General features: G+C 46.0%; 5 protein-coding genes and 1 long non-coding RNA gene across 18 annotated transcripts in view; 4 read left to right on the forward strand and 2 right to left on the reverse strand.

Annotated features, from left to right (window-relative positions):
* The first annotated feature begins 201 nt into the window (after positions 1-201).
* On the forward strand, positions 202-76,399 carry SCD5 (stearoyl-CoA desaturase 5). Its single transcript, XM_006110901.5, has 5 exons — positions 202-729; positions 47,906-48,036; positions 57,709-57,914; positions 65,607-65,839; positions 74,476-76,399. The coding sequence occupies exons 1-5, from the start codon at positions 501-503 to the stop codon at positions 74,664-74,666; spliced, it is 990 nt and encodes a 329-aa protein (XP_006110963.1). The 5' UTR covers positions 202-500; the 3' UTR covers positions 74,667-76,399.
* Positions 76,400-81,733: 5,334 nt separating this feature from the next.
* Positions 81,734-168,241, forward strand: TMEM150C (transmembrane protein 150C). 7 transcript variants are annotated; one of them, XM_075929483.2, is made up of 10 exons: positions 113,715-113,748; positions 114,631-114,729; positions 139,503-139,716; positions 140,980-141,061; positions 143,816-143,869; positions 144,009-144,041; positions 144,157-144,224; positions 154,767-154,894; positions 156,964-157,141; positions 165,838-168,241. In XM_075929483.2, the coding sequence occupies exons 4-10, from the start codon at positions 140,982-140,984 to the stop codon at positions 166,044-166,046; spliced, it is 750 nt and encodes a 249-aa protein (XP_075785598.1). In that variant the 5' UTR covers positions 113,715-113,748; positions 114,631-114,729; positions 139,503-139,716; positions 140,980-140,981; the 3' UTR covers positions 166,047-168,241. The 7 variants fall into 7 exon arrangements, with proteins under 7 accessions (XP_075785599.1, XP_075785601.1, XP_075785596.1 ...); XM_075929484.2 differs by lacking the exons at positions 113,715-113,748; positions 114,631-114,729 and adding an exon at positions 81,734-81,870; XM_075929482.2 differs by lacking the exon at positions 139,503-139,716 and having other exon boundaries at positions 113,699-113,748.
* LOC142829528 (uncharacterized) lies at positions 106,934-114,623 on the reverse strand. Its single transcript, XR_012903984.2, has 3 exons — positions 114,274-114,623; positions 108,596-108,728; positions 106,934-107,153 (listed from the first exon to the last, which is right to left on the reverse strand). It is a non-coding gene; the product is annotated as an uncharacterized LOC142829528 (long non-coding RNA).
* ENOPH1 (enolase-phosphatase 1) lies at positions 168,217-192,248 on the reverse strand. Of its 2 annotated transcripts, XM_075929474.2 has the most exons (6): positions 192,064-192,245; positions 183,174-183,275; positions 179,142-179,344; positions 175,493-175,625; positions 171,761-171,884; positions 168,217-171,368 (listed from the first exon to the last, which is right to left on the reverse strand). In XM_075929474.2, the coding sequence occupies exons 1-6, from the start codon at positions 192,145-192,147 to the stop codon at positions 171,229-171,231; spliced, it is 786 nt and encodes a 261-aa protein (XP_075785589.1). In that variant the 5' UTR covers positions 192,148-192,245; the 3' UTR covers positions 168,217-171,228. The 2 variants fall into 2 exon arrangements, with proteins under 2 accessions (XP_075785589.1, XP_075785590.1); XM_075929475.2 differs by lacking the exon at positions 171,761-171,884 and having other exon boundaries at positions 175,507-175,625; positions 192,064-192,248.
* Positions 192,249-193,463: 1,215 nt separating this feature from the next.
* Positions 193,464-198,355, forward strand: HNRNPDL (heterogeneous nuclear ribonucleoprotein D like). Of its 3 annotated transcripts, XR_016349503.1 has the most exons (9): positions 193,464-193,642; positions 194,504-194,672; positions 194,759-194,920; positions 195,333-195,464; positions 195,580-195,697; positions 196,425-196,592; positions 196,817-196,917; positions 197,301-197,405; positions 198,088-198,355. XR_016349503.1 is itself a non-coding variant. In XM_006110906.5 (8 exons), exons 1-7 carry the CDS (start codon positions 193,554-193,556, stop codon positions 196,885-196,887), a joined length of 909 nt encoding a protein of 302 aa, XP_006110968.1. In that variant the 5' UTR covers positions 193,464-193,553; the 3' UTR covers positions 196,888-196,917; positions 197,301-198,355. The 3 variants fall into 3 exon arrangements, 2 of the variants coding, with proteins under 2 accessions (XP_006110968.1, XP_006110967.1); XM_006110906.5 differs by having other exon boundaries at positions 197,301-198,355; XM_006110905.5 differs by lacking the exon at positions 197,301-197,405 and having other exon boundaries at positions 193,465-193,642.
* Positions 198,356-203,416: 5,061 nt separating this feature from the next.
* Positions 203,417-229,848, forward strand: part of HNRNPD (heterogeneous nuclear ribonucleoprotein D) — a 30,482-nt gene continuing 4,050 nt past the window's right edge. For 2 of the 4 annotated variants that reach the window (XR_012903983.2, XM_075929477.2), the window contains exons 1-7: positions 203,417-203,817; positions 205,956-206,012; positions 216,772-216,940; positions 221,073-221,234; positions 224,246-224,377; positions 226,372-226,471; positions 226,562-226,708. Coding sequence is in view for 3 of the 4 variants with exons in the window: in XM_075929477.2 (XP_075785592.2) it covers positions 203,612-203,817; positions 205,956-206,012; positions 216,772-216,940; positions 221,073-221,234; positions 224,246-224,377; positions 226,372-226,471; positions 226,562-226,708 (973 nt within the window). In the remaining variant the exon portion in view is untranslated. The remainder of the gene's footprint in view (positions 203,818-205,955; positions 206,013-216,771; positions 216,941-221,072; positions 221,235-224,245; positions 224,378-226,371; positions 226,472-226,561; positions 226,709-229,848) is intronic. The other 2 variants (XM_075929476.2, XM_075929478.2) reach the window with 2 other exon arrangements.

Below are 229,848 nucleotides of genomic sequence, written 5' to 3' on the forward strand. Positions count from 1 at the left end.
CTCCCTCTCAGTGTTTGCATTCTGTTTGCGTGTGTGTGGGAATATTCAGTCTAGCCAATATGTGGCAACAGCGGACAGAGCTGAGCGCTCGCTCTCTTTGAGAGCCCCACACGTGATTCTGATTGGCTGTAGCTATGCAGGTCTGTCTTTCACTCTCTTTCTCTCTCTCTCTCCCCGCCCACCCCCCTTTTTTTTTTCTTCCCTCTGTTGCTGTGCGGAGTTCAGTCCTGGCACAGCAGAAGCATCATGGATGAGATGCTAGCAACAGATGCTGGGCTCCGGGATTTGCATTTGTAGGGTTTCTTTAAAACTGGTCTGCAGGAAAAAAGGAGGGAAAACCCCCCAACCCTAAAAGGAAGAACAACCATCATCCATTACAATAAATCAATCATCAACTCAGCAGGCACGTACCTTCGCTGTCGGACTGGTAGCGCTTCTCAGACCCTGGTTCGTGGGGAACCGCACAAACTTACGCACAGACAGAGCTGGCTTTCTTAGCTATGTCAAGCCAGGCAGCCAAGTGCGCAGAGGATGGAGAGAAAAGGAGCCCCTTCTGTGATGGGAGAGAAGAAAACCCGTTGGGATCAAACGCCAAGAGCAGCGAGGGAAGCGACAGATATAGGCAGGAGATTGTCTGGAGGAATGTCGTCCTAATGACGCTGCTCCACATCGGAGCCGTGTACTCCCTCTGCCTCATCCCCAAGGCCCAGCTGCTCACTTTGATCTGGGGTGAGTTCCCTGCTTCGGTGTCCCCATGGCGGAGATGGCTATGGGCGTATTTGTGTCTGGTTTCTGAAGGTGGGAGCCGTCCCGGGTTTATGGCTGCTCTGTAAAACTGGAAGGGGGGAGGTTGCCCATTTGAGCCTGATATTTCAAAGTCCTCTTTAGAATCATCCATTCAGCTCCTCCACCGCATGAATTGAACCATCGGGCAAACCGATCGTAAGCCAGCCAGTACTTTTCCCCCCAGCGACAGGATCAGAATTGTTCTGGTGCCGGGCAGGGGGCGGGGCAGGGGCGGAACCAGTCAGATTAGACAATTTAGCCCTCAATCAAAGGCATCAATTGGGTTCTCAAGTACCTTCCCATAGGAGATTGTCTGGTCTAGCCTCTGCCCCTGTATCCCGGATCCTGGTAATTTTGACTCATTTTTTAACCCAAAACTCACAGTGTTCTCAGTGAAACAACTGGGGATGGGAGGAAGAGGGAGAGATGAAATCTCACCTAAGGGATCAGACACAGCCGCTTAAAATGCTTCCCCCTCTAAATTCTTGCGACATAACCAAGTCCTGGCTGATGTTACTTTTTCTCCTCACAGGCTCCAGTTTCCCATCTCCCTGCTTGCCCTCATGCTTGTCTCTTCCCCCATCTAATAGCTGATAGATGCCAGCTTGTCTTCCCTGCTTGTCTCTTCCCCCATCTAATAGCTGGTAGATGCCAGCTTGTCTTCCCTGCTTGTCTCTTCCCCCATCTAATAGCTGGTAGATGCCATTTGCCTGCTCACATATCCCGAGTCACTTACCGAAGAACCCCCCCGACGTCTCTGGCATGTGGGCCCCTGGCAGAAAGCATACCTGCCGGGCATGCTCTGCATAGGCCCCCCCACTCCGCTCAGTCACTGTGGCCTGCCCCTGCGGCCGTTGGGGGCAGTGTGACTTAGGGCCATTGCCTGGGAAATGCTGAGGTGCATGTAACTCAGCCTGAATCGTCATTGTTTGGTGTCAGGATTTACAGCCGGACGAACTGCAGGCCCTCCGCTGGGTACATCTGCCATGGCAACCTCTGTTGGCCCTTTGCCACTGGCTGTAGCTGAGGCAAAGGGGACAGGCCCTGTTAAGTGCAGGTGGACGCGGCTGGGTTTATTAGAAAACCCATGAGGGGCCAAAGCACAATCCCAAAATGCCTTGTGCTTTGGTCAGCCCCCCGCCACACAGACAAGACTTGTTATGCTTCCCACGCGTGCCACTGACCCTGATGGGTGGGGAAGGGGTTTGGTGCTTCCCAGGACAGGAACCATAAGCAAAGCTTGTGTAGAGCTAGTGCATGTGGAGAGTTAGTCAAGGGCTCTTGCCCTTTTTGGCTTGGAAGAGCTGTGTGTTGACACGCTGGTTTCAATAACACCAGGTATGCAGGGAATGGTGCTTCACTCCGGGGGGGCCTTCAGGTTCGCAACCTTCCCCCTCCCTCCACCCCCACACAACTGTTGTGTATTCACAACTGTGCTAGTACGTTCTCGCTGCATTCCTGAATGCCAATTCGTTGTAAGGGCTCTTTGGACTTTCATCCCACCTCTCATCATGGCTGTGCCCTCTGCAAAGGAGGGTTTATTAGCCCAGCGCTACAGAAGGGGAACTGAGGCACGGAGCGGGAGTGACTCCGGGAGCGAGTGGTAGAGAAGGGAGGGGAACACAGATTTCCTGGCTGCCGCGGGCTGGCTCTAACCGTTTCGTTTTCTGCCTTAAAAGAGTGTGAAAGCCACAGGTGCGTGAGTGGGAGTGGCACCGGCAGGATGGGGGGGAGGGGTGGTCAGATAAGGACTCTAGCTCCAAACCACGTTCATCCATCTCCCTCCTGAAGCCCTCGCTGGCTTTGAAGAGCGGTTGTGCAGCGAGTTCAGCCGCGGCACCCTCTCCTTCTGGGGAGCAGGCGTTTGCGCTCGCCCTGCGTGCAGGTGGCGAGGGGGGAGTATTTGATGCTCTGAAAACCCCTTCCCACCTCTAACCACTCGGATCCCAGCAAGGTCATGCCCTGGAGGTAGCAAGAGGAGCGACTCCCCGCCCCCCCCCCCCCCACTTCCCTCTTGCTGACAAGCCTCTCACAAGCTAGCTGAAGGCTCTCCGGGTTTGTCTACACTGCAATTACATGCCCATGGCTGGCCCACGCCAGCAGGCTCAGGCTAATGGGGCTGTAATTTAATGGTGGGGGAGGTGTTTGGACTTGGGCTGCAGTATCAGCTCTGGGACACACCCCCCCCCCCCCCCCAGCCATTCCTAGAGCCCAGGCGCCCTTGTCAGAACATGGACGCCACAGTGAAACAGCCCGGTAGGCCAAGCCCGGCACGCCTGAGTCAACTGGCACGGGCCAGCAGCAGTGTCTGACAGCAGGGCCTGCATATCTTATTGCTTTCAAGGGTCTCCCCGCCCACAGCCACCCATTTCAACAGAGGGGACAGCAGGCTGGGGCGGGGGAGAGGTCAGTTGTGCTGAGCCGGACCTAGGTGTTTGTCAGGGTAACCCGTCTCTGCTTCAGATCCATTCTTCCAAAACCTGCCCGCTGAAGCAGGGCCGGGGTCCATCAGTGCAGCACAGGTTCAAAGGATACACACAAAGAGGCCTTGTTAGTCCTACCTCTTCTAGAAGAAACACCCCCCTTCCCTCCGGTGGTAATATGTTCCCCGTGTCCCGGTCCGAGACTAAGCCCTGGCAACAGAGGCACCGAGCCCATTAGCAGTTCTAGATGAAGGCGTTCTCCATGCTTGTGCCTTTCAAAGACACTCTGTGTCCCTCACAGATTCCTAGAAGCCTCGTTATGTCTCTATTACCTTGGACACCCATTTGTGGTTTCTGTGTCGAGTCAGCTGTCGGTGGCTTCAATTACCATCGATTGCCCTCTTCCCCCGCCCCTCTTCCTTCTAATAATTCCCTGAGCCAAATAATTCTTCCCCTTGCAACATTTCCAAAGGCTCTGAACGGGGCATTTGCAAGGCTGGCCCTGTTCTCTCCAGAAGAGGTTGTGTTTTCAGACTGGCATGCACATCAACTCTAAATCAAAAGCCCACACTCGCGCAGTTGGACATAGGTCTTGCCTGCTGCAGAAGTAGATCAAGCCCTTCCTTGTAATAGCCAGAGGATGCATTACCTGCCTCCTGATTAGCCACGTAACTGCTCCCCACTTGTCCCCAGGTGGAAATGAGGGTGACAGGCTGAGTTATTGCTGCAGTTGTTCATTAGCTTTTGGGTGCTGCGGGTGTTCAAAAGTCAGGTTTTGCAGCCCTGTCGAAAGTTCAAAAGGGAAAAGAATCTGCTCTAATTGTTCATAAAGCTCCGGGTCTTTTGTTCTGTAACAAAGTGATGGCTCTTTAGACAGCACTGCCAGCGTAATTCCTGGTATTGCAGTTGCTGTAGAAACAGAGTGGAGCCACTTTTTTCAATTACAATTACTTCCTTTGATAGTTTCCACTTTAAAAAGGCAGAAAAAAAAATTATGATGAGCAAAATGGCTGATCTCTACTAAAATCCTAGGGGAAAACAGGTTTGCTTTTTCTCTCACCCTCCCTTCTCCTGCTACATTCTCTGTTTGGGCAGGGTTTAGAAATCTACCCCCTGCTGTATCCTCCCGGGAATGCTGCACATAGCTGAACTAGAGGAAATTTGAAAACCAAACAGGAGCTGTAAGAGCCCCGCAGTGAGAAAATAAAGGCAGAGGCACAGCTATGTTCAGAGAGCCAGGAAGAGAAGGAGAAAGCAAAGATCTGCCCCAGGAAAGAGAACCTAAGATACGGATTCTTTTATCTTGTCCCTCCCATCATCTCCTCTGAGATGACAGGACTAAACATAGGTTCCCAGGGGTGTGAAGAAATTCCAGGAGGGAAGTGAGGTGACCCAGATATCCCCCCCATCAATCCCATCCCAAGTTTTGCTGCTATTTTTGGGGAAATTGGGGGGGCGTGAGGGTTTCTCAAAAATCCAAAAGGGGGCGTGATGCAGAAAAGTTTGGGAACCACTGGTAAAAGAACAGCACAGACAAGCACGTTGCTGGCTGCAGCCAAAAGTTCCTTACGTCTTTGGGGATCTGCCTAATGTGTGGGTTTACCGCGTTTCACCCCTGTGAGAGGGTGTCTGGGGATCGAATCCTTAGCACTACTGACAGCTGAATGAAGGGCTCCTTTAGCACAAGGGCTACACGTCTGGCCTGGGGGCAGTTGTGGTATTTATTTGTTGTTTTCTATTGTGAGAGCACCTCGGAGCCCCAGTTCTGGATTCAGGCTCTCACTGTGCTGTCCCATCACAGAACTGAAAGATGGTCCTTGTCCCAAAGAGCTAAGTGTCTGGGTTTGCTGCAGACAGCACTAAAGGTGACCTGCAATTGATTTTGAACAAAGAGCGATTGCAACCTTCATTTGTTCCTCGTGGTCACACCCTGAAAGCTCTTCTTACCTTTCATTTTCCTCTTTTTTTTTTTCTTTTAATCTGAGAAATATCAGGAATGTCAAGTGTGATCTGCCCTGGAGTAAAGAACCTGCTCTGCCACAGGCTCCCTGTGTGAACTAGGGCAAGTCACTTAGCCTCTCCGAGCCTCTCTTTCCCATCTGTGCAATAGTAGCACTGCCCTGCCTCAGAGGGGTGTTGTGAGGGCAAGCAACTAAAGATGGTGAGGTTCTATGGTAACAGGCGCCATACAAGAACCTTAGCTCACCAGCTAGTGAAGGACAGCAATGCACCTTGTTTGGTATGTACATGAGATAATTAACTTCTCAATGAACCGGAATATGACATCACATCCTCTACATTTGACTGTACCAGTTTATATGGTGCATGAGTTTTCTGCCCTGATTTACGGGGCCATATGAAGGGCTAGTGCCTTATGGTGTCTAGACTGTTAAAATGAAGACCCAGGGCATGTACTATGCACAGGAAGGATTGTGGGTAGAGAGTTTTAGCTGGGTCACAGGAAGGTGCTTGTCAAAGGGTTTAAGTAGTAGTTAGCAGTCCCCCTTCTCTCCTCCATCTCTATTTTTTTAGCCAGCTGCTCTGTCCAGAACATAGGTTGCACCCCAGGATTGAATGTCACTCACACCCGCACTAAGATCTCACTTAAGGAATTCTGCTCTCCTCATGGGAACTGAATCCTCATTTCTATTAACTAAGAATCTGTAGAGTAAAATATTGGAGCCAAGTGCTGACAAAAGCATGTGAGAAAAGAACTATGTCCCTCTAGCATTCCCCCTCCCCCCCATCTGCAGAGGAATCGCTTTGGTATCATTATGAATCACGAACAAGTTAACAGGGACCCACCCTGTATTGAGCCCCTGTAGTGCTAGGTGCTGTAAACCTCTGTTTTTTTTAAAAAAGAAAGACCCTGACCTAAAGAGCTTGCAATTTAAAGAGAGGCAAGGCAAGGTGGAAGAGGGGGAAGACAGTAGCGAAAGCAGTAGGAACTGCAGTGTGCATAGACTGAGTGAACAATTTGGGCTTTGGTTTTACAAAAGCAAACGAAAACGTTCTCTTTGGGCCTGGGATCACTGTGCCCATTGAGATGAGAGAGTGTCACTCCGGCAGCCTGCTCACTAGCATCGGTTGCCTCTCGCTGCCTGGCATTGTGCTGGTCAGATGTTCCAGGCCCTGGAAAAAGGATGGCAGATACTCCCTCGCACATTAGCTGCCAAGGCCAAGCTGTGCATGCTGTGCTATAGATAATTGCAACTGGAGGGGAACCAGAACTGAACGGCTACCTCCCCAAGCTTTGGGATAGCTTAGGGAAAAGGGTTTGGATGTGAATTCTGCAAGTCGGGGCCAATTGTACATGAAACCTTTTACTTCATTAAGAGATGCCAGTCACCACCCCTGTGGGCTCTTTCTATGAGCCTGTCTTCCCCCTGAAAGAGTAGGAGCCTACAACCCACAGGGAAGCCCTGGGCGGGAGTTGGATTTAGTTGTCCTGGCTGCCTAGAGAACTGGGGTCAATTCCTTACTCTGCCAGACGTCACACGTGACCCGAGGCAAGCCACTTCAGGCTGGAGATTTGAGGAACTCAGCTCCCGGTTAGGCATCAAAACAAGGGGCCAGATTTTTTTATGTTGGACACGGAACTACTTTGAAAATCTGTCCCTGAGTCCCCACGCCTCAGCTCCCCACCTGAGGTAACGACAGAGAAGTTCTGCATATAAATCCTGGACAGAGAAGTCCGCTGTAGTGTCTGGCTAAGTAAGTGGGTCTGGCCCACGAAAGCTCATCATCTAATAAACCATCTTGTTAGTCTTTAAAGTGCTACATTGTCCTGCATTTTGCTTCAACTACCCCAGACTAACACGGCTACATTTCTATCACTGGCTAAGTAAGGTGAGTGAAATCTGTGCACCTCAGAGAGGTCACTGCTCCCTGTAGCATCCCCTTCCCCCACCCCCGTGTTGTGTGTCCCCTGACATCCCATCCCAAGACACTTTGTAAATGACGTCCAAAGTACATGGAACACCCCAAGGGAGCAACTGCAGCAAGTGGTAGGCAGAGCTGTGACCCCCCAGTGGGCAGAGCTAGTGTGGGACACATGCCTCGTGCAGTTTCAGAAGCTAAGAGTTTTCCATACTGACCTCTTGTTTGTTGTGTACAATCCTTTCCCCTGCAACATCCCAATGCAGCTAGTTTCTCCCTCCCCACTCAGTCAGGGATTTCCCTCTGGTCCCCCTACAGATCTGCTTCCCACTGCTCCCAATTAGCTTGTTAATCAGTGAGTCACCGCTTCTCACTGAGCAGAGATGAAATAGGGCCACTGTGCTACCTAGAAAACAGCAGTAACAGCCAAAATGAACACTCAGCAGGATTTGTTTCCACTGGTAACTTACTGAAATGCATCCAGCTGCACATTATAGACAATGGAAAAATTAGGCCAAGGACAAGCCAGAGTCAGTTGTTTACTCAGGATCATCCATCACCTTTCCCCTGCTTTGACCAGCTCCTCGAGAGCTTTACTGGGGCTTGTAAGCCTCAGCTCGTGGAGGCAGGCGAGGGGATGCGGAAGGGCTGGTCCCAGCGGCGTTTGAGGCGGCTGAGCCCAGAAGTGATGGAGTGGGAGCTGCATGATGCAGTAGCCACAGCCTCCGCCAACCCCATTCTGCCTCAGTCTAGTGCAGACAGGTGTGTGTGTGTGTAGTGAGGGGAGGCTGTGGCCAAAGTGCAAGGATTTGCCAAGCCACACACGGCCAGTCAGCCTAGGTCTCCATCTTCACATCTGGCCGGTGGGAAGGAGCGCCCCCCTGTGCCAGGGTGCTAGATGGTGTCTCTCACTCAGTGCCCGTCCAACTCCCTGGATGTGTCTAGACTGGCCAGTTTTTCCAGAAAATCAGCCGCTTTTCCGGAAAAACTTGCCAGCTGTCTACACTGGCCGCTTGAATTTCCGCAAAAGCACTGACTTCCTACTGTAAGAAATCAGTGCTTCTTGCGGAAATACTATGCTGCTCCCGTTCGGGCAAAAGTCCCTTTTGCGCAAAACTTTCGCACAAAAGGGCCAGTGTAGACAGCTCAGATTTGTTTTGCGCAAAAAAGCCCCGAGCGCGAAAATGGCGATCGGGGCTTTTTTGCGCAAAAGCGCATCTAGATTGGCACGGACGCTTTTCCTCAAAAAGTGCTTTTGCGGAAAAGCGTCCGTGCCAATCTAGATGCTCTGTTCTGAAAATGCTTTTAATGGAAAACTTTTCCGTTAAAAGCATTTCCGGAAAATCATGCCAGTCTAGACGTAGCCCCTCTGTTTGCAGACAGCTACAGGCCTGCTAGGCGTGCAAGAAGCAGTGGTTGTTACTAATGTTTGTACTAGGAGTGCCCAGAGCCCCGACGGGTCCTGCCAGTGAGAGGCCATGGGAGAGAAACCGGAGGGCTCTGACTTGGCTTGTAAACTGATTTTATTGCTCACTCGCCGAGGGTCTGAGTTTTACCTTTCACGTGGCACCTTCATGGGTCTGTTTTGCCTACCTGACAATGGCTACACAGATGGAGGCAGCTCTGGCCTCCCTGGTGCCGCCATCTGAGAACTTCCCTAGGTAATGGTGGCGAGTGGGTGGGAGCCTCTCAGCTTGATTCGTGCCCAGCTTCCCAGTGAAGTGAATCAACGGCGCTAAGAACGGGAAAACAAAAGCAGCAGCACAGCAGATTCGGAGGGGAGGGGAGCTTCACTCTCCCAGCAGGAGCAGAAGACAGGGAGAAACCGCTCTCAGCGCCAGCTCCTGAAAACCGGAGGAACTCCCCTGGTGAGAAATAGGATGGTTGCTGTTGGCCCTGTCTCAGCATTGCTCAAACCTATGCATGTGAACACCCCCCGCCCCCTTAAAACCAGACCCTGCAGTGTGGTGGAGGCAGCTGAGATTCTGTCGTGTGTGTGCAGAAATGCCACACTTCCCACCAGCATTAGAAAACCTCCCTCCCCAGCCACCTCTCGCACCACCATGGGCAAGAAAATACCGTGTGTCTCTGAATATGAGAATGGAAGCAACTCGGCTACCTCTGAAGGGGGCTTCCAAAGAGGATGGAGAGAGGCTGTTCTCAGTAGTGACGGATGGCAGAACAAGGAGCAATGGTCTCAAGTTACAGTGGGAGAGGTCTAGGTTGGATATTAGGGAAAATCTATTTCACTAGGAGGGTGGTGAAGCACTGGAATGGGTTCCCTAGGGAGGTGGTGGAATCTCCATCCCTAGAGGTGTTTAAGGCCAGACTTGACCAAACTCTGGGTGGGATAATTTAGTTGTGGCTGGTCCTGCTTTGAGCAGGGGGTTAGGACTGGATGGCCTCCTCAGGTCTAATCCAACCCTAATCTTTTATGATTCAATGATTCATTATCTAGAACCCTTCCCTTATTTCTGTTACTAGCCAGGATGCCTTAATCTCAAATGTCAGCATCAAATGACAGTTTAACAGGCACTCGGCTAAACCTATCCCCTTCCCTCACCCTAACAGTTACTGCAAAAAGGCGCTTGCCATGGTTCATTGGGTGCCACCTGACTCAAATGACCATTTGTACCCGCTTGTGGGTTCCAGGCACAGTCAAGGGCATGAGACTAGTGACCAATGCTGTCACCTGAGAGTGTTGCTTGAAGGACTTACCCTCTGCCTCTAAAAGTCTGTAGTAGGTTTAGTTTGATACAGCTTCCTGCCTTAGGTTACGTCTACACTTCAAATGCGACAGCAGCACAAATCAGCCCTTAGCCACTGAGAATAGCAACAGGAGGGGTTCTCCCATCACGAGTTAATGCCAAGAAGGGGCAGCGAGGCTGAGGGAAGGGTTTTTTTGGACAACAGAGGGCTGCCTAGGCCAGGGGTTATGTCTGCTTAGCTATGTGTCTCAGGGGTGTGGATTTTTCACTCCCCTGCCGAGAAGAAAGGCGAAGGGGGCAATTGCCCCAGACACTTTATATCATTGCTGGAGTGCTGGACGGCCCGCTGTAGGCAGAACTGAGGGCTGGCTGCCCCCAGTCCTGCCCCTTCTGCCCAAGCCCTGCCCCCAGGAATATGGAGCCACCCCCCACACCGTGCTCAGAGGCCCAGCGAGTTTTTCAGCCCCATGGGTGTAGCTATGCTTCTGTAACTCCAGTGTAGACAAGCCCTTAGCTTCAGTGCAAGTCTTCTGTCAGTCAGGTCCCAGAAGGGTCACGGACTCCGCTGTAATAATCCATGTGGAGTAAAAGCCACCGTGACCCTATAGTCTTGTCCCGGGCTGGCAGCCTGGCCCTCAGCCAAGCTAGGCTCAGCCTTGCCCATGATTTAGCAGCTATCCTTCAGCCTCAGGGATGAGATGGCAAATTAAGGGTCGATTAACTGCTGGAGTTAGTGAGGCTGAATTAGAAAGACTGAGGTCAGCTGTGGTGTTGGAGCAGCAAGAGCATGGCTGGGACAGGCCTGCAAAGGGCAGCGGAGTGAGGAGAACTCCGGAGAGAGGAATAAGGGGAGTCAGGCAGAGTTACCCCCAGGGAGCAAGGCAGTCTCCTGCGTGCTGTGAGATAGGCTTCGGAAGGAGCAGAGCGCTCCTCAGAGCTACACTCGTGGAGTCTCTGGCGATGGGAAGCAGTGAGGGAATCCTGCTGGGGAAGCAGCTGTTCAAGAGACTCTCTGAGGGGCAAGGAAGCAGAGGATTTCAGTCCAGTCTGGGAAGGGCAGAAGAACTGTAAGTCTGGATGTTGTTTGCAAACTTTACGTGGGACCTTTAGTTACCCTGCAGGGAGGGGGAACTGTTCTGTGGCTTGGCCAGAAAGCTGAGCCACAGAGAACCCAGGGGGGGAGGTGGCAGAGCACGTGGGCCGAGTTGGCCATTGCAGGGAAAGGAAGTGGCAACCAGGGACGTATGAGTGGTGAAGTCCCCTGCAATGCTCCATCCAGGCACGAGGGGTTGCCCTCAGGAGAGGGCATGCATATAACCAGGCCAGTTTCATTAGTCACATACTAGACCCAGGTTTGCTTCCTTGACAGCTAAAGACTGCAAAGGCCTAACCTCTCCTAGAGCTCAGCAATGAAAGCTAAGCGGCCAGATTTACTCCGTGATAAGTGAGCACAACTCCCTGGTGTCTGTAATGCTGGGGCTGAATTTTGTCCACAGTTAGGACTGTTTAGGCTTTTCTCAGCCTTGTCTAATTCAACAGGCTCATGACAAGTCTTTGCCTCACTGCACAAACAGATAGAAGGCCTGTCTCCCCTGTACTCAATAGCAAAGCTCCTTTTGTGAACAGCAGCAAGAGCAAACTCTAGGTGTGTCATTTCAGAGGTTTTCATGTTGGTTTTTTCCCTACGGTAGAGTTTGGGGAAATCAGAACCCTAAAGTAAGGGATGGAATAATCCATTACTAGAGGCCGTCTAGACTAGTGATTTTCAGCCTTTCTAATGCCAGAATGCCCATCTCTCCAGAATCTTACGGGGTCCCTCAAGCACACTGCAAAATGGAGATGAGACCATAAAAGCATCGTTGCCCATGACTTCTGATTCTGTGCTGTGTGCAGCTCGGACAGATATCCGGAGTGTATGAAAGAAATCACTTCCTCTCTGATCCAAAGCCTACTGACATTGATATGAATCTTTCTATTGACTTCTGTAGGGCTGAGATCATGCCCATCCTCAGTTTTCACTTGCAACGTCTTTCTGAGGTCACAGTCTGCCTGATTCTTGAGTGATCCACAGATGCTTGCAATAAAAGCAGGGTGGGCAGGCTCTGAGCTTCTAATCTGAAAAAGGAGCAGAAATAACTTCAAAAGAACCCAGCCAAGCCTTTCAGGCTTTCATCCATCATAAAGCAGCACCAAAGGGCACATCGTGTTTTGTTTTCCTTTGGAAGCCTCCTTTAAAGCTCAGTTTCTCTAGGTCCTGATCTGCTAATGATCCTGTAGCCTCACCAATCCAGCCACAAACAGCTGCCGACAGAAATGATGTCAGGCCACCGAAGGGTGCTTGCTAATGCAGCCGTTTTTCTATAGTGGTTCTGAGAAGGGGAGCAGGACAAGCGACCACCGTGTGCCACTGAACTGGCTGGCACAGTTCTGAGCATCTCAGCCCGTCCCCCTGCAGTGGCTCCCAAACACTAATCTCCCAAAGACATGTCCGCTCATTAGAAAGCAGGGGGAGTAGCAGCAGCTGGACAGTAACATTACAGCTCTGCACCCCCACCCGCTGCAGAGGGTGCATGTTTGCACTCCTTCTCCCTCTCCCTGCCAAAGATCCTGTGGGGAAAAACCAGCACAGGGAGCTGCAGATGATGTGGGATTGAACCTCACATTTGTGACTCAACACGTCTGGTTTATTTACACTATCAGATGGGAAGCAAGTACTGCAAAAGGGAGAGAGGGGAAGCAAGGGATAATGAGTCTACATGCCTGGCAGTTCTGAGTCCTGTCACCAGGGCTTTTCCTCTCCACAGCCCCCCTGATTCCTTGCTACTGCATGTACAGAGCCCCCCTGAGCTGTTCTCCTGCCGGAAAGCCAGGGAAGGTAAATGATGCAAGACATGAAGGTGCCAAAGAAGAGCCTCGTTGGTAACTGACTAAAAACGAAAAGCAAGAGAAGAAGCGGCGATGTTTCTCTTTAAATCTCGCTTCCCACAAATGTCGGTGTCCCAGCAGCTGCTACCGGCCTAGCTAATTCAGCTGCTCTGTGCACAGCAAGGTTTAGAATCCTCCCCGGTGTGGACATCTCTCCCTGACGTGGGACTATACGTGCCGGGTGGAGGTAGCTCTAGGGCGGGTGGTTCTGGGCTAGGCCCTTGCAGACAAAGCGCCGCTTTCCAGATGAAAAGGAGACGGCTGTGTCTGCGGCTCCCAAATGGAATCTGGCTGTGGCGAGTGTCATTTGAGCCCCCTCTGTTTTAACTTTGCTGCCACCTTCCCACTGCAGCACTGAAATGTGCCCTGAGTCAGCTGTGAGTGGCGATCTTTGGGCCCTTGCGTAAGCTTCAACACCCTTGTAAAGTGGGTAAGTCGGTGCTGTTATACTTCATCTTACAGACGGGGAAACTGAGGTCGAAGGGTGAAGTGAATTGTCTCAGGCCAGAGGGAAGCAGTGTCCCGGGCGGGATGAGAACACCAGTGATCCTGGCTCCTAGGAGAGGGTTTATGCCACCAAAGCAGATTTTTTTGGCGGTGCTACTAAGCAGGTGTGCTCAAAGAGAGGCTCAGTAGGGTCTGCCGCAAAGGCAGCTGAGAATCGATTCAGACCCGCCCTGGACTTCTGCCTGTCTCCTCGCCACGGCAGGTGCTAGTGGCAGCGCGAGAGGCATCACCCTGTCGAGTGGGTGCCATGAGGGTGCGGTGTCCAGCTCCCAGGAACCTCCCTGGAAGAGGCAAAGCTTGAGAGAGGTGGAAACAGGCCTGCCGAGAGGCAGCTCCTGAAGCAACGGCTTAACCATCACTTTTGCTTCAGGGCGGCTGCCCACATAGAAAGAGGCGAACAATTCCCATCGATACTGGACCCGACTTCTCCCCGGTGGAACAGAGTGAATTGGCCCAAGCTTATCCCCTGCACCAGTGGCGGAGGCTCAGCCAGAGGAGAGGGGCTGTGTGTCCCTGGCGCACTCAGCAGGCTCGCATGGCAGATGGAGCAATACTTGACTCCTCTGCTGGTGGAGGCAGTGTGGTTTCAGGCTGCCCGCTGCTGGGAGCTGTGCTGCTATTCTTGACGTTGCAGATGCTCTAGTGGGGGAGGGGAAAGAGGAGCTGCCTGTCCTCATCTACATCCAGAGCACTGGGATGTAAAACATCTCCTTCCAGGCCCGTACGCAGGAATTTCTGGGGGCAGCGGTTGCTTTTTTGTAAACGTGAATCACAAGAGTGTGAATGCGCCCCCATGGCTCCCCAAGTAAGTGGAAAATCAGCCCCAGCCTTCCCCTGCCCAGACAGAGAATGGGGGAGGTAGGTGCACCGCTCCTGCCTTCCCCTGGCTGGCTGGAGCATGCTTACTCAGGGGAGCACGGCTGGGGGGGTGCTTTCATACCCTTCACACACACATCCCCAGCATACCGGCCTGCCTTCAGTCAATAGGATTTAGCACGTGTCCCCATCACTGGCATTGGAGCTTCCTTCCCTGCAATTACAATTGCACTTGTAATTAACATTGATGTTAGAATTAAAGATGAGCAATTTGATGCAATCAGTAGATTTTATTTTTTACCATCCATGCTAACTACACAACACCCTGCTCCACTAGAATGGGGCACATCGACAGGACTCTGCAGCGCAAGGCAACAGCTGGCCTGTGTCTTGCCCCACCAACCCATCCGAGGCATGTTAGCCAAAGAGTTAATGTAGCTGCCTGAGAGTCAAAGCAAAGCATCAGAGCTGATATCACAGAGCTTTACAGCACCAGGGGAGAAATGAAGGCAAAACACATTTATCATGCAGGGGTCAGGAAACCAAGGTGCTATTTTTGTTTTCCAAGTGAATCTCAACTTTAATCACAAAAGGAACCCTAGAACAAAGGGCGCATCTCAGACAACCGACCTTGCAAATGGACCAGATGTTGCTTGCAAATGGACCAGAACAGAATTAGATGGAGCCCAGTCTTCACGATTTAGTTGGGGTTGGTCCTGCTTTGGGCAGGGGGCTGGACTCAACCTCCTGAGATCTCTTCCAACCCTAGGATTCTGTAAGTCTATGATCAAAGGAGCTACCTTTGAATGGATGACTGGCCAACTAACTAGTCAATGGTCTTCACTTCCAGATTTAGCTTGTGAGCCTCCGCCACAGCCCCCAGTACTATGCTGGTTACACATCACAGAGACCTGCTTCTTTCCCTTCCATATAGTGCAGCTATCGCCATGTTAGTCCCAGGATATTAGAGAGCTCAGGTAGGTGGGTGGGTGGGTGAGGTTCTGTCTTTTATTGGACACACTCCTGTTAGAAAGAGAGAGAGAGAGAAGCTTTTCAGCCACACGCAAGAAGGAGAGCTGTGTGTGGCTGGAAAGCAAGTCGCTCTCAGCAAGGAAGCTGGTCCAATACAAGATATTACCTCACCCAGCTTTTCTCTCTAGGGAGTTAGGCCACTGAATCAGTGCGGCATGAGTGCTTAGGTGAGTTGTTACTGAGTGAGGAAATGTAGCCCCTCCTGCTTCAAACCCATTAAGGTTTTTACAGATAAGAGACAACTAGTCACCTATTGACTCATTTTTTGGAAAAGAGAGCAGAATGGGAGCCATCTGTGCACCATCAGGGGATGTGCAGTATGTCCAGGTTCCCCATAGGGAGAGGGACAAAGGGGGCAGCAATGGTCAGAGACTCAGGCCCTTTAGATTCCCTGGGTGGGGGGCCTTGTGCAGCATGCTCCAGAGCTCCTCACCATGTGCTTGGGCTGATAACATGGAGCTGACCCCCCCCATTGCCCAGGGGCCTGGCAATCCTGTTGACTCCCTTGACTGTGTCTTCCCCTCACTTACAAAGTTGTCCTGGGGCAAATGTACCAGTTTGAGTCTTAGAGAGGTATCTCTGGCCAAGGAAAGGGAAGTTATTTTGGGGACGGAGGAGGTGCATCAGGGGAGAGGGGCCTAGGGGCACATTCTCTAAGCACTGTTTTACTAAGGACTGCCAACAAGCATGTGTGCTCAAAGAGAGTTAGTATCAGAGCCCTACCATGGGGGGGGTCTAGCACATGAGTTAGAAGCTTAGGTTTCTAATCCTGATTATATGATGCTGGACAAGTCATTTTGTCTTTCTGCACCTCTTCTTCCCCTCCCATCCTTCATCCACTAAACTGTAAGATTTCTGGGGCAGAGTCTATCTCTTACCATGTGTGCAGTCCATGACTGGCATGCTAGAGCCCTGTTATTACTGTGCAAATAACAAGACACAGGCATTCCGTTTTCCTCTTTCAGTTTGCCTGTTTGCTGGGGTCTCTCTCAGATTTTTCTCTATTGCCCATCCTTGTGACATCTGAGGTAATCTGCAGACCTACCGTTCTTATAATGGGCGCTTGAACGTTCACATCTGGCATAACACCATGATGGAGAGGTGGTCCATTATTGTGAGAAGCTGCAATGACACTGTATTTTCGTCTTAAATGCTATAATCTTCTCCAAAGGTAAGGAGATAATTTCGACCTAGCTTGCAGGTATAGGTTTGTTTAGTCAATCTATTGTCATCTTGCCTGGCTGTGCTAATATTTAATAGTTTAAGATGCCTGGGAATCCTTTGTTGACTAATCCGACAAGTTCCACTGTGAAGACAGGAAAAATCTTGCATTCCATTTCCTTGCACGGGAAGTAGTAAACTAGGTACATCATTTATGGGTCTTTTCCTAGGCAAAGAGAGATCCCTGCTTTTCTGAGAGAGATATACATCACCTTTCCCTAGTGTGTAAGTTTTCTCACTGAAGCTGCCATAGAATGAGAAAAAACATATCTGAGAATTATAACTGGCAGTTCAATGAAGTCAGTGGAAGCCTGATAGTAACTTTTAGCCTGAGTCATTCATTCTGAAGTAGGACTCTTAGGTAATGTCTACACTTTAGAGCTGGGGGTGTGATTCCCACCAGACATGGGCATACTCCCTCTAGCTCTCATCTACCTAGTGAGCTAAAAGTTGCCGCAATATCCAGGGGAGCAGTGAGCAGCAGAATGCGTTAGCTGCCCTGGGCGTGTACCTCCATGGTCTAGGTGGGTTTGTACTCAGGGCAGCATGGTGCTGCTTGTGTTACCATGGCTACGCTGCTATTTTTAGCATGCTAGCTCAAGGAGAGCTATAAGGGAGCATGTTGATGTGAGCTGCAAATCACTTCTCTAGCTTCAACTGTAGACATCACCCCAGGGTTAATAACTATTTCACTGAGGTAGGAGAGGGGGATTATTTAAGAAGGGGGAGGGTGGTCTTGTAATTAAGCACTGGTCAGGAGACTTGGATTCTAATCCTGCTTCTGCTACAGAAGAACAAACCACATTGTGTCTCTCTTGTTCAGTTTCCCATCTGTGAAATGGCTGTTACGATACTTTTTGCTGCCAAAAATCGTTGACGTGGCTTCCTGAAATTCACAAAAACTTCTTGAATTCTTTGACAATGTTAGGTCTTTCACACAAATGAACTTTTTGATTTAGTTGGAAATGGAAAAAGTTTGGTTTGTGTATTCAAATTCAAATTTAAAAAATTGGGGGTTTCATTTTCTTGGCACTTCTATTTCCCTCCTCCAGTCACGAAAAGAGGAGGGAAGAGGCAAGAAAGCAGTGGGGGAAAAACAGAACACACCAAAAACCAAACCTGATCACTTTTAGTTTTGATTCAAATGTAAATAAAACAATGAAAAGTTCCATGAACATTTTCAAATGACAAAGTTTTCATTTCCTTTGAAATTATTCATGAAAACTGCTATTGTTTAAGCACTCTATCTCTGTTTCATGTGGTGATGTGAGAATAATTTCATTCATGTTTGTGAAATGCTGGTGATCAAAATCATATATGTACCTAGGTGATAACAAAAATTGGAAAAATTCCCATGAAAAATCTGTGGGAAATGTTCCCTGTGTTCTGTAGAAAAACTTGTGTTTTTGAGAGAAAATTTTTAATCTTCACTAACTTGCTACTAAATTTGTCCTAACTTCTTCTAAGCACCCATGTGGCTATCCGCACAGAAAACATAATTAAAAAAATACGAGATTCAATGAGGTACAGTGACTGTAGTACATTCTTCTTGTCATTGGCCTGCTCCTGAAGTCACTGGAACTAAAGCATTTAAAGTCAACATCTATGTTAGTGTTTGAGGCCTGATCCAAAAAGCCCATTGAAAGCTCCTATTGTCTTCACTTGGCTTTGGATCAGGCCCCTGCTGAATCAGGGATGGGCTTAAGCACATACTTAAGTCAGTCATAGACTGGCTGGTGCCTCTTAGCACTCAGAGGTAACTAAACTATGCACATTCTGTGCACAGAGATGGCTGAACATAACTGAATCAAATTTTCTACTAAAAAAACTAAAATTCACCCATGGTCAGAGACTGAGCTACACACTGACACACAACTCACTGCATAGGAGCCCATGCTGGGGCAATTTTGGCTCAAAGGGGAGTGTTATGAGCAAGGGACAATGGGTTTAGAGCTGAAACCGCTCTGCAAACATAAATGAGTGCTCACCTATCAAATTTCTCTGCCTCTGCAGGCTGGCCTTTGTGCTTAAGACAAAAGAGTTCTTCTGTTCTCTGATCTCTTATCCTCTTACATGTGATTGCTCCGTGTAATTTACCATGAGCGCTGCCTGGCATGTATTCAATTCTGGATGAAAGACTGCAGCTTCTATTTTTTATGAGAGAGATCACTCTGAGTGTATTAGGGTAAAAGTACAAAAGGATGGAAAAGAGGGAGACACCCTCTTTGTGTCAGAAATTCTCAGTGATAGTAAATCTCACAAATGAGCAGCTTAGTGCTGCCTTTTTGAAATGTCTGTTGGCTCTGTTTCTGGGGGAGGTAAAGACAATATGTACATAAAAATACTCAGGTAAGCTTACAGGTTTTAGATTGGGTTCCTTCCACAGAGGGAAGGACCTGAGTGCTATATCTTTAGATAAAAAAAATGCTTCAAAACCTAAAAAAGCGGAATTTAAAAAAAACCACAAAACCAGTTTGGTTACTAAGGGTGCGTCTAAACTACATGGCTCCATCGATGGAGCCATGTAGATTAGGCTGATTAGCAAAGGGAAATGAAGCCGCAATTTAAATAATTTTTAAAGCTGCGATTTAAATTTAAATGGCTGCCACGCTGATCAGCTGTTTGTCAGCTCAGCGCACCAGTCTGGACGCTCCCGCGCCGACCTGAAAGCCCTTTATCGACCTCCCCGTTATGCCTCGTAGGATGAGGCTTACCGGGGAGGTCGATAAAGGGCTTTCATGTCGGCAGGGGAGCGTCCAGACTAGCGCACGGAGCCGACAAACAGCCCTAACTCCTATATCCCTTACACCGCCAGCCCCCTTCCCTGAAGGACTCAGGCAATGCCAGGTAAGTCTTCTAGTTTTAAATAGATAAGTTGGAGCAAGAGGCACGGGCCAAGCTAAAGCTAATAGAGCTGAAGACTAATCTCTATTTTTCCTAGTAGATTATGGTAGTGCTCAATGCTAGGCGCTGCGCATAGACTTAGTAAGAGACAATCCCTGCCCATGTAGGCTTACCATATAAAGAGACATGACAGAAGTAGACAGTAATGTCTTTTACATATATGGAACTGGTTCTCCGGGACACTCCACCTGGTGAAGTCATCCCCTCTCCTCCCCCTGCTTTCCTCCACGCAAAGAAAGCGGGACATTCAGAAATCCCTCACAGAAGGCAACACAGAATTATGCCTGAAATCATCAGGTAAATTAAGTTATGTGAGCACTTGTCTAAGGTCACAAACAGAAGCTCTTAATCGAGCTGGGACTTAAATGCTGGTCTCTGCAGTCCCAGTCTAATGCCTTAACCACAAAAACCGTCTTTCCTTCTACCCTTGAAAACGACTTGTGGCGCGAGCCAGAGGCAGGATCTATTCCACCCATCCATCAGCATTTATGAAGCACTTGTCAGCGCGGTGTTTTAGCACAGAGCATGGATTAAGGACAAGTAAGGCTGCCTACAGAGGAGTCTTTGTCTCATGCATTTTCAGTGTTGTGGTGAAATTTTGTTATTTCATTTAACAGAGAGCAGGGAACATGTGGAAGCCTTAGAGAAATTAGAAAATGTTCATGCCTTGCTTTTTGTCATCTTAAAAATCCTTAAATTGTTCAACATTTTGCTGCAAATTCTAGTTGTCAGTGTGTGTTGACCTTAGAAAATATGAGATCGGGAGGATTCTGTTTTTTCCTTTGTCCCTAGCTTCCTGTGGGACCTCTTGCTAACAGCTTGGGGGCCCAGTTTCTGATGCCCAGCATGCTGTTGGAAATATGGATCATCATCACTGACTTCAGTGGAATGAGTTGGATTTACACTACAGTACCTGAGATCAGAATCTGGACTTCTGTGTCTCAGTTGAGTTATCTGGAAAATTGGGAGTAGTATCATCCCTCCTTAGAGAGAGCAGCATGAGTCTTTATCCCATGAGTGTTGCAAAGTGTATGCATTTATTAAGGCTGGGCTTTTCAAAGGGGCTTAAAGTAATTAGGCACCAAACTCCCATGAAAATCTCAGAGACTCCTAAGCGGAAAAGGTGAGCTGGCCCTAGAATTCAGCACCCATGTCCATTTTCCCTTGGGTACAAAGGCCCTTTCAGCAGGGAATGCAGAAGTAGGTACAAGGGTCGCCTTCCCAGATCCTGGAATTTTTTTATCGAAAATATTCTGTGACTGATTTTTTTCCCCCTTTGGCTTTATCACTGTAGAATCATGACTCATTTTCAACTTAAGACATCTTACTATTCCTGCTTTTTGGAGCTGTCATAAGCTTTTATGTATGTGCAACCAAAAGGCTTTGATCTGTGGACCCATGCTCCAAAGGATGTATGCCCAGGGACTGGCGCTGTTTCATTTAGCTGATGATCACTGGGGTAGAAGAAGAGTGTGATTGCTTCTTTTTGGAATTGTTCCCAGGATGGTGAGGAGGTGGTGAGAAGGGATTGCTGTAGAGTCATCTTCTTTTGTCTGCAACTCTGCCTCTCCTTTTGCTTTGATGTGCTGTGACTTCTATCTTCAGGAGTTTAATTCCTTGATGTTCAAGGAGTGTTTAGATCTCCTTTCAGATTGTCAATTTTGTTCGGAGATTCACGCAGTTGGCCTGCAAACTAATAAGCTTTTTTCCTTTCAGACATGGGGGCTGCGTCTAGACTGGCATGATTTTGCGCAAATACTTTTAACGGAAAAGTTTTTCTGTTAAAAGTATTTGTGCAAGAGAGCATCTATACTGGCATGTGCCTTTGCGCAAAAGCATCCATGCCCAGTATAAACGCTTTCTTGCACAAGAAAGCTCCGATGGCCATTTTAGCCATCGGGCTTTCTTGTGCAAGAAATTAACATTCCTGTCTACACTGGCCCTCTTGCGCAAGTATTCTTGCGCAAGAGGGCTTATGCCTGAGCAGGAGCATCAAAGTATTTGCGCAAGAAGCACGGATTTTGTACATTACAAAGTTAGTGTTCTTGCGCAAATTCTCACGGCCAGTGTAGACAGGCGGCAAGTTTTTGCGCAAAAGTGGCTGCCACTAGGATAGACTGCCTTTTGCCTCCTAGTTGCTAGTCTGAATTCAGTCCAAAGTCACGTGGATGTCAATGTTTGCTGTACTTTGGCTGGGCAATGGCCTATGGGAAATAGATCAGTCATCTCAGTCTGTTTGCTAGTAGCAAGATGTGTGCAGCACAAGAATCCCCAAGCACCCACCTGATTTTTTTTTCAGCAATCTCAATAGCAAACCAAACAGTAACTGGGGCCTGCAGACTGAACTACCCCATCTCTCTAGAAATGCTACATCCCGGTCAGTGAGTGAGGTTTATTGGTAGGACAGTGTGGGGGAAGCTTGCACTACCTTACCTTTTGTGTCTGTTCTACAGGTAGAGGGTTTCAATTTCCAGCCCAAACAAGTCAGCAGGGAGGTAGCTTGTTGTCTATCAGAGGAGATCTAGATTCCTGTCTTGGCTCTGCTACTAATTTGGAGTTTGATCTCGGTCAGTACATTTTGGGCGGGTTTTCAAAATGCTGGCTGAACTCTGCTGCCAGTGAAGTCAAGAGAGAGCTTCAGAAGCATTCAAAGTCGGCCTAACTCTGCTGTCAGTGAAGCCCAAAGTAAAACACTCCATTGCCTTCAGCAGGAACTGAGTTAGGCCAACACTGAACAATTCTGAAAAGCCTCTTCTTGCCTCCACTTGAGTCAAATAGTTCTGTGCATTTCATGAGCCCTAAACACCTCCCTTCCAAAGAAACCTGTCTAGAAGAGAAGGATACAGGCGACATTGCAGTTTAATGTAGAAAAATAATTTTCTGTACCTTTGAGATGCTGTTTTGTCCTTGGAAACGTCACTTTTAATACAACTCTTCAAGCCTGATTCAAAAGCAAGAACTTTTACAGATTAGATTTGCAAAACTCCCAGGCAAGCAATTTTGGCCTTGCTGAGCAGAGGCAATAAGTCAGCAGGTGATTTGTTCAGAAGCGTACACACAACCTCCATGATTTCACACTCAAACTGGTGTTTACAAATTCAGGAGACTGCATCCCTATCTCCCATTTTCAAATGTAATACGTAGGCTTCTCATAGATGGTGGGAAAGGAAGGTCTTGTGATTAAGGCACAAATCTCTTGAAATGATTTATCGTACTGAGGTTTACTCAAGACATCTATATGGTTCCATCTATAGTTCCTAGAACTGAAAAAAATACAATGTTCTTAAGGAATTCATGCACCATTTTAATATTGCAGCTGTCCATCAAAACAAAGTAAATCATAGAAACAATCTCTGCCTAGAGTTGCATTCAGTTAACCTCTTGTGTAAGAGGTTATAGATGACATACCTGTTATCATTACAGGGGAAGTGTAACCCTTGGATTTGACTTTTTCTTCAAATTGTACAGAGTTGGAAAATAATCTTTTGTGGTCATATGAATGAAAAACTTCTTGGTACATAAAAGAAACAGCAGCTCTATCTCTCTGTCACCATGTGCCCATGGAATCTCACCTCCTGATCCTTGAACTGCTGAGGCATTAGCAATTCAAATTAATGGTTAGTGTCCTACAGAAGACGTTAGGCAATGTTGCCTGATGGATCAAGCACTAGGCTGGGACATAGGAGATTTGGGTTCTGTTCACAGCTTTGCCACTGCCATACTGTGTGACCGTGGGCAAATCACTTGTGCCTCAGTTTCCCTCTCTGTGAAGTGGGGATAATGATAGGGACCTCTTGCGCTTTGAGATCTAGTGAGGGAAGATGCTGTATGAGCTAGGTAGTATTAGTATTTGGGATGAAGGATGTGGTATAAACATTAGGTGTTGCTACTCATTGCTTTCATTCTTCTAAAATTGACCAGCAGGAATTAAAACTAACATTGTGCACCTGCGCTGTAGCGCTCCCTAATGTTGAATGGGGCACAAGATGCCACACAAGCAGGTATTTACATCCTGTGTGAGGAATAGCCACCTAAGCATTCAAACTATGCATTAAATACTACTAGGAGCCTTTATTTTTAACCCATGGATCTCAAAGCACATCAGAACCCTTGCAACTCCAGTGTGAGGTAGGTGTATAATATTACTATCTCCGTTTCACAGCAGGGGAAACAGAGACATTGAAGTTCAGGAATGTGACCAAGGTCACACAGATTCAGCGGCACAGATGGGACTAATCCCAGATGCCCTCACTTCTGTGCCTGTTCTCCAACAATAGACAGCACTGACCCGAGTGCATTTCAGTATTTTCAAACTTGAACTTGCTGTATGATTGTCAGCTGCATGGGTGGGGAGAACGCAAACTGTGCTTCAGTAGGAAGCTGGGAATCAGGATCTAGGGACTGATTCTCATTGATAGATAATTTAATGAGCCCCTGTTACGCTGATAGGGGCACTAGTGTAAAGGAGATTCAGGCCCTCAAGGTGAAAAGCTTTAGGCTAGGTTTAAGCTATGCGAGAAAGTCGCCCTGAGAGATGCAACTCCAACTATGAGAATAGCATAGCTGGAGTTGCTGTACCTTAAGTCAAATTTCTACAGGGGGTTGATGGGAGAAACTCTTCCCTTACTTCTCGCGACCCCATGGAGTACTGGGGTTGATAGGGGCTCCATCAGTGGTTGATTTAGTGAGTCCTTACTAGACCCACTAAATTGAACCCCGGAAGATCGATGTCCAGAGCATGGATCTCAGGGTAAGTATACACTGGGTCTTAGATGGAGTGGAGGGGTGTGTGCAGAGTTGTGTCAGACTCGTAGGCATGGAGAAGTGTAAAATACTGGTCTCATGGCAGTGATATCTGGAACTGTATATTTCTCATTCTCAGCAACAGAACAACATTCTGTATTGCAGTCTGCAGCAGCAAGCTAATGAATCAATGTTTATCTTCACTTCTGCCCTTGAGAAGAGCTTCTGCAGCAGGAACCTTAGAATTTACATTCATTTTTAAGGAGCATGCCCCTCCCTCTGGTACGTGTGGGAAATGCATGTAAACCATGGGCCAGATCCTGCTCCCACTAGAGTGAAAAACAAAGCTGCCCATACAGAGCTCTGCCTGCGTGGGGATGTAAAAAGTCCCAAAGACTGGTGAAGGTTTGGGGATAGGGCTAGAGAAGTCAATGAATATGGTGGTGATTGGAATCATAGTAGAAGACATGACAGGCTAAATAGACAAGACAGTCAGGAAGTGTCAGGCAAAATAATTCCCTGCCTCTCCCCCTAGTTAAGGGATGGGGTGAGTGTTTACATGAACTGTATTTTGAACAGAAGCAAATCCAGCTTACCAATTCCACTCTACCCTCATCCCAATTAACCCTTAAGAACACTAACCCGCCTAGATCAGTCCTAATTGTGTCCCATCCTCCCACTAATCAGGATTTGCAGCATACCCTGTAGGGCAGTAGGTTTAGGCTATTTCACACCAGAGCAGTGAGTGCAGCAGCCACTAGACTCCGATGATGGAGTCACAGCTCCTTTGTCCCTTCTGTGTGGCTTGGACCTGCTCCTTAATTTGGTTTGTAAAGCCTGTTGTACTGATTGAAACACGAGACTGCTAATGGCCCTCCAAGGCAAAGATCATTTGTGAGGAATTAGTCTCTTTTCAGTTTATTTTGTTTTAAGCCAGAGCTACTCAACTTTGGAAGCCCCGGGGGCCACAATGATACTCTCATCATATGCCGAGGGCCACAACTTAAGTGTGGTTGCATATACATGCAAATATATGCAAATAGCTTTTCACACTGACAGGCATGAGTACAAAGATTAAGGCAAGACTGCACAACACGCAGGCCCCATTTAAGATAATTCTGCTGATATTAATAAAATGCAATTTTTACCTGATTTCCACCCATATGACAGCACTTTTAATGAGCAATGACAGTCCAGGAATTTAACTATGAAAATGCATATCAACAGAAGACCATTACATGGACTTCTTTTTTGTTTTGGCTCCCACCCATGGGCCGCAAACAAATGAGCCGCGGGCCGCATGTTGAGTAGCCCTGTTCTAAGCAGTTTTGATTTAAAAAAAAAAAAAGAAATGTTTACCTATTGGCAAAAGCCAGATGTTTCAGTGCAAAAGCTCCAAGTCTTCTTCAGGTGTGTGTTGATCTGAGGCCTCTCCCACAATGTACTGCCCTTGCTGTAACAGGGATTCAACAGGATGAAGTGTAAATGGGAGCGGGAATCTTACCTTTGCATCTCATAACTCTAGCCACAAGTTTAATCCTAGATAGAGAGATGATTTATGTCTGTCAGTTTCTCAATGTGCGTCAGACATGCTGTACTTCTGAACGATTTCATAATAATGCATGTTCCAAAAGATTTCTCATGTACATATTCATGAAGACTGAAATCTCTGTCAGCACTGTGGAGTCCAATGTTAAAAATACTCTGCCTCCTGCATGTGCTCTCCTTTATGCAGACAGCTTCCTCCCCATAAACCAGTGGCCTCAAAATGAAAGATCATAGTGAATTCTCCCACCTCCCCACCCTATACAGTAGATTCCATTTCAGTGCTTTAAAGATACACTTAATTGGATTTGTGTCAAGAAACATCATTTTTCTTAGAGCTGACCTGTGTGCTTTGCATTTTAAAATGTAGCTCAGTTACTCCTATAAATAACTATCATATTCAGAAAAGCCAATATCTGCCTTCCTTGCTATTGTGAATGTCTTCAGTAAGTGATCCTTAGCTTCTGCGTTGATTTGTTTTCTGCAATTTTTTGCTGCTTTGGATGCTGCTAATTGGGTGCAGCATTAGGAAGGCAGTGTCTCTAGTTCTCTAATGAGCTTTTGTTTTTGTTACTCTGGCCATTTGATTAAAATGTATTTATTTCATTTCTCCACGATATATAGTAGAATAAATCTCTGGCTAGCTCGGATTTCAAGTAATTTGACTTGAGGTTGTGTACTTACAGCCAAGCATGTGCTTCATGATTCACTGAATCAGGACCTAAAAGATCATTGTTCAGTTTCATAATAAACACTTACTAGTTAATGCTTTCGGAAGTCACTTTTGAAAACAGGCTTGCACTGTAATCACTTTTGAATTCCAAGCATATGCTTCAACTCATGGGGATAAGGAGTTGAAGTGCTGAATGCCACACTCAGTACTGAAAATAGGACTTAGAAGCTTTTGAAAATATTATCTACTCTCTGTGTAATAATACGCTGTAGCAGGGATGACTTACCTCCACAGTGCCTCCTGCTGCTCACGCTGGGAATTAGCTCTGTCCATGGAGTGCACCAGCTCCTGGCTGGTGTCTCACCAGTTGTTGCACTGCTCCACCATCCCTTTATAGACCCGCATCACTTCCTGGTGTGCAGCATCTTCTTCAGGACACTGCCCTGCGGCAATACTCACCAGTCTGTTTCCACCCGGTTCTGTGTCAGCAGTCCTCAATCAGTACGCCTGCCAGTGGGGCCAACCACAGCTCTAAAGTCTAGTCTCTTGCCTCCAGGGCAAGCCACAGTCTGCATAGGCTGGGGGGGGGGACCTTTTTTTTTTGGAGGGGGGTGGCTCAGGGGCTGCTGATCCACAGAAAAATCAGTCGTGGGCCACACACAAGTGAGAAGCAAAAAAACCCCAAACCCCTCGCTGACATGGCCTCTGACTGAGAGAGACACTCCCCACACTCCTGAGGGGTTAGTAGATTTTGTGTGCTCCAGCCCTGCCATGGGTGGGGGAGGACTAGAGCACCAATTCAGGCCCCTCAGAGCAGAGGGAGGACCCGGATCCAGGCAAGGTGGGGGCCACGCTTCAGTGTGGCTAGGCGCACTGCAAAGGGGGATGGAGGCCACCCACTACTCTGCGTCCCAACTCAGGGACCCTCTGGTGGCAGGTTTGTCCTGCCCCCTTCTCTCCCCTTGACTGCTCCCGGTCCCGGGGCCACTTCCCCTGTGACCCTTGCAGCTCCTTGGCCCTTGTCTCAAGGCCGCAGGCTGGCAGGTATCAGGCTGGGGTTCCTCTGCAGCTCCCCTGAGCCTGCCCAGCATGGCGCTGTCCAAGGTGCTTCTCCTTCCCTGAGAACCAACCTTCCCTGCTCAGGGAGCCCCCTGATTTATACCAGGGCTGCCCCAGCAAGCGGCCCGTTGATTGGTTCCCTATAAGCCTCTCTCTGATTGGAGGGTTTGCACAGGTTCCCTCCCACCTGGTTTTAACCCCTCCTGTATCACAGTGGAGCAGCCCTCCCACTATATACTGCAATAGGAGGAGGATTATGCAGCTGTTAAAATTTTGTTATTACAGAGAGTCATGGGAGTGGGTGAGTCAGTTCTGAAGCTGTTTTCCTGTATTCACATTCTGTATCTTCTTATCATAGCATCTGAAGGTAACATCTTTCAGCAGGAGAGCGAGCGTGCAGGCAACTGATGTATAGTTAATGCACCCTTGACTTCTTCCCGTCCCACAGAAATGATCACGTGACATGACTCATTATTTTACAGTGTGTTTTACAGATGTCAGTGTTAACATTGTGAATGCATAATTGATTTGTTTCACAACTCCTATTTTTATAACTAGTGTTTTGCCCCTTGGAGAAAGATTTGCAGTTTGCACCTTGTAACTAGGCTATGTTTGATTTTTGGCAATGCCTGCATAGATGTTATCTGTTACAGTATTTTGTAATCCTCTGTTAAAACGGATGTCCAGGAATTTCATCTGCTTCAGGAGCCTCGTCCATTTTGGCATAGGGTAGAATTGTGAAAGTGCTAACATTTTTATCCAGCTTATTTTAGAACCAGATAATGATCCAGACTGATCTGTAATATTCATTGCATACATTATGTTGTGCTCAGGTTCAGCCAATAGTAAATGCCTAAGAACTGTACAAAGTGGGGACAGATTTTTCACTGGGGATGTTAGATATCATGTAATTGAATAGTTGTGTAACTGCATGAAATCTTAGCGGTTACACAACTTTCGATACTCGCCAGGGCCAGGGCACTCCCAGCCCCACTCCCGGGGCACCCCCTGCCACTCCGTGCTGCTGCCTCTGAATCAGAGGCATCGGGGAGCTGGTGCTGGGGGGAACCAGCTTTTAAGCCAGCTCCCCCTAGCACTGACCCCTGCCTGCACCCCTCCATTGCTTCTGTAGAAGGCGGGGGGGGGGGGGGACAAGCAGATCCATGGGAGTAGATACACAAGGAGCTGACTTGAAAGCTAGCTCCCTGTGCGCATTGGCTCCAGCCTACCTCCACACGATCCACACTGCTGCTTCTCTATCAGAGGCAGCAGCACGGGCATTGTGGGGGGAAGGGAGGGAGGCGGATCTGGTGCTTGGGGGGAGCCAACTTTTAAGCTAACTCCTCATGGGTATCAGCTCCCACTCCTGATACAGAGGCAGCAAGGGGGCAGGAAATGTGTATAGCCTTCAAGATTAACGGATAAGCCCAGACTTATCAGTTAATTGTGTAGTCGTCTATACAATGACATCCCTATTTTTCAGAAGAATGCAGGGTTAGATTTTTAGGAGCTCAGCACTCATAAGAGAGGCCAGGTCTGGTTCAAAAGTGCTCTGCTTCCATTCAGGCAGCTTCTTAAGGCCTGGAGTAAACTCTTGGAGCCCATTGACATCAGTAGGAATTTTGCTCTGGATTTCAATGGAACCTGAATTTTCCCTCAGATTTGCAAAAGTGCTCGGCAGGCACCCAACCCAGTGGCTGGCCACAAGCCCAATGTATAGAAAAGCACCATGCCCTGTGTACTGAGCTCATTTGAAAATCAGGCTTTCCTTATGCATGCTCAGCCCCCTGAAATATTTTGCCGTTACGGTTTAGGGTGTTCACCTCCAATCCACTGTATTTTAGAATATGGTTTATGCTGCTTCTCTTGGTGTGGGATATAATATCTATGTGCCTGCAGCTCAAAATTGCATTGATGGGTTGTGTTGCCATTTCACACTGCAAGCGCAGAATATTTTATTTGCAATCATCCCTCAGCCTTCTTTCCGGCTGTTGCTTCCCAGGTTTCTTTTCCTCACTCAATATCCCTGTGGGGTTATTTTCCTCTGCATGCATTACCTTGCTTTTTGTTTTCAGGTTGAATCTGGGGTGATCAAATGTCCCTATTTTATAATGGCAGTCCTTACATTCAAGGCTTTATCTTAGGCCGCTACTGCCCCTACGCCCTTCTCGAATTTTTTCACACTCACTTTCTGGTGACCAGTGTCCCTTGTAAGTTGAGCACTTGGGTGACCACCCAGGAGTAATTCAGGTGCCGCTCAGCTGATTGGTAGAGCACCAGCGGCTGCCCAAAGCCAGCAGCATGTGTCAGCTCTCAGTGCTCCCAAGAGTGCACCACGCTGCTTCCCCCACAGCTAGCCCTCACAGTCACCTGGAGCGCTGCATGGCTCTCTGGCAGCGATGGCTCCTGTGCTATGCATTGGGCAAGGTAGGTGCTTAAAAAGGCACCCGGAAACCAGCATGCTGCCCTAGGCTAGCCAGCAGGAAATGCATGGAAGAACTAAGGGGGAGACTCACCCACTGGTTTGGAGATGGGGGTTTGGGTACTTGCTTAGGTAGAGTGAGCATGCAAGCTAGACTTTCCCCGTGGTGCTGTAACCACCGGGCAGTAGGGCGTAAAGGGGCACTGCAGCTGTCTTTGTTGGGTTAGAGTTAGACATACTTGAAGTGTACCTACCAGATTGGTAAAATAGGTGGGAGGGCTAGTTTGGGAATCCCACCAGGATTTAGTTTAGGTACAAGTTAGGTACTGAACTGCTGAGGACATAGTGGGTGTATGCAGAGCTGCCTATCAGAATTGAAGGCACGTGGGGGACTTTACTGGTGGGAATTCAGGGGCCTAGAGAATTTAGGCATAGAATCATAGAATCATAGAATCATAGGACTGGAAGGGACCTCGAGAGGTCATCGAGTCCAGTCCCCCGCCCTCAAGGCAGGATCAAGCTCCGTCTACACCATCCCTGACAGATGTCTATCTAACCTGTTCTTAAATATCTCCAGAGAGGGAGATTCCACCACCTCCCTTGGCAATTTATTCCAATATTTGACCACCCTGACAGTTAGGAATTTTTTCCTAATGTCCAATCTAAACCTCCCCTGCTGCACTTTAAGCCCATTACTCCTTGTCCTGTCCTCAGAAACCAAGAGGAACAAATTTTCTCCTTCCTCCTTGTGACACCCTTTTAGATATTTGAAAACCGCTATCATGTCCCCCCTTAATCTTCTTTTTTCCAAACTAAACAAGCCCAGTTCATGAAGCCTGGCTTCATAAGTCATGTTCTCTAAACCTTTAATCATTCTTGTCGCTCTTCTCTGTACCCTTTCCAATTTCTCCACATCTTTCTTGAAATGTGGCGCCCAGAACTGGACACAGTACTCCAGCTGAGGCCTAACTAGTGCAGAGTAGAGCGGCAGAATGACTTCACGAGTTTTGCTTACAACACACCTGTTGATACAACCTAGAATCATATTTGCTTTTTTTGCAACAGCATCACACTGTTGACTCATATTCAACTTGTGGTCCACTATGACCCCTAGATCCCTTTCCGCCATGCTCCTTCCTAGACAGTCGCTTCCCATCTTGTATGTATGGAACTGATTGTTCCTTCCTAAGTGGAGCACTTTGCATTTCTCTTTATTAAACCTCATCCTGTTTACCTCCGACCATTTCTCTAACTTGCTAAGGTCATTCTGAATTATGTCCCTATCCTCCAAAGAAGTCGCAACCCCACCCAGTTTGGTATCATCTGCAAACTTAATAAGCGTACTCTCTATCCCAATATCTACATCATTGATGAAGATATTGAACAGTATGGGTCCCAAAACAGACCCTTGAGGAACTCCACTTGTTATCCCTTTCCAGCAGGATTTAGAACCGTTAACAACCACTCTCTGACTACGGTTATCCAGCCAATTATGCACCCACCTTATCGTGGCCCTATCTAAGTTATATTTGCCTAGTTTATCAATAAGAATATCATGCGAGACCGTATCAAATGCCTTACTAAAGTCTAGGTATATGACATCCACCGCTTCTCCCTTATCCACAAGGCTCGTTATCTTATCAAAGAAAGCTATCAGATTAGTTTGGCATGACTTGTTCTTCACAAACCCATGCTGGCTATTCCCTATCACTTTATTACCTTCCAAGTGTTTGCATATGATTTCCTTAATTACCTGCTCCATTATCTTCCCTGGGACAGACGTTAAACTGACCGGTCTATAGTTTCCTGGGTTGTTCTTATTCCCCTTTTTATAGATGGGCACAATATTTGCCCTTTTCCAGTCTTCTGGAATCTCCCCTGTCTGCCATGATTTTTCAAAGATCATAGCTAAAGGCTCAGATACCTCCTCTATCAGCTCCTTGAGTATCCTGGGATGCATTTCATCAGGACCTGGTGACTTGCTGACATCTAACTTTCCTAAGTGATTTTTAACTTGTTCTTTGTGTATCCTATCTTCTAAACTTACCCTCTCTCTGCTTGTATTCACTACGTTAGGCACACCTCCAGACTTCTCGGTGAAGACCGAAACAAAGAAGTCATTGAGCATCTCCGCCATTTCCAAGTTTCCTGTTACTGCTTCTCCCTCCTCACTAAGCAGTGGGCCTACCCTGTCCTTGGTCTTCCTCTTGCTTTTAATGTATTTATAAAAGGTCTTCTTGTTTCCCTTTATGCCTGTAGCTAATTTGATCTCATTTTGTGCCTTTGCCTTTCTAATCTTGCCCCTGCATTCCCGTGTTGCTTGCCTATATTCATCCTTTGTTATTTGTCCTAGTTTCCATTTTTTATGAGACTCCTTTTTTATTTTGAGATTGTGCAAGATCTCCTTGTTAAGCCAAGCTGGTCTTTTGCCATATTTTCTATCTTTCCTACACAGCGGAATTGTTTGCTTTTGGGCCCTTAACAACGTCCCTTTGAAATACTTCCAACTCTCCTCAGTTGTTTTTCCCTTCAGTCTTGCTTCCCATGGGACCTTACCTACAAGTTCTCTGAGCTTATCAAAATCTGCCTTCCTGAAATCCATTACCTCAATTGTGCTGGTCTCCCTTCTACCTTTCCTTAAGATCATGAACTCTATTATTTCGTGATCACTGTCCCCTATACTGTCTTCCACTTTCAAGTTCTCAACTAGTTCCTCCCTATTTGTTAAAACCAAATCCAGAACAGCTTCTCCTCTGGTAGCTTTTTCAACCTTCTGAAACAGAAAGTTGTCTCCAATGCAGTCCAGAAACTTATTGGATAGCCTGTGCCTCGCTGTGTTAGTTTCCCAACATATGTCTGGATAGTTGAAGTCCCCCATCACCACCAAATCTTGGGCTTTGGATAGTTTTGTTAATTGTTTAAAAAAGGCCTCATCCACCTCTTCCACCTGGCTAGGTGGCCTGTAGTAGACTCCTAGCATGATATCACCCTCGTTTTTTACCCCTTTTAGCTTAACCCAGAGACTCTCTACACAGCTATCTCCTACATTCATCTCCATGCATCTCCAACTACATGCATCTATAGTGCTAAGTGGCAACTTGGGAGGGTTTCAAGGAACTAATTTTGTACTTAGGCGCTTAAAATGATTTGTGGACCTAGCCCAATATCACTATGTTTAGCTGGAAAAAGCTGTTGTGATGCCTCCAAAACAAAAACCACACACACACACACACCCATAAAAATAATATAAATAGAACACACACACACACACACACACACACACACACACACACACACACACACATAATATAAATAGAAGACCAGTGAACCAGCAATGCTAGTGGCTTACATTCCGCTTTCTTTTTTCCCTCTGAAAATCCAGACGGGAGGAAAACCAAACAAAGGCAGCACTAGATCACAGCGTTAAACACTCCAGACCAAAGAGCTGTTTGCACAGAGCCTGCAGTCTCCCTGCTCAGCATCAAAGCGCTCATCCTAATTGGGTGAAATATGTGACCAGGCCTTTGCAAGACAATCACAGGCTGCAGAATTGCTTCCCCACAATGGAAGTCCCACAATCAGCAGCTACTGTGTCCCCAGGCAAAGCTGGGCTCAAAGTGGCTTGTGGAGGCCACTGGTACATGCCAGGGGTGTGACAAATACTGACTAATGGAAGATGATGATGAAAGTGTCCTAACATGAGCATGGATGGCTTGTGATGCCTGCCACTAGAGCAGGGGTGGGGAAACTTTTTTGGGTCCAGGGCCACTGACTCACAGACAAATCAGTCAGGAGCTGCATACAAGTGAGAGGCAAAGGAACCCCTTCACTGACATGGCCCCCAACTGAGGAGAAAGACACTCCCCACATTCCTCTTGCCCACCAGAGCCTAGAGGGGCCCAGCCTAGTAGATTTTTGTGTGCTCCAGCCCTGCAGCGGGGCAGAACGGAGGCTGGAGCACCAGAGCAGGCTCCCAAATCCTGGGGGAGCTCTGAGCTCAGGGGATGGATCCAGGCAAGCTGAGAGCTGCATCCAGGCCCCGGGCCTGAGGTTCCCCACCTCTGCTCTGGAGCAACTGCTGAGATGTCCCTAGGTAGCCAAATGGATTGCATGCGAATATATTACACACACTCAAATGGGTTGTATGTGAATATATTACAAAGACTTCCCTGGCAAGGAGTGATGTGGTAGTTCCAGCACGCAGGGACCACTGAGGGATCAGGAGAGTTAAAGAAGAAAAATGAGAGGATGGAAAAGGAAGAGTCTAGTAAGAGTGAGCCAAGGCCTTTTAGCAGTGCCTGCAACAGCAATACTGCTGTTCTGCCCTGCTGCTGAGAGCTGAGAGATAGCTAGACCCTGCGCTGTTCGGAACAATGCATGGCCAGTGTGTAGGGTTGCTAGATGGTTTAACAAAATATACTGAACAACCCTTCCCTCGCCCCCCCAAAAAAAACACAGTGAAAAAAATTTTTTGAGCAAAAAAAAAAGGGGGGGGGGGGGGAGACCAAAGTTGTTGAGCAAAAAAAGGGGGGGGGGGCACTGCCTTTAAATGGCCCCGCGCTTCTCACTCCCCGCCCCCGTCCAACGCGGCAGGAGAAAATTGTCCCTGCCAGGCTTCTGTCCATTCTGTTTTTTTTACTGGACAGGGGACCCAAATAACGGACAGTCCAGGTGAAAACCGGACACCTGGCAACCCTACCGGTGTGCGTTCTCTCACAGCACCGGTAGCTGAGTCAGAGGGTCTGCAGCCTTTTGTTGTGCATGCAAATGGAGCAGCTTGAGTACCATGTGACTGCCTGACAGGCATGAAGAGCAGGGAACTGTGGTAGATCGACTCTGTAACTGGCAGAGCTAGGCAGAGCCACAGCTGTGCTGATGCTACAATGCTTTACAGAGGGCAGAGCCAATGTGGACAGACACCAAATTATCTAAAGGATGGCCTGGAGCCCATAGCTTTGTTAAAGTCCTGTAAAATCTCGAGTATAATGCGCACTTTTTTCCGGGTTATTTAACGTCAAAGTCAGGGTGTGCATTATACATAGGAGCTATATTTTAAAGTTTTATTTTGGCAGAAGCCGATGAACCTGTAAGTAGCCCCGGGCCGGGGAACCCCCCTCCCCTTCGCATAGAAACTTTCCCACTGCAGCACGGCATGGGGGACGCCACCCTGCCAGGCTTCCGGACAAGGTGAGGAGCCAGCGGCGCCGCCAGCCTGCAGCACCCTGGCTTACTGCCTGCCTGGTGCTCCTTCAGGCTGCGCCCAGGGGTCCCCGTGGCAAGCATGAGCTCCACGCGGCACGCGGGCAGCTGTCTGGGGGAACTGGGGGGCAGGTTTCAAACTCTGCCGCCGGCTCCCCGGGCTGCGCACACATTTCCCGAGCAAGCCTGCAGGCGGGAGCATCCCTCCCTCCCGCTCTCCTTCAGCCCAGGGCTGCCTCTCGGCTTGGTGCTGGCGGGTCGGCTCCTGGCTTTTTAAAGAAAAATGTCTGAGGTATGCTCGCAGTACAATGGGGTGCGCATTATATATAGGAGTTCCGTTTTTTTCATTATGCTAAGATTCAAAAGTCAGGGTGCGCATTATACTCGAGATTGTACGGGTAACTGAAGAAGAGCCTGTTTAAAGACAATGTTTTGCTAGCAGCAAAAGTGCATTGGGAGAAAGCAAGAGCAGCCTGGAATCGTCACCCATCCCCTCCACTTTGAATATATTATTCCTGCTTTTTCCCCAGACAGTTAGCCAGAAATTTGTGGTCTCGTGAGTTGTGGAAGGAAAAAAAAAGTTAACCGGTTAGACGTTACGTTTAACCACGTAACCAGGATCCTGCACATGGGGGGTTTTCCAGCCCAGCTGGGCCTGCTGTGCTGTGGGCAGTGGTTTCTCCAGTTAGGTTGGGCTGAGCATACCACGCCGCAGGCAGAGTCTGCTCTGGCCAGTCTGGGCCGAGGTTAACCAATTAAATGGGATTTTACGTCCCGAATCTTTATTGTGAAGGCATTCTATCAAAATTAGCTATCCAGTGAAACAGCAGAGTAAAACCAACCCTTCCCCACACACAGCTGCATTTATAAACCTCTGAAACTCACTTCCATGAGGTGTCATTGGGCCCAAGGAACTAAGCAGCATCGTTGCACAAGACAGCTACTCACTGAGCCAGGAGTTAGGAAGACACTTCCTTTGGGTTGGCTTGCTGGGTTAATATGGGGAGAAAGAGGAGAAATCTGCTGCAGTTAGACACAAGGCACAATTTTCTTCTGCACCGGCAGGGCTGAATATTTGCTGCATTCGCAGCCACACTTTCCCTCCATGCCAGAGGCCTGGCCCCATGCCAAAGACACTGTGAACCAGATGCAGCCTGTAGCTTTGAATCCATGATCAAAGCAAGTTTTCCTCTGAGCTAACGCCAGCTCTTGGGAAATGGCGTTGAGAAGCTTTTTCCCGTTCCCCCAGTCTTAATAACATGACACGGTTAGCAGCCTGGCTCAGCATTTCATGACACTGCACTAAAGGGAAACCGTTTCATCCCCCTCATCCCCACATACAGGTACCACCTCCCACCACTCAGCTGCTCGCCAACCCGCCTGTGTGGGCTATTGCCTCCTGCACAGAGCCAGACAAGGCCCTTTGCTCACTGATCAAGTATGTGAATGTTTCCTACTTGCCTCTGATTTCTTTCGAGACATCTTTCCCCTGCATATCTTCTCCCCTCCGCCCACATCCTTTTGATTTCTCGGTTGTATGTGGACTTTAATCTTGGCACGAGACAACCTGTTGTGAGATGGCTTCAAAGCTTCTGTTTTGACTGTTTTGTGCTAGGGATTCAGTCAGGTACGAAGCATCAAGGCCTTGCCTTTCCAATCCCTGGCATTTTCACACCTTGACTTTTGCTCTTTGTCCTGCTCTGTTTTCAGCTTCCTCTCAGCATCAGTCTTGTGACTAGTGAGAGCCCTTCCAGACTCCCTCTCTAGCTGCATACAACATGGGGCATTGCCTGTTCCTCCCAGCCATGTCATCACCACACCCCAGTGTAGCTCAGCTCTGAAGGCCGCCTTTCATTTGAAATTTTCAGACAAACTCCCACTGCTTGAAGAAGACTGCAGGGTTTGGCTACCACTGCAGTATCTGAAGATCCTGCTATGTTTTAATGTATTCAATTCACAATGCCCCCGAGAGACAAGGCAGTGGTGGTATCCCCATTTACAAATGGGGCATCGAGACTCAAAGAGACTGAAGGCCAGATTTATCAGAGTATTTAGGTGCCTAGCAATTCAGATGGGAACCTAGTGGGATTTTCAAAAGCACTTAGACACCTCACTCCCATTGACTTCCATTAGGAGATAAGTACCTAAGCTTGCTTTAGATCAGTGATACACAGACCTCAGAGATTCAGGAGCCTAATAAGTGATCGGTGTTACACAAAAGAGCTGCAGTAGTGTGAACTCGTATTTTTTTCTTTTACTCTAGTGTTATATATTCACATGTAAACAGTATGGCAGGGTAAATGTTTAGTTTATTTCTATATCCACATTTTATTCTCACAACAAAATGACTGACCAAGTTGTATAATTTTATCAACTACAACTTGTTAATAACCATAGTAAAAACATCCTGATTGGTTAGCAGTTAAATCACTCAGGGTATGTCTTCACCAGTGTTTCGTGAACTTTTTGAGACCATGGAACACCAAACAATAATTTTTTTTATGCGGAACACCTATGAAAATTGTCTTCAAAAAAAATTGTTGTCAGACAAAAAAATACAAAAACAAAGAAGAGGTCGCGGCACACCTGTGAATTGTTCACGGAACACCAGTGTTCCGCGGAACATAGTTTAAGAAACACTGTTCTACATTGCATGCTTATTTCAAAATAAGCTATTCTGGAAAAAAACATGTGAAACAGTTTATTTTGAAATACCACATCTACACTGCAGGGAAGGCTCAAAATTAGTCTGAGGCAGGTTTCCCTAAATGTCAACGTGCTACCTCGATTTAGAGCCCCAGGAGGCATTGGAGAGTAATTACTTTAAATGGCCCTGGGGAGGAGCTATTCCAAAATAGCAGCAGTGGTACGTCCATACTACTTCTATTCTGAAATAATTATTTTGGAATAGGTGTTATTCCTCATGGAATGAGGTTTACAGAAGTTGGACTAAGCCATCCATTATTTTGAATTTATTTCAAAATAATAGAATTGCTATGTAGATGCTCACATTGTTATTTCGGAATAACGACTGTTATTCCGAAATAATACTGCTGTGAAAATGCACCCACAGTGTTTTAATATTATGTGCTACAGAGAGCTGGAGGATTCACATGAAAGAGACACTTGTGGCTTGCTGGCCTCAGTTGGAGTATCACTGCTTTAGATATTTTTTTAAAATCCTCCTAGGCACCTATTTGCATCGGTAGCTGCCTATATACTTTGTAAATCACTAAATGACTTGCCAGAGGTCCTGTGGGAAGTCTTTGTCAGATAAAGGAATGCAATCTGGGACAATCAGGCTGAGGCTAGTGCTCTAACCACTATCCATACTGCCTCTCTATTTGAGCACATAAAGAGATGTCATTGTCTTCTGGGTTCATTGAATACAATACACTAACTGTGTCCTAAGTTGGTTGGAAAGTTTCCTTTTTAAATGTTCTTTATCGAAGTCAAGTGATGCTGAGTCTAAACAATTCAAAAACCTCCCTCTGCTGGACCCACACATTTTATTTTTTCATGCAACAGACTTTCAAGTAGATTGGGGGTGAGCGGCGCAGATCAGACACCACGTCCTGAGTCCCACTCTGCACCCTGCGGAGTACATTCTGCACTGGTACATTCTGGAGGGAGTAGTGTTCACTTCTTTTCTATGGGAGGAAGGATTGTCATGTTGTAGGGCCTTAGATTTACCATGGGAGGGATGTGAGTGAATGGTAAATACAGAGCCACCCAGTAGCAGGCAGAAGGGCCTGGAGTAGCAATAACTCAAGATGCACTGGTTTGTCCTCCTCTGCATCGTCAGCCTCTGCTTCGTTTCACAGACAATGCTCCCAGCTTCTTCAGTGTCACTACTGGCCTCCAATTAGCACAGTGTATTGGAAGGAACTCTGCCTGGGAGTCTTTTTAAAACAAATTCTCCCTTCTGTGTGGGGGCTTTCTCATGGGCAGGAGAGATGAGGGCCCAAAGTGCGCATCTGACAGTTTGCTTTAGCCTGTTCCACATCATCTTCATTTGGTGACAAGCTGCCCTTCCACTGTAGTCACCGACTGTGTTTTGCTGCTCTGAGCACCTCAGCGCCAGTCCAGCTGCAAGAGAGCCAGCTGTGCTCTTGTGTGTTTTATGCACCATCAACAACATTGTTATCCATGCTCTGATTCCAGAATCTCCAGTACAGGGGATGGCCCACAGGAGCATGTGAGGCGGGGGAGAGAGAGAGAGAGGGGAGAGAGCTTCTGGATTTTCTCATACTAGGTTAAACCCAAAATGCCAGCTTAACCTAGTATCAGTCAATCCAGCTGTGCTCGCTCACTTTCTCTGCTTTGCACACGCTCGTGGGCTGTGTGTGTCTAGATATCTGTATATAAAATAAAGTATTTTGCTTTCTAAAACAGCACAGGACATTTGGGATGTCAGCTCAGTAAAAATAAACACGAAAGGCCACCTTTCAGCAATGACTATTTTAGGTAGCTTATTGCCAGCGATCCGAGCTGAAACATGTCAGGCACTAACAGATCCATTGAAATAAAATTATCCCAGCATGAATGTTTTGGAGACAATTTGATTCTAGATGTTTGTTGTGAGTGGCCAGATCTTTTCCTTATTTAAGCACATGGCACCTTACTGTGTGCTGCTTATGTGATCTTGTGGATTACAAATCTAGGAGGGAGCTTCTGGAATATGGGGGATTTTGCTAGGAGGAGAGGTTTGCTCCAGATTGAATCCTTTTATATGTCAGGGCAGGCTTGCTCTGGAAACGAGCCAGGAATATCAACGGCTGTTATCATTTCTTGTAATTTCTATGGCAACACTGATTATTTTCGGGAGTTCATTTAAAATCAAATAGTTTGTAAACTAATTCAAATTGAGTTTGTAATTTATTCAGCAGCTGAAGGGTGAGGAATAGTTCTCTTGCTGTAGATCTGTGATGATTTATTAGTTATTTATAAATTGGGAGACGGTTGTGGTGAAGTAGCATTTGCAAGGACCTGATTTCCCACAAGTGTCACATCTGATCTCACCGTGACATTCATTTGATTGAAAAGATTGGCTTTTGCCCGGCTTCTGGAGCTGCTGGAGACATTTTGCTGGGCTACGTCATCTCTCAGGCTTATGCATGGAATATTTATGCTGGTATATCTACCCCACCAAATCCACTGGGTAGATGCGCTGCATAGGTGTAAGAGTGGGCTTGTTCTATCATAGCATTGCTATATATATTCTCAGTGCAGATAGCTCCACTGTCTCTTTCAGTCTCCCCCAGCTGTTGTAATTGCTGGAGACAGGAAGCTGGAGGTTACACACTGGAGAGCTTGAAAAGGGAGGAAAAAGAAAAAGGATGCTTTTCCATTCACTGCTTTTTAGAGGACAGATTCTGGTTCCATTCAAGCCCATGCAGACAACCTCCAATTGGTTCAGCTGGTCCAGGACTGGACTTTCAGTCACAGCCTGTTCCTGGAAGGTGCTGAGCAGTTTTGAGAGGTGCTATCAGCCTTCAACCGCCCTACATGTCCCTAGGAAACATGGCCTCTGAGCACCTTGCAGGATCATGCCCTCAATGCACTTCTTTTTTTTTTCTTTAATCTGGCTGTCATCCAAGTTGTCAAAGTGAAGCCCTGACCACTTGTGACCATTAAAGATCCCACGAGGAGCCTGAGGTCCCTGCCTCTGAAGCCTCCAAAAAATGCTCCTAAAATTTCCATTGGATACTACATTGATCACTTCCTGGCCTTCCCTTCTGTGCAGCCTTACTAGTCACTGCTACAGAAATGCCACATTCTTCCCTCGAAGTAACTGCACTCCTGTGGTGGATGAAGTAATTCCTGAAAAGTGGAAGGGCTAAATCCTTCTCTCACTTATACCCATTGGCAGGGCTCTCCTTACCCATGCACAGAATATACTGCTGCGAAGGGCATACAAAATTTGTGGCACCACTGGGTCTTCATGTCCACTCATCCACTCTTCCTATCTGTGGTCTGTGGCTCTGCTTCCTCAGGAGAGGATCTAGTTAACATAACACTGAAAAAGCCAGCCGGAGCAATCAGCAACACCCTGAATCTGTGAAAGATCTGTTCATGTGGTAATGAAGCCAACCCCAGGTATATCCTGTCAGTTTTTTAATTTACTGTGTGAATCGACGGGACCTTAGTTTAAATTTTGCTTTAAAAGTATTTCATTTGTGTGTTGCTGAAGATGATAAAATCTCACCTCTAAAAAATCATCACTCCCTCCCCCCAGCAGCCATCGGGTATAGGGCCACTGCGTAGGGCCCTATTCCTAAGGAGAGTTCTGCCCATTGAGTATCCCTGAAGCCACTTGGATGTGAAAGGAATGGATGGACGGTGCCCAAGCGTATTGGCAATGATGGCACCACCCGCACTAAGCCAACAAGCACAATATTCTCGTTCTTTTGTCTGAAAATTCATGTTCTTGGTACCATCTTAGCATCACACACTTTCTTCGGGGTCCCTGTTGCCGTTTACCTCTGTGTCAAAGTCTAAGGGGTAGATTTCCAGTTGGCGTAAACAGATTGGTTTAAATGGAGCTACTTCAAAAAGCACCAGTTGAGAATTGGTCCAGTATAGTCTACCTGTCTGCCTAGCACCCAGGATAGTAATGGAAATAAACAGAGACTTGACGAGGAAAATCAATGCTCCCTTTAGTGTCTAGAGATGTTTAATTTCGATTAATCAGCTAATCGAGTAGTCAATAGAATTTCCATCAACTACTCAATTAGTCGGTATGGGGGGCACTTGCTATCCCTCTGCGCCTCTCCCTTTGAAATGTACAAGAGCTGCCTGTGGCTCCTGTACATTTCAAAGGGAGAGAGGTAGCGGGAACCCGCGCAACTGTTTCAAAGGGAGAAGAGCAGCAGTCGGGACCAGCATGAGTGGAACTGTTTCAATCCCCACTAACACTGTTTCTCCAGTGCCCTCTGCCTTCCTTCCCCATGGAGACAGTGCTGGGGGGAACCAGCTCTCTCTGATAGAGGCAGCAATGCGGAGGGGACGGACAAGTCCACTTGATTACCCAATAAGCATTTGCTTATCGGGTAGTCGAGGAGTCACTTACATCCCTACTAGTGTTCTGAATTTATTCCCTCTGATCCGAGGTGTTTTTCATTCCAGTTGTATACACCTGAGCACCATTAAGATGCTGACCTTGGATATAGATGTGATCAGCCATTGGATCCCCTTCGTTGTGTTAGATGGAGGTCTCAGCCGCTGCTGCTTTCAGCAGTACCTCTGTACTCATTAATGCCATAGTAGAGGTGGGCCCAAACAAAAACACCAAGTCAGCCACACTTGAAATGGGGGGTGGGGGGCAGGGGGCAACTCCTATTTCAAAATTTGAATCTAGATCCAAATTTCAAGATTTGCCTTTCTGGTAAAAAGGGCTGAACCAAACACCTGTGTCTACAAACTTTTGACCAATATCTTTTCACAGTGATACAAAAGCCACACGATCCTGGGGAATATATTGTTATTTATTATATAAAAGGGATCTACTGTCTGTCCTGTTTGTTACACGTGTTCCCATAAGGGCAAGCGTTGGGCCAATTTGAAAGGCCTTCCTTTAGAGACACTTTGTACCATGCAAAGTGTCTTCTGTCAGGTAAATGTGGTAAATATCAGCATGAATTGGTCTAATTTTATAGACATCCCAGTCCTTTTCATTAAAAAAGCCTTGTGCAAAGAATTAGAACAAGGTTGCAGAGCCAGCTTCAAAGAGCTTAGAGTGAGAATTAAAGAGTCTGGACTCTTCATCACGCCGTCATCTTTCCTGACCTGATACTTTGCAGCTCTTCTCATTACAATGATGTGTGGGAAGGATGATAGAAATTTAATTAACATTTGATTCCCACTCTGAGGAATCAGACGCCAAGCTGAATGCAGAGATATACTTAAGTATGTGCCTGGCTTTAAGCATGGCAGCAGGTAGAACCGCTCATGACTTTAAAGACAGGCACATGCTTCAGAGCTAAGTGGAACCAGGGACTTCAAAGACTCCTGAGCCAACGCAGCAGAGGTCCTAACCAGGGCTGAAAAATTGGCCCCCATAGCTTGGTAAGAGGCCACAGTGTGGGGCTCAGGGTAGACAAAGGGGAGGATGCGCCAGGGATTGCTGTGTAGTCTAAAAGCCAGCATAGAAAGGGGTCAGGTCTGTGATGTGTAAAGCCAAAGTCTGTCAATTGGGAGTTTTCCCCGTGATTTTGTGTTAGGCTGCATTAGAGGAAGTTTGAAAGCCAGCAAAGGTTTCAGTATCATAGTCCAGTTCTCAACACTCCCCACACTGGTGTCCAACACTCCTCCCTCCCCAAAAAACCCCTCTGTTTGCTTTCACTTATGTTGGTTTGGCACATGGAAACTGGAACTAATTTAGGGCCAAACTGAGTGTGTTGGTGACTCACAATGCACAAATAAACTGGGCTAAATCCATTATTGGTGTTATACTACTGAAATCCGTTTGGTCCGTTGACTTGAGTGGGACTGCACGGATGAAAATCAGCACAGGAATCTGCAAGCATTTTTCCAAATTCAGTTTTTGTTGCATTTTACCTTTGACACGGAAGTCCATGGGTACTAACTGGCAAAGGCGTCAGAGTTTTTTACAAGCAACTCCTATCTCAGACTTGAATTCACTCAACCTAATACACTGCTTTCATGGCATTTATCCACCAAGGGTAGCATGTTTGGTCTCTACTGAAAGTCTGTGACTTACAGATACTCATAATCTTTCTGGGAAGTATGTGTGGTTATTATTTTAAGGACTAATGTAACAGTATTGACCATCATGCCCTTATGGTCTTGACGTAAAAGTGAGTCACTAGGATATGCTGCCTTGGTGACAGCCCGTTCAAGCCTGGAGGAATTCTCAACCCTCTCTGGTTAGCTGATCATGTGTTGCTCAATTGTCCACCATTCCAATTGCCCAGAAAAGTCAATGGACTTGGGGCCTGCATCTGTTTTCAGTCTGAGAGCAAAGGCAGGGCTGCTATAGCCTAGAGGAGAATACGTATGTAGTTGACAGACTGGTTGTGGTAGGGAGTTAACACCCACCAGGCACAAGCAAGACAATCCTGCACTAGAGGCAGGTGGCAACAAGATAACTTGCAGCCCTGGTGCCCTGGGAAGTGTCACAACTTTTGATGCTCCAGTTTCACCCATTGTGAATATACAGTGAATAGATACTTTTGCAATCTTTTCCAGATTGTCATAACCGTTGCAGTTTAGAAATGTAGATGTTTTACAGTTAGTCAATTTCACCAATATTTTGGGTTCATTTCCTTGCAACCACAATGCAGGGGTTGCTGCTGCATATGAGATAAAGACAAATAGATAGGAAACCACAGCAATGCGTGTTTACTCCTGGCAAGAGGAAATGCATGGCATACTGACATCTAACATTCTCTGTTAAAAGGGAAGATTAATATTAAAATTCTTAGTAATACAAAACACCTCTTGCAGATGGAATCTCTTTCCTTTTTGTTTGAATAAAACTATTCAAAAATTGAAATAGGCATAATCACCATACACACATGTATTCCCAGCACAGTGAAGGCCTTGCTCAACATAATGGACAGTGTTGGAACTGGAGCTGTGTGGAAGCCTGCTTGAGTCTACACTTTGAAATTGTTTTGTGAAATAAGTGCCTTCTGTTTAAGGAAGATTAAAATGCCATAGATTGTGGCAGTTGGGTCATTTTCAATTTTGAAGATTTAAGTGGATTTAGCTTTTGAACACTGGTCTAATTTGTATGGATTTTATATAATAGTCTTTTCCCCAGCTTTCTCCCAGCAGATGAGCTGTGCATCTGCATTATTAATCTCAGAGCCTTTTCTCTTTTGTCGTAACAAAACAACCTAGTCTATGCAGTATTTATTACAAATGGATTAAAAAATACTGGGGATAATAACAAGAGCTTCAAAGAGTAAGGCATCAGGAGACGGATGAGTGAATGACACAAGAAAAGGCCCTTTCCTGGTTTGAACGTCTGAAATAGTCCCCACACACAAGAGTGAATGGAACTGAGTCAAACTGTGCGTTTGTAAATTAATTTAAGGAAAATTTGTTGTATATTTCCTGTCACCTGGACACAGCAGTGGCTTTAGCTTTAGCAGGGAAATCAACATGAAACATTTAAGTTTAAAAGAAAAGAGATGACAAGCTGAGACTCGCACAGAACACATAGGATCTGAGCTGCATTTGATTGAACCTACTAGGGGTTGAGCACGTAAGTGCCAGTGCGTGACTACTCACTACTTTACTTAGGCTATGTCTAGACTGCAGGCTTCTTTCGAAAGAGGCTCTTTCGAAAGCATCTTTCGAAAGAGCCTCTTTCGAAAGATCGCGTCTAGACTGCAGGCGGATCTTTCGAAAGAGCAATCCACTTTTTCGAAAGAGAGCACCCAGCGAGTCTGGATGCTCTCTTTCGAGGAAGCCCTATTTACATTGAAGAACGCCTTCTTTCGAAAGAGGAACTTTCGAAAGAAGGCGTTCTTCCTCGTGAAACGAGGTTTACCGCCATCGAAAGAAAAGCCGCGTTCTTTCGAAATTATTTCGAAAGAACGCGGCTTGAGTCTGGACGCAGGGGAAGTTTTTTCGGGAAAAGGCTACTTTTCCCGAAAAAACCCCTGAGTCTGGACACAGCCTTAGATGCATAACTTTAAGCCTGACCCCACAGGGAAGAAAGGAAGAGTAGTGCCAGCATGGTGGTGATTTAAGGCAGTATGTTAATGATTAAGTGTGCAAGTTGGTCTCTTGCTTCCAGGACTGACAGGGCTGGGACATGTTTTTGTTTAGCACTTGTTCAATCAACTCCTACTTTTATTGTTTTTTTATGGCAGTAGAGACCAAAATAAAAATCAGGGCCCCATTGTGCTAGGAGAATAGTCCCTGCCCAAAGAGTTTATAATCCAAATAGCAAAAGGTGGAAGGGGAAATAGAGGCACCCTGAGAGGTGAAGTGATTTGCCTAGACTCTGTCAGTAGCAGAGCCCAGAATAGACTCCGGGCCTGACTACTGCTCCAGTGCCCTAGCTGCTAAACCACGCTGCCTCTTTTGTCAGATCGTACAAACCACTGTGAAGAAATTAATCTCTTCTCTTTATGCTGCCCTCCATATCACCTCTCCCTGAGGTGACCCTGCCAGCTGATATCGGAGAAGAGTTGATGGGCTCACAGTGAAGATCCTTCCTACCCTTTTCTGCCAGAAGGAAGGTCACCATGGAAACAGGGCCTGAAGGGTATTGGAGAAAGTAATCCACAAAGAAAAATCTAATGGAATGGAATGGAAATGAAACCAGTGAAGTGCGGTAGAAATGTAATAGTGTTCTATAGGTATTATGCTATAAAATGTAACAGCCAATGGGAGCCTTTGTGGGGTTGGATGTTTTTTAAACTATCACACAGAATGCCGTAACAGGGATGCAATTCTCTGCTGAATTCTACAGGATGGGCCAAAAGGCCTATAGGAAACTATATTTTTCCATTAAGTGCTATTTGTCTTTTCCATAATGGAGATTAGAAAAAAACAAACAGTTGGACAGAGTCCAGAGGCACATAAAAACTCCCCTAGATTGGGGGTGGGAAGGAAAAGCATTGACATTAACTTTTGTTTCAGATGTTTTTAAAAGAAATCACACTTTAAACCTTATCATTTTGTTGCTGTGTGGGCCAGAAGTGGAAAGTGCACACTCAAGAGTTTTAAACGGAGAGAAAAAAGTGCCTGCAAGCTCAGAGTCCTTGATTGTCCAGCTTCAGCAGAGAGTGGAGTTTTATTGCCAACTTATGATGTCTTTCTTGAGTATGGAGGTTTTACAATGGAAACTCTGGCAGAATCTTTATCTACAGCAGTTGTTCTCAGAGTGTTGTCCGTGGACTATTAGTGGTCCATGACCATCTGGCAGGTGGGCCATGGGTAGAGCCTCGCCCACAGGTGAAAGTAAGCGAGTGCCGGTGCACAGCTCCCAAGTTGCAATAGGACAGTACCTGTAAGAAATTTTAAGTTACTTTCACTGATTGACTCGTCTCTCCCACCGCAGCAGGGAGCCTGTACTGATGCTCCTGTCCCCCTCTCCCACCTCCTTGTGAGGTTGGCTTCTTGCTGCAGGAGGGAGCCCTGAGCCTTGCAGGCCGGGTCCAGATCGTGGGGGGAGGAGGCAGCTCTGCACGCTGCTGCTCCTTCGCCCGTTCCCCCTGACTGGGGGATCCGCAGTGCAGGAAACCGCTCACTTGGAAGCTTTTCCTGCTGCTTCCGTTGGCCAGAATCCCAGCCAAACCCCCACCCCCAGCTCACTCCTGCGCCTGACCTCCTGCTCAGATACCCTGCCCTCAGTCTGCTCCTATACCCCACTTCCCAGCCAGACCCTCCACTCTCAGCCTTCTCTTGCACCCAACCTCCCGGTCAGACCCCACACCCTCACCCTTCTCCTGCACCCAGTCTCCCCCCAGGAACCCTGCACCCCCACGCCCCATGCATGCATTTTGTCATCGTGGGTGATTGGCTGGTGGTCCATGGAAAGGTTTGCATTGAGCAGGGTGGGCCATGGGTTAAAACAATTGAGAAACCACCGATTTGCAGTTTAGACTCCACTGAAGACCTGGCTGGGATGCAGAGGATGAGGCCCCTCAAAAAGGGTGCTGCTTGCCGTCCGACCCAGCATAATGAAGGGAAGTTAATGGCTCCTCTAGTGCAGTGCAGAATGAACAAATTAATCCACTTTCCTTAGAGGCCATTTTTATTACAGTAGCATGTAGAGGCCCCAATCAATATCAGTGGCCTGTTGTGCTCGGCAGTGTGGATGGTCCCTGCCCTGAAGAGCTTACAGTCTGTGTGGACAAAGGGGAAGGGAAGAGGCAGAGGCAACATGAGATCGCAGAGCAGGTCCCTGGCAGAGCTGGGAGTACAATCCAGTTGTCTTGACTTCCAGTCCTGTGCCCCCTCCACTAGGAAACACTGTCTCCCAGTGCGGCTGAACAGAAAGTGGAAAGAATTTTTTTCATACATGAGAAGAATAAAACAGACCCTTGACATGACCAATCCATGTACTTGTCTCTTGCAGCTTATTTGTGTTTCCTGATGACAGCTCTGGGAGTGACCGCTGGCGCGCACCGATTATGGAGTCACAGGTCCTACAAAGCCAAGCTGCCTTTGAGGATATTCCTGGCTGCGGCTAACTCCATGGCTTTTCAGGTAGGGATGTGGCTGCCAGATGGGATCTTCAGTCTCTGCGCAGTGTTCACCAGGCCAGCGCGAGGGTCTCTTCTGTTTCTGTTCAGTGCTGAAGCAGGGCTGCAGTTATTGTTTATACTCACCATGCAGAGCAGGGGTGGGCAATAATTTTGATGGAGGGGCCACGCCAACATTTTGGAAAGCTGTTGAGGGCTGCACCCTTCTGAGATATCACTGGAGGAGGTGCAAGAGCTGGGATGGAGGTTGGGTGCAGAAGAGGGCTTAGGGTAAGGGATTGGGGTACAGGAGGGAGTGCAGGGGTTGGGTTGTGACCTAGGGCAGAAGGGGATTGTGTTCTGGGGCTGGGGTGCCAGATCTGGGAGGTGACATGGGTGCAGGAGAGGGACAGAGTTTGGGTATTTGGAGTAGGGGGCAGTAGTAGGGGAGTAGCGGGTTGGGGAAGGGAGGGCCTGGGATGCTAGAGGCAGGCTCTGGCTGGAAGACTTACCTGTGAAACTCCAGGCCATCAGCCCAGCATGTTTCTCAGGCAGGCAGCTTGCCCCACCCCTGCACAGGCTGGAGGGCCACGCGCGCGTGTGAATTACTACAAGCTGGAGAGGAGGGAGGATGGTGCTTCATGTGCTATCTGTTATTCAAACAGGCAGCTCCCATTGGCCGGTTTCTGACCAGAAACTGGCCAATGGGATTGTGCTGGGGGGGCGGGGCAACTCCTGAAGCCTTCCCCCGTCCCTTCTGGGCTCATAGTTTTGAAAGAGAAACAGCTCAGCAGCTGCTTTTCTGAGCGGCGTGTGGGTGGGGCAAGGAAGCAGGGAGCCTGTCTGAGGTTCCCTGCAGTGTCCACGGGCTGTATTTTGCCCAGGTCTGAACCAGAACCAGGGCAGACTTGGTCAGAGTGATGGTCCATATTGCCCTGTATCATCACTGAGTGTGTTTAGTACCAGTGCTGCAGAGCACAGTGTAAAACCTCCAAGATGGACAATTACATGCTACCATGCCAATATAATACAGTCTCTTTCTAAACCCAGGCAACTAAAGATTGGCTTATAATATCTTTTAAGCATATTTTTATCTTAATTACTAAAATAACAGCAACAAAACCAAGCTCTTATGGTTTTCATCAGCAGGTTTACAAAAGAAGAATCATTAGCCCCATATTACAGATGGGGAAACTGAGGCCCACAGACATGAAGTGACGAAGTGGCAAACCTGGGAATAGAACCCAGGCCCCCTGAAAACCCATGCATGAGCCACTAGGCCATACAGCATCACTTAACACTCTTTTTTAAAAAAAAATAAGTAGTCCTGTGGCACCTTAGGCCTGGTCTACACTAACAGATAAGATGGAATTAAGATACACTACACAGCTGAAGATGTGTAAGTCAAAGTAACAACTCAAATTTTGGTGCTGTCTACACAGCAGGGGGTTGACAGGAGCACACTCTCCCTTTGACTTCCCTTACTTCTCATAGAAGCAGGACTACCAGCATCTGTGTTTCTTAAACTTTTTAAGACCAAGGAACACCAAACAATAATTTTTTTTTATGAGGAACACCAAGGATTTTTTGTTGAGGGGAAAAAAAATGGTTGGGTGAGAACGGGTTGAGGGGAAATAGTGATAGAAATGTAGCCGTGTTAATCTGGTGTAGCTGAAACAAAATACAGGACTATGTAGCATTTTAAAGACTAACAAACCATCTTGTTAGTCTTTAAAGTGCTACATAGTCCTGTATTTTGTTGAGGGGAAAGTTATTGAGAAAAAAAGGGGTCGGGGGAAAGTTTTATTTGTTTTTTTTTCCCTCAATAAAAGGTAGCCTGCCCCTTTAAGGGCAGCCATTTTGAATTCTGTTGTTCTCCGTGGCACACCTCCGACTACCTCGTGGCACACCAGTGTGCCACGGAACACAGTTTAAGAAACACTGACCAGCATCGAGGGATTCGGTCCCGGGCTGGGGCCAAGGGCCAGGGAGAGAGGTTTGAGGCAGGGAGGCCACTTACGTGGGTCAGTGGCTGGCAAGATGGCGAGTCCTGTCCTCAACTGGCCACTCCCTTCTTGGTGCGGCTGCCCCCAGTGGTCACTGTGCAGTATAGCTCTCCCCCACACTTGCTGCCTCCTGCGGCGACTGTGCAGAATCGCGTCCCTCCTATCAGCCCCTCCCCCTTTCCGTATTATGGTAAATGATCAAATTCCAGGCACGTTCCATTTTCCTTACACAACTAAACCTGGACCTTGCTTTAAGGTTGGATAAGAGGAAGCTGCAAAGCTGCATACAAAATGTGGTTGTGTTAGCTGTTACCATTTAGAAGGAGTTCTTGAACAAACAGATTCACAGACAGACAGACTCACAGACAGATGTCTCTAAAATACACATATAGATAGATAGATAGATAGATAGATAGATAGATAGATAGATAGATAGATAGATAGATAGATGCTTCTGTCCTGGTGCCTCTTATTCATTCTGTTCTCTAAATTAGATAGCCCTAATCTTAACCTCTCCTCCCATTACAAAGCGCACAGCAGAGCTGTTGTTTAAAATGGTTTAGCAAGTGTTTGATTTGATCGTACTGCCCTAGCTCCCAATGGGTACATCTACTCTGCACAGCTATTTTAGGATACCAAAGGTATCCCAAAATAGCTACTCCGCATCTACACAAGCCACCCATTATTTCAAAATATTTTTCGAAATAACGGGCACGCTATTTCACCATCCCTGTAAACCTCATTGCATGGGGATAAAGAATGGCTCAAAATAGCGCGTTATTTTGAAATTTGGTGCTGTGTAGACGCACCAAATTTCAAAATAAGCAAATTTGAAATAGATTCGAAATAAGATATGCCATTTGCATAGTGCGAATTGTGTACCTTATTTCGAGTTTAGGGTGATGTGTAGACACACCCAATATGAGCGCAGGCTGTTTTCTGCAATTCCACTGAAGCAAAGCAGCCCTCCAAAGTGTTGTGACATTGCTGCTTGGTGTGTGGGGCAACAGCTCAATTTCAAGAGTCAGTGGAACAGGAAGCCACTATTCAGAGGAAATTTCCCCCACTTCGTTGCTGTGGACCTGTGTCCTCCTTGGATCCGGGTGACCAGGGTTGTCATGGTTTCAGGGGTTCTTTTGAATTCTGCTTCCAATGCTCCTTCAGATTTCATACCAGCTTCACCTCAGCTGTGGGATCTGTGGCAGGGTCAGCCTCCACAGCTACCCACATGTGGCTTGCCACTGCACTACTCCCCTGCCTCAGTTCCCCCCCAACCTCCCCAGCTGTAGGGACCCTCAGCACCAAGTGCAACATAAACACAAAGCTCCTCCTGGCTCCGCGCTCTCCCATTCTCCTTTAGAGCAGTGACTCTGGGCTTCTCCTCTCTGGGAATTTCCCTTCATCCAGAGCCCTGTCACAGAGCCGGCCTCTTTCCTGCAGCCCTCCTTAGTCTTTCTCTGGGCATCTGCCTGGGACTTACGCTTCTGCAGGGCCTACCAGAGGAACCAGACATTCTTCTGCAACTTCCCTCTATCAATTGCGCTCTCATAACCTTTTGTGGGCATTGCATGACCCCTTCCCAGCTGGGGCTTATAAGTGAACAGGACCATTTGAACTAGCCAATCAGGATCAAATGTCTGGGGTGGAGAAGTAGCTGATTAGTCACAGGCCAGCTGAAACCCTCCTCCCCTTAAAGGGCCAGCCAGTCAGTGACAGGGTGACTATCATGGTTGTCATGCTTCCTGGCCACTGCCCTATGTTACCTACAGGGACAGCAAGTAACATAGGAGGAGCTATAGCATCCCATCATGTCTAATATCTCAAAGTAAACATGTCTCAGCCAGGGCTGTGGATTATGCTTAGCATTTCCGACCTCACGCTGTGTGCTATTGTGACTTGATGTGTTTTGCATAAGTCCTATCAGCCGTAGCAATTTCATCTCTGTGGTCCGAGGTGATTTTTATGCTTGGAGGTGGCTGAGCTGTTTCTCTTGACCATCCATCTTCTAGAATTACTCTTGGGTCACTGTTTTTGTTTCAGAAATGGAGCAGTGCCCGGATCGTGTTTACTTCAACTCCTTTCTTTCACTATGTCCGACCCCGCTGAGTGATATCTCTTCTTATTGAGCTGTGCCACAGTGACTCTGCCACATGGGTTTATTTTGTGCCTACTGTATGAAACAAGCCATGGTTCTAAACTTAACATCCGGCAGTCACTGGCCATTTGGCTCTGATTACTTGCACTCAGCTGCAGCATCTAATGGTATTTCACTGTAGCTCATTTATTTCCTATATCACACACCAATCAGCTAGAACAGTGTTTCTCAAACTGTGCTCCACGGAACCCCAGGGCTTCACGAGACATCTCCAGGGACTCCGTGAGGTTGACAAACTGGAAACATGGATAGGTACAACACATACAATTAGTGGACCACTGGGGCTCTGCATAAATTTTTACGCATGTAAAGGGCCCCGGAGCCCAAAAAGTTTGAGAACTGCTGTGCTAGAAAACCTAGTTTTGTAAGCTTTTCAAGAGCCCCAACAAAGAAATCTGGTCTGCATTTTGCTCACAGGGTTGTCTTCTAGCTGTATGTTCGGGTATGCATTTTACTTTTGTACTTATTACAAATGTGTGCTAATGTTTGCTGCAGTTACATGTAGGACACTATACTTCTTTATCTATCATGTTGTGATTGCAAACAGTTCTGGTCTCTCTTTTTATTTGCCCTTCTATTCTGTCTTTATACATTTTTAATTAGATGCGCGTCAGTTCTTTCGCAGCTCACTAACACTTCCCATTTGGGGAAGAACAGGTTTCTCTAGCTCTGCAAATATCCCCTGTTCTATGCAGAGCCAAGTTAATGTCTTTCACTAAAATTGCTTTGACCTGGTTATCTACTAAGCCAAAAATAACTTTACATAATGATCAATAGTTTCATTTGGTAAAGAAAATGCGCCCTTCCCCTAGGGTCGTTCTTGTAGATGCCTGGCATTTGTAAGTGACTTTGTGTAGCTCCCTGGAGTGTACTGTAAAATTTCAATGTCTCCGAACCTGCCCTTGTAGCAGTCTGGAGGATTTCACCCTCTCTGGTTTCTCTGCAGTGCCACTTGCTTCCAGAGAAATTTGGAAGCAATGCAACTATCTCCATTAGTTCTCAGCCAGACTGAGGTTCAGGTGACTTCATATGCTTCATTTTCACCAAAGCTTTAGTTTTCTTCGGACATCATGTAATAAAGGTGCGACATACAGGAATGCTGCAAAGAGACTTGTCTCTATTTCTTGGTTCCAGTCACCTGGCAGAGGTTAATGTTATGAAAAACTAATATCCTTGTCACATGACAGGAATCGGGACTCCAGTGGTTACTATCACATTCCCGTATAAATGTCACTTTGTCTCACATTACTACAGCAGGGAGACAATGGTCAAGTTTGTGTCTCATTGTTCTTTAATTTTTCTGCTGGAATGGAGGTCAAAAGAGGTTATTTATGTACAGCCAGGGAAGTCTCCCAGATACAATTTCAGCGTGATGAAATTCTCATTTACAGATTTGAGGCAGGTTTTTTTGGCTCTATGGCTTGGTCCCCCTCAGCAGAACTGATTCACCCCGTAAAGTCTCTCAGAAGTCAGCAGCTAATATACAGAGCAAAACTGTCTATGAACTTTGGCAACAAAAGTTTCTCGGTTCACAAAATGTGGCCCTCTACAGTTGTTTTCTTGGACTTACTGCATTTTTCATCGATAACGGTGAAACATAAACTCTATCTTTGTTATTGTCTTGCTCTGGAATTTTCACAGAATTTCCTTGTTGTGCCCTGGAAGTAACTAAGATGGGGAAAGAAGAGGAGGCCACTCCATTGAGAAGTCTCTGTTTAACACACTGCTATAGATGAGAACACAGACTAATCTCTTCAAATGTGGGCACCTAAAATTTGGAGCCCAGATTTACAGTTACGCACCTAAATAAGTGGCCTGCCCTGTTTTCAGAGGTGTTCAGCACCCAACAGCTGTCATTGTAGACAGTGGAAGTTCAGGACCACTGAAAATCAGACCAGTCATGGCATTTTAATCCCTTCCAGTGCCTCATTAAGTGCCCACTCTTGAAAACTCTGGCTATAGAATTTATGCTTGACCCACAGGGCAGGTAAACATGTTAACCACCATTCTTGGCCGTCAGCCATTTAATTGACCTTCATATCTTGCTGGCAAGAATGTTGTGGGAGACTGTATCAAAAGCCTTGCTAAAGTCAAGGTATATCACATCCACTGACTTGCCCATGTCCACAGAGCCAATTATTTAATCATGTAAGGCAATCAAGTTGGTCAGGCATGACTTGCCCTTTGTGAATCTATGTTGACTATTCCTGATCACTTTCCTCTCTTCCAAGTGCTTCAAAATGGATTCCTTGAGGATCCCTCCATGATTTTTCTGGGGACTGAGGTAAGGCTGACTGGTCTGTAGTTCCCTGAATTGTCCTGCTTCCCTTTTTTAAAGATGGGCACTACATTTGCCTTTTTCCAATCGCCCGGGACCTCCCCCAGTCTCCATGAGTTTTCAAAGATAATGGCCGAAGGCTCTGCAATGACATTTGCCAACTCCCTCCACACCTTCGGATGCATTAAAACCCGCCCCATGGATTTGTATATGTCCAACTTTTCTAAATAGTTCTTAACCTGTTCTTTCTCCACGAAGGGCTGCCCACTCCCCGTCCTGCGTGGCCTAGTGCAGTAGTCTGAGAGCTGACCTTGTCTGTGAAGACAGAGGCAAAAAAAGCATTGAGTACGTCAGCTTTTTCCCACATCATCTGTCACTAGGTTACCTCCCACATCCAGTAAGGGTCCCACTCCTTCCCTAGCCACCCTTTTTCCTACCATGCCTGTAGAAACCTGTCTTATTAATCTTCACATCCCTTGCTAGCTGCAATTCCCATTGTGCTTTGGCTTTCCTGATTACAACCCTGCATGTTTGAGCAATGTATTTATATTCCTCCCTAGTCATCTGTCCAAGTTTCTACTTCTTGTAAGCTTCCTTTTTGTGTTTAAGCTCACCAAGGATTTCACTGCTAAGCCAAGCTGGTCGCCTACCATATTTGCTTTTCTTACTGCACATCAGGATGGTTTGTTCCTCCACCTTCAATAAGACTTCTTTAAGTGCTGCCTGCTGTCCTGGACTCCTTTCCCCTTCATGTTAGCATCCCAGGGGATTCTGCCCATCAGTTCTCTGATGCAGAGGGAGTCAGTCTGATTTTCTGAAGTCTGGGGTGTGTATTTTGCTGCTCTCCTTTCTCCCTTTCATCAGGATCCTGAAATCGACCATCTCATCATGATCACTACTGCCCAGGTTGCCATCCACATCTACTTCCCCTACTAATTCATCCCTGTTTGTGAGCATGGCCCCTGGTTGGTTCCCTCAGCACTTGTACCAGTGATAGAAATGTAGCTGAGTTAGTCTGGTAGTTAGTTTGATCTGAGCAAGTGGGTCTGACCCACGAAAGCTCATCACCTAATAAACCATCTTGTTAGTCTTTAAAGTGCTGCATAGTCCTGTTTTTTGTTTCACTTGTACCAGGAAGTTCATAGAATCATAGAGCTAGAAGAGACCTCAGGAGGTTCCCAACATTCTCCAAAAACTTCCTGGATTGTCTGTGCTCTGCTGCATTGGTCTCCTAACAGATGTCAGGGTGATTAAAGTCCCCCATGAGAACCGGGGCCTGCGATCTGGAAGCTTCTGTTAGTTGTCTGAAGAAAACCTTGTCAGCCTCATCCACTTGATCTGGTGGTCTATAGAGTACACCGATCACAACATCACCCCTGTTGCTCCCACCTCTGACCTTTAACCCAAAGAGTCTCAACAGGCTTTTCTCCCTCTATATACTGGAGCTCTGAGGAATCATATTACTCTCTTACATACAGTGCAACTCCTCCTCCTTTTCTCCCCTACCTGTTCTTCCTGAACAGTCTATACCCTTCCTGACAGTGCTCCAATCATATGACAAAAGACCGGTGAGTGAAAACCATCGTTGGCTTTGCTGAGCCTTAATTTCCCAGCCTATCTGTGGGCAGTTTTTGCTGGTGCTGAAGCTATGGGTAGCTGAGGAGTTTAAAATTCTGTTGAAGCTTTGCTTTGGTGATAAGCTACTGCAGTTTGCCGCATCTTGGGCCCCATCCTGTACGGTGCTGAACTTGTGATGAGTTCAATGGGAGAAGAAGGTAGTTGGTACCTCACACGGTCTGACCCATTCTCTGTGCTGTGTTCGTTGCTAGATAGGTTGATGCTTGTGAGCGGTAGGTGGAGGATGATGTGTGGGATGGTAAAGAGAAGGCACCATCATTGGGTTTGTGAGCACCACAGTGATGTTGGCTCCATTGCTCAGAACTCAGAAATAAGCCGCCATCCCCCAAACGGCATCTCTTGCAGCAGTTTAACAGCAGCGTGGTTTGTTAGAGTGGGAGTTACCTGTTCCCAGGCCAGATGCTGCTGACTCTGAGACCTGCAGGGAAAATCATCTTCAGAAATATTCTCTGAGGAGTTCTGTCACGGAGATGAACTCCTCCTAAGCCACTGATCTGCATAGCTACAGGGAAAGGGGATTGGATTTCTTTCAGCTCTAGGTTCTGAAAACTTGTGAATCTGCATCCTGAAGAAGAGGAATGTCCATGCGGAAAGGGATGTGTTGTTGTGGGCCTGTAGCTGCTGCAACCTCCCAGTATGGCTTATTGAAAATCACTAAGAAGCACAAGATCAGGGCAGATTTGTTGAATGTCTCCTTCAACTCAGTTAGACGGACACTGTCTGGATTTCAGCACCACCAGTGTCTCTCACCTTTACCTGGATACATTTGATGCACCTGCCACTATGGGAGGTTATTCTCTGACACTGAGCAAATTGTGACTGCCCATGCCTGGGGAAGCATGAATCTAGATCTATACTTCACAACATGCCCCATCTCTATAATGGGCTCCATAAAACCTCTGGGCTGCGTCTAGACTGGCATGATTTTCCGGAAATGCTTTTAACGGAAAAGTTTTCCGTTAAAAGCATTTTCGGAACAGAGCGTCTAGATTGGCACGGACGCTTTTCCACAAAAGCACTTCTGCCATTTTCGCGATCAGGGCTTTTTTGCAGAAAACAAAGCTGGGCTGTCTACACTGGCCCTTTTGCACAAAAGTTTTGCACAAAAGGACTTTTTGCCCGAATGGGAGCAGCATAGCATTTCCGCAAGAACACTGACAATCTTACATGAGATCAGTGCTTTTGCAGAAATTCAAGTGGCCAGTGTAGACAGCTGGCAAGTTTTTCCGGAAAAGTGGCTGATTTTCCGGAAAAACTGGCCAGTCTAGACACAGCCCTGGAGTCCAGCAACTTTAGGAGAGGCTGAATCCATATCTGAATGTTGTGGAGACAGGGACACCCTGAGCTCCTCAGTGCTCCAGGAATGTAGTGTCCTAAAATCCTTCCGACTCTGCTTCCTCTGAGGATGGAAACCCCTAGAGGAAGCAGCAGGGTCTAGTGAACCCCCCAGTGGGTTCAGTTCCTGATTTAATCTGACATGGTTTATTTTTCTTCGCTGATTTAGAGAACCATTCTGTGGTTCAAATATATGAGCATGTGGCTGGCGGGTGGTGGGGAGACAAGGTGCTACCAAAGTCATTATGCCAACGCTCTATTTCCCCCCTCTTGCTGTCTGTACAGAATGACATTTTCGAGTGGTGTCGAGACCACCGGGTGCACCACAAGTACTCGGAGACGGACGCTGACCCCCACAATGCCTGTCGTGGCTTCTTCTTCTCCCACATTGGCTGGCTCTTTGTCCGCAAGCATCGTGATGTCATAGAAAAAGGCAGGAAGCTGGATTTCACCGACCTGCTGGATGACCCTGTGGTGCGGTTTCAAAGAAAGTAAGTGAAGGTTATGGAACTGCGCCCGAGGGGGGTCTGAGCAGAGACGGGTGGGAGAGATGCTCTTGGTGATATGTTATTTTATACTTTCCTTTTCTTTCCTCCCCAGCATGCCCTTCCCTAAACTTGTTTGGAAATAGTATCCCTCCCCTCCCCGCCCCACACACACCGTTAACCTGTGGGGTGCAAGGATACTGGTGCTGCAGGCTTTTACTCCCAGGCCCCCTTGCCAGAGCAGATGGCCGCATTCTTACCTTCCTCTCTTCCCAAACCACCAGGAAATGATGTCATAAACCCCTCCCCCCGACCGCAAAAAAGCGTGTGCATCTTGAACCTTTAATTGGGTTATATCACTGCCTCCAGTAACCATGATCTTCAGCAGCAGCCTCACTGGGGAATAAAACACATCCTTCTGTCGGAACTATCACCAACTCAGACCACAGGTCCAGCTGAGCTGAACTGCTGCCTCTCCCAGTACCTTAATTCCTCTGTACAATGAGAGGCCGTCAGCTTGGCCTGTTCAGTTAGTACAGACCAGACTGCACCTTCCCCAGTCCATTATCCTCACTATGGTAGGGGATACTGATCTGGATGCTTCTGCCTGTGTTGAAAGGAAAGCTTCATTTCATTGCAATTGGTCCTTGGGCAGAGGGCTGGACTCGATGACCTCCTGAGGTCTCTTCCAGCCCTAGGATTGTATAATTCTATGATTCTGTGTTTTCTTTGATTAGTCACAGCCCAGGGTGTGATGCAATATTCCCAGCAGTGAGTGTGTGCACAGGAGTGTGTGGCCCTGAAAGTCAGACAGGATCAATGCTGTTTGGTAATGAGGGTGTTATTTTTGGACGCCACTGGGAAGAGGGACCAGTCAAGCCAAGTCTTGCCTTGTCTTTGCTTTGCAAAAATCCCCAGAAAGGGCTGAATCGGTCCCTGGTCAGTGGGACTGCCCCAAGGACACTGACACAATGCCTTGGTCTTTTTGGAGAGCAGCGGAGAATTCCACGGGACTTTTCAAAGTCCCCTTTGTTGTGTTTTTGAGTTTCCAACACTGGCTCCTTACCTTTGCTTGAGTGAATCATATCCCGTCTGGGACCTCACTTATATAACTGTGACAGAAGGTACGTTTCTGTGCAAGGAAGATTGTCTTGTCACGTGGCAATGCTTCGGATTTGTCAATTCAGATTTGGATTATTTAGTCTAGTGAATTTAGTTTAAATGTTCTTTTTCTCAGGAACACGAACCTGTTATGTCAACAGGAGTTTGTTCTAAGAATGGAAACGTTATTGTTTAGTTCCTGACAAACAAAGATGTCTGGTAATAATAAGGAGAAACTGTATCTCTCTAATGGGCCAGATTAGGAGACATCCTTACTCGTCTAGGTCTAGTTCCACTGTCAGTTACATGAATGTAAATCTGGAGCAATACTATTAATTTCAATGGAGCTATTCTACCTTTACACTGGTGTAACACAGAGCAGTACTTGGACCATTGAGTAGCAACGTACCCCCATGAAGAGTCAGCGCCATTAACAGCAATGAGACTACTTGTGTAAAGCAGTCGTACATAACCAGAGATCTAGGCCCCCTGAGGGGCTGTGAGTAGGTTTCAAGGGGTCTGCCAAGCATGGCTGGTGTTAGACTTGTAGGGCCCAGAGTAGAAAGCCAAAGCCCCACTGCGCAGGACTGAGCCTGGGCCCCAAGCCCCATTACCTGGGGCTGAAGCCAAAATCTGAACAGCTCTGTGGTGCCCATGGGCAATCGCTGAGGGCAGACACAGGGGACCATGGGCCACGTGACCCCCTCCCAGCCCAGGGATAGGCTAAAACAACCTTCCTCCATCTTAGGCCTGTCTCTCCCTGCTCTTGTTTTGCCCCCACCAGGCCTCTTCCCCCAGCCAGTGTGTCTTGGGGGACTAAGAGGGCCGGGAGTCTGATGCCGGCAGCAGGGGTCTTCCTGGTGGTGAGTGCCATTCCCTGAGTAGCTCACCGGGACTGCAAAGCAAGCTGGGGCCATGTTGCTCTGCTTCCCCCATGCTGACAGTGAGTGTGGGGGGAGACCCCTGCTGTGGGCATCAGGCCTCTCCTGGACTGCCCTGAGGCTCTGCTGGCCAGCCTCTTGCCTCTCCCACCCATGGCATTTGGGGGCATAGGCCCCTTTGTGTCCCCCATGCCTCAACCTTGGGGGTGTCCCCTGTGGTCCTGAGCAATTCATAGAATCACAGAAGATTAAGGTTGGAAAAGACCTCAGAGAGTCATATAGTCCAGGGGTTTTCAAACTCTGGGTCGCTGCTTGTAAGGGCGAGATGCTTTGTTTACCTGCGCCTCTCAGGTACAGGCAGTCACAATGCCCATTGGTGGTGGATCGCCGTTCCTGGCCAATGGGAACCGTGAGACGTGGTGTCCTGCCCCGCACCACTTTCCGCAGCTCCCATAGGCTGGGAACAGCGACCTGTGGCCAATGGGAGCTGTGATTGCCTGTAGGTAAACAAAGCATCTTGCGGCCAGCTAGCAACTTGTCCTTACAAACTGCAACCCAAAGTTTGAAAACCCTTGATCTAGTTCAACCCTTGCTCCAAGCAGGACCAATCCCAACTAAATCATCCCAGGCAGGGCGTTGTCAAACAGAGACTTAAAAATCTCTAGGGATGGAGATTCCACCCCCTCCCTAGGTAACCCATTCCAGTGCTTCACCACCCTCCTAGTGAAATAGTTTTTCCTAATATCCAACCTAGACCTCCCCCACTGCAACTTGAGACCATTGCTCCTTGTTCTGCCATCTGTCACTACTGAGAACAGCCTCTCTCCATCCTCTTTGGAACTTCCCTTCAGGTTCCAAAGGCTGCTATCAAATCCTCCCTTACTCTTCTCTTCTGCAGACTAAGCCCAGTTCCTTCAGCCTCTGAGCCAGGATCCCTTTGCCTGTCATGCTGAGGACAAACTAGAGGCCACAGCTCATTCTCTAGTGCTGAGTCCCTGTGTGACCAGGCCTACTGCTAGCCAGGCCTACCTGTGGCACCTTTAAATTCTCTTGCCCTGATTTTGTTTAGTCTTCAGCCTATTCAGCAATCCTTGGCCTGTTCTCCATCTGGTAATATTGCAGATTATCTTCTATCTGTCTCTCTTCTTTGTCTTTCTACCTTTAGGTCCTCTTTGCTGCTCCTCTATCTGGTGGACCTAGAATTACACCACATGGCTTTCTGGTTCCTTTTCTCCTCCTCTGTCACATTTCTGCCACTCATCCTCCTTTTCCCTCCCTCTCCCTATTTTTGCCTCCCTCCTGGCTTAGTTTAGCATTCTGCTTAACTTCTCAATTTGCATGATCTGGTCAGATCTCTAACATAGGCCATAGGCTCTCTCACAATAATTCTTGCCCTTCACTTCTGCTTGAACTAGAGCATATCCTCTAATTTTCTTCTTCCTTTATGCACAAGTTTGTGCCTTTGCCCTCTGAGTAGTGGAAGTGAAAATAAACACTGTGCTAATGGCCAACATGCTCATTGTGCTTCAATACCAAGATATCAACAAACATGAGAATTCTCCTCTCATTGTGTCTGTGCTAATTCCTTAGCATCAAAGTTCTCAGTACATCCTAGTGCAAATCTCAAGTGTTTAACAAAGCTAAGGACATGGGACCGCTGCCAGTGCAAGGTGAGGTTTACTAGGGAAATCCATCAGTGTGTTGAGATAGAACTTTGTTACGTATTGTAATGAAGTCCTCTTAGGACTTTTATTCACACAGTGGGGAGAGAATGCCTGTATTCCTGCTCCAAAAGCTGCGGTGGCGCTCAAGAAGAATCTTCACTGGCAGTTAGGGTAGTAGTGCCTTTGACACACACAGTTGAGCCAGCTGATGTACCTTAATAGTCATACAGAGCATAGGGCAAGTTGTGTTTGGTGCATTTCATAGAGACCGGTCCCGCTTGCAAAGCTGGCAGCCAAAGTGGAACTTTCCCAAAGTTCAGGGGTACTCAGAGAGGTTTGCTCTGTACGGTTTGATCTCCAGCATTTTGATCGCTTATAATTTATGGCTTTGAATATTCCTCCCTGTCATAAACCCCTGAATGACTCAGTGCTTTTCCCCTTTGAAACACAAAATAAGCAAGTTATATGTATCTGGAGCTTCCCCCACTGCATTCAGCCTTCCCACGGCCTAGCTGACATTACCTGTCTTTTCCCTGTAGGCAGATTAATATTGAATGCAATTTTCATTCTGACAGAAAACAGCTGCAATTTTATGGTAATTTTCCCCCTTCGGCAAAGTCGTTTAATTATTCCTCTTAGTCAGCCTGTGCAGTTTACCATTAAAAGCTGACACATCTTCCAGGTAGCCTATTGACAGCAGCTGACAAATAGGCAAGGAGAGAGCTGAAATCAAAGTACCCACCGCTCCACTACTAACATTCTTGTGGAAGAACAGAAAAACTCTTGACATTTAACAAGCAAGTATTAGCTTGGCTGCTCATAAGTAATTAATCTTCACACATTTCTTTGGAGAAGGCTGTTGGAAACATAATTGCAAAGGCAAGAAAGGAAGAGGGGAGGAAACAGGCTTTTAAGAAAGAAAAATTGATTTTATCTCTTTAGTGCAGGGTTGTTTCTAGAAACTTTCTGAGTGTTCTCTGTGGTACTAAAGCAGAAAACTGCACTTGAAGGTAAAATTGAAGGCAAATTGCATTTACTTTAAATAATGCCATTCTTAAATGAGTACAATTTTTGTGCAAAAATAGATTAAGATCCCAATGGTTGGCTGCAGCTAATATCTACTGTGACGCTATTTGTTTCAGTTTAGGAAACCAACCAGATTTTCTCTCTGCTGTGGTGAGTTGATAATCTGCAGGGCTCCCTATCAGCGGCAGTTCCTTTTCAGTGAAGTTGGTTTTGGTATAATAGTGATCGTACCTATCTTGTATACAGTGCTTCTCATCCATAGCTCATCTTATCTCCACTTTACGCATGGGGAAAGAGAGACATGGAGTGGCAAAGTGACTTGCCCTAGGTCATGCAGCAGGCCAGTGGAATTAAACCTAGACCTCCTTAATGCTAGTTCCATGCTCTATCCACTAGGCAACAGTTAGTAGCACATAGGGCCATCAGAGATGAGTAAAAACTGCAGGGTTCAGCACCGAGGTTACATCTACCCTGCACACTTATTTCAAAAGAAGCTATTCTGGAAGAAATACTCCAAAATAGCTTATTTTGAAATAGCACGTCTACACTACAGAGAAGCCTCAAAATTAGTCCGAGGCAGGCTCCCCTAATGTGGATACGCTATCTCGATTTAGAGCCCCAGGAGTCACTGGGGAGTAATCAGTTTGAATGGCCCTATGAGGAGCTAATTTGAACCAGCAGTAGTAGAGCGTCCACACTACTGCTATTCCAAAATAGCTCTTTCGGAAGAGGCGTTTTTCCTCATGGAATGAGGTTTACAGATTTTGAAATAAGCCATCCGTTATTTCAAAATTATTTCAAAATAACAGACTTGCTGTGTAGATGCTCACATTTTATTTTGAAATACCTGTGCTGGGTAGACTCATCCCCAAGTGAGTAACCAGCCCAATAGCCAGTGAAGTATACAGATGTATTTCCTGGTAAATAGCTCTAGACCAGGGCTACTTAAATGGGGCCTGTGTTTTGTGAAGTCTTGCCTTAATCTTTGTCTTCATGCCCATCAGTGTGACAGAAGCTATTTGCATATGTAAGCGGGGGAATGGTCCCGCTCTTGTGGGGAACTTTCCTGGCTTCTATACACCCCGGTGAAATGAACCAGCGAAAGGATCTGAGTCCCCGCTCCCACTTCCTTTACCCCACGGCTCCCTGATCCTGAGGGCTCCCCCTCCACTCTCCTGAGTAGCAGAGCCCTTGAAACCCCAACAAGGCTGGGCCCAGGTTTCCTGGGGCTTAATCCCTGACCTTGTAGTCACTAGGGGCAGGAGTTAGGGTGTCCCCACTCCGAGGTGCTCTCTTTACACTGCAGGCCTTCTTGGCCCAGTGATCACTTCATAAGGTTCAAAGCAAATACAATTTATTAAACATCAACTGATTAAAGAGAATAGAATAAGAAACAATGAGAATGGTTAAATGGGAACACACAGCCCTGCTCTGTAGCACAGGGACATCAACACAGCAGTCTGCAGAGTGTAAGGACAGTTCACAGTCTCTTCCTTAGAAGCCCTGGATGTGCTGCAAGGGGCTGCAGGCTGGACACGCTTGCACTGGCAGTGACCACACAGCCTCAGTCTCTAAGTGGCCAGACCCCTCTCCCAGTCCAGAGCCTTTCCCCACACTTTGCAGGTCCCAGTAGCTCACCACATCCAGCTGCAGGCTGTGCTGCTTGGCCAGTTCCAGCTCCTTGTGTTGTTTCTCTGTTCCTTTTGGCTTTCTGAGCACTGCCAGTCTGCTGCTCAACACAGGGTCTGCACTGCTTGGCCTGTCTGTGTCTGGTTCTGTCGCTGCAGGACTTCTTCTTGTTCTCCTCTTTCAGCTCTCTGTCTTTGCAGGACCTCTTCTGCACACAGCTTGTTTGTTCAGAGCCAGAGCCAGAACAATCCCCACTTACAACCTGTCAGTCAGGCTGAGCTGGAGTGTTGACTGCTTTCCATTGTCTCTGGGATCTGTCAGTCTCATGAACCCTTCCCCTTCTGAAGCTGGTAAACCAAAAAACTCCCACAGAGTTTTAGTAAGGGGTAACAGTCCCCTTACACATATACAGGTCTCGATTCAACTTTGGAAGCCCCAGGGGCCATAATGATACTCAGCACATGCCGAGGGCCGCAACTGAAGTGTGGTTGCATGTACATACAAATATATATGCACAGGGCTCAACAAATCCGCATATCTACTCGTCTGTGGTGAGTCGATTTCAGCTGGTCGCCCCATTCACCAGCGGTTCACGCATGCGCAGTGTGGGTCTCGCGCATGCGCAGTGCGGGGCTGGCGAGTGGTTTTCGCGGCAATCGTCAAGCCCTGTATATGCAAATATATGCAAATAGCTTCTGTCACACTGATGGGCATGAAGACAAAGATTAAGGCAAGACTACACAATACACAGGCCCCATTTAAGTAGCCCTGGTCTAGAGCAATATTTATCCCATTTCTACCCATAGAACAGCACTTTTAATGAGCAATGACAGTCCAGGAATTTAACTACTAAAATGCATATGAACAGAAGACCATTATATTGACTCACCATTATGGAGCGTGTTCCCAATGGAGACCATGTTCAAAGGATCCTACCCATGGACTGTGTGTTGAGGCCTGCGTAAACCCAAACTGCACTGCAGGCCGTGTGTTGAGTAGCCCTGCTCTAGACAATGTTTGGAGAAAAGGAGAAGTTACAGGAACTTTGAAAATATATTTTTTCATATAATATTATTATTTATATTATAGTAGCACCAAGAGGCCTTGAATGAGCTCAGGGTCCAACGGTGCAAGCCTCTGTACATACACATAGCAAGAGACAGTCCTGCTCTCAAAAGCTTGCCATCTAAATAGACTAGTAGGACAAATGAAGACTATTATTCCCATTTTACAGGTGAGGAATCCAGGCACAGAGAGGAGATATGACCTGCCCAGAGCCACATAGGGAGTCACAGACAGTGAATCCAAGTATCCCGGATCCTAGTCCAGTTTAGTAACCCTCAGTCCCCCTCCTGTCGCAGTCATGCTGTTATTCCAGTCCCTTTGTTTTCCTGTAGGTACTATAAGAGTTCCGTGGTGCTCATGTGCTTTGTGATCCCCACCCTGGTGCCCTGGTACATCTGGGGGGAGAGTCTGTGGAATTCCTACTTCCTTGCTTCTATCCTTCGTTACACCGTCTCGCTGAATGTCACCTGGCTGGTCAACAGCGCAGCTCACATGTACGGCAACCGGCCCTATGACAAGTACATCGGCCCCCGGCAGAATCCATTTGTCACTTTAGGAGCAATTGGTGAGTACCCAGCAAAATGTTTCTCTGACGCTTTAACTTGGGTTATTTTGTGCTTTGTCAACCTCTAGCTCTCAGTCAGATTCACTGCAAACAGAGCAGCCACTAGTACCGTGTGCATAGTCAGCAAGCCGGTCCTTGGTGCTTAGTCCTGGGCAGGATTTAGGCAGGCTAAGCACAGTCTGTGAGCCAGATAGCTGGGCAATTCCTGGGCCATGAAGTCTGGCATCCTAAGTAAAGATTCCCTTGTGTGTTTATCACACCTGAGCCCGGTCTCATAAGAGACACGAAATTAAATCCATTTCACCAACTGGCCATGCCCTCCCATGGCACTCAGTTATGAAACAATTATTACAGTTATGGCATAAAATGCGGCTAAAGCTTAGCAGCAGCAGTGCCCCAAAACCGTCGTGGGCACTGTACAAATCCATTGCTTCTGGCCACGATTTTCAAAAATAAGGGCCTGAACTTAGGTGCCTGCAGAGAAGATTCTTAAAAGGCAGAGGGGGCAGCTAGGTTTCCAGCCACCTACGGAAATGGAGTGTTTATCTGCCCTTTGTGCCTCTGAAAATCTCCCCTAGTTCATGTATTTAGGTGCCTAAGTAACTGGTCTGATTTGAAGAAATGTTGAGCACCCGGGAACATCTGTCGATCCCAGTGGGAGCAGTTGGATATGCTGCACTCTTGAAAACCAGCCATTTCTATTGCTTCCATTGAAGCCTGTTATATTCCATGAGATTCTTAAACTGCTCTCAACACTTTAGTGCCTGAGCACCCGCCAGATGTGCATTAAGCAACATCACTACACATCTGGCACATATTGTTTTGCCCTCTCATCCTCTGCCCGGAGGGACAAGTGTGTGCGCAGTGATGTGCCTTGTATCCTTCTTGCTGTGTTTTTAGATTAGAGAAGATCAGAGAAACATGCCTTGTAAGTGGAGTGGAAAGTGATGAGGTTTGCGATGGCCCATAATTCCTTGGGGGAGTTCATTCCATGTCTCAGACAGACCTCCGCAGAAACGTCTGTCTGCTTCAGACAGGCTTTTCTCTTACGAGAGTGCAATTGTGCATGAGGGAAAAGCGTCCGTGCCAATCTAGACGCGCTTTTGCCATTTTCGCGAGCGGGGCTTTTTTGCGCAAAACAAATCTGAGCTGTCTACACTGGCCCTTTTGCACAAAAGGAGCAGCATAGTATTTCTGCAAGAAGCACTGTTCTTGTGGAAATTCAAGCGGCCAGTGTAGACAGCTGCTTTTGCGGAAAAACTTGCCAGTCTAGACACAGCCTTACTGTCCTGGGTCATGGAAAATAAGGGCTGAGATCTTGTACTTAATTTGAAAATCTATGGGAAACCAGTGCAGAGAGTGGAGGGAGAGGTCTGATGTGTTTGTCGTGGCGTTGTAGCCTGTATGCTGCAGTGTTCAGAACTAGTTCACTCCCACGCCCACGGCCAGGTCTTCATCCACCAGCACAGGACAGTTTCCTAGCCAAAGAGAGAGATTAAAAAGAGTTACTCACAGATGCAACTAAGTGAGAATTCAGAGAATTCTCTAAGTGATCCAAGAGTACTCCTAGACTATAGACTGAGCTGACCATTTGTGGGTGTGTATCTTCAGCCAATGAAGACTGGCCCATACCTGCAAGCCCTTCAAGATGCTTTCCTCTGCCTACTAGCATCACCTCTGCCTTACTCAGCTTCAGCTTCAGTCAGATGTTCTTCACCCATGAGCTGATCTCATCCACGCTCTAGGCCATCTTGATGGTAGTGCTGTGTCCATGTGTGAATATGGTTGCATGCCGATGCTGAGAAGGATTGAAGAGAGAACTTGATCCTTGTGGAACTCCACATGTGAGTGATCTGGTAGTCGAGGTGCCGTTTCCCTTCACTACTTATTGGATGGATCCCTCCAGGAAGGGCTTAAGACATTTCAGCACCTTACCCTGAATCCCTGCATCTTTCTCTGGTGAGACAACAGAATCTCAGTCAACATTGTAGGATGCTGCCAAGAGGTCCGGGAGCATGAGAATGGACGTCTCTCATCTCTGTCCATTGGCAGGAGAAGATCATCCAACAATGCCACTAGAGCAGTCCTGGTCTACAAGCTTGGAACTGCAGGTCTGCCAGTGGATAGTAGTTGTCTTGGATCAAAGCATCCAGGGTGGGTTTCTTCAGCAATGGTCGGACTAGTGTATGTTCGAAAGAGGAAAGGAAGTTTCCTTCTTTGAATGAGGCATTGACTATGTCACTCAGGAGTGACACCAGTTGTTCAAGACTCTTTCACAAGCCAGGAAGGGCACAGATTGGATTCACAGCTCTTAGACTGAGACTCCTTTAAGGTGTCCAGAACTTCTTAATGAGTTAACTCTGGGAATGCAGGTGGGCTATTGGTTGGTGGGTGGAGTGGATCCTGGCTGGTTGAGAAGGCTTCTTAATGGTGCGTGATGTTTTCAGAGAAGTGGGGTGATAGTTCCATACAGCATCCAAAGCAGGTTTGAGTCATTCAGGATTAATGTAGCTGTTTAACATCCTGGATGATTACTTGGGATGGGATTTAACAGCCACAATGGAGGCTAATAGGAAGTTTTCTTGGCTTGTAGTTTAGCTTTAGCATAGGCTCTGAGGAATTCAGTATATTTCAGCACAGGGGGGTCAGTAAACCCCAAGATCTGTGTGAGCAATGGGGAGGATAGGACTGTTTGCCAGTGGCGGAAGCCATTGTAGAATGGCAGCTAGGTTCTCGGCCTCCCGTCCTGTGGATGGAGAGCTCTTATCCTTTGGCAGGCTTTGGAATTTGTTGGAGTCCATGAGTCTTCATAGCTGAATCAGGTTCACAGGACCTTCTTATTGTCTGAATACGGGAAGGTCTCCGAGTCTGACCACTGCCTTCATGAGGTGATCATCTAAGACAGTGTCTGGGTTGTGAGGTCCTCCATTTTGCCATCTAGGACAAGAAACAAGTCCAAGGTTTGACCAGTCAATGTGAGTTGGAGCAGAGGTGGTGACCCATTGAAATCCTAAGGTGCTGACGGGGTGGGCATAACCCACGCTAGAACAGGAGGGGTGAAAACCATGTGAGCAGAGGAAGTCCCGCCCCTTCAACCAGACTGGGCATGCTCCATGTGCTAGGGCAGTATAAAAGGCCAGAGAGCAGCTCAGTCTGGGCTGGCCAGCGGAGAGGAAGGATCTCTACACAGAGCTTCAGTGCTGCTACAGCCCGCCTACCCGACAGAGGGGGCTGAAGTTCCAGGAAGCTGCCACAAATCAGCCCCAATGGAGACCCAGGGAGACGCTGCTGCCAGGGAGCTGGGAGACCCAGCCGCCACATGGGATGACGCCCCAGCCAGACCGGTAGGAAGCGGCCCAAGGAGGGTGCAGGAGCCACCTCTCCCACCCAGGCACTTTTGGCGTGTTTCAGCCGGATTCTCTGCCAAGAGGGAGTGGTAGGCAGCCCCACTGCTCACAGGGCCCTGGGCCGGGACCCAGTGGAACAGGGTAGGCCCAGGTCCCCCAACCGGGGCTATTAGGCTATACTACCCTCAAGGCAGGAAGGCGTATTGACTTGGGCTGTTAAGCCCTACTGCCCTGAAGCAAGGGTACTCACTGAGGGTATGTCTACACAGCTAAGTTATTTCAAAATAACAGCTGTTATTTCGAAATAACTATCCTAGCGTCTACGCAGCCATTCCGTTATTTCGAAATTAATTTGAAATAGCAGAGGGCTTATTTCGAAATTGGTAAAGTTCATTCCATAAGGAATAGTGCCAATTTCAAAATTGCTATTTTGAAATAAGCACTGTGTAGATGCTTGTATCAAAATAGGGGGCCTCCAGCCCTTCCCAGGGTGCCCTGCTGGCCGCCCTGGCCACAAGGCAACTTCTGACCTAATGCCCTGCCGGAACTGGTTCCAACCAGCATTAAATGTGATTCAATGTCCACTCAGTGTGGACACGCTATTTCGAAATACAAAAACGCTATTTCAAAATGCATTTTGTGTATAGACGTGTTATTTCGAACTAAGCTATTTTGAATTAACTATTTAGAAATTAGATATTTCGAAATAACGCTGTAGTGTAGTCATACCCTGACTCTGTCTATTAGGCCATACTACCCTGAAGCCAAGGAGGCTGAGTGACTAAGGCTGTTAAACCCTACCACCCTGAAGTAAGGGTGCTTGCTGACTCGGGCTATTAGGCCTTACTACCCAGAAGCCAGGAAGGCTTATTGACTTTGGCCCTTTTTTCCCGGAAGGGGCAGGCTGACTTACGGACTTAGAGTTGTGCAGGGATAAAGAGACTTATGGACCAGTGCGACGGCCACAACCGCACCCCGGAATAGCCCCATTCCTGTGACGGGATGGGCAAACGCCACCACAAGAGGGAAGTGAGGGGATGAGTTTGGGGGCTTTGGCATCTGTAGCCTTGTCAATGTGCATTGAAATCTTCTAGGCATTTCACCACCATCTCCGGCAAGGAAGGGGCCAGTGAACTTCTTTATGAATCATTAATCTGTGGTGGTCTGTAAACGAGCATAAAACCAATGTTAGCTTCGCTCTGGTTTCATCTGCTAGATGCAGGAATTCAAATAAAACTGAGGCATCTCTTTTGCCTTTGATGTTTGCTGAGAAGGAAAAGGTGGGACCACCTGCCTTCGTGTCCTGTCCCTACATCTGTGATGTACTGAGTATCCTGGAGCGAACGAGGTGTCCTAGCTCAGGGCTTGCTGCAGTGTCCTCCAGCCAGGTCTCGAGCATGCAGGCTATCCTGGGTGCTTTGTCACTGATGAGGTCGTATATTGATTCGCGTTTATTCTTGGCAACTAATCTTGCGTTGATCATTAGCAGCATTAATATGTACTGCTCTCTGCTGTCTGCTTCTGCCCCTGTCTAGTTAAGGGTCCTGTGCAGTGTGTTGGGGTGTTTAAATGTCAGAAATCAGGTTTCTTATTTCTGCTTTTCCATTTCCTTGGACAGTCCCTCCCATTTGAACAGCAATAGGTGATGATGTAGATGTCGCCATGGGTTGGAAACTTATTAAAAATGTTGCCCTTAGATACTAAATATGGATTTAGGCTCTTCCTATGAGGTACCTATTTTTGCCATTGTATTCATCATGCACAAGTGTAGGTGAATCTGACTTCTGCTGTTCCTACTGTCAGACTAGCTGCTCCTCCTCCTCCCCTTTTAATCACAATATATCTGCATTCTGACCAGCCCACCTAGTGTCCCAAAGTCAGGGCTCTGACCTGCTACTCTAGCCAATAAAATGGACATTTCTCACTTCCCAGCGCTAACCTAGCAGTAAATGAAACCTCATGTCACCCGATTATCCTCTTCCTTATTATTTGAATATATTGGCTTTTTTACAGCCAATCACACCATTGCCACATGTAAATGTCATGCGTGACTGTCAGCCACCCTTGCATGCAAAAGACAGGGCCTGTGCACAGTCCTCTTGAACAAGTACTTCAGTGAGAGGAAGGTTATGATGAAATGAAAGGAAGGGTTGTTAGCTGCCATTGAGGATGTATAGTTTTTCCAGCAATAGAAAGGATGTCAGGGAGCTTATCTCTGCTCTGCCCTCAGCCTGTCTCCTGTGCCCTCTCTCATTGCAGGTTTTCTCGGCTCCCTGCTGCTGCCTGATTTTTCACCCGCTCTCTTAGAGTTGTCTTAAGAATTCTACCAGTGTATGACTCAAGCCCTGTTAGAAAGAAGTGTTACAATTCTCTCTGCAACCTTAAGGGAAACATCCATTCAGCAGCAAGACATTTGACAGGGAGCCTGCAGCTTGGCTATTGCCCTCAGAATGCTAAACATGTTTTTCTTCTTCAGATACCTGGGCGCGGCTTTGTCTGACAGCAGCATGTCCTGTCTAAGTAGCTGGGCTGGATGCTACCAATGGTTGTCGGGACAGGAAACTGGAACCGGCATTGAAACCAGTTTAGTTTATAGTGCGTGCGGGACAAAAAATCTCGCACCTCCCCGTTAGAGGCATTGAGCTGCTGAGCTGAAAAGAGATTTGTTTTGCCTCCACGAGCCGTCGAGCTGTTCTCAACAGTGGATCCTTCGGGTTCATTTCTGACAGCCTTGGAATGGGCCAGTTCTCTGCTGTGAAAGAGCCGAAAGGGAACTTCTTCCCTAGTTCTCATCCTTGTAAAATCACATTGCATCACTCCTGTCACAGCGCCTCCTTGTGGCCACATCTGAGGATTAACTTACAACCAGTCTAGTACCTCCCTCCCTCCCCCCATTCCATTTCTCACCCCATGGTAGAATCCTAGGGCTGGAAGACACCTCGGGAGGTTATTGAGTCCAGCCCCCTGCACAAAGCAGGACCAACCCCAACTAAATCATCCCAGCCAGGGCTTTGTCAAGCCGAGACTTAAAAACCTCTAGGGATAGAGATTCGACCACCTCCCTAGCTAACCCATTCCAGTGCGTCACCACCCTCCTAGTGAAATAGTTTTTCCTAATATCCAGCCTAGACCTCTCCCCACTACATCTTGAGACCATTGCTCCTTGTTCTGCCATCCATCACTACTGTGAACAACCTCTCTCCAGCCTCTTTGGAACCTCCCTTCTGGAAGTTGAAGGCTGCTACCAAATCCCCCCTCACTCTTCTCTTCTGCAAACTAAATAAGCCCAACTCCCTCAGCCTCTCCTCATAGGTCATGTGCTCCAGCCCCCTAATCATTTTGGTTGCCCTCCGCTGGACCCTCTCCAATGCATCCACATCCTTGCTGTAATGGAGGGCCGGGAGCTGGACGCAATACTCCAGATGGTCTCATTATTGCCCCTCCATTCCTCAAGATGCTCCCTCTTCATGACTTGGTCCTGTGGCCAAGTTAATAAAGTTCTCTCTTTCCGGGATTTCAAAGTGCCTGAGGGTATGTCTACACTACCCCCTAGTTTGAACTAGCGGGGGTAATGTAGTCATCCGCAATTGCAAATGAAGCCCGGGATTTGAATTTCCCGGGCTTCATTTGCATGAAGCCGGCTGGCGCCATTTTTAAATGCTGGCTAGTTCGAACCCCGTGCCGCGCGGCTACACACGGCACGGAGTAGCTAGTTAGGATTAGGCTTCCTAATCCGAACTAGCTAGTCCGTGCCGCGTGTAGCCGCGCGGCACGGGGTTCGAACTAGCCGGCATTTAAAAATGGCGCCGGCTGGCTTCATGCAAATGAAGCCCGGGAAATTCAAATCCCGGGCTTCATTTGCAACTGCGGATGACTACATTACCCCCGCTAGTTCGAACTAGGGGGTAGTGTAGACATACCCTGAGACAATTTGTCCAGTAGGAATCTTCTGCTCCACTGCCCAGTCTGTGCCATTTCCCCAGTGACCAGTGGGGGAACCCAGCTCACCTGCTGCTGCAGGTTTCAGCCCAGCAATCCTACAACCAGTGGGCAAAGTCTGCACTGATCCACACCTGGCTGCTTTTCCCCTGAGCTGCTTCCTCAGTCACCTCCATCTGGCTCCTCCATCTTCCTCTGGGTTTCCTTCCCTCCAGGGCTTCTAATCCTGCTTCCATTTGCTCCTTTCTCTCTCTAAGCCTGGAGAGTTACTGCAGCCCCCTTCTTTCTCTCTAATTGCTGGTTTTAAAGCTGCTTAGTCTGCCCCTCATTAACTAAAAGTTTCAGCCTGGACTCTTCTCCCCTCCCCTGCCTCCCTGTGCAGCCTGTCGCAGCCTTAATTGGCCCTTTCTCAGTCCTTGTGTGAGGTAGGCACCCGGTTTCCTTCCTGTTTTCCAGCATGTGTTTTAGCAATAGGGGATTGTTTATTAAATGAAGTCAAATATCTTTGGTTCCCCCTCTCAATGGGGAAGCAAAACCACAATGCACTTTATTGATCCAATGACCAAGTTTGCTGCAGAAACCTTCTGTATCTATAGATGTAGCTTCATGTGAACTGAATTAAGCTACATCAGCGTAAACCACTCGTAAATTGACATGAGGATCCACGCCGCGGTTTATACAGTTTAACGAAATCAATATAAAAACTGGTATTTGTGAAACTGGTGCAACTTTTGCACATAGCGAGGCCAAAGTGTGGAAGAAAACAAGCCTTCATTCTGCGTTTGAGAGCAACAAGTAGTCAGAGACAGTTTATTTGAGCAATATTGCAAGGGAGGAAGCTGCTGTTAGGCAGATCGTCAAATACAAAACAATTAGAAGCCAATATATACTGTCTGTTTATATATAATAACAATAAACAATTATTCCCCTTCCCATAACAATTCCCTTCAGATGCCACCTTATCTCAAGGTCTTCACTAGAGTCAGCATTCTATCCTTATCTCAAGCACAAGAGAGAGGCGAGAGGCGAGAGGCGAGAGGCGAAAACAGCGTCTCTCACAGCTCTCTCGTTGTTAGGTCTCAGAGTTAGCATGAGTTAGGCTAACCAAAAGTTCAAAATGGCTATATACAAATCCCTTAGCTTCCACAATAGAGAGAGACCAATTGATTGATAAGGCCATAATCCTGCAACTTTTTCCTCTCTCTACATTTTACATCAATGAGGTACCAGATGGGGTTACACCAGGGTAAACATATTACGGGATCAGGTATCTATTGATGTATCTAATCACCACCTGAAAAGTGACACATTGGCCACCACACCTAAAATCTCTCTCTTGTTTTTTTCTAGGTGAAGGCTTCCACAATTACCACCACACCTTTCCATTTGATTACTCGGCCAGTGAGCTTGGCTTGAAATTCAACCCAACCACATGGTTCATTGACTTCATGTTTTGGTTGGGATTGGTTACTGACCGAAAACAAGCTCCAAAGGAGATGATCTTAGCCCGCAAAGAGAGGACTGGTGATGGCAGTGCTTGAAAATGTAATATTTCTGTATAAATCTATGTTGTCGTGTGTGTGTGTATGTGTATGTGTGTATGTGTGTGCATTTTTTCTTTGGGAAGGTTTTTTTTTTAAGAGTAAAAGGGATCAAATTAATCTCTGGGATAACTCCAGTGGTTTTATGTCAGAGGTGAATTTAGTCCTTTTTTCCCTATTAGTTGTCTTATGTCCAAATTCCCAGACTATTAAGTGTAAAAAATAATGGATATTATTTAATATTAGCATTAAACATCTTAGATCTTTGATTTTAGTCATTCTAGTTAGAAGTCCAATGTACACTGTAATACCTTTGCTCATGTTAACCCTGGCAAGATGGAGGAAATAACTATCCTTTCAAAGTGCAGTTCAGGTGAACACTTGTTTCATTTTTACAAGTCAAGCAAACATGCTTTGAGAGAGGTTTTTTTTGGGGGGGGAGGAAGGGAAGTGGGAGGGGACAGGGAGAGGACTTGATAATGCTGATATAAAAACAAACCGAAAAGAATGTGCTTTTTTAAAACATATACTGGAGAAAACCCAGTTTTAAAAAGGATGTTTGTCTGGAAATCTGTTTTCTTATTTGTGTTTGCAAGACCCTTGTTCCACCGTCTTTGTTTATATGAAATTCATTTCTTGCAAAGCAGGCTTTTGTGTTAAAAGCTTACACACTATACAAGCCAAAACACAAACTGATGGCATGCCTAGCTCATTCATTCATTGTCACATAAACCTTGTAACTCGTAAATGTATACTGCTGAACTATGTCCTAACCCAAAAAAAGCTTTGATTTTAAATGTTTGGAGACCTAATTTATATTCTAACAGGTCACAGCCACTGCTGCATGCATATTTTAGCTACTTCTGCACAATAGGCATCTTCATTTTTTTTCCAGCTTTCATTATCAGGTCTTTAAAACCTGGCCTTTATCTAGATTGCTGTTTTTTCCTAATGTTACAACTGCATGCAGCCTTTATTGGTTTCACAGCAAAATACATTTTTAAACAGTACTGTAGCTTCTGGATTTAACAGTTGCCTTGTAAAAGCAGCATGCTGGATTAATGCGACCTACCGCCCTTTGTGTTAGATGGTAGGCAGTGCAGGAGAAAGGCTTTATGTTGGCTGCACTGGAGCACTTTTAAAGACAGATTCTCTGATTCTCATTTACACTGTGGGCTTGTCTACACTTAAAATGCTACAGCTGAACCACTTCAGTGCAGACCCTACCTATGCTCATGGGAGGGGTCTCCCACTGGAGCAGGTATTCCACCTCCCCAAGAGGCAGTAGCTAGCTTGGTGGAAGAATTCTGTCAACCTAGAGCTCTTTAAACAGGGATGGTTTTTATGCTCTCAGGGGTGTGCATTTTTCACACCTCTGACCAACATAGTTCAAGCAATCTAATCGTCTAGTGTAGCCCAGACCTAAAATTCCCTTCACCCTGCTCTGGCAGTGTGCACGTGCCCACTTTCACTGCAAAAGGAGCAGAGAGGGTTGGTCTTAGTATAAATGAGAATCATACCCAGTTATTTTCAGAAAGGATGTAGAATTTGAAAACCAAACTCAGTTCTTTAGTTTGTTTAGGCTTTTTTGTTTGTTTGTTTTGTTTTAAATGATGCCAATATAAAAGAAATGTCCTTACTATGTACTTCATCCAGGAAGTGTTTAACTGTGTTAATTTGCCATTAATGACATGTAAACTCTTGAGTGATTTACAATAAACAGCTGTGAATTAGCTTGTGTGCAGGCCTGTATTTGAAGCTCTTTCATTAAGTGGAGGCTTTATGACTGAATGATCATAAATATTACACTCTTGCTCTGTGCCCAATGGCTATTTCAAATCCTCGTGGTTTCTCATTTAGGTATGAACATGGCTCCATGCATTACCATAGTATCTACCACCTCAAAACATTAATGAAGTCCTCCTCTTATTACCCCAGAGGGGTAGAAAAGTATCGTTGCTCGTATGTGATAGATGGGGAATCTGAGATGACTTTTTCAAGTTCACACAGGACATTAGTATCAAAGCCAGGAATGAAATGCAAATCTCTTGAGTCTCATCCAGAGTCTTAACTATAAGATCATCACCTGCTTTTTTGCTTCCTTCAGTCTTGTCATACAGTTGGTGTGACAGACTGCGCTGGGTCTGGGCACCGCTGTGGGGGCCAGCTCAGGGGAAGTTGCTCAAAACCAGGGCTACTTACAGCCCTTGACTGGAGACCTTTCCCAAATAGGCCACAGGCCAGTCACACAGAGCACTTCAGCTGCCAACCTAGCCAGCAGGAAGCTTCACAAGCAAAACCCCTCAGAGACCCCCCGCTCTCCCCATGCCACAATCAGCCCCGGGCCTTACACACAGGTGAGAGGGTATGAAACCCGATCTCACCAACTCCGAACAGATCCTCCCAGTCCCAAAGAACCAGCCACAGTCCCCAGTTAATTTACACTTTAGATCTTACCCACAAGAGCACACTGGGCCAGTCCTTTAGAATCTAAAATCTAAAGATTTATTAATAAAAGAAAGAAAAGGTTGAGAGTAAGGTTGTTAAGGAGAATACATTACACACATCAATCACCAAGGTCGTGATGCAGGCTCTTAGCAGAGATGTTACAAACTGCTAGCTTAGAAGTCTCTGGTGCACATCCTGTATTAGGATGGGTCAGCAATTCTTCCCGGTTTTCTGTCCCTAGCAAGGATGCATCTGGAATCAGTAGCAAGACTGAAGACAAGATGGAGAAGGCCTCATGGGATTTTTATATTCCTTGTATCTCCCAAACTGGAGCTGGTTACATGATCAAGTGACCTGTCTGTGTTTCCCAGGCTAGTAGCCATGAGGCACTGGCCGGCCTGCAGGCTTCCAGACCCATCCCTCAGGTGTGTATTGGCCACTCCCGAGAGCCATTATCCATGGAGAATTGCTAGTTAGCCCAGCTAGTCACTGAACAATCCTTCCTCACAATAGGCAGTCCAGGCATATTGCTCCCTCCCAGACAGAACATTTACATTACAAGCACAGAGCCCATATTCATAACATCACACACAAAAATCATACAAGTATATGAGTATCATACATAGAATCAGTAGAGCATACATTTTCATTTGATACCTCACATGGGCCACTTGGTACAGAATTTGGGGCAAACCCCACCCATGGGTGCAGCAGTGATCTGCCTGCTCACTTTACAGTCCAATAGCATAACAGCTGGGATCAACAAAGAGTGGCTAAAATGAGCAGGAATTCACATGTCCAAAATGTAGTTGGGTGGTGGGTTTGGAGGTGTATGTGAAGGAATGTGGTGAGAGAGAGAGATGCCTGTCATAAATAACTGTTCTCTTTATAAAAATCCTATTATTGCAGTTTACCAATTGGGGGAATATGAATGCAATGGAGAGCTACACCCATTACCCTTGAGAATGAATAAATTACACCGTCACTACCTCTGGACTGTGGTCAACCCACCCATCTATATTAATTAGGACCTAATTCAAAGACAGTTGACAGTTCATCCATTAGCTGAGTAGAGCTACAGCTGAAGGGCTGATGGAAAGGGAAGCAAACACCTCCCCCTCACTTGCAGCAGCTGGGTTTATACAAACAGACAGGAAGAAAGTGAGGGATAGACTGGCTTACACAGTGCTAGAATGGTTCCGTTTCCTAGCAGCAATTGGGAAAGGCAGCTATCGACTATAAATGCACGTTACTTATGCCACAGGACTGCTAGAAGAATCCAATACCTAGTGAAGGGGCTCTGGAGTTGGGGTGAGTGACTGAAGCTGGAAAGGATTCTCAGGGGACCCCTCTGTGGTAGGCCTCAGCTTTGGTCCTGATCCTACCAAGGCTCAAGGCAATGCTTAATATGCTGCATGTACGTACTTGTCAAAACCCATGTGTTTGGGTTGCTCCCTATTTACCCTACCGTTCTCATAATGCAGTGTTAGCAGGGGCAGGGAAGCTTTTGGACAGATGTGGCTAAACACGGAGGCTATATCTACACTGAAAGGTTTTTGCGCAAAAGCCCATGGAGCGTCCACACCTCAAGCGTGTTTTTGTGCAAGAAAGTCTACAGTCAATCAATAGAACAGAGGGCTTTTTGCAGTGTGGGTACGTCTAGACTGTACGCCTCTGCCGACAGAGGCATGTAAACTAGGCTACCTGACATAGTCAAAGAAGCCGGGATTTAAATATCCCCGGCTTCATTAAAATAAACATGGCCATTGCGCTGTGCCGATGATCAACTGAGCCAGCACAGCATGCGAGTCAAGACACGGATTGGTCGACAGGAGAAGCCTTTGTCGACCGCTCTCTTATGCCTCGTGAAATGAGGTTTCCAGGAACGGGCGACAAAGGCTTCCCGTCGACCGATCTGCGTCTTGACTCACATGCTGTGCCGACGATCAGCTGAGCCAGCACAGTGTGGCGGCCATGTTTATTTTAATGAAGCTGGGGATATTTAAATCCCGGATTCTTTGACTATGTCGGGTAGCCTAGTTTACATGCCTCTGTCGGCAGAGACATGTAGTCTAGACATACCCTGTAGGTATATCTCTTTCTATGAGGAATAACTCCTTTTTGTGCTACAGCTCTTGTGCAAAAAAGCATGTGTGGACGCTCTGCAGGGGTTTCTTGTGCAAAAAGAACCTTTCCGAAAAAGCACAGGAGCTCTGATGGCCATTCACAGAATGGCCATCAGAGCTTTCTTGCACAAGAGCATCCATGCAGTGTGGACGCTCTCTTGCACAAAAGCAATGCGTTTTGAGGTCTGGACACGCTTTTGCACAATACGTTTTTGCACAAGAACTCTTCCACAAAAGAATTCTTGCACAAAAACCCTACAGTGTAGATGTAGCCCAACAGAATGTGTATCTCTGCTCCTCCCGCAGCAGCGTGCCCTTTGTCAACCACCCTACAAAATAAATATGTAGTGAATGAGGTAAGGACTCCAGCAGCTGTGGTTTATTCTCTCTGCACCTGAACTAACGCTGCTTGGGAGGGGCTGTATGAACCCTATGCTCCCTGATGGCAAGGAAGGGGTTATGCAAGCCCGAGGCATGGTTGGCAATGGACCAGCCAGGCTCACCTATAGCTCATATGCTTACAAATCGGTGTGGGTCCCAAAGCATTGGGCTGGAACTGGAAGAGTAGGCTGGGTTCTGCTGGAGGGTTGAATTCAAGGGGTTTCAGGGTATACAAGCTGATGGATCAGAGCAGGTGGTGCCGAGCTTTGGTGAGCTAGTTTGCTGACCATTCTACACGTGGCTACCTGATGTAAGTTGTCCCTGGTCCTGTTGCTTTTGTAACAATGGGCTGCAGATGGATGCTCCTTTCACTGGGACAAACTAGGAAAATGGATGTGGATGAAGCACTTGCAGATGATGAAGCTTCTACCTGTGACCCCCCAGTGCAGGCTTGGTGCCTTTCCCTAAGAGATGGAGACTGGCTGAGAGTGGTGTCTGTTGGAGGAAGTCTTTAATACTGCAGCTAAATTAGCCAGATACGTACAGCCTCTCCTCTCTGCACGCCAGACAAGGCTAAAAGGTTGCATCAGGCACATAGCAAGTGTGATCAGTTTTTCCAAAAGGCTCATCACTCCACATCTGCCTCCACTGCCAAACAAACAAAGAAACGTGTTCTGCTCTCTGGTTAGCTAACTTGAGGTAAAATGGCAGTGAAAATGTGGCAACTTGATTATCAGCTCAAGTCCAACTCCAAGATCCCCTATAAGCTTTTACTGCAGCTTCTAAGCAGAGTGATGGTTAATTGCTGGGTCCTCACCACTCTTCTAACACAGGTTCACTCCTGTGGATTAGCTCAGTGGGGTTAAAATGGCACTTTTTGTTGTGTAAACATATCTTCAATGGAATTAAACCCAGCTCCTCCCCAAGGTATTCAAAAGCACGTCTCGCTGTTGCTTAGTTCTCTACATTTGCCCTAACTTTAGCTGTTTGGGGCTACAGACTCCTTCAGGAAAGGCTGCAAGAATCTCACAATGGAAAAGTACACGTGACTTCCCTTCTACTCAGACTGTCAGCATATTTTTAGCTGCTTTTCTAATTTATCTTCAGATGGGAATAAGCCTGGAAAATTTTTGACCACATTTTGCATCTTCAGGAAGTGAAGTGAAAGAAACCAAAGGGTTGACATGGAAACAATTAGTGTGAGTCCTATGCAATGCCTGCTGCATCAGTGTACTCCTTTAACAACCCACCAGCCTTCCCCAGCAGTGTTTCAGCAGCTCATTCGGCAAATGGGGGTAACATCATTGATTGGAAAAAAACAACAAATGGTCTGGTAGCACTTTATAGACTAACGAAACGTGTAGATGGGATCATGAGTTTTCGTGGGCACAACCCACTTCTTCAGATGACCAGAGTTATGATTTGGGGATATGAAAACTGGAAATAAATAGGAGAGGGGAAAGGGAGGGGAGAGAGAAAGAAAAAGAGAGGCAGGTGAGAGACAGAGCATCATTAAGTATCTGGAGAATGGGTACTTAGACCTAAGCAGATAAAAATCAAACTCCATAGACAGATTCCTAAAACAGGAAGGATGCCACTCTGGGAGCTATTAGCACCTTCAGTGGTTATTAAGTACATAGAGTCCCCACCAGCCCATATCATGATTGAGTCCATTAGCATGTGAACTGAATTTGTGGATGAACTGGGATTCCAGGGCTTCTCTGTGTATTTGGCTTGTAGAGCTGGTTTGTGACAAGACAGCTACTTGCAGGTCTGTCAGACTGTGGTTAGGCAAGCGGAAATGCTCACCAACAGTCTTCTGTAAATTCCCTTTACGTATATCCGATTTGTGTCCGTTGATTCTTTCCCGCTGTGACAGGGCACCTGCCCTGCACTGGCCCTTTAAGACCAGGACTCAGGCCCTGAGCCGGGGCTGGGAACAGAGAGGCCAGTTGAAGCTGTTAGGCTAGTGAGAGCCCAGCTGGCAGCTATACAGAGAAGCCCGGTTGGCTTGGAGAGCCCAGCTGAAGCCGTTAGGGTGAGGGAGAGCCCAGCTGACAGCTATATAGAGAAGCACAGTGCTTAGGAGGAGGCCAGTGAGGGGCTGACTGTGGAGGAAGCCGGAGCTCCCAGGAGGGAGATCTGCTGGGGATAGCCAGCAAGGGCTGGGAGAAGGCCAGCTAAGGCTCCCCTGGCTAGGGGCCGGAGGCAAGGCCCTGGGCTTGGAGGCAGATCACAGCATGGCTTAGGTAAGCGGGGCCGTGGAGATAATCCCAATGATGAGCAACCCATGCAGACTGTAACTTACCCTGAGAGGGGCTATATGAGGACAGTCAGGGGGCACTGAGGCACAGTGGGGGCTTGCATCCTAACACCTGTAGAGACTGTCAAATATATATAGCAGTGAGGCACTACTGGTATTTGATGGCATAGATCAAATTACTGGCTGTACAGTCAAATTTATTGGGACAGTCACTTTAGCCAAGTGATGCCCTTGTTGATATAAAAATACAACTGAACAAGAAGATGGCTGACCCTGTGGCTAAGACACTGGATTGGCACTCAGGATATTTTGGTTAAGTTTCTGGCTTGGCCACAATCCCTGTGGGCATGTTACTTAGCTTCTTACCTCAGTTTCCCATGTTACTTAGCTTCTTACCTCAGTTTCCCATGTAAAAAATGTGAATACTTCCTTTCTCCCATCCTCTGCCACGTTAGGTCTGGACTCTTCAAGGGCTTATGCATGTGCTTAACTTCAATGAGTCTACTAGCCTCTGGGTTGTAAACTTCTTCATAGGAGACCCGCTCTGCCCTGTAGAGCTACATTCTTGACTGGAATACAAACAATAAATAAGTGGCTTGCAAAAAGAGCAGGCATTAGAAACTCTTTAAAGCAAACTCTGGAATTCAGAACATGTTGGGTTAACTAACGATCAGTTTAATGATGAGTAATGACACAGAAAACCCCATTAAATAGCAGCACTTAGCTTGGATGGGGTGACTTCCCAAGCTTTCTAACAGGAAAGCCAGTTCTTCCTGGCTGGCTACTTTCCAAAGTTGGGGCTTTCAGCATGAAGGCTTCCTGTCTGACTGTTACTAATAGCTAAGGCTCCAGGTGCTTTTTAGTGATTTACACTTCTCAATTAGATATAGGGCTCTAGGCTGCAGTCCCTCTGCGTCCAGAGTTCCCGCTGACTCCGGTGGCACCTATGCATAAAGATTCAGGATCAATCCCAGGGTGACTTAAGATATCTCGGAATGGATTAAAGAGATGAATTACTTTGTGGAAACAGCCCTGTGGAACAAATTGGTTGTTTGGCAGGTAAAAGTACCCTGCAGAATACTTCCCATTTCTGATCACTACAGCAGTCCTATCACTCCTGTCTGAAACATGAGGGATACCCATATCCAGAATCTCCCTGTGCAACTAGCAAGAACAATGCAAACTGAATCCATCACCTCTGGTTGCTGCCGTATTGATTGCTTTTCAGACACAGTAATCTGCAATTTGTGATGTTGCTTGTTTCCAAGTTATACTAACAAGTTTTGCTTTGGGTCAATCTTTAGGTATTGTATTGGAATATCTATCTCCTCCTTAACTACTATCTGACCTACAAGAGCTTGTGTGTAGGGGAGAATTCAAATGAGAGAGAACCATCCAGATGAGATGTGAAATACACAAGAAATCAGTTACATGGAAAATAAATGAACTTTTTTTTTCCTCCCTGGGAGGGGACCAGCTGGGTTTGAGTGTCAGCAAAGTTGATCTGTGGTGCCAGCCTATTGGTGCTGTGGTGTGGACAAGGCTTAGGTTGTTTTCACCACTAGTATCTGCTAATAAGCAATTAGCGCAAAGATACAAAGAGCCATGGTCTAGTCTCAGACAGAGACTGACCCATCTTCGAGTTTATATCTGGACCCATGGCCAAAGTTTAGATTGAAGGTATACCATAAATCCATTTCTCATTTTGGAGGTGTCATCTATAAGAGCTTTGATTGAAGGAATCAGCACCTCATGCATGAATCTGAACCCTGAACAAGGCCTGAAAATCAGCATTTGAATGCTTGACTTTTATCATGGCTACATAGATATCTTTTTGTATAGGCAATCATAGGGCTCCTTTCTAACGTGGCTTGAGTTGCATACTATTGCTGTCACTAAGATAACATTTAAAAAATGCTTTCAGTGTTGGAGCGGAGAGGATGTAATGAACGAAGGCATAGCTGCACTTCAAGCAAAGAATTTGGTGACTTTCTTTTTATTCTAGAAAGGAGATTGTGCAGCGTGTTATTTTGGTTTCTAGGGGGGTGATGAAAATTGCCTACTTTTTTATGATCAAAGGTGCGTGGGCTGGTTTTTTAACTAAGACCATGAAGAAATCTAAAAGAATCTTTCACTTGTTTTTCCTGTCCTTCGGCAGGGTTGAGGAGCTGGTGAGGACTAATGACTTTAAACCTCACAGGGTTTAAAGGAAAAGTTTCAATACCTTGTGAGCTTGGAAAACTCCTGATTAAAAATGCCTTTCTCTTAAACAGTCACCCTTCGAGGGCTCAGCTCTAGTGTTCAAAAGCAGGAAAGGAAAAGCTGTCTTGCTGTGGGAAGTACGTTGGCTAGCTCAGGGAAGTATCTGTGAGGTGAATTGCTGGGGATGTTCAGAGCAAGCTGCAACCAGAACTTCTTACAAAACATAATGCTCTGGGGAGCTGCCAGTTTGACTTGTCCTAGCATAGGTGTCTCCATGCAGGCACTATTATGTTCCTCTGTTAGTGGTGCAGGTTCTGACATATTGGTTAAAGTGAGGGTCATATCTGATTCAAATGCCAGGATAGTGACATTTCTCATCTCCTATAGTCTTATTGAGTGAGTAGCCCTGGGGGAGTCATTTTGCCCTTCTGTGCTATAGCCTGTCCATCTGTAAATGTGAAGAGCCAATTATTCATTCATCATTCCTCTTGCCTGAGAGTTGTTCTGGGAACAGAACTAGCCTCTTTCTAAATGAAGATTCTAAATTCTCTAGTAAACCTGCAACACTGTTGGAAAACTCCACTGCAATAATGAGGCATGTCCTGAAGGAGTATGAATGCCTGGCTCTCTTCACCTCTAGATGCCAACACAAATCCAGCCTAGTTTGGTCGGGCCCAGGAACACATCTCATTAACCTCTGGTGGTTGTTCTGTGGCCTGTATCACCTCAGTTCCCAGGGAGTAGGTGCCCACATCAAAGCAGCACTAAAATTAAGCACTGGCAGTACATGAAGAATGAATTTCCCTCTTGGTTTTTAGAAGTGGCTTCTCAGGATAAGGGATCTTTCGGAAAAGGCTTTATTTTCCAAAAGATGCGCGTCTAGACTGGCGCTTTTTTCCGGCAAAGCTCCAAGCTGGAAAAAAGTAGCAGCCATTTTTATGCTAATAAAGCGAGGGGGGATTTAAATCCCTGCTTCATTTGCAATTGTGATAGGTCTAATTTGCATCCCTTTCCCGTAAAAGGGATGCAGTCTAGACATAGTTTCTATGTATGTGTACACAAGGCAAAGCTGTCTTAGTAAGCAGTTTACAACCTACAGGGCACCTGTTTCTGTGGTTGAGGTAGGTAGATAATAGGTCAGTCATTGAACAGGTGTCCTGTAGATTAAAAATGACTTTCTTGTTTCTAGTTTTCTGGCAGGGCCTCTGGGAACAACTGCAGCTTGCAGAGCTTCTTTTTGTCCTGTTTTTCTCCAGTAATTCTGAAAATTCCTGTCCTCAATTCTCGCACCTCCTATTTTTCCTCTACAGGGTTAAAGTACAGCTCTGCCTTGCAGTATAATTGGGACACTTCTCCACACCCTTCCAGCTCTGTAGCTGGAAACACAGGTCTCATTTATACTGTGGCCTGGAAAGGTGCAGTAAGTGAGCTGGGGAACAATTATCCTGTAACCAGGCCTTCTGTGATGGACCGGGCCAGGTCTGGGCACTGCTGAGGGCATCTGCTCAGGGTGAATTGCTCAAAACCAGGGCTGCTTACAGCCCTCGACTGGAGACCTTTCCCAAAAGCGGTCACAAACCAGACACACAGAGCGCTTCAGCTGCCAATCCAGCCAGCAGGAAGCCTCACGAGCAAAGCTCCTCAGACACCACAGCTCTCCCTGTGCCACAGTCAGCCCCGGGCCTAACACACAGGTGAGGGGTTATTGAACCCAATCTCTCCTACCCCAAACAGGTTCTCCAAAGAACCAGCCACAGATCCCTGGTCAATTTACACTTTGGATCTTACCCATCAGATCACGCTGGGCCAGTCCTTTAGACTCCAAAATCTAAAGGTTTATTAACAAAAGAAAGAAAAGGTAGACAATCAGGTTATTAAGGAGAATACATTACGTGCACTAGTCACCAAGTTCTGGATGCAGGCTCTTAGCAGTTTATAACATCTCTGCTATCTTAAAAGTCTCCGGTGTACATCTTATGTCAGGATGGGTCAGCAATCCTTCCGGGCTCTTTGTTCCTCACAAGGCTGCATCTGGGATCAGTAGCAGAATTGAAGACAAGATGGTGTCCACCTCATGGCACTTATGTATCTCTGGTATGTCCCAAACTGGAGCTGGTCACATGATGGCATGATTCACATGCCTCCAGCCATGAGATACTGACTGGTCTGCAGGTTTCCAGTGTGTGAATTGGCCACCTTGAGAGCCATTGTCCTTGAGGCCATGCTAATTAGCACAGTCATTCATTGGACATTCCTTTACAACAGGCAGCCCAGGCCCATCGCTCTGAGTCAGGCAGAGAACATTCACTATACCAGCACAGAGTCCATATTCCTAACTCCACATACAGATATCATACAAGTACATGAGTAGCATATATAGAATCAGTAGAACATAAGCTTTCATTTGACATCTCACATGGCCCCCCTTATATAGACTTTGGGGCAAACATACCCTGGTGGGCTCAGCAGTGAGCTAGCTGCTCCCCTTAAAATCCAATAATGTGACACCTTCTAACACCGCTTATTTTATAGACCCTATGGAGTTCTTTGAGGTACTCCATTGATTTCACTGGAAGTGATGTATCTAACTACAGTATCTTTGGAGATTGAGGTTTATTTGACCTGTCTAAGGTGAAGCAAGAGTCTGTGTCAGAGCTGGTATTAGAAGTAAAGAGTTCCTGGGTGCCAGTCCTACATTCACCCCAACAGAATATTCCTCGCTAACCATATCGGGGCAATGGTCAAATATACGTGTCTAAGCGTTCGATCCCTAAAAAACCCTAATACCTGCTTCTAGCCCTATATCACCAATGCCTGGTCATATTAACAAACATTTGGGCTGTGTCTAGACTGGCCAGTTTTTCTGGAAAATCAGCTGCTTTTCTGGAAAAACTTGCCAGCTGTCTACACTAGCCACTTGAATTTCCACAAAAGCACTGACTTGCACTGATTTCTTACAGTAGGTTCTTGCGGAAATGCTATTCTGCTCCCGTTCAGGCAAAAGTTCCTTTTGTGCAAAGCTTTTGCACAAAAGGGCCAGTGTAGACAGCTCAGATTTGTTTTCCGCAAAAGAGCCCCGATCGCGAAAATGGCAATTGCAGCTTTTTTGCGGAAAAGCGCGTCTAGATTGGCACGGACGCTTTTCCAAAAAAATTGCTTTTGCGGAGAAGCGTCCGTGCCAATCTAGACGCTCTGTTCCGAAAATGCTTTTAATGGAAAACTTTTCCGTTAAAAGCATTTCCAGAAAATCATGCCAGTCTAGACACAGCCTTGTACGCTGCAAATGGTGAAGCTGGAGGTTTCCTGAAGGTAAGTAGTTGCCCTTATGATTGATTACTTGACTGTCACTTAAGGTAGCTTTTGACTTCTATTGAAGCAGCTTTGACACGGCACAAATACATACAAGGAAGTTGTCTGATGAATAATCCCTACAGGTCCTGGTTTGCATTTTTAATACATGTGCCAATAACACAGTCCCTGCCTCTGTGTAGAAAAAGGGGCAATAGATTCGTGCATTCGACAGAGTTATTTAAAATAGAGAAGGCTTACTAACTGATCTGAGCTTTCTGCCGGCCCATTAAACTAATATCTTGCTTACCAGGTTGCCTGGATAAGTTCACATCTGAGTGGTGTCAAATGGACTTAAGCTTTCATCCCAGAGTGGAAGAAAATGTGACAGGACAGCCAAAAAGTAATATGTTTGAGAGCATATCAGCAAAGCTTTATTTTTAATGCCATGAAAGGACTGAGGTTAACTTGTCTTGTGTGACTGGCATTCGTAAGAAACCCCAAGCGTACAAATCTTAATTCACAGCTAAGGAACTTGAGCCATAAACGTTGAGATGCTCCAAAGAGAGGGCTGTGATCAAATCTATAGAACCCTGCACATTTGTGGATTTCTGCTTTCTAGCTGCAAATGTGGGTGCGGGTATCCCTGGCTCACTTCTGCGGATGCAGATTCAAAATTTTGTATCTGCTGCAGGCTCTACAGATCAGATCTCCCGGGTCTCACAGTAGAGACAAGACCACTAGGGATAATGTAGCGTACTGCAAGAAATGGTATGGTGATGCTTTAAGTGGTGCTCTTCCCTTTGTCCATCTGTATTAAGACAGTGCTCCAGCGAGTCATAGGGCACTGTGCTGCTGGGGGCAGGTGGTTGTGTTTTTGTTTTGAAACTTGGACAAATGACTAGGGAGGGGTTTAAATGTATAGCTCGAGAATGCTGGCGGGTTATCAGGAAGGCGAAAGTACAAATGGAATTGTGACTGGCAAAGGATGTGAAGGATAACAAGAGAGGTTTCTACAGGCATGTTAGCAAGAAGAAGGTGATCAGAGAGAGTGTGGGTCCCCTACTGGATGAAGGAGGTAACCTAGTGACAGATGATGTGGGGAAAGCTGAAGTACTCATTGCTTTTTTTGCCTCTGTCTTAACGGACAAAGTTAGCTCCCAGACTAATGCGCCAAGTGACACAAGATGGAATGAAGATGGACAGCCCTTAGTGGGTAAAGAACAGATTAGGAACTATTTAGAAAAGCTAAATGTACACAGATCCATGGGTCTGGACTTAATGGATCAGAGGGTACTGAGGGAGTTGGCAAACTTCGAGGAGTACAAGATCTTTTGAAAAATCGCCTCGTCAAAAAAACCATGTCTAAACTGCGGTTTCACTTTCGACATGGCACTTGTTCAAAACAGCATCATGATGTGATTATGCAAATGAAGCATGGGATATTTAAATCCCCACTTCATTTGCACTTTCAAAGTGTTTCATTTATATCCCTCTGTGGACAGAGGGGTGTAGCGTAGACGTAGCCTTAGAGGGAGTACTTCTGGCACTAAACTGATTTGCAATGGCCTGACCCATTTGTGCAGCATTCTCTGGAGACATAGTCTTAATGGGATCACTCTTAATCTGTACTTGACACTAAACTTCCTTGGTGGAATACTGAAAATCTTGGTAATAAAGTATACAAGAAGGACCTATAATACTATATACTATATGAGGGTATGTCTACACTACCACCCTAGTTCGAACTAGGGTGGTAATGTAGGCAACCGGAGTTGCAAATGAAGCCTGGGAAATTCAAATCCCGGGCTTCATTTGCATCTTGCTGGGCGCCGCCATTTTTAAATGTCCGCGCTGCGTGTAGCTGTGCGGCACGGAGTCCGCACTAGCGGACATTTAAAAATGGCAGCGCCCAGCAAGATGCAAATGAAGCCCGGGAAATTCAAATCCCGGGCTTCATTTGCAACTCCGGTTGTCTACATTACCACCCTAGTTCAAACTAGAGTGGTAGTGTAGACATACCCTGAGTGAGAATATAGAACGGTACCTGAAAGACAGAAGTTCTCTCACTAGATTTTATACTGCAGAGATGTATGGATTAAAATACAAACATCCTCAGTGCAGTACCACAGATCTCTTGCAGAAAAAGTTTTCCCGTTGTCTTCTCTGGGGCCAAGATTTCACTCAGGGTATGCAATGCTGAGGGAAATTGAAATCAACCAAGTTTAATAAAACAGAGGCAAGGTGAGTGAGGTAATATCTCTTATTGGACCAATTTCTGATGGTGAGAGAGACAAGCTTTCTAGCCACAAAGAGCTCTTCTACAGGTCTGGGAAAGTACACAGAGGATTACAGCTAAATGCAAGGTGGAATAGACTCTAGCTCGCCTGAGGAAGTGGGTTTTGCCCACAAAAGCTCACTAATTTTATATGTTAGTTTCCAAGATGCCACAGGACTACTCCATTGTTTCTAACAAAGCAACCCCTCTGAGGCTTTGTGTAAGTAGTTAGCACATTTCAATGTAGAATGGTCCCTTAAAATGTCTGTGGGATGGGTTCAGTCACAAAGACCCCCCCCTTGTGCTTGTCATTTGATGTTCTGAAATACAACTGACCCCACTTTCCTGCCTTCCTGGACATCCCACAGAGCCAGGCCCTTTGGCCCCCTCCAGCAGTAAGACTTTGTCTGCACTTAAAAGTTTAAAGCATGACTATGGCAGTGCTTTAAACTGGAAGGCTGTGTCTACACTGGCCGTTTGCTTTTCTGGAAAAGCAACGACGATCTACTCTAAAATTGTCAGTGTTTTTTCTGGAAAAACTATGCTGCTCCCGTTCGGGCAAAAGTTCTTTTCCGGAAAAACTGTTCCGGAAAAGGGCCAGTGTAGACAGCACAGTAGCCTTTTCCGCAAAAAAGCCCCGATCGCGAAAATGATGATCGGGGCTTTTTTCCGGAAAAGTGTGTCTACATTGGCCACGGATGCTTTTCCAGAAAAAGTGCTTTTCCGGAAAAGCATCCTGCCAATGTAGACGCGCTTTTTCCGGAAATACTTATAACGGAAAACTGTTCCACGAGGAGTACCGGTAATACAGAACAGGAAGCCGAACTACCTAGTTTGTGCCGCGTGTAGCCGCAGGCACAGAGTCCGAACTAGCGGACATTTTAAAATGGCGGCGCCCGGCAATATGCAAATGAAGCCCGGGAAATTCAAATCCCGGGCTTCATTTGCAACTCCGGTTGCCTACATCAACCACCCTAGTTCGAACTAGGGTGGTAGTGTAGACATACCCTAAGTCCTAACCTGATGCCCTGCCAGCACTGGTTCTGGCCAGCCTTAACTTCGGTTCAGGGTCCACTCAGTGTGGACACGCTATTTCGAAATAGCAAAATGCTATTTCGAAATAGATTTTGTGTATAGATGTGTTATTTCGAATTAGCTTAATTCGAATTACCTATTTAAGTTGATTCGAAATAGCGCTGTAGTGTGGACATACCCAAGAAGGAAAAACAGCAAGTGCACGTGGGGTGAGCACTCTAGTTGTGGCCTTAGCAATACAAAATGTCTCAGCCACTGGAAATAATGGGAACAGGGGTGCAAGGACAATTTTAATAGAGAGGGTGCTGAGAGCCATTGGGCCAATCCGTAAATCCACTTCAACTCACATGCTTCATTCCAGCACCTGTAGGAATCACCTCCACTTTTCTAGATTGTTTCTTTTACCAACGGATGCATCTGGGGTGGGGCTGAGGGTGGTATTGTCCCAGGAGTTGGAGGGAGAAGAACACCCAGTTCTACACGAGTTGAAATTCTTTCCTCAAACAGAAGTACTCAGTGGTGGAAAAGGAGGCCCTAGCCAAGAGAGAGGCAATTGGTGCTCTGTGATATTACCTGCTGGGGAACCCCTTTCAGCCGGTCACATGCCATGTGCCAGTTTGGTGGCTAAACAGTATGAAAGATACCAACCCACACAGATTATGAGGTGGTACCTATCACTCCAGTTTATGATTTGAGCCTGGCACATTGATCAGGTAGGATGCATGCTTAGGTGGACTTTTTCTCCCAGTGTGTGTGTGTGGGGGGGGGGGGGGCAGAGGAGCCCCCAACAAATACCCTCTTAAGAGGGAAGGTGTGTGACGGGGTCTATGAACTCCTTACTGGGACTGGGAGAGTTCCGAGGAGTCCTGGAACAAGGGGCCCCTGCCCCCACTGCCGTTCTGGGCATGCTCCAGTGGCAGGCCAGCTATAAAAGCCTGTGGAGCTGCGTAGTCAGAGCTGCTGGCTGCTGAGGAAGGAGGTTCTGCTGCTGCTGGAGTCCTGAAGAGGAACTGCCAACAGCCCAAGCCATGGAAACCAGTCAGAGGGAGGCTGCAGGAGAGGTCCCCAGTCCGGAGGGGAGAGACGGAGAGAATTTCAGGGAAGGCACTGGTAGGAAGTAGCCCAGGGTGGCGAATTAATCCCCAAGAGCCTGACATATTGTGGTGGGCTTCCCCGCCAGACTAGTAGTGGTTAACTCCACTGCTGACAGGGCTTTGGACTGGGATCTAGTAGAAAAGGCTGTCCTGGGTCCCCCTATCCCATCCTCATCAACCCCACGCAGGAACCCACACTGTCCTGAGAGACGGGGTGCATTGTTACAGACTCTGGATGCTAGCTACACTGCTCTGTGAGACAGAGGCTGAATTAGAGGCTTGCCCTACAGCCCTGATGATTGGAGAAGACTGCAGGTGGCATGGACAAATGTGGGGTGGATGCTATTTGAGGGGTCACTGAGGCCTACAGCCCTTCCCTCTGCATGGCAGGCAAGATGCCCCATGCCAGGCAGAGAGAGATGATATGATCTTTGTTAAACTATGACTAGGTTTGCCTGTTGCAAACAGCGAACTGTTTCTGAAATTCCCAGAAAGAGGAAGTGGTTTAGCATTTCTCTGAGTCCTCAAAGCTGAGAACAGCACTTCGTTATGTAGCTGAGAAAAGAGATGGCTAACAGAAATATATAGACGAGAGGACAGTCTTCTGCAGATATTCTGGAGCTGAAAATTTAGAGTTTAAAGAAAGAGAATGGATAGTTCAGAGGGAGTGTCTGTATCTGTATGTAATAATGTTTCTCAGATCTCAAGAGGAATCCTGAAGCAGTTAGGACACATTCTAATAATGACTCTAAAATGCTTCTTTTCCAGCCTGATTTCAGTTTTAATTTCAATACTTCCCAGTATGCAATATCAGGCTAATGGGGGAGAGGGTACATATGCTCCTTTCTTACAGCGTTTGAAGTTGTAAAGCTTATATAGTTTATAAAAAACCCATTTAATAAAAAAGGGCTGTTCTAGAACATAACTGTGTATAGAGATGTTGAGTCCAAGATTTCACCAGAAAAACACAGCAGGATATTGTGTGCCTTATGACAGGGACAGAAAAGCAAGATGGGCAGATAACAGCATTGATAATATTATGATCCTTCTCAAAACAGCGTGGGAACTGTGATTTAGATCTGTTTTAGCCACAAATTCTGGCGGTTTGCTAGTTGGTGTATTAATGCCTGTTATGAATATGAAATAGCGAAAATAGTCCCCACCTCATCTTCCTGTAGCACAGCATGTCAGAAGCCAGGTGTGTTCCACAGTGTTAGTAGCAGAGTCTTGTGTGGTGTTACCAGTCCCAGAAGCACTCCGTTCCCTTGCATTATCCCTCACCCAATACAGGAGAGACTCATTACCAAATCTCTCTAGTTCCCAACTCACATTTGCCAGCCTGTCTCAGAACCTGATTCTGAAAACCTTTGTTCACATAAACATCCCTGTACAGATGTTTGCAGGAGATGGGGTGTAATTTCTCCCACTAACCTAGCTCTATGCTGCTGCCTATCTTTCCTAATGCCCCAAATCCCTCCTTGATGTATGTTACCCAGGCCTAATTTTAGCAATTTATTAATATTCCTCAAATTCTACTCTTCACAAATTTTGTGGCCATAGGATCCAGCTCTGCAAAAGGATTAAAGTTAATGTCATTCCATCCGGGTGTAGAGTCCATGTTGTAGGATTAAGTACTTGTTTGATAGACTCTGAGCCACAAGGTGTCTGTGGCTGTTTGGAAAATATGGATAGGAGGGGTAGTATGATATAGTGGATACCGTACAGGATGGGAAATCAAAATCTTGGTTTGAATGAATAAACGATCTGGAAAAAGAAGTGAACAAAATTTTGCAGATGCTACAAAATTACTCAAGATGCTTAAATACAAACTGTCTGGGAAGGATTCTACAGGGATCTTGCAAAACGGGATGATTAGCAACAAAAGGGCCGATAAAATTCAGTGTTGTTAAATGCCAAGTAATGCACATTGGAGAACATAATCCCAGCTATACATATAAAATAATGTGGTCTAAATTAGCCGTAACTACTCAAAAGAGAAATCTTGGAGTCTTTGTGGATAGTTCTCTGAAAAATCCACTCTATGCAGCATCAGTCAGAAAAGATAAGTGTTAGGAATCATTAAGAAAAGGATGGATAATAAGAGAATTTCATACAGCCACTATATAAATCCATGGAATGCCCAAACCTGTGTGCAGTTCTGGTAGCACCATCTCAAAAAGATATATTGCAATTGGGAAAAGTAGCGAAAAAAGCAACAAATATGCATAAGGGTATGGAACAGCTTCTACATGAGGAGAGATGAAAGACTTTTCAGCTTGGAAAAGAGATGACTAATGGAGGGGGATGTGATAGAGGACTATACAATCATGAATGGTGTGGGAGAGTGAATAAGAAAGTGTTGTTTACTCCTTCACATTACCTGACAACCAATGGGTACCCAATGAAATTAATAGGCAGCAAACAGAGAGATCCTTAGGATTTAAGGTGCCCTCTGCAGTTCTATTAAACTGGTGGCCCTATGGCCAATGGCAGCCCAGGGGGAAGGATGATTATTAGATGTGAGTTTTACCATCTTTATCTTTAAAGCAAATTTTAAACTAAGGTTCTGTCAACTAACACAGTAAATTAAGAACCTGACAGCATATACCTGGGGTTTGCAAATGCCTGGTTTTATTACCGTGTGAATGGCTCTTTCACAGGTTGGTGTTCTGCTAATCGCTCCGGCAGGCTTTTTCACTTTTAAGTTAAATAGATCCTCTCTGGAGCCACAAATCAGTGACAGAAATAGGTGGGAGGGTTTGACAGTGGTGCCCCAAATTTTCAGATGCTCTATGAAGCTGCATATTCTGCATATGGGTAAGATGGCCCTGGTAAGGGGCGCCATTTTCAGATTTGTGGGGGGACGGCGCGACCTGTGCATGCTGTGATGGGGGAGGGGAGAAGAGTGAAAACATGGGGAGGGCAGACTGAAGACAGAGGCTTCAGCAGTGTTACAGAGCATGCTCAGTACAAGCCAAGCACCAAATGGGGAGAGTGGGGGGACCAACTCCATCCATTCTCCTCCACACACCCATCATCTCTATTCAAGGACTGCTAAGGCACTGGAAAACTCTACATTAGCAGTTAGCTGACAGGAGCACTGTATCTAATTCCTATAGAAAAGAAAGAAAATTAAATTAATACTAGATCCGCTCAGCTCTAACACTAACATATTCTGACATCTTGTGGCAAGTCACTTAAGGGACACTGGTTAGCCTTAAACCTTTCTTACTTTGTTACTAACTCTGTGGAGAGCCAGACTCCGTCATGACCAGTCCTTGGCGCTGGAAGGGGAGTGGGGTCTAGTGGGCTACAGCAACAGGGCAGATACACTTCAGCTCTATATAAGAATATCAAAATGGCCATACTGGGTCAGACCAAAGGTCCTTCTAACCCAATATCCTGTCTTTCAACAGTAGCCAATGCCAAGTGTTCCAGAATGCATGAACAAAAGAGGCAGTCATCACGATCCATCCTCTGTTGCCCATTCCCAGCTTCTGGCAAACAGTAGCTAGGGACACTATCTCTGCCCACTCTGGCTCGTAACCATTGATGGGCAGATCCTCCTTTAACTTATTTTGTTCTTATTGGAACCCTGTAATAGTTTGGGCCTTTCCACCATCTCCTGGGAAAGAGTTGCACAAGTTGATTGTGAAAAAATAATTTTTTTTTGTTTTAAATCTGCTGCCTATAAATGTAATTGGAACAGCTTCTTGTGGTGTTAGAGAAGGAATAACCTTTACTTATTCTATTTTTCCAAACCATTCATGATTCTTTTAGCCATCTAACATATGCCCCACCCTTTAGTCATTTCTTTTCCAAGCTGAAAAGTCCCAGTCTTGTTAATCTCTCCTTGCATGGAAGCTGTTCTTTACCCCTAATTACTTCTGTTGCCCTTTCTGTACCTTTTCCAAATCCAATATTTCTTAAGATGGGTTAACCAGATTCGCATGCAGTATTCAAGATGTGGGCGTACAATGACTTTATATAGAGGCAATATGGCATTTTGTATGATTATCTATTCCTTTCCTAATGATTCCCAATGTTGTTAGCTTTTTAGTTTTTAGACTGTCACTGCACATTGAGCAGATGTTTTCAGGGAACTATTCACAATGATTCCAAGATCTTTCTTGAGTGGTTACAGCTACTTTGTATCTATAGTTGAGATTATATTTTCCCATGTGCATTACTTTGCACTTATAAACACTGAATTCCATCTGCCTTTGTGTTGCCCAGTCACCCAGTTTTGTGAAATCCCTTTGTAGCTCTTTGCAGTCATCTTTGGATTAGTCCCTGTGCACCCCCTTTCAAGAACATTTGTAAGATTAACACAATAATCCAAATTCAGATCTCTGCAGCACAATAGTCATTCCTACTCTCTCTCCCCCCCCCTCCCTCCCCCCCCCCCCGCTTTTAAGTGGAGTACCCGGCAATGTTTTCATGATGATCTAATGATCCTTCAGTTACTGGAATGCCCAGCTTTTGTTGTTCTTAATCACCTGCCTTCCTCTTTTTGTAACAAACTCCCTGCCACAAAGGCAAAGCTGCAAGCAGCTCAAACTCTGTTGCCTTCACTCCAGCAGTTCTTAAATGCACACAGCTTAAAGAAGACCTCAAGTATGAAATCCAAGGGGTTCAAACTCAGTAGGGGGGGGCTACTACCCTCCTAAACCCCCCATAAATGGCACTCTTGGCCCCATTGGGGGTGTTTGTCCTCTGTTTTTATAGCTTTATTCCCCTTCTTGAAAAAGATGGTCACTAGGGGCACGTCTACACAGCTGGGCTAAACTTGAAATAAGGTACGCAACATGAGCTACGCTAATTGAGTAGTTTAAGTCAAAATAGCTTATTTCGACTTTTGGCGCTGTCTACACAGTAGTTATTTCGAAATAGAGCACTTTTCCCCTGACTTCCCTTACTCCTCATACAATGAGGGTTACAGGAGTCGTAGTAAGAAGCCCATCATTTTGAATTTATTTTGAAATAATGGGCTTGCTGTGTAGACATGCGTGATGTTATTTCAGAATAACTGATGTTATTCCAAAATAATGCTGCTGTGTAGACATAGCCTGAGAGATGTGAGGCTTCTGCAGAGTCACAGAAAAGCCCTTGTAATAGAACTGAGAACTCCGTGTTTTACATGATGGGTCTCTTTAAACAAGCAGTGTCCCTAAGATTGTAATGGGTTAGGTCTGTAACTAATGACTTTTCATATGGATACATCTAGAAACCATGCCAATCTCTGTCCAGCATCCTGCAGGTCTGGGTCCCCAAAGGGCTGAATGCCCTGAACTCCCATTCCCTCAGTACGAACTGAAATCTTCACCCAATAGATTCAGTGGTGCAGGATCAGCCTTTAGTACTGAATGCACAGAAAATGTCAAAGATTTCAAGACCTCATTAGCTCTGGTTTTGAGACACTTAGGTCCAGATTCTTAAAGGCATCTAAATTCCATGGAGCTTAATGAGATTTAGGCACCAAACTCCCTTTGAGGATCTCCAGGACTTAGGGCTTACTTTCAGCAGTGCAGAGCATATAAATGCCAAAGGAGCCCAATATGAGTTGCAGAAGTTCCAGCTCTGCCATCTCCCAGGGAAAGCAAATGGTCATGACTGAAAATGGTGGCCTAGATTAGTGCTAAGTATTTGCAATTCTGTTAAATTTCTTATGGTTTTGTTTTGAATTTCATTATTACCGTGAAACTCAGTGTTACAAAAGACTGCTTTATAACAGGGAAACAGTGATTAAAAAAAATGTTAGGTGATGCATCTATTAAAATGCAGTCACAGAAAAAGAACAGCTAGATGTGTTTTTTAAAGCACTATCACAGGGCTATTTCTTTTTGCCAAGTAGCCTCTATGTTCCTATCCTATCAGACAAATGGGAAAAAAATTGTAATAAGCTACAGAGATAAAAACAGGAGAATGGTACTGTCTATATTGGGGACCAACAGAATGAACTAGTTACTAGGAAAGTCACATGGTTTGGGTTTCCTTGACAACAGTTCCCATAGAACCTGATCTCAGAAGAAGGAATCATAAAAAGACCATTGAGATTATTGATCATACCCACAAATATTTCTAACTGTGTATGATTAGAAAAAATCTGCTTGACAGGAAGCCCAATTAAAATTGCTAGCTAGTAGTTGTGTTGGATTTGTTTTGCTTGAAACAATGTCTCACCATCCAGAAAACTATAGCCGTAAAAGATTAGAAAAGCATATGCTAAATGATCTGATAAAACGTAACGTGTTTCACTAATTTCTGATATATAATTCATAATTGCCCACAGAAACCAAGGATTAAGTGTGGGTTTTTTCCCATCTGTCACGTAAAAGTGTCAAACCATGAACAGTCTTAATGTATTTGGTTAACAGTGTGTTTTTGATAATAGCACGTGTTATGGAAGAGATGATGGCAAAAAAGACATGCGCCAGGAAACTAATACGCAAGTTGAGCTGAATTGAGACCAAATGTAATTGAACTCTGAGAGATGGTTAACTGTTCTCACATGAGACTGTTTACTACACTAATTTACTTCCACTATTTACATAAGGCTTGTTTGCCTGGAGCAGAGATGACAGAAAGAGGAAGTCAACACACAGGTAATTCTGGGAAAAGATTTAGATATGACAGAAAAAGCCTGTGAGAAAACAAAAGGAGGTTTAAAGAGAAGACACTGCTCAACAAAATCTTGCAAGCTTAGAAAAAAACTGTAAAAGAATAAGGATGATCTTGTGATGAAAGCCCTACGTTAGACTCAGGAGAGTTAGACTCAATTCTCAGCTCTGCTACAAACTTCCTTTGTGACCTTGGTCCTGCTTTGGGCAGGGGGCTGGATTCAATGACTTCCCGAGGTCTCTTCCAGCCCTGGGATTCTGTGATTCTAAGTTACTTACAACCAGATCCCCAAAGGCATTTAGGCGCCTAACTCCCTTTGGATTCAGTAGGAGTTAGACACTCCACTACTTTTAGAAGATCTCATAAACTCACAGACTTTAAGATGAGAAGGGGCCATGACCGTCTAATCTGACCTCCTGCGCATTGCAAGCCACAGAACCTCACCCACCCACCCACTCTTGTAATAAGCTACCACCTTAATATCCCTGTAGTTTAGTTTACCTGTCCATAAAGTGGGAATCATCTCACCTTTTTCACAGGGCATTATGAGGATAAATTAATTAATGCCTGAACACCTCAGACTCTGTGCCATAGAATGCAATTTTCTCTCTCCTTCACACACATATGGTGTCTTCGGTGACTGTTTTTCTGTGTGTGGGGACAGACTTTCAGGCCTCTTACATATATTATAAACAAGTTCAAAACATTTATTTTCTGTTTCTTTAGCTTTTAGGGTTAAGAAATCAAGCACTCATAAATCTGGAAATGCAGATTTAAGGCTGAACTCTGCTCACAGCGTTAAGTTTTAAAATATGCATAATAATTAAATGATGCATTTAATTAACTTGAGTTATAATCATATAACATGGACTTTCTTAAATATCATGAGGTTCTGATCCTGCTTTGAGCTATCCCTACAGAGAACTTACTGCACTTTTCTTATAACAATTTGCAATAATGTTTCACAAATTTGTGTTTATTTTGCCAAACTGTGAGTTTAAAGGCTTAAAAACAAAAAGTTCAGAGAAAATCAAAACACTTCATTTTGACTCATGAAAAAAATATTTTTAAGTTCAAAATGAGTTTTCACTTCAAAATTTCCTTAACTTTATTAAAAACCGAAAAACAGTTTAAAATAGTTGAAATTGAAATGAAATGTTTCCGGCTTGTTGAAAAAACATTTTTGTTTGTCTTAAACCCAGTTTTTCTGGACTCTTTGATTTGCTGAAAAAGTTGGAAAAAATTGCTTTTAGTTGGATCCAAAACAATGTTGATGGTGTTTGTTTGAGCTGCCAGGAAACCAAAAAGATCTTCTGTTTGCATAGCTCTAATAATTAGTCACATACATGGATTTCTTTGTTCAGGGGAAAAAGGGAATCATTTCCCCATTCATGTCACTATTTAGCTGAATTCCTCATGTATTTTCTTTTTGCTAGGATGACACTGGTCTTAAACTTGCTGACTTTACAGTACCATCTGTGCTAATCAATTGAGTTTCTTGTAACTGAGCTTGATCTAATATAGAAACACTTTCCAAGAATAAGAAAAATCAAGCCACTTCTGCCAGTGATATTAATATCACCATATAAGACATACCTTGACAGCAAGCCCTAGGTGTGGCATATGGTTCTACAACTACTGTAATGTGGGCATCTCAGGAACCTGCTACTGACACAACCTGGATAACTGCCAACAGGCAGCTGGGTGCGTAAAGCTACAAGTCCATTAGCGGAAGGGCTAGTTGCTTCTTCTAGAAGCGTGAGGTGGGGCTGTCTAAAAAGAGCAGCTGGAAACATCCTGTTGGCTGTGGGCTCTGTGTGCTTCTGTCTGAATCACAGTTGGAATTAAACTGTGCACCTTTTCCCAGGTTCAGGCAGCTGTAGGGTGACCAGATGTCCCGTTTTTAAAGGCCCCCCCTTGTCACTTTTCCAGCCAGCACTGGCTGCTTGCTGCAGTGGCAGGTGAGTGCAGGCAGATAGTGGCGGGTTACATGTTGCATCTGCTGCCCACCCATCAGCCCTTTACATGCACTCTCCCACCCCACTGTCCTTTCTCTGCTGTGCCCCTTCACACCTATATTCCCCCCCAGCACTGAGTCCTGGTCCCAGCCCTGTGCAGAGAACCAGCCTCTTGCCAAATCATTCAGCTCCCCAACGGCCTAGCTGGCAGGCTCCCCCCTTCCCCCACTGTCTCTGGCTGGGCTGGCAGCTGTAGGAAATTCAAGACCACCTAGCCTGGGATGCTGCACAGGAGGAGCCAAGCCATGCATGTGCCAGAGCCCCGCACAGTGCTGGCACAAGGAAGAGTCTCCATCCCTCAAGATAAGCTCTGCAGGGGCGGGGAGAAAACTTTTCCCAACTTGTTTGTGTAACCCAGTGGTCTCCAACCGTTTTGAGCATGAGATCACTTTTTTAATTTCAGTGCAATCCAAGATCTACCTCAAACCCAAATACCTTTGCCCCACCTCTTTTGTGACCCTTCTCCAAGACCCCTCCCCTGCTCACTCCAATCTCCCTTCCTCCCCCATCCTCCCTCCCTTTCACCAGGCAGGGGCAGTGAGTTGGGGTGCTAGCTCTGGTCTTGGATTAAGGGATTTGGAGTGTGAGAGGGGCTCTGACCTGACCTTGGGGCAGACAGTTGGGATGTAGGAGGGGGTTCTAGGTGCAGGCAGTGCAGGGAGGGGCAGCTGAAGTCCTGGCACTTGGTAGCCTCTTGGCCAAACCAGTCAAGATCCCCTGTCAGAGGCTCCAAGATCTACCAGTAGATCCCGATCGACTGGTTGGTGACCACTGGTGTAACCCATACATCCAGTGGGTGTGGTTCACTGCCCCATGTAGTGGCACTTAGACCACTTACAGCAAGAGATAAGAATGAGTGAGCTCTAGAAGGTGTGGCCAACCTGCGACTTGTGAGCCGCATTCAGCTCTTCAAAGAGAAAATTGTGGCTCCTGCACCCGCACTGGGGGGCTTTTTTGTTTTGTTTTGCTCAACAACTTTTTTCCCTCGGCTCTTTGCACTGTATCCACCACTATTTTGGCTCTTCATCTGTAACGGGTTGGCCACTCCTGCTCTACAGCCTAAGCTGAGAGCCAGCGGGTTTTATAGCTCAAGGTGCAGAGGCTCCTCCACTAAGCTCCAGAAGTCCTAGATTCAAATCCGCCTGCAGGTGGGTACGTTTGCACCCTCAACCTTGCAGGGGCCCCTGGGCAACCTCTTCACATGCTGCCTCCACCCTAGGTGTTAAGTTGCCTTTCTGTGGGCAGGAAGGAGCAAGCAGCTTCTAGCCAACCGGTGAGTTTGGAGGGAAGGGGGAAACGAAGAGGAGAGAAGACACAATCTCTGCAAAGACATGGGTCAAGCCATCCCTGCCCCCCACTCCATCCCTCCAGGGTCCTTCCTAGGGGAGGTGGGGCTTGGAGCAAATCCAGCCCCACCAGTGCCCCAGGCTGGACCTGGAGCAACCTGCCCACCACTAGGCCCTGCACTGCTTTACTACCTTCCCCCGAACCCTGCCCCTGCTCTGCCCCCTCCCCGAAGCAATGCAAGCTGGGGGATTATGGAAGGCCTGGTGTGGGGCAGCAGCAAGGGCTGGCCAACCCACATTCTCTCTGTGGCAGCAGGAGCCAGAACGGCCCGGCAGCCGGTTCCACCCTACCCCACTGCCCTCTCCCAGACTGTCAGGCCCCACTTTTCTGGGGCTGAGGTGCTCTGTCACTGTGAAGCTGAGCACAACCGGCTGGGAGAGGACGGGGAGGGGCAAAGCAGAGCAAACTGCTGGGTTGCTTCCACTCCTGCCGCAGTGGTGAGCATGGGAGTTGGGATGGCAGCGAAGATCAGCTCATGTCAGGCCTCCATAACTGCCCAGGCCACCTTGGCACCTGTCTATAGGACAGTTGAGGAGGCCGCTGTAAGGCCTCCCAAAGCAGGGACCTGAGGCGGCCACGCTGAACCGTACTATGGATGGGATGGTCCTGTCCACCACCAATGGCTAAAAGCAGCTCCTGTCTTTTCCCTCTTGTACAGCGCAGAAAGGCTGCTGCTGGCCATCTTCTGGTTTGAACCCTCATAGAAATCTGTGACCCTGTATTCCCCCCACCACGTTGCCTCGAGAAAACATAGCACCAGGTACCAGGAGAAGTGGGCTTGTCTCAGGGAGCTCAGCCAGGCATGGAGAACACTGGACCTGGAGGGTTGGGTTAGGTCAGTCGGCCACTCCCAGCCCGGTGTGAGAGAGGGGAGAGGTGACACACACACGGCCATGTAAACATTAACCATAGGAAGGTAAATAAAGACTCCAGCTTCTCAGTATTTCTTTTTAACAGGGGCTCAGCCAACTTGATGTTAATTTGAACATTTGTGCTGTGTAGTGGTTTTGAGTGCTGTTGAACTCACTTGAATATGAATAATTTTACCAGGTGTCCTGTATTCAGCACAGGGAAACATGGTCAGCCTAGGCAGTTGCCATGTGAACAAACATGGCAAAAGCTGCACAAAGAATAATTAATGCTGACCTGTGTTGCCATGTCTTCACTGCTACTATTATCTATGCATTCTGGATTAAAACTAGCATGGGAGTGCCTACCTGTGCTATAGTTATAGTTTAATTTATAGAGTAGACATACCTTCAGGCAATTATTCTTATTTCAAACCATTTGGTGCTTGTAGATCCTTTTCATTCCAGAATGCTCTATGCAAGTGAAACCCAGCATGCTCTCAGGTGGAAGGCGGCAATCAATTGTATAGTACAGCTGTAACTTTATAGTGCATGTTACATTCTTCCCTACACATAGGGGATTTCAAGTCTTAACTATTTCCTTTCAGTTAAGGAACACAAAGAGCAATAGTAAAGTCCTCTCCATGAGAGAAAACATTTTCCTCCTCTGGACTTCAGTGTGTAGGAGCAGCTAAATACCAGGGACGTGTTCAATTTTAAAAACAATGTACACAGTAAACAGAACCATAACTTACACAACAGAGTTGAGGGGAAATTTTATCTAAAGATAGCACAGGCAATTCCCTGTGCATACAAAAGTACTGGATGCTTTTTATTTTTAATTAGATAAGAAAACAAGGCACTTCTATCAACTTCATATCTTTTCTCTTTGTCTGTCATGTCTCATTTGATCAATTATGAAATTCCAGGGACTGTTTTTGGAGGAAGGAGCCAGAACACACTATAGTTTAGCTTTTCTTCTCCAGCTGGCAGCCCATAAAGGGCTGGACAGTGGTGAGGGCAGGACAAAGAAGCCAACCAGCGGGACAGAGCTATTTTTCTGACTACAGGGCCAGATGCCCCTGGTGTCCTTCCTGGAGTTGGAATGGAATTACCTGTGTGTTGACTTGCTCTTTCTGCCATCTCTGCTTCAGGCTTAACAAAACTTGTACAAATAATGGAAATAAATTAGTGTAGTAAACATTCCTATCTCTGTGCCACTAACTTCTATGGAAGAAGAACCCTGTGGGCCAAACCTGCTACTGCTTTCAAAGGAACAACAGTGACTTTGTACAGTACACCAAAACCTTTTTACTGTGGTTATAAGACTTGATTCAAAGCTCATTGGAATAATGAGAAGTCTCCTACTGATTTTGGTGAGCCTGAATCAGGAACATAGTGAGCTCACCCCACAACAAACTTGTCATTTATGAAGATTCTTGGCAGCATAAATACTTCCAAAGCAACCAGTTAACATATTAAATAGTGCATCATTGTGCTAAATATGCATCTAGGAAGTTGCACTGTCATCCCAACTACATGCTGCTTGCTTTGCTTTCCAGCATGCACATGGCATGCTGTCTCCCAGCCCCATCAAGATAAGAATATGATCTCCATGATGTGAAGTACACTTCACATGCATCATCCATTCCATGTACAGCCATGAGCCTGTTTTACATCATTGGGGTTGAAAATTCTGAAAAGATCTTCAGACCCCTAGACCTCCCTACCTTTGGAGCCCCCTTTGTCCTTCCTGTGTGTGTGTGTGTGGGGGGGGCTGGAACCCCCAACTGCCTTATGATCTGGGCCCCCCTAGTCCTTCCTTTGTTCCAAGGGTGCCAGGTTCATCTATTGCCAAGCTTCTGGTATCTACTGGAGGAGCCCCCCAACCTTCCTACAGTCTGGGCCCCCCTTATCTGTACTATGGCCCAAGGGTTCCAGGTCTCCTAGAGCATGGAGTAAGCCTACTCTCTGGATGTCTTGGAGAAGAGAGGTGGCAGTGATAGCCATAGGGTAAGTAGCTGTGCCATGGCTCAGAATTTCCCCTTTGTGAATGATGCTTTTAATTAACGGCTATCATTAGACGCCTCTGTTCACATTTAAAGGGATACTGCTTCAAAATTAGATGTTGGAAACAAGTGCTTTGTATGTTGTGAATAACAGCTCTTTAGATTATTAAAGTGAACCTGCTTTTAAAATCCAACATATACTTCCCTCTTTATGTACTTTGTTTTCAGATGTGTTTATAGTTGGTTTTACTTTCTGCATAAAATTGGTGTAGTTCAGCATTGTCCACTGTCACAATTTTATCAGACGTGTTCTGAATCCTAGCGGCTCCAATTGAAAGATGAAAGAATCTCAGCTTTTGTTCTGTAAGTGTCTCCATCTCATAATTAGGGAGGAAAAGCGTGAAGCATGTGCTTCCTAAAGGCTCAGAAAACAAAAGATTTAAAAAAAAATCCTTTTTTTTTTTTTTTTTTTTTAAATCTCATGGTTTATAACCATCTCACGATTTGGGGGGCCTGGCTCCTGACTTGAACAAGTGAGGATGGCAAAAATGGGAGTTGAATGAGCTCTGTGAAGACACAGATTCAGTGACCCCATCCCTTGCTATTTGTAGCAGGCATGGAACCTATCTCTGTGGCATAAACTGCATGCGGACACCTCCTTTTCTGCATGGTTCTTCCACCCATGCCTGCTGCAAATGTGAAGTTTTGATGGTGTGTTGGGTCTCCTGTAGGCTCTCTGCAAACATGCTTAGATATCATGTTGATGGGGACCATGTGAGTGTCTAAATAGCTCTGGATATTCTGTTTGGATAATATCATCTATTTATGACAAGATAGCACTCTGCTTTCCTTCACGGTCTGGTTATGTTCATCTCCTGGTAGTTGACCTGTATGTGGAGAAAACTTAGGCATTTATTGTCAGTGATTTTTATTATGGCAGTGACCCCAAGCAATACAGCCGCTGTTGACTTTTGTTTTTACTGGTGGCTGTTTTTGAATAGGGGTGTATGAGTACTGGGCATATGCGGAGGGGGGGCTCTGCCAGTTTTTGGGGAAGCTATTGAACAGCTGATCTGTGGCCAGCCCTGGGACCTGCTGAACACCAGCGGTTCATGGGTGCTGAGCACCCCCTATTTTTTTTTCAGTGGTTGTATAAGCACTAGAGTACCATAGAGTCGATGCCTATGCCAAACAATAGGGCCCATTGCACTAGGAGCCATACAAATAACAGAAAGGCATTCTTGCTCCCTTCCCCTAGATGGCTATCTCTAGCATTAGACAATGTGCCAACAGGGGACTAACCCAACAAATGCAGGGAAACAGTCATGGTGACTTCAGTAGTCATAAGTGGCAACCAGATCTGCAGGCATCACAGAAATAGTAACTCATCTGGGGATAAAGCTGTGACCTCAGATTGTGTTCTCAGAATTGGTCTGTTTCCCATAATTGTACTATTACTTTCTGTGTTCCTGGGAACACCCTAAATTACATAGGCAAATGGACGCATTTCTAATCCACTCCTTAGAATTGAGCAAACCTGAGGAAACTTGCTTGGTTAACATTTAATTCATCTAATAATGAGGCAATAGGTGAGAGTTCAAAACTACTTAGCTACTATATATTCTTCACCCAGTCAATTACAGAGCTGTATAGAACAAGTATATTTAACAGGGCCTGTACAGATTTATGATCTACAGCTGGCTGCATTTCCCTCACTGGTAGTAAAACCAGGGAGGTGACAAGTCCATCTTCTCCATCCCTTTTGTTAGCTTGGGGCTTTACTCCTATAGCACTGTATGATATAGCACTGCTCTACATACCACAGCATAGTGAGCACTCTACTAGTGACTTAAGCAACGTCTCCTGCACAGGCAAGTTCTATTGTGCCAGAGGCACAGAGTGGTTGACCACAGTCTGTATCCTGTAATTTTAAGTGATTTCTTAGGGTACGTTTAGACTACAGGCTTTTGTCGACGGAAGTTTTGTCGACAGATACTGTCGACAAAGCTTCTGTCAACAAAGAGCGTCTAGACTACATTCAGTTCTGTCGACAAAGCAAGCTGCTTTGTCGACAAAACCCTGTAATCTAGACACAACCCTAGATGCAATAACACCTTCTGTTGACAGAACTCTGTCAACAAAAGGTGTTATGTCTCATAAAATGAGGTTTACCAGTGTCGACAAAACTGCTGAGTTCTGTCGACATTATGTCGACAGAACTCAGCGGTAGTGTAGACGCAGGTATAGTTTTGTCGACAAAAGTCCACTTTTGTCGACAAAACTCTGTAGTCTAGACACATCCTTAGTTCTTCGAGTGGTGTCCCTGTGAGTGCTCCACTGTAGGTGTCGGGTCATCCTGGCGCCGCAGATCGGAGTTTTCTTGAGCAGTGGTCAGCTGAACCGTGCATGTGATGCACGCACCTTACGCTGTTCGCGCTCTTTTGAGCTCTCGCGCGGTCCGGCTCCTGCCAGTTCCTTCTCCACCGCCCACGTTTGCAGACGAGCAAGCCTTCTCTCCTTAGGAAAATCCTGTCAGGAATAGAATAGTTGTTTAGTCTTGTAGTTCGTTAGAGTTACAGTTTTTATAGTTCTAGTTGTTACAGTTCATTTTAAAAAAATTCATTAGCTTTAATATATCGTGCAATTAGCCATGCCAGGCTCTCCCAGTTTTAAGAAGTGCACCACATACTGTGATGCACTTCCAGCTTCAGACTGTCATGTCGAGGGTATCAAGTGCCTTGGTGTGGCTCGTGTGCCTCAAAAATGTGTCCACTGTGCCAAGTTGACAGTTGGGCTTGTAAGGACAGGGAGATGAGATTTAAAATGTTTTTATTAGACAAAGCGCTTCCGCCACCGGAGCATTCTCATACAGTTTTCGCTCCACGGTCTCCTAGAGCGGAGAAAAGAAAGGCCATTTTGCCACAGTCGGCTCCAGCTCAAAAAAGAGCTTTGCCAGCTCGGTCTTTACCTTCAGTGCGAGTGAGTGTTGGTGATAAGCCTGGTATGTCAGGCTCAGTAGCACCCAAACATAAGTCGCTTACGAAGCTGAAATCACGACAAAAATCTACAATGGTAACATCAACGGTTGTAACAGTCTGATGCTCGGCACCACCAGCAATGGCACTGTGTACAATGGTACAGACAACATCGCCTTCCGTGTCGGAACCGTCAACAAATGTACTTACGACTTCGGCATAGACGACCTTGGCACCGGCCACACATGCTGACAACCTCAGTACCAACCAGCGTGGCACTGATCACTTCGGCACGGGTATCTTCAGCACTATATGTTTCGTCCAGCCCTCTGGTGCCAAAGAAAGCACCTCACAAATCCACCTCTGTGAGATCAGCCAGCCTGGAACCACTCACATTCTAACCGGCACCACCTTCCACATATTATCCTCAAATAACAACGGATAACAGGGGTGGCATCCCACGTGAACAAGCTAGGCATTATGCACCTAGGTCCTGTTTATCACCATCCCCTTATACAAGATACCTACCTTGCTCTCCTCCTCCTTCTTCCAAGGGATCACCATGCTCACCCCGTTCCCTGCACCTACCAATGCATCATCAGGTGTACTACTGGAGCAGCATGTCATCTTGGCACATTTCACCAGTCCAACTTGACCACAGACAACATAGTCCAACATACTACAGGTATTACTCTCAACATCACTCAACTCATCATCGCTACCATCACTCATCACATCCTTGCTGCCTCCTGTGCTCCCTCAGGCTATGTTTAGACTGCAGGTTTCTTTTGGAATTCAGAGCTGTGTTCAATGCATGCAAGCATTTCGTTACACACATTCAAGGCGCAAACATCAAAATATTGACCAACTACATATCAATGATGTACTACATAAATTGCCAGGGAGGTGCTTGTTCTCGTGTTTTATGCACAGAGGCAGTCCGATTATGGAACGGGTGCATATAAAACAAAACTACCCTCATAGCATCATACTTACCAGGAGTAAACAATATCACAGAAGACAACCTCAGCAGACACTTTGCCCCGGACCACGAATGGGAACTGCACCCTTGGGTCCCCCGATCCATCTTCCAATGATGGGGTACACCGGAAATCGACTTATTCGCTTCCTGCATAAACAAGAAGTGTTGCCATTATTGCTGCCAAGCAGGCATCAGACCGTGGTCTCTAGGAGAAGCCTTCCTTCTCAGTTAGAAGGGTCCCCTCTTATATGCATTTCCCCCATCCTACTCATTCCCAAGGTGTTGGAGAAGATCGCCAGAGACTGTGACAGTTATTCTCATAGCACCATTTTGGGCACGACAGATGTGGTTTCTTTGTCTGTATCTGATGTCTCCTCAGCCTCCCTACTACCTTCCAATTCAGCACAATCTTCTGACTCAGAACAGGGGATCCTTACTCCACCCACAGCCACCTCATCTCCACCTAACAGCATGGCTCATTGTTGGTTCCACCAGGCAAAAACTACAGTGTGCTGACCAAGTAAAACAGGTATTTTTACGCAGCAGAAAACAATCTGCCTGAACCACTTACCTTCATAAGTGAAGTAGATTCCTCTCCTGGTGCTCTAACAAGACCCCAGCACAGCACCATTACATACAGTTTTGGACTACATGTTGTCCCTAAAGGACACTGGATTATCCCTTTCCTCTTTAACGATGCATCAGCCATCACTGCCTTGCACCAACCAGTTGAGAGGTGGTCAGTTTTTGCTCACCCCACCACAAAGATTTATAAAGGGCCTTTCCAACCTATACCCACCATGCAGGCTACCACCACCATCATGGAACTTAGAAATGGTTCTGGACACACTTCGAACCTCTAGCTACTTGTCCACTGTCAATGATGACACTAAAGGTACTTTTTCTGTTGGCAATTACTTCTGCTTGCAGAGTTGGTGAGTTAGCACCCTTGATGGCGGCCTCTTGTACTCTGAGTGGAGCATAGGTCATCTACAAGTCTGCTCCATTTCACTCTGTCTTGAGACACAACTTCTAGCTGACTCCAGGAGTACCCCAGTTGTTGTCCTTCAATCTCAGTAGATCTTCTTCACGTTGTCTGAGGTCTTCCTCTTTTGCGTTTTCCTTGTGGGTTCCATGCAAGAGCTTGATGGCCTATGGTGGATGATGGTTTTCTGAGAGTATGGCCTAGCCATCCCCACTTTCTTCTTTTGATTTGAACATCAAGTGGTTCTTGTCCTGCTCTGTTCCAAAGCTCCTCATTTGTGACAGTCTTATCATTTGATGGGAAGGATGTACCTCAGGTATCTGTTTATGAATGTCTGTAGCTTGTGATTTGAAGACTTTTTAGTGTGACAGGTCTCGCATCCATACAAGAGCACACGCTTCACATTTGGGTTGAAGATTCGCAGTTTCGTCTTCACAGATATTATTTGTGAACTCCATATGGGAGGAAGAGTCTTGACTGCAGCTGTTGCTTTCCCTATCCTAGCACTGATATCCGTGTCTGTTCCTCCGTCTCTGCCCATAATACTCCCCAAGTAAATGAACTGCTCCACATCTTCCAGGTCATCCCCTCCCAGTGTGATGGTGGTGTTGTTGGACTAGTTAATCCTCATTGTCTTGGTTTTTCCTTTGTTAATGCTCAGTCCAATCATTGAGGCAGTTTTGTCTAGTGTTGCGACCTTTTCTTCCATGCTTTCATGTTGGTGTGAACATGAACATTTCATGATGGTGGCTCCACTGTACACTCCTTTTAATAGAGACAATGTCGTATTACGTCTACATTCTTCCTTTGTTCCTAAGATTTGTTCTGACTTTCACATAAACAAACCCATTGTAGTCCCTAAGCCACCCATTCTACCCTAAGCCACACTCCATGACAAAGGATGCAATATCTTATTTGTTGGATGTATGCAGAGCTCTTGCATCCTATATAGAAAGGACCCGATCTTTCTGCAAGTTGGATCATTTGCTCATCTCTACAGTGGACCGCAATAAGGGATATCTACTATCGTCACAACACATCTCCAAACTCCTAGTCTCCTGCATTACACAATGTTATATTTTAAGGAATAAACCACTAGCTCAAACACTTAGAGCACACTCAACAAGGGTAGTGGTGACTTCTACAGCCTTTCTTCACAGGGTTTCCCTCAAGGACATCTGTAGAGTGGCTACATGGCCCACCAATGACACTTATGAAGCACTATGCAATCTTGCAGGCTCAAGCCAAAGACATTATCGTGGCCTCCACAATACTATCAACCACTGTCAAACCATAAATCCAAGGCCCACCTACCGCTTACACTGAGTATTGCTGCACATTCACCTACAGTGGAACACCCACAGGGACACCACTTGAAGAAGAAGAGGAAGTTACTCACCTTGGTGCAGTAACGATGGTTCTTCGAGATGTGTGTCCCTGTGGGTGCTCCGCTACCTGCTCTACTCCCAGTCTTGGATTCGTTTCCTTAATATCTTCCAGATACTGGGGCAGACTGGTGGGAGCCGGACCACAAGAGAGATCAAAAGAGCACAAATGGCGCAAGGCGCGTGCCACACGTGCATGGTCTGGTTGACCACCGCTCAAGAAAACTCTGATCTGTGGTGCCAGGACGACCCAACACATACAATGGAGCATCCACGGGGGGACACACATCTCAAAGAACCGTCATTACTGCACCAAGGTGAGTAACTTCCTCATATTGTTGGTCTAGACTATTAAGTGCCTTGAAAATAAAGACTTGCTAATTGTTGGAAGCATTATCTGGCTAATCCCTGAGCTATTGACCTTCAGAGTGTGCTGTAAGTGCCAACACTTCTCAGAAAAGTAATTGGAAGGTCTGAGTATGTTTGTTTTTTATTTAACTTGGAGAGGAAAGATGATGTCTAAAGTTCTGGGCTATGACTTAAGAGGGTTAGGTTCAATTCTTGGCTCTGCAACAGATTTGAGCAAGTTTAATGTTTTGTATGATTTTTGTATGAGATGAAAAAACAGAGGGGTCCAAGAGATTTTAATGTCTTTTAATTTTACAAATACAAATAAACGAGTAAACAATATTTCAACACAGCATATTTCCCAAAGCAGTGAGATGGAGGAAGAGGTGGAAAATAGGAATGTCATATATCCTCCCAGCAATGTTAGAACATAAGAACGGCCATACTGGGTCAGGCCAAAAGTCCATCTAGCCCAGTATCCTGCCTTCTGACAGTGACCAGTGACACATGCCCCAGAGGGAATGAGCAGAACAGGTAATCATCAGGGGTATGTCTACGCTATAGGATAAGGTCGAATTAAGATACACAACTTCAGCTACGTTATTTGTGTAGCTCAAGTCAAATTACCTTAACTCGACTTTTGGTGCTGGCCACACTACAGGAAGTTGAAGGGAGAACACTCTCCCTTCAACTTCCCTTATTCCTCGTGGAAGTAGGACTACCAGCATTGACTAGAGTGCCCCTCTCAGTTCAAATTAGCATGTCTTTGCTAGACCCACTAATTCAAACCCTGGAAGATCGAAAGCAAAAGCGTCCATCTTCTCTGTAGTGTAGACATACCCCTAATGATCCATCCCCATTGCCCATTCCTGGCTTCTGACAAACACACTAGCTAGGATACCAACTCTGCCCATCCTGGCTAATAGCCACTGATGGACCTATCCTCCATAAATGTATCTAGCTCTTCTTTTTAACCCAATTATAGTCTTGGTCTTCACTCTGGCAAGGAGTTCCACAGGTTGACAGTATGTTGTTGTGTGGAAATATTTCCTTTTGTTTGTTTTTAAACCTCCTACCTATGAATTTCACATGGTGATCTCTAGTTCTTGTGTTCTGGGAAGGAATAAATAATTCATCTTTATTCACTTTCTCTTTACCAGTAAGATTTTATAGACCCCTATCATATCTCCCCTTAGTTGTCTCTTTTCCTAACTGAAAAGTCCCAGTCTTATTAATCTCTCCTCGGGTGGCAGCCATTCCGTATCCTCATCATTTTTGTTGTCCTTTTCTGACCTTTTCACAATGCTGATATCTTTTTTGAGACGAGGCAACCACATCTGCAAACAGTAGTCAAAATGTGGGCATACCATGGATTTGTATAGAAGCAATAAGAAATTATCTGTCTTAGTCTCTATTCCTTAATGATTCCCAACATTGTTTGCTCTTTTTTCAGGGTTAAAAAAGTGTTAAGGGCTTGTCTTTTGGAAATGTATCAAAAGAGCTTTTATTCTGGATTAATTATTCCAAATGTGTCCAAATGGGGGTTAAATAGTTTTTCCAGGATAGCTATTTGGGCAACTTTCCAACTGTTAGACAAGTCTTAGCAGAGGTTCTGAAAGAAAATCCCCTGTGCAGCAGGAAAAAGGAAGATAAATGAAATCAAGGCTCTGACTATCCAAGACTAAGCATTGGAAATCTCATGTTAACCTCTTTCAAGTTAACTCATTTTGGGTTGAGAAAAATATCACAACAGTGTCTTCTTCCAGAAATGAATAGGCTGAGATGATGAACTTTATGATTTCAGGGATAACTTTTCCAACCGTGTGTGACTTTTGAGAGGTCTTTTCAAAGGGAGACAGCTGGTCTCTGGCTTCATACCCAACCCCATACTCCAATCATGTAGTAATTCCAGGCCAGTCTCAGAATGAACTAGTTCCTACACTTCAGAAGGTAAATTACAATACATTCACAACGTGTGTCTAAGGGGCTGTACTAAATCCCTGCTTGGGCAAGGAGTGTATGGGGCTGGGAGGACAAGAAGTTTGAAATTTAAACCAGCTTCTTACTCTCCCCGCCCCGATGCTGGGGGCTGATAGGTTCAGCGGCCAGAAGCATTGCAAGAGGCCACTGCTCCCAAGCAGGCGCTGCGGCGTCGGGCAGTGTGTGCATTTGACATTGCACAATGGGAGCTGCTCTTACGGGGTAAATGTTGTGAAGCAAAACTGCAGGAGAGTGCATGATGGGGGGGGGGGGCTCTGGGGGTGCACGACACGAGTCTGCAGGTGTCCCTTTCTCCGGGGAGGGGGGGGGTGTCTGAGGTAAGCCCCGCCCCTTCCTTAAGTAAACCCCTCCCCCTCCTGGCCGGCCGCTGCTGCTGCTGCTGCTGCCGCCGCAGGTGCCGCCGGCGCCTCCTCGCTCTCAGCCGCCGCGCGCGCGGACCTGGCAGCAGGTAGGTGGCCCTGGCGGGTGGCTGAGCCCGGCAGGGGAGCCACGCGCGCGCGCTGCTGGGGCTGTTCAGGGCTCAGAGCACCCGCCCGCCTCGCCCCACCCGCTGCCATTGTCTGGCGCCCGCCGCACTAAGGCGGGCACAGCAGCGGCTCTTCCCGGTGCCCCCCCCCCCCCTCCTCCCTCCGCGCGCCGTCTCCTTCCCCTGGGCAGCCCTGCAGTGCCGCGTGCTCCGGGCGCGCTGCTCGGGTGGGAGTGGGAGCGCGCGCCCCCCGGGCTTGACCGCTCCCGCGCGTGGGACACCGCTGCTGAGCGGGACCCGGGGGGGGGGGGGGGGCGCATCCTGCTCCCGCGCTGCAACCGCGGCGGGGCTGGTGTGGGTCGCCCGCTGCCCCTTGCAGGGCTGCACGGGGAACATTGCCAGGAGCCTTCCCGGGCACTCCGCACAGCCTGGCTGGCCCCGGGCTCTGGCAGGCAGAGCCGGGGGGTGTAGGCTTCCCGTGGGAGCGGGGGTTGGGGTCATTCCTACCACGAAGCCAGCTGAACATGTCTGTGCCAACGCACGCAGTCCCAAAGCCCACGGCGAGGAGGAGGAGAGGATGCTAGAGGGGAGGTGGGCGGGTGGGGAAGGGCAGAATCATTTTGGCACATACGGTTTGGAGGCTTCATTGTGCAATTTTAGTTAGGTCAGTAGAGTGAGGGAGATGAGTCATAAAACCCCAATCCTGAAAGTTGTGCCATGTGAGACTGATGCAAAATCTTGCTGAGGTTTCGCGTGGGTGCTGAAATCTGCCTGGTGGGGAACAGCTTTCAGGATCTAGATAACCACCTGCTTATGCCGTTATTCGGTATGTCATCCTGCATTAATTTGCTGTGATGTACTTAGGTGTTGCAACTGATAGGTGGTCCTCTATCAGGGAGCGTGAGAGAAAGAATTGATCCTACATACAGCACCATATATGCTGCAATACTTGTACACATCAAGGTGAGTTGACATTGCATTTCTTGGCAGTCTCTAAATTAAGACCAATGATGATTTGATTAGTTCTGTTCTATAGGACTTTTGGAGCTACCTGACAAAAATATAGGGTATTCAGTGTAAAAAGTGGACCCAGAGTTTTTCCCATGTATCTAGATGTTTATCATCTTCATATGCTGATTTGTCCTTCTCTGTAAAAATGTGGAAGTGCAATCTCCAGGCCTCTACACTCAGTCCCCGGTTGCAGTCCCTCTACTAGATTTTATTTGAAAGTGGTAGGAAGGATTTGGTATGGCAGGGCTAGGAGCTCAGAAGTAGATGTGCTTGAAGGTAATATATGCAGTAGACTACCTCTTCTTTTTGACTTGAGATCTGGATGTGGAAGTATCTAGATAAAAGTAGCAATGTCTCCCTTCCAAATTTGGCAAGGACTATCCTTTTCCCAAAGGAGCGAGGGGTTTGGATGACTGTCACTCACCTCCCCTTGCAAACTATCATTTGTATTTCTCCCTTCCCCATACCTTTGAGGAAATAGCTTTCAACGAATTCCATGAGCAATCCAGTCCTATTATCTCTTGCTTGGATTCATTGTTTTTGGTTTCTCAGGGAAGGGCAGGATCTGGCCTGGAAACCATAGAAAAGAACCAGATTAAACGATAAACGTACGATCATTCAAAAATATGACATAACCTTTAGCTCCTCTTCATAGCCAGAGATTACATCTCGTCATGCACTCAGAATCCTCAAGTTATCAGCACTAAACTTTTCCATGATTATGGTTCTTTCTGTTTGGTTTTGATTTTGATTAACAAAATGTTGTATTGCAAGAGATGTAAAAACATTATCTAACTAGCATTTGTGCCATCATATTGTCACAACAATATAGGTGCATAGTGAATTTTTAATAACTGCTTGTTTTCAGAGAAAATGTGTAGAAAGTTTTAAAAATGCATATTTTTTAGACTGCCTATAACACTTTATTTAAAGAGACAATATCAACTTAAACTCCTAGCCTGATTCTCCATGCTGGTGTAAAAGCACAGAGAATGAGACATTATATTGTGAACAAATATTGGTTTACTTGTGTTTTCATTAACCCTAGATTATTAGAAGCAAAATAATTGTTAAAATCTCATTGTTTATATTCTGTATGGGGACTATAACAATCACTGAAGTCAGTTTCATTTTGGTTCACTTTAAGCTCTTTAGTGCTGTACTGTTTGGCTGCGTCTAGACTGGCAAGTTTTTCCACAAAAGCAGCTGCTTTTGTGGAAAAACTTGCCAGCTGTCTACACTGGCCGCTTGAATTTGCGCAAGAACACTGATGATCTAATGTAAGATTGTCAGTGTTCTTCCGCAAATACTATGCTGCTCCCATTCGGGGAAAAAGCCCTCTTGCACAAATGTATTTGCACAAGAGGGCCAGTGTAGACAGCTAAAAACTGTTTTGCGCAAAAAAGCCCCAATGGCGGAAATGGCGATCGGGGCTTTCTTGCCCAAAACCGCGTCTAGATTGGCACAGACGCATTTCTGCAAAAAGTGCTTTTGCGCAAAAGCGTCCATGCTAATCTAGACACTCTTTTCTGCAAATGCTTTTAACAGAAAAGTTTTCAGTCTAAAAGCATATGCCAGTCTAGACGTAGCCCCAGTGTTTTCAATACAGCACAGGAATGTGTACTTGTATAAAATCAACAGTTTTCGGTTGCCATGTATTCCTCCCTTGGAAGAAGAAGAAGATGTTTTGATGTAATCCCTTTTAGCATTCAATTTCATAAGCAGCTTTATTTTTGTTGCATTTAAAGTTTGGCCTAAATGTAATTGAATGGTGACTCTTTAAGGCCTAGATCTTGTAGTCAGATTTGAAATGGGCCACTGCTAGAGATCTAATTAGATTCTTTATTCAAACTCAAGAAAACCAACAATAGAACACCACTTGTCATCACCTACAGCCCCCAACTTAAACCTGTCCATCACATTACCAATAAACTACAGCCTATACTGGAACAGGATACTAAACTCCAAGAGGCTCTGGGAGACAGACCTATAGTCTCCTATACACAACCACCTAACTTCAAGATGATTCTTACCAACAACCACAGGACATACCACACTAATACCAACCCTGGTGCCTTCCCTTGCAACAAACCCCGTTGCCAGCTTTGTCCACATATTCACTCTGCTGATACCATTATTGGACCTAATCAAGTGAGTTATAAGATCAAGAACACATATTCCTGCGCATCCAGAAATATAATTTATGCTATCATGTGCCGAAAGTGTCCGTCTGCTATGTACATTGGACAAACGTCTCAGACACTTCACCAAAGGATCAATGCCCACAAAACAGATATTAGACAGGATCACAAAGAAAAAACAGTTTCTTGCCATTTCAACCAGAAAGGACATTGTCTCAACGACTTGATTACCTGCATCCTTCTTCAAAGGCCTTTTAAGACTGCACTTGAAAGCGAATCCTCTGAACTGTCATTCATGCTTATATTCGACACTTTACGCCTGAGTTTGAATAAAGAATCTAATTACCTTACCCATTACAAAGATAGCTTCCCCAATTATCACCTCTATTATCATTAGCTCACAGACATTTACCTTCCCCCCCTTCCCCCATCCCCTTTCTGTTCTGAAATTTGAGTTGTCCTTTTCATATGTTCACTTTTTTTTTTAATTGTATCCTTTGGTATATATGGTTGTGACAATTTTCTTCCACTATTTGATCTGAGGAAGTGGGTCTGGCCCACGAAAGCTCATCACCTAATAAACCATCTTGTTAGTCTTTAAAGTGCTACATAGTCCTGTTTTTTGATTCAGAATGAAATAAAGAGCAGAAGTCTGCAATATAATTAAAAAACAAAACAACTGCACACTAATAAACACACATGGTGCTGAGGGCCCCTACTATCACTGTTCTGTTGCTGTGGCTCCCAAAGGACTGTTACAATTGTGGATGTGAAGGGAGATGCCCATGATGAGACAGTGGCGAAGGAGTAATGCTCTTATCTGAGGCTTCCTGAGCTGGTGATGGACCACTCTTGGAGGGAGGAGAAAGTCTCCTTAAAGGGATTGGACTGAGGGGTCTTCATTATGGCTACATGGCCTTTTTAATGGGCCAGCCCAGTTCTTTGAGGGCTGCTGAGCAATTTTCAAGTCCTCTCTATGCAAATTGAGATGGTTTGCTTAAATTTACCTTAATAGAGGCACACTTAGAGCCATGGGACAAAGTGTCATTTTACGAAGGGTTCAAAGCTGTGAATTTCACACTGGCTATTTAGCAACTTTTACTTTATATTATAAAAAAGCGTGAAAAGACATAAAGATGAGGGGCAGTGAATATTGGGGTTTATCTTATAATAATAGTCCAAGGCTTTTAGGGACTTTTCCTCTCTCTTTTTTTTAAATGTGTTTGGGAGAATGGGAGATGCCCCTAAACAGATCCAGATCCCTACTATGCTAGTTGCACAAATATGCCAATCAGAATTATGTGATGCATAAAAAGTAAGTCTCAGAAGTTGGGGCCTGCTTCACCTCTTACGTAATTCTTATGTAACCTGAGTAATTCTAGGGATTTATGAAAAGTAACTGTTGATTTAGCATGCATGAGGTGAGAAGTGGACTCATGGGTGAGTTTAGAAGAGGAAACAGTATTACGGAGTCAACGAGGAACCTAGAGATAGGCCCTAAAATTTCAATCCCGTTCAGGATAGTCTCCCCAAAGCAGAAGAGTTTAACAAAAGTTTTGACCAACATCCTGGGGATTCCAGATCTGATGGCTTAGAGATGGGCCCACAGCAGTGGAAACCATCATCTCTTTAATATGTTTTAAAGATATTATGCTCCACACTCTCTGGAAGTAGCTGATTACTCAATGAGAAGGGTTACAGCAGGCCTCTGGGTTTAGCTGTTAATGAAAGCAGAGATACTGAGTTCCACTCTCGCACCTGTTCTTGACACTTTGCTATTGATCTCAAGTGTGCTAGCATACAAGCCTGCATCGGAGGACCTCAAAGCACTACCATATTTTCCGGCGTATAAGACGACTTTTTATACTAAAAAACGTCCCCCAAAAATCGGGGGTCGTCTTATATGCTGGGTATAATCATACAGGCAGTCCCCGACTTGCAGGTACGAATGGGGCTTTTCTCGCCCCGGAGGACATGGACTGTGGGACCTTGCGGTCCCGCCGCCCGTGTACTCCGGGGCGAGCTGCTCCGCGTCTCCCTGGTCTGCAGACCAGGGAGACGCGGAGCAAAGACGCGGAGGGGCTTCGGCAGCGGGGCAGCCCAGGCGCACCTGGGCTGCCCCGCTGCCCGAGCCCCTCCATGGCTTTGCAAAGCTTCGGGGGAAGCCGGCAGCGGGACAACCCAGACGCGCCGCGGCTGTCCCGCTGCTGGCGTCCTCAGAGGCTTTGCTCCCGGTGTCCCTTTGGTCTGCTGGAGACGGTCCCCAGCAGACCAGGAGCACCGGGAGCAAAGCCGCAGCAGCGGCGGGGTCCCGCGCCTCTGAGGCTTTGCTCCCTGTGTCCCTGGTCTGCTGGGTGGGGTACCCCTCCCCCAGCAGACCAGGCTTTTGTTGTGGACCCTGGGGCAGAGCAGCTGGGGCGCTGCCGGTTGGCCTCTTAAGGGGGGGTAGTCTTATACGGCGAGTATAGGCGAAAAACCTATGTTTTAACTAGAAAATTAGGGGGTCGTCTTATACGCCCAGTCGCCTTATACGCCGGAAAATACGGTACTAATTATGCCTGTGAGACTGATATATACATCTCCATTAATAAGGCTAATATATGAGCACCAAAGAAATGCCTATAATTATTAATTAATGACAACGAGGAGTTAAGTGGCAGTCACCCAGGAAGCCAGAGTAGAGCTAGAAACACTCTGGTTTTTTTAAACACTTTTTCTCCCGTCTTTACTCTCAGAATTGTGTAAATGGTTAATTCTGATGACCTTTGCACTCCCTGCCTCATGTAAACATGCCATTCAGAATATGTTGGCATATTGATATTCTGAGTGTGAGTAAATGTAGGACTTGCTTTTTGGACTGCATATGGCCAGAGAGCTCATTACATGTACTCCTTCTACATATATCATCCTGGGGTAAGTACATTATGCCATCCTAATTCAATAGTAGTTTGTACACTAGACAGTCATAGGTCAGGAGCTTCTCTGGGAAACAGAGATGGGCCTTGAAATCACATTTTCATTCCCTGTGCATTCATTCCCTAGTCTGCAGCAGTAGGGCTATGACAATTCTTGACCTGGTCTCATCACAGCTGCTCTAGGAATTTGGAGAGAAGTATGGGGTGAAGATCTCAGATGGGTGCATGTGGCAAGAAAGGAGTGCAAGCTATTCCTGAGGAAAATGCTGAATGAATCTGTAGAGAAAAATGGTCTCTCTAAACTGCTGCCTGTCATGCCACAGAGCCCCTAAATTTGCATTAAGGAAAGACTTACGTAGTAGCCTGCAAAATGGCACTTTCCCATTCTGGATGATGTGGTGTTTCTGCTTCTGCACACAGAGCCAGCCAGTGTAACCTAAATCACATCTGCTTTGGAGACGGAGCAAGTCCCCTGCCAGCTTTGAAATGTACAAGAATCCCCAGTGGGGGCTCTTGTGCATTTCAAAGCCGAAGCACCCTCATGGAGCCTGAGGTCAACGGGGGACTCAGAGTCCCCTACTGACCCCGGGATCCATGCTGTGCTGCCGCTTTGAAATGCCACATGGAGTCGGGGTCAGCTGAGGTCTCTTCAGCTGATCCTAGACTCCGAACAGCATTTCCCCAGAACCTGGGCTCAGCTGGGGACCCCAGGCTCCATGGAAACACCACGGTGGCTTTTCAAAGGGGCAGTGCCACATGGAGCCCGGGGTCAGCTCTGTGCGGTGCTGCCGCTTTGAAGTACCCTCTCTTCCCCTCCTCCCCTTTGCTGCCTCTATCTGATAGGGGATCGAGTAGTTGACTAGTCCTTAATATCCTTAGTTTAATGCTCACCTTATACAGTGGCAGGGATGGTGGAGAATGGAGCTGACAATGTGCTTCCAACTAATGATCAAAGAAGGGATGAAGCTAGAAATCGATGAGCTAGTGAACAAAGAAGACCGTCCTTACAGCATCTGCATTGAGGGTGTCTGTATCTGTATGATGTTATAGCTCTGTTGAGGAGAAAAAAAATCAGGAAATGATTCTGCTTACATCCTGTACTGTGTTGTGACATGCTGTTGCATTCAATGCAGAAGAGCAATTACCATGTGCCATATGATGCCTGAGAAGAAATCAAGGTAACAAAGCAGCGAGGGAAAGGAAAATCAGCATTGTTCTGCTCATTCAAGCCACACAGTGGTTGATGCAAGAATGGGGTTCTGGTAATAAGGGAAGACTTGCATTAAAAGACTAAATTAAGGATTAGTTTTAGCTAGGGATGATGATGCAGCCCTTTCCCCTGAACCTCTTCATTAATTCCTGTTCTTTTTGCCTTTGAAGATATCCATAATTCCACCTCACCTACCCACTATGTTCACTTCCTTACCAGCTCTCCTCCTCACCAGCCCATTTGTTTATTGAAGTTCCATATTCTGTACTATCACCAATATTTGGGGTGGCTTTTCTGCTAATTTGACATTCTCTTCCTTTACTTTCAAACAGCTACTGAAATTCATCTTGTCCCACGAAGTGTTTAGTCTAAATTGGTACACCCCGTTCTCTATACGTTCTGTTTTGTCTTTGCTTGTGTCTGTCTGTAGAATAATGCTTCTAGGCAGGTATGTGAGCAGAATATAAAAACCATATGTTTATCAAGCTATATCTTATTTATAGAACTGTATACATTTATTAATAATCAGAATCATCAGGGATATTTATAAGCACACACAAATTCCCATTCTCTCCTCTCTAATTATATACACATTCACGAGAAAATAAGAGGAAAAAAAATCTCTCTAGGTCCATAGTGATTTACCTTCTGCAAAGAAGTGATATATGGTTCAGTATTCAGAACCTCTCGCTACAGTGCTTATGCTGTAATACTGGCAGCTATTTACTGGCACATAGCCATAGCAGTCTAAGGTAGGAAGTGAAGACTGCCATATCAGCGGAAACTCCCAGGGGATTTCAGAAAAAAATATGGCAGTACACAGGCAATCCAGGACGTTTTTGGAGAATGTTGGGGATAACTACTTGGTACAAGTGCTGAAGGATCCGACCAGGGACCATGTGCAGCTTGACCTTCTGCTAACAAACAGGGAGGAACTAATAGGGGAAGCAGAGGTGGGTGACAACCTGGGAAGCAGTGATCATGAGATGGTAGATTTCAGGATCCTGACCAAAGGAAGAAAAGAGAGTAGTAAAATATACACTTTGGACTTCAAAAAAGCAGACTTTGACTCCCTCAGAGATCTGATGGGATACTAACATGGAGGGGAAAGGAATCCAGGACAGCTGGCAGTATTTTAAAGAAACCTTATTGAAGGCACAGAAAGAAACCATCCCGATGGGTAGCAAGAGAGGCAAACATGGTAGGAGACCGGATTGGCTTATAGAGGAAATCCTTGGTGAACTTAAGCACAAAAAGGAAGCTTACAAAAAGTGGAAACTTGGACAAATGACCTGGGAGGGGATTAAATGTATAGCTTGAGAATGCCGGGGGGTTATCAGGAAGGCGAAAGTGCAAATGGAATTGTGACTGGCTAAGGATGTGAAGGAAAACAAGAAAGGTTTCTACAGGCATGTTAACAAGAAGAAGGTGATCAGAGAGGGTGTGCGGCCCCTCCTGGATGAAGGAGGTAAACTAGTGACAGATGATGTGGGGAAAGCTGAAGTACTCAATGCTTTCTTTGCCTCTCTCTTCACGGGCAAGGTGGGCTCCCTGACTAATGCGCTAAGTGACGCAAGATGGGATGAAGATCGACAGCCCGTGGTGGGTAAAGAACAAGTTAGGAACTATTTAGAAAAGCTAAACGTACACAAATCCATGGGTCTGGACTTAATGCATCCGAGGGTACTGTGGGAGTTAGCAAATGTCATTGAGGAGCCTTTGGTCATTATCTTGGAAAAGTTGTGGAGATCGGGAGGGATCCCGGATGATTGGAAAAAGGCAAATGTAGTGCCCATCTTCAAAAAAGGCAAGAAGGACGATCCAGGGAACTATAGGCCAGTCAGTCTTATCTTGGTTCCTGGAAAAATCATGGAAGGTATCCTTAAGCAATCCATTTTGAGGCACTTGGAGGCGAGGAAAGTGATTAGGAATAGTCAGCATGGATTCACAAAGGGCAAGTCGTGCCTGACCAATCTGATTAGCTTCTATGATGAGGTAACTGGCTCTGTGGACATGGGAAAGTCAGTGGATGTGATATACCTTGACTTTAGCAAGGCTTTTGATACGGTCTCCCACAATATTCTTGCCAGCAAGTTAAGGGAATGTGGATTGGATAAATGGACGGTAAGATGGATAGAAAGCCAGCTAGAAGGCCAGGCCCAACGGGTAGTGATCAATGGTTCGATGTCAGAATGGCGGTTGGTTTCTAGCGGAGTGCCCCAAGGTTCGGTTCTAGGACCTGTTTTGTTCAATATCTTTATTAATGACCTGGATGAGGGGATGGATTGCACCCTCAGCAAGTTTGCAGATGACACTAAGCTAGGGGGAGAGGTAAATACACTGGATGGCAGGGATAGAGTCCAGAGTGACTTAGACAAATTGGAGGATTGGGCCACAAGAAATCTGATGAGGTTCAACAGAGTCCTGCACTTGGGACGGAAGAATCCCAAGCATTGTTGCAGGCTGGGGACCAACCAGTTAAGTAGTAGTTCTGCAGAAAAGGACCTGGGAGTTACAGTGGATGAGAAGCTGGATATGAGTCAACAGTGTGCTCTTGCAGCCAAGAAGGCTAATGGCATATTAGGTTGCATTAAGAGGAGCATTGCCAGCAGATCCAAAGATGTCATTATTCCCCTTTATTCGGCTTTGGTGAGGCCACATCTGGAGTGTTGTGTCCAGTTCTGGGCCCCCCACTACAAAAAGGATATGGATGCTTTGGAGAGGGTCCAGCAGAGGGCAACCAAAATGATTAGGGGGCTGGAGCATATGACCTATGAGAAGAGGCTGAGGGAGTTTGGGTCTGTTTAGTCTGTAGAAGCGAAGAGTGAGGGGGATTTGATAGCAGCCTTCAACTTCCTGAAGGGAGGTTCCAAAGAGGACGGAGAGAGGCTGTTCTCAGTAGTGACAGATGGCAGAACAAGGAGCAATGGTCTCAAGTTGCAGTGGGAGAGGTCCAGGTTGGATATTAGGAAAAACTATTTCACTAGGAGAGTGGTGAAGCACTGGGATGGGTTACCTAGGGAAGTAGTGGAGTCTCCATCCCTGGAGGTGTTTGTCTCGGCTTGACAAAGCCCTGGCTGGGTTGATCTAGTTGGGATTGGTCCTGCCTAGAGCAGGGGGCTGGACTTGATGGCCTCCTGAGGTCTCTTCCAGCTCTATGGTTCTAAGATTCTATGAAAGATAAAATATAGCTATGTAAACTGGAATTTGACCACAGCTAACACTTCTGCTCTAACAAAAAGTTCGATGGGTTTTACAGCAACCACAAATGGTTAGGATCTGTCTTAAAGATGGCCCCTTCAGCAATACCATGCATTCAAATGCTCTTAGGAAACTGATTTCAGGTGGCCATGTTGGTCCCAGGATATTAAAGGCAAGGTGGATGAGGTAATCTCTCTGGGTATGTCTACATTACAAAGTTAATTTGAACTAACAGCTGTTAGTTCGAATTAACTTTCATAGGCTCTACACAGGCAAACCGCTAGTTCGAACTTAATTCGAACTAGCGGAGCGCTTAATTCGAACTAGGTAAACCTCATTCTACGAGGACTAACGCCTAGTTCGACTTAAGTAGTTCGAATTAAGGGCTGTGTAGCCACTTAATTCGAACTAGTGGGAGGCTAGCCCTCCCCAGCTTGCCCTGGTGGCCACTCTGGGCACAACCAGGGAAACTCATCTGCCCCTTTCTGGCCCCGGAGCCCTTAAGGGGCATGGTCTGGCTACGGTGCCCATGCCAGGTACAAGCCTGCCAGCACCCAGCCAGCAGACCCTGCACCTGGCACGGCACGAGCCAGCCACCCGCTGCCACCCATCCCTCCGCCTCTTCCCAGGACCAGGCTGGAGGCTCTCAGGAGCCTGCCTGTGGCCGCAACAGGCGGGCGCCCATCTGGTCTAGTGCAGAGATCGTGGACCTCATCCAGGTTTGGGGGGAGGCCTCTAACGTCCACGACCTCCGCATTAGGCACAGGAAATAGGTCTAGCTGCCAGCCTGGCCACCCAGGAGCAGGTTTGCATGAAAATCAAGGTGTTCGAGTGAGACCCCGACGCTGAGCTTAGAACATAAAAACATAAGAATGGCCGTATTGGGTCAGACCAAAGGTCCATCTAGCCCAGTAGCCTGTCTGCCGACAGCGGCCAGCACCAGGTACCCTGGAGGGGATGGACTGAAGACCATGACCAAGCCATTTGTCTCGTGCCATCCATCTCCAGCCTTCCACACAGAGGCCAGGGACACCATTTCTACCCCCTGGCTAATAGCACTCCATGGACCCACCCTCCATGAATTTATCTAACTTCTCTTTAAACTCTGTTATAGTTCTAGCCTTCACAGCCTCCTGCAGCAAGGAGTTCCACAGGTTGACTATTTGCTTTGTGAAGAAATTTCTGTTATTAGTTTGAAGCCTCCTACCCATTCATTTCATTTGGTGTCCTCTAGTCCTTCTGTTATGGGAACTAATGAAGAACTTTTCTTTATGCACCCTCTCCACACCACTCATGCTTTTATAGACCTCTATCATATCCTCCCTCCGTCTCCTCTTTTCTAAGCTGAGAAGTCCCAGTCTCTTTAGCCTCTCTTCATATGGGACCTGTTCCAAACCCCTGATCATTTTAGTTGCCCTTTTCTGAACCTTTTCCAAGGCCAAAATATCTTTTCTGGAGTGAGGAGATCACATCTGTACACAGTACTGAAGATATGGTGTACCATAGTTTGATACTTCCCCTCCTCCTTGTTCCCCTGGCTTTCCCCTTCCAGCTCCCTCCTCCCAGGTTTCCTCTCCCACCCTCTCTCTTCCCCTCTCCCACCTCCTTTTCCCAGTCTCCCCGAGTTTTGTTCAATAAAGAGAGTTTCTATTTTTGAACACACGTGTCCTTTATTTTGTACATCAGGAAGGGGGGCTAGGGAGGGTTAAGTGGAAGGATGTGAGGGAGGACTGGGGTACGAGCCCCCGATGGGAGGACTGGGGTGGCTCTGCGGGCTCCTTAGGGTGGAAGCTCTCCTGCAGCCCCCGGATTGACACCCCCCCCGGATGGCAGCCTGGGGCAAGTGCAGCCGGGCTGATGGCCGAGTGCTGTGATGGGCCGAGTGTGGGCATTCAGGGCACTCCAAGCCAGGACTGCTTTGCTGTCCCTCATCGAGTTAGACAAGCGAGCGGGGAACCCCTGAACTGTCTGTCCGGGGTGGGGGTCGGGTCCCTTTAAGCACAGCCCTCGGCTAGCCTGAGACAGCAGCTCCACGCTCTAAGTCCTAATCTGATGCCCTGCTGGCACTGCTTCCGGCCATCCTTAACCTCGGTTCAGGGTCCACTCAATGTGGACATGCTAGTTCGAATTAGCATTTTGCTAATTTGAACTAGTTTTTAGGTCTAGATGCACTAGTTCGAATTAGCTTAGTTTGAATTAAGTTAGTCTGAATTAGTGCTGTAGTGTAGACATACCCTCTCTTACTGGAGCAACTTCTGTTGGTGCGGGACACAGAAGTTGGTTGAATAAAAGACCTATCTTGTCTCCCCAGAGGATAGAATTCCACCTACTGAGTCACCAGCACTTTAGAGCGTACTTAATTTTCCTTGAATGTCACCCATCCACTTACATACTAGGCCCCCTGCCTTGCTTAGCTCACAAGATCTGATAGGAGCACAACCTTAGCAGATGCCATTGCACACACCTATGGCACTGTCATGCTCTATTTGGATTTGTTTTGTGTCGTATTTGATTTCATCTGCACACCAACGGTCTCTGATCGGAAAAGGATGTTAATGTACATATTAGTATCTACAACAAAAGGTAGGAATGCTGTTGGGGAAGCATGAATTGGCTTCTCTGTAAGTGGCAATTCCCTAGAAAGAGGTGGTAGTGACATAAAGGTGAGGCCTCTTATGAAACACAGGTTTCAAACTCTTATGTGACTATCCTGATACTCCAGCCACGTCTCTTAAGCCTGTTTTAACTCTGATTTGAGTGTAGCCCTCAAATAGGGCAATACTAGAACCAGCTGCAACTTTTAAATTGATCCCAAAAAATATTTGATGGCTCAGTGGGCATCACCAATAAATGTACCGATGATGTTATGAAATAACTGTTATGCAGCCTCTTTCATTTGAATGCTTTTATCAATTACACACGCAGCACCACTGAAATAGCGCTCTGGCCAGCCGCTATACAGACTTGCTAGAGCGGGAAAGACTTAGCAATTTGCTCTAGTGCTCTTGGTGACTCTCATGAAAATCCCCATTTGACATTTAGGTCAAATGTGTGTGCTCAGTGCTGATTTCTAACTCTGCTTTCCTTTACTTTAATGTGAGCAGAGTCAAAATTCCTCCACTCCTACTGGCTGATGGCTGTCTGGTGTCATACAGCATGTCACACGTCGATGATCTGGAGGTACTTATGACTGTGTCTCATACACTACCATCCTGAGTACCCTTCTTGCTGGTAGTCTCAGCAGAAAGTCTATGAACTGAAAGAGCGGTTGCTCTATACTCCTCTTTAACTTCAGGTTATACATTTCAGTTCTCAGTGGGACAGTTGGGGGAAGCTTTCACTGATGCTGTGCCAATTTTTGGAAAGATATAAGCCCTCATTTTGTAGGGTTATCAATCTTTGGTATGGTGACCCAAAGGGGTGGGTCTTTGTCTCTCTTAGGCTCTGCCCACCGTCCTTGAGTTTAAATAGACTGATGCGCTTCACCAGAACTAGTCACTTAAAATTATTTCAGTTAGAAAAAAGCAAAAGATAAATGAATGAAGGATACTTATTGTTTCTCAAACATCAATACTATAATTCCAAAATTATCTTACTTCCCAAAAATCATATGATGGTGCTGTCTTCCATTATTTCATGATCCCATTTTAAAGAGAATTGGTATGTGGAGACAACAAAGCTGGAGGATTGTGGAGGGACATCCAATCGGGCATGGGTGAGCAGTGTAAGGAGTTACCAGGGGAAGAGGGGAACTGGAAGAAAGCCCTTTCTTTTTACCCCAGTGTTTGCTGACCAGTGTACAAGTTTGATGCATTCTGTCATTTAACCACTGATCAGACTCTTCATAGGAGCACATGGCATAAACCTGTAGACACTCTGCACCTTCTGTATGTTGTTGGCGTTTGTGGATTGTGGGGGAGTTACGTCATGTTCTTATTTATGTCTTTTAAAATGTAATGATGGGCTATCCCTTGCTCTAGTGATCATAGATTTTTTTTTTTAAAGAAGAAGAGGTAACGTGTCTCCTCTGGAAAGAACCCTTGTTTGTTCCCATTTTAACATTATTGATTCATATCAATTCTTCATGAATTCCTCTTATGATTTAAACAGCTTCCTGTCTGCTTTCTCCTATCAGTGTTCTGCATCTGCATTGCCTGAGAACAGTCAGTAGCACAGCACTGTGAAGGGCAGGAACAGCTCTCTTTGTCATATTATGCAGTTTCTGAATTGGATCCTCAAAACACTTTTGCACGTTCCCGTCTTGAAAAAGATGTACGGCTCTGTTAATGTGATAATTTGGTTTCTTGTTTACATTCATACTCCTGGCTATGTCAACTTCAGGAAGAGCCTTGAACTATGCTCAGTGTGTTAAATGGAGAGGTTTGTATGAAATTAACCTTGAGTGCACAGTGTTGTGTATTTTGTGAACTGCATGCTGTAACTGTAGGGTGTATGTTATTTGGAATGGGGGTTTAATCATTTGAGGAGCTGGAAAAGAATTGTAATTAACGCCAAGCAGATTACTTGATCATTTGAACAAATTTAAGATTTAGCTCAACAGTGATGGCAGGATGCCTGCGACAGTAAAGAGAGTGAGGAACCCTATTGACAGATACATTTCCTTCAGATCCCTGACAAAGGCCTTTTATTTTCTTTGCCTGACAAAAAGTGTCTGAAGCTGAGGAGGGAGTCAGTGCCAAGAACGGCAAATCTGCCACCTTAGTTGAGAAGCTGGCCCAGTGGTCATGGTGCCTGACCCCAAAAGACCCAAAAGTCCTTTTGTTTATTTCATTGGGCTTTAGGTGGGAGTCTTAGTGATTTCAGAACCTCTCTGTGCCAGCATAGGCAACATGGAGCTTTGCCCTTCAATGGGTGGTAAAAAAGCCAGGGAGGATGGAATATTTTCTCAGCTCATGACAGAACGCCTCCTGATTTCACCCGTGTGGTCCAGGAATAGGATATTATTCATTATGAACTTATGCCATGTCACCTGCAAGGCGTGATGAAAGACTCTTCTCGCTGTTTGCTGTCCCTCAGTAATGAATGCTGCAAAATAGTCCCACAACATTATTGTCCTTGAAGGCAAGCATCTTCGGAAAGCAGCACAAAGCTAGGAAGACTTGGATCTGCAATGTTTAAAAGAAAAGTTCTTTCTTTGGAAGGAAATGAACTACTCTTAATTTGGCAGCTGGCACCTGGCTAATACAGCGATAAATGAATTAGAAATGCACAGAGCTATTACATTCAGCTCTGGATCCTGGCTTTGACTCCTCCCCCCCAATATTTGGGATGGTCACATCTAAGCCTTTAATTTGAACCCAGCTGTAGCTCATAATTTAAGCTCTGCTTTGGCATTTATTTCAGTTCACACTATTTTCCTGAGCCCTTTCCTGATGGGGATGGAGAAGGAAGGTTATTAAACTGGGAAAGATGAAAAAAAGAAGTTAAATTTCCTGTATGGCCTTGTGATGCCGAAGCTAGTGCCCTTTCCAGAAGACCTGAGTTCTGTTTCTAGTTTTTCAACTGCTCTGTTGTGTGACCTTGGGTAGCTCTTTTATCTTTGCCTACCTCTCCTCCCTCCCACTGTCTGTCTGTCAGTCTCTGGTAGCTAAGGGAGAATGAGGGGAAATATCTCCAGAGGAGAGGAGACACAAAAATAACTTGCCATGTAAATTATACAAATGTATTTTAATTGAGGTGGAACTTGACTAGGTTGGAGGTGCTGACAGAAACCCTATAGAGCAGGGGTGAGGAACCTATGGTGTGCGGGCCGGCTTGCATTGATCTGGCCTCATCCCCCTGCAGTGTGGCGAGCTGGCACTGGTGTGTGTATGTGGGGGGGGGGGGCACAGGGAGAGTCCTGAGTAGAGATGTTAATGGGTAACTGGTCAGCATCACCCACATTTTAACCAAGATTTTACATCAATAGTCCTGAGCCTCACGGACCCGATCAATGCCTGCCATAGGCCAGCCCTCCCCGGCAGGGGGAGGAAGTGACTCTGCGCACTGTAGGGAAGTGCTCCTTGCAGGTGCTGCTCCCATGACTCCCATTGGCTGGAAATTATGGCCAGTGGGAGTGGCAGGGGGCGGTTCCCTCAGGGAGGGCTTCCCTATAGTGTGCAGAGCTGCAGGGAGCCACTTGTCCCCTCCAAGTAGGCACCCCCTCCTGCCCAGACCCCATTCCCCCACCCCAATCCTGCACTCCCATCCCACTCAGACCCTGCACCCTCACCCGGCTCCTGCAACCTCCTTCTCAGACGTTGCACCCAACCTCCTGCCCAGACCTTGCACCCCTGCCCCCAGCCTGCTCCCTGACAGCCCCCTTACTCACACTGAATCCCTCATTTCGTCCCCACCCCAGAGTATAGAGGGGGCCCACAAAATCCACTAGCCCTTGGCCTCCCGAAGAGTTAATCTGTCCGTGGGAGTAAGCCCTGATCCTCGGCACCCCTTCCCCTGCACCTCGTGGGGCTAGAACTTGAGGAAGTGTCTTTTTTTTTTTTTTTGTCCTGCTTCTCAGTTGGGGGGCACATCTGGGAATTTTTTTCCCTCCTTCTCTCTTGGGGCCCTGGTCAGTGAGGGTTTTCTTTGGGTCAGTGACCCCTGACCCAAGAGAGGTTCCTACCCCTGTGCTAGAGGCTGGTGGCATGCTGGCTTCTCATCAAAAGAAGAGGAGGAAATAAGCAGTCTGAATGTAATACATTTTAAATCCTTTCCCTCACTCCTTCCTGAATATCGGTCAACGTACCCTTTTGGGGTTTTCCTTCCCACCTTCACTGTTTCAAATGCAAACTACTCCGGTGTGTGAGAAGATAGAGATGAACAGAGAGCACAGCCTTCTCTCTAGCCACAGAATGGGAGCAATGCAGACAGAAGCAGCACTGAAGATATACCTTAGTCCTGAGTTAGAGGGCCTGTCTCCCCCATTAGGATTGGGGGCTGTCTTCATCTGTAATCAACCTTTCCCTTTTCTGAGGGGATGCCAATCAGTGTTCCTGCTAAGATTTTCCAATCATGAGCAGAGTGAGTTTTGGCTTGTGCACCAATACTGAGGTCACGTGCGCTAGTTTGGATGTGTGCCACGGTGGCACCCAGTTTATTAACACACATGTTCCCGGCCGCTGGAGCAGACTCCGTCTCCCCCTCCCCCCCGGCCATGCGGCATGTATGTTCTCAGCCCCAGCTGCCAGAACAGGCCCTGGCCACCGCACCACGTGGCAGCCTGGGCCACTGGAGCAGGCCTTACCCCTCCACGTGGCTGTGGCAGGCCCCAGTCTCCTGCCCCAGTGGTTCCCACACCGTCTCAGCCATCCCTGCCCACCAGAGCCGCTGCCTGCCATGAAGCTCTCCACAGGAGGTGGGCAGGGGAAGAATTTTTTGCACACGGGTGCACACCTTAGTGGGAACTCTGGTGCCAATTACAGTGCGGGTGGCTGTGGTGATGTGGGGGCATATTTGCTGGAACTAGACTAGGACCATTGTGATCTCACAGCCCAGCCACTGTGGGCAACAACCCTTGAACACATCTGACATACCATCCTGGGGAGAAGCGGCTCTGTTACTTGTTGTTTGTGAGTTCTACAGGCTGCTAGATGTGCCTTGGAGAGTTTTAGTCTAAGGCTCTGATCCTGCAAAAACCCAGCATTGGGTGTAGTGTTTTCATACTGTGACTTTCTATTTAAAACAAGGGGGCTATTCCTTGCAATAAGCGGTGCATTTGGTACTAAGCGTTTGTGGGAGCAAACTGGAAGACAAGGCAGAAATCTACGGTGTATTTTAGAAATGTGCATCTGTCTCTGTCCATCTGCCTGTGAGTCCGTTTGCTTAAGAACTTCTCCTAAACAACAAGAGCCAGGACCACCAAATTTGCTAGACAGCTTCCTCTTCTCCTAACTTAAAGCCAGCTTAGGGTTTGGTTGTGCCAGGACAATGGGATGTGCCTGGGACAGGATTATTTTCCAAAACATGGAAAGGGAGGGGGCTGCTAGAAGGGGCAGTTATACTGCAGCACGGGGCAGCTGTACCAGTAAGACAGTGGCTGGCTGGGAGAGGGGCTCTGAATGTTGCCAGCCACTGGTAATGTTCCTGTGCTAGTGCTGGGTCCTCCCCCCTTCCCTTGCTGGTCCCCAGACCCGACAGTGCACCGCTATCCTTATGAATTATGGGGCCCTACACAACTGAGTGTACCTCCCAGCTTTTGCTGTGGCCCAGGTGCTTTGCTCCCTCCCCTTCCCCTGAGTGGCTCCTGCCAGGGCCCTGGTGCTTCCCTCGTTCCTTCCTTCACTGCCTCCCCGCCCTCCCCAGAGCTTACCGGGACTCGGGGACTTGCCTGGGGCCGGAGTGGAGCTGCAGAGTCTGGAAGAAGCATGTAGGGATGGGAGCAGGAGACTCCTGCTCTGAGTCCCCATCCCCTGTCCTGTGCTACTCCTCACCCCTAAACCTTCTAGCCCCCCCCCCCCGGGCTCTGGGACCCTGCTCACCCCCAATCTGTCATTCCTCTGTCTCCTGACCTGAGCTGTTCCTCACCCTGAAACCTCACTCCAACCCCCCCAACCTCCTGACTAAGCCCTTCCTCACTCCAGCCCCACACACCAACCTCCTGCCCTGATTCCTGCAGCCCCCCACACTGTGTACGGACGTGGTCGCTTCATCTCAAAAAAGATATATTGACATTGGAAAAGGTTCAGAAAAGGGCAAGAAAAATTATTAGGGGCTTGGAACGGGTGCCATATGAAGACGTGGGATTTTTCATCTTAGAAAAGAGGAGACTAAGGGGACATATGATAGAGGTCTATAAAATCGTGACAGGTATGGAGAAAGCGAATAAGGAAAAGTTAGGGTATGTCTACACTACCACCCTAGTTCGAACTAGGGTGGTTAATGTAGGCAACCGAAGTTGCAAATGAAGCTCGGGATTTAAATATCCCAGGCTTCATTTGCATCTTGCCAGGCACCGCCATTTTTAAATCCCCGTTAGTGCGGACTCCGTGTCTGCGGCTACACGTAGCACAGAGTAGGTAGTTCGAATTAGGCTTTCTAATTCGAACTACTGGTACACCTCGTTCCATCTCGTTAAAACAAAAGGAAGTTTTTCTCCATGCAGTGCACAGTCAACCTGTGGAACTCCTTGCCAGAGGATATTGTGAAGATCAGGACTTTAACAGGGTTCAAGAAAGAACTAGATACATTTATGGAGGTTAGGTCCATCAATATTTATTAGCCAGGATGGGTAGGAATGGTGTTCCTAGCTTCTCTTTGTCAGGGGCTAGAAATAAATGGAAGGAGAGGGATCACTTGATGGTGCCCTGTTCTGTTCACTCCCTCTGTTCACTCCCTCTGTCAGCAGTGTTAGTGGGTTAGATGGACCTTTGGTCTGACTCAGTATGGCCCTTCTTATGCCCTGAACCCCCCATACCTCCCAACCTCCTACTCCTGCACCCCCACCCTGTACCTTGACTCCTGGGCTCCCCAATCCTGACACCGCCCCCTTCCCCACCCCATGTCCTGAAGCACTTGAGCAATGTCAGGTAAATCTTCCACTAACATAAAATTGTAAGTGCATACAGAATTAGACTCAGAGAGTCAGGCCAGGCAGAACTACTGGATCAGACTGACCTCCTCTATAGCATGAGTCCTACCCCCAGGCAGCATCATGCGCTAAAACCAACGACTGAAAAAAGAAGCCCAAGCTGTGTAGTCCTCAGAGTACCTATGTTAATTTCCCAAGTGGCTGCATGTTCATATTGTACCTGCGCTTGCCTGTTGGTCAGTTCCTGCTACGCTTTGGCCTGATTTTCACCTCCATTTCCACTGGTGCCAGTGAGAATCACAGGTGTTCAGCTCCTCTGAAATTCAGGCCACTTGTCACTCCTAGGACCTCTGACACTGGTCTTACTGATTCAGCTCTCTGTTTGCCCCTGCCAGTCCCTGGAGTCATTCATTTCCCCCAGCATAGGTGGTTAGTGGTAAAGGCAAGCTCTAGAAATGCAGCAGCCTGGAACATGTAGCAGCCTCTGGTCCCTCCACGGATAGGAGCTGAGTGTTGTGCTGCCACTAATGTTTTAGTGGAACAGACAGAACAGACTTTCGAAAGCTTGTTCCCAGTTGGGATGTACACAGCTAGTCGACTATCCGATAAGCAAATGCTTATCAGATAGTCGAGTAGGACTGGACTGGTCACCGCTTTCCTCCTCCGCTGCCTCTACCGGGGTGTGGGGGGGAGGAGGAGAGCAGGAGCTGGTGCTGGGAGAGCTGGTAAAACTGGTCCCCTCCCTCCCGAGCACCGTCTCAGTGGGGGACAGGGGAGGCAGAGGCACAGCGGGAAATGGCGTGAGGGGGACCTCTTCAGTCCGGTCTTGCGCCGGTTCCCACTGCAGATGCTTTGCTTTTGAAATGTACGAGAGCCCTGCGGGGCTTTTTTACATTTCAAAAGCAGAAGTGCTGCAGGAAGCATGGGGCGAGCAGGGACTAGATAGGGGCGGGGGGACAGGAGCCGGTGCTGGAGGGAGCCAGCACCATCTCTGGGGTGCCACCTACCCCCTCCCCGCCTCTATCAGACGCAGTGCGGGGCCGGGGGAGGGGATAGGGAATGCTGCTGCGAAGCAGCCCCTGTCCGCAGGGATTCCAGCAGGGAGCTGGGCTTCCCCATGGACAGGGGCTGTTGCTGCCCTGCAACTCCTGTTCGTGGTGGCCAGGGCTGGCCACAGCCAGGGGCTACTCAGGAATCAGTCCCTGTCCACGGCCAGCCCTGACTGCCATGAACAGGGGCTGCTGGACTCACCGTGAGGCAGGACAAGCAGTCTCAGCTCGTGCTGATCGCTGCACCTCTGCATTTTGAACATAGCAAGAGCCCAGTGACTCTTACTGCATTTAAAATGCAGAGCCGCAGCGCGGGAGGCTCTGGAGCTGGCATGAGCCAGGACTGCTCAGTCCTGTCTCGAGTCAGCTCCTCTGGCACTACCCCTGCTGTGGCTCTGCAGAGGTGCTTTTCGACTAATCGTGAGCCAAGTAATCGCACTTTAACAGCCTTATTCCCAGTGAGACGCTTGTGACCAGGTTGTATGGATTTGTATTGTCGTCTTTTTTAAAATCCAGCTCTCGGTGATCTGAGCTCTTTGAAAGCCGAGCGTCAGTCAGCACTTCTGTTTTTACATTGGTGCTGGTTTTCTTCAGTACAAGGAATGGGAGTCGTTAGCACTGACATTGTTTGCACTATTGATCTTTTCACAAACTGAAATAAAATAATTTTTCTCAACAACTGGCTTCCCTGAGGGACCCTATTTTTTGATCTGATTGGTTTAGTTAAGATTTCAAATGTCATTTTCTATTAACAGTCTGTGGAAGTATTGTAGAGGGAGTGTTACATTGAGCACTCTTTACTGAGGGCCTCTTCCACTGAAGTCAAGAGAGGTCTGACTGCAGCAGGCATTGGGTTCAGGCCTTTATCTTATTTCCCCAAAAAGATGAGGTTCGCAACAAAAGAACATACCACAGAATACCATGTTCACCTTCTCAAATGTTCCTTCCAGCTGCAGGAAGGGAGAACTTCCTGGGGGGAACATTGTCTGTCTTCACTTCCCTGTGATCTAGGGGGCTGAAGAATTTTGGTTCCCGAGATGCTATCTGACTTTGCAGTTTCTTTTCAGGGAGGAAAACACGAGAAACCCTGATGTCCTCTGCCATACAAGGGTTGTATTCTCCTGGCATAGTTACAAGGAACACTGAGAGCCAACAGAGTAGAGAAGCAGAAGCGGTAAACACATGAGACTTGACAATGATGGATGTATGAATAGAAGGTGGCATGTGCTCACCTGCTTCCTTGATGCAGGGAAAGGAACGAGGTCATCGGTTACCAGTCTTGCAGCATTGAGCCAGCCTTTGGTACACACTGGTCTATCAAACGCTGGCATGAATGGAGCTTTGTGGTAGATTAGCCAGAAGCAGAGTGGGACTGACTTTGTCACTGAGTGAGTGTCCCTCGATATGGGAGTGACAGCATCCACTAACAATGCTTCTGGATGCCCCCATTTACTTGTGGGCTGCAGGAGAAAAATGAGAACTGCTTCCCAGAGACATCTGCATCTTGCTGCAGCAGAGGCTGTGCGGCAGAGCTGGTGTTTGTGAAAAACTACAGGTGAAAAAGACCTGTGTCTAATCCATCTTCATGTACGTTTCCATACTGTACACTGACTATTGTTTTGTCCAGATAGCTTTGTGTTTCTTGAGACTGCTGTTTCTGCTCTTCCTTAGGGACTCTCAACTCCCTAGTAGATCTAGCAGCTAGATTTTTTTGTGATAAGTCACGTAGAAGTTTCCTTTTCTTGGCTGCATCACATTACTTTCAGTTCCAGTGTAGTCCTAAGTAACAGCTCTCTCTTCTTGGTGTGCAAGGGCCTGGGCGACTGACTGTCTTTACTGATGTTTACTGCCCGTGGGGACTAACGCTGTTATGCTATGGTTTGGTGTTGCCTGTGCTGATGGTCCTTCACACACTGTTCTAGCCACGGAGCCCTGGGTTAACAGCTGGTGTGTGTGTTTCTGGTCACTGCGCATTTTGGTGTAATCCATGCAGACAGCACCAAACCCTGTAATAACATGTTGATCCCCCAGCAGTGCATAAACATGGTTAGTTTTGTGGTACAGGTGGGCCCAATGACTCTTCCAGTTACTATCATTTTGTTTTCTGTCTTTGTGGGTCCTCTGTGTCCTAATCGGGCTTGGAGATGCCACCTGCTGTCCACTTCCAGCCTTGAGGACTCCAGATCCAATCCCCGTCCTTTTGCCCATGGAGGTGTGTCATGTTTTGTCCAGTTATCTGGCCACGCTACTCCTTAACCAGCTGGGGAAGGGGGGGATTAAGTTCATGTGAAACATTTACCCTTTTCCTCAGAGACTGATTTTTTTCCCAGCTTGTGCTGGGTTTGGGGGAAGAGGGGGAGGCGAAGATGGGAGCCAACACCTGGATGCCTACAGAGTGGAGTATTTGGGGACTGACCATCAGGGAGTGCAATGCCTCCCTTCCAATGGGCTCTCCCAGTCTCTGCCGCATGCACAACAGAGAAGAGCCAGCTGCAGAGAGCAGACAGAGAATCCAGCCAGGCTAAATCGCAGCAGCTGCAGTGATGTCTCTAACTTTGTTACTGTCTATCCTTAGCTGTGGGCAGGACAATGCCAAGGCTATGGGATGCCAGCAGTCCCCATACGGCCTTTGTAGGCTACCACCATTGCAGGTCACAGTGCAGTGGTCTCCAGCCTCTTTAACCACAAGGTCACTTTTTCAATTTAAGTGCAATTTAAGATCTACCTCAAACCCAAAGACCCGTACGCCGCTTCCTTCCCACACCTTCTTCAATGCCCTGCCCCTGCTCTACCCCTTTTTTGAGGACTCTCCTTGCTCACTCCATCCCCTTTACTCCCCCATCCTCACTGAGGGTACGTCTGCACTGCAGCGCTGTTTTGGGATCCTTCCGGTATCCCGAAATAGCTATTCTGCATCTTGACAGCGCACCCGTTATTACAAAATATCTTTCGGAATAATGGGCGTGCTAGTCCGACGTCCCTGTAAGCCTCCTTCCACGAGGATTAAGGGACATTTTGGAATAGCGCATAGCACGAATTGTGTAGCATATTTCGAGCTAAGGGTGCTGTGTAGATGCACCCTCAGTTTCACCAGGCTGGGGTAGGAGGTTGGGGTGCAGGCTCTGGTCTTAGCCCAGGGTGGGGTACAGGAGGATTTCAGGGTGCAAGCTCTGGGAAGGAGTTTGGGTTCAGGAGGACTCATGTCTGGGGCAGGAGGTTGGGTGCAGGAGGAGGTTCAAGGTTGGGACAGGGGTTCAGGAAGCAGGCTCTGGCTGGGCACTACTTAACTGAGATGGCTTCCGGGTGGTAGAACAGTGGGGTTAAGGCAACTTACTCCTGCCCTGGCTCTGAACCACTCCTGAAAGCAGCTGGCATGTACAGCGATGGCTCTATGGCACCATGTGCTGCCCCTCACCTACAGGCACTGAGCCCACAACTTCTACTGGCCATGGTTCCCCATTACTGATCACTGGGAGCTGCAGGAGTGGTGTCTGCAGGCAAGGACGGCATGTGGCGACCCCCTGCTCTGCCTTTCTCAGGGGCTGCAGGGACATGCCAGCCACTTCCAGGAGCCAGTGCAGGGTGGCAGCAGCCCCTGTCCAGGAGAGGTCTGAGATCCCGGACTCGGTGCAAGTCGGGACTGAGCTGGGCTGCCCGCCTGTCCAGCTCCTAATACACTTTAAATGCAGAACTGCAGCAGGGGGAGGTCCTGGACCCAACGCAAGCCAGGACAGAGCCAGGCTGCTGGCCAGCCTGCTAAAATGTACTGGTGTGGGGGGAGGGAGGAAATGCGTGTGGTCTATAGCATTAACCTATACGCTTTTGCTTATCGGTTAATCGACTACACTATTACAGCCATAATTGAAGGTAAATGATTTCGTTTTGGAGATTATTGTTCAATTTTCTGCCACTTGAGACCATTTCCAGTGCGGTGGAAGACGATTGCGTCCGCTCTGTGTTCCAGTACGCTGGGGTAAATTTACCCCAATGTGTGAGACCTCTCCCCTCTTCCTGTCCCTTACATGAGACTCCTCCCCCATCCTCTTACAGGATATGGGGAGGGGGCAATTCTCTCAGTGGAGCAGGGTTTCTCTTCCCCTCACTCTGACCAGGGCACCCCCCTAGGCAGGGATGATCCCAGAATGGGACTCTCTTCTGCCTGGCCAGCGCTTCCCCGTCATAGGACAGGCACCAGGTGTGAGCAGGGATCTGTTGCGAGCAGTTGCAGGACAGGCCGGTGGCCGTCTGTCTCGTCCCATTTACGGGGGTGGGGGCTGGAGCCCAGTGCCTCCCCCTGGTACCTGCGGGAGGGGAAACAGGCGCTGGCAAAGTTTGTCTCTATGGCCGGCTGCCAGGCAGCTCCCAGGCAGGGTAGCGAGTCTTGCTCGCCTTGCTCTAAGACTGTGCCTGTTCTCTGCTGTACTCAGGGCTGAGTGTACCCTCCCATTCCCCCCATGTTAGTTTGGGTGACAAGCCATGTCGAGTGTCCACATAGTAAACTCTACTGGGAGGTGAAGCAGAGATGCGATGGGGCATTGTTATACTGGGAGGCGTTAATAGGCGCCATCTACCATTTGTCAGTTGTCTGTGGATCAAACCTCTCCTGTGGCTTTTGCTAATCAAGTGGCAGGGACTCCATGTGCCCCCCATTTCCCCCCTTTGTTTTCTGCTTTCCCCCAGGATCAAGAAGGTCCTGGCCCTCGATACCTGCAATGCTCTCTGAGATTCTGGAATTGATTGGCTGCATGTTCAGTAGTTATCACATGACAGACAGACTGACAAAGAAATGCCATCAAGCTCGGCCAGTAAATCAGTGATCCTAAAACCTGTCTCAGATCATCACTGGGGTGCTGGGTGATCATCTCCCCGAGAAATATCAGCTCAACAACTGACAGTGAGTTGGGGGCAGGAAAAGGGGGGTGCTGCTATCTTACTGAAAGGAAAGTTGATGTTTTAGCCTTGTTTTTCCCACTTTGCCTCTCTTAGTCTTTATTCTAGCTTGAAGGAAATTTGTACATGCAAACCCCTCCCGCCGTTCCATTGCCAAAGGACGTAGGCAGGATGTACGTATTTCAAGGGCTTTGTGATGTAAATTAGCATTTCTAAATGATGTACGTTGTAGCAATAGCAAACCGCTATTCTTGTCCTGGTAAAGTCTTCATCTTGCATGTTTTCCTCTGGAGAATGCTCCCCTGTGGAATTGAGCTCTTCTGCATGTTTGAATTTACCAAGAATCTGACACCCACGTACTCCTGCTTTCAACCTAAATGTCAGTAATTCAGTTTCTGAAGAATTCCTAACTTAGGTGAAACTCAGGATGTCAGTACTGGAACACTGAACCTTTGAATTCAGCAGAGTGCGCTGATCTGTTGATTGCATAGCTTGCATGGTGTGAGAGCCGATGATGAGAACTGGGGAGGTGGGGAGGAAGAGCACCCACCCATGAGGAAGTATTTGGGGGAAGTTTTCTGTGTTCCACGGGACAGGCTAGATGATCACCATGTCTTTCCTGGCCTTGGAATCTGTGACTCTTTGAGCTATGGCCATCACTAAGAGCATATGTGGGTTTTCAGGAGAACACAATTGGTGGTGGGAAGCTAGGTTGCCATTTTAAGAGAGAGAGTGGCCTGCTGGTTAGAGCAGAGAACTGGGAGTAGGGTCGCTGGTTCTGTTCCCAGCTGTGTGTGTTCTTGGGCAGATCTCTCAGGGAGGGAGTTTTACATATGCCTGCTACTAACATCCTTCAGCACATTTGACCATCTCTCCTGGGCTTGTGTGCCTCAGTTTTCCCCCTTTGCAAAATGAAAAGAACGGTTACCATGTCAGGACCTGCTGAAGTGTAACTAATGATTCAATACGGATTCTAGATTGCTTTTAATTCCTGGGCTGATGATCATCAGGGCTAGATTCTGGGACCCTTCCATGCATTGAACAGTATCGTACAGCACAGGTGTTCTCTCGGGGGGTACCTGAACCACTCTGCGCGTGCCGGGGGCAATAGTGATTGTTCTGCACTGTCAGGTTCTGTTTCGTTACACAGTCCCTAGGCAGACTTGTTTTAAATGTTCGAGAGGGGGGAAGGACGTGATGTCTCCAGTAACTCTTACCAGTGTTTTCTTTGTTTTGCATTATTCTTTACTGTCTTGGTTTCTATCAGGCATGGATGGGAAGAAATGCAGCGTGTGGATGTTTTTACCTCTTGTCTTCACCCTGTTCACTTCAGCTGGACTATGGATAGTGTAAGTGACCTTCTGCTTGGGTTTTGGGGCACAGGCAAGGGGACTTGAGTTAATAATACATTCCCAAGTTAGAGATGTTAAGTAGCAAGTAAAAGATTAATCATGTACATGATACAATTTGTATCGCATGCACAATTAGTTGATAAGGGGCTGCTTCGGTGCCACAGTTTAAATGTAATAGGAGCCGGCTGTGCAGGCAGTCCAGCTCTTACACATTTAAACTGCAGAGCCGCAGCAGGAGTAGGTCCGGGACCCGGCGTGAGCTAGGACTTCTTCAGTCCCAGTTCATGCTGCGTCCTGACCTTTGTGGCTCTGCCTTTTGCTGCTGCGCCTCTGCCTCCACTGTCCTCCCTGCATCGCAGAGCTGGTGCTAGGGGGAGCCAGCTTTTAAGCTGGCTCCCCCCAGCACCGGCTCCTGCTTCCCCCTCAACCTCACCTCTGATACAGAGGCAGCTGGGAGGGGAATGTGGGTAATCGACTTGACTACTTGATAAGCCTGGGCTTATTGGGTAGTTGACTATTCGACTACTCTTTTACATCCCTATCCCAAATATTGCAAGGGAATGGACATTGTACTAGAGAGAGTTGCTCACTGACCCTCCCCCCCGAGGCAACTCCTGTACTGCTTATATTGGGCTGGATTGGCAGCTGGTGATTGGCTTTCAGCAAGAAGCAGCATGTAGCTGCATTGCCTACGGGCAGGGCAGCTCACGACTTGCAGAGACACATTTTGGTCCCTGCTTCCCCCTGGCTCTGTAGAGGAGCAAGCTGCCACCAGCCCTTTTCCTGGCACGACTTCCTTCTGCCTCTGTGTTGGCAAGTTGCAGGCAGCAGAGCCAAGGTTCCTCCCAGCCCTTTCCCTGGCCCATCCGCTTCTGCCTCATTCTCCCAGAGAGGCTTCTCTCCCCCCATACAGTGTGGTCTGCAATGCATTGGACACACTGAAGAGTAAGGGCACATTTTGTGACTCTGAATTCACCTGTACAGTTGCATGGGCCTGTTCACAACTGAGACCTTAGTGAAATAGTATTGAGAGTCATTATGTACCTTAACTTCTTGTTTTAAAATGTGGTTTAGCAGCTGGAAATGAGGAGAAGCAACCAGCTCTCCCCAGACCTGCAGCAATTCTGCACTGGTGAGGCCACATCTAGAGTACTGCATCCAGTTCTGGGCTCCCCACTACAGAAAGAATGTGGACGCATTGGAGAGGGTCCAGTGGAAGGCGACCAAACTGATTAGGGGGCTGGAGCACATGACCTACGAGGCTGAGGGATTTGGGCTTATTTAGTCTACAGAAGTGAAGAGTGAGGGAGGATTTGATAGCAGCCTTCAGCTTCCTGAAGGGAGGTTCCAAAGAGGATGGAGAAGGGCTGTTCACAGTAGTGAGGCATGGCAGAACAAGGAGCAATGGTCTCAATTACAGTGGGAGAGTTCTAGGTTGGATATTAAGAAAAACTATTTCCCTAGGAGGGTGGTGAAGCACTGGAATGGGTTACCTAGGGAGGTGGTGGAATCTCCATCCCTAGAGGTTTTTAATTCTCAGCTTGACAAAGCCCTGGCTAGGATGGTTTAGTTGAGGTTGGTCCTTCTTTGGGCCGGGGCTGGATTTGATGACCTCCTGAGGTCTCTTCCAGCCCTAGGATTCTATGAATTTGCTTTTGGCCACGGTTCAGGAGCCTTGCATTAATGATACTCCAACTAATGAGTATGTACATTATGGTTGCAGTTGTAACAGTAATTGCTGGATTTTGACCCCTGTCATGTCAACAGGGAATTAACCTTTTTTAATCCTGGCCCATGTCAGATGACTCAAGTCAGAAAATAAGGGTTAGTCTCTTAGCAACTCTCTCACATCTCACACTTGTATTACTGTAGCATGTGCCGATTATACATTGGTAAACGTCTCCAATAGAATTCTCTTTCCACTCAAGTCATTGACAATTCTCATTAATTTCAGTGGGGGACAGTATTTCATGCTGGATGTAAAAAAGAGAAAAGAACAGCGCTAGTTTTAAAGGTGGAAATGGTTTATGCAGTATACAGTAGAGAAGTGACCTCATTCGGTAGGGCAGGTGGACATTGTGAGAACTGTTGCCTCCAGGTAATCTTTAAATTGCAAGTGATTAGCACTGCAGAAATAAATAAGGCTAAATTGCAACTGTCCTATAATTAGATGGACTGGAATCTTAGTTATCTGGTTACAGTATCCACAATGGCTCTTCCTGTTTGCATTTCAATTGTATCGTATGATCTATGTGACCAAAAGGTACAAAACCTATCCCCAATGGTTTCTGCTAGACTGCTTCAATTCTTCTTCATATTAATAGCTCTCTGCTGCGGAAGCAGAAGACAAAGACTGAATAGCCATATTATCCTTTATTACAACAGCTTATCTTTGATATCAGTAGTGTCAGTGGTAGTAGCAAACAGTGTTGTGATCTGTGGTCAGAAATAATTACCTTCAGGAAAACAGGGGCTTTGATTAACGTTGCTAATCAAGGCCCCACTTTGAAGTAGCACTTCAGCACATGCTTAAATCTAAGTAAGTGTGACTGATTTCAATCCAATGTTAGCACATACTTAAAGTTAAACTGAGGCTTCAGAGCTTTCTTGAATATGAATGGATATTACACTCTTAAAAGTGCTTTCTTGAATTGGGCCCTAAACAAATTTATAAATGAAAAAACATGGTTGTCTGGGTATTGTATTTGCATTGTTTATAGTTTCTAAACTGCTTCTTTCTTCTTTTGGCAGATATTTTATAGCTGTGGAAGATAACAAAATTATCCCATTAAACCTGCCAGATGGGTAAGAGTTTATTGCTGGAGTTTGTTGTTGGTGATTGTTTTTTAAACGAATAACTTATAACAAAATTTTTTAGAGAGAGACAAAACAGCAAAATCTTTAATTCTGGCTTCTGTTGTGTGTTTTTTTTTTTGTCACCTAGGAAAGCTGGTTCCAAAAGCCCCCCTTACATAAGGTAACCAGATTCTCCCTCCCCTTTCTTCCCCAAGTATCATGATAAATGAGTGTTACTTACTTCTCTCTTTAGCTGTCTTAGTAGAGTTACAATGATACGCTTTATATTTTTGAAGTATTGCAGGTGATGCACCCCCTGCAAGCTGTGTATTTAGCCAAGTCATGAACATGGCAGCATTTCTAGGTAGGAATCGCATGGGGATTTTTTGTTGTTTCTTAATTCATGTTAAGTCATTGGAACATGAGTAAAATCCAGTAGATGTTGCTGTAAAAGCTGATTATTTTGTAACTATTCAGAAACAGAACAAAACTGGATACATGTCACCTTCATAACTTCCCATTTTATTCTCTTCTTTTATCATTTCACCTTAACCTTGAGTCTGCAAGACTGTGTGTTTTTGGTGCATGGAATGATATTTTTTTTGTTTACCGAGACTGTAAAATCCTGCATGGGATAGTGTAATTAATTGGTCGTTGCATTTGACAAAATGTTATTTTTGAGGGTTTTTTTAAATTCTATTAGTAAAAATATGAACGTTCACAACTTCCTTCTTATATGGGTAAAGCTTTTTACTAACACGTTAGATGGTTATAAAGCTTGAAAAAAAAAGTTATTGTTTTTGTCAATAAAACTTTGTTATACCTGAGATTCTGTAAGTATTTGCTCCTGAATCTGTGTAAGCAAATTAATCAAAATGATTATGCTGAATTAACATTTCATTGTTATTGGCAAAGACAGACTTAGTGACATTGCTGTGAATGTGGTGGAAATGCCACTCCTCATAATTAACGCAGAGCTGTGCACTTAAAACAGGGATGCGGCCTCTTTGTCCCCCACACAAAGTTCAGCGCATTCCCAAACCCAGGAAATTCAGGGTTGGGGTGGCACTCAAATGTGAATGTGTTAAGGGTAGAAAGGTACAGTCAGGGCATCCAAACAGCCTTAACTCTGCCCTGGAGTGACATAGTAAAGGCAAATGTGTGTGTGTGTTGGGGGGGATCTAATTACTTTAAAATCAGTTTAACGGCAAACACTGTAATGCATCATCATCATGGTGTGGTTTTTTTCGTGGTATCACTCCAAGGCAGAGTTAACGCCAAGAGTAAATTGCAACATCCAGCTTAACCATAGATCTGCTGTGTGACCTTAGGTAACTCACTTCACCTCCCTGTGCCTTTGTACTGATACCTCCTTTACAAGCCCCCTGATGGGGGTGGGGAAAGGGGGCAGTTGCCCTGGGACCTGGTTATTCAAAGAGGCCTGGGCAGAGGCTGCAGCAGTGATGGTGCCTGGAGCCACGAGCTGTTTAAATTGCTGCCGTAGTGCTCCATGCAGCAATTAGGGCTAGCTGAGGAGGCAGGGGGGCTGTTCGGTGCCCTCCAGGCAGCGCTGGGGAAGGGGGAGGGATCATGCTGTGTGATGCTGAGGACTGGCTGCCCTTGACCTCGCACCTTCCAAGAGCATGGATCTCCCTGCACTTGCCCAGAGGCATGGTGTGGCAAGCGGCTCACCTGCCCCTTCGTTAAATGCTTAGAGACCTGCTGATGAAGAGGCCTGTAGAACAGCTTGGTCGCATAATTACTGTGCCTGAAAGTACGGATATGTACAGTAAAATGGAGTGAAAGTTGAGAGTAGACTTTTGAAAGGAACTATCTCTTATAGACACTCTTATTTATGGCCAGAACCTCATCTAGTAGAAATCAGCCTGCTTCACTGTCCAGATGGAGCTGCACTAGTTGACACTGTCTGTGTGGTCCTTGCTCATAACATGTATATGATTGATTTTTCTCTCTCTCTCTCTCTCTCGCACACACACACAAAGCTAATTATGGTTCTATACACATCATTTCAATCTATGCTCTCAAAATCAAATATAACACTATATACTTTGGAATCATCATCTCAGATTCCAGTGTCTTAGTTAATGCACATCTTCCTGCTGCGCTACTGAAATTTAAAGCCCTACTCTCCTGCAGTCAGCTCTGTAGACTTTGCATTCTCACAAAGCCCCATTAAAGTCCCTAGGCTTCTGTGTGTGTGCAGGAGCCTACCTGTGTGCAGCCCTTTTTTTTTTTTAATCTGAGCTTTTATTATGTGCATGAAAATGAATGAAAGTTGTTTATGCAGTTGTGATGAAAGAAAAAAAGAACTAGATATTGAAGCTAAAACCTACTACTTTCCATCAGCATTTTCTCTCTCTAGTAATTAATCACCCATTATTACTATAGCTATGTAATCTCACCCAGAATAACTATAACTATGGAACCCCCAAGGCTGGAAATACAACCGATTTGTTATTAGATTAATGCCCATAAGCATATCAGGATAAAGCAGTTTGCTCTAATTAGCTCTGAGGCCATGTCTTCACTAAACGGAAGATCAATGCTGCCACAATCAATCTTCTGGAGTTTGATTTAGCGAGCCTTGTTAAGACTTGCTAAATTGGACTCAGAGTGAGCCCTTGCCAGCAGCTTCTGCAAGGAATAAGGGTGCCGAGGTCAGTGACCTTTTGTGTAGGATACTCTTTTAGTTTTCCTGCATAACTCCCTTTGGCATTATTAGGCATACCACATGCATAAAAGGGATTGCTCAATCTTAGAGGTAGGTAAAATTGTCATGCAATTTTTCATGGGAAGTTTTCATTCTTTGAAGAAGGCTGTTTTTCAATTAAAAATGTTGGGGCTGGATGCTCTATAGGTGGGTCCTCAGCACTTAGATCAACAAAATGATTTTGCTTTCTGAGCATTATAGTGCTATGTGGGTGTTCCACATCACACCTATGCAGCTCTTTGGTTCTAGAAGTAGGCAGGGAATGTTTTTCACATCCTTTAAGCACTTTTGAGATATTAGAGGTGGGGAGAATCTACCTTGAATAGGGCCTTTTTCTGCCTGGAAAAATTAAAATCCAGAAAACTTTTGTGACCTGAAAATCTGGAAAAAAAAATAGTTCGGGTTTCAACCATTTCGCTTCAATAATTTCATTTGTGATTACAACTATTTTTTTAAAATAATGGATATAATCTTACATTTCAAAGCGAAAAGTCAAAACAAAACTGGAATTTCTAATTTAAATACTTGAAAACTAAATATTTGAACAACTTAATTTTTCAACTAAAAAATAAAAAAGTTTATAAAAAAACAACCCTTTCCTGAAAACAGTTTTTGTTTGGATGAATCAGAATTTTCTAATGAAAAAAATTTAAGAAGAAAATTCCTAATCAGCTCTGGTTAGTTTTGATGTTTTTAGTTAACTACTAAAATATTTTCCCTTTTTCAGATCATACCTATTTCTGCTAATCCTTATTTTCATTCCTGTGCCCCAAAAACTCTCTCACGATTCTAAGAAATAATTAATGAGATTGGATTTTACTAGTTTTAGCTCAGAGACCCCACAAAGTTCATTGCTGTTTTATGATCGTTCATCTGGCATAGTACCATCTGGTATATGCAAGAGTAATTAACATCCATCCTCCGCAAAGGATACCATCTTTCCATTTTGATATGGAGAAGGAACATTTTTGTTGCTGAGAACACTGCTGTTTTTCCTGTGTTCCTTTGCTGCCTTGTTTCTGAATACTCTTTGTCACTGATTAAAAACAATCAATTTCCTACATTTTCAAAAGTGACTAGTGATTTTGGGGGTGCTTTAATTGTTGAGTGTCTAATTTGTAGAGGAGGAAGGGGGTAATTGACTGGGCCCCAAGTGAGTTACAAGGACTCAGGGGGCCTCTGGCCATCAGCAGAACAGCTAGGCTAAGGCAGGCTTCCTGTCTACCCTCACTCTGCACTGCTCCCGGAAGCGGCCAGCACATCCCTGTGGGATGGAGAGTGGAGGAGTGGGGGGGGAGGGTGTCTCTGCATGCCACTACCCACAGGAACTGAGTCCAATGGGAGCTGTGGGGGCAGTGCCTGTGGGCAGCAGAATGCAGAGACTCTCCCCCACCTTGCCTGGCAGAGACTTCCCTAGGAGCTGCTGCCAGAAGAATGTGTCTGTTGCTTTGGGTGCAGCCTGAGGTAAACACTACCTTCCTGCAACCCGACCCGGTGTCCCAGCCCAGAGTGCGTGCCTTACACTGCACATCCAGACTCCCTCCCAGAACCTGACCCTCTCCTGCACCCAACTGCCTGCCCTGGCCTGCTGAAAGTATGTATCTGAGTGGCGGGAGCCAGCAACAGAGGGAGGAGGGATGGAGAGAGCAGGGGCAGAGCCTTGGAGAAGGAGCAGGGCAGGAGTCTTTAGATTTGCCCGGGTCTTTAGATTTGCACAGACAGTTGGCAACCTATGGGCATGAGAGTCTATGGGTTAAGTTTAAAGGAGCAAACAACAGCAGTGATGTTGTGGTTGGTGTCCGCTACGGGCCAGCGAATCAGGTGGATGAGGTAGACGAGGCTTTCTACGGACAACTGAGAGAAGTTTCCAGATCGCAGGCCCTGGTTCTCAAGGAGGACTTTAATCACCCTGACATCTGTTTGGAAACCAATACGGCAGTACACAGGCAATCCAGGAAGCTTCTGGAGAATGTTGGGGATAACTTCTTGACACAAGTGCTGAAGGATCCGACCAGGGGCCGTGCGCAGCTTGACCTTCTGCTCACAAAGAGGGAGGAACTAATAGGGGAAGAAGAGGTGGGTGACAACCTGGGAAGCAGCGATCATGAGATGGTAGATTTCAGGATCCTGACTAAAGAAAGAAAAGAGAGTAGTAAAATACACACCTTGAACTTCAAAAAAGCAGATTTTGACTCCCTCAGAGATCTGAAGGGCAGAATCCCCTGGGATACTAACATGAAGGGGAAAGGAGTCCAGGACAACTGGCAGTATTTTAAAGAAGCCTTATTGAAGGCACAGAAAGAAACCATCCCGACGCGTAGCAAGAGAGGTAAACATGGTAGGAGACCCTATTGGCTTACAGGGGAAATCCTTGCTGAACTTAAGCACAAAAAGGAAGTTTACAAAAAGTAACTTGGACAAATGACCAGGGAGGAGTTTAAAGGTATAGCTCGAGAATGCCGGGGGGTTATCAGGAAGGCGAAAGCACAAATGGAATTGCGACTGGCTAAGGATGTGAAGGATAACAAGAAAGGTTTCTACAGGCATGTTAACAAGAAGAAGGTGATCAGAGAGGGTGTGCGGCCCCTACTGGATGAAGGAGGTAACCTAGTGACAGATGATGTGGGGAAAGCTGAAGTACTCAATGCTTTCTTTGCCTCTGTATTCACGGACAAGGTCGGCTCCTGGACTTCTGCGCTAAGTGAAGCAAGATGGGATGAAGATCGACAGCCCGTGGTGGGTAAAGAACAGGTTAGGAACTATTTAGAAAAGCTTAAACGTACACAAATCCATGGGTCCAGACTTAATGCATCCGAGGGTACTGAGGGAGTTGGCAAATATCATTGAGGAGCCTTTGGCCATTATCTTTGAAAAGTCGTGGAGATCGGGAGAAATCCCGGATGATTGGAAAAAGGCAAATGTAGTGCCCATTTTAAAAAAAGGCAAGAAGGATGATCCAGGGACCTATAGGCCGGTCAGTCTTACCTCGGTTCCTAGAAAAATCATGGAAGGGATCCTTAAGGAATCCATTCTGAGACACTTGGAAGAGAGGAAAGTGATTAGGAATAGTCAAGCATGGATTCACAAAGGGCAAGTCGTGCCTGACCAATCTGATTAGCTTCTATGATGAGGTAACTGGCTCTGTGGACGTGGGAAAGTCAGTGGATGTGATATACCTTGACTTTAGCAAGGCTTTTGATATGGTCTCCGACAAGTTACGGGAATGTGGATTGGATAAATGGACAGTAAGATGGATAGAAAGATGGCTAGAAGGCCGGGCCCAGCGGGTAGTGATCAACGGCTCGATGTCAGGATGGCGGTCGGTTTCTAGCGGAGTGCCCCAAGGTTCGGTTTTAGGACCAGTTTTGTTCAATATCTTTATTAATGACCTGGATGAGGGGATGGATTGCATCTTCAGCAAGTTTGCAGATGACACTAAGCCAGAGGGAGAGGTAGATACGCTTGAGGGCAGAGATAGGGTCCAGAGTGACATAGACAAATTGGAGGATTGGGCCACAAGAAATCTGATGAGGTTCAACAAGGACAAGTGCAGAGTCCTGCACTTGGGACGGAAGAATCCCAAGCATGGTTACAAGCTGGGGACCAACCAGTTAAGTAGTAGTTCTGCAGAAAAGGACCTGGGGGTTACAGTGGATGAGAAGCTGGATATGGTGCCCTTGTAGCCAAGAAGGCTAATGGCATATTGGGCTGCATTAGGAGGAGCAATGCCAGCAGATCCAGAGATGTCATTATTCCCCTTTATTCGGCTCTGGTGAGGCCACATCTGGAGTATTGTGTCCAGTTCTGGGCCCCCCACTACAAAAAGGATGTGGACGCATTGGAGAGGGTCCAGCGGAGGGCAACTAAAATGATTAGGGGGCTGGAGCATTTGACTTATGAGGAGAGGCTGAGGGAGTTGGGTCTGTTTAGTCTGCAGAAGCGAAGAGTGAGGGGAGATTTGATAGCAGCCTTCAACTTCCTGAAGGGAGGTTCCAAAGAGGATGGAGAGAGGCTGTTCTCAGTAGTGACAGATGGCAGAACAAGTTGCAATGGTCTCAAGTTGTGGTGGGAGAGGTCCAGGTTGGATATTAGGAAAAACTATTTCACTAGGAGGGTGGTGAAGCACTGGAATGGGTTACCTAGGGAAGTAGTGGAGTCTCCATTCCTAGAGGTGTTTAAGTCTCAGCTTGACAAAGCCCTGGCCGGGTTGATTTAGTTGGGATTGGTCCTGTCTAGAGCAGGGGGCTGGACTTGATGACCTTCTGAGGTCTCTTCCAGCTCTATGGTTCTATGATTCTATGTGGAAGTCCTGGCTGTGTCTGAGGAGCGCACTCAGCAGTGCAGCTGGCAGCTGCAGCACTGTCCAATGTGCAGGCACAACTTTTGTGTGCAGGGGGGCCCACTGATTGTTCTGCCCTGAGGCCTAGAATTGCTGCTGGTGGGCCTGCTAATTTTGAGGCAAAATTTTACAGGGCCCTAATTTTCAGAAGGTACCGAGTGTCCATCGTTGAATATCTGGCACCTTCCAAGTGTTTTCATTGACATCCAAAAACAGAGGAACCCAAAAATCACTGGTCCTACAGGCCCAGTAGATCTTGTTAGTTTGCATCACATAGTTACTGCACAATTTGTCTTCCATTAAAATCGGTGGCAGAATCTTAAGAGGACCAGTGTGTGTACTGAAATTAAAATCCTACGATTCCTTCCCTTTTACACTGACCGATTCAGGTGGTGATAATAATAGAACATCTCTTTCTATATATATGCAAAAAATGTACTGCAGGATGACGTCACTCTGCATTGCCCTGCCCCCCAACCTGGGCAGAGTCAGAAGGGGAAGTAGCAGCCACGGCTTGGGCCTCCCCTGCGGCCCCTCTTTGGCGGGTGCTCTGGGATACACACTGGCCCCTGGCTTCCCTGCAGGCGGGTCTGGGGCCCCGGTGGGAAGCAGCTCCAGCTCCCCACTCTGCTGCTTGCTGCCGGGCTCTGGCTCCTGCAGCCCAGCTGCCGCCTAGCCCAGTTCCTGAGTCCCACTGGCGGCTGGGGGCAGAGAGCCGTGGCCTCGGCCTGGCCCTCCCAGGCAGATGGGGGAGATGGGGCTGCCTCAGTGGCTGGAGGGGGTTGACAAGCAGTAAAGTGGGGCACTTGCCAGAGGCACTTAGGCTGGAGCAGAGTCCCTCTACCGCCTCCTTTCCAGCCAGACTGCCCTCACTCGCGGGCCCGCCCGCTCACCATGCCTGTAGCTCCGCTGCTGGGCTCCTCCGCTCCAGGCCCACTGCCCGCCTCAGCCTCGCCCGCCTGGCCACTGTTGCTAGTGCCGAGCTGCTTGACCTCTAGCCTCTGCATGGGGATGGGAGCTTGGCTCTCCCTCTGCACAGGCGCTTAGCTGGTGGCCAGGCAAACTCATCACAGGGTTGGGGGGTGAGTCAGCAGCCGGGAGGGGAGAAGGATGGAAGAGCCGGGCCTGGGGCAGACTCAGTGGTGGGGGGTAGGCGACCGTAGTGAGCAGAGGGCACAGCTCCCTAGTTTATATGATCTTTTATGAGCTAGGATTCTCCCTCTCTCTTATACTCTGACAGTAACGAAGCAACAGCACATGAGAGGCGGTTCATTTCAGGTACAATAGTACTGTCTTGGGGTGCCTTGCGAAGAGGAAGGTTGTGTAATTTAAGTGCCTCTATAGTGGGTGATGCCGTCCTCAAAAATAAACTGACTGTCATGTTATGTTGGAGCTATCAACAGAAAGGGTAAATAACTAAGGCTGTGTCTAGACTGCAGGGTTTTTCGAAAAAACTTCACCTGTGTCTAGACGACAACCGCGTTCTTTCGAAATTAAATCGAAAGAACGCGGCTTTTCTTTCGATGGCGGTACTCATTTCACGAGGAAGAACGCCTTTTTTCGAAAGTGTTCTTTCGAAAAAAGGCGTTCTTGAATGCCAACAGGGCTTTTTCAAAACAGCATCCAGACTGCCTGGGTGCTCTCTTTCGAAAAAGTGGCTCACTTTTTCGAAAGAAGAGGTTGCAGTCTAGATGCTCTCTTTTGAAAGAGGCTTGTAGTCTAGACATACCCTAAGATGAAAAGGTCGTGCCTATGCATTGGCTGAGGCTAGTATTTTGCCCAGGGTGAAACTCAATAGAGCCACAGTAAAGAGTACATTTTCTCTGCATCGAGTCAAAGAGATCCAATGGAACCCCCCTTTCGGAATAATACCTGGTAAATGATTAATCGGCTGCTGATGTGCTGGTTGGTAAACAGTGCTTCCTGCTGCATCATTTATCTTTTAATGTATTACTTGGGCAACATGCTGAATTGAAATCCCTGGAAGCTCTTCATTTTATGTCTGATCCTGATCCAATTGAAGTGCATGGGGGAAATCTCATTAATTTCAATGGCTTAAGACCAACACCTGTCTGTTAGGAGCAGGTGCAGCATGAGCATCATCAATGCCATCATCCCAACGCTGCCCTACCCCTGTGTCTCAGCCACGACCTGTAAGTACCTGTAAGGACTGCATAGGGGTGAGAGTGGCGCTGGTGCGCAACAGTGCTGAGAAAATGGTCACTTTTTGGTTTGGGGGCCAAACTGAAAAATCAGTTAATTTTGAACCACAACTTCATGTTTTTTAGTTTCTCTCACCCAAATGAACAAAATCTAAATTTTTTGTTCAGATGGATCAACATTTTCGAAATGAACCCATCCCGGTTTTTTTCCACAAAAAAAGTCAATTTTTTTTATGTGGCTGGAACTGTTTGCCAGCTTGGGACCTGAATTCATGAACAGATTAAGTAGCTGAGTTCTAATTCTGGGCCCCTCCTCTGTTCTTATTCTCTCTGCAGCGAGACCACTAGCAAAACTTCACCTGTGAGACGGACAGTGTTTCACAAGAGCTGGACTGAGATCAGCAGTTCATTTTACATGACTGTCCATCAGGTGGTTATTGCTTTTAGTTCCTACTGATCAGGTTTGGTTTTCAGCCTGAGGCCTGGAGGTGCAGGACTCTCTCTTGTCATCAGGCTAATATAACAAATCTGACCTATTTTTTAAAAAAATCAGTGCTGAATGAACCAAACTAAATCAGTGGAATCTACTTATGAAAGAAGCTTGGAGCGGATGAAAAAGGACTTACACTCCACATAAACCCTCAAAACAGGTCGTAAGGGGGACCAGAAGACACAGTCTGGGCCCTTTGCACTGGAGTAATTTAATTCTTGAGAATGACATTGATGTTATTGAGCCGTATATGAAACGTGGGGTTGGCTACCTAACGTGCCTTTTGCTATGGACGAGGACTTTGTTTTTAGTGGACAGGTGTCCAAAATTACAGACGGTGCTTGTCATGATTATGAGGGTTAGCCAGCAGCCTGGGGATTAAGGGGTTAACTACACCTAGCCAGGTGGAGTGACCAATAGGAATGTAGATGGGACTTTTCAAACTGGGATAAAGGAATTTGGGTTTTTTTTCTTTTCTCCCTTTTGTCTCTCTGAGAGAGTTCTCTGCAGCTACAGAGAGGGACAAGCATGTCTCTCTCTCTCCAAGACACCATTCTTCATTTTCTGTAAGTAGAGTAAAGTTTAGGTAGTTTCGTTAGGTTTTATTGTTTTATGGATTGGGTATGGGATCTGAGATCTGGCACTGCTTAAAAGATGTTTTGGCTTTTCTTTGTAACTAAGTTCTAGGCCCATGGAGTTTCTCCATGAGTATATTTTGTTACCTCCCTATCTAGTCATTATGTTTGCAAGAGGAATATTGTTGTAATAATAAAAGTTCTTTCTTTTCTTTTTATTAACCTGGCAGTGGTGGCCTTGATTTTTATTTTAGGGGTAAGATTTCCCAAATGATCTTTCCCCTGATTTCTTTATCAACATTTGGGTGGTGGCAGCGGAAGTTTTATTCCCAAGATCTAGGTTTTTAAGATTTTGGGGGGAGTTTGATACCAAAGCCTGGTAGATAAGGCTTTGGGGTACACTTGCTGGCCCCCACTTCTGCATTTATCATGCCAGAGTGGGGAAGGAGCCATGACAGTGCTATTGCCTATCTGTAATGAAAGGCACGGTGGAACGTCCAGAAGCACTTAGCACTGGCCTACCTCTGTCTCCTTTGGGAAACCCCACCCCAGAGGTGTGTGCTGTGTATGTTTATAACTGCGCGTCCGGTGTTCTCTTTCCTTTTTCAGCGCTTGTCGTTGCTGTTCTCCGCTTTATACAGCTGAAGCCAAAGGTGCTGAACCCCTGGCTGAACATCAGCGGACTGATTGCGTTATGCTTGGCCTCGTTCGGAATGACCTTACTGGGCAACTTTCAGGTACCCCACTCCCATTTCCAGCTTATTGGCAACTAACGTGTCATTTACCAACTCCATGTCATGATGGCCGCATCCATTATCTTGGTAAAACTGCGCTGGCAGACCTACCTGCTGTAAGCACAGATCTCTCTGCTCTTTGGAGCTGCCTATGGCAGTACGGCTGCTAGCACGGCTATCCATGCTCTCAGCTCCTCAAAGGGCCCCTGCCTATTGCCTTTTACATTGCTTCCCTGGTGGCAGAGGGGAGGCTGCAACTGCCACAAATAGCACTGATGGTTCCTGTTAATTTAAAAGTTTAAGTTAAAGCCCAAGAGAAATAACCCTCTATTCCCAGGCAGGATTTGAATCTGTGTCACCTAGTGTTCCATTTTCTGGCACTCCATAGCAACTGGGAATCTACCTCACCTGGGGGCAAGTGTCAGGCTTGACAGACGTGTGCCTAAGTGGGAGGACGGCGCTGGGGGATGGCCAGCCCTGGGAGCTTGCACGCACATATGTGCCAAACAGGGATGCCACACACAGCTGCCATAAGGATAGTTGCTGTCTGTGATTAGAGTGTATCAGTGTGTTACTTCTTGTATATGCTTAGACAGGCCACAAGAGGGACTTTATAAACACGCAAGACATTTCTTGCTGTGAGCCATTGTCCTGGCTGTCGTTCTTGCAATTCACAAGCTGTTCTGCGTGTGTTACAAATGAACTGTCAGCCGTCATTTTGAGACACCACAAACTTGCTCTAAAATGGGGCATGTGTCCACTGTACTGGTGTGTCTGCTTGTCTCTTGGGTGCAAATGAAATCTTAGGGGGAGGATTTTCCCAAGTATTTAAAGTAGTGGAGGTTGTGTTTCTAAATCCCCTCTGTGTCTTGGAAAATCTCCTCCTACTGGATTGCTAACTATGCAACTCTGATGGGTAACTGCTGTGCAGGGATGAGAAATCAAGCAGGGCCAATTCTCTGCAGCCATAGCTGTACAGAAATCAGCGAATTCATGGCAGCAGAGAATTTGGCTCATTATCTGTACCAAATTGGAAAAATACATAGGTTTTCTTAAAAATCTGTTGGCAGTAATCACGTGGTTGACTTTTTATTAAGGATGAACCAGTCAGATACTTTAGGCTAGATTCAACTGGCGTTCACCAGTTCCATGTAACTTCATTGCCGTAAGTGCCCATTCCCTGTGTAGCAGCTTGCGGCCATGGCTTTGCTTGGGAACCTCCAAGTTGTAAGAGCTAGCCCGATGCTTGTCCAGCTGTATAAAGGGGAAGCAGCGAGAGGCTGGGGTCAGCTTTAAGAAACTGGATCTTAAAGTTTTCCTTTATTTTCTGTATTTTACTCTTGAGTGAAGGTTGGTTCTTCTTTGAGTGCTTGCTCACGTCCATTCAACATAGGGGAGTGTGCACCAGTGCCGGAGGGTTTTTCCTTGAGCAGTATCCGAGGACCGTCTGTAGCATTCCCTGGAGTAGGGTGCACATGCTGCACTGGATAACATGCTGCCAGGCTCCCTCCACCCTCAGTTCCTTCTTGCCACCAGCAAGGGTGCTTGCAACTTCAGAGCTGCAGTTTTTGCTGTCATGTCTTCTTTATCTCAGCTAGCTAATTGTCTGTAAATTGGAAAATCCTAAAAAACAACAAAGTTAACTGCTGTAGTTTAGAACGGTTTTAGGTCCCTTAGGGACTGAGCGTCCGTGTTCACACACAACGCTGGCCCAGCATCCACTGGCCACAGGTTTTCTGCAGGAAAGTCTCTTGTGTGGTTTCTGCAGCATTCTCACTGGAGAGCTAGTGGGCAGGATAGTGCTTTGCTTGCTCCTCTTCCCTTTGGGAAGAAATTCTGCTTGTGCATAAGCGAGGCTCTAAACAGCTGACCTTCCATACGCTTACACTGTTTCATGCTGCAACTGGGTAGGAAGGCAGCATTGGCTTTGTCTTACCCATTAACAACTCTTCTTTGATACTACACCCTCCGTCCCCCTTCCCAAAACTAGGATCACACGGAGGATTTTCATAGATTTTTTTTTCTTTGGGAGGTATCAGAGCAATCATTCATAAGTTCTTTTGTCTTTGTAGCTCTCCAGTGACGAAGAAATCCATAATGTCGGCACCTCCCTGACGTTTGGTTTTGGGACCCTCGCCTGCTGGATTCAGGCTGCCTTGACACTCAAAATAAACCTAAAGAATGAAGGAAGAAAAGCTGGGATTCCGCGAGTCCTCTTGTCAGCTGCTATAACCCTGTGCGTGGTCCTTTGTATCCTTTTTCCTTGCTTGCTGCACCTGCAGGTACCTAGAATAACACATCTGCATATCACGGAAGGAGGGGAGTTAGAAGGTAATGTGTAACACAGACCCACTTTCCCCCTTCGTAGTATTATCCATCCTAGTGCTCAAAATGTTTTCGGGCATTAATGAAGTGAGCCTTACGTTCCTCCCCTTCCCACCAGGGTAGGTTAATATTGTTTTCCTTCTGAGGGTACTGTGACTTGGAGAGATTGTGACTTGTCCTAGATCATTTGTACAGGAGCACTGTGTGGCAGGCCAAGGAACAGAACCACTGTCACCCGTGGGCCTGTCCTGTGCCCACCCCACAAATCTGTCCTCCCTCATCACTTGGGTTTGAATAAACAAGGAGTGATAAAGTTACTCCATTAGTCTGATTTTCACTTCTTCCACTGAGCCTGGCCTGCCCTCTAGTAGGGCCTAGTAGTGGCCTCTGCAGTTGGCAGATTCTGACATCTGTGTCAGTTGTGGCAGAAACTATACATGCAAAGCCCACCTCACCTAGTGGGCTTAATTCTGTCACCTGTTTGTGCCAATTGCAGGTGTGGGTGAGAGTGCTGGGAGTGCTCACCTGGGTGTTTGTGCACCCTTTGTGAAAATCAGGCCCGGGGGAGATGTGCGAGCTATTTCCAGGTCTGCCCACACCTTCTGTGTGACCAGAGCGGGTCACTGAATTACTCTCTGACTTCCCATCTGTTGGAAGGAGGAGAACAATGCTTATCCCCCCACTGAGACCTCGGTCTGGATGATAGTATAGAAATGCTAAATACTGTTGTTGTTAATGGATGTTAATAACCGTTATTAATCTATACGTTCATCTGCCTGGGCTCATCGATTAATGTTCACGGTTAAACACAGACTCCTGGTGCCCACGGGGAGCTGGCTTAAAAACCGACAGCCTGCACGCACTGGCTTTCAGAGAGCTGTCTGCTGCTTAGCATGTAACCGCTGGAATTTTCAGCAGTTACACAGTTAGGGTGTGTCTAGACTACAGGGTTTTGTCGACAAAAGTGGACTTTTGTCGACAAAACTATACCTGCATCCACACTGCCTTTGAGTTATGTCGACATAACATCGACAAAACTCAGCAGTTTTGTCGATGTATGTAAACCTCATTGTAAGAGGAATAACGCCTTTTATCGACAGAGTTCTGTCGATAGAAGGCATTATTGCATCTACACTGTCTGTTGCGTCCACACTGTTATGTTGACAAAGCGGCTTGCTTTGTCGACAGAACTGGATGTAGTCTAGACCAGTGGTCCCCAACCTTTTTAGGTTGTCGGGCGCCAGGGGGCGTGGCCGTTTGCCCGCCGGGCGCCCGGGGGGCGGGCCCCCCCCTGCCGCGCGCCCGGGGGCGGGGCCCCCTCCAAGGGCTGCGCGCCCGGAGCCGGCACTCCCCCCCCCCCCCCCTGCCGAGTGCCGCGCGCCCGGGGCCGGCGCTCCTCCCCTCCCCCACCGAGGGCTGTGTGCCCGGGGCCGGCGCTCCCCCCCGCCGAGTGCCGCGCGCCCGGCGCTCCCCCCGCCATGCGCGCTCCCCCCGCCATGCGCGCTCCCCCTGCAAGCGCCCGTGCGCCTTGTACCCGGGGCCAGGCCAGCCCCGAGCACCTGGCGGGCGCATTGAAATGCACCGTGTTGGGGACCACGGGTCTAGACGCTCTTTATCGACAGAAGCTTTGTCGACAGTATCTATTGACAAATCTTCTGTTGACAAAACCCTGTAGTCTAGACGTACCCTTACTTAATTACACACATTTTAACATCCCTAGCTTAAATGCTGTCCCGAAGAAGGGATGCTTCTTGAATTTGCAGCCTTGGTGCTTTTTGGCCTGACCCTATCTGCTAAAGTCCCCTTGACTTTTGGGGCTTTCCGTTTAGGATTAGGGTATTTTCACCAGTGATCATTTGGCCTCCCTTTTTGCATCCGTTCTTCCTGCTCTGCTTATTCTGTTACCTATTTTAGTTTTTGTTGTAATTCTTGTTGGCAGAACGATTGTTCCTCTTTGCGCCACAGTCCCAGCTCTGTTTTAACTTAATTTCAGCATCAGATACAATGTGCCTATCACAGCGTAGAACTGTTATTTCTCTCTTACTACAGTAGTGAACATAACAAGAGACAATTGCCTTTTGTCCTCCTCACATTTCTATTATGAAACCAAGGCAAGAAAAGCTGTTACATCTGAAAGTCTTGGATAGGTCTTTTTTCCCCAACTTGTTTAAATTCCCATCATTCACTGTGATTGTCAGCAATGCATTTAAAATTACTTGTCTATCTTTTCAAAGGTTATTATAATATAGAAGAGTATCTAAATCCCAAGAAATAAAGCAGTATGACTAAATTGCTCTTATACAATTGGCCATATATAGCAACTCTTTTGAATCATAGAATCATAGAACCATAGAGCTGGAAGAGACCTCAGAAGGTCATCAAGTCCAGCCCCCTGCTCTAGGCAGGACCAATCCCAACTAAATCAACCCGGCCAGGGCCTTGTCAAGCCGAGACTTCAACACCTCTAGGGATGGAGACTCCACTACTTCCCTAGGTAACCCATTCCAGTGCTTCACCACCCTCCTACTGAAATAGTTTTTCCTAATACTATTAGGAAAGGCAAATAGGATGCTAGGAATTATTAAGAAAGGGATAGAAAGTAAGTCCCAGAATATCTTACTGCCCCTGTATAAAACTATGGTACGCCCACATCTTGAATACTGTGTACAAATATGGTCTCCTCACCTCAAAAAAGACATTTTGGCCTTGGAAGGACAACTAAAATGATTAGGGGTTTGGAACGGGTCCCATATGAGGAGAGGTTAAAGCAACTGGGACTTTTCAGTTTAGAAAAGAGGAGACTGAGGGGGGATATGATAGAGGTATATAAAATCATGAGTAGTGTGGAGAGGCCGTTAAAGAAAAGTTATTTATTAGTTCCCTAAATAGAAGAACTAGAGGACACCAAATAAAATTAATGGGTAGTAGGTTTAAAACTAATAAAAGGAAGTTCTTCTTCACACAGCGTGTAGTCAACCTGTGGAACTTCTTGCCAGAGGAGGCTGTGAAGGCTAGGACTATAATAGAGTTTAAAGAGAAGCTAGATAATTTCATGGAGGTTAGGTCCATTAAAGGCTATTAGCCAGGGGATAAAATGGTGTCCTTGGCCTCTGTTTGTCAGAGGCTGGAGAGGGATGGCAGGAGACAAATCGCTTGATCGTTGTCTTCGGTCCACCCTCTCTGGGGCACCTGGTGCTGGCCTCTGTCAGCAGACAGGATAATGGGCTAGATGGACCTTTGGTCTGACCCAGTATGGCCGTTCTTATGTAATATCCAACCTGGACCTCTCCCTCCACAACTTGAGACCATTGCTCCTTGTTCTGCCATCTGTCACTACTGAGAACAGCCTTTCTCCAGCCTCTTTGGAACCTCCCTTCAGGAAGTTGAAGGCTGCTATCAAATCCCCCCACTCTTCGCTTCTGCAGACTGAACAAACCCAACTCCCTCAGTCTCTCCTCATAGGTCATATGCTCCAGCCCCCTAATCATTTTGGTTGCCCTCCGCTGGACCCTCTCCAATGTGTCCACATCCTTTTTGTAGTGGGGGGCCCAGAACTGGACACAATACTCCAGATGTGGCTTCACCAGAGCCGAATAAAGGGGAATAATGACCTCTCTGGATCTGCTTAATACTCCTCTTAATGCAGCCCAATATGCCATTAGCCTTCTTGGCTACAAGGGCACCATATCCAGCTTCTCATCCACTGTAACCCCCAGGTCCTTTTCTGCAGAACTACTACTTAACTGGTTGGTGCCCAGTTTATAACAATGCTTGGGATTCTTCCGTCCCAAGTGCAGGACTCTGCACTTGTCCTTGTTGAACCTCAGATTTCTTGTGGCCCAATCCGCCAATTTGTCTAAGTCACTCTGGACCCTATCTCTGCCCTCAGGCGTATCTACATCTCCCTCTAACTTAGTATCATCTGCAAACTTGCTGAGGGTGCAATCCATCCCCTCATCCAGATCATTAATAAAGATATTGAACAAAACCGGTCCTAGAACCGAACCTTGGGGCACTCTGCTAGAAACCATGCGCCATCCTGACACCGAGCCGTTGATCACTACCCGCTGGGCTCGGCCTTCTAGCCCACTTTCTATCCATCTTACCGTCTGTTTATCCAATCCACATTCCCTTAACTTGCTGGCAAGAATATTGTGGGAGACCGTATCAAAAGCCTTACTAAAGTCAAGGTATATCACATCCACTGATATGTCTCATTCCTAGGACTACGCATCCCATGCATTCCTTTTTTCATGCTTAAGTTCACCAAGGATTTCCCCCGTAAACCAATCCGGTCTCCTACCATGTTTGCCTCTCTTGCTACATGTCAGGATGGTTTCTTTCTGTGCCTTCAATAAGGCTTCTTTAAAATTCTGCCAGTGGTCCTGGACTCCTTTCCCCTTCATGTTAGCATCCCAGGACGGTCTGCCCTCAAATCTCTGAGGGAGTCAAAATCATCTTTTTTGAAGTCCAAGGTGTGTATTTTACTACTCTCTTTTCTTTCTTTAGTCAGGATCCTAAAATCTATCATCTCATGTTCACTGCTTCTCAGGTTGTCACCCACCTCTACTTCCCCTATTAGTTCCTCCCTCTTTGTGAGCAGAAGGTCAAGCTGCGCATGGCCCCTGGTCAGATCCTTCAGCACTTGTGACAAGAAGTTATCCCCAACATTCTCCAGAAACTTCCTGGATTGCCTGTGTACTGCTGTATAGGTTTCCCAACAGATGTCAGGGTGATTAAAGTCCCCCTTGAGAATCAGGGCCTGCGATCTGGAAGCTTCTCTCAGTTGTCTGAAGAAAGCCTCATCTACATCATCCACCTGATTCAGTGGCCTGTAGCAAACACCAACCACAACATCACTGCTGTTGTTTGCTCCTTTAAACTTAAGCCATAGACTCTCAACAGGTTTTTCTTCCTCTTTATACTGGAGTTCAGAGCAATCATAGTGCTCTCTTACATATAGTGCAACTCCTCTTCCTTTCCTCCCCTGCCTGTTCTTCCTGAACAGTCTATACCCTTCCATGACAGCGCTCCAGTCATGTGAGTCATCCCATCAAGTCTCCGTTATCCCAATTAAATCATATTTCTTCAGTGGGCCAGGGCCTCCATTTGTTCCTGTTTGTTGCCCAGGCTTCTCGCATTAGTGTACAAACACCTCAGATAGCCAGTTGATCGCCCTATCTTCTCCATTTGAATCAGGGGTCCACCTTTCTTGCTTGTTCCTCTTTGCATTTCTTTCTGGTATCCAACTTTCCCACTCCCCTCAGGGTTGTGCTCACTGTCCCCTGACGAACCTAGTTTAAAGCCCTCCTCACTAGGTTTGCAAGCCTGCCTGCAAAGATTCTCCTTCCTCTCTTGGTTAGGTGGATCCTGTCTCTTCCCAACAACCCTTGAGCCCGGAACAGAGTCCCATGGTCAAAGAAACCAAAGCCCTCTCTGCGACACCACCTGCGCAATCACTCATTGACTTCCTCAATTCGACGATCCCTGCTCACTCCTTTCCCTTCAACAGGAAGGATGGACGAGAACACCACTTGCGCTCCGAATTCTTGGATCCTTCTTCCCAGCGCTACATAATCCGCAGTAACCCGCTCAAGGTTGTTCTTGGCCGTATCATTAGTTCCCACGTAGAGAAGCAGGAAGGGGTAGTGATCCGAAGGTTTGACCAGTTTGATAAGCCTCTCAGTCATATCCTGAATGCGAGCTCCCGGTAAGCAGCACACCTCTTGAGATTCCAGGTCCGGACGGCAGAAGGATGGCTCAGTTTCTCTTAGGAGGGAGTCCCTAACCACCACCACCCGTCGTTTTCCTTTGGGGATGGTGGCCGTGGAACCCCCATCCCTAGGACTACGCATCCCATGCTTTCCAATAGATGGTGTTCCCTTCCATTTTCTTCCTTGTGAGGACCCATCCAAACCATTCAACACTGCTGAGCCCGCGGAGAGAGCCTGAAAGCGATTGCTTACCTCTATAGCACTGGGGGATTCCCATGCTGGCCTTTTTCCCCTTCTAGAAGTTACATGCTGCCAGCTCTCTTCCTGGTCCTGTACTGCCCTCTCTGGCTCTTCCGCCTGCTGTGCTTGAAGGATTAAACGCTGCCTTCTATCGAGGAAGTCTTCATCCTCTCTGATCGAGCGTAGGGTCAACACTTGGGCCTCCAGCCCTCTAATTTTTTCTTCCAAAATGTCGACCAGCTTGCACTTAGTGCAGATGAAATCCGTTCTTTCTTCCAAGAGGAAGACAAACATGGCACACTCAGTGCAGGTAACAACAGTAGACCTATCACCACCCATCGCTGCTGTCCTGGAGAAGGGATTTAAAAAGAAGGCAAGAGAACCTCACCCCCTTCCCTCTCCCCTTCCCAACTCCCTGTTAGCACTCACCTGTTAGCAAGCTCCTTGGTTGCTTGCCCAGTGCCTTATAAAGCCCTGGGGTCCCTCCCCCTAGCAAGGCTCAGCCAATCAGCAGAGGCTTCTAGAATTCAAACTTTAATTAGAAGCCAACTGTTTCCACCTGCCAATCACAGCACACACTCTATGAAGGGGAGGGGAAGGGGCAAAGGGGAAGGGGGGGGGAAAAAAAAGCTTCATTCACAAACACGGGAAAAAAACCCAACAAAACAAAAAAGAACACACACCAACCCTCACTCACAAACACAATCTAAGCACACAGCAAGAAAGCCCCAAAGACAACACACACTTCCCTCAAGAGTCGTGTATCTGCTTCTCCTCTAGCTGGAGAACTCCCTCTCTAAACTCCCTGTTAGCACTCACCTGTTCTCAAGCTCCTTGGTCGCTTGTAGACCATGAAATGTCTCAGGAAACTAAAGAAGCCAAGCTTCTGGAGTTCCGAAGTGTTTTGAAGGTTTATTTAGGATAAAATTTTCATAAGCACCTAATTCCCATTTTGAGAATGCAATTTAATTTTTTGAAAATTTCACCTGATGTTAGGAGTTACACCAGTCTGATGTCCTCCATCCTTTCCAGCTACAAACATTTGTTTCCAGAGAGACTAGTCTTGTGATTTTGCTTGATGTATCCCTGATAATTTGCTTGGTCTGTACCTTTTCATGCTCTTCTACCAGCAACTTCAGTTTCAGAGAGTTTGGTGTAAGATTCTGCACAGAGAACTGCAGCAAGTTGGGTCTGGTGAAAGGACGACATCCTGAGAGGCTTAAGGCAGGCTGCTGTGAGTCAGGGGCCAGTCCTTCTCTTTACCTCCACAGAAGCTCATGAACTAACGTGCTACATGTTACTGGCAAAACCCTATAACCGCAGTGCGCTGGTGTCTGGTAACTGCATCCTGGTGATATTCATCTTGGGCAGAGGGCCACAACACCAGGCCTGTCTAACACTGAACACCCACATCAACTCGCAAAATAGGCCTAACATGAGGTAATGGCCTTGAGCTGGCCCTTTGCATGGGATGAATTTCACCCTCAGGCATAACCTGAGAACAACCCTGAAAATGTGGAGGAAGTAGGAGATCCTTAGAGCCAAATTCAGCCATAAGATCGCAACTCCCATTCGCTGCTTAAATGGGAACTGGGACTGCTTACATTATGACTGACTGTGACCCAAAGGAACGGATTCTAATGGCCTGTTTTGTGATCAATTCAGCCTGGAGAATTAAGCTCTGTGGAAGACTGTTCATTCTTAGTTGTAAATGTGTGTGATTCTTTCTTCTCGGGATGCAGGTTAAACAATAATCCTCTACAAAAGGTAGGTGGATAAGTAGGTCAGAGGCCACATCTACGCTTTGTTGAGGGACTTGGTTGCCATGTGGAGGGTCCCCCAGTTTGGCCAGGTCTCAGACTGCAGGAAGGAACAAAATCTTATTTCAACCATGTTCTAGCCCTACAAAGTCCAGGTGTTTTAACCATGTTAGGGAAGTTTGTGTTGTAACCAGATGGCTGGCCTGGGAGTTTTAATACTGTAGATGAGACAAAAGAAGTCAGCGTTTGCTAAACGCCGGCTGTGTGCTTAACAGGGCATGAGATACAAAGACACAGTCCCTGTCCCAGGGAGCTGAGTCCAAATAGGATGACAGCGCAAAAAACCCTGAGGAAACTCGGAGATTTGATCTTAAACTGTGGTGCTTTTTCCTCAGTATACTGGACAAGAGACTGTATTTTTACTGGTGTTTCCAGACTTCCCACAAAGGCTGTTTTGCATAGGCTCTGGAACGAGTGGCCAGTAGGAGTAACAAGTGGGTTTAGCCTAATCCCAAAATAAGGTTAGACAGAGACTGGCCCTGTCGATATTTCCCCTTCTCTGTCAAATGCTTTGAGATGACTAAGGCTAAGCACAATTTAGCAGGAATAGGAGCACGTTCAATATCCACATGAAAGCGTTGCCACAAGTGACAGCCTTGAAATGTTCCCAGTTTATTCAGTTTCCTGTTGAATTGCATAGCTGACATTCAGCTTGTCCCTGATCCTCTGTTAAATACCGGTTTTAATTGCACATTGGTTGTCACTCTCCAGTGGATTATACTTAGGTGTAAAAGGAAGGCAAGATTGTATTTTCTCCCCCATCTGAAACTCAACCCAGTGCCGCTGTACCTGCTCTTACCCTGGACTGTTACTGCAAGACATGTTCTCCTTGACAGCTCTTCTCCAGATTTCATCCTGATGGCACAGAGGATCCATATGCACGCAGCCAGGATCCAGTGGGGCTTGGTGATGTGCTTCCTCTGCTACTTCGGCACCTTTGCTGTGGAGTTCAGACACTACAGATTTGAGATCGTTTGCTCCGAGTACCAGGAAAACTTTCTGAGCTTTTCTGAAAGCCCGTCTGAAGCCTCTGAGTATCAAACAGATCAGGTGTAGCCCTGCCGTCATTACATGGCAGGTGGGCTGGCGTGGTCATCAGATTTAACCCATGATCTCATTACACTTCTTTTTTTTTTTTTTTGACAAGTTCATTTTTCATGTAGTCACAGGTGTATTGCCAAAGGGCTTTGAGGGGAGCTGTTTTAAGAGCAGAGGAAAAACACAAGGACCTATCTGATCAAATCTGAAAACACCAATGTATTTGGAAAGAAAGGCCGACTGCTAAGTTTGTGCTAAAAGGGTCTCTTTCTCTTCAACCTCTGTCCCATTTCTCTTAGAAATATCCTAATCCTCATAAGGTCACTGTGAGGCAGATTGTACTGTACCCATTATACAGCTGGGGAGGCAACTGCTCCAGGGTGACCGGTCAGTCAGGGTTCGTACTTGGGCGTTGCTGGTTCCTACTCCTGCATTCAGACCACTAGAATGCACCTCTCTCATGTTTTCAACTGGTTTTTATTGTCTTGTTGTTGGACAGAGGAAACTTGAATGTGGAGTGAGGAAGAATTCTCAGCTGGTTTCATGGCAGCTGGACCTGGAACCAGTCAGTGGAAGAAGAGAGCACAAACATACTGGCCCTGTGTAAGGACAGGAATTTCTTTCCATTTGGAAGGCCGGTAAATGTGAGGCCTGGTTTGGGGAAAACTACATAGCTAAGAAGGCAGTGAAACAGACAGGGGTCATCAGCAGATGCCCACTTTGTTGTGGGACTGAGGCAGCCCACCAGCACCAATGCAAAAATACCAGGCGCATCCCAGCAGTGTGGATGAAACTTGTCTGCATCTCCATGTGGAATGGGCTGAACAGCTGTGACCCATGTGAACAAACAGCACTAGGTTAAAATGTGAGTATTTCTTCTGCCCGGTGGGGACCAAGAGAGTTTGGGTTTTTTTAAGTGCTTCCATAAGATAGTGTATAGTATTTAGAAAGCTGCTTTTCTCACTGACAAGGAAAACCTCGAGTGAAGACTCTGACTCATGCATGATCGGAACATCATAAATTCAGGCAGATGTTACTGGAGGTAGGTTTATTTTACTGCTTATGCACTAAAGGGGAAATGCACCGTTTGCAGAGGCCTTGGCCTTAGCTTACCTACCTAGCCCATGTGCCCAATTCAGCAACAGACTCCATTTGGTTGGACCCGCATGTGCAAAAGTATCAGGGCCATAGGGCTTAAGTGTGACTTAAATGATAGACAGGCCCCTCTACATGGGGCTGAACTCACCTTGAAAGTTTGGGGTAGTAAATAAATAGCTGCAGGTGGAGATGGGTAAACCAAAGCCCCAACAGGACTCAGAGGCGCTTTCATTTCATTCCTAAGGGGGGGGAAGGCGCTCAATTACCAATGATCTTGGTTCAGTGGCCAAAACTAAGATTTTTTCATCATGTAACATAAATACAGCTCAAATTGGAACAGGTTGAAAAATTGAGGTTTCTTTTGAGTAAGGATGTAAAGGCGTAGTTGATCGACTACTCACTCATTCCAACCCCTGCATTTTTAAAGGGACGATGGCAGGAGAGGACGCTGGCTGAATTCCTGGTCCCAGGTCTCAGCACCCCCCTCCCTTCTTTGGGACAGTTTCTATATTTGTTGTCCTTGTATAATTCCACAGTAGCTCCACTGAATGAAGGGTTTATATCTGGCTGCAGAATTTAGCCCTTCAGTAATGATCTTAGAATAAGAAAAAATTAGCAGGACACTCAGGGAAGGGAATGTCTGCAGGGGATGTTAATCATTAAAATGAAATAATAGGTGGTAAAGCCACCATTAGGGGAAGACTGAAAGTAATATAAAGGCAAGCCAGGTATCTTTTCCTTTTCTTCATTGCTAGAGGAAGGTGAGACTGGCAGGAATGCACATACATGGAGAATCTCACACATGGGAATACTGAGCAGAGTAGTAAATTTCTGTTTAAAATGTGTTTACTGTAAATAGTCCACTGTGACATTTTTTTAAAATCAAATAATGCTTTTGTTTTATCATTTTATATTTTGAAATTTTATCAAAGTAAAAATTAAGTCTGTGAATTTTTTCCACTGACTATATGCAATCCAAGTTGAATTTCAGGCTTTTGGTGATATGCTGTACATTTCTTAAAGTATTTCTTATGGCACATATCAGTACAACTGAACAATTACTGGTATACACTCAAACATGACCACTAAATAAACTTTTTATGGAGTGAGTTTTATTCCCTTCCCCCCCATACACAATTTATGAAAACAAATGGAACAAGATGTGAGCAAATACTCACTTTGCATCAGGATACAATGATACACATCAGTTTTGTGTCCAGTCAGTCATGCAGGTATGGCTATAGCAATAACTGTTGTGAATTTGGTGCATTTCTGCAGTGGACTTTGTTTAGGGAGAGAATGATTCTTAACTAAGTTGAAGTCCCCATCTGTGTTCAGAGTAACTGGGCCTCCCTTGGGGCTGGACAGCTACTTCCCTATTGTTTGGCCATTCTAGTTTAAAAGGGATAGACAGTCAAGCTGCATTTTATCTTTTGCAAAGATCATCTCTGTGTTACTAGCACCACTGAGATGCCTCAGAATTTTACACAAGTATTTGGGCATTTATGATGTTGATTTAATCTTGGCATTCCAGTTAGGGTCCAGTCCTGCTAACCGATTTACTAGGGCAGGCTGGTGCAGAGCATGTGGAAATCCTCCCACTGGGACATAATGCCCCTGCTTGCCCACCCGAATGCAGGCTCAGGAGCCACGTTTGGGCAGTGAAACTAGACGAGCCTGTTGCATGCCTACCAAAATGAGGCACGGTACTGCCACCCTCCCCATTCAAAAATCCTCCTCATTTGTAAGAGATTTTAAAATAGGCCGGGGTTGGATTAGAAAGAGCTTCATAGTCTGTGCACAAATGCTTCCTGGAGCCATGCATAAGAAATGCTGGTGAAATGCACCTTTTCCTCCCCATGTGCCCCAAAAGGATCTTCACTCTCCCTCCCTCCCCTAGCTTCTCTTGGCTTCCATGGCTATAGCAACTATACCAGCGGGGGCTATGTCAAAACCCCTCCCTTCTTACCCATACAGCTTCCCCCGGGGCTCTGGGCAGAGGAATGCCTCTCATGGGGAAGGAAGGCTGTTGTCTACTTGCACACGAGTGTCTGAGGACTCCAGGAAGTGATCCCAATCTAGTACGCTCTGGGGAAAAGCACGTCCAGTCCATCTCCAGCTATTTAACCTATTCATTCGGCTTTGGCTCTATGGCTCCACCCCCCCCCCCCCGCTTCTTCTCCTGCAGAGCAATAGAGTGAGCAACTTTTTCCTGTACTTCTCTGGTGGCAGAACATAGACCCTTTTCCCTTCCTTGTAAGGGGCATGGCCCAACAGAAACAAATGCCCCCTCCACTGGAAAGACTCTAAATCACCACTGCCATGGTATTAGAATTTTCACACTCTCCCCTGTAGGGGGCAGCCAAATACACAGGATAGGTGGAGACATGGGTTCCGGTGGCAGTAAGACTTCTCTAATCTCAGACAAGCAGAAAGGCTCCTGTAATTCATAATGTTCACTGTGCCAAACTTCCCTTCTTAGTAATGTAAGAATGTGTCAGTGTAAGGTAATCTCGTGAATCTCGATTCAGACAGGTAGGAGTACATGGACAGAAAGTAAGAATTTCTGGGTCCTTTAAGCCTGTATTTCTGTACTTTCCTCCTATGTTGCTTAAGTAAACCTGTAAGACTTAAAAATGCTTCTGACAGTCAGCTAAAAAAATTAAGCAGTCACACTGTGCCAGTAAAACATGCAGACGGCAGGACAAAATAAAACACATGCACAAGTATGTGATAGCACACGCAGCAATCTTTTCTGCACAAGCAGGAGACGCTGGGTTTTGTACATTTTATGGATAATGCTTGCTCTTCCTTAAGTTAAAGGATTCCCCACAGACCATTCTTCACAGTTGTAGACACTCCCATTCTGATTGGGCAGCACTTTACACCCACAGGTGCAAGTGACCCTACAGCAAGTGCATGATGGTGGTGAATTAGGTCTTTAAGCTCTGTGTTGCACCTGTGATTGACTGCTGTTAACAACAGGTAGCCTATTTGCTGTGCCTGTTTTCCTACCAGGTAGAGAATTCCCACTGAACATAACGAGAGTAACAAATTCCTCTCCAAGAGCAAGCTTGCAAGGCCTGCGGGAAAGATTAGGAAGTGACAGCCCTGAAGGAAAGAGAGAGCAGGTTACAGGGAAGAAAACCCTTCTACCCGGTGCTGGAGGCTGGGTACTGGTGGGATAATGCAAATCCTGGAATTTTAGGCATAAGATAATTGTACTTTTATTTACCAACATAGGGTATCATGTAAAAATTGCTAACAGTGCTGCTGTTACATGTTTTGTAATAGTTCATTATGACTGATACCAAATTCAGCAGGAAGTGCCAAGGCAATGAACTATCTTTATATGTCTTTTCATAGCTGATCATGAGTCAGTGAAACCTTTTCTTGGCTGCTTAAGAAAAAAAATCAGGGATTATTGCTAAGAATGCAATGTCTCAGACCTAAATGGAAATCTGACTTTAGGATGCAGCAGGTCCTGGAGTGAATAGCCCAATATCACAAGTGGGTTTATATTTAACTTGGCCTGCTGAGGACTCTGGCAGATTTAAGCTGTAGCATCCAAGCTTAATCATTCACATTTACCTTTGGCTATCCCAAACTTACGTACCCGAACCTCTGATGAAATAAATGTGCCTTAATTTAACTTCTAACATGAGAGGTATAGGCCTTAGAAGAAGGGAGAAGTTCATATTTCCTTGTAAAGTCAGAAGTGTGAGGTAGGGGGAGTGTGAGAAATACTTAGTTCACAAAATACTTTGTTCTTAAAAGTGACAAATGTTGTCACATTTTACATTACCCAGTGGTAATAGCAGAACAGTCATCCTAGAGTAATAAATTCCCTGATAAGAAAACTAAACAAAGACAGGCTTCATTAATGCTGCTCCTCACACCACTCAGAACTAACTGACTTTGATAGACCTCAGTTTCATTGCATTAAAAATCCCCTCCACCATACTTAGATCAATGTCTGCTTAAGGTCATGGATCCAGTATATATTCTTTAAAATGCTTATTACCAATACAATTAGCGAAGATTACACAAAGACAATTCCAGTAGGTGTAGTTTGGTTTTCTGTGCATGTGCACCAGTTCTCCTAAGTGAAGGACGGCAGAAACAGTTCACTGAAAGACGTGATGAGACTGTAATACGACTTCTCATCATCTGTTAGCCCTGCATTGCCTGGCCTCACTACCACAGCCACGTGCATATCAGCTTCTTCTGCAGCACTTGCCTCTGTGGAAAAGATCGAAGTTTAGGCAACACGAAGGCCAATACAACCCCTCTGCTACCCCAATTGGGAGGCATCTTAGAATGCTCGAGGTGACTGGAGTTTGAGACTCAAACAGTGTCTCCATATAGCAGTGCAATAGTACTGAAGTGTAGATCTGACAAGGGCATAAGTCATCAAATCCAGCCCCCTGTGCTGAGGCAAGGCCAAATAAATCTAGACCACCTCAGAGAGGTTTGGGGATCCCACAACTTCCCTTAGAAGGCTGGTCCAGAGCTTACCAATCCTTAAAGTTTTTCCAAATATCCCACCTAAACCTCCCTTGCTGCAGATTAAGCCTGTTACTTTTCATCCTTTGCTGCAGTGTGGGGAAGAGCAGGAAAGCCAGACCGCCTACCTCGGGTGACATCCGTCAGGAAAAGAATGTTGTTAGTTGAATACCCGAGGCTTGTTGCAATCCTCCTGTAACTCTCACTCTCAACTTTGTGTCCTATTTTGGTATCGAAGTGGCCATCAAAGAGCTGAAAGAATGAAGAGAATATGGCTTTTGTAGGAGGATACTAATTCTAGAAGCCAGAGAATGAATGTACAGGACCCTAATTGGTAATCCTTCTCCCTATCAAAGCAGCACACGAGGGAATTTACACGAGGGACAGCCAGAGACGACGTGTCCTTTTCAATGATACAACAAACAGGAAGAGCTTCCGGAGGAGAGGGCCCCCATTAACTATGTAGTTTTCTCAGCATCTTTCCTTAAAGCTGGCAAAAGAAATCCATTTATAAGCTATGTTGATGTGGAGATAGGCTTTGAACAGTGCCTAAGGACTGCCTTGCAGTGAAGGGAGTCGATTTATGCAGGCTTTTCTGGAGAGGTAGCTAAATTAGGGAGGATTCTCTTTCTTTTTCAGAGGGGGCAGGTGAAAGTGAGATCGTTGTTTTCTTCTTCTTTGGGTGATGTCCCCGTGGGTGCTCCACTGCTGGTGATGGGTCATGCCGGAGCCACGGATCGGAGTCTTGCAAAGCAGTTTTCAGTTGAGCTGAGCATGTGCAAAAGGCGTCTCATGGAGTTCATGTCTTAGGGCCATGCCTCATGCATATGGCCCAACCCCCCCTTCAGTTCCTCACTAACTGCCCTCAGACATGGACAGAGCTTGGACCCACCTCACGGCGTATTTACCGTCACAGAGTAGTTTAGTAGTGTTTTCCTCGTATGTATAGTTCTTGTTCTTTCATAGCTAGAGTTACTTAAATTTTTTTTGTGTCAGAGGAGCGCAACATGACTCTGGTTGCTCAGGAGGCTGAGAGAGTCCCCTCTATTGCCTGGTTCTCCCTTCCTGCATTTCTTGCTTTTTTTCCCCCCCTCCCCTCCACACTTCCCAGTTAAAGAAGAAATAAAATGTGTCGAAAGGAACCGCTGATGACACTGCTGGACTCACTGGGCTTTAAAAAGCAACAATTATTCTGGCAATGGATGAAGGGCACGGGTTCACAGCCCTCAACCTACAGGATGTGTACTTTCACATCACTATACACCCGTCACACAGGCGCTATCTTCGTTTTACAGTAGGCACAGACCATTACCGGTAAAAGGTCCTGCCCTTTGGTCTGTCTTCCGCCCCCAAGTTTTTTCAAAGGTCCTAGTGGTAGTGACCGCGTATTTCCGACTGCAGGATGCTGTGATCTTTCCATACCTCGACGACTACCTCATAAAAGGCCAGTTTCATGAGACTGGTGCTATGGTGCTAAGGACCAGACATCTATTCAGGCCTTCTCATCAATGAACAAAAATAAACCCTAGAACTCATCCAGGACAGAGCTCATTGGAGCTCACCTTGACTCGGTGTCACCTCAGGCTTATTTACCTCACCATCATTTCACCGCTTTCCAGGATCTCATAACCATACTCTCCATGAGCCCTTCTACTATGGTACTTACCTGCCTGCAGTTGATGGGACACGTGGCGGCAACTACCTACATTGTTCAACACATCCGCCTCCACTTTTGCTCCCTACAGGGCTGGCTAGTGTCTGCCTACATTCCATCTCCCCACCTATTGCACAGGCAGGTCACTATACCCGCAGATGTTCATGTCTTCCTGCGATGGTGGACATCCCCCGACAATCTTTTCATGGGGGCCCCCTTTCACCAACCGCAACCTTTGGTGCAGATTACAAGTGACACTTCCTTACTGGGTTGGGGCGCCCATCTGCGGAATCACTGACTATATCACAACAATGTTTTACATAGACAGGGGGCTGCATGCTCTCGTTCCTTATGTGTGGTGGCTATCCGTTTGTGGAGCTGATGCATCTGCAACCAGGTAAACATCAGGTGTGAACAGCACCATTGCAGACTCTCTGAGCTGCAGTTTTTCCAACTGACCACGGCTGTGAGCTTCATCCTGGGGTCCTGACCCCGACTCCCTCGTGATGGTGGTGTCCATCCATAGACCTGTTTACATCACACCTCAACGCCAAATGCCCCTGGTTTTGTTCCCGAGGTCTGGGCAAGGGATCTCTGGGAGATGTTTTCCTAATTCAATGGAATGCTCCACTACTTTATGCATTTCCACTGATCCCTCTTATCCCCAGTGTCATCTTGATAGCTCCTTCCTGGTCCAGGCAGACTTGGTTCCCATATCCGCATTGAATATCCATCCAACCCCTGTATTCGCTTCCACGATCTTCAGTCGCAGAATCTTGGGACACTGTTACACCCACAGCCTCATACCCTTCACCTCAGTGAATGGCTCCTATCTAGTTCCAAGATTTGGAGGTCCACTGGTGAAGGACGTTCTCCACAGCAGGCGACTTTCCAGAAGTGCGAGTTACCTGCATAAATGGAGGTGTTTTTCTTCATGGTGTCGTCAAGCACAGGTTGACCCTTGCACTTCCACACTTCATAACATCCTTGACTATCTAGGAGCTCAAGGGGGCAGAGTTGGCCTATTCATCCGTAATCGTTCATTTGTCAGAGTGATAACAGCTTTTCATGATCTGACTGATGGACTCTGTGTTTGCAGAAGACTCCTGATGGGTCTCCAAAACCTTCACCCTCTCCTTAGGGCCCCACCACCTGGGATTTAAATCTCATCTTAGGTTGTTTGATGAGGCTCCCCCCGCCCCCTTTAAACCTATAGCAACTGTCCCACTTCCCTTCCTCTTCATGAAAGTCTTGTTTCTGGTTGCCATCAACTCTGTAAGGAGAGTCAGAGAGATTGGAGCTCTCATGGTGGATTGTCCCTACACAGTCTTCACAAAGGACAAAGTCACTTTATGCCCTCACCCTGCTTTCCTACCAAAGATCTGCACCTTGTTCCACATCAACAAACCCACTATGTTACCTACCTTCTGCCCGAAGCCTCATGCATCCCCTCCCCCATGACACAGTGCTCCACACATTAGATATCCAACGTGCGCTTGCCTTTTTCATAGATAGGGCATGAGGCCTCAGTGCCTGTGTGTCAATCACGGAACACTCAAGTGACCAACATTGGAGCACCCACGGGCACTCACCTTGTGGAGTAACAACTGTTCTTTAAGATGTGTCCCTGTGGGTGCTCCACGACCCTTCCTCCTCCCCTCAACTCAGAATCTTGGCTACTTGGGTGTAGATGAAGAACTGAAGGGGTGGTTGGGCTGCGTGCACGAGGCGCTAAGGCATGAACGCCATGAGGCACCTTTCACACATGTGCAGCCCAACTGAAAACTACTTTGCAAGGCTCAGATCTGCAGCTTCGGGATGACCCATCACCAAACATGGAGCACCCCCGGGGACACACATCTCCAAGAACAGTCGTTACTGCACGAGGTAACTCCCTTTTGTTGACACTCGCACCGGAAGGGCTCTTGCTGATATCAGCGCACAAAATCAACTGAAAAAGCAAATACAGGGAAGGAGTCTCCAAAATTGTGGCTGACTTGAAAGTTTAACAACTGCATTTCGTGCCACATTCTCTTTGCCCATCATGCAGGTCTTATTTCTCTGTAACTTATGACGGCATCAAAGAACATTAACAGCTAGCATACTGCCAGCAGGAGGCCATGTATCCTCACCCCAGCTATGCATCCCCATTCTGCAGATGGGGAATCTGTATAGAAGGCCATATATATATATATCTCTTATCTACCTCTAGAATATCACCTTCTGTCGAGTATCCAAACAGAAGCTTCTGGGCCTCCACGCTCCCTGAAGAATATATATAGACTTTCATTCCTGCTTCCTTCCACTTCTTAATAGCTGGAACCACGTCCTCAAAGACTCTGCAGTGAAAGATAATTGCCGTATTAACAACTTGCAGGCAGCTGCATGAGACGAACATAATATTGCCCCATGCACACTGCTTTGTCTCTATTACTAGATGGATTTTTTTGGGTGGTTTTTAAAAGCTGCTCAGCACTTCTCCACTGCAGAAATTATTTTCGTTTTAAATAATATACTATTCATTCTAACTGAGCAATCTGATCAAGTAGCTACCAACATCTGTTTCAGACATTTGGCTGTGGTTTCGCCAGTTGATCAAATGCTAAAGGAAAGGGATGTTCTGTATCCACCCTCCTGACTTTTTGGAGGGATTAAGGAAGTTGTAGACTTCTCATATTCTGAGGCCTGACTCTCCCCATAAAATAGTTTTCATTCCTATTCTAGTAGTAATTAGTAGGAGCAACATCCTCTCATTCCATCCATTAAAGAGCAGTACAGCCCTGCATGAATACAACCTTTGTATCTGTACCTGCATCACAAAAAAGCGGTGGGATATCTGCAGATTTGCTGGGCTCAAAATATCCTCTTAATTTCCTGGTTCTGAACATGTGCATTATGCAAGAAGGGGAGGGGGAGCTGTGTGGAACTGAAATGAGAATTCAGCCTTAAGATCTATTTATGCAGCTCCTATGAAATGTCCAGTGTTAAAAAACAATTAAGGGGAAAAATGCTTCTTTAAGAAGAGCAGAGCAGATCAGATGAACTCCATTTATGGGAACTTGTTTTACAGTAATAATCATAGACCAATTTCATCGCTGGCATAACTCCACTGAAGACAAAAAGTTGTACCGGGGATGAAATGAAAGAAGATTTGATAGTTAACCACAAGCCCCCCACCCAAAAAACTCCAGCTTTGTGGAGGGTTGAAAAATGCCACAATGGTGTTTCCGTCATCACAGCTACACCAACTGATGGCCACAGGAGAGCAGGGCCCCTGTGACAGAGCAGTGACACAGTATAACCCCTACCCTTTGTGCTGCTTTTGTAAGACATTTGCTCGTATACCAAGGGCAATACACAGCAGAGCACCGAGCTTTGTTTTATAATCAGTTCCACAAGTCTGCTGACTGAAGGTGCTTTGTATCCATTTAGTAAAAGAAAATGGAGAAATCGGTAAAGGTTTTGTCAACGGGGGTAACTTAGGACTTGGTTTTCAGCCTTGAGCAATTGGATTTTTAGGTTGCTAAAAGAATAATGAGTTTTTAATACTGACAGCAAAAATCACTAATGATGCTGCTACAACTTACACAATAGCTGCTGTCTCCACTGCTTTACACTTTTGGGTCCCTTTGCGCTAAGTGCTGTACAAACACAGAACAAAAAGACGATTCCAGATCCTGCCCCAGAAAGTCTGCAGTAGGAGGACAATACCACTGGGAGATACCTTTTGCTCCCTTAATCAGTTTGTTGTCACAGACTCTGCAGGTCAGCATTAAGGAAAGGTCTCAGCACTGCAGTTGCCCAGTATCTGTAGAGTTTTTGTCTGTAAGCATAGCAACAGAAAAGAGTGTGAAGGAGGATAAAGAGGTGGCTTTGCAGATGTGGATGAGGAGCTCATTCTGTGCAAAAGGTGGCAAGTGAGAGAGCATGAAGGTGCTTGTTGGAGAAACTTAATGTGGGTGAACGTAACTGGAATTACTGGAAGAGTGAGGCCAACATCTTGATAGCATATGGGAGATAACCGACAGGGCAGGGACGGGCCAGGAAGGCCATTCAAAATGAAGATGAGCAGTTTTCATTTGATCAGATGAAGGAGGATCGCCAAGGGAGGGACACAGCAAAGATTTAGTGGAAGCAACGAGCAAGGAAGGTGGTAATTTTGCAGACATTTTTTGAATGGTTTTATACCTGTGCCCTGGGAGACTGGCAAGTCAGAATGGCAGCATTTTACATCTACATTGCACAGGTGTGAACAATGCCCAGAACGCAAAACCGTGCAATATCAAGCCAGGCATTGGAGCTGGGTATCTAAAGAAATGGGAGACTGAGCTGATAAAAGCATATGCTTTCCTTCCAAATGTTTACAGTCGTGTAACTCCCTCTTCATCTCCATTCCTTTGCGACAATATGCTTACTATGCCACGTCAAATGGCTTTATACAAAATGTTTGCTTTTTTATAGAAGGCATTTAAGTACAGCAACTTCAACTTTGATACTAGTTAACCAAAAACATTTAAACAGACCAGATTTGTGGAAAGGAACTAACTACTTTCATGCTTTTATATGACAAGTTTAATTCCTGTGTCTCAAACTGATGTGCTAGGTATGGTTAGAGGAAGAGGGTGAGTTCCCAGAAATTTCCTCAAACCCCTATTTGCCAGGAAGAGACAAAGCTCAAATTTTTAAGATTCAGGCAATACGTCATCTTTCGTATGGCTACTTGAAAAACAACATTAAAGGTTGATGTCCAGGTTTGTCATCCACTCTATTAGCGTCTGGTGCCATGGAATGAATCAAGCTGTACCTCTAGAAAAGACTCTTAGAGGGCAGCAGCTCACTAGATGTTTCATAGTTTGGGTGCTTTCTCCAGATTTGTGTATCTACCTGTCTGTTTTCCATTTATGAATCAGTAATTGCATCACCTATATGAGTTTCTGACACGGTTTGCTGTGACCTGTATCTTATCTGGCATGGTGAAGCCAGACAGTTGGTCTGTAGGAGCTGTGATCAGGGCTTGTTTCTCTACCCATTCTGCTTTCCCACAATCTCCATATCTTGTCACTGGGTGATTGGCTTGGGGGCAGAGAAGCGTGTGGTCTCCTCTCCCTGACAGGGGCACATGGCACCTAGAGGGAATGGCCAGCTGTTCAAAATGGCTCGCAATGATTGTCCTGGAGGCAGAGAGCACTTCTCCTCTCCCCTCCTCTCGCCTCCGGGCATGCAGCACCAAGAGGGAACTGCCCCTTCAGCTCAAGGCCCTACCACTTCCAGGGGGCCAGAACCAGGCCGCGACTACTACCCAAGGGGCAAAAATTATTGTCCATCACTTCCATAGAGCCTGAGAGCTAGTGTTTGCCATCTTGCCTTGCAGTCAGTTTACTAGCAGCAGCAAAGAGCTCAAACATGCAAGCACATCCCTGCTGAACATACTGATCCTTTTATACAGGTGGGGAAAAAACACACATGCTCCCTGGCCCCTCAAGTTATCCCTTCACTCACTGGGATGACTAATATAAATTAAACTGAACCAAGGGTCTTACAATTTTCCAGAGTCATTTTAGACTATTGCTCTCTAGATCCCACAAAAAAAAAAAAAGAAATCACTAGGACAACTTTTGCACTGTGCATTCAAGGTGGATGGTGAACTTTGTTCCATGATAGTGCTCAGGCTCAAATCAGCATTGTAATCCGTGTTTGTTGTTCAGCTAAGTAGTAATGGGATTACGTTTTTATATAGCCTTAGCTACAACCACCAGCCATTCAGCCCCTATGTAACTACTTGCTTCTAATGTATGTCCAAGAAAATTTTTAAAAAATCTACTTCAAGGAAACTTTCAGGAACAGGAGTTACTTACTCTCCCTTCATGCGTCCAGTTGTATAGGCTGCCCTCCATATGTGACCCTGCAGCTGTTTCAGTGCTGTGGTCTTTCTGTCATGGGACATCTGCCAGTGTACATTGTCTACTACAGCCTGGATGACCTGTTCCACTTCATCTTCTCCATTTCCAGTTTCTAAAGGAATAGGTACAATGCCATCCAAACTGGAATCCTCTTCAGCCTTGAAAAGATAAACAAAAAAAATGACCCAAGATTGCTAGTGATAAAGGCACCAATTTAGAAAACCAGGTGAATGTAAATCCATCCCTATGCAGGACGTGAAGTCAATACATGAAGTCAATGGGGCTTAGACAGGTGCTTAAGAGCTTTCCTGAATAGGAAATTTTACTGTAAGTGGTGTCTAGAAGCATGTTCTTTAATTGTAAATAGCACTAGCTTAATTTGAACACTAGTTACCTTTCTATGTAAGGCTGGCCATAAGTACAGTTCAAGCACTTAAATTTATCTTATATGCTTCATTTTTTGAAATAAATAAATGATGATTCAATAAATTAATGTCCAAAAACACTTTGGGCAGTCAACATCTTGGTTTTACATTTAAATATGGAGCCTTTTTTCCCCATCTAAAAGACAAATTTCAACATACATTTAAAAGAGCTACAATAGAATCACAGAACTGGAAGGAACCTCGAGAGGTCATCAAGTCCAGTCCCCGGCACTCCATTTAGGACCAAACACCCTGTAGATCTTCCTTACCAGGAGTCTATCCAACCTGCTCTTAAAAATCTCCAGCAATAAAGATTCCACAACCTCCCTAGGCAAGTTATTCCAGTGTTTAACCACCCTGATAGTTAGGAAGTTTTTCCTAATGTCCAACCTAAACCTCCCTTGCTGCAGTTTAAGCCCATTGCTTCTTGTCCTATCATCAGAGACCAAGGAGAACAATTTTTCTCCCTCCTCCTCATAACATTTTTGGTACTTGAAAGCTGTTATTTCCCCTCTGTTTTCTCTGTTCCAGACTAAATAAACCCAATGGCTTCTCCTAAATTAACCAGCTATGCCATGTCAGATTTCCTGAATCTATAAAAACATGTGTCTTCAAAAAACAACAATATTACCCATTTGAACAGCATATTAAATGCTTTCAACGCGGCTTTAATTCTAAATATGAGTATTACCACAATGATTTATCAACTTCTCTAAGATTAATTGAATAATACAGGGTGTCCCCACTGCAGGCTGTCCTCGCTATAAGTCCAAGTCCCAGTTTTTTGGAACGTACAGCAAAACAACTTAAAGCAGGGAATTTTTTTCCCGCAGCTGACTTCCATTTAAGCAAATCAAGGGGAGTGCTTCACACGACAGAGCGGGGAATGGGACGACTTATAACGCATTCATTCCTACAAAAGTCAACGAATTAGTGTGGAAGGCTGTATACTGGGGCAGTTTATAGTGGGGATGCCCTGTAAGTTGCCCCAGTATACATCCGTTCCACTCTAAAGTCGTTGACGTTTCTAGGAACTAGTGCGTTATAAAAGTCATCCCATTCCTCGCTCTGTGTCATGCAAAACACTCCCCAAAATTTGCTTAAATGAAAGTCAGCCACAGGAAAAAAATTCCCCGCTTTAAGTTGTTTCGCTGTAAGTCCAAGTTTTTTGGACCATATCTTTGACGTATAGCAAGGACGGCCTGCATAAAGTGTAGTAATAAGAGGGCCTGACAATGGAGCCCTGGTGTGAGGCCTTTGGCTTCACAACAGTCAATGCTTTGCTAACCTAAAGCAAAGCTAAGCTGTGAGCAAAAGGCAAATCCTGCTCATGGAAACTTGGCAAAGACAGGGCTACTGATATTACAGAAACACACATACCTAGGCTGTACTGGGCACAGGCCATGCATGTAAACATTCCAGGAGGATGGTAACAACATCTTGCTGCAGAAACAGCTTGGTACCAGTACACTCCCCATAGATAACAGGGACATACCAACCCAGGTTCAGTACAGGGTCGGGATGACAGCATGATGGATAGGGATGTTTTAATTGAACCACCATAAACAAGGTAATGGGAGGTATATAGGTACATTGGGGATGTCAACCAAATACATATAAGCGTGGCACCTTGATACGTAAGAAGTGATGTATAACTTCATAGAACCATAGAGCTGGAAGAGACCTTAGAAGGCCATCAAGTCCAGACCCCTGCCCAAGGAAGGACCAATCCCAATTAAATCAACCCAGCCAGGGCTTTGTCAAGCTGGGACTTAAACACCTCTAGGGATGGAGACTCCACTACTTCCCTAGGTAACCCATTCCAGTGCTTCACCACCCTCCTAGTGAAATAGTTTTTCCCTAATATCCAACCTGGACCTCTCCCACCGCAACTCGAGACCATTGCTCCCTGTTCTGCCATCTGTCACTACTGTGAACAGCCTTTCTCCAGCCTCTTTGGAACCTCCCTTCAGGAAGTTGAAGGCTGCTATCAAATCCCCCCTCACTCTTCTCTTCTGCAGACTAAATAGACCCAACTCCCTCAGCCTCTCCTCATAGGTCATATGCTCCAGCCCCCTGATCATTTTGGTCGCCCTCCGCTGGACCCTCTCCAATGTGTCCACATCCTTCCTGTAATTGGGGGCACAGAACTGGACACAATACTCCAGATGTGGCCTCACCAGAGACGAATAAAGGGGAATAATGACATCTCTATATCTGCTAGCAATGCTCCTCTTAATGCAACCTAATATGCCATTAGCCTCGTTGGCTACAAGGACACACTGTTGACTCATATCCAGCTTCTCATCCACTGTAACCCCCAGGTCCTTTTCTACAGAACTACTACTTAGCCAGTTGGTCCCCAGCCTGTAACAATGCTTGGGATTCTTCCATCCCAAATGCAGGACTCTACACTTGTCCTTGTTGAACCTAATCAGATTTCTTGTGGCCCAATCCTCCAATTTGTCTAAGTCACTCTGGACTCTATCCCTTCCCTCCAGCAAACTTGCTTAGGGTGCAATCCATCCCCTCATCCAGGTCATTAATAAAGATATTGAACAAAATCGGTCCCAGAACCGAACCTTGGGGCACTCCGCTAGAAACCGACCGCCATCCTGACATCGAGCTGTTGATCACTACCCGCTGGGCCCAACCTTCCAGTCAGCTTTCTATCCATCTTACCGTCCATTTATCCAATCCACATTCCCTTAACTTGCTGGCAAGAATGTTGTAGGAGACCATATCAAAAGCCTTGCGAAAGTCAAGGTATATCACATCCACTGACTTCCACGTCCACAGAGCCAGTTACCTCCTCATAGAAGCTAATCACAAGTGCATAGCCCAGCATCCTTCAGAATAAGTCCTTTAATTTATCTGCTTAGATCTGTGGCTAAACATACAGCTAGGTCTCCCTAAAGAACATTCTCAGCCAGAACAGATTCTCAGCATCCAGCCTGTGATTCAAACTCTGTTGGGCTTCCTGTTCTGCTCAAGTACAGTTAAACTTCAGAGGTGAAGACTGCATCTCCATCAGTGAACAGTTGTGACAAAGAGATCAGCTCCAGGCTTTTGCTCCCAGCCCTTGAATTTAAACATCTGGGAACCTGAGGCAGGTGGTTCTACCAATGGAGGGTTTCATACTGTGCATATGGTAGTACTATCTGAGAACCACTGGCTCTCAGCACTCTCAGCTCTGGATCTTATTGTGTTGGCCTAACCCAGCCAGTGTGACATTTTAAGGAATAGGGATGGAAAATGCATTTTCAGTTTGTTACCATTATCCTGAAAGTGGGGGTTAAGTATGTTTATAGCTGATGATGGTCAGCAGAAATGTACTTTAGGTGAATACATCCATGGAATGTCTGAGGGACAGACACACTCTAAGTTCAAAAGCAAATATGCTCACAAAGGGAAAAAAAAGGGCTCCTCAAAGTCAAGCTATAACTCCTCCTACTACTTCACAAATCTACAGTGTGCTTACTAAAGCAGTCACAGCTCTATGAGTGACCTGTAGTTCTTGACAGTGTCACTGGCAAGACAAACTCTGGTTCCAATCACTCACCTGTTTCCTCAGAAGGCTGACGTCCTGCTGGCACTCCTCTTCTTCCCAGTGTGCACGCAGGTATTCTTTAACATTATGTTTGATGTAAGGAAACAATGTGTCCTGGTAACAAAAACACACAGGACTCCTTTAAACTTGCTCGCTGACACACCGGTAAGTTTCCCCTACAGGGATACTGTACATACGATTTAAAAATTTAGTCTGTTTATGTCCTGTAAACATTACTGAAGAGTTAAAACTCTATGAAATGGATAGAAGTGCTCAGTAACTATTGTTAACGTTACCAAACCAAACATTAACCCTGATGGCATAGCCATAGAGGAACTCACTCAACAGAACCACAAAGTGCTGTGTGGCTCAAGGTGATCCGAGTAAGTGTGTAGAAGTAGGTAGGTCATTGAAAACCAAGTGAAAGCATTATGTACATGGACATTATTTTATTATTAACAATCAATAGACTTTACAAAGAAGTTAGTTTCTGATAGATCAGCTTTCTAATAGTATGTCCTAAAGTTGTAAGAAAAGTGTAAAAAAGCATAATGTTTTTTCCAATCTCTTGCTGATGTTTAGGAAGGTTTCTTCACCATGGGGAAGCTGACTATACAAGGGAATAGAGAATCTAAGGCCTGATCTACACAAAGTTTAAGTTAAACTTAGCACTATTAGGTTGACTTTCTAAACAATGAGTCCACAGCACCAAGCCCATTCTGTCAACTTTAAGGGCCATTAAAGCTAATTTCTATACTCTTACTTGCACAAGGAGTAAGTTGACCGGGCAAGGTTACATTAGTGCAGACAGTGCTTTGAAAGTCGACGTTCTTGGCCTCCCAGAGAGGTTCCACAGTGTCCCAAAGTGATTGCTCTGGCCAGAACTTTCAACTGTACGCTCTCCAGGTGACTAGGAAAAGACCTGGGAAAATCTGAATTTCATTTCCTGTGTGGCCAGCATGGTCAGCAAACCTCAGAGCAGGCAGCACAACAGACCATGAGTTCCCAGGGTTGCAGACAAGCACCAGCATGGAGTGTGCAGGAGATCCTGGACCTCACCGCTGCATGGGGAGAGGAATCTGTTATCACGGAATTATGAAACGGCAAAAGAATCACAGATATCTATACCAAGATCACAACGGGAATGGAGGAGAAAGGATAAGTCAGGGATGCTCAGCAGTGCCGAGTGAAAATAAAGGAGCTGGGGTAGTTGTACTAAAAGACAAAGGAGGAAAACGGATGGTCTGGAGCATCGCAGCAAACATACGGCTTCTACAAGCAATTGCATGTGATCTTTGAGAGGGATCTGACCTTCTCTAGCCAGTCTGTGAATTCCTCCCAAGACACTTAGGCAGCCTTGGGCAGCAGTGTGGAGATCTGGTGGAGAAGGAGATGAATGGAGATGGTGGAGAAGGAGGAGAATGGTCAGCAGTTGAGTGAGGCAACCAATGTCACCAAGAGCCAAGAACAACCTTGGAGACAATCCTCTCCTATAAGGACGTCTCGCAGTCAGGCACTGATCTCGGGGAGGGCACTTCTGGTGAGTTCACGTTTTTTATCTTGCCAAAAGTGGGTTAAGGCAATTGGGTGCAATCTCTGGCAGCCATTGTACCTACTAGGGATGTGAATCTTTAACCGATTAACTAGTAAGCCTCACCCTTAAGAGGTGAGGCTTACCAGTAGACCACTTTATAATAGACAGAACTTTTGTCTAGTCAATTTCCCCTGATGTGTGTGTTTTTCCATGTTTTTCAATGGGAAGAGAAATATTATAAATCACAAAAAAAATTGCCTAATGAAGGGTATCTGTCATGGCCTCCATGCTTTATGAAAATTAGTGTGTGTGTGTGCGTGTGCGTGCGTGCGCGCGCACACACACACACAGAGGACGTCCCCACTATAAATCACCCCCGTATACATCTGTTCCACACTAAAGTAGTTGATGTTTGTAGGAACTAATGTGTTATAAGTCCTCCCATTCCCCACTATAAGTCATGCAAAACACTCCCCCCAATTTACTTAACTGCAAGTCAGCCACGGGAAAAAAATTCCCCATTTTAAGTTGCTTTGCTAAAAGTCCAAGTTTTTTGGAACGTATCTTGGACTTAGAGCAAGGACGACCTGTATATATAATTCAAAGACACTTTAGACAAAATACCTAGTGCAACATATCAATTTTAAAGTTACAGTCTACTGAATATGTATATCCTATTTTCGTGCATGTATTAGTCTTATGTTTGAAGTTAGAAATATGAGGTGTGGATCAGTTTATAATTCTTAATGTGATAATGAGGGCCATTACTGATGCTGTGGAAACTTAATGGTGATCAAGCCAATGACCTGTGAAAATAGTCTTGTTTGTCTGTAAGCCCAAACTGTGTTTGGTCCTAGAAAGACATATGGCCAGGCTATCTAATGCTGAAACTCATTTCCAAGCTGGTGCTTTTCCACTCAAGGAGAAAAATTTTACCTAGCACACAGAATTCCCACCTTGGCCAAAAGGAATATAAGGGGGCGAGGAGCCAAACTATAGGGGCAGTCGCCAGAAGATCCCACCACTTGCCACCTAAGACAGAACAGGGAAAAGGATCGGACTCAAGCTAGGAGGCTGCTTACCTTGTGAAAGAGATGTTTATATCAACTGTTTATGGTAAGAATGTGAATTTAATAAGTGATAGAAATGTAGCCATGTTAGTCTGGGGTAGCTGAAGCAAAATGCAGGACAATGTAGCACTTTAAAGACTAACAAGATGGTTTATTAGATGATGAGCTTTTTATTAGAGATCTGATCTGAGGAAGTGGGTCTGGCCCACGAAAGCTCATCATCTAATAAACCATCTTGTTAGTCTTTAAAGTGCTACATTGTCCTGAATTTAATAAGTTTCTCAGTATTTTTAGAATTAGCTGGTGTTTTTATTTAACTCAGTAACTTACTTTGAGCTGACTGTTTTCACTTGCAACCACTTCAGTCCTACTTTGTGTACTTAATAAAAAACACTTTTGTTTATTATCCAGCCCAGTGTAAATAATTATTACCTGGAGGGAAGCAACTATTGTGCATCTCTCTCTATCACTGATAAAGAGGGCTGACCTTATGCGCTTTCTCTGTGTAAAAGCTTTACACAAGGGAAGATGGATTTGTTTGGGGTTTTGGTCCACTTTGGAAGTTAGTTTTCTGGATGCTCAACTGAATCAGTGTCTGTGTTGTTCTACGGGGGGGCAGTAACTTCAACTCTGTGCCTTGGCTGGAAACGACCAGAACCTCTGGCGCAGCAGGACAGAGTGGTGGGGAGCCCCAGGGGGCAGGAAGGCAAACATCAATGGCTTGATTAGTGTACTGGGGAAAACCCCAAGGGGACTTCTGTGATCTAACCCATCAATATCTGAAGCAACTTATCTCATTTTTAGAAAGTGTCTAGATTTCAAGTTGGTATCCACTTAAATTCAACACGAAAACCAGGATAAAATGTTTCAGTTGTGACAGATGTGTCAAAAATGCAGCTGGCTTGATGTATGTATGCATCCCCCATGACAACATTTAGATTATACAATATCTCAACTATCTTTTTAAAAAAAGGTTTCTAGCCCCCATGATTTGCAAAAAGATTTCCAAATATAAACAGAGATTGACCATTGCAGTGTTGTCTTCATGATTCGGCAGCCTGCATAAAAATCACATAAGTGATCTCCCACACACTAGTCCTTTAATTGGGGTATGATCTCAAGCATATGAATGCTATCATTGATTATTTAATTACTGATCATTTTAGGGGATCAGAAGCTCTCAAGGGATTGGGAACTAGGGTTAGTTATTGGGAGGAAAGAAGTGAAGACAATATATAAAGAAGGGAGAGAAAAAGAAATCAAAACTATCACACCCTACAATTCAGCGTATATTCCTGTTGAATAGCTGATACTGAATGGGACAAAAGTAGAGTTTGGTTATTACATAACAAGCAAATTCTGCCCTTGATCGTTATGCAAAGATTAATGAAACTGTGCTGTGGATGGAGAATAATGCATAATCCTAAATTCGTACCATGTCCCATAATTCAACATTTGAAATTGGCCCTGTGCAGAAGATGAGTGACAACCCTACCCTAGGATGTACAAAACCCCTAAACTCCTAGAGCATACTGAAATGCTGAGATCCTTACTAATTGTATTCTAATATGAGAGAAGATTAGAAAACTGTGGCTTAATAGAGTTCAGTGAATTAAGTGATGGAAGTAGAACCAGATTAATTATATCATCTGCTGAAATTAATGCACAAAATGTATCTGTATTTTCTCTAAGGAGATTGAAAGTAAACCACTGGGAAGTCTGTGATGGGACATACCTAAGAAGTAAGCCATTTATATTCTATAATAAAATCCTCTTTATAGAATCCAATTGAGGCCAGAAAAAAAATCTTGCAAATGTTTATAGTGGCCGGCTATGAATTGGAAGTGGAAGGGAATGGAATTCAGTAAGGGTATGTCTACACTTGCACCCTCTTTCGATAGAGGAATGCAAATGAAGACATTCAGAATTACAAATGAAGCCGGGATTTAAATATCCCGTGCTTCATTTGCATAATCGCGTTATGGCGCTATTTCAAAATAACGCCATATTTAAATCCCAGCTTCATTTGCAATTTAGAATGTCTTCTTTGCATCCCTCTATCAAAAGAGGGTTCAAGTGTAGATATACCCCAAGGCTACGTCTACACTGGCAGCTTCTTGCGCAAGAACTCTTTTGCGGAAGAGTTCTTGTGCAAAAACTCTTCCACAAGAGAGCATCTACACTGCCATGTGCTTTTGTGCAAGAGCATCCATGGCAGTGTAGACGCTCTCTTGCGCAAAAAAGCTCTGATGGCCATTTTAACCATAGGGGCTTCTTGCACAAGAAATTCATGTTGCCTGTCTACACTACAGGCAGTGTCCGGGTTATATGGATCCGACTTACCCCATTTGTAAGTAGGGATCCGATGTGAGGCAACCCCGCACTAGCTGCTTCCCCCCAGCAGACCAGGGAGATGCGAAGCTAGCGCCCACCCGCCCCACAGCAGACCAGGGAGACGTGGAGCAGCTTTTCTCAGCAGACACCTCAGCTTGAGAATAAAGGACTGAGGGAAGTGAGGTGTGGGAGAATAAAACTGAGCTCTGGAGAAATGTTTGGCTAGAGTTTCCCCTACAATATGTACCAGTTCCGACTTACATACAAATTCAACTTAAGAACAAACCTACAGTCCCTATCTTGTACATAACCCGGGGACTACCTGTACCCTCTTCTGGAAGAGCTATTGCACAAGAGGGCTTATTCCTCGTGGGGAGAGGAATAACTCTTCTGGAAGAAGCCCTGTTTTACAACACTGTACTGTAAATTTACTTCTGGAAGAACGCTGGTGCAGTGTAGACAGCCAGCACGTTTTTGCAGAAGAACGGCTGTTCTTGTGCAAGAAGCTGCTAGTGTAGACGTATTGCTTCAGGCCCTCTACAAATTCATATGGACAACCCTGCTTCAGTGATACTGGCTTCACATTTTGAAGGTATTGTTCTGAACTGATAGCATCTGAGGGGTTCTGAACTGATAGCATCTGAGGGTTTGTTTGTCTGAATGAAAGCTGAATCTTGAGAACTGGAAGTCTGGAGAGCTGGAACTTTTAAACCTGCTCCCTGCCAGCACTGGTTCCTGCCTGCCCTTCCCCTCCTCGGTTCCCTGCATGTGAACATGTAACCGCTAACATTTTCAGCGGTTACATGTTTACACAAATATCTGATAGCTAACATCCCTAATTCAAACCCTCTTACACCACCACTACACATACAGAGAAACAACCAACCAATCGCCACACACCAACATGCTGAGAAATAACATTTATAAATGTTTATCTTGGAACACTCTTGCCCTGGAGTATAGAAAATTAAGCTAGTCCAGCAAAACTGTTCTTGTGCATATGCACTTATACCAGCCAAGAAGGCTTTTTGCCAAAGTAATTACATCTCCAGTAAAAGAGGTTTTGACGCTGTAGTTATGTTGTAAGAAACACCTACACCCATAACCAACATAGCTATATCAGCAAAATTTGTAAGAATAGACCAGACCTAATAAAGACTAGACTGCTTATCTACAATCTCCACAGACAAGATTTAGAAAGTTAATTTCCTTTTAAAGACCCAGTTTTGATCTTGTATACTAACAATCTACCAAAATCAAAATTGCAGAGAAGAAAAACGTTGTATATGGTAACAACAAAGATACCAATACATAAAACTATATTATCTTAGAAGAGGGGTCTACATGAAAGCCAATGGGTGAAAGGTGGTTGTTGTGTTAGGTAATCTGTCAGCGGATGAGTGGAACTTTTTTGTTTTCTTTAAAAAAAATAGTATTTTATTTAATGACTGGCAGGGAAGGGCCAGTTTCATAAAACAGCAGAGACAAGCACCCCAGGACAAAAACGGAATGACTCGATATTTTGATTGGTTGAACCCAGTATACATGTATATTAAAAATACCTCTCAAAAGTAAAGACTACCGGCCCTTCCCTTGTTGTTTTGCCTTCATGAAATTCATATTGCTGACAAGTTAAGCTTTAAAATCAGAGTTGTGTTGTCAATGATGCGACCAGCAGTGAAAACAAGGGGAAAAAAAATCTCAGCTTGTACATTCAGTAGGGTTATTTCACTTTTAATTCCTTTCTTTCACTGACATCTATGTTCTGAGCACTGGCCTGATAGCATTTGACAGCTCATCATGCATATTAACCTTGAAAGAGAACTGTGATCCAAAGTGACAACATTCTTAATATGATCTATGGTTAATGCTACATCCAAAAATGTCTATAAAAAACTTGATCAGATAAAAGAATGTGTATAAAAACTGTAGGAATTCCATAGTAATCATGCCAAATCACTAAAACATTTTCAATTTGCTATTCTTGTTTGGTGCACTAAACCACAGTAGGTGTTGGCAAACAAAACTGGGCCTCAGGCATGTACAAATGACCTGTTTTCTTGAATTCCTGATGTGGCAAGCTAGCACTCTAGTAATGATAACCTACTCACGTTTGTCAAGTTGCACTTAGGTGGCAGGGTGCAGATTGGGTGCAAAAGAGTGGCTAGATTTTAAATATCTGTTCAGAAAATATTACTAAAATGTAAGTGTTCTGAGAGAAGTAAGGGATGGATTAGATTTAGTGGTCTCTCTCAATGTTTCCATATTTAAATTTAATTGGGGGAAGCTGTGGCAGGGATATAGCATTGTTTCAGTGCTAAAATCTGTGGAGTCACAATTCAAATGCCCATTTTAGACAAGTGATCATGAACGGGTCAATTGCGATTAACTGGTCCATCCTGGGGACTCTCCCTGTCAATCGTGATCTCCAGTAGTGTAGCAGGGCTGCCACTAAGGCTGACTCCCTGCCTGCCCCAGCCCCAACTTGCTCTCAGATGCATCCAGGGTAGCCCTGTAGCTCCGGGGGAGGGAGAGGGAGAGCAGGGATCTTTGCATGCTGCTCCTAACTGCGAGCACTATCCCTGCAGTTCCCATTGGCTGGGAATGAGGAATTGTGGCCAGTGGGATCTGAGGGGGTAATGCCAGTGTTGGCCCCTTCTGAGAGCAGCATGGGGCCAAGGCAGGAAGCTCTCTTCCCTCCCCCTTAACCTTGTGTACTGCCAAATGGGAGCCCCTGCAATAAGTGCTGCCTGTCAGAAGGCCACACCCCATTCCCCCTCCTATAGCCAGCCAGCACCCTGCACCCACCCCAACACTTGGCCCCCCTCCTGCACGCTTTCCAGAACTGTCCATAGGAAGATTCAGGGATGCTGCTCCAGGTGCTGCATTTTGCAGTGCCCCAGGGACAGCTGTCTCAACTGTCCTATGGACAGGTCCCAGGGGGACAGGTCCTGGCATGGGGGTCAAGTTCCCCCCCCCCCATTGGGAGATATGGAGAAGCTTGCTCTGCTTTGCCCAGCTTCCTGTTGCTGAGTGAAGAGGGCACACTGGGTCTGGCAAGGACAGCAGAGCAGGCTGCTGTGCTGTTCTAAACCCTGAGACTGCAGAGGGGGAGGGAGGGAGAAAAAGAGGTCCCTTCCTGCAGGTAACCACTACCTGGACTTGCATGGGGGGGGGCAGAGAAGGATGTGAGCAGGTGGGGCAGGCCTCGGGCAAAGGAATGGCTCTGCAGACAAGTACCTTATCCACTGTAGGAGGAGGAGCCCCCCAGCCTCCCTACAATCTGGGCTCCCTTCCTTATGCTTCCTTCATTTGTTCTAAGGGTGCCAAGCCCATGCAGGGTGGGTATTGAACCCTTAACCTCTGGCTCAAGAGACAGGTTTCTTATCCACCGCACCACTAGAGGAGCCCACAAGCACCCTCCCTTCAGGGCCCCTTTTATCCTTCCTGTGTTCAAGGGCGCCAGCTCCATCCCTGGGAAAGCTACTGGTGGCTGCACCCAGGGCGCACTCCCCCGACAGCCACCCCCACAAGCTTGGTGCTGGCTGGACCCGGCCCCCTTGGAACAACGGACGGAGAAGGGGGGTCCTGAAGGCAGGGAGGTTGGGGGGCCCTCCAGGGGCACAGCAGAAAAGGAACCTGCCCTCCGAGGTTGAGAGCCCGAGCCTCGCCCCAGACTCCCCACCCTGCAAGCCCCGCAGCCCAGCCTGGGGAAAGCGAGCGAGAGGCGGCCAGGCAGTGATGGGGAGGGGGATGAAGGGAGTGTGGGGGAGACGGGGCAGGGATGCCCTCACCTCGGGCACCTCGGGCTGCAGCGGGGAAGGGGAAGGCGAGACCCCCCCCCACACACACACACGTGGCAAGCAGCCCCCCACTGCACGCTACCCACCGGCTGGCGCCCAAGCGCTCTGCGCCCGGCTGCAGCCGCCCCGGTGCCCAGCGCTGCCCCGCCGCGAGCGCTCACCTGCACGTAGCTAATGGGCGTGGTGGTGCCTTCGATATCCAGCAGCACCGCAGCCACCTCTGCAGGCACCGGGAGCAGCACCATCGCCGCGCGCCGGGGCAGGCAGCGAGGGGAGCGCGCGCCGCCAGCACAGCCTGGGCACCAGCGGAGGGGGACCAGTGGGGAGCGCACCACGTGGGGGGAAGAGGGCGCTGCTCCAGCCATCCAGGCGCTGGCTGGCATCTGATTGGCGGCTGAGAAACGAAGGGTGGAGCTTGGCTTGGCTGCCATAATGCGCCTGCAGGGCGGCTGCGGCGGTCGCAAAGGGGGGGGGGGGGAGAGGCGGGGTTGCGTTGTGAGCTTGCAGTGCGGGACGTTGCCTGAAGTATGTCCTAGGCCTGATCGGCAGCGTGCAATTGCAATTCGGATTGGACACGCTAATGGCTTCGAGAGAGGGACAGTGCGTGGGGTGCATGATACACAGGGTGCAAAGTGCATCGGGTGCGTTGCACAAAGTGCTTGCTGGTGGGTCAAGGACACCTCCTCATGCACGCATATAAACCCCGCTGTACTCCCAATAAGCATAATTAAAGAACTTGTCCTCTCAATCTAAGAGCAAAGAGTCGGCTCTGGCTCAGACCGTGCCTTTGCAGATGCCGAAGGCTGAACTTGACCCGGAATTTGTCCTGCCCTAGGGCGATCCCTCGCTAATGCAGTTCATTCCCCTGTCGGACTTGTGTAAATTGCGGCATGACATGGATTTCTAGGCTGTATGCTCCCAGCTGCCGAGCTATGTGGCGATACAGCGAGGTTGCATATCTGGTGAGAGGTTTGTCCTCCACCTCTCAGGAAGTAGGCTCTGGAAGGCGGGATGGAAGCAGCTGTCTGCAGGAATGGCGTCCTGACTTTGCAGAAGCAGCTGCCTGCCCTCCACAACCGATCTGATACAATCATGAACTCAGGTTTCCTAAACTCTCAGCTGCTTCAGCTGCAGCGATGTGAAGTTGGGGGATTTTTGCTGCCGGTCTTGATCTATCGCCTTTCCTTTTTCCGTGTGCACGAGGGGAGTATTTACTCTCTCGGGACTTTGCTGTGGCAAAATGCAGGACAATGTAGCACTTTGCTGTGTGTGTCACACTCCCCGGGAGCTCAGCGCTTTGCGCAGGGAGCGGAGGGAGCAGCGAATGCATGAGGACAGTGCATGCCTAGCAGGGAGGCTGGGGCGGCTGGTATCCCCCGCTCCCCTCGTTGGTCACCCAAGCCCACGTGCCACCGCCATTGCCTGCGCGGCTCCAGCGCCTGGCTTGGCAGCGCGAAGTCAGACGGGGCAATGCGCCCCCTCCTCCCGGAATCGCTACTGCGCCTGCGCCGCCGGGCTGCGCTGATTGGCTGCCGGAACGGGTATATAAAGGTGGCGCAGGCGGTGCCCGGATCTCTTCCGCCGCCATTTTACTGCTCCGTTCTCTGTTCGTAGCTTTCTCTCGCGTCTGCCCGAGCCGCCCTGCCCCGCCATGGAGGACATGACCGAGTACAGCGGCGGCCTGGAGGAGTTCGCCGAGGGCTCCAAGATCAACGCCAGCAAGAACCAGCAGGACGATGGGTACGAGCCGGGCGGGCGGGTTCTCCATGTCCTCCCTGCACCCCCCCCCCCTTGGGAGTTGCTCGCGCTCGCCCGCCCCCTCCCTGCAAGGCTGGGGGGGGGGGGGAATCTCGTCTTCGCGTTCTCTTTGTGTCTCCTTCTTGACCTGTTTTCGAGAGGGCGGGACTATGTCAATCACTGGGCCGTGACGTAACCGGCAACCAATGGGAAGCGGGGCCGGAGCGCGCGCTGGCTGTCCGGGGCAAGCTGCGCGCGCGCGCGTGCGCTCCTGCCACGCCGCGTCCCGGCTCGCGCGGGCGGGCCTCTAGTTGCAGCCCGTCGGCCGAGCGTCTGAGCGGGCGGCAGCTTGTCGGGCGCCCGGGAGAGTTCAGGGCAGGGAGAGCTGAAGCATTGCTTCCGAGCGCGTTAGCAGGGGGCCCGCAGCCTCAGGCCTGAGTGTATTCGTGCAGAGGTGCCCCGATCAGCTGGCCACAAGCGCCCAGCCTGCAAACACTTAGGGCTACGATTGAGCTCACTGCCATGTATGTGATTCGTGGGACTGAAGTTAAATGCATGCATCCATGTTTTGGATCGGGGCCTGAGGATTTTAAATGCATGCATCCATGTTTTGGATCGGGGCCTGAGGATTTTAAATGCATGCATCCATGTTTTGGATCGGGGCCTGAGGATTTTAATACCTTTAAATAGTTATACGGAATTATGCGTGTGTACGTTTGGAGCCCCTGAAAATAAGTTTAGTGAACTGAATGTTGTCTGATCAATTGGGAAATTTTACCTCTTTGGTATTATAGTTTCTTTGGATCTTGAAGTGATTTGCCAAGTGCTCTGCTTTTCATTAAACACTTTGTTTTTCTATTCTAGCAAAATGTTTATAGGAGGCCTCAGCTGGGACACAAGCAAGAAAGATTTGACTGAGTATTTGTCTCGGTTTGGAGAGGTGGTGGACTGCACAATTAAAACAGATCCAGTGACTGGGCGGTCCAGGGGATTTGGCTTTGTGCTCTTCAAAGATGCTGCCAGTGTTGACAAGGTATGGAGGGTCTGTATGATTGGATTTAGTAATCATTTGGGATTTGATGGTTTTCTGAATCTCTTGTGTGTGTGACAATTTTTTAGGTCTTGGAATTGAAGGAACACAAGCTGGATGGCAAGCTAATTGATCCTAAAAGGGCAAAAGCACTGAAGGGAAAAGAGCCACCCAAAAAAGTGTTTGTTGGTGGACTGAGTCCAGATACATCTGAAGAACAGATTAAAGAATACTTTGGTGCTTTTGGAGAGGTATTGTATAACTATTTTTAATACTTACTTCTGTGTTGGGCACAAAGTTCAGTCTTCCTATGGCAGAAATATTGTGAACAGGATATTATAGTTGGACTAAAAAGGTCCATGTCTGATTTGAGATTTGAAAACATGGTAACTGCAAGTTGTAATGCTAGTTTTTGAAACAAAATACAGAAATTATACTGCAGTAAAATATGTAGTTGGATCAACTTGGAGCTTAACAGTTCTATTGGAACTGTTCCCTCTTAACAAATAGTTCTGTACTATTTTGATTGTTTATAAATTGCAGTGGGATGGTTATTGTATTTTTTTAAATATCCTATTAAGTTGGCATGAAATTTGATTTCCACTTCAGTGTTATGTGGGATATAAAACATAAACATGGCTTGTATTTAACTTTTGTTTACAGATAGAAAATATCGAACTTCCAATGGACACAAAGACAAACGAAAGGAGGGGTTTCTGTTTCATCACATACACAGATGAAGAGCCAGTAAAAAAATTATTAGAAAGCAGATACCATCAGATTGGTTCTGGCAAGGTATGGATGGATGTTCTTGTTTCAGAGATCTAATATTGACAGTTCAATAATTTGGGGAGTGTTTGTTTATGGTGCCTAGTAGTGTTTTTATATATGTACCTTATCTGTTTTACAGTGTGAAATCAAAGTAGCACAGCCCAAAGAGGTGTATAGACAGCAGCAGCAGCAGCAACAGAAAGGTGGAAGAGGTGCTTCATCTGGTGGCAGAGGTGGCGGCAGGGGACGTGGCAGGGGTGAGTTTAAAACTTTAAAATGTGTATGTAAGGATGAATGCATTTTAAGTTCTTGTTTTGGCTTATTCTAAAAAGGGTTCTCCCAACCAAATATTATGTGGCGAATACATGAGTGGAAAATAAGTTGTTTGTACTGACTTAATCAAAACACTTTTAGTGAACCCTTACTTGCATTACAGGTACTAACAGGTTGCAAATTCCTGGATTTAGAAGCTGTTCCTTAAAAGGCATCATTTGAATGCCTGATATTTACTTCAAAGCTGCGTGTATTCAGTCTGACACATAATGTTGACATGGGAAGGGAGCCATGCTATCTCCTGACAGAAGTGCAGGAGAGATTTTCCAAACAAAGGAGAGCCAGATATAATGCAAGATTGAAAATAAGTAATCCTGTTAACTGATGATTCCCCAGTTCTTAACTTCATGGATCAGAACAAAAGTTTTTGTACTACAACTAAATATTGAGATTCATATTAAAGAAGCTCTAGAGGAAATGGAAATTTCTTTAGAAAAAGGCAAGCTGTGCCTACCCTTGTTCACATGCACTTTTATAGGACAGGGTCAAGTTAATTGTATCAAATGAAGACCCCCCAAGTCATGCATGTATAGTATACTGTACTATATTGTATGTATACTTGTAGAATGAAGGGATCCTTACCTGTAGCCATTAGAGATCACATTTGATACCTATCTTAAAATTAAACTTAACTGCTACATTTTATTTCAGGTCAGGGACAAAACTGGAACCAAGGATTTAATAACTATTATGATCAAGGATATGGAAATTACAACAGCACTTACAGTGATCCAAGCTATAGTGGTTACGGTGGATATGATTATTCTGGCTACAATTATCCAAGCTACGGATATGGACAGGGATATGCAGACTACAGTGGTAAGAATGTTTGCTGTATGTGGGGGCTAAGTGTAATAGATCTTCTTTTTTCTAATATTTTAGTATGCATAGTATTTCATTGTTAGATCTCAAGCAAATTGTGATGTTAAGTATTTCATAAAACTGTAAACGTCTATGCAGGCAATGGCAGGAAAACTGTATTTCTTGAGAGTTGTCTGAGTCAACAATTGGATGTGAAATATAATTTTTCATTCTCTCAACAGGTCAACAAAGCACATATGGAAAAGCATCCCGAGGTGGCGGCAATCACCAAAACAACTACCAGCCATATTAAAGGAGTACATAGTACTTGGGGGGGCAGCAGGTGTGTATATAAGTGCAAGCACCACTTTCAATATGTCTAATCTAATTTAAAGATCAATAGACAAATTAAAATGAGTAAACACATTTTTCTCTTGTAGTCTGACTTTTTAAACTAAACTTTGTTAACTTAAAAGATTTTTTTTAAAAACATGCTTTGCCTAAAGTGTCTATAGATCTTTAACTTCGTAAAATGTGATTTCATCTTCTTTAGTACTTCAGAAAAACTTAAGAGTTTTTCTGTTTGCGTTGTGTACCAGGTGATCTAGAGGAATAATTAAACTTATTAGAAGTATTAACAGGTAAAGTACTGAAATGGGTACAACTTAAGGAAAACAAGAATGTTGTCTTCTAACTCTGACATTATACCTTGTTTGTACCCGCCAGCGGGAACTTCATTGCAGGCCGTGTGTCACCCTGACCACGTCTATCTCTGGGGGTCGCACGTTGCAGGCAGAGCGCAAGGCATACACCAGAAAACGCTGTCCTGTGGTATGGTCTCTTCCAACTTCATGTACCAGCGTAAAGATTAAAGTGGAAAACTTCAGACTTTGGCTTCTTTTTAATCTTTTTGAAGATTAAGTGTCTTAACTTAAATGGTTTTTTACAGGAGTTAAAGTACATAAATGCCTTTACAGCTTAATCATTTTGGTCTTCTGTTTAGTGTTGTATTTCAATTGTGGAGCCTCATTTTAAGTGTGCATTCTTTAAGATTTAATGCTTGCTTTTTCTTTTTATAGCTAATAGTGAAATCTGCAAACCAAAACGAACTTTTAAATCTGGAAAAATATTAAAGATCATATGCACACAAACTACATCATGCTAATGTTTTTTGGCAATGTTCATTAACAAGAATTAAGTTAGGCTAATTGTTTTTCTTAACAGCATTTCTAGTGGAAACATTTTTCACAGCCCAGTTTGACACACACACAAATTGTAACTTCTTGCTTAATTTGCAGACTCCTTGTTCTGAAACAGCTTCCTGAGTGGGCTGAAATGCTATATTTGGGGAGATGAAAGATTTCTAGTTACCAATAACGTTAAATATGCATATGATCTTTAACCATGAAGAAAGGAATAAATAGAGGACTTAAAGCAGTTCATGAAAATGGACCTTTTAACAAATCTTGTAAAAGTTGCGCAGATCTGATAAGTCATTTTGTCTTGTTTGTAGGTGGAGATACCACAGTAAAGTCATCTTGCAGAACATCAGGATTGAATGGAGAGTGGTCTTCATGACATGAAATGACTTTTCTAAAAGACTTTTTAGACTGACACAATCGTGTCCAACTGTATATAGCGGCTGATTAGTTTTCTTTATGGTTTTTACTTTGTCTTTTTTTGCCATCTGTGTTATGACACAATGTGGACTTGTGTTTATACAAATTTTATTTGTATAATTTCATGTTAAGTGATTCTTGAATAAATGCTTACCTATGTGATTCTGTCTTCCTTTGCTGCTTAGTTTTGTAAGCTTTAATTTTTAATTAAGCCGTTTCAAGGACCGCAGTCTTTCCAGATCTGGGGGGAGAGCCTGTATTGGAACCAGGGCCTTGAATGCCTTTCTGGGCCCCTAATTTCCTCAATATAAGCTCAGGGAATTGTTTGAAGTCTTAACATCGTCTGACTTTTAAAACATGCTGTTAAATGATTACATGGCTTCTTGTTGCACTAAGATAACTAAGACCATCTTAAACGTGTTTGAAATCATCCTGTCACCTCTTCCTGTTGTACCCCACGATCATTTTGACACACCTTGTGTTAGCATTTCATATTTCTTGCTGTTGAATTTAATTGCTATGGACTTCCTACTTGGAGCAGTTTTGTGCAATGTGATGGGGTTAACTGTGTACAAGTTTGAGCCTTTGGGATGCTGGTGGATGTTCACTGTTTCTAGAGAGCCTAACGTTTTTATATTAAATGGCTTACTCTAATAACTGGACAAGAAAGGAACTAGTTAAATGTGATGAGAAAGCAAAAAGTCAATCATTTCCATTAATGCACGTAGCAATTAATAGATTATCATACTGTAGTGAATTTAACTCCATTTTCAGTTAAGGCCTGTGTTCCAAAAATGTATAATGCATTAAATTATATGTATTGATCAATAACTTGGTTACATTTAAAATAGTTAATGAACTGTCTGAATGGGGAGTCCCAAGTAGTTGAGTCGTCTTGATGTTCAGTGAGTTTTACCTATTGCTAAAGGGTTTTTTTAAGTAACAGGTTTGTCTAAATAAGTGTTGATGAATGGTTTAATGGCTAGCATATAAACTCTAGCTCTATTATGCAAAGCCTCAATATTCTAGGGGATCTGGTCAACTTTTTTAGCAACAGTTCACTAGTGTAGAACTGACTTAATTCCATGCTCTGAATCTTGGAGCCAGAAGCACTGTAGTCCACACTGGTTTAGGTCTTAACTTTGCAGCTCTCCATAAGTAGTTCAACCTGGCCATGCACACATGCATGTCTAATCATGGATTTAAAATATATTGTTTAGAAGACAGATGGGACTTTATTCACAGCAGTATAAGTCTTTTCTGTACTGTTTTGTCCATCTTTTATGTCCTTTGCATCTTTCATTTCTTTCCAGTGTATTTGCTCATTGGATTTGTTGGTCTCATCTGCCTTTCCATGTAAAAATGGGTTGCTTAACATAATTCTTTGCTCAAGCACTGCTGCAGCTTGGACAGATCTGGCAATGTTGGGGGGAATGCTAGTAAAGATGCCTGTAGATGATCTACATTACATCTCATGCTGTTCCTGGTGATAAAATAATTACAGCTAATGTGTACTACTCTTAAACTACTGATGCTGGTAGACCAGCGTGGGAAGCCAATATCAGCAGATATGGCCCTGTTGAACTATTTGATGGCGCTGGCAATTAAATTAATGCCTAGTTGCTGGTAGGAGTAGCTTTTGCTCCCTTTAATTACCTCTGCATTTCTGAAGTATACATGTTTGTCAATTAGTGTTGTATGTTAACTGTAGTTATTTGGACTGTAGAATGACAAATCTAAATTATTTTCTTCAACATAGTGATATAACTTGCTATATTATCAGAGCTTTGATTCTTTTTATTTTGTCATAAATGGTTATATCTTTCTTGTATGGTGATCTTTCACGAGTTACTCATCCTCTTTGCCTCGGGCTGCTTTCTAAAGACAATTTTTTTGCCTGAAATTATAAAAAACAATGAATGAAGCCTTTTAAAGTCCTATTTAGACCTTAGTTGAAAAGTGCTATAGAATTTAAGACTAGTATTTCAGAGAAATACAAAATAAGCATCTTTCTACAGACTCTAAACTTGTACTCAGCCTAGTACTTGAAGTCAGTAGACCTGTATAAGGGCTATTTAAGATACATCTTGGAAACTATATATTGCTAATTTTCATGGGAATCTTACATGTAAACTTTTATTACAAGGTTTACAGGCTATTTAATGGGCATTGTCTCCCTTAATCTGGGTCATCTTTTTGTAAAGATGCTAGACATTATGAAAAGGTTCCTACTCTGTATCTTTAAATATTCTTCATACATAATCCAAATACAAAGATGGTCTCTGGTCCCTGCCCCAGGATACTTATGAATTCTAGAAATGTTTTTGTTTTCCCAAAATGTCCCATTACCAATCTAGAAAAACTAGCCAGCATGTCTGTATGAAGAACATTGTGCTCAACTTGAAAGTGTAAATTTTGCCAGCTGAGTAGTCGTCTTCTGTTCAGTCTCCTCTTTTTGCAAGATTAAACTACAGCTTTCCTTTAGTGTACTTGTAACATGTTTTTTTCCACCATCTGCTATGAATTTTAATACTTTACTTTTGCTCTGCTTTTATGCCTTTCTCCCCTCATTTACAGCTGCTTGCCCTTCAAGCTGGCCTCAGTTAATCAAGGTTTCTTTGGTTGCATCTAGCTGCTTTTCTCTGCTTTTTTTTTTTTAAAGATGCACTAGTAGTAGGTATTGACTCATCCAAACAGTGTGGCTTGTGCAGAACCAGCACACAGAAGACTGCACAAATGTAATTTAAAATGACACTTCTCAGCATAGGTCAAGTTTTTAAACACATGGGCTACGTCTACACTGGCCCCTATTCCGAAATAGCTATGCTAATTTCCAATTTTGGAATAGGGAAATCTGCGGGGGATTTAAATATCCCCTGTGGGATTTAAATAAACATGTCTGCCGCTTTTTTCCGGCTTGGGGAAAAGCCGGAAAAAAGCATCTAGACTAGCGCGATCCTCCGGAATAAAGCCCTTTTCCGGAGGATCTCTTATTCCTACTTTCAGATAGGAATTTCCCTATTCCAAAGTTGGAAATTAGCATGGCTATTTCGGAATAGGGGCCAGTCTAGACATAGCCATGCTGAAAAACCAAGGTCTTTTACTAATCTTAGAATTACTTACGTGGGTAGTCAGCGTCTCTGCTTATGTATAGGTAGTAAACGAAGACCTAGTCTCAAATACTTTTTCTCTTTGGTTAAAAGAGTATCAGATTAGTAGAATCAAATTACCACATTTTTTTTCCCAAAGTCTTTTGTTATCCTAGTGCCTACTTCAGATAAGACTTTTTTTGGGTAGGGAGAGGACTATCCTGATACTCAAACTAGAGTAGGCATTTCTGTTTTAGCTCAATTTTCTCCTCCACTCACCCCCCCCCCCCTCCCAAAATCACTTATTTTAAAGACTACAACAGCCCTACATGTGAGGATAAGCTATTACCATAAGGTCTAGAGTTGAGAAGACAATAGACACGCAGTAGAGGAAATACTTGTAGCAGTCTAAATGTGATCGAACATGGAGGATGAAATGCTAGCTCATTACAACTAATAGAAAATTAGTCAGCAACACAGGCTACATCTACACTGGCCACAATTTCCAGAAAAGCCATGCAAATCAGGTAAGTCAGGATAGGGAAATCCACAGGGGATTTAAATAAACATGTCCACTGCTTTTTTCCGGCTTGGGGAAAAGCTGGAAAAAAAGCATCTAGACTGGTGCAATCCTCTGGAATAAAACCCTCTTCCGGAGGATCTCGTATTCCTCCTTTGAAGTAGGAATAAGAGATCCTCCGGGAAAGGGCTTTATTCTGGAGGATCGCACCAGTCTAGACGCTCTTTTTCTGGCTTTTCCCCAAGCTGGAAAAAAAGCGGTGGACATGTTTATTTAAATCCCCTGTGGATTTCCCTATCCTGATTTGCATGGCTTTCCTGGAAATTGGGGCCAGTGTAGACATAGCCTAGTAGTTTAGACTGAGGATTACATACTTGGCCATACACTGATTCTTTAAGCGTAAGGATCTGCTTGTACAACTCTTGAGTCTTTTCTGAGACCTGCCTTCTAATACAAGTTATTTTAAAATGGGTTAAATAGCAAATTGTTTACAGTTTGAGTGTCAACTTTGATATGTTTTTTGGAATCAGCCTTTCCTCTTCTAAAAGGGAAGGGGTGGGAAATAATTTCTAAGTACTGACCAGTGTCTTCTAACCAAATAGCTTTATGATATTTTGAATGCAATCGTTTTTAAAAACATACCTTTTTTTCCTACTGGCTTTCCTGGAGCCTTCTAGTACTAACATTTCCTTCTTGTGCAAGCAGGTACTTTTCCCCCTTCCTCTCTGTTCGTGCCCCCCCCCCCCAAAAATGTAGTAATCCTTTCTCCTTGCCACAGCACAAGGACTGCCTACAGCTACATCTAGACTGCAAGCCTCTTTCAAAAGAGCGTCTACACTGTGATCAGTACTTCCGAAAAAGCAAGCTGCTTTTTTGAAAGAAAGCACCCAGGCAGTCTGGATGCGCTTTCAAAAACACCCTGTTTATATTCAAGAACACCTTTTTTCCCCGAAAGAGCACTTAAAAAAAAAAAAAAAGGGTGTTCTTCCTTGTGAAATTAGGTTTAGGGCTGTGGGAAAAAAAAAAAAAGCTGTGTTTTTGATTTAATTTCGAAAGAACGTGGCTGTTGTCTAGAGGCAAGTGAAGTTTTTTCGAAAGAACCCTTGAGTCGGGACCCAGCCTCGGAGAGCGAGTCCTTTCCCTTTCAAAACACACTGATGGAGCTGGGCTCATCTGCCCTCGCGGAGCCACTCGGGCCTGGGCGGCGACTCCGGGACGAGACCCCTCTGCGGGGGCTGGTGGACTCCAGGCTTCCCTGACGGATGGTAGCGCAGCGGCAGGGGCGTAGCTAAGCTCTCGCTGCCGCCAAGCCCCCCCCCCCAGCAGCGGGGTGTTGGCGGCCGGGCCCCCCGCCCCTGCGGTTACACGCGTCGCGCTCTCCCCTCGCAGTTTATCACCGCGCAGGGGCCGGCGGAGCCTCCGCCTCGTGAGGCCTCAGCCCGGCCCCCGCGCGTCCCCCCTCCGCGCCGGGAGGCTCCTGTCGCCTCGCGGGCGCGTCGGCCGCTCTGCCCCGCGCGCGCTTCCTCTCGCTGGCTGCGCCGACGGGCCGAGCGTGCCTCCAGCAGAGGCGGAAGGCGGGCTGGGGGGGGGAGGGGGTCACCTGATCGCCCTGCGTTCCTTCCGCCCGCCATTTTACGTTTGGTTCGCGGCGGCGGCGCCATTAAAGCGGGAGAAGGAGGCTCGGCCCGCCCGGCCCGCAGCCGCCACTCGCAGCGCCAGCCGCCGCGCTCGGAGCCGGCAGGCGGAACGAGGGGGCAGCCGCGCGCGCCGGTCTCGAGCTCGCCGCGGCTCCCGGGGCGCGGCGACGTCATGTCGGAGCAGCTGTTCGCGGGGGACTCGGCGGCCGGCGGCGGCTCGGCGGAGCAGGCGGAGCAGCAGGAGGGGATGGCGGGGGCCGGGGCGGGTGGCGCGGAAGGGGGAGGAGGCGGCGGCGGCGGCGGAGGAGGCGGCGGCGGCGGCGGCGCAGAGTCGGAGGGAGCCAAGATAGACGCGAGCAAGAACGAGGAGGATGAAGGGTGAGTAACGGCCGCCCCGGGCAGAGAGGCGGCTCCCGGCCGCGCGGCGGGATTTCCCCGCAGGGCGCTGCTGCGGCGGCCGCCAGCCCTGGCGCGGTTTGCTCCGGAGCCCCGGGAGCGCGTTGTGTCCGCAGCCGGGCTGCCTGTCTCCGCCCCCGCCCGGCGGGAAAGCGCCTCGGGCCGCGGCGGGAGAGGCCGCGCGATTGTCACCGCCCCTGCGGGGAGCCCGGCTTGCTGTGCCTGCAAGCGCGGGGTGAGGGGGGGGACGCCGCTGTCCCTCAGGCGCCTGGCTGGGACCCTGTGGGTCGCCCTAGGAAAAGTTCAGTAGTTGCACTGCGACTAGCTAACCCGCTCCCCCCGACCTGCCCTTGCGCCCCGTAACATCACTCCCGCTGGCAGCAGGATCGAGCCCCATCGACGCAGCCGGCGCGATCCGTTCCCCGGCCCGCTTGACTCCGGCAGCAAATGCCCGAGTGCGCTGTCACTGCAGCGCTCGGAACACTTCTCGTTGTCCGTTTGTTTACTTTGTGCATCGACTGCATCTGAGATATGGGCTAGTTCTGCTCAGAGCTGGGTTATGTAATGCAGTGCGGCTGTACCTGAGTCCTATTGAAATTGTGAAGCTCGTAATGAGACTAACTTAATCTCAGGTTGACGTTGTAAGGGACTGTTCTGGTTCCCATAGTTATTGGCAGAATGGAATCCAGAAACTCCTCCTTAATGTGGGATGTCTCAGCTAGTGTTGAGAACCGACTTACCCCCCGCACCTTTACTAAAACTAATGTGCTCTGCGGGTAAAACTATATGCTATTCCAAGGTATCAGTAGCTCCCAATCTCTCTTTTTCTGAAAACCTCTTTTCTCCAGTCTCACCCACTTCAAAACACGGTATTTTTACACTTATTTATGTCTTCATTTAGCTTTAAAGAAGGTAATTCTAGTATCTACTGTGAAATAGACATTGAATCTTTATTTTAGGGTTTTATGCTCTTCCCATCATTGTAGTGCCTTCTATGAAAAGTTTAGAGCAACAGCAAACTCTTTAGTGGACTTCATGGATTCTGACTGTTCTCAGGATGAAAACTCTGCCTGGAGGGTTTTTTTTTCCCCAGGCTTTTAGTCTCACTTTTAGAAAACAGAAATGGCATCTTAACTCAGTCACATCTGCTTCTCCTTAGCTGCCTGAAATAGTGTTCACTGCTTTTTTCACTTGTTAGCACTACAGAGGCAACCCACCAAAAGTGAGATGGATTGTATTTCTCCTTGCGTCTCAATACGATTCTGTTAAATTCTATATTCTGCACAGAAGCCAAAAAGAACTTTAGTTTTTATTTTGTTTTTTTAAATTGATTTTACAGGGATTGTAATACTCTCTCTGAAAGGCAATATGGAATGCTACAATGTCATTAGCTTCTTTTCAGGCTAGAACTGCACTCCAAAATGTGCATTGTTCAGAACACTTAAGAGTGTTCAAAACTATAATTAAATCTAGAGTTAAGGTCTGTGTGGATTGGCGGTTGAGGTTTGGGTTAGGCAAGACAGAAGTGACCATAATTTTCCTAATCAAGACAAATCTTTAAATCAGAATGGGGAGCCCATTGCTGCTCCTGTTCAAGAGCATCTATCTATTCAGTACCTCTGGAAAATCAGGCCACTTCTGTTTAGGTGTGTAACTGTAAGCACTGACATTGGAAAAAATTTAGCCAATGATTGCAGTTGGTGCATTAAAAATTAGTCATTGGGAAGGTGATGTAAACATCAGGAAACTAAATTATAACACAAGTGAAAGATTTTTAGTTGCATTACCAAGAGTGATACTAAGGCATGCACATAATTTATTACTGAGAGACAGTTTTGAGTTGTGAACATCCATCTATAGCCTATTGATATGTACTGTGCTAATTGCGTGTTTTAGCTTGTTTTTGCTTGTAATGTTTCTGACCCCTTTGCTGGTGTCATTTTAATGGCTGTTGTTGGCTCTTGCTCATCTTCAAGTTGTTTAAGGCACTTAAACATCTGCTTGACAGTTAGCTACAATGATTGAGCTAAAGCTTATAAAAAGGTATAAATAAGATTGTAATCCTAACAGGCTAAAAATTGAATTTTGATCAGTTACTGTATTGGTTGGTTATCCTCTAGCGATTCAAACTCCTCCCCATGGCTTTCTGAAGCGGCAGCAGCACAGCGGGAAGAATGGTAAAACTTTACATTTATTTCTAAATGCTTAAGGGTTCTGATAGCAATTAATTGAAAAGCACTTTAAGGGGCAGCTGTCTGGTTTGTGCCGCTAACTGGCAACTTTTTATCCTCAGAACAAATTCCCAGAGGAATAGGATATATGCATTGTGAAATTACAAAATGTTCCATGTGCAGGGTCTAATGTATAGGCTTAAAAATTGTATTACTGAAATGACTTGTGTTGAATATCTACCATTTTTTCAAACTAGATGCACTGTATTAGCGTTCTTTTATGTTAATGGAGAAATATCTAAATATTGACCGAGTGTTGTTAAATGGATTTAATGTCCTGATTTTCATCCTTAATGCACTTTTCTTCCATTTCCAAGTAATATGAAGTGAGGTTTACTGAAAATAAATGTTTTGTTTTAAATAGTACAAGCCGTTATATTGTAAGAGGCAAAAGTCTTACTGAATTTGCTGCAAAAAAGGTTGTCGTATATTGTTTGTGAAAAATTCTCAGTGAAATCAGTCCTTAAACTTCTGAAGGCAACTGCTAATAATTCAATCCTGCTTTCATTAACTCAGTTTACTAATTTGGAATGGTTCTCCCCCTCCCCACAGACCTTCCAGGGGTGACACCAGTAGAAGGACAGGTTCACTGAATGACTAACTTCCATATGGTGGATCTTTCTCCCACCCTCTGCAAAAATGTGGTTGAAATCCTCCTGATTTCCCCCTCTCCTTCCATAATAGCTTGACTAAAAGCAGGGAGAAAAATTTTTTTTTTTTTTAAATTTCAAAAACTAATCTCTAATTTCCCAGAATTTGAACTCTGGACTTGAAAAAAAACCATGTCATTGTCTAGTAGGAAATTTCCTGACAGACCTCTCAGAGGAGCACTTAAGGTATCAACTGTTTCTGCTACCAACCTTTCTTCTAAACCAGGAATGGGGAACCTGTTTTGGATTGGGGGGGCCAATGACCCACAGAAAAATCAGTTGGGGACCGCACACAAGTGAGAAGCAAACAAAACAAAAACAATCCTCACTATCATGGCCCCCGACTGAGAAGTAGAAAGCCACCTCCCCTCATACACCAGAGCCTAGTGGGGCCCAGGCTAGTAGTTCTTGTATGCTCCAACCCCACATGCTCCCCAGTGCTGGGGGGTGGGGTGGGCTAAGCCTTGGGGGCTGGATCTAGGCAAATCGAGGGCCACATCTGGCCCGTGGACCTTAGAGTTCCCCACTCCTGCTCTTAAACCAGTTCAACATGTGAAATGCTTTATTGGTAAACCTATTCCAATCCGCAACTCCCCCCCAAACAAAATTATAGTTGCAAAAGTGCAGTTTTGCCAGTGTCATCATGTATAAAAATATTAAAGGTTTTTGTCAACATAGCTGTGTGTGTCACTTTCAGATTAAACCACATCAAACCTCTCACCAATGTAGCTGTTCTGTCAAAACATCTGGCCTTAGTTTTAAGCTCTTGCAATTATGACAGTAATCTTCCAAATGCCATCAAATTGTAAAGTGACAAAGTATTTTTACCCAATCTATAGGCACAATTAAAAGGACACTGTGAATTTCAAATTTTGAAATTGACTACATTCCCAAAATTTCACTTCCTAATAGTACACCCTTTAAATGGCAAGTAAAAATAAAGCTTCAGAAGGGCTCTTTTGGTGTCCCATTTACACAGCAGTCTTTTTTTCGACAGGGAGTAGCATGAAGGAGAAATTGTCCATAGAAAATAGTCAGAGGCCCCAAATTATTTAATTTCACTGAAAAATGTGTATTCTCTAGCTCTGTTACATATATTAGGCATTCCAAATAACTAGTGGATTTAAAGACTTGCAGAGGTTATTCCGCCCCCCTGCAAGATGACTGTTCCTTTAACAAGAGTTAATTGGTTCTGCTGCTACATAGACTTGTGTGCAGCACTGAAACTTTCAAGTAGCACATCATTTTCGCATTGCAGCTTGGGCAAGATCAGGGACAGGTGGCTCTATGGGAGCGAGGGCACATGGCGAGCCATCTTAAAAACTGGCTCCCTGTGCGTACTGGGAGTCTGCGTGCAACTCTGCATGTTAATAGATGAGCCCTGGCTCATCAGTTAACCATGTACACGGTTATACTTTTACATCCCTACTTGAAGTAGCAGAGATTGTACCTGCCACAAACAGATACACCTTGCTGAGGTGGGATTAAAGACCAAAAGTTGACTTTATTTCTAGCATCTTTAAATTTGACACCACTAATCAGAAATGCTTATTTTAAAAAGCAAACAAAAAATACCCACCACCCAAGAAGAGGTCAGGAGCAGCCATAGCAAAAATTTCTCATCAAATTTCAACTGTTGCTCTATAGGTTGAAATGTTGTTAAGGCTTCTTTACATTTTGTCATGTGGTGCAACCTTGAAAACTTGCCATCTTCTAATCTATTTGACTATGTTAGAAAACTTAGTTTGTAAACTTAGTGCATTGATGAGTATGCTTTTCTTACTCAAACTTCAAAGCTCTGGGGTACATTCTGAATTATTTGGCTTCTAACTGACAAAATCAAACATCTTTTAAAGACAGACATTCTTAGCTTTATCTCTGCTTTCCTCTGCCCTTTTTTTTTTCCTCAGTTATTTGCTTCTTATTTTCTGCCTTTTTTTTTCACTCCTGTACATCTTTGAATCTCTAATCTTTATATTTTCTGGGATGTTTCCTGAATCTCTTTAAAGGTTTCATGAATTTGTAACTCTTAGAAGAAGAGTTGGAAAGACCTGGATTCTTCTCTGCCCTGTAAATTCTGCTTCTGTTGAAAGTTTTGTAGAATGCATTTGCATTTCACAGTGACTGGCTGCAGTGGTTTTCAAGACAGTTTGTTATAGCTTTCTCATTTCAGTTCATATGAAAGTACAGGCAGTCCCCGAGTTACGCGGATCCGACTTATGTCGGATCCGCAGTTATGAACAGGGTTTGCTCCCCGTCTCCCTGGTCTGCTGGAGACCAGCAGACCAGGGAGACGGGGAGCAAAGCCTCTGAGGATGCCGGCAGCGGGACAGCCGCGGCGCGTCTGGGCTGTCCTCTGCCTGCGTGCTCCCCCGCTGTCCAGCAGACCAGGGAGACGTGGAGCAAAGCCAGGGAGCACACGGGCAGCGGACAGCCCAGACGCGCCGCGGCTGTCCCGCTGCCGGCGTCCTCAGCGGCTTTGCTCCCTGTCTCCCTGGTCTGCTGGTCTCCAGCCGACCAGGGAGACGCGGAGCAAAGCCGCAGAGGACCCGGGCGGTGGGACCGCGGTGCATCTCGGTCCGCCGCCCGCGTCTCCCTGGTCTGCTGGGGGGAGCGGGGGGAGGGGCGCAGCTAGTACGCCCCTCCCCCTCCTCCTCCCCCGCCCCCCCCCCAGCAGACCAGGCTTTATTCCGGACGCCTGTTGTAGAGCAGCTGGGGCGCTGCCGGTTGGTCCCGCAGCACCACTCTGGGCGCTACTGGACCAACCCGGCAGCACCCCAGCTGCTCTGCCCCAGGCGTCCTGATTCAGCCGCTGCTGGTCAGTTTCAGCAGCAGCTGAATCAGGACGCCTGGGGCAGAGCAGCTGGGGTGCTGATGGGTTGGTCCAGTAGCGTCGAAGAGCGGCGCTACTGGAGCAACCCAGCATCACCCCAGCTGCTCTGCCCCAGGCGTCCCCAAGTCAGCCGCTGCTGAAACTGACCAGCGGCTGACTACAGGAAGCCCGAGGCAGAGTTGCTCTGCCCCGGGGCTTCCTGGAATCAGCCGCTGATCAGTTTCAGCAGCAGCTGACATGGGGACGCCTGGGGTTCTTAAGTTGAATCTGTATGGAACTGGCATCCAGATTCAGCCTGTTGAAACTGATCAGAGGCTGATTCCAGGAAGCCCCGGGGCAGAGCAACTCTGCCTCGGGCTTCCTGTAGTCAGCCGCTGGTCAGTTTCAGCAGCGGCTGAATCTGGTCGCCAGTTCCGACTTACATACAGATTCAACTTAAGAACAAACCTACAGTCCCTATCTTGTACGTAACCCGGGGACTGCCTGTAAGCTCCTGAAGTCTTATAAAAAGTATTCTCTGAGTTTAGTAGTCAAGGTCCAGAAGTATGCCTCTAATGTTATCCACTGAACCATTACTTTGAGGGTCCATAACTTGGGAATTAGTGGCTATGTAGGAAGAAGTCCAAGTTGCCACAGTGGCTTAGTAAAACCAAACATCAAGCTGATTACATAGGAGAATTACAGTGCTTTGCACTGAGGAAACTACTGATACTGTCATTCTTCCTGAAGGTATTTTGGAGTGGTTTTTTTTTTAAAGGAGTTTGATTCTTCCTTGGTGGTTGGTGTCAGTTTGGCTTTGTTCAGCATATTGAGAGAATTTGTGCTGTGTACAGGTTGAACTTTTGTAAACTGGAACTCTAGGCAAGTCTGTTCCAGGATCAGTGCCCCGGTGCACTGCACGGGGCTGGGAGCCTGACCTGATGCAAGAGAGTGGGGGGAGCCAGGAAGCCTGGTGTGCAGCTCAGCTGTTCTGGGTGGGGGCTGGGAGCCAGCACAGCTCAGCTGAGCTTAGGCGGAGATGTGACCAGGAGCCCGCGTGTGACTCAGCTAGGTTGTGAGGAGAGCCAGGAAGCCTGGCATGGGACTGGCAGCAGGGGGCCAGAAATGACCTCTCCTGGTCTGGCAAAATCCCTCATCTATGATCAGTCAGGTCTCCCGAGGGTGTTGGACCATGGAGGTCCAACTTATAGTTTGATACTGCATTTTTCTCTAGTAATTTGCCCAGGCAATGCCCTTTCGAAAAGATTCCACTTTTTAGAAGCCATAGTGCTAACGTTATTTTATAGTTACAGTGAACATATTGGCAGGCTCTTTCATTGGCAGTCATTTTATTTGTCTTATGAAATTATTCCACTCTTACATTACTGCATCACAGGCTACGGTGTATATTACTGGCTACCTATATAAACCCACCATACATCAGAGTGATTAAAGACAGGCATCCATTCCATAGCACAATGGCTTCTAAGGTCTGATACATTCTTTTGTACTGTGTAGGGATGTTAAAATGTGTTTATTTTGGTAAACACGTACATGCTGAAATTATCAGCGGGTACATGTTCATATATGGGGGGAGGCAGCTCTGCAGGAGCCCCTCAGCATTGCTGCCTCTGATACCGAGGCAGCCACTGGGGATGGTGTTGGGGGGAGGGACAGCACAGAGGGGGGTATGCATTTACTCACGGGAGTTGATATGCATGGGGATCCAGCTTAAAAACCAGCTCCCAGTGTATACCGGCTCCCAGCTGTCCCCCATGTGCTACTGCCTCTGATACAGAAAGAGGCAGCAGCAGGGAATGGAGCAAGCGAGGGGATTGTGTGGCGGGGGAAGGTCTTGTATGTAACCGTGAAGGTTAACTGGTGAGCCCAGGCTCATCGGTTTACCATTTACTGATGGACATTATCACATCTCTAATACTGTTTAATTCCCACTCAACTTTTAACTTCTGGGTTTCTAAAGGCCTCACTTCCTCCTAAAGATACTAAATACCTTGAACTCCCATTGACTTCATTTGGTAGTGCTGATTCTGCGGATACTTACCATGAGGGATGTAAGCGACTACTGACTCGACTAGTCACCCCCCCCCCTTGCTGCCTCTATCAGAGAGAAGCAGCGGGGGGGGGGAGTAAGGGGGAGCAGGGGCACAGCCCGAAACTGGTGGCACTTCCACCTTTGAAATGTAACAAAAGCTGGGCTCTTATACATTTCAGAAGCAAAGTGTGCATGCATGGTGCTCAAGGCCAGTGGGGGACTGCTTGAGTCCCCCAGTGGTTGGCCCAATGTTCCCTATGTTGCTTCCACCTTTGAAAGGTAGAAATTAGCAGGCAAGGGTCTTGCTACATTTCAAAGATGGGGGCATTCTTACTGACTAATAATCGAATAGTCAATACAAATTCCATTGACTGTTCGATTAGTTGATTAATCTAAATTTAACGTCCTTATTTACCATGCGAAAAGAACTCTAATTATATTATCTGAAACTTCAACATGCAATTTGCCACTTCTTAAACAGTGTATCTTTACAAATGCAAAGTTTTCTGGACTTTGGTGGGTGGGAATAATGTATTGTCTTTTTTTAGATAAATCCTGTGAACTGTTCCTGTTGTTTTCCTATCAGATGCCACTCTTATGTGAATCACACAGTTAAGACCAGTTCAGGTGCTCAAGCTGGCTGTACTAATTTTCCAGTTTGACTGATAGAGCTAACCTGGCTTTCTAGGCACATTGTGAAGTTTCTTTCCTAAGACTTTTGAAGAGAAGGTAAAGGCCACCAGGGTCCGAGCATAAGCATAATGTGATGCCAATCTTTAAAAATGGTTCTAGAGACAATCCTACCAATTGGTCTAATGTCAGTATACGGAAAAGTAGTTGAAACTGTAGTAAAGAACAGAATTATCAAACACATAGATGAATATGATTTGTTGGGGAAAAGTCAGCGTGGTTTTTATAAAGGGAGATCTTGCCTTGAAAAAAGAGCTAAATTCATGGAGGATAGGTCCATCAATCACTATTAGCTAGGCTGAGTAGAAATGGTGTCCCTAACCTCTGTCAGAAGCTGGGAATCGATGACAGGGGAGGGATCACCTGATGATCACCTGTTCTGTTCACTCATTCTGGGGCACCTGGCATTGGCTCCTATTGGAAGACAGGATACTGAGCTAGCCGGACCTTTGGTCTGACTCAGTTTGATCATTCTTATGAGTACTATGACACAACGCAGACACGTCACTGCTACTAAATTCCTATTTTAAAAAAAGAGAATTAATTATATTTACAAATATAAACACAACAATGCAAAACAGTGATTTTACACCAAGAAGGGGAACGAATCATAGACCCCCAAGAAGTCCCCTAGGAGTTTTATTTATGCTGTTGATTTTAAATGGAAGAAGCTTAGAAACTACAGTGATGCGCAGCGGTACTCAAGCACTTGAATTGGAAGTGGATTGGTTTTGCTGTGCAGATAGACATGATCTCTTGCCTACCCAAATAACCTTAGTAACCGGGCAGGGTTGTACCAACATCACCAGCTCATGTCATTATTTTCCCCAAGGCTTCCAATATTTAACCCGTTTTAAATGGAACATTACATACAGTGTATTTCTACATCAGTAATTCAATATCTTTTTATTAACAAGAAATGCATAGCATAGCTGTCCATTCCTACACTTAAAAATCATTTTAAGTAACTTAAACTGTTCCTAATCCTCAAGAAAGATGGCAAGAGAAATTCACTTTTAAATGAGTGGACACAACATATTTTAAATTCAAACATCTAATTTTAAAATTAAAATAGAATGATGTGGGTTTTAGAATGATAGAGAGGATGTATGTAGTGTTCATATAATATCCCAGGTTAGCTGAAGGGAATCCTTGTTGTGGCAAAAATGAGGTAGATCTGGGTATTTTCACTGTGCTCATAAAACATAATATTTGAACTTTCAGACAAATACAAAAGCCCAAATTCTAGCGACTCTAAAAGTAAAACACTCCTTTGTTTGAAAATGGGAAATTAAAACCGAAGCTACTATTGTTTCATAAGAGTAAATGCCATGTTAACTTCAGTCTTCAATAGACGTATATGGCATTTTGTCAGACAGTCTTTCCTACAACTTTTTAATGTGTAAAGATATTACAGTATGTTAGACTATTTCAATATATTTAAGAGTTAGAAAGGCTAACTATGCTGATGGCCTATTTAAAAGGTAATACAGTAAACTTCCGATAATCCGGCACCTTTAGGACCCAGGGGGTGCTGGATTATCAGATATGCCGGACTATTGGAAGGGGGGGCTATGAGGGGTTTGAGGTGAGGTGAGGGGGATGCTATCCCAGACATCTCATAGCCCCCCCTTCCGATAGTCCAGCTCTACCTCAGGCGTCCCTGATTCAGCCGCTGCTGGTCAGTTTCAGCAGCGGCTGAATCGGGACGCCTGCAGCAGAGCAGCTGGAGTGCTGCCGGGTTGGTCCGGTAGCGCTGACCCTTGGCGCGGCGAGACCAACCCGGCAGCACCCCAGTTGCTCTTGGGGACGCCTGGGGCAGAGCAGCTGGGGTGCTTCCGGGTTGGTCCCGCAGCGCTGCTCCTCGGCGCTACTGTACCAACCCAGCAGCACCCCAGCTACTCTACCCCAGCTCTGCTCCTGGCTTCCTGGAGTCAGCCGCTGGTCAGTTTCAGCAGCGGCTGAATCGGGGACAGCGGGGGTGCTGCCGGGTTGGTCCCGCAGCAGCCCCAAGGGGCAGCGCTACGGGACCTACCCGGTAGCACTCCAACTGCTCTGCCTCCGGCTTCCCCTATTCAGCTGCTGGTCAGTTTTAGCAGTGGCTGAATTGGGAAAGCTGGGGGCAGATCAGCTCCAATGGTCCGGCTGCCCAGAGCACTTCCGGGTTCCTGATGGTGCCGGACCATCAGGAATGTCGGACCATCGGAGTTTTACTGTACTATGCTTATTTTATGGAAGGGGATAAAACATGTTTGTTTCATACTGTAATTGTCCCTGGGAATAGTAATATGAGGGAGGGTTTTGGTAAGTTTGAGTTGCTATAATTAGATCACTTATTGAGTCCTTCTGTAAATGTCGTCTTTTTTCTTCCCTTGCTTCATGCAGCAAAAAGTTCCCCGATAATGTTGGGGAATCAGGTTTTCCAAACTAAGCCTTTTTCTGGTTTTTATAATACAAGAAAACTTGAAGTTCTCCAATATATCCTCTAAATCAGTGACACTCAAGATTGAGGCTTGCGAATTGCAAGTGGCTCATTATGTCTCCTGAGGCTCTTTGAGACACATGATATTAAAATACTGTGCAGTTTTATTAACCAACAAGGATGCCTTTACTATGTTCTTAACCAGTTGTAGTTGATAAAGTAATACTTGGTTAGTCATTTTGCAATGAGGAAAATATATATAAAATATAATAATAATCAGTTCTCCATACTATGGCGCTTTTAGATAATGTTGATCACTAATTTGACTCTTGAACAACTGAAGCCTAAATATCACTGTTTGAAAGTATCCCTGGAGCATAGAGCACTTCTGAGTGTCTGACACCACTAGTGTGGTGGTGTAGTGCTCGGTTGCCTCAATAACTCCTACGTGATTGTCTTGAAAGCACTCATCTTGAGAGAGACTTCTTTGCTCTCTACCAAAGAGTAATAGACTATTGGAACAATATATGAATGGATGGAGAGGAGTAGGTCTGCTGGTAATTAATTCAGTTTTGTGTGTGTTTAGGGATATGTTACAGTCACTGGTATTACACTTGTAACATCTCCAGAAGGCTGGAACCTCTATTCTATTCACTACAGTTGCATAAGGATTAGATAAATCTGTCAGAAGTCTATGCATTCCTAAGGCCATGAATAATGTAGCAAGGCCTGGGCGTAGCCCCGCTTTTCAGATGTGTATATGTAGCTTTGATTTAAATAGGTAGTTTGGTATATCCTGATGTGACATAACTCATATTATAGATGTGCTGGTATAATGTAAACTGATGACACATTTGTAACATAGAGGCCTTGGGATTTATATTGTGTGCAGAGGAGCTATTCTAGGGATTTCTAGAATAAACACAAACTCCCTTGGAAATAAGTTTTAGTTGGGGCAATAAAGGGAACTAGGTCTTGTAGGAAAGGTCTTTGCAGATCTGTCTGGATTTTGTTTTCTCTTGTGATATTTTTTTGGAGTTAACTTCAAAATGTTTTTTCACTAGAGTGGGTACCAATAACATTTGCCTATTAGCTTTAGGAAAGATTCCTTTCACAAGTTCACTTGGTTAACGTAAATTGACACAAAGCATGTAGTGCTCCATTTTGAGGAGCTAAGATGTTTAAACTTTTTACCCCTTATTTCCTAACTCTTTTGCTATTGGGGGAGTGACTTGTTTCCAAACTATCTAGTGTAACTTAGTATTTACAATGAAAATGAAAATGAAAATAAAATTTAGATTAAACTACCCATGTTAAGTTGCATGGTTAGTGTGCATGGGAAAACAATGGGTTTACAGCTTGTTTGGTCACTTTGGAAAAACACATGGTCTCATCCTTATATAATTCTATATGTTCAGTATTGGTCTTGGTCTGAGCATGTAACTTGAGTCATGTTCCAGTATTGGTTACTTCCCTTCCATTTGGGTAGAGTAATCTGACCCCAACTTGGTAGAGGTTTTTTTTGGTCTAGGATCTTGGCAAGTTAGACATATTTTTGCGTGTTCAGTCCAGACTGGTGTATACAGCTAAGTGGATAATCTCTCCTTTGTGCATTTATTTTGAAAATTAACTATGTACTGTAATAATAACTTAATTAACATCTGATCCCCTGTGAGACTGTAAGTGCAGCTGAGAACAGAACACTATTGAAGGATTTAAGTGGTGGTGGTGGTGGTGGGAAGTAGAAAAAAAAATCCGCCTAGTCTTTTCAGCCCCCACGTTGAATTTGTAGGGCTGGTAGCTTAAGTCTTATTTGTAAAGTAAATACATGACTGGGACACACATATGGAACTCAAAATATCACTTTTACGTAGACTAGCCACAAGTGCAGATCTATCCAGAAAAATCTGAGGGGCCACTTTCTGAAATGTAGAAGGATGATCAGATGTATAAAGTAGTATTTCTGGTAGTATCCTACCAAAGTTCCCTAAGTGGAAAAATGAGCTCTATGAAAAAAAAAATCCTGTATGTCAAATTTTAGAACAGACATTAACAAATTAATAATCTTGTCTTTACAGGAAAATGTTCATTGGAGGCCTTAGCTGGGACACTACAAAGAAAGATCTGAAGGACTACTTCTCTAAATTTGGTGAAGTTGTAGACTGCACTCTGAAGTTAGATCCTATCACAGGGCGATCAAGGGGTTTTGGCTTTGTGCTTTTTAAAGAGTCTGAGAGTGTAGATAAGGTAGTGTTATTCTCTAATCTAATTCATTAACCTTTAAATTAACAGTACAGAAACTCATTAAAATAAGGCTCATGCGTGTGTCTAGTCTACATAATCTGTAACAGGGATGGCCAAATCCTGGCCGGCAGACCAGATCTGGTCCACAGGGTTAGCTCTGAGTGGACCCCCACCACTATATTTATGTGCATGGCTGCAGGTACTGACAGTTGCAGCTCCCTTTGGCCCCAGATGGTTGTTCCCGGCCAGTGGGAGATGTGTGAAACAGTATTCTGTGCTGCTTCCTGCCGCTCCATTGGCTGGGAGCTGCGATCGCCAGTACCTGCGGCCATACAGGTAAAATATAGTGGTGGCCACACACCGGAGCTAACCCCGGCGGTAGCCTTTGTGTTATTGCCCATCCCTGGTCTATAAGATACATCTTTGAAAAGCAATATTGTTACATTGAAATGCTTTTACTTCAACCCTGTAACTGACCTGTCTAATGCACAGTGAACAGCATCTCTTGAAGCATGGTCTCATGTCCTTCACTTTAAGGGAATGGCTCTCAGCATGTTAGGTTAAGTTCCCTTTAAGTTGCGCGGCTTCACAGATTCCCTTTGAGCCCTTGCAAGGGCTACTAAGCTCCACGTAAGGGCTCGGAGATGGAGAGGGGAGAGACACCTCTACCCAAAGCTGCCATGGCTGGGGAGAGGAGCCCCTCTCCGTGGGTCACAGCACAGAGCTGTTGTGGCCAGGGCAGAGGTGCCCCAGTCCCAGCACAGAGCTGCTGCAGCTCTGGCTTCTAGCCAGGGGACCACAGGACACCATGTGCTGCCTCCTCAGCTCTGAGCACTGGCTCCACACTCTCCTTGGCCAGGGGGAACTTGGAGGCAGTGCTTGTGGGTAAGAGCAACACAGCATGGAGCCTCATGTGTGCCCCCCTTTGTCAGACCTACTGGCCGCTTTCAGGGTGCAGTGCAGTGCCCGGGACAGGCAGGCACTAGACAGCCTGCCTTAATGCCACTGACTAGGAGTCACCAAGGTAAGCCCAAGCCCACTCCACCCTTATCCCCCCCCCCGCAAACTGGAACCACATCCTGTACCCCAATGCCCACCAAAAGCCTGTACCCCTTCCTGCACCCCAGGCACCAGCTCTGAGCCCATTCCCCAACCTGGCACCCCTTCTTGTGTCCCAAACCCCTCATCAAGGGGTCCACCCTAAAGCCCTCACCCCGTCCTCCACCCCGAACCCTTGCCTCAGCTCACAGCCCCCTCCCAAATTCCGAATCCCTTCACCCCACTCCCCCAGTTTGGAGCACAGGAGGGGGCTCCAAACTAGGAATGTTAAATACCATTTAATCAACTGGTCGATGGAATTTCCATTGATTAGTCAATTAGACAAGTGGGGGGAGTACAGAGCTACAGCAGGATTAGTGCCTGGCCCTGGGAGCTAATCCTGCTGCAACTCTGCCTTTTAAAGCTCTTCCTCTTGTACTAAGAGATATTAGCCTTTTAAACGTATTAAGATCCTAAAGCACAAGTGGGGGGGACTGGGTGTAAGCCAGGACAGCTGATTCCTGGCTTGCACCTGATTTTTCCCCTCTGCGCTTGTGCTTTTTAATCATATTAAGAGCACCAGGCTCTTAATACATTTAAAAAGCTAAAGTGCAGCAGGGGGACCAGGTGTGAGCCGGGACTGCTGATTCCCGGCTTGTGCCTGGTCCCCCACTAGGCCTGTCTCCCGTGCCCCCCGCAGAGATGGTGCTGGAGGGAACTGGCTTTTAAGCTGGCTTCCCCCCAGCACTGGCTCCTGCTCCCCCCTTGCTGCAAGTGGGGGTTGAAAGTGACTAATCATTTACATCCCTACTCCAAACCCTTCATCCCAAGCCCCACTCCAGAATCCTCACCCTCATTTAGAGCTGTCACCTCTCCCCTGCATCCTGCCCCAGACTGGAACCCCAATCTGTTGGCTGCATCCCAGCCATACTCTGTCCGTGTGCAAAATGACTTTTGCTATTTGATATATCACCTCCATATGAGTGCACACAATTAGTCATTCCGCACATAGGCATAACCAGGGCCTGACAAATGGCGGCGAGATCTACTCGCCAGCCCTGCACTGTGCATGCGCCAGACCCGCATTGCGCATGCACACGCCTCTGGTGAACAGGGCAACCGGCTGAAATCTGCTTGCCACAGGCAAGTAGATCCAGTGATTTGTCAAGCCCTGGGCATAACAAATTACAGGAAATACTGATGTCAAGTCATAGTCTTTGTTACACTACAGGGTAGGCTGATGTAATCTGCTTTGCATCAACCTAACTGTGGAAGTATCTTCATTTCTATTTAGCCTCTACCAAAAGTGCCTCTGTAGGCAGATTTAGTAACACTCGAGCAGTGTAGAGTCAGTTGACGTAGTTAAGTTGATGCAGTTCAGTATAGACTCTACTTTGCTTACCTCAGCTTTACTGCCTTTAAGAAGCCATCCCACAGTGCCCCATCCTGAAATTAACAGAAGTGCTTCTGGTGAGGGGATGCACCACTGACACAAGGAGCCAAGTGTGTGCGTGCATAGAAGCAAATTAATCACTGTGATGGCCATATGCTAACTCAAGTTAGCTTGACATTTTATGGTTTAGATAAGGCTTCAGATGCTACAATAGTAAATGCTGTTGAGAAACCTTCTATATCCATAAGACTCTTCATTTTTGCTTTTTACCAAAAAAATCCTGAGTTTTACAAAAATTATTTGTTTTATACCAATTTTCACCTGAATATTGGGCCATTCAGAAATAGGACTGTTAAAAAAAATCCAATACATTGTTAGGTAGATGTGTTTGTTATTAATATGTTAAAGCCAAGGCAGAGAAGTAACATATTTTATTGGACCAACCTCTGCTGGTTAAAGAGACGAGTATTTGAGCTTCTTGGTACGTTAGTCCCATGATATTAAAGAGAATTACTAACATGGCTAGAACAACACGGCAAATGATAATAAATTAGTCTTAAGTCTAATTGCGAGTCTCTGTTAAGGCAATGTAATTTAATGTAATGGAAGATATACGCGCTTGCTTATGTGTATATACTGTTAACAGTTCCTGAAATAAACGGCAGTATTATACTGCTTTTACACTTTCAGTTAATCTTTGTTTTCTCTACTTGTTCTCTCGCCTGGTTCCACAATGTTAACCCCCATATTGTCTCAAAAAATTGAAGTCAATTAATAAGTTTAAAATTTCCCAGAAATTGATCAAATATAAAACAAAGGGCTATGGATATCCAGTATTGTGGAACTATTTGCTCAGTAAGAGGAACAAAGCTTAGGTGGTTTAAACAGATGGTAGTTCAGCAAATGCTTATACGACAGTTGACATGCTAGGCAACCGTTCGCTTCCTCCCCTTGCTGCTTCTATCAGAAAGGCATCAAAGGGGTGGGTGAAGAAGAGAGGGTGCTTCAAAGTGGCAGCATGGCATGGAGCCCAGGGCCAGAGCCCAGTCTCCAGGTGGTGCTGCCACTTTGAAATGCGGCGAGCAGCCCAGGGCCAGCTGGGAGTCTCCAACTGGCCCCAGTCTGCATGCAGCATTTCAGTGTCAGTGCCCATGAAGCCTGGGGTCAGCTGGGGACTCCCCCCGCTGACCGTGGGCTCCATGCAGCGCTGCTGCTTTGAAATGCTGTGGGGAGCATCTGGCCAGTGGGGGACTACTTGAGTCCCCCGCTGGCCCCGTGTTCCCCACAGTGCTTTAACATGTGAAGTGTAGCAACAGCCCTGGGGCCGAAGTGCCCTTATCGACTAATTGAATAGTCGATGCAAATTGCATCAACTATTTGATTAGCCAATTAATTGAAATTTTACATTCCTAGTAGAAAGTGATTTGATCTTTTTCAGGCTTTCTTTTAAGAGTACCGCTTTTGAATACTGTGTCCCTTAATTTCCTTTTATGGCACTTGGCTCCAGAGTGATAAGTGCTTAAATGAAGGGTTTGGGGAGGAAACAGTCATGTATTTTGGAGCCATAGTACTTTGTTATGCATCTGTAAAAGTGCACAGTTTATGCCCATCTCTAGTTAACGCTGTATCTTTGGCATTATACTTTACTGCAATTTTTGGTAAAGTTTTAAGTCAAAAAAATTTTTTTAACTTCAAATTATATAGGTCATGGACCAAAAAGAACATAAACTGAATGGAAAAGTGATTGATCCAAAAAGAGCTAAAGCTATGAAAACAAAAGAACCTGTCAAAAAGATTTTTGTTGGTGGACTATCTCCAGATACACCCGAGGAGAAAATAAGGGAGTATTTTGGAGGTTTTGGTGAGGTATGTGACACAAGCTGTTTCATCAACTTCTATTTTGAATAGGTCTGACATTGAAGCATTCTAATTTTTGCAGTGATGCTGTTTTAACATGTTTTTAGAATATTGGGGCTTAACATCATTTGTTGTGCTAATGTATATTTTGAAATTTTCTAGACTAAGTGAGTATTCAGTATTGGTTTTGAAAGCAGTTCAGGCTTGCCTTGAAAAAAGGGAGTAAAACACTTGTATTTTATTTTCTCACTTTATCTTCATAGTAAACTAAATTTAACCAGCGTTGCTCGGGTCCTTAACTCAGATAAGTTGGTTCCTCCCCCTCTCCCCCCCATTTAAAACATTGTTCCCTTTTGGGAGATAGACCCACATATAAACTTTCTGAAATATATAGTAAATAGCTTTCCCTTTCTCTACCCCGCCCCCTTGGGGTACAGGGTTATAGCTGTCCTGGTCCCCATCTCTGGCCCTTTGCTGCCCCCTGTGGTCATTCTGCAGTATAACTGTCCCTCTTACCAGATACTTTTCTTTCCATTTATGAGAAACAATCTAATTCCAGACATATCCCATTGTCCTGGCAAAACCAAACCCTGATCTTGCTTTAAGTTCAGATAAGAGGAAGCTGCATAGCAAATTTGGTGGTCTTAGCTCTTATCGTTTAGAGCAGGAGTGGGGAACGTAAGGCCCAGGGGCTGGATGTAGCCCCTGGGTTGCCTGCATCTGGCCCCCAAGGCTTAGGGAACTTGTGTTGGCACTCTAGCCCATCCTCCCTGCAGCTCCTGACTGATTTTTCTGTCGGTCAGCAGAACCTGACCCAAAAAAGCTACCCATTCCTGGTTTAGAGGAGTTCTTGAACAAACGGACTCACGGACAGACATACAGAGAGATTCTTATACACAAACTGTCTAAAATATAATAGATGTAGGCAATAAATAGTTTTAGTGCTTGGGCTGGTAAATCGTCATAAATTCTATAAACCTAGATTAAATGGCTTCCTGTTTCCCCACTGACCTGGCAAATCTTGCTAACGTGAACCTTTCAGCTCATGTCAACACAACAGTCAAAAATCCTGGTCGCAGACTGGTTGTCTTCTACTGGTTGGGGGGCATTGTTCCCTCAAATTCCGGAATTAGAAATGTAGTTCCACTTTGTAATGTACTGCTAACCTTAACTGGTCTTCATTAAATTGGAATCTACTTTATAACTAGGGTAAGGAGATATGTTATACATTCCTTTACTTATGTTAGTGTATTTGCAGTCAGGTTCTTAAACCCATTACATATATCTGTAATATGTAGTTCCAAAATTGTTGTCTTTCAATATAGTTTGTGCCAGGATAGGTAATGTAGGAGCCAACACACTGGAACTACATATTACGGAAATAAGAAATATTTAACACATTTATATTTAAGATGAACTTAGGAATATGTATAGAGATCAGTTAAAATGTTGTGTATGTATACTGTAGTCATGCAAATATCTTTGAAAGGGTAAATCAGTGTCACTGTTGAGCTAAGTCCCATGCCAAATCCCTTCTTCCCTGCAGATTTCTTTGCTTCCCCACAGAGAATAACAAGGAAGCCACAGAGCAGAGTGGCGCTGGGGGTGCTTGCACTGGCAGAGTCTGGTGCAGCTTTACTCCCAACTTCCTGTCCACAGGGGTGATCTCCCATGTCCGTGCAACCACTGCTCCCGACTGTCATGCTGAAGCCTCCAAATTTATGTATTTACAAAATGTGCAGAATTTTTTTTTACACAATTCCCTTAGGAGGAGTAGGAATGTTTCCCTTTGTCATGAGGAATTGCTATGAATTTGAATGCTTTGTCAATAATACTGAGTATTAACTGGTAGGGATGTTAAATAATGGTTAATTGAATAGTTGATTAACCTCATGAATTCTTATTGGTTACTCAACTATTCTATAGTCCCCGGGGGCGGGGCTGGCAGCCAGTGCACTCCGACCTCACTCCTGTGGAACCCTCTGCCACTCCATGCTGCTGCCTCTGTAACAGAGGCAGCAACATGGGGTGTCAGGTGGGAACTGGCTCGCAAGGGGAGCGTTTAAAAATCAGCTCCCTATCGCCCACTGCTGCTGCCTCTGATAAAGAGACAGCAGCATGGGGTGGCAGCAGCCCTTGTCTAGGGGATGTCTGAGCTCCTGAACCTGATGCGAGCTGGAACTGAGCTGGGCTGCCTGCCCCCCGGGTGGCTCCTAATACACTTCAAATGCAGAACCACAGCAGGAGTAGGTCCTGGACCCAGTGTGAGCCAGGACTGAGAGGGACTGCTTGCTGAAAAATTTACTGGCAGCGGGGAGGGAGAGAGAAATGCGTGTAGTCTATATCATTAACCTATAAGCTTTAGCTTATCAATTAATTGGTTAATTGACTACACCAGCCATGAGCCACATGCGGCTCTTGCCCCCCCCCTCCCCAAAGGGCAGCCCCCCCGCCAGCTCCGCCCCAGCCCCTGGCTTCCCTGTGCTTACCAGGTCGGAGCTGTGGGGTTTTAAAAATGGCGCCCAAGATGGGGGAGCCGTCTTAAAGGGGCAGCCTCCTTTTAAAAATTTTTTTAATTTTTTTTTTTGTTTTGTTTTGCTCGACAATTCTGTTCTGGGGTTTGTTTGTTTGCTTGACAACTCTGGTGCAGCTGTTCACATTTTTTCCGCCGCTGTTTTGGCTCTCTTTATTAAATGGGTTGGCCACTCCTGGACTACACCATTACTTCCCTAGTAACTGAAAAATACTGTGAAGCAAATCTTGCTGATGTCATTATTCAAGACTTTATATAACATGTAAAGCTTGTAAACTAAACATTTGTATGTGAACATGACATATATCAAAATGCCTTTGCATGGAAACTTGCTACCTGCATATATCAGCTAAAGGTTAAATAGGTTCAGTTAACTAATGAGCTATACAGATGTAACGGTGTGTGATTATTTGTATTTAAACTTAGTAAAGTATGGAGAGTTGTTTGATAAGAATGACATTGAAATATACTGACTTGTTTTCACCAGGTGGAATCTATAGAACTCCCTATGGACAACAAAACCAACAAAAGGCGTGGGTTCTGCTTTATTACTTTCAAGGATGAGGAACCAGTGAAGAAAATAATGGAAAAAAAGTACCACAACGTCGGTCTTAGTAAAGTATGTTAAAAATCTTAATAGAGAAACTTTGAATTGGTTGTGGTAAAAGAGCAAATAACTTTCTCTGTGTTGAATACTTTAAGAGCTGCCTCCATTTTATGTGTGGAAATAAATGGAAATGTAGTTTTAAGATAGAGTTTTAGCTCATTAATGTTTGCCTTATACAGGCACCAAGTATACAGGCAGTCCCCAGGTTACGTACAAGATAGGGACTGTAGGTTTGTTCTTAAGTTGAATCTGTATGTAAGTCGGAACTGGCATCCATATTCAGCCACTGCTGAAACTGATCAGTTTCGACAGCGGCTGAATCTGGACACCAGTTCCGACTTACATACAGATTCAACTTAAGAACCCCAGGCGTCCCCAAGTCAGCTGCTGCTGAAACTGATCAGCAGCTGATTCCAGGAAGCCCGGGGCAGAGCACTAGCTGCATCCCCCCCACAGCAGACCAGGGAGACGGGGAGCAGCTTTTCTCGCCCCGGAGGAGAGAAAATCCCCGTTCGTAACTGCGGATCCGACATAAGTCGGATCCACGTAACTCGGGGAATGCCTGTACCTCGGTTTCTGAGGCATGTTGGGAAACACTGTACATGCCTTCCTCTGCAAAAGAGACTCTAGCATTCTATGGCAGTCTAGCTTCCAACAAGAGGTTGTGGCCTTAGGCACTTTATCATCCTTTCTCATTCAGAGGTCTGGCAACTACATACTCGCTTATCCCCAAAGCCCTGAATTTCCACTGGTAGGACTCAGTGCACCAAACTTCCCTACCATCCTCCTCCTCTGGGTTAGACTTACCTCTTGTCGTCTTCCTCCCAAGTTGCCACCTCCCTCAGGGCCCTCTACAGCTTCCTTCAGAAACCCAGAAATCTCTCCCCTCCACTTCTCTGTACTCTTCTCCCATATATACTTTATGTATAATTTTGGAAAGTGTGGTTTCTTGGAATCAATGTTCTGTGGGTTGAAACTCTCTAAATTGGGAGAGTCTGGCCCATCAACATCTGTGGTCTGGCACAGATGTTTCTAGACCAGAGAGCCCCAGTGGAGTGCCAGCAGCAGGGACCCCTGGGACTGGGAGCCCCAGCGTGCAGGTAGGGAAGCAGCCAGTAGGCCTCGGCTGGGAGTACGGGGGCTGGTGGCAGGGGGTCCAAAATGATTTCCTGTGGTCGGGCAAAATCCCTCATCTAGGACTGATTAGAGCCAAAAGGTGCCAGACCAGGGAGGTCCAACCTGTGCTTGCATCCTAGCTTAACTATTCAATCACTGGAAAATGCTTTCTTGTTAGTCAATACTCAAGTAAGGTGTAAATCAGTAAAAATTGTCTTAAATTAGTACTAAAACAAAATGGAAACTTGCTTTCTATTGGATCCTGGATAGTTGAGGAATATATAGTTCAGATGTTTCATCACCTTGTGTAAGTACAGCCAATAGCAAAAATAATATAAAATCAAAGCTAAAGTTTTACATAGCTGTTTATATGCTGGCAGCTGAGTTGAACATTCAAAATATAACCGAGGAAAACTAGTGATTCTTTCGTAATTCAAATCTGGTCCAAACTTTCTAAAGCTATAGTTTGTCATTCAGATGAAAAATGAAGGATGGGGGAACAAAGTTTAATTTCAGCATTTCTTTTAAGAATTAGTGTCTACCCCAGAAATGCTGGAAACAGTTTGTCACTGAATTTTCACACACTGTGAAATAGAGTAGGTAACTGTTTTTAGGTTGAAAAACCTTTAAAAACAATGAAGAGTCCTGCAGCACCTTAAAAACTAACAAAAAAAAGTAGATGGTATCATGAGCTTTCATGGGCACAACCCACTTCTAAAGATGAATTTTAGGTTGAAGTTATTTGTTATTTTTCCTAAGTCTCCACTGTGACCAGTTTTAATTCTGTGCTCCTCTATTAACTAAAGTACTAACTTATAGTCAGTAAGCTATAAATTACTTTGAACGCTGCTCTTTTAAGTTAGGTTTGATTTTAATTTTTGATCTTCCAGTGTGAAATAAAAGTAGCAATGTCAAAGGAACAGTATCAGCAGCAACAGCAATGGGGAAGTAGAGGAGGATTTGTTGGAAGAGCTCGTGGAAGAGGTGGTGGTAAGCTCTTGCTCAACTTTTTATTAATTTTAGAGAGGTGGCTATATTCTTTCAGCTTTCTAATTTTGTCAATTTACTACTCTGCTTCAGGCCCCAGTCAAAACTGGAACCAGGGATATAGTAACTACTGGAATCAGGGATATGGCAACTATGGCTACAACAGCCCAGGGTACGGTGGCTATGGAGGATATGACTACACTGGTTACAACAACTACTATGGATATGGTGACTATAGCAGTAAGTACTGAGCTTTCTATAGAACATGTTATCTGACTTCCCTTCTCACTCTACAAGTTTAAAACAGATGTCAGATGACTGCAAGCACCCTAAAGAGGTATTTTAAATCATGTTTAGTGTCTTTAATTTCTTGGAAGCCAGAATAAAAAAAAAATCCATACCTATGATCACTCCCAAGTTCTCATAGAAACCTGTTTTTGGCTTGAGCTTGATGGACCATATGGGACCTGTAGGCTTTTTTAATGACTGTCCCTTCTTTTAGAGGACTTATGTATATTCCCACTTATAGACTCATAGACTTTAAGGTCAGAAAGAACCATTATGATCATCTAATCTGACCCCCTGCACAACACAGGCCACAGAATCTCACCCACCCACTCCTGGAATAATCCTCTCACTTATATCTCAGATATTGAAGTCCTCAAATAATGGTTTGAAGACCCCAAGATGCAGAGAATCCTCCAGCAAGTGATCTGTACCCCATGCTACAGAGGAAGGCGAAAAACCTCCAGGGTCTCAGCCAATCTACCCTGGAGGAAAATTCCTTCCCAACCCCAAATATGGCGATCAGCTAAACCCCGAGCATGTGGGCAAGACTCACCAGCCAGACACTCAAAGTTCTCTATAGTAACTCCTATCATCCCTCCATTGGCCTATTTACCACCAATAGTGAAAGATCAATTAGTTGCCAAGATCATGTTATCCCATCAAACCATCCCCTTCATAAACCTATCTAGCTTAATCTTGAAGCCAGATAGGTCTTTTGCTCCCACTACTTCCCTTGGAAGGCTGTTCCAGAACTTCACTCCTCTAATGGTTAGAAACCTTCATCTAATTTCGAGTCTAAACTTCCTGATAGCCAGTTTATATCCATTTGTTCTTGTGTCTACATTGAGACTGATCTTAAATAATTCCTCTCCCTCCCTGGTATTTATCCCTCTGATATATTTAAAGAGAGCAATCATGTCCCCCCTCAGCCTTCTTTTGGTTAAGGTAAACAAGCCAAGCCACATTTTGGCAGTGAGCTGTGACAGTGCCTTGGAAAACTGTGCCCATCAGGAGATTCACAAGAGAATTTGCCCTATCTTATATATTTCTTAATTGCCTCGATAATCTGTCACCACAGAGAGCAAATGGAACCTGCTTTTGTGTCCTTACACTAAACTAAATCATCCCTTTGCCTACCCTCAATCTTTCTTTATTAGCTTTTAGTGTTATATAGGATAGTTCAGAATAGATGACCCTTTCCTTATCCTTTATCAGAACTGCTGGGCCCTAATCCCCACAGGGCTTTAAGACTTGTACCCACTTTTGGCACCTTCTATGCATGAGTGAAACCCATTTGGGAAAGCCAGAGTATGATCTGCTGCACAGTCACTTTCTGCATCAGATGCAGGAAATGTGAGGGTTCAGACACACCTGGCTTCTTGCTACCTATAGCCTGATACCTTGATGGGTCTATGTAGGACATTGCGACTAGTCTTAGTGCTGAGATCTTCAGCCATTGGATCCAAGATGCACTGTGGCATTCCATCCTTAATGCCACTTTCTACCATAGATTCAAGGTTTTAATCTCCTCTGTGCTCTACTGGGAACAAATCCCTCATTCTGCATTAAATAGACCCAAAGAGGTATCAAAGAGAAGATCAGAACCTCCTGCCAAACCTCAGTAGCATTGTCACTGTTGCAGAGATGAAAACCTCAGTACCTGTACGATGCTTGGCACAATTGCCAGGGTGGTCTTTTTTGTACCCTGACCCATGAGTCCCTGGAAGGTTGCTGAGCATCACTGTCACTACTTCTGCCTATTCCTCTGAGTTGGATGCTCTAGCATCAATTAATCTAAATTGCAAGGAGTCCAAATACCAATAGCTGTTTTCATCTATGTTGGAATGGGGTCCACTGTTGACTCCACTAGCCACCCCAATGTTTGCTTTCCCTCAAAAGAACAAATGGGGATAAACTGTCCATCAGTACATTTAGGCTTGAAATTAGACAAAAGTTTCTAATTCTAACTATGAGAAGAGCGAAGTTTATGGTGTGTTAGCATGCTTTTTTGACATCCATTGTCTTTCTTCTGTTGTGCTCACTTCTGCCATTTCTTAGAATTATGAAATCTGTCATTTCATCATCACTTTCATCCAAACTGTCTTCCATGTTCAGATTTGCAACCTGTTCTTCCCTGTTGGTCACAATCAAGTCTAACATGTCTGTTTCCTTCGCTCTTTCTGAAACAAAAAGGTGTCCCCAATACATTACAAGAAAGTACTGGGAATTGTGTGTTGCTTTTTCATTAATGGTCTGGGTAGTTAGTCCCCCATTGCTAGCAAGTCTTCTGTTTTGGTATTTCTGTTCTTGAAATGCCTCATTCCCCTCCTTTTCCTAATTTGGTGGTCTATCGTTGATAGCTATTTCCTCTTTCCGCCCCCCTTTATATTTTTATTCTGAGACTCTCAATTGGTTTGCCTCTCACTTCCTTTTGGGCCCCAGGTCAAATGTATATGTTCTGGTATATAATACAATGCCTCTTCCCTTTTTCTGTCTGTTCTTGATCAAGCTATACTCCTCTGTAACAGTATTCCTGTCATAAGATTTATCCCACCAAGTTTCTCTAATGCCAGTTGAGTAATTTAGCTTATGTTTATACTGCTGCTTCTTTATTCTTATTGACTACTTGCATTTGTGTATCGATATCTAATACAATGAGCAGAGTCCCCCACTGATTTCCCTCTTCTTCCTGTGACCCTATTGTAATTTTCCATGTCTTCTCCTCCCTCTTTCTCCCCACCATCTAACCCTTTGTCAGGATTGCCTTTTTAAATCTTATCTGTGGGCTTCAGTCAACTGCCCCTTTTGTATTAAGGAGATACCCTTCAGTCTCCAGGTTTTTTAAGGACATGATAAATGCATGCATCCTTTCTTTCCCCGTTACAGAGCCCTCAAGGATCTTAAATCTTGTTCTAATGAAGCTAATGGGCCTTTTGCTCAAGCCTCTTTCAAGCATATATCCATTTAAATTACTTCCTGGAAAGCCTAGTGCATTGGTGACGGTTCCGCCTTGAACTATGGTCAGCAAGCTCCAATCCCAGCTTCATGCCTGACCCTGCGCCCTCCATGCTAGCCATGGATGCTAGGGCATA

The sequence above is a fragment of the Pelodiscus sinensis genome, chromosome 4 (genome assembly GCF_052426305.1).
Source record: "Pelodiscus sinensis isolate ZL-2025 chromosome 4, ASM5242630v1, whole genome shotgun sequence".
Lineage (NCBI taxonomy): Eukaryota > Metazoa > Chordata > Testudines > Trionychidae > Pelodiscus > Pelodiscus sinensis.

Bases quoted from the DNA above. Each gene is read 5' to 3' on its own strand.
- HNRNPDL (XM_006110906.5), top strand. From the start codon at position 193,554: ATGGAGGACATGACCGAGTACAGCGGCGGCCTGGAGGAGTTCGCCGAG. The intron at 193,643-194,503 runs GTACGAGCCGGG...TTTCTATTCTAG, and splicing joins AAGAACCAGCAGGACGATGG to CAAAATGTTTATAGGAGGCC. The intron at 194,673-194,758 runs GTATGGAGGGTC...ACAATTTTTTAG, and splicing joins ATGCTGCCAGTGTTGACAAG to GTCTTGGAATTGAAGGAACA.
- SCD5 (XM_006110901.5), top strand. From the start codon at position 501: ATGTCAAGCCAGGCAGCCAAGTGCGCAGAGGATGGAGAGAAAAGGAGC. The intron at 730-47,905 runs GTGAGTTCCCTG...TGTCTCTTGCAG, and splicing joins GCTGCTCACTTTGATCTGGG to CTTATTTGTGTTTCCTGATG. The intron at 48,037-57,708 runs GTAGGGATGTGG...CTGTCTGTACAG, and splicing joins CTAACTCCATGGCTTTTCAG to AATGACATTTTCGAGTGGTG.
- TMEM150C (XM_075929481.2), top strand. From the start codon at position 91,716: ATGGAAACCAGTCAGAGGGAGGCTGCAGGAGAGGTCCCCAGTCCGGAG. The intron at 91,798-140,979 runs GTAGGAAGTAGC...GGTTTCTATCAG, and splicing joins GAATTTCAGGGAAGGCACTG to GCATGGATGGGAAGAAATGC. The intron at 141,062-143,815 runs GTAAGTGACCTT...TTCTTTTGGCAG, and splicing joins TCAGCTGGACTATGGATAGT to ATATTTTATAGCTGTGGAAG.
- ENOPH1 (XM_075929474.2), bottom strand. From the start codon at position 192,147: ATGGTGCTGCTCCCGGTGCCTGCAGAGGTGGCTGCGGTGCTGCTGGAT. The intron at 175,626-179,141 runs GTAAGTAACTCC...CTTTCACTGCAG, and splicing joins ACTGGACGCATGAAGGGAGA to AGTCTTTGAGGACGTGGTTC. The intron at 171,369-171,760 runs GTAGGCGGTCTG...TCTTTTCCACAG, and splicing joins CCTGACGGATGTCACCCGAG to AGGCAAGTGCTGCAGAAGAA.